Source organism: Mustela putorius, unplaced genomic scaffold, assembly GCF_011764305.1.
Source record: "Mustela putorius furo isolate JIRA1106 unplaced genomic scaffold, ASM1176430v1.1 tig00000129_pilon_pilon_pilon, whole genome shotgun sequence".
NCBI lineage: Eukaryota > Metazoa > Chordata > Mammalia > Carnivora > Mustelidae > Mustela > Mustela putorius.
The window spans coordinates 8423881-8712238 of record NW_025421290.1 but is presented as its reverse complement, the minus strand read 5'-3'; the positions used below and the strand labels follow the sequence as shown (position 1 = coordinate 8712238).

Below are 288358 nucleotides of genomic sequence, written 5' to 3'. Positions count from 1 at the left end.
AGTCCAGGTGGACGAAGAAAGCAGTGCGAACACTCCACGTCTGAGGAGCCACTCTCGGGGTCGCACGGCAATTCTGTGCGGGTGGCCCGCCCGGGTGGCCCGGGCGCTCGCTGTGGATTCACATGGGGGTCAGATTAGCCATCTGGGGCACAGATCTTGCAAAGCGAGTCTGAGAGCTCTCGCAGGTAGGCAGGTGCAGCCGCAGAGCGAGGAGGGCCAGAGCCAGAGGTTGGGGCGCGGCAGGAGACTGCAGTGCTGCGACCGCGGGACGTGCGCGGGGTGGCGTCCCCCCCGGCCTGCGCTGACACCCGAGGCCGCTCACGCGGGCGTCGCCGCCGGGACGCGAGGGAATGTGTCCGAGGAGCGGGCGCCGCAGCCTCCCGAGCCTCCGCCCGGGCTCTCGGACATCGGGGGACGCGAGCGGACGTTTCTCGGGGGGAACCTCGGAGAAGCCCACGGCCCCGTGTGACCCGATAGAACGCGGTGCGGTCGGCGAGGCCCGCGTCCCCGGCCTGCTGCGCACCTGCCAGAGAATTGCCAGGCGTCCGCACCTCCTCCTGCGTCCGCCGGCGGAGGGGAGAGCTAGGTGCGTCTCCGCTCTCCCCAAACGCAGGTCGGCCCCCTTCCCGCAGCCTCTCACCTCACTCTTTCTTTACCCGAGCTCGCGTGGTCTCACAGCTGGCCCTGGGCACCCAAGGTCACGTGCACCTAAGAGCCATTTCTGCGTCCCAACTGGGACTCGGGGAGGCATGTGAGAGAGGAGGCGTTCCTTCGGAGCCCCGTTTTCTCTCTTGCTGTCATGTCCCCAGCCCGTCCGCAGCCCAGTCGCCAAGCCCAAGGTTCCCAGAATCTGGAGATGGCGCGTATTTCTTTCTCTGAAGCTCTTAACCTTTTCTTTGGGCTTAGGGCATTTCTGTCCTCAGAAATACATATTCGGTGTCCTCGCCTTTCCCCCTAGAGATTGACACTTTGTAATGCCCTCTCCAAGCCTCCCAGCCAGAGAAGCAAAGGAGGGGAAGAGAGGAGTCCGAAATGCAGATGCCTCCGTGAACCTTTTTTCCGACCCAGAGGTTCTGGCACTCTTGGGCTAGAGAGGAGTGCAGGATGGTGCATCAGGCGTCTTGCCCTCCTACCTTGGGCTGCACTGCGCCCCAAATGCCCGGCCTTGGTTGCTGCAACTGCTCGTCTTCTGGAGACCCCAGAGCGGATTCCCTGAAGCCCCAGGTCGGTTTCCTTGGTGCTGTGCCCAGATTGCTTCCCTTAGCTTCACCCTGTGCAACCCCGTGCACATCCTTCTGGTCACTGAGGTGGCTAGAAACATCGTCTCTTTCTGGTGGGCTTCAGAAGCAAATAACCCTAAGGAATAATTTCAAAAGCATATTTTTACCAAACTTTTATTGAAATATAACACGCACAGAAAAGCACACAAATCTCATGTATACAACTTGATGAATTTTCACAAAGTGAACATCAACAAGCATTTTTGAATGTTGAATCCATCTATACATAAACCCTGAGGGGATTACAAATAATAGACATTTATTCTTGAGGAAGACATTGGGGAAAAGGATTTCCCCTCCCCCTTCCCCAGTACCATGAAATATTTAATTATTTGTAAACACATCCAAGTTTTATTTGTATAACAAAAATTTCTTGGATCACATATCCCTTTGGACAAAAACTCTCCTTGCAAAAGGCTAGAGAGCTGTTAACTTGAACTGAGCTGTTTAGGTGGTTAGATGGTATTGCCCAATTGACTTCCGGTTGGGAGACCATAACAACTCATTTGGTACAGCCTGATGTTCCTGCTTCCAAAACTCATCCCATAGTGACACTGCATTTTTATCCAGGTCACACTCTGAATGTGCCACAGGGAGAAATATATGCTGGGATTGAAGATATTCCAAAGTTTTGACTTCTCAACATAATTCAGGATAGTTTTTTTCCAAGCAGCATCCCTGCCATAGAAGCAAGGGGGTATAGTTGACTACTTTTTAGCAGAGGAAGCTTAAAACAGGGAGAAGCCAAGTATTCTTCATTATATGCCAATGCCATCCTCTTTGGAAAGGGAGGAATTTCAATATCCATGCTCTGTCTGCCATCCACATGTTAAACATGTTAAGACATAAAAGCAGTCTTTTCATCTGTCTGATCTCTCTGGGATCTTGATTAGAATTCTCTGTCCATTTTTGATGGTCTGTTTTGAGGATTTTTTTTTTTTAAAGAACTGTATTCCAGAAAGTAGAGAGTCAATGATTTATATTATAAAGAAAAATTATTAAAAGTCAGAGATGTTAGAGATGGGAAAAATCAGAGATGGAAAATGTTTCATCTAGTCTAGTATTTCTTTGTTCTCAGGAGTTAATGCCTATCCACTTTGACACTTATTAGTCATCTTGGCAGAGATTTGTTCATGGGTCAGATTTATATAGACAAATAATGAATGTTAACTTTGTGTGTGCTGATTCACATAAACAGCCTTTATCCAATCAATATGTAAGACACGTGCAGCCCCAATGATTATAAAATAAATGTGAACTATAACCCCTTCCTTTAAAAAGTTATCGTAAATAAATAAATAAATAAAATTCAGTGCCAGAGTGACTTTTTACCTACTTTGCTCATGTAATCATTACCTTTGCAAAGAAAAATAATAGCTAATATTGCTGAACACTTTATGTCTGCCATTTTATTATATTAACTCCCTAATGCTTATAAGAACATTATGAAATGGAAATTGTTATTCTCAGATTATAAACGAGAGCAAACCAGGACTCTGGAGGTTAAACCTTTTGACCATGATTTTAGCTAGTGGGTATTATTATTTCTTTCTCTTTACATTTACATCTTCATCTTCATCTATTAAGTCTTCATCTTCATCAAGACCTGTGAGGAACTTGGTCAGTCCTCACATTTTACACTGAGGAAATTAAGACCCAGCAGAGGTAAGCAGCTTCTTTCTCAAGATCACAACTTCTACCCCTGGGGAAGTTCACAGGAACTTCTTTAAGGTGGGCTATGTTATAAGAATCCCAATGAAGTAAGCTTCTGGGTCTTGATTTTGTTCTGTCTTCTGAGCACTGGGAACATATCCTAACATTCTCTGTCACCACGTGCTGTAAGGATAGAGCAGCAGCTATTGCCTTGATCTTGGGAAAGCCCCCAGAGCAAGCCTTGTCTACTCAGAAGCTATGGCCTCGGAGCAGGGGTGGGGGACGTTAGTGGTGGGGGGAGTTGGGGTGGCAGGGTCCCTCCATCCCTCTACAAGCCCAGCTAATGGCATTTGGAGGGGGAGGCAATTGACCTGGGCTGAATTTTGGGTCCCCGACCTACTAGCTCTGTGACCTTGAGAAACTTGTATGATTCCTCTAAATTTGATTCTCATCTACAGACCAAGGATTTTTATGACAGTTGTTATGAGGACCAGACAGCAAATATGTAACAAATGGTAAGTATAAATTAGAGCAAAACGAATGGTCCTGGCCAGTTTCAGAGATCCTTTGTAATTCCATTTCCAATTTATCTACCTTAATGTTTCTTAAAAGTCAGCAAGGATGCTGGGGATTCCTTCAAAATATATCTCCAGATCTTCAACAGACACTTAATTGACAAAGAACATTTGATAACTTGATGTGGTTCTTAATCAAGGACCTCGAAGTAAGAACTACTACACCTATAGGATTAGAAATCTTTTCATTTGCAAAGACCTATTTGGAGTGTTCTGGGCATAGTAATACTATAATTACCATATTTAACAGCTTATAAAGCACACGCCAAGCATATTCCTTGCCTGTTTACTAATGTCTAGGTATCAGCCTTTTAATGGTATCCATCAGCCTTGAAAATAAAAGTGAAAGAACTTTTGAAACTGTAGTTCTCAAGCTTTAGTGTGCTCAGAATCTTGAGGAAACCTTGTGAAATGCATAGATCTCAGGTAGGCAGAGCTGAGAAATCTGCATTTCTCAGTATCCAGCCTTGGTCTAAAGCTTATGCTCCTCAGAACATACCTTAAGAAAGGCTGTTCTAAGGGTTTTCTGTCCAGCTACTCTTTCTTGAAGCTTCCCAGGAAAAACCCAAACAAACCCTTTCATTTACCAGTAGCAGTAGAAGAGCAATAGTTAACTCTTGAATTACAATAGATGTTTCCTCCTAATCTAAATGATTTAAGGGCACAGCTTCATTTGGTCCAGCTATATTATATTCTATAAAAAACCAGGACTCACAAGAAGCTTGAGGTAGGGACTGATTTCTCTCAACAGCTCTGATCGCTGGGCTGTAATGGATTTAGTTCTCTAACGAGCAAGTAATTTCTTCTTTGGCATGAGAGACTGGAAGCAAAAAGGAAAAGAGGAGTGAGTAAAAGGAGGTGATAATAAATGGTTTGTACAATGTGGGCTAGAAATAAAGCTGTCCAAAGAGAACTGAAGCTGAGTTCTTTCACCACACATCTAAAGATTCATATCGGGGTCTAAACAAGGTATGTCAGGTAGCTTAATTAGAAACTCCTGGACTATGAGTTTCACACACTCATGGGTGGGCCAATGGCTACTTTATTATTTAGGCTTCAGCAAAATGAGATAATAGCAATTATCCAAAAGGATTTGGATTAAAAAAACCCCACCTATTATCTTGTGCCTTAAAATAAAGCCCTTTTTTTAAACACAGCATATCACTGTTGTTTTTGAGCTTAAATATTAAGAAGAACATTTCGTTAATGATTAAAACAATACTGATTGTTTTAGGGGGCTCAGTGAACACTTAATCTGTCCTTACTCTAGGCAGTGTGTGGAAGGAGCACACTGCCTAATGCTCCAGGATGGACATTAGATAACTACTTAATGGAATTTTAATTTGTTTCATTATTAGTAGTAATTGATGTAATTCTGGGGGTGCCTAGTTGGCACAGTTGGTTAAGCTTCTGACTCTTGGTTTTGGCTCAGGTCGTGATCTCAGGGTCTGGAGATAGAAGCCAGCATTGGGCTCTGTGAAGTGCAGATGAAGTCTGCTTGAGACTCTCTCTCCCTCTCACTCTACAGCCCCCACCCCTCGCCGTGTGTGCTCTCTCTCTCATATAAATAAAATGAAATCTTTTTAAAAAGTTGATGTGATTCTGTGTTGGAAGCTGGAGGTATCCTGTCAGTCATCCTTTCAGGGTAGTGGTATTGCCCTGCCCTGTTTAATCAGAGGTTTCTAGAAGAGGTGAGCTCAGGTGTGATTTAAAGTGAAAGAAGATAGGTGTTTAATGAATTTCAATTAAAAAATGAAATCATTTTCAAATTGAAAAGGGGTATGGAAACTGTCCAAGTACATTCCTTCTGCCGCTGAGAAAACCAAGGCCCACAGGAATTAAAGAACATGCTCAACTGTACAGTTTTTTTCTGTTGTTTGAGGCATTATTAAGCTAAAAGACCTCACAGGCCTAACCTGGAAAAGATGGCAGGATGCCTTGGCCCTGCTCTCATAGTTGTGTGCCCCCCCCCCCGCCCGCCCCATTTCATCTAATTCCAGCCTTTGGTGATCTGTGTTCCACATAGAAAGTAGTTCCTGTTTTCTAAATATTGAAGGTGTGCTAATGTAAAAGTCTTTGTAGGTGAGTTACCTAGGATAGATACCTGTTTAAGTAAAGACCTAAATGTTTTGCTGGGACAGTGAAGAGTAGTAGCTATCCCAGGGTACGAAATCCGGACAGAAAAGGCACAGTCCTCCAGCACTCCCTGGTCTACCCTGAGCTCAGGGCTGTGACCCTCAGCCCCGCCCTGCAGTATTAGCTCAGAAATCCAGAGCAGAGCCTGTGATTTACTTCAGGGCTCTGGGCAAGATCCTTTAACCTGGCTGTTCTTCCCCTTCTGTGTTTGTAAACCAGGGAGATGATGCTGATAGCTCCCGCACTGTGGCATCAGAGACACGGTGTGAAATTAACTCCTGTTTGGGAAGGTTTTAAGCACACATTCCACCTCCCTGCTAATATGATTACTAGCACCTTCCTGTAAGAAAGGGCCAACGCCTCATCCTTTTCTTCCTTTAAAAACAGAACAAAGGGTGTCTTTTCTTGTCTCCCTGTGGCCAAAATGGTTGCTGCTTTAGTGGTTGGTTACCTCCTGAGAAGGTCAGTTTGCTGAGTTTAAGTATTCCCAGGTGTGCCACAAATAAACAACAATAACAACAAAAATGACCTCTGTGGTGGTTCTTAAGAGGGTTTCTGAGTGATAATAAGCAGGCTTTTCTAACTGTAAAAACATGGCCCCAGTCTGTCTCCATGCCACCACTGTCCTCAAAAGTGTTAGGCCTGGACTGGGAGGGGAAAACTCACCTGTTTATTGGGGACATATTTCTGAGGGTCATCGCCAAGGCTTTCCACAAGAAGCATTGAAAACAATGTTTTGGAAGGAAAGTCACCTTTCGATAGCCAAAGAAGTGCCTCTTAGAGCACACAGTTCTGCGCACAGCCTGTTTCTCACTGTTTGGAAATCCTTTAACAGTTTATGGAAGGCCACTCTTTAAAGCAATCCAACAGCTCCTTTTTCCATAACCTGATTTTAGAGGTGTTTCATTATCTCTAATTACTTGGGGTAAATGGTGATTACTCAGTGTTTTAATCATCAGTTTGGGCAGCAGTTACTCTAAACTCGGGGAAGCCCAGACTCCCATGGGTATTTTTGGAAGGTACGGCGACTAGTCGGTGCATGCTTTCTAGTACCTCTGCACGTGGTCCCCAGGTGAGCCCCGGCCGCTTCCCCGAGCTGAAAGCAGCGTCGTCCCGGCCCGGGCAGCAGCTGCAGACTCAGGCGCAGCCAGGGCTTCCGGGACCCGGGCCTCCGAGGCGAGGCCCGGCGGCTGGATGGGAGGATGTGGGCGGGGCTCTCATCCCAGAATGGAGGCGAGCGAGGGCGGAGGGAAGAAAGGAGGGGCTGCCGGGGACGAGGAGGAGGAAGGAAAGAAAGAAAGAGCGAGGGAAAGAGGGGGGAAGGAGAAGATGCACGAGGGCAGAGGAGGAGGGAGGGAGGGAAGGAGAGCGGAGCCCTGCCCGGAAGCTAGGTGAGTGTGGCATCCGAGCGGAGGGACGGGAGCCTGAGACGCTGCTCGGGGCTGAGTATCTCGCCTCTCTCCCTGATGGGATTCCCATCCGCGCCGTCTCGAGCCTGCAGCACCCCAGTCCTCGGCCCTTGCCCAGGTTCACTGCAGCCGTTCAGAGGTCCCCAGGAGCTGCTGCTGGCGAGCCCGTTACTGCAGGGACCTATGGTGAGCAAGGCTACCTGGCGAGGGGTGCCGGGCAGAGGGGGCCGGGGAGCATCCGTGGGGGGAACAGCGGGGGTGCTCAGCCTCTGGCCCCACTTAAGTGGCCTATTTTCCCCCAACGGTGGTGCTAGAGGTAGGGATGCTGGCGCTGAAGGACACCTCCGCAGCTGCTACTGCCTCTACCGAGGCCACTTTCTCCGTCCGGCGGCCCCGGGCGATTTTCACCTTTGGTAGGTTCCGGGCAGAAGAGATGGGAAGAAGAGGAGCCTTTAGTTGGGGGTCGCTGGGAAAGACTGCGAGGTCTTGAGCGGAACGCGTTGCGGGGGCTCTGGTGTTCGCGACCCCCGGACGGGAAGGGCCGAGACAGAAAGGACTGTAGCTCCGAAGTCCCGACAGTATGAGGGGGCCGAGGGACCTCGAGGTGGAGGAAGAACACTTAACCAGGTTTGGTTCTGCTGCCCGGAGCGCGGTCCTGCTACCTCCGGAGCCTGCGCGCCGCCCTAGGGGCTGCGGGCTGCGTCGAGGGGAGTGTCACCCGACCGGGTCCCCAGCCAGCGGGAGCTCCTGAGAGCACGCGAACTGCGGCTGCACGACGGGCCTTATCCACAAGCTGTTTTCAGGAACTTGCAGCATCCAAGGGGCCTCTCTCCTATCATTTCCTGGTGTAGGGTCTGTAGGGTCAATGGTCGGGGTGCCTGGCGCTGCGGGCACGCGTCTTCCTGCGGTGTCGTGGCCCATAGGGAGTCGCTGGCGAGACGCCCTGCGGACCGAGGCTTATACTGGTCCTCTCAGCCCAGAGCCAACCGTCAAAGGTCCGGGAATTCCCGGGTCCCTGCGGACCCTTCCCGGCCAGAGCTGGGCGGGAGGCCTCAACCGCTTCCTGCGCACCGCTTAGGTGGATGGACTGTGAGGAGCGCAGTTTGTGGGCTGAAAGCTTTGTGAGACGTTAGCCCCCACCCCCCGCCCCCAAAACATAGACTTGGTAAACCGAGGCCACCTCTGGGCAAACTTCGGCGTCGGGAGAAGTCTCTGGCGGGGAAGTAAAGGACAACGCCACGAGTTCGTCCCTGGCACCCTCTCTCCCCCAGAAAAAATTCTGGAGACGGACGTCCTTTGGGGCTTTTGTCTTTTTTAATCGAAGAAAAAATGGGGAAGGAGGGTAATTGCGGGATTAGAGACGAATCCTACGAAATCCAAAACTGAAACACTACCCGGGGAGTCCGGCCCCCGGGTTATAGAGCCGCGCGCTCCCGCCGCCGCCCGGGGAGATTCCTAGGGGCAGAGGATAGTCCGGAGATCCCGAGCGCCCGCCCCTTCCACCGGCCCTTCGCCCCGCGGGGACTGGCTCTTCTCCGTCTTTTTCCCACTTCTACAGCGCTTCCCACCGGGTACATCTAAGGTTCCAGGCGTCTGAAAACCAACCAACCAACCAACCAACCAACCAACCAACCCAGCCCTCTTTGCTCTCCCAGCCCTTTCGCAGTCAGTCCCAGCGGTGGCGCGGGAGCGGGAAAACCGTAGAGCGGCTCACGCAGCGGCGCGGCTGTCGCGCGGCGCCGACGGTCGCGCAGGGGCGCCCGCGGCCTCCACTCCCCGGCCGGCGGTGTGGGGCGGCGCTGGGCAGCCGGGGAGCCCAGGGAGGGCTAAGCGCTTGATTCTTTACTCTTCCTCAAACGCTTTCCGCGCGTGCCCCCAAGAAGAAAACCAAATTTGTGAGGGAGAGAGGCGGGCAACCTGAGCCCTGGATCTCTGCAGAGACCCGAGGCTGGAACTTGAAAGTGCCTCGGAAGGGAGGGCGGGTGCGGTGGCCTTGGGAGCAGGAGTCTGGGGTTCGGGACCCCGCGGCGGGCTGGGGCCGAGGCAGAGTCGCGCGGGGCAGGTTTTTGTGAAGGCCCCCGTGCAGAACTACCCCCGCACGCACCATCTTCCCTTAAAGTCAGGACATCCCGGTAATTCCTTGAGCCGTGGGTTGGTTAAGATTCTTGAAGAAATATTTGCTGCGACTCTGCAGCTGGTGCAAAGGAGGAAGGGGGTGGGGGGAGGAAGTGGCGGGGTGGGGAGGAGTGGTGGTTTCAAAAATAAGACAATCTGGAGAAAGAGAGCGAGAGACGCAGACACAGAGGTCGAGCGCAGGCCGAAAGCTGTTCACGGTTTTCTCGACTCCTGGGAACGCGGTGGGATGGATTTCCTTTCTGCGCCGGGCCGGGAGTTGTAAAACCTCAGCGACATTAAGACCCGAAACTTGTGATGCGCCCTTTCCGCGGCGACGTCTCCTTTTGAGTCCGCCCCTCCGCCTAGAATGGCTCGAGGACCGCTTTCTTTGGGGATTTGCTTTGCTCGGAGTGGACCCCGAGGCTGACGCGGTGCGGAGATTCTCTCCGCAATGGAGCGGCCGCTCCCTCCCCACTTTCCCACACGGATCTCCGCCTAACACCTCCCCCTCCGGCTCGGTGCGTGACAGGGGCGGCCGCTTTCGGCTGGGAGCTCGAGCGCCAGCCCGGCTAGTCCGAGCCGTCGCAGGAGTTCGCCAGGGCGTGACTGGCTGTCGCTGGGAGCAATATTTGGCCTCGCCGAGACCCCGGGGAGGAAGTGGCGGGGAGCGCGCGCGCGCGTTTGTCTGTCCCTCAGCGCTTTCCTTTTAAAGTGCCCCTGGGTTGGCAAGGCTTTGAGCTGCTGAGTCGCCGCCGCCCCCGCTCCCGGCCCCATTTGAGCCGCGATCGCGCTGGAGGCGCAGCCCCCACGGTGCGCCCCAGATCCTCCGGCTTCAGGCCGCTGGCGCGAGGGCCCGCGCCGCTGCACCGAACGTCGCAAGTAGAAGCGAGGACCGCGTCCTTAGTGAACCGCGCCCGGGGACCGGCCGGGGGCTGCGCCGAGTGCGGCGCGGAGCTCCTCCCGGACGGCTGGCGGCTCCCGCGGCCCGCGCGGGGGTTGGCCTCTCCTGGAGGGGGCGGGGCCGCGGGAAGAGGACGCGCGCGCCCTTTCGCCGCCCGCCGCGGGAAGGGCGGGCTCCTCCGTGCGCGGGGCGGGGCCTCTGCGTTCACGTGACTCAGAGGGGCTGGAAGAAAAACAGAGCCAGTCTGCGCCAGAGTCTCATTATATTCAAATATTCATTTTAGGAGCCATTCCGTAGTGCCATCCAGAGCAACGCGCTGCCGCAGCTCCTCTGAGCCTTTCCAGCAAGTTTGTTCAAGATTGGCTGTCAAGAATCATGGACTGTTATTATATGCCTTGTTTTCTGTCAGTGAGTAAACACCTCTTCCTTCCCCCCTTCCTGGGATTTCACTCTGCCCTCCCCACCCCTGCTCGCCTCGGGTCCCTCCCGTCGGACCTTTTTTTTTTTTTTTTTTTTTTTTCCAGAGTTCACACTCCGCTTTCTGGCAGCGCTGTCGCTTTCTTCTTGGCCAGGCAGCCGCTGGGCTCTGAGCGTACCGGTTTTGTTTAAAGCTCTGCTTGTTCCCACTCGCACTCTCAGATGGTGTGCGTTGCAAGAAAGGGGAGCAGGAGGGGGCTAAAGAGATGAAAGGTCCGCAGCCCGGGGTTGTCCTTTCTGGGCGAACACACACACACACACACACACACACGCACACTTAACTGGGGAGCGCCCCCGTGCTTGTTCCCAGCTGCTTGTCAAAACTCCCTGCTTTTCTGGGAGTGAGTGAGCGGGCGCGATCAGATGCTTTTTGCTGGGCATTTCAAACTCATCAGCCACAGTAAAATAAACCGTCAAGCCACTTACTCGGTCAGCTCCCAGACCACGTTCTGGTCTCAGCCTCTGGACCCCGCCACCCTGAGTCTTCGCCCACCCTCTTGCTCCGAACCAACTGGAAGTTGTGGAAGTTGGGCTCCGAGGGCGGAGGAGGAAGGGGGGTGGAGGAAGAGGGAGAGAGGCTGAAGGTCTGAAGTGGAGAGCGATGGCATTTTAGTTCTCCCTCCCCCACCCTTTTTTTACCTCCTCAATGTTAACTGTTTATCCTTGAAGAAACCAAGCTGAGATCATGGCTCAGATAGCAGTTGGGACAAAAAAAGATTAACAGGATGGAGGCTATCTGATTTGGGGTTATTTGACTGTAAACAAGTTAGACCAAGTAATTACAGGGCAATTCCTACTTTCAGGCCGTGCATGGCTGCAGCTGGTGCTGGTGGGGGTGTGTGAGGGAGAAGACACAAACTTGATCTTTCTGACCTGTTTTACATCTTGACCCTCCATCACTAGCCTTATATGCATATGCAGAGACATCTCTGTTTCTCTCTCGTTATTGGTGTTTATTTATTCTTTAACCTTCCACCTCCTCCCCCTCCCCAGAGACACCATGATTCCTGGTAACCGAATGCTGATGGTCGTTTTATTATGCCAAGTCCTGCTAGGAGGCTCGAGCCATGCTAGTTTGATACCTGAGACGGGGAAGAAAAAAGTCGCCGAGATTCAGGGCCACGCGGGAGGACGCCGCTCAGGGCAGAGCCATGAGCTCCTGCGGGACTTCGAGGCTACACTTCTGCAGATGTTCGGGCTGCGCCGCCGCCCGCAGCCTAGCAAGAGCGCCGTCATCCCAGATTACATGCGGGATCTTTACCGGCTCCAGTCTGGGGAGGAGGAGGAGGAAGAGCAGATCCACAGCATCGGTCTGGAATACCCTGAGCGCCCCGCCAGTAGGGCCAACACCGTGAGGAGCTTCCACCACGAAGGTCAGTCCGTGAGGAGAGTCCCTGGCGGGGGAGGGCTAGTAGGGCTGGTTGGTAGGGCCATGGAAGCCCTGGGAGAGAAGAGTTCAGGTTACATCAAAGCCCCAAATCCTGGACGCTGGAGAACAGAGCTGCTTACCTCCAAGAGCTGTGGCTGAATTTATTTTTTGGAGACAGAGGGGAGGGGTTCGGGGAAAGGGGAATGACACCACTCAGACGTGGGCTAGCCCCTGTGGTGTGTTTTTGCTATATCAAAGCCTTTTTTGCCAGGTTTTCTGCCCGTTTTTTTCAAAGCACCTACTGAATTTAATATTACAGCTGTGTGTTTGTCAGGTTTATTCAATAGGGGCCTTGTAATCCGATCTGAATGTTTCCTAGCGGATGTTTCTTTTCCAAAGTAAATCTGAGTTATTAATCCACCAGCATCATTACTGTGTTGGAATTTATTTTCCCCTCTGTAACATGATCAACAAGGCATGCTCTGTGTTTCCAAGATCGCTGGGGAAATGTTTAGTAACATACTCGAAAGTGGAAGAAGAGGGAGAGGGTAGTTGTGAGCATGTTTCCTCCTGCCTCTGTTCTGTTGGCCCCCCCTTTTTCTTTATAACCACTTGTAAAGAAAACTGTGTACACAAAGCCAAGAGAGCTTTAAAAGGGGAGTCTGATGGTGGTGGAGTAAGGAGTTGACACATGGAAATTATTAGACATATAAAGGAGGTTGGGAGATACTTTCTGTCTTTGGTGCTTGCTGAATGCTAGCTAAGTTTTGCTGGTTTGCTAGCTGCCCATTTATCTGTTCCTTCAGATTAAAAGATATGCTTATTTCCCCAAATGGGCTTTCACTAGGTAAGCAGAATTCAGCACCCATCACCCAAAGCTTCTCGACTGAAGCTATTTCTTGACTTTTAGATTTCTCAAAAAAGTTAATGTGCTTTTATTTTTTTTTCTTTTCCCTTTTTCTTTTTCCTCCTTGACTGTGCCTAGAACATTTGGAGAACATCCCAGGGACCAGCGAAAACTCTGCTTTTCGTTTCCTCTTTAACCTCAGTAGCATCCCAGAGAATGAGGTGATCTCCTCTGCAGAGCTTCGACTCTTCCGGGAGCAGGTGAACCAGGGCCCTGATTGGGAGCAGGGCTTCCACCGAATAAACATTTATGAGGTTATGAAGCCCCCGGCAGAAGTGGCGCGTGGGCACCTCATCACACGACTACTGGACACGAGACTGGTCCACCACAATGTGACACGGTGGGAAACTTTTGATGTGAGCCCTGCGGTCCTTCGCTGGACCCGGGAGAAGCAGCCGAACTATGGGCTGGCCATTGAGGTGACTCACCTCCATCAGACACGGACCCACCAGGGCCAGCATGTCAGGATTAGCCGATCGTTACCTCAAGGGAGTGGGGATTGGGCTCAGCTCCGGCCCCTCCTGGTCACTTTTGGCCATGATGGCCGTGGACATGCCTTGACCCGACGCCAGAGGGCCAAGCGGAGCCCCAAGCATCATCCGCAGCGGGCCCGGAAGAAGAATAAGAACTGCCGGCGCCACTCGCTCTATGTGGACTTCAGCGATGTGGGCTGGAACGACTGGATTGTGGCCCCACCAGGCTACCAGGCCTTCTACTGCCACGGGGACTGCCCCTTTCCACTGGCCGACCACCTCAACTCAACCAACCATGCCATTGTGCAGACCCTGGTCAACTCTGTCAACTCCAGTATCCCCAAAGCCTGTTGTGTTCCCACTGAACTGAGCGCCATCTCCATGCTGTACCTGGATGAGTATGACAAGGTGGTACTGAAAAATTATCAGGAGATGGTAGTAGAGGGATGTGGGTGTCGCTGAGATCAGGCAGTCCTTGGGGACACACACGGTCCTGTCCACTCACCCACACACTACACAGACTGCTTCCTTATAGCTGGACTTCTATCTTTAAAAAAAAAAAAAAGAAAAAAAAAGAAAAGAAAAAAAAACCTAAACATTCACCTTGACCTTATTTATGACTTTACGTGCAAATGTTTTGACCATATTGATCATATATTTTGACAAAATATATTTATAACTACATATTAAAAGAAAAAATAAAATGAGTCATTATTTTAAAGGTACACTGTTCCTTTTCTCTTTAATCCTTTTTCCTTCTGCTCCATCTCTTTTGAATGAGATTTTTTTTTTTTCCTGTTGAGGAGGGGCTAGGCAGGTTGGAAGTTGGAGGGTGGTAACTGGAGGTGGTTAAGTTGGAGGAACAGGAAGTAAACTGATGGTAGAGAGATGGTAATTGCCAGGATGAATTGTTTTCCATTTCTATTTAATGTTAACAAGGACGCAGTATCCTCTCCCATCTGGATGACACATGCCTTGGAGAAACAGTGGGATGAAAGGAGCAGGCCAGATTAAAGACTCAGTTTTGGGCTCCTTGTACATCTCCTGTTTTTGCTCACCTGTTAGAGGTGCGTCCCAGCTGAGTGTAATGGATAGAGTCTCAACCCTAGGGAATAACTCCCACCGCAGCTTTTATGATACCCTAGGGTGTCTCCAGTCATGATAGGCACTGGTGTACTACCTTGCACGTGAGTGTGTGTGTGTGTGTGTGTGTACACAGGATTTCAGGGTGGTGGTGAAGTGGGTTTTATTCAATAGAACAAATAATGTGCCTTACCTTTGACCAGTTTGGTGACCACACTTTAATATTCCACATGGTGGAATTCTCCAGTACTTCTTGACTTTTTCCCCTTGTCTCCTAGTCCCCACCTGAAAGCCTTCATGGAGTTCAAAATTCTAACAGTTTGGGCTGGATGACAATGGGATCAGAAACTGAAGGGTCAAAATTTCTAAGTAGGCACTGTGAAAACATCGTCCTTTATGCAATCTCAGGTCAAATGCCTGCTCCCCTCCTCTAGAGCTGGGCAAAAAGGGAGTTACCTAGTGGATGTGCTCTTCTGAGCCAGGGTGTCTTCAAGGAGAAAAGTCCAATTTGGGACTGAAAAGGAAAATGCTAGTATGTTGAGTGTCCCTCATTTAGGTGCTTGCCAATAAGGCAGGGAATTGGCTCTCTAGAATGACCTGTATATAAAAGCTAAGAGGACCAGAGGAAGAGACCTTTGCTTTTCCTTACTTGCCACTAGCAACTAAATTCAGCCTTGGCATTTTGGCCTGCTTAGGTTCATTTCTTATGTGTGTACTTTTCCCCTGCAGAGTCTCGGGTAGGTTTGGGACCAAAGCTGTGTCTTCGTACTGTCTTTGTGAGGTGGACTGATAGGAGTCTTTTTCTCCCTCATGAAGGTGGAGGTACCAGTGGTAGTGGTGGGGTGTGTGTGTGTGTGTGTGTGTGCACCCACCCCCTGCATTCATTTACACAACTCTTCCATATGCTCTTGGCGGTGGGGTAGGTGAAGCAGGACTCATTTTTGTTTTTAATTACTGAAGTCCTACAATCCTCCAAAAGGAGCAGCTTAGTGGAAACCAATAAAAATAGAAGTGGAGCGGTTGCCAAAGCCCCAGCTCCCCGGAGAGCGCAGGTGGAGAGAGGAGATCAGAGCCCCAGGCAAAGGCAGCAAGACTCCACAGTTCCTCCAGAACTCCCTGCATAGAGGGATACTTCTCCCCCTCTTCAAGCCCCCCAGGTCGCTGCCCCTTTGATTAATGGTATGGAGGTCGAATAAATCATTTAAGGGAAGCCCATTATGGGTTCCCCTCAGGCGGGCTCGATTTGTTTTGCCCGATTTCCAGCAACTCTCTGAAATGTCCGTGTTATTGGAACGGAACCCGCAGATCTCTAGCGCTTGGACAGATTCTCAGAGGGCGAATCCCGAGCCTGGTGGCTGCCGGGCTCAGGTCACTTTCTAGCAACCACCCTGCCCCCCACAACGTTCCCCCTCCTTCTACTGGCTTATTTTCAGGAATGGATAATGTTGTTTATTTGTTCAGCCAAATATTTGGTCTGGGGAATTTACCGTGAAATTCTGTGAATTGCATATACCTAGTTAACAAAATAGTCCTAATGCCACAAATGCTAGCATGAAAAACAACGAGCTACGGCCAGCTTTAACTCTTTAAATTCTGTTTGAGGTCATAGTCCTGAGGTCCGGGAAGATAAGGGGTTGAACGTGTGTGGAGATGGTTTAATTTAGGTTTCAGCATTCTATTTTGGACTGACGCTCGACCGAGTACTTTATGGAGGCTGTAGACTGGTACTCGGCATCGTTTTTTGGATCCAGCCTGCCGCCGCCCGTCCCCCGACCCTCGACCCCATGTCTCTTCCCCAGAGAAATGTTCCCTTTACTTAAAGAAAGATGGGGAGGGAGAATCGCTCTTGAGGAGTTCAGGAAAGTCGTAAGCACATCAGAAGAGCTGCTCGGTCGATCCCAGCCCAACCTTTAAACTGGAACCGGCTTCCTAGGAGCTTAAGGAAAAAGAGGGGAAGAGGAGAAGGGAGTCGGGGCCCGGAACGCATCACACATTCCCCGGCTTTCGTTGCATAATGCGCTCAGAACCTGCCAGGTGACCTGCTGACTTTGTTTTCTGTCTTGACCGTGCTTCATTCCACCAGCCCCTTGCCGCCGGGCAGCACCACACTGAGAGGGCTCTGGGCAGCCGCCGCGCTGGCGGACCCCAAGAATCACCCGGCCTTGGACCGACGTCAAGATCCGGCCCCACAGGCTCCGCCCCGCGCCTGCTCCGGGAGCTCCCCCGGTCGGCGGCAGCTGCGGCGGCGGGGGCGCCAGGGGGCGTCCTACCCGCCGGGGACTAGACGGGGCACTGGGCGGCGGGGCGGCAGATGCACCGCGGGCTCCCTCCTCGCAGCCCTCTCCAAGCCAGACTGCAGATTTCAGCCCTCCCCCCGCCCCCCAGCCCCGGCCCCACTCCCTACCCCCGGAGCTGGCCGCCCGTCCAGCTCGTCCTCGGTCTGGGCCCCGGGGCTCAGGTGAAGTTCTGCAACGACAGATGGATCTGATTAGTGCTCGCGGGTCCTAAGGGCGGGTGCTCAGCACATTTAACGTGAAATGGGGTCAAGCGGCCATGCAGAGCGGTGGAGTCTGGGGAAAAATCTCACCCGGGTGGAGAGGCGTAAGGAGGGTCGAGATCTTCAGGCTTTTCCGCGGCGGCAGGCGGAAAGCAAAATGAGCGACCAAGGCTGAGCTTGCACAACGCTCCCAGTGGGTCCGCATAAAACTGGGAGCATGGGAGAACAGACCCCCTGACAGGGGGTCGGACATCAGACTGGTCGCACTGGCTGCCCTCTCAGCCTCCTCGGGATGCACAGCCCTGGGGTCCCGCTGAATTGCCTCCACGATTCCCCATTGCAGGGAAGGAGAACAGAAGAGGCTGAGGGCGTGCAAGAATGGGTTGACAGATTTCTTTCAGAAATGAGGTGCCGAGCCCATAATTCTTGACAGCACCAAGGCTGAACTCTGGGCCTCCCAGGGACGCCCAGTGTCCCTACTCTCATCCAAAGGCCAGAGCTCAAAATGGTGACCGCCCCCCACCCCGCGGCCGCCCAAAGATGAATCAAGGAAAATAAAGCTTGAGACCCAAGTCTCCAAACTCTTGCTCTGTGATACTTTTGCTTCAAGGCACAGCAAATCGTATAAAATGTACACACGTTCTCTTTTTTAGTTGAAAAGAATAATACAAAAGTAACATTGGTGACCCTACATTACATGAGAAATCAGAAAGTTATTAGTACACCCTGGAGGAATTTTGGGTAACTGGGGGACTGCGGAGGTAGAATTGATGCAGAATTATTCTGGCATATTATTTGAGATAAACTATCATCATTCTAAAAACTAGAAATACATTGAGTGGTTACAAATGTAGCCCCCGTGGCCCCATTTCCCCATGTTTTCAACACTTAGCAGCAGAATAAATACACGATTCAAAACTGCAGTGGTCGCCCATGAAGCAAAGTGGCTGGTTTTAGGGAAAAAAATTGTCAATTGCTCTAATATTCTTGAAAAACTGGAAAGTTTGAAAAAGCCTGGAAAAAAGAAATCAGAGTATTTGGTCACCGAGGAAGCCATTTGAAATTAGAATTCATGAATCACTTTACCTAAGGTATCAACTAAACCAAGTTCCAATTGTCTCTGCTTTCTCTCTCTCTTCAAAGTAGTCTCTAAGAGCCCTGAATGAAAATAAAAATGCTGTTCTGTGGTTCAGAACTATTCAGAAAATATAATACTATAGGATTCATTACTATAGAAATGTTTACTTCAAAAATGTGAAATTTGAAGAAAAGAAGAACCGACAGAACAACAATTTGCTGAGTTTTGTTACTGATGAGATTTCTTAAGCCTGGTTTCAGTGGGTTTCGCCAAAGTTTCTGAAGAAAAGATCTCATTGATCTCTCTTGACCTTTTATGACTTGGTTTCTAACAGAAATATTCTTAAAATGACTAGCTCCCCCCCCCCTCATCCCCAATCATAAGTTCTTGAATCCCCTTTGGTCAGGGTGCAATTAGATTCTGGTTTTGCATAGTTTCATTGTCAGTCCCTCAGCAATACGTTTTTTCAGTTTTATTAACTGAACCCAGAGATATGTACTTTATTGGGGGTAGGGGAGGAAGGAGAGGGAGAGAAAATTTCTAACTGAATTCAATTTGACTTAAACTTATGTTGATTATTTTGAAAAATAGTGTAGAGCTGTTTTTCAAGGATAACAACAGGTATGGTTAAGGATACACCCAATATCCCTTGAATTGGCCTAGGATTCCAAAGTAGAAAAGGTGTATATTTCAAGAACTGACGAGAGCTATATAACCCAAAGCATTAACTTCACCTCCAGAAATTTCAGACTCAGGATTCAATGTGCATTGTAAGATCTCATTCTAGTTGCTTAAATGCAATCATGTCTTTCTCCTTCTATTGTTTCTATTGTGTCTAGTCTGTTTTTAAATATTTTAAAGAAATTTATAAGAAAGCAAATTTGCTTGGAGCCTCATCATCCAAAAACAACTGTTTATATTTTTCTGTGTTGTTATTGTTCAGCTTCTGTTGGTGTATTTGCATATCTTCATACTGTTATTTTTCCTTCTGTTTTTCTTAATTTCAGAAAATGTAATAATCATAACATATTCAAGATCTCTAATGTACAGTTTATATGCATGGTAATGTGGATCGCCTTGCCTCCTTTGCGAAAGTAGGCTGAGTATAAAACTGACATAGTTATTCTCAGGCAATTGTAAGAAGCCTGGCTGTAACTTCCAAATTTCATGAAGATTCTTACTGATTTCATTAAGTCTCAAATGTTGTGGTCCCCTTACTAAAGAGAATGCTCCTTGGGTTACCTGACCATCTAGGACTCAAGACAATTTTATACTGGAGGACTTGTACCTGCCTGATTTGGTCATTTGTGGAGTATGTGCCTTTTCTGGAGAAAGTCAGCTGTGACCCAGAGAAGCAAAGACATGCTAAAGAGCTGTCTCATACACTCAGAAAGCACTGGTTGAGCAATTTGCTGCTGGACTCAGTGGATGCCCTTCATTTGCTTGCCCTGACTGACTGCAAGGGTTTTCTTGGGAACTGAGAACCATGGGACGGGGTGGCAGAATTATCTAAATACAGTAATTACCAAATTGAAACCTATTCAGTTAGGTTGCTAGAACCGACCTTGACACTTGCAACCTTCAGATTCCAGTTGGCTGGGGTCAAACACAAATGTCGAGTTGCTGAGTGATTTCCACATGCTTCTTTTGTGTACCTTAGCCAGGGCAGACAAAAGATGTTTTTCCAATGGGACTCATTCTTTAGGAGGCCTGACCCTTGAAGGAGCAAACTAATCTCAGGTGATTTTGAGGTTTTAGGGCACTAAGAGAACTTTTAGAGCATGGAGAAGTAATTTGTTCAATGGTACCTTAAAAGAGTTAATTTATCTCCAAAAGGTGAGTTCCTTTACTACCTTGAGTCCTTCACTTCCTCTGAGATCAGACTCATAATTTGCATAGCAAAGCATTCCATTTCGTTGGAAAGGAGGGGGTGGGGACCGTTAACAGGGAAAGTCGCTTTTCCCATAGTCTTTCACATCTCAGGAGTGTGCTAAGTGGGCTTGATCAACCTTTCCCCTCCCCTAAACTCCAAAAGCTCAGACTCTTTTGTTCATTATCTATCTTGAGATTGAGCAGTTTTTCCGGATGGAAGAGTTGTAGGATTTAACGTATAGTTGTTGAGAAGACCGGTCTGCTAAGCGTCGTTGTTTGGTGTGGCCACTCAGTGTAGACTTACAGGTGAAACTTCAGGAAGACAAACAGACCCTACTCATATCCCCTCTCCTCTTCTTTACAGATATAACATTTTATTTTTATTTTATTTTATTTTTTATTTTTTTTATTTTTTTATTTTTTTACAGATTTTATTATTTATTTGACAGAGAGATCACAAGTAGATGGAGAGGCAGGCAGAGAGAGAGAGAGGAGGAAGCAGGCTCCCTGCTGAGCAGAGAGCCCGATGCGGGGCTAGATCCAAGGACCCCGAGATCATGACCTGAGCCAAAGGCAGCGGCTTAACCCACTGAGCCACCCAGGCGCCCCGTATAACATTTTATTTTTAAAAAAACCCCGATAAATCAAGGAGGAGGTTTTTCATATATTGATGACACTCTGCTTGGGAATTAGACAAATTTATCTTGAGATTATGTTTGTCACTTGGTTATCCTGCTCATTCTACTCGAGTCATATAGGCAGTTAAATCACAGTCCCTGAGAGCCTACACTAGTATATGTGATTGTTTATTTGTTTGTACCTTAATGGTTCTCCAGAAGGAGCTCATGATTTGTTTTAACAAATACGCTCTACCTTAGAGACCTACCACTGAAACTACAGGGGACTTTTTTTTTTTTTTTTTTTTTTTTTTAGCATTTTAGAAGATTGAACTCTGTGAGGTTCGAATGCACATGAGATCCGTTGGGGCTACTTTTAATGTGTCTAGTATTTCCAAGTTGGGAGATCAGTCACAGGGATCTGAGGGAAGAAACTAAGCTTTTAATAGCTTCCGTCAATAAGGAGGGGCAGTTACAAAAATATGAAAAGATTTGCTGCTAGAAGCCAAACGGTGATTTTGAGTTGAAACTATTACATTTTGAGCATTTATGGGAGGATCCAAATCTTGCCGTATCTCCCTATGATCAATCATGTTGTATGACAAGTCACGGTGACCTTAAGGACAGTAAATTTAGAGAAATATTAGAGGAAGATAATGACAAACAGGACAAAATAATCTGTGGTCTTTTCTGCAGGGTTCTACCCATTGACAGAGTTTATAGGCTTCTCTAAGAGCAGCATGGCTATGGGGAGGGGAGTATAACCAGGTGAGGAGTCAGGAAGGAGCTTCTATTTTCCCTAGAATATGGAATGTGAAAATGTACTCAGGTTGTGCACACATAATTAAATACAAATACCCAGAATTTTAAACAGAAAGGTACTTGTCTCCTAAAATAAATATGAATTTAAATAGAATTGATTGCATCCCTGTGTTGTAATGTTCGACACTATTGTTTTTATTTATTTCTTAAAAGTCATAGATATGTGAATAGGCAGAAGTCTGGCATTGGTGGGAAAATTATGTCATGATGAACATGAAAATGCCCCCTAGGTTAACTTAATGTAATACTAAAATCGCCTTAAACATATTTTATAGCACTTGAAAGATATTCAGAAGGGTCAATGAATGGGGAAGAATATTCCCTCTAGTTTTAGGGTAATAATAGTAGACTGGCCTTAGCAGATATAAAAATGTTATAAAATGACCATTACAAGAAGCTCTAGTTATTAGGTCATCAACAGAAAAAGGGATCAGTTTCCATGATCTGTTACCTCGGAAATAGATTTAAGATAGTGTTAGAACTTGACACCTGACAAATTAGAAGCAACATAGTTGTAGGTACAGGAATTACTGAGAAGTACCACTTGGTTAAATGCATATCATGCAAAAATGATTTAATAGAGTTGTGTAAATCACACTAATTTTTCCAAACATATTAAACATATGTCTAAACATATTAAAGAGTTAATCATGTTTTTAAGTATAGGAAAATTGAATTGCCTATTATCCAACCTATTAAAGAAGCACACACTCACACTATTTAAGAAATTAAGGGTATCATTAAAGGTAAAGAAACTAGGTTTGATATGCAAAGGTTTTAAAAAAGTTTACAGCCAAATGTACATATAAAAGGCAAAACAATCCAGTATGACTAGGACAAGTACTTGATGAATATTTACTATAAAGTATAAAAATTGTGGCTATAATCCAAAGTTCATATGAAGATTTATAATAGAGTAATTGTAACTGCACAGACACTTTAGACCAGAGCTTAGTAAGCTTTCTCTGCAAGGGGCTGGATAGTAAGTGTTTCAGGCTTTGTGGACCATAGGTCTCTACTCTTGTACAAAAGCAGCCACAGAGAATAGTAAACAACTGCACAAGACCGTGTCCCAATAAAGCTTTATTTATGAACACAGAAATTTGAATTTCATATAATTTTCACATGTTATAAAATATTCTTCTTTTGATTTTTAAAGACTGAAAATAAATTCTGAACTCTATATAGAAAACTAATGATATACTATATGTTGGCCAATTGAATTTAAATTAAAAAAAAAAAAAAAACTAAAAATAGAAAAACTATTCTTAGTTCATGGGCTTATACAGCAATAGGCCCCAGGCTGGATTTGGCCTGAAAGCAGCAGACTGTCAACTCCTGCTTTTTGCCGGAGTTCCCTGAAAACTTTTCCTTGAAAAAATAGTCTCAAGAGCTTTTTTATGAAAAAAGAATGTCCTGACCAAATATACTTGGGAAACCCTGTGAACTATGTTACCCTTTTGGAAATTTACAATGAGTGTTCACATTGTAAAACCCTTGAAAATCTCACAGGGAGAAACCTGCTTCACTTAGGTCAAACATCAACTTATTTAACCATAGTAACCCCCTTTGTCCCACATATCTTCAGCCCTATATGGCTTTGCCCTGACTAGGCCTTTTCCTATCTCTCTGAGGGCACTTCTGGCCTCTTTTCTTCCTCTTAACCAGATGCCAGTCATCCAAGTCTTCCTTAGGTTGTTTAACGACCAAATATATTCGTTTCTGCCTTGAATGTTCTTCTGTCTGCTGTTCACTCTGCCTCACGATCTTCACAAGGCTGGCTTTCTTGTTCAATTCCTGACTCCAGTGTCTCCCTCTCAGTGGGGTGTCTCTGACGTGCTATTCTAGAACAGCTCGCTCCATCCAGCCTGCTCGGGCACAGGATTCAGACTGGGCTCCTCATTGAAAGTTTTAAGAAATTTTCTCTCCGTGTGTGTGTGTGTATGTATTATCTTCTCACTGCAAAGAAAGCTCCATGAGTGTGAGAACCTTGCCTCTCTTGTCTTCCTTCGATCATCCTGTCCCTAAATGAAGCATCTGCCACCTAAAATACTTGCTATATAGTTATCTGAAGACAGAGAGAGATAAAGTAATAGAAATAGAGACAGGGGAGGGGAAAGAGGGTGAGAGAAAGTATTTCACAGATCAGATTCCACATTTTGGAAATACTATTGTGTGCAAGAGAAAATACAAATGCTAAATTATCACCATGAAAAAATGGGCTGTATCACTAGTAGTTACAATGCAAATTAATACCACATAAAGTTTACATTCCAATTCCAATTACTCTAAACAGTTCATGTAATCATACTCATCAATTGCTGATGATTCTCTAAATGGATCCTTTTTTTTTTTTTCCTGCACATCCAAGGAAACAGAAATCAGAAGTATAAAATTGTTTATACTCTTTGACGCTTTGAGGGACACGCTTCATGTAAATAAAACTGTAGAGGAAAACGGTATTGTTTCCAGCAGGTTGATACCAACACTGCAAAGATTGGAAACAATCTTTCTATGATTGCTAAAAATGACAATAGTGTAAATGACATCAATACTTGGACTTGCTTATTAAGCAACGGTAAATGAGAGGAGCAGAACAGAACATGTATGCCCTCTGATTACACTGATGTAAAATGGGCACCTACCCACTAAACGTCGCCAGACAAGAAACTGCAATAAAGCATATTAAATTTCATGTTTGCTGCCGTCTGTTCTCTGTAAAGTTAAAAAGTTGACTGAGAGAGAGAAAGAGATTGGAGCTTGTCTGCACTGAGGAGAGAAAACCAGTTCTGCATGCACATGCTTCATTTGTCTGAGGTCAAAGAGAGAAGACTTAAATATCCTGAAGTAAGAGCGGCAAACTTATCCTTTTTGTCCTTGCAAGGTAGGCCTGAGCCTGTGTTCCCAAAGGCTTTTCTCAGTTATCTCACGTAGCAGTGCTCTGGGTCCTTTAAGAAGCAGAAGGTTACCATGCACTATGAGGTATTTGCATTAAATAGGGTACATTGGCATAAATTACATAGAAGACACTAGCTCCTACACCTTGAATTTATTAGTTGTGTCCTGTTGGTTTCAATAGTTAAGAAACATATGCCGTTTAAAACTTTCAAGAGCAAAACCTTTCCCATGCAAAGATTAGGCCTCATATTTACAGGGTGCTCTGGGAATCCCAGTCTAGTAAGGAGTGAAGGCCGAAGTGCCTGCCTGAGTGCTTTGCAACTCAGTTTGATCTGAGCTGCGAAGATCCCCTGGTATATACATGAGCTCAGGGGATGAGCACTGGGCCGAGAGAACTGTTACCTAATTATAGCATGCACAGTGTCCCCCGCGGCCAGCTGAGCCTCAGAGTGTGCTCTGGGAGTGGACATCTTAAGGATGGTGAGGATTAACTAATGCTTACGATGACTTGTCCAGATTCCTGGGAGAAAAAACCTATGTAAAAAGCAGAGTGTTAAGGAAAATGACGCTTTTTTTTTTTTTTTTTGAGTTGACTTGCTAGAAATATCATTCTAAGGATTTATTTTAATTCATTTGAAAGTTTTGGGCAAATTCTTTTCTCATCATACAGGTCAGGCTTAATTTGGAATATAGTGAATATCTTTTTTTTTTTTTAAGATTTTATTTATTTATTTGACAGACAGAGATCACAAGTAGGCAGAGAGGCAGGCAGAGAGAGAGGGAGGAAGCAGGCTCCCTGCTGAGCAGAGAGCCCAATGCAGGGTTCAATCCCAGAACCCTGGGATCATGAGCTGAGCCGAAGGCAGAGGCTTAACCCACTGAGCTACCCAGGCGCCCTATAGTGAATATCTTGACAGGATACGAACTTGAAGAATTGAGATAGGACCTGGCTTCATATACATCTCGTCAATGAATAAATAGAATCAATTGTTCTGTTCATATATGTCATTATGCTACTTCTTTATTGTGTGCAGAGTAAGCAAATATAACCTCTGCCAAATACCATACTTTATAATCCAGGAATAATTTTTACCGAAGTCTAAAGAAACAGAGTGGATAGCCATGTGTATTCATATATAATTTTCATCTTGGCTTTAAAAAAAATGAAAGCATGATATAAAAAAATATGTTTGAAGTGCTATCAATCGAAATTTATTATTTCAGGTGATAAATCTTAAAGCTGGTCAAATTATCATTTCAGCTGAGAAATCAGATCGTTGCCTAAATACTTGTTCATGTGCTTCCTTTTAAAAAGAATATTTAAACACTGGGGACAGAAAATAAGGAGGTTTAATGTAAAGTTGCAGAGTGGAGACAAATTGCACACAATATTTGATGTCATTAGCTCACCTACATGACACGAGATTTGGAAACAATTTTTACTAATATTTTCTATTTTTTTTTTAAATTTTCTTTGACTAACATATAATGCGTTATTTGCTTCAGGGGTTCAGGTCTGTGATTCATCAGTCTTACACAATTCACAGCACTCACCATAGCACATACCCTCCCCAGTGTCCATCACCCAGGCATCCTCATCCCTCTCACCCCCGTCCCTTCCTGCAAAAGAAACCATTTTTACTTAACAGATTACCTGTAATTTTATTTTATTTTATTATTTTATTATTATTTTTTAAAGATTTTATTTCTTTATTTGACAGACCGAGATCACAAGTAGGCAGAGAGGCAGGCAGAGAGAGAGAAAGGGAAGTGGGCTCCCTGCTCCCCAGCACCCTGAGATCATGAACTGGGCTGAAGGCAGTGGCTTAACCCACTGAGCCACCCAGGTGCCCTAGATGACCTGTAATTTTGAAGACAACATAGCATGAGAATATAGGGTGCCTGGTGGCTCAGTCAGTTAAGCATCTGCCTTTGGCTCAGGTCATGATCTCAGGGTCCTGGAATCCAGCCCCACATCAGGGCTCCCTACTCAGCGGGGAGCCTGCTTCTCCCTCTCCTTCTTTCTGCTGCTCCTCTTCCTTGTCTCCCTTGGTCTCTCTCTGTGTCAAATAAATAAATAAATAAAAATTTAAAAAACACAAAGTAACATGAGAATAAATTACTAATTGATGTACTTCTGTGGCTTATGAACCTGTGTATGGGTGTGTATGGGACCTAAGGTTAGCATAGTTCTCAGCTACAGAGCAGTATGACTGATGTTCTAGCAAAAACGATTCCACAAATAAGGTGCCATCATCCTATTTAATTTAGAATAATTGCTTTTTTAATACTTGAGAATGATCCTTTTTTATTATTATTAAAGGGGATGTCTGGAATATCCTTACTATTACACTGTAATTTTCCTGTAACAGATGCTGAACTCAGCAGCTCCAGTTCATTCATTCCTAAGTGTTTCATTAGGCTAAGGACACTTAGTAGCAGAGCTGCAAGCTACAAAATAAGGAAAGTTGCTCAGGTGCTGGGGACCATAGATATTAAAGATTTCGTGTTGTTTGGGTTTGCTTTGAATGATTTGATCGTTCTTTATCCTTGTCTCACGTGTGCAAATTATTCTTTTCTTTAAATTGCATTTTTCAATAGAAAACTATGCCTGGTCCGTTTGCCCAGGGAAATACAAGGATGTGACAGAGAATTTTTGGTCATCCATTTATAAAGTCATGAATCGAGAAACCCATTTTGTTGCACTTTAATCTATAATGTTTATGCTTTTCAAAATGAAAGGATAATTTTGAGTACAAAGACTGGAATGCCTCAAAATGAGAGGCCAGGTTATCAAGGGAGCCTATGAAGACAGGGTGGGATGTATTAGGGGTGAATTTGGAACAGCCCAAGGGAAAAAAAAAATCAAACCATGAAGAAAAACTGTAAGGAGGTTTGATTTGATGAAGAAAGCGAATTCATAGTAGAAAACAATTTGTGTTTAGCCTTAGAATTTACATCTGGTCAAGTGTGAGCCCCAAACTAGAACAGATAATATATATGAGGGCAGAAAATCCAGCTGGCACAAGGAACTTGTGAAAGTTTAAATAATTGATCTGGCAATATTCAGATCTTTAGGGTCTAAGGATTAACACCCTGGGGTCAAAGAAAATTTGGATGAAGTCACCACAAAATGTAAAAGAAACATTCGGTTCACTGACAAAGATGCCTAAATAAAATAATAAATGTATTTGTAAAAGAAAATTAATCAGCTCGCCAATCTAATATGTGACTCAAGTCTATCACAAACTGTCTCAAATATAAGGTCTCATAGAGCAAGTGAAATTTGAACTAGACCTAAAAGATTGAGAATTGGATCCCTTCAGAAGTTTCTGTATCCCATGTGGAGTTTGAGGCCGTTTTCCACCACTGTCCTTGACTTGCACTGCTTTTCCACATGGATTTGTGTCTCCAGGTTCCTCACGGGACAAAATCATACTGAATTATTATGGCAGTCTGCTGTGACTGTGCCACAGAGGGAAAGTAACCGATTTTGTAAACTGATACCTTGACCTTTCCCCTGAGCAGACAATGCTATAACCAACTTAGCTAACTAGTCACAGACCTAAGTAGATGAGCTTGGTTGACTGAGGGGAAGCAATAAATTATGTTTGTATTGACCTTAGTAAACCTTTTAATTCCTTCCCACATGATATAGTTCTCAACAAATTGGGAAAATATGGCCTAGAGTCTTGGTAATTGCACAAGCTCAGATCAATGGCCATGGCCTGTAGCATCAGTTTTATGCCTTGCTGTACTCAGTTTCATCATCTGCAGGGAACAGTGGGGTACTTAAACTCCAGGCCATTCCCTCTCATGGGCCCCAAGAGGATGCTGACCTTTTGTTGCCTACAATGGTGGGAGGGAAGGGACGTGGCCTGCTACCCCATTAGGGAGGAAGCACTGGTCCAGGTATGTCGGGGGTCAGGGCTGAATGTTTTTGTTGCATTTCCCCTAGCAGCAGGTCTCTCAGAATGGCCAGAGGGACCCAATATGCCCCTCACACCATTTGTTTGGCTGCTGGTTGTTATCAACTTGAGTGGAAATCTTCCTGAAGTGTCCTGGGCTTTTGGTTTCTGCCTGCTCACTGCTAAGTTGCTTCTCGATCCCTCTCTTAGTTGCAAAGGGGAACACACGGAACATTTCAATGACTTCCAAGTTGGAAAGTTTATACAATTTGTAGGAAATTCACTCTTCATTCACTTAGTACAGAACTGTTGAGTAACTACTATCATGTGTCACCACTGTGTTGGCAGAAGGCACACTGAATAAGATTCAGCTTTTGCTTTGGAGGAAGTTCCATCTATTTGATGACAATGACATGTATATACACAATGACTGTGTTAGTTTACTAGGGCAGCTGTAAGAAAATACCACATTCTGGGATTAAACAGGAGAAACATATTTTCTCACGGTTCTGGACTGTAAGTCCAAGACCAAGGTATCAACAGGTTCAGCTTCTCCTGGGACCTCTTTTCTTGTTTGTAGATAGCCACTTTTTCCCGCCTTCACACATGGTTTTCCTCTGCGAGAGACCTCACGAGAGGAGAGAGAGAGGTCTCTCCTCTCATCCTTGGTGTATTTTTGTGGGTTTGAATGTCCTCTTCTTACAAGGATACTAGTCAGATTGGGTTAGAGCTCACTCCAAATCACCTCTTCAAAGCCTTATTTCCAAATACAATTATATTCTTTTTTTTTTTTTTAAAGATTTTATTTATTTGACACAGAGAGAGAGAGACACAGTGAGAGAGGGATCGCAAGCAGTGAGAGTGGGAGAGGGAGAAGCAGGCTTCCCGGTGAGCCTGGAGCCCTATGCGGGGCTCGATCCCAGGACTTCAGGATCATGACCTGAGCTGAAGGTGGACACTTAACGAAGGTGTCCCAAATACAGTTATCTTCTGAGATACTGAGAGTTAGGGTTTTAAAAGTGAATTTTGGGTGAACACAATGGTGAGATGAGTGTTGACAGGTATGGGAAGTTTTATGTGAACTTAGGTGGTATCTTGGGACCAGGATGGACATCAATTCTCAATATTACTAGAGCCTGAAGTAGTTGTCTCTGTGGCAATTTGTAAATGGAGTTAGGTCTATGGTTATGATCACTGGGCTAGCATCATGTATAAAAAATTCTAAATGTGAGTGTCTTTAAGGTGGGACAAACACTTGCCTCTTCCCCACATTTAAAATGTTTACTTAGTCCTTAAAGTTATCCAAGTTCACAATCCTTGACTAAATTAATAAGAGAAACATTTTCCTAACCACACCATAGTTTGCCAAGCCCTCCAGCCCACATAAAGTCAGTGAACTACATTATTATACACCTGTTGTTAATTTATTTTATTCATTCCTCTCTTTACCCATTTCGTCTCCCAGCCAACGAAGAATCAAAAATGGACTCATCGAGTCACATACCTCTTCACAACTGCTCCTTTGTCTACTTGAAGATAATAGCCCACATTTTAAAACTACTACTTCATTTCTTATTAATTTCTTAAACAAGACCTCCCCCTGCTACTACAAAACTGAATCTTCTCCATTCTGTTCTAAATTAAAATTACACATGGTTGTGAGAGATGATAACCAAGATCTACCTCATGTTATCCTTCAACTTTCAGCTCTGTTGAGAACTGGCAATGTTTCTTGGGATATCTTGGTTAAAAGAGCAGGCAGACAGAATCCGATGGGTTGATTGATTTCCTAGCATCAGGTGGTAAGTTACCACCGTTTCTAATGTGGATGAAATAGATGAGTTTCACTGTAAAGGGAGGAAAGATAAGTGGGCAGGGTATAACCAGATACCCAAAATACTCTATGATCTTGCTATTGTTTATTTTTTCTGTGATGGTTTGGAAATAACTTAAAAAACAATAGGATAAAAATTAAAATATTTTATATAAAATGTAAAAAAGATGGAGAGATTCAGTAGTAATCAAAGACAAGCAAATGAAGCAAATATGAATTATAACGTTTGAACTCAGTTTGGCAAAGATTTAAAGACTGATGATCTCTTATATTTGCAAGAATGTGGGAAGATGGGCACTTATACATTATTCATGGGGAATAATTTGTACAATTTACGGAGAACAGCTTGATACTAAATCTCAAAACATAAAATTCCATTTCTAGGAATTTATCTTTTTTTTTTTAAATTTTATTTATTTATTTGACACAAAGAGAGAGAGAGATCACAAGCAGGCAGAGAGGCAGGCAGAGAGAGAGGAGGAAGCAGACTCCCCACCAAGCAGAGAGCCTGATGCGGGCCTCAATCCCAGGACTCTGGGATCATGACCTGAGCCGAAGGCAGAGGCTCAACCCACTGAGCCACCCACGTGCCCCTCTAGGAATTTATCTTAAGAACACCAAATATAAATACACACACACACACAAATCATCACAACGTTGGAAATAATGGGTGAGAAAGTTACTAGTGACTTGGGTCCATTAATAAAGGGTGGGCAAAAATCATAATTGTCCATTCATATAATGGAACTCTATGTTGCCATTAAAATGAATGAGTCATAACTATATTCACTGGCATGGAAAGATATTTCAAGAGCATATTGTTTAATTTAAAAAAGCAATCTGGAAAACCACTATGTAAGACAACTCCATCAATATTAACTTAAATATATGTATCTTTGTGTGTGTGTGTGTGTGTGTGTATTCATGGAGAGATGATATCACAATGTTCAGTAGTATGGTTACAAGGACAACCTCTGGGAAATGAGATATGAGTTGTTTTTACTAATTTAGGGGACTCATAAAGACTAAATATTTTCATTGTATGATCTTTATTTTTTTTTTTTAAGATTTTATTTATTTATTTGACAGAGAGAGATCACAAGTAGGTAGAAAGGCAGGCAGAGAGAGAGAGGAGGAGGAAACAGGCTCCCTGCCGAGCAGAGAGCCCGATGTGGGACTCGATCCCAGGACCCTGAGATCATGACCTGAGCCGAAGGCAGCGGCTTAACCCACTGAGCCACCCAGGCGCCCTGTATGATCTTTATAATTACAAAAAAGTAAATAAAATATTTGGACAAAAATATACTTCTTGGGATCAAGATATTTACAAAACAGTTCGATTTTAATGCCTGACTCTATAAATGGTTGGCCTGCTCGAACATTTTATTGAATTTTTTAAAAGATTTTTTTTTAAAAGAGTTTGTTTGTTTATTTGACAGAGAGGGAGATGACAAGTAGAAAGAGAAGAAGGCAGAGAGAGAGGGGGAAGCAGACTCCTCGCTGAGCAGAGAGCCGGATGCAGGGTTCCATCTCAGGACCCCGAGATTATGACCTGAGCTGATGACAGAGGCTTAATCCACTGAGCCACCCAGGCACCCCTAAAATATTTTTTTAAAATTTTATTTATTTGAGAGAAAGAGAGAGAAGAGTGAGCAAGAGAGAACATGCATGGAGGGGAAGGGGCAGAGGCAGAGGCAGAGGGAGAAGCAGTGTCTCCACTGAGCTGGGAGCCTGATGTGGGGCTTGATCCCAGGACTCTGAGATTATGACTTGAGACAAATGCAGACACTCAACCGCTTAACCAACTGAACGACCCAGGTGCCCTCAAATATTTTCTTTTTATTTATAGGTATAATTCTTGTATGCAGAATATTATTGTAGTATACCTTGAACTTCCCTTTTAATAAGCATGAGGTATTCCAACAGTGGCCAGTAAATTAAGAATATGTACATGTTCATTGAAGACAAGTGTTATGGGCTGAATTATGTCCTCCCAAATTTACATGTTGAAGTAGAATATGACTGTATTTGGAAATAAGATTTGTAAGGACATAATTACATTAAAATAAAGTCCTTAAGATGGGTCAACCTAATATGACAGAAGTCCTTATAAAAACAGGAAATTTGGACAAAGATATGTACAGAGGAAAGGCAGTGTGGAGACCCAGAGAGAAGGCAGCCATGTACAAGCCAAAGAAAGAGGTCTTGGAAGGAAACAACCCCACTGAAACCTTGATCTCCAACTTCTAGTCTCCGATTCCTGAGAAGATAAATTTCTGTGTTTAAGCTATGCAGTCGGTGGTGACCCTTTTTAAATGGCACACCTAGAAAACTCATACAATAAGTAAACCTATCTCATCTGTAATCCCTATTGAAAATCTTACTTTTGTTCTGTAATATTTCCAAGTCACTTACACATATTTGAAATGAATGGTGTTAAAGGGATTTTATTAAACTGCCCAAATGAGTTAAAAAAAAAAAGTATGCATCAACTTCAAACTTTTACATCTGAAAAAAAGTTAACTAAAGTAGAAATATAAATACAACACCAAAGAAATAAAATTATACCTCCCTTAGATAAGGCTGGATTTGGTAAAGAAATTTATATACATAGGTGTGGAGTTGTTCTGCAACTTCAATTAGATAAAAATATTTAGAGCAGATATACGATTTTAATCAAGGCTATATCTTGTAAAATTAAAGAACCTACTTTACCGTTTTATTCCACTTCTTGTTTTCATAGAAAATCATATGGGGGAGGAAAACGTCACAATCCAGAGAATTTAAAAAATGGGAGGGAGAATTTAAAGTGAATTTAAAATGGGAGGAAAGTAAATTATTTCATTTAAAATATTCTTGAATTGGAGGGGTTTTTAAAGCTTGTTAGTGACAAATGAAGTCCAAAATAGTAATTTTTATTTAGCAATAGTCTAAAGATGTTTGATAAATCTTTAAAGTTATTTTTTTTAACGTAAAGGCATATTTGTAAATGAAGGGTTTAATTTTACCAAAGGTATGGTAGCTACTTAATGGTTACAGAGTATGAAATCCTCTGGAAAAAAGCTACTTTTAGTTAACATATGTTGGATCTTGTGTATTTACAGGAAATGTTTCCATTTAAGACCATTGATACATTAATAGTTTCCAGGCACGGTTTATGACGGCCTAAGTTTGTATTCTTTTGAACAACTAGAAAAGGATGTTTTTAAAGTAAGCACTTAGATTTGCCTGGATCTCATTTATAAAGCAAGGGTCTTAACTCCGAATGTCTCTGAAATCAAACTGTGCCCTGAAGTAGTGAATTCCCCAGTGGGATGACCACAACGTCTCCCATTCAGTTTCTCTTTACCATCAAATCCTTGTGTTTTCTTTCTGGAAAGGGAGTGCAGCAGGGAATGGAAGTTGTCCCTCCAGATTCCAGCTTTATTTATGGATATTCTCTGATTTTACTGTTTCTACTTTCTTGGAGAAGTTGTTAATCATAAGTCATTTATAATAGTGCTGCTTGAAAACTCTGTGCTCACTTTGACACTGGGATTTGCCTGGTATCTTTTAGTGGCATTAGGAGGTCTCTAAGAATGGGGAACTGATTTGGTGGAAAATATGAATGTTTTTTCAGGAACAGGTAGAGTGTCAGTGACCTTAATCATTTTGTCTTCCTGTGCTTAATGAAACACCCTAGTGGTCACTTGAAACCCTTTGGATGCTGTGTGCCCCCTCTTTGGGGGAGAGGATCTAACTCTTCTCCTCTCCAGATCTCTCTCAACCACACAGGTCCGTTCTTAATAACACCTCTTGTAGAACCTCTTGAAGAAGAACCATGGCCCTATGTCCACCCCCACCCCCCTATCTCTGCATCTCTCTCTCTCTCTTTCTCTAGGTGAGCTCATCCTCTCCTGGCTTCCATATGCTGATGACTTCCAAAGTTAAATCTTCATCTCAGAGCTTGCCTTTGATTCCAGATCACTGCATACAAACACATTCTCCTCCTCCTCCCTCTCCTATTTCCCCCCCCCCTCTTCTTCTTCATCTTCTTCTTCTCCTCCTCCTCCTCTCTCTCCCTCTCCCTCTTCCCCTTCCCCTCCTCCTCCTCCTCCTTCTTCTCCTTAATATAAATGCATTCTTGGGTGGCTCAGGGGCATTTCATAAAATCATCCTAAATGGGAATCATGATTTATTTCTCCAAATCTGCTCTCCTCCTGTTTTTCCATTTCAGTAACTGGTATTGTCCTCTGTATCATCCAGAAAACCAGACGTTCTCCTTGACTCCTTCTCCTTCATCTCTTACACCCCATGAAGCACCAAGTCTTGCCAAACCTCCCTCCGAAACACACAATTGCTGATAAGCAACGTTTTTTTTTTTTTTTTTCCTTAACTGCAACAAAAAGGCAATTGTAAATGATTCAACCCAACACATGTTCGCTGGGTTCACTTTTCTCCATTTCAGTGACAACATCTTGGTCCAAGTGCTGGTTCTTCAGATGGCTGAAGTTCCTCTCTTACTGCCCTTCCTGCATCTGTCCTTGTCCCTTCTTCCATTATTTATACTGTCTCCAGACTTACCTTTTTTTTTTTTTTTCCTAATACAGATCTTATTACATCATACCTTCACTTAAAATCCTCAGTAAGTTTTCAGTGTGCTTTGAAGTAGGTTTAAAGTCTTAACTGGCTTGGAAAACCATATATCATCTGATCCCTTTCCCCTCTGCACCTTATTCCTTATTCTAAGCAATTCCTTACCCTTCCTTCTCTGATAGCATCTCACTGGACTTCCTCGGGTAACTTTTGATTTAGGGACTTTGGACGGATAATTTTCTTGGCCTGGTATGCTTTTCACTAATTATCTTGTTGGGGTAGCTCCTGTGAATTTGTCATATCTCACTCTAAACACCACTTGTCCTGGAAGCTTTGCCTGATGCTCCCCACAGGTTAAGGGTCCCTATTATATATCCCCAGACTCTCAATTATAGTGTAAACCATTGTTGTTATTCATTCTGTAAAATGTTGTACCATCATTTACCTGATAACTTTCTGTAAGACTAAGACTCCATGAAAACAGACACTATATTCATCTCATTTTCTGCATATCCTTGCCTTTCAACACGGTGTCTTAAATCTGATAAATCCCCAATGTTTGTGCATTGAATACAAGGATAAGATGGGAGTTGAGACCCAAATGTAAAAAGCAAATACCAGAAAGTATTTTACAGGTGTCAGAGTAGAGATGTAGACAAAGCATGGTGAAGACTGGGAGAGAAAGAGAGATTGTCCTGGGTTTTTCCATGGAGAATTTCACACAGAAGGTGATATTGGTCTTGGCCCTTTGCAGGTAGTGGGGATTTTTTCTGGGATAAAGAATGGCATCATCTGCAGAGGGAAAAACAGGAGCAAAGACATAAAGGTAGAAAAAGATAGAGTAAGCTTGAGGATTAGCAAGAGATCCAATGGACATTAGCATAGGGTAGATGCTGGGGAATTAGTAGGTAAGAAGGCTAGCACATAGATAGGAGAGGGAAGCTAAGGATGGAGAGCCTATGGTGTTTAAACTTGTCATTTTCAGCCACAATCCCAGCAATGGTCTGAGAGAATTGACCTGGCTTTTGTGTGCAGGGGGAGTTTAGAGCACCCAAAACCACTTGGAAAGATTACAGTAAATTTTGTGAGAGATAATGGGGAACCAGAACTCAGGTTGTCCCATTGGGCACGAAAGGAAAGCTGGATCTGAGGCTATGATACAGGAGGGGCACTGCTAGGTCTTTGATGCCTGGTTCCAGGCAATGGCAACAGAAAGAGACCAAGCCCAAGCACTAGAAGAAAGGCAGTGTCTTGGCCCACAGTCTCAGAGGAGCCACTAGTTAGAATTTAAGGGGGAACTGATGATTGCTTCAAGTGTCCTTTCTGCAGATGCTGCAAGAATTCATTCATTAGAGAAATTCATTCCCCAAGATTCCCTACTTTCTCTCCAGTATCCACCTGTTGGCACATTCCTACTCACCAGTAGTTGTTGAAGTGGTTTTAAGCTGATTTCTATACCGGCAATTTAAAAAAAAATTAAAAAAAATATATAGTTACATTTAAAAATTTCTTTTTTTTTTCCCAGATGGTAGTTATGGCTCAATCTACTTCACAGGTACGCGGGAGGCTTGCAAATGACTTTTTCACATTTACTGTGTAAACTAGTGACTCAGTATGTTTCTTTAGAACCAGATATGTGTGGTTTTGCTTCACTTGAGGAATTCAGTAAAGAACATACTTCATGTCAGCAGAAACTCTCATAAATCTCTATAGAGAAGGACGTGAGTAAAACCTTCTATAATCACAAGGCTGCGTGGAATCCATTTCCTTTCCTTTATGCAGCCGCTCTAGATTTTTCTCACATACCTCAGAAAAAGCTTATTCCTGCCTATGAGGTGCTTTTGATAAGGGGCATCATTGTCATCTTTGTCTTGAGTTTACTCTTCAAGATTAAATAAATGATTGAAGGAGAAAGTAAAATTTGAAAGGTGGTTATTTCGCTTTGTATGCATTTTCCCTCCAGACCTGTGCTCCAGGGGGAGCTTGCCAGAAAAAACAAATAGGGTAGTTTCTTCTGCACAATGGCAGAGCTTCTGTATTTGGGCCTTTGCATATAAACTGTGTGTCTTGGGATAGAAAGTCTTCCAGAAGCACAAAAACATGGAGCCAAGAGGTAGGGAAGAGAGATACTTACCTTGTAGGTGTAAAAGAACACATTTACACGATGACTATTCAGCCTGTATATTAAGCTTTCACATTTTCAGGGTTTAAAAAAAAATTCCATAAATTTCATCTTCTGACTATGCAGGTTTTGGCTCAGAGAAATCCAGATTATCGAGATTAACGCTGATAAATGGTAGGAGGAAGTCCCAGATAGAAGGGTTTCTGCAGAAGACACCTGCCCAGCTTGGCATAATGAATGAGCTCAGCGGCCTGGCAGGAGCTCTACGGGAATACTTGGGTTGAATTGATGACCTTTCGTGGCTTTTGTGGCATGGAAAAACATATATTTTTCTTCTGAAAGGAACACTGTATGTTCCTCTCAAGAGGCCTTGGCATTCTGTTGTCTCCGGCCTTTCTTTGGGAACGAGGGGGGAGAGTCTTGGACGTGTGTGATGTTAGAAACAAATCTAGAACTTTTAAAGCTCCCATTCTGTGCGCCATATTACAAAATCTCCCTAGGAAACTGATGGATTCTTTATCTAAATTTCTACTTGAAATGCAAAATATGTCGTTGTCACAGGGATATTTACTTAACATTAGTCTTTAAAAACATGTTTTTGTTTCATTTCCTAAAATAAAACCTAAATAAGTCCTATGAAACCTAAATAAGTCCTTCATACATGTGTGTGTGTGCGTGTGTGTACACATGCACGTGCTCTAACCTCTGAAATTTGTCTTATTTTGTTTGACTTTAGAAGACTTTTGAGGCCATTTGTCATGCCTGGTGATCAGTGGACGGGGACCACGTGCCCCTGAGCGCAGAGGTTTTGGAACTGAGATTGTCACCCTTGGTTTAATAGCAGCCTGAGCGCTCCCCCTGGCCAGGTATTTTAATATTTCCTTTGGTGAGTAGAACTAGAAAGCATTGTTCTTTTAATTTATAGATGACACTTTCTTGGAAGGAAAAACTAACAGTGTACGTCTGAGATCAGAATTAGACTTCGGGTCGACTTTCAAAGGACCTGAGGAACGAGTAGAGCAAAGCTCGATTCTGTGGCAAACACACTCCCTAGTTCTCAGAGCAGCCAGCCCCCGCCCTGCAGCCCCTCCCCGCTCCTGCTTCCACTCCAACCTGACTGCCTCCCAGGGCAGTGCAGCTGCTCCTGCGGCCCTGATTACTGCCCACTTTTCTTTGCACACTCATAGCAAGACAGGTTCCTCTGAGGTCATCAGGATCCACAGTCTTCCACTGACCTCCATCTTCTGACCACTTTTCTCGCACTTTCCACTGGCAGTCGATGATGTCTTTGGTGGGTTTCTTCTTCATTCTTTCACACTTATTTTTCTCCCTCTCCCTTGTCATGATGGAGATGTTCGTCCTCCTACCTAAATAAAGTTGATCCTAAGGGTGAGCTCTGGATCCCATTTTTTCTGGACTCCTTGTGGTCCTCTGATTTTATCTGCTTACCAGCTCTTGGCTTTTTTTCCCCCCTCTATCTCCAGCTTCCCTGCCTGTCTTAATTTATGTCACCCCAATCTCTCAGCACCCCTAATTTGTGTCTCTGCACATAGCATTGCCTTTTCCAGACCATCCTTCTTCATGAAGCCTGTGAGTTTTCCAAAACATCAACCTGTTTCACGTACCCCCTTTCTTTTCTTCCACCCTGGGCTCCCCTGGGTTATTAGAATAAGACCCAAACTTTCCTGCACACGTGCACGATATTCAGGGCTCTGGCCTTTGCTGAGCTCTAGGAGGAGATGACAGATCGCCTCTCCGCAAACTAAACAGTGATTTGGAATCCTGAAGTCTTTTATGTTAAACTCTATTTTTTAAAGAGACGATTTCTAGCACATACGTAGCCTCACGTTAAAGGGTCGAGAGAGAATTGTGGAGTTTAGAAAACTTAGGCTTTTCTTTACAGGCAAATACTGTTTCTGACATTAGCACAGGATCTAAAAACCACACACCTTTTTTTTTTTTTTTTAGATGTCCGTGATCCATGTTGGGGAAATTTCTTGCGTGCAGAAGATGTGTTTCATAGGAGAGATCGATTGGTAATTTAAAAGCCACCAGTTCTAGCGACAGGAAGTTGCCTGTATGAGGTATGCACATGGGTGATCTCTGCTTACTTCCTAAGCTGTGAGACGGCAACAAGACCATTACACCACCTCCACGAGTGTTTGTGAAGCAGAACTCATAAAAGTAACAGGCTACGTTATAGGATATTAAGATGCCTTACAAATAATCTTTTTCCTTAATAGTGCATGATGATTTATGGGTCCTTTGGAATTGCTTTTAATCCCTGAGGTTAGTCCTTATGTAATTGAAACAAGAATAATCAGATACAAGGTGGTGATATTTCCTGCTTCTCGGCGTATGTAATGTGATATACGATGCCAGGGAAAACCATGACATTGAAAAGAAAATCGGCTAATATTTAGCATTTATGACTGTCATTTTGCTTTCACAACTCTTTCCAAACCTCAACTAATTAATTTACACGCATCTCAAAGGAAGGTGATGATTATCTGTTTTACAGGTGGGAAGAAACTGATTTAGTTGTTAAAAGCCTTGCCAAAGGCCACAAAGGAGGGGGATGTTCTGGTCCTGGCCTAAAAGCCGGGCACTCCTGAAGTCCAATTCTGGGGCTTCACACACTCTTTCAAAGGTGCCTCTGCTCTCCTCTGCAGCAGCCTTGATTGTCGAGTCAATGAATCTTTGACATTGACCTTCGATAGCTAGAAAGTTGAAGCTGATATGTTTTGTGATTGTTGTGGACTTCATGGGTTCCCAGAAAAACCTGAGTTCATGGAACCTTAGTTTTTTGGGGTGTGTGTGTGTGTGTGTGTGTGTGCATTTTTAGAGAGAACAGAAGGGACCTGCCTGGGGAATAAGTTAAAACACGATACACCAGGAAATGCTTCTTCTCCTACATGTGAGTGAGCAGTAACTCATGGGTTGCGTAGCTTCCAGTAAGGACATTAAGCATTTAGTGTTAAATGTTCAATGCAAGGGCACTTGCCCTACCTAGTGCAAGGGGATGATGAATCATAAACTTCTAGAGGGCAGAGATGAGGGTGTAATTCCTTTGTACCTGCAAATTGAGGATGACAGGTTAGACAGGTTGTTCCAAATGCTCTTTGAAAAGGGACTGTCAGAGGTCTTAGATTGCTGGCATTCCTCAATTTACATAACACACATATCCCCTCCAGTTTCTCTAAATGGGTCATATTTTCAAAGCTCCAGGAAATTTTGCCTTTTAAAGGATCCTTGTTTTGAATCCATTTGCAAGTGAACTAAACCATTGTGATAGAGGCGATTGCTTCTGAATTAATCTCTCATGCCGATTTGGCTCTTCAAGTAAGTGAATTTTTAAAAGCGGAGCCTTTCTGTGACCTTGTCACAAAATGCAGCAAGGATACCTCTCTACTGTGGAAGGCAGCAGGGCCCCTGGAAGAACAGGACTTTACAGAGGTCTCCAGGTTGCACTAGAAATGTTGTCAGTTAAAACGGAGTGACCGAGGGCAAGTTTTCTTTGGTAAGTTTTCCAAAGAATTGAATGGTTTTATACAGAGAATTTTACCTTGGTCAAGGAACACTGACAGCTTCAAAGCAGTCGCAAGGTAGTTTGCACAGAGCTCTCGTATTTTCTTAATATTTGCACCGTGTTCCATGGCGTAGACTGACCACAGCTTGCCTGCTTGCTCACTCATTCATCCATCTATCCATTCATTCATTCGTTCATTCATCCATTCTTCTATGTATCAGAATGCATTACCCTTTCCCCATTTTTTAAAAAACAAATGATCTTGCAAAGAACATCTTTATAATAAGTGTTGATGTATTCCTGTTATTTATGTAGGTCTAAAAGTGTGGTGACTAGGTATGTGTGTTTTTAATTCCACAGACTCTGAAATTGTACTCCAAAAAGGCTGCAACACTTCATAGTCCCATGAACGCTTTGTCAGAGGACAGGTATCCTGACACTATACCTTATACTGGGTATTGCCGAATGCTATTGTTTACCTAATCTGTTACATGGGAAAAAAAAGTCTTCAGTGGTGTTTTTAATCATGGGTGAGCTTAATAAGCAGATGGTACATGTGTACTAGAGTAACAATTTTGTTTCTGGCTGATTGGGAAGGAATAAAAATCAGGCATGCAACTTAATCCCACCCTGAGGCTGGGAACTTCCTTGATACTCTCCTTTGTTATAATGGTTACAGTAACTGGCAAGACGCTGACCTGACTTACCTGCTCCCAGCGCATTGGAAAAAAAAATGAAAAAGCAGGTGCAAGCTGTTCCTGTATGGTCTCTAACTTTATTAAGACTTCTGATTATTAGACGAGCATTATTATTGGTTCTGGGAACTGTAATGGGTGAAAATGCTTTTAAGCGAAGCCCAAGAAAGAACTGAATTTGAAGGAATATGAGACTAGAATTTTAAGAAGAACAACTTTATGCCCCTGCAGGCTGACTTTCAGCTGGAGAATCATTCTCGTTGCCATGACATTTTGACTGTTAGAGTTGGTAGTAGTTATGGGCTTAATCACTTTAATTCATGGTTTGAACAACCCACAAAAATTTGGCCTATAGCCTTTTAAAGAAAATGACCCTTTAAATGTGTTATTGTTGAAAAAACAATCATCTCTGTAGAAAAATATTAAATCTGATAACAAGCCTTGAAGAAGGCTTTCCCTGTAAGTCTCTCTCTCCCCCGCACCCCTTCTTTTCTTCACTCCTTTTCTTCTCTCCTATCAGTCAATTCTACTTCTTCCTTATCATTATAAGAAGCATTTTTCAGGCCTAACCTTGTCTAATCAGGAGAAAGAGGGAAAAGACCAGAATGTAAGAGCAGCCTATATGTTTTTTTTTTTTTAAAGCCACTGTAGTTACATTTAAAAATTTTTTTTTTAAGTTTTTATTTATTTGAGTAATCTCTATACCCAACATGGGGCTCGAACTCACATTCCCGAGATCGAGTGCATTCTCCTCTGACTGAGCCAGCTAAGCACCCCAAAAGAGCAACTTTTTTTAACCTACAAAAAAATGATTGCAATTAAAAAAAAATTAAGGTTGTTTTTTTTTTTTTTTTTTTTTTTTTCCGGATATCTTCTTCTAAATGTAGCACAGTTTCTCAAACATGGAGCACTATTTGGCTAACCTTGTGAAAGTGGGATAAGCAGAAATACAAATAGGAGGAGAATTTGTGTCTCTTGAAAGAACCAGAACACTGTTGCCAAAGGTAGTGTCTGTCTTTTAAAATACTCCAATTAGTATTTCAAATCTTGTTTCGAAGAAGGGTCTAGTCAAAGCTTACCTTCATAATCAGAACAAGAATATGTAGTGCTTAAAGTTAAGACAATGAAGCTAGCCCTCTCCTATCACTTAGATCATTTTGATTAGGGTCATTTGGTGGGGGAGATGATGGTGGAGGACCTATGTGGGACGATGGAAAAGGACAAAGGGCCAGCCAAGGTGGGACGACTTGATGTGCTAGGTGAAGGTAGCCTAGCCATGAAAAATAGTGTGGCCAAGAAGATATTTAGGAGCAGAGGAGGGTTGTTATCATTTTTTATAATTTTTTATAGATAAAATTTAAAAAAATTATAAAAATTTTTTGGTAACTTTAATAATTTTAAATTATATATTATTCACAAATTTATGACTTAAATCTCTTTCATTTCATTAAAACTTCAGTAAAATCTGCCTACCCATGAAAACTTCATATAAGTGTGTTTATTTTAAAAGTTATTATTATAGGTGCCTGGGTGACTCAATGGGTTGTGTCCAACTCTTGATTTCGGCTCAGGTCATGATCTCAGGGTTGTGAGATCTAGCCCAACAAGGAGTACTCAGTGGGGAGTCTGCTTGGGATTCTCTCTCTCTCTCTCTCTCTGCTCCTCCCTTCCCTTGTGCATACTCTTCTGCTCTCTCTCTCTCTCTCAATATCGCTCTCTCTCAAACAAATACATAAATCTTCCAAAAATTTATTACTCTTCTATTGGAAATTCAGGGAAGAATCTGAGTTGGCTGAGTCAACGTTTTGTAGAGGAGAGACAATGTGCATATGTTATCTAAATGATTCATAGATTGAATTAATCATTGGAAGCAGGAGCTAGAAGTCAGAGATTACCCAAGAATGTAGCTCTTGAACCTCTCTAACCATCCCCCTCCCTCATCACTCCACTTCCTGAAATCATCTGGGAGTTGTAGAAATCACTGGGTGAGGGAAGAAGGAAAAGCAAGGGATTTTCTACAAAATGGGGAATGTTCTGTTCAAATCGATTCTAACTCAAAATTAAAAGGTATTATCTGTAAGGAGGCAGACAGCCAAATTCTACAATTCCACCTGGCAGTTAAGGAGAGGTGTTCGTCATAGAGAAAAGAGCTCTGTTCCCATGCTCTGGGTCCAAGACCAGATAGAACTTGGGAAGATACAAAGCAGTGGAGATATGTATCAGGACTTAAAACGTATGTATCTATTAAGGATGTAATCAGTTAAGTGAGCCCAAGAAGTATGTAAGGTGATGTTCATTGAAGGAATTTTTATACGATAAAATAGTAAAGAACTCCTTATTTGGCAGATGACAAGATTATCTACACAGATAATTAAAAGGACTCTAGAAAACCAGATACTACTGAAATTCATGTGAGTGTAGCAAGGTTGAACAGTATCAATCCACAAAAGTTAACTATATTTCTATACAGTAGCAATAAATAATTAGAAATCAGAATTTAAACATGAGTGTCATTTAAAATAGCACTAGAAACATGAAATATCATACTTTGGTAGAAATCTAACAAAATAGTGCAGGGTCTGTATGTTGAAAGGTACAAAACATGCTGAAAGAAAGATTACCTAAATAAATGGAGAGATATCATATTCATGAACTGAAAACTTCATACTGTGAAAATGAAAATTGTTCCCAAGCTGACCTATAGATTTAAAACAGTATCATTCAAAATCCCAGTGGGATTTTTTTTTTTTTTTGGAGAAATATACATGCTGAATTAAACTTTATATAGAAAGTCAAAAGAGATAGAATTTTGAAGGAAAAAACAAACAAACAGTGCAATTTGAAGAAAGAATAAAGCTAGAAGACTCCTACTATCTGAGTTCAAGGTTTATTATAAAGCTGCAGTAATCATACAGTGTGGTATTGGTGAAAGGACAAACATATAAATAAAGGGAGCAAAACAGAGATTTCAGAACATTGAAAAAATAAAATAAAGTTTAAATTTAAAAAAAAGCAACAACAAAAAAAAAACATAAAAAAAAAAACAGATTTCAGAAATAGGTCTTCCAGAATAGACTCCTATATGGTCAACTGATTTTTCAAAATTTTTTTTTGAGATAATTATAGATTCACATGCAGTCTTAAGAAATGACACAGAGAGGGCGCCTGGGTGGCTCAGTGGGTTAAGCCTCTGCCTTCAGCTCAGGTCATGATCTCAGGGTCCTGGGATTGAGACCTGCAGAGAGCCCGATGCAGGGAGCCTGCTTCCCTCTCTTTCTCTGCCTGCCTCACTGCCTACTTGAGACCTCTCTCCCTCTCTCTGTCAAATAAATAAATAAAATATTTAAAAAAGAAAAGAAAAGAAAAGAAATGACACAGAGAAGTCCCACTCTCTCATTATTCAGTTTCCCTCCGTAATAATATATTACAAAACTGTGGTGTAATGTCCCTGATTCCCTTACTCCGAGTCCATCCATCCATCTTGTTCAGATTTCCCTGGTTGCACTTACTCATGCGTGTGTTTAGGTCTGTGCAGTTATATCACATGTGTAGGTTCATGTATCTACCTCCACAGTCGAAGGACCTACAATATACAGATCTATCACTACAACGGGATCCCTTCTGTTTCCCTTTTGTAACCACACCGATTTCTCCCTCTAACTCTTTTTTTTTTTTTTTTTTTTTAGGATTTTATTTCTTTATTTGACAGACCGAGATCACAAGTAGGCAGAGAGGCAGGCAGAGAGAGAGGGGGAGGCAGGCTCCCTGCTGAGCAGAGAGCCCGATGCAGGGCTCGATCCCAGGACCCTGGGATCATGACCTGAGCCGAAGGCAGAGGCCTTAACCCACTGAGCCACCCAGGCGCCCCTCTCCCTCTCACTCCTATCCTTAACTCCTGGCAACCACTATCTGTTCACCCTCTTTATAATTTTGTCATTTTAAAAATGTCATGTAAACGCAATCACATAACATCTAACATCTTGGGGCTGTTTTTTTAATTCTCTGGAGAGTCACCCAAGTCGCTTTGTGCTTTGTGTATGAGTACTTTGTTCCTTTTTGTTGCTGAGTACTATTCCATGGTATGGATGTGCCACAAGTTGTCTAACCATCCACCTACGGAAGGACATCTGATTTGTTCCCAGGTTTGACTATTACAAATGAAGCTGAAATGAACATTCCAATATAGGATTTTATGTGAATATAAATTTCCATTTCTCTGGGATAAATGCCAAGAGTGCAGTTAGGGAGTCATAAGATAACTGCATATTTAGTTTTTTTTGTTTTTTGGTTTTTTTAAGATTATTTATTTATTTATTTGACAGAGAGAGAGAGAGAGAGAGAGAGAGAGAAAGAGAGATCACAAGTAGGCAGAGAGGCAGGCAGAGAGAAATGGGGAAGCAGGCTCCCTGCTGAGCAAAGTGCCCAATGTAGGGTTCCATTCCAGGACCCTGAGATCATGACCTGAGCTGAAAGCAGAGGCTTAACCCACTGAGCCACCCAGGTGCCCCGCGTATTTAGTTTTTAAAAGAAACTTCTGAACTGGTTTCAAGTCCTACTTACATTCTCAACAGTAATCTTTGAATAATTTGGTTCCTCTACACCCTCACCAGCATTTGTAATGCCATTTTTTTTTTTTATTTTAGCCATTTTGATGGGTGTGTAGTGAAATCTCATTGTGGTTTTTATGTGCATTTCATGAAGGATAATGATTTTGAACATGTTCTCATGTACTTATTTACCATCTATATATCCTCTTTTGTTAAATATCTCTTAATGTTTGTTGTCCATTTTTTTAAAGATTTTATTTATGTATTTGACAGAGATTACAAGTAGGCAGAGAGGCAGGCAGAGAGAGAGGGGGAAAGCAGGCTCCCTGCTGAGCAGAGAGCCCGATGTGGGGCTAGATCCCAGGACCCTGGGATCATGACCTGAGCCGAAGCCAGAGGCTTTAACCCACTGAGCCACCCAGGCGCCCATGTTGTCCATTTTTTAATAGTTTTTTTTCCTTACCCTTGAGTTTTGAGTGTTCTTTGTATGCTCTAAATACTAGTCCTTTGTCAGATACATGATTTGCAAATATGTACTCCCAATCTGTAGGACTTTCATCCTCTTAACAGAGTTTTTTGCATAACAAAAGTATGTTTTGATGAAGTCCAGTTTTTTCATTTTTAAAATTAAGCTTTGGCAGTCCAATATAAGAACTTTCTGCCTATCCCTAACTCACAAAGGTTTTCTTCTAGGTTTTTTCACAAAATTCTATAGTTTTAAATTCTGTTTGAATTTGTGATTCATTTTGAGTTAATATTTTGTAATGTATGAGGTTCATATTCAATTATAATTATTATTTGTCTAGGTATGTTTAATTGTTCCAGCATTGTTTGTTGAAAAGGTGTCGAATGATTTTTGATAAAGATGCATATTCCATTCAATGGAGAAAGGATTATATTTTGAATAAATGATGCAGAGATGATTAGACACCCATGGCAAAAATATGAATCTCAGCCCATACCTCACAGATCATATAAAAATTTAGCTCAAATTTTAGATTTAAATGTGAATTCTATCGCTATATAACTTCTGGAATAAAATGAGAAAATTTTTGTGACCTGTGTTAGGCACAGATTTTTTTAGATGCAATTGAAAAAGCCCTCTCATAAACCAAAAATGTTGATGAAGTAGACTTCATTTTAATCTTCTGATCTTTGAAGCTGTTAATAAAGTAAAAAGACAAGCCACACACTGCAGAAGGTATTTATAAAACCCATATGTGACCAAAACACTTGTGTCCAGCTTACATAAATAACTTCCACGACTCAGTTATAAGTACACAAAAATCTAATAAGAAAATGGGCAAAGGATTTGAGCAGACACTTCGCCAAAGAAAAGTCAGATGGCAAATAAGCACAGGAAAATGTAGCCAACATCTTTTGTCATGAGAGAAATGCAAATTAAAACCACAAGGAGATACCATTTCACATGTACTTGAATTGACTAAAAGAAAATAGAACAACAACAACCAAAGATACCAAATACTCACAACATTGTGCAGTCACTGAAACTCGTACGCTGTTGGTAGAAATGCAAATTGGCACAGCACCTCTGGAAAATGTTTAGTGGTCTCTCACAAAGTTAAACATATATTTACTACATGAGCCAACAATCCCTCTCCTGCATATTGACCCAGGAAAAATGAAAACTGCATGCAAATATTCACTGCTTTTTTCTCCATACTCACCTGAACCTGAGAATAACTCAAATGTCTTTATGGACATTTTAACCTAAAGGTTAAAACTGGTAGATAGATAAACTGTGGTATATCCATACAATAGCTATTGCTCAGCAATAAAAAAGAAAAAAATCAATGGTATATGCAAAGCCATGGATAAATCTCAAATGCATTATGCTGAGTGAAAGATGGCTGACTCAGGAGCCTACATAGCATGTACTTCCATTTATATGATATTCTGGAAAAGGCATAATTATAGGAACAGAAGAGACCAGTGATTGACAGAGGCTCGAGATGGAGGGAAAGTTGAGCAAAGAAGCAGCAAGGGAGAATTCTGGGAGGTAATGAGTCTTTCCTGTATCCTCATTGTGGTGATGGTGTTTATCAAAACCCAGAGAAAAGACATCAACAGAGAGTGAACTTTATCATGTATGAATAAAGAGTGTGGGATGCCTGGGTGGCTCAGCTGGTTAAGTGTCGGACTTGATTTTGGATCAGGTCATGATCTCAGGGTGGTAAGATCGAGCCCCACATCAGGCTCCAGACCTTGGTCTGGTCTTGGGGACCAGAGCCAGCAAAGCAGTCTTCTCCAATCTGAGAAGCATTGAAGGTCGATGCCTTCAATACAGAGCAGGCTAATCCCTGGGTAGACACCTGTCAGGGCATCCGTGGGAACGGACACATATAGGCATATACTGTCTCTCCAGGAGCCTGATTTCCAACACGGGAGCTACCTTTCTTAGCCAGCCCTCTAATAACCAGTGTGTTGATATTTGTCCTCCAATCTCGCTTCCTTCCTGGCTTCCTCTGGTACTTAGAGTTCCCTCATGGTTCCACCTTTTACCTTGAGCCCAAATAGCACATTCTTTTGGCTCTCCCTGCTTCACTGCACCTTTGTGTATGCAAGACTTTCCTCCAAGTTCATCAAGTTTCCTTCTGGGCATCTCTTTGACTGTTCTAGCTGCTGTTCTCTCCGGCCTCTGGCTGATCCATTTCTCACAAGCCTCTCTGTTTCTGGGTCAGTACTCTCCATCCTTGTCTCTCTCTGTTGTCTCTTCCTTTCTCTCTTTCCCTTTTCTTCTGTTTCCTCTCTACCATCTGTATTCTACAGAGAGGTCTAGGGGTTGGTTCTTACTCACACCCTGCATAGCTAAAAATATTTGTGATGACTCTACTGCTGGCACCAAATGTCTATGCAAATATTGCTCATGAATATCAATGGTCATGTGTGAAGATTAGAAAAGAATGTTCTTGGATTAACTTTGTAGTGTCTCTTTTATACACAGAAAGGGACAGCATATGTAGTGGTCAGGAGTGAAGAGTCTGGGGCTCAAGTAATCCAGATTACTTGGATTTGAATCTTTGTGGTACCACTTTCCAGCTGTGGGACCTCAGCTGAATTACTTGACTTTCTTGTGCCTTGATTTTTCATATCTATCCAGTAGGGACTGTAATGGTATCTATTTCATAGTGTTGCTGTGAGGATTGGATTGGTGTTATTAAAATCACTTGAAGAGCACCAGGCACATTGTTAAGAGCCACATGAATGCTACCTCTTCTCATGGTGGGATAATGTCACTTCTCTAGGCCACGAAGTTGATGGCAGAAAGCAGCATTGACTACAGAAGTCAAATGTAAGCTGGGGAATGAAGCTGTTCGCAGACGAGGATTCTCTGTGACATGAGTGAGAACTAGTGGGAAAGGTGGGGGGGCTGAGGACTGAGAAGACAGTGGGGTGTTCTCCAAGGATTAAAAAGTTTAAGCAACTGCCCCAGAAAGAGGTTTCTTTGACAGCTTTTACCTATATGAGGACTGGAAAGATCTGGATCCCAGAAAGCGGCTTGACCTGTTCAGTGTTGCGCCCATGGCTTGCGTGCGCGTGCACTTGTGTGTGTGTGTGTGTGTGTGTGTGTGTGTGTGTCTCCTTCAGGATGGGGAATAGGAAGGAGGGTCTTTGCTGCACCAATGCTCAGTGAGCTAAGCAGAGGTTATATTTAAAAATGTCATTTAAAATACACTACCACGATTAACGAAGGGACACTGCCTTAGTTCTTGGTGGATTCAGACATAGATTCAGGAGAAATTTCCTTAGCTGCTAGGAAAAGGTTAACAAACCTTATTTTGGTTTTTGAAATGTTAACTCAAGACCCTGAGGAAATTATTTACCTCTTGTGTTTTGCTCTGTTCTACCTGGCTAGTGATTCATACATAAATGCATTATCACACCATCATTTCACCAGAAAACTGAGGCCCCAGAAGGCTCATTAAGGGTGGGCAGGCCACAGGGAATGGGCTCTTTCCGCAGCATGCACACGGCAAAGAAAGGACATTTTCGGATTTGATTATCCGTTCCCAGCATGCATCCGTTGAAGGCACTGGGCTGTGTTTACATGAGCACTCTGTCTGTTTTCTTACAGCAGTGCTTTCTGAATCTTTTCCCTCTGACCCGAGGATTCCTGTGTATGCCCTCCCACCAAACAAAAATAAAACAAGACAAAAACTCAAGCAGCTGGCAGCAAACTGGAGGAAGGAGATTGGATCAGCAAAATGTGCCCGGGAGAGATTTAGCTGCAGATGGAGAGAGAAACAAGGTGTGAGGGTCTAGACGGAGATTGGTCCTAGAAGGGCAAGAAGGTCATTGTGGAAAATGTGCCTGGTTCCCTGATTGCAAGAGGGTTCAGGGCATTGATTTATTTTTCTCAGGCAAATATTTGAGAAATGAAAAAAAAAAATTCCATTTACTCTAACTTTCAAGAGCATAAAATATTTGGGGATAAATTTCACAAAAGGAACGAAGACATCTACTCCACAAACTACAGCCACTGCCGAACTAAAATTAACAAAGCCTCAGATACATAGAGACTTAGATACACGCCCAGGGGTTGAAAAACAATATTGTTTAGCTGTCAGTCCTCTGCAGATTCTAGAGTCCGGGTAAGCCAGATCACTATTTGGATTTGGGGGTGGGTGGGTAAAAATTGACCTATAAATTATAAAATTTAGGGCGCCTGGGTGGCTCAGTCGGTTAAGCATCTGCCTTTGGTTCAGGTCATGATCCAGGAGTCCTGGGATGGAGCCCCACATCCTGCTCCCTACTCAGCGCGAAGTCTGCTTCCTCCCTCTACTCCTGTTCTCTCTCGCTCTCTCTCTCAGATAAATAAATTAAATCTTTTTAAAAAAAGTTTTAAATTATAAAATTTAGATGGAAAAACAAAGGTCCGGGAATCACCAAACAACCTCGAAAAGGCAGTACTTCGTACACCTTAAATATTGATGACTGAAGTAAAGTTATTTAGTTGAGTGATTTAAGCTCATTTGGGGAGAAAGCTAAAATACTAACTGATATGCCCAGGGGTTTTATTATTTTTTTCCCCTCTGTGTGTGTGTGTGTTTTACTGGTGGTTAATACTGACAAGTAATGCAGTTAGAACTGCATTTGGTTCTTGGTTGGCCGCCTTCCTTTCTTAATTCGAAAGTTGGAAAGTGTGGGTGTGGAGGTAGAAGCCAACAAAACAGATGATTTCCCCGCATGCTTCTGTTAGTTTCTAAGCGTATAGGCAAAAATTGAGCTCTAGCATACACAACTCTCTAAATTTACTAACAAAAGCCCTGTGTAAATCTTCAAAGGTGGTTTATATTTATAACTGCTTCCTAAAGTCTCCCGCTTTGGTCCTCTCTTTAGACATGCTAACCATAGGGTTTAGTAAACTGGGGCTGTTTAGAGAATATTGGATTAAGGCCAAGATGTGTTAAACTTCTAAATGTAAATATCTACTAACATCCCATGGTGAGCGGGAATGCAGCTTGCAAATTTATATCTACCATTGGCTTCCATAAATTCACATTAGCTGGGCTGCAAAGTAGATTGGATACAAAACTTGAATGGAGCTCCTTTACTATGTACAGTCTGTGAGTGGATGTGAATGGTGATGACAGCTGCTAGAATAACAAAATTGAGGAGAGGAAAAAGGATAGCACAGCTCTCATCCTGAGCTCAATTGTTGCTAATTGGAGGACCAGTCTCAATATCCAGGCAGCTTGTTCTGGGCTCAAATGGCAGACAGATGCTCTAAAGCCCTTGGGCTCAGGTATCTTATAATTGTGGATCCAGCCAAAGACAAATTTGATTTGTAGCCCACATTCTGACCTCTCTATAGTGCAAAGTGCTGGGAGTTGTTCCCACTTTGCCCCTCTCTTTCAGATTGTTTCCATCAGAGTCCCACACTCCCAACTGCTTGTCGATTTCCAGAACTACGTCCATATTTTACTAACAGCCCTCAGGAGGTTGGATTCCAGAAAGAATGATGGGAGAGAAATGAGACAGGGGAGAGGAGGAGAGACTCACTGTAAAAGCCACGATGAAGCTGACCCACAGGCTATTTGAGGGCAGAAAATGAAGTCCATGAGCTCCGGAAGTCCTGAGTTCTGGGAAGGCCCCAGCTGCCTCTCCACTGCGGACTGTTACGTGGGTAGAGTCAGGCTGACGACACTGAAGGCATGTTTGAAGGGAGAGAGGGTCATGAGAACAGCACACAATGTATACTCTGTGTATGAAGCAGGTTGTTTTTGGTGACAATGGAGAAATTTCTTCTTATTTTTTTTTTTTAAGATTTTATTTATTTATTTGTCAGAGAGAGAGAGCACAAGCAGGGGGAGGGGCAGGCAGAGGGAAAAGCAGGCTCCCCGCTGAGCAGGGATTCTGATGTGGGACTCAATCCCAGGATTCTGGGATCATGACCTGAGCCAAAGCCAGCTGCTTAACTGACTGAGCCATCCAGGCACCCCAACAATGGAGAAGATTTAGACTGATTTTGGATTATGAGCCTCGAAACTTTTCAGTTGTCAGATCCTCTCAGCAAAGTAACCAGTCTCTATAAATGCCACCACCAATATCTTAGTCCATGGGTATTTAGCCTAAAAATAATGGCTCCTATGGATGGTTAGGCTTTTGGGATGGCTCCGGAGAAGCTGTCTATCCCAATCAGGACACAACCTTGGCATTACACACACCACACACACGCATATGCACTTGGCACACAAACGATAGACAGCATCAAGGAACTGGTTACAACTACTAAAGGTTAGAGCTACATGGCCCCAGGCATTTCACCTTTCTCTTTAAGCACAAAACTTGACTTTTAAATTGAGGTTTGTTTTTTTTTTTTAGAAGAGAATATTTGTGGGGTGCCTGGGTGGTTCAGTTGTTAAATGTCTGCCTTTGGCGTGGGTAATCATCCCAGGGTCCTGGGATCGAGCCCTGCACCAGGGTCCCTGCTTGGCGGGAAGCCTGCTTCTCCCTTTCTAGCTCCCCCCAGTTGTATTCCCGCTCTCGTTGTGTCTCTCTCTGCCAAATAAATTAATAAAATCTTTAAAAAAAAAAAAGAATACTTGGGAAATCGTAAGCGATAGCATGCATCTTTTATTATACATCTTACTGATCTTATACCCTCTACATCAATGGTAGTCACTAACTATTTGTGGCTACTGATCACTCAAAATATGGCTAGTGCATACTGAAATGTGCTATAAGTATAAAATATACACTTGATTTTAAAGATTTAGTGTAAAAAATGTAATCTATTTTATGAACAATGGATTATAAGTTGAAATAATATTTTAGATACACTGGATTAAATAAAATAAATTAAAATTAATTCAACTGTACCCTTTTGCTTTTATTAACGTGGCCACTAGGGTTTTAAGATTATATAACTTGGCTCCCATTATATTGCTACGCTAGAATTTTAATATAAGAGGCGTGTAAAAAGAAATCTGAACAACAGGCAAGATACTGAATCAAGATATAAATTAAACATTTATTCGAAACCAGCTATGTGACTGACACTCTGCTAAATGTAAAGGAGCTTACATTATCAAAGGGGAGAGAGACATGCTAATGAGATGCATTAGCATCTAGTCATTTCTTAATCTGAGACGAAAATGAAGGGTCAGTATTAAGCCTACAGTATTTGCACATGAACCATCACCCAGGGTGGATCAGATGAGTAAGGGAAGATGACACAGAGAGAACATCATTGGGTCATAGAATTTGGGGGCAGAATGAATCTTGGTGATCACGGGTTCCAAAGATTTCATTTTACAAAGGGGGTAAGGCGGCAAGTCCAGGGCGGTTGTGGGGAGGGGGAGATGGAAGTGGAGGTGGAGGTGGAGACAGAGGGGTTCATCTCTAGGAAGAGTAAATTACTTGTCCCAGGTTATATGGAATCACGCGTCTGTGCAGGATGATCAAAAAAAGGTGCTGCCTCTGGGCGGACCAGTCAAGAGAAGGACCCTTCTCTACTAGTGAGGCTGAGTCCCGGTAAGAGCAGCAGGTCCCTCCTCCCACCTTGCTTGGTGATAAACTGTGGGCAGGGGCTGTTAGAAAAGTCACTTTTCTCTGATCCTATCACCGTAGTTGGGATAATCCTAACTTCTAAAATTGTACTTTTTCCCTTGTTTGAGGTTCCCTGTGCGAAAGCAATATGCCTATTGCAAACTTTGCTGATTTCAACTTACAACAAAATCCCCTTCATTATATTATGTTGTTTCAAGAGTTGCAAAAGTATGCTTCACTCTAAGTGTTAATGCGTGCTTCTTATTAAAAATGTAAGATTAGGGCGCCTAGGTGGCTCAGTGGTTTAAGCCTCTGCCTTCAGCTCAGGTCATGATCCCAAGGTCCTGGGATCGAGGCTGGCAGCTGGCTCTCTGCTCATCAGGGAGCCTGTCCACACACCCCCCACATCCCCCCTCCTCTGGCTACTTGTGATCTCTCTCCTTCAGTCAAGTAAATAAATAAAATCTTTAAAAATATATATATAAGATTATTATTATATTTTAAAAAGTTAAATGAAGAGAGAAACTTTAAAATCATATAAAACAGTATTTTTGCTCCTTTTGTGTTAGCCAGAGAGCCATTGCATTTTATACTTATAAATCAGATATTTGATTGCAGGCAGTTGCCTTAGGAAGTTGATCTAACTCATGGCAGTGTGTGTGTGTGTGTGTGTGTGTGTGTGTAATCAAAATGAATGTTTATAAGGTGATAAACTCATTTATTGAAGAAATATAAAACATACAGTTTTTTTGAAGGCAGGCCTTTTGGAAGACTGCTATTTCTTTCCCCAAATTTAAAAAAATATATATTTTATTTATTTGACAAGAGAGAGAGAGAGAGTACAAGCAAGGGGAGCAGCAGGGCCCACGTAGAGCTTGATCCCAGGACCCTGGGATCATGACCTGAGCTGAAGGCAGAGGCTTAACCCACTGAGCCTCTCAGGTACCCCTTTCCCCCAACTTTTTGAGATATAATTGATACATAGCATTGTGCAAATTTAAGGGGTACTACCTGATGATTTGATATGTTTATCAATTGCAAATTGATTATAACCATAATAACTTCCATTCACTCACATAGTTGCCATGTCCTTTCTGTGGTGAGAGCATTTAAAATCTACTCTCTACTTTCTTAGCAACTTTCAAGTCCACATCTTTATTTAATTTTAAATGTCCTCATTCTGATCTTAAGGGTTTCCTTCTCCCAAGTTTAACATTATTTTTTTTTCAAACTTTAAGGAAATAGGAAATACATGGCATATAGAACTTTTAAAATTTCTATGGAGTCTTCTTTGAGATCAGTCCCCCTTAATAGTTAATAACAAATTCTCCTATCCTTCTCTTTGAAGATATAAATTACTGTCACTGATGACTTGCATCCAGTAATCTCTAGATAATTACTGTTGTTTCTTTGGAATTTTTGTTAATAATTTAGGATTGAAGATTTTCCTCAGCATATAGTCTTTTAATTCTGGATCATAGTGCCTGTTTCTATAATTACAGTCTTGAAAGTATTTCTCCCATTTTCTCGATGCAATTTAACTGCAAAAGTTAATCACTGCTTTTGTTCTTGTTTGTTTTTGGAAAGTGTATTTCTTTGTGAATTAAAGATGATGAATACTTTTTCATTTGGAATATAGTTTGTTTTCTGGCATTTGTATAGTTATTGGTCACCAAAATGTTAGTTTCTTATTGGTAAGTTGCAGTTAAATACAATAAGCTCTCAGTTTCTAGACTCAAAATAACTGAAAGATAAATCATTAAAAAATAAGATTATTTTAGTTATATTTAATGTTTTTTAAAAGATCCCAAAATATTATAATTTTCAAAATGCTTTAAGAAATGTATTAAAAAGTTTAATAGTCAAGATAGGTTTAGGATTATGGATTTTTGCTCTTCAATATGATGATATATCAACTATGAATAAAATATTCTGAACCTGGAGACGCCTGGGTGGCTCAGTCAGTTGAGCATCTGAGTCTTGATCTCAACTCAGGTGTTGACCTCAAGGTCATGAGTTCAAGCCCTGTATTGGGCAGTATGCCAGGTGTGGAGCACACATTAAAAAAAAAACAAACAAAAAAACCCCCCAAAAACCTGAACCTGGATTTCCCATGTTTTTGTGGACTCAATCTCATTGGCTTTGTTTTCACACTTCCTATATAATAACTCTTGGTTTATCAGGATATTAGATTAGCCAGAATATATCCCATTTCCAACCCCAAGAACAACATAAACAAGCACAGGACCACTGGATTTAGTAATAAGTAGTCTTTCTTCCACTGAGAATGCATCAGCTTAGTGAAATATTCTTAACAAATATTTTGATCATGGTGAATAATTTTCTTTTCTGAAAGTTATACTCCAGGTTGGTTTAACCTCAAAACTGATTCTTAATATTTGTACTGACAGTCCAATGTGACTGATTGATTGACCTAATGGTACCTCTAGGGATAAATACTGTACATGTTTACTCCATAGTAAAATAAATAAAACTCAACGTAATCTCCATTAAAGCCACTCCAAATTATACATTAATAGTATCTGTTTCCCCATCCCAGATTGCAAGCTTAGGGTATGTCCTGAGGTTGATATAGTCCACGTTGTGTTCCCGGATTCATCCAACCTAGGACTTTGCATGTGGTGAGCACTCAAAATGTTTATGGATTAGAAATAAATAAACACATTTAAAATAGGCTTTGGAAAGCACTTCCTTACAGATGCTACATTGGGCCTCATTTGGTGCCAAAAAAGCCTTCCAGAGTTTTCTGTTCTGCACAGTCTTATGTCTAATAGAACTGGAGAGGTATGCAGAAAGAATGGGGGTTTGGGACCTGAGTTTGCTTAAGATCCGACAATGAACTGTGTAGATCCTCCAGAGAGTAATACCTCAAAGCAAGATGGGGCAGGGAAAGCTGTGGTGGTGGGGAAGCCTTGGTGTCTTCTCCGAACCTGGTGCTTCCAGGAGGAGTTCTTACCTACTTGGGGGTTTCTTTTTCACACCTGTCATATATAGGTATATACATATATAGTGAACAGGGCAAGAGGCCAGTGCCCCTCCAATGTCCATATGCACGCAAATCTGCTAGGCATCTTGGTAAAACTGGGGGTGAGACCCGAGATGCTCTGTCTTGGCTATTTTCCAGAGCATGCCTGTGCTGCTGCTGATCCCTGGGCCATACATTGAGCAAGTGGCAGGGATCCATTTGAGTTATTTGAGTAGAACAGAGCAAGCCCTCAATAACCATCTACTGAAAATAGAAACAAAACCAAAAACAAACCAAGAGTTCTATATTTCAGACCCAAGCTGTCTCAATTTTCAATTCACAATGGGCCCTTACGGGAGAAAATAAGGATTTTGAATTGCTTTTAATATCAAATGCCTAGTGGACTGAGAGCACAGAGCCTTTACTACGAGCCACAGAACTGGGAACGATGGCTGGTTTCCAGCTCTAAAGGAAATATGACTTCATCTACCAGTGAGGAAGGAAGGATTGGAGACACAATAGGGGGTGAGGTCCTAGTGGGTGCCTAAGAAGGGGTCCTTGCAAGCAGCATACTCCGGGGCTCAGGCCCCTGAGGGAGTCCCAGAGCAGAAAGGACAATTACCCATCTCCCAGGAGTTAGTACAAGGAGACTTGAAGAGTCACACCAGAGCAACACCTGAGGAGTGGATCAGTAAAGGAGAGCACAGCCTCACCTGAGTCCCGAGCTTACCTACAGAACTTAAATTGGCAAGTTCAAGAGGTCCAGAAGTTGGACCTGTGAGTCTCCTGCTATCTACATTAGCAAGAAATAAAGTCTAGTTTTTTTGTATCTCTGAGGAGGTCCTCTCTAAATTTTAAACTTGCTCCAGATGTCTGACATGAGGCTCCACCTGAAGTGGAAAAAAACAGAGGCAAATAGAGGGCTGAAGTAAAGAGACGAGTCCCAGAAGATGGCAGACAATTGTCCCCTGTACATAGTAGCAATTTCCCTGGGGTGTCTCGTGTCTGAATGGTCTAATGAACTAGATTTACTTGCTTATGAACCTAAGCTGTTGGGAGGACGATGAAACATTCCCAAGAACTCCAGCACGTCTCTGGTGAGCCAGGCCAGGAGAAACATCCAAATGCTGAATTCACACGCCACACACAGACCGTGGTGTTTTGGAGCAAATCTGGTCAGTGAGGACCAGAATGATGCGAGTTTACTCTCAAGGACAGAGCTCAGATAGTTCCTGTTTAAGATGAAGAACTGCAGAAGGCACAAGCAGAAAAGCTGCCTTAAAGAAAGCAGGCTGAAGGAAGAGGACAGAGTACTTTGGCTTGCGTGCTTGCCTTGGACTCTGAGCCACTTGAAACTCACCTACAGAGGCTTGCATCCGTCTGCTTCGCAACCCCTCCCACCCACTGCTACCAGGATCCCAAATATCCCATCGTCCACTGCTCCATGAGATGAATGGGGAGTCTGAGAACCTGGTTCCAGCCATGCTGGACTCTGGCAGGCACAGATCCAGTTGCAACATCTGGTGGCTTGGGAGGGGCGTTGGCCTGGAGCTTGGAAAACTGTTGTGACATCCTTGTCCTCACGAGAGGCAGCCTTCTACCACAGCCTCCACTTGGAGCTTCTGCACTACCCAAACAGACAGCCGTCGAAGTGGGTGGGATCAGGAGTCAAGCAATGGCAAGACCCCGGGGGCCCTGGGCCTTTAGAAGGAGTGGACTATGTGTCCTGGAAGATCCCAGGCCTGTTATGGCTCTAATTCTTTGTCTCCTTGGTAATCTCCTCAAGCTTTGATCTCTGATTTGTCTAAGGACTTTGGAACTCCATGCATTGGGTCCACTTGTGTTGGGTCTCAGACTTGGATGGCAGCAATTCAGATCCCAGGCCTTACCTCAAACCTGGTGACCGATGTCCAGCGGTGGGACCTGGAAAACCTTTTCCCCCCTCCTTCCTTCTCTTGTTTTCCCTCCTTCTCCCTCGTCCTTCCTTTAAAAAATAAGCTGCTCAGCTGTTTTCTGCAGACCACTTAGGCAGAGTGGGGCAACAGTGGTGTCTGTGAACTCTCTCTAAGGTTTTCTGGGCTCCTCCGGCCATGCCCCTGACTTCTCTTTGGCCTCATGGACGATGCTTTGATGTCTTGCCCAAGCATTCCTAGCAACTACCCCTTCCCCTGATCTTGGCCTTTGTTCTGTGTGTCTCAGCCAAGGCTTTGCAACAGTACCAAAATGGAGAGAGAGAGAGGAGGACTGAAGATACCCATCCCCTGGGAGAAAACCTAGCCTGGGGTCGTGGTGCCTGGCACAGCAGAGAGCAGGGGCCCGAGGGGTCGTGAAGGAGAGAATCATATGACTGGCATTTCAAGAGAGGAGAGCCGCTGAGGGAGGGAGGCAGGCATGGGCACGGCTCTCTGCAGGCATGTCAGAGAGCTGGTGTACCCTCTGGAGGAAGGGCAGTTTGTGGCAGTACCTGTGGGTGGTAGAAGGAGGAGCCAGATAATGGGGGTCAGGGGAAGTGCGGGAGCCCCACTTAAAGGGAGAGGAAGTGGTTTTTTCCTAGTGTGGCCACTACAGGCAAGTTAGCCCCATTTTCCAATCTCTGCGTCCTCATCCATAAAAGAAGATAAGAATAGTTATAAAATTCAACGATTTGCCTTCAGAGGAGCCAAATGTATAAACAGGGTTTGGCACAAAGTCAAACTCAAAAACCATTTTCTCCCTCCTCCTCCTCCTCTTTTTGTTTCCTCTCTTTCTCCTCGAAATCTTGTTACAGACTCTGAGCTTTGCAATAAAGTTGAGCAATTGTTGTTATGATTTTAAAGACTTTGACCTTGAGTTAAAAATTATAACCTTCTCTGGGCTCACAGGTCACCCCCCCTTAAATTTTGCAGGTATGAATGCTTTCCTTAACTGGGCAGCTTCATTCTTTGCAATTGCCACATCTAGGCAGGTGACAAGGATCTGAAATCGTACTGTGTCTGGCCAAGCGAAGTTGCTGTACTGGGCTGAGTGTTCTGCAGCAAGATGGCTGCAAGTTTCTCATAAGGAAGAGTTTCCTTCGCTGCCTTGCGTATTCATGGCTTCCTGGCTCAATCAGGATTCGTTTGTTTTATTTGATTCCTCAGGCCTTTTGCTTATCTGTGTTGTGACTTGTTTCAACATACATGGGCTCTCCTCCATTTATCCGGATCTCTGCTAGAAGTGAAAAGAATGGGGAAGAAAGTGTGCCGCCTCACCCAGCTGAAGTTATTACTGTTATTGACAATTACGGAGAGGAAGGCGGAAATAACACCGATTTGCCTTGGGGGGTCTTCACACGCAGGTCAGGCACCGAGAACTGGGGACTTGAGGGTGGAGAGGTGCCTCCCCAAAGGCAGCATGGGTTTGCTTTTGTGGAAGCCCCTTCTGGATGGAGCTGATGGCTTCTACTTCTTTTTCATCCACAGCGCCAGACCTATAGATCCGTTAACTTTACTGGCTTCGTTTTATGCATCATAATGGATATCGAGCCTTTAAAACATGGTGTTACCAGGCCTTTCATGTAAGGGTGGAAATTGCCACCACTGAAAAATCTTGACATCACTCAAATTTCTGGGACCCTGTTTTGGTTCCCAGGGCATGTGAGTTCTTAACGTACCTTTAAACCTTAACACATTGCTTATTGCTTCCAGATACGGAGGCCATCCTGTATTGGAAAGGCTGGGTTCCCCTACACAATTGCAAACAGTGGTACAGGAATGCTGTATTGGTGGCCTATTGTTCTAGCCTGGCAGACCCTGGAAGACATTTGTAACATGTTTTTTAAGTTTTAGATTTTAAAGCGAATATTTACAGGGTCAGCTGTTTAATGTTTTTTTCACTAATTAGACTAAGCCCTTGCAGTTCCCCCCTCCTTTGTGGTGTATGTTTATTGTAATCTATATAACGCACGAAGATACATAAAGTCTTTACTATAGTAAAACATGTAATAAGTAATTAAATAACTTCATTATTGAGTTCTTGGCTAAAGTCTTTTTAGCCACATCTTCCTCCCTTCCCTTCTTCCCTTTGTTCTGAAGGCTCTCCAGGCCTGTGCCTTCAGGGACCCATAATTACTGGGCCTTTGTTCCCGGTGGGCCCTCTGTTCTCTGGGTCCATCATTGGAACAAGCAAAGGGTCCAGGGGTTTTATCCTCCCATCCCTTGAGGAGGCCTTGTGGCTCTGTTGAATTTCAGGCCTGGGATTTCCAGAGGTCTTCGCTGGGCAACACTGGGTGGCCTGGGCTGCCTTCTTTGCTCTCTGAGCTATAGAGCTGTGAGCAAAGAGCATTAGTGGAGGAGGGGGAAAAACAAAACAAAGCAAAAAAAAAAAAAAAAAAAAAAAAACTGCCCACCAGCTGGGCTCCAGAGCAAAGTTCCACCCTGGGTTGTAGGATTCCTGGAAAGATGATGTCCAGAACCAGGGCCATGCTCTTTGTAGAACTAACTAGGTACTGGTGTGTCACCAACATCTGGTTTTCCCTGGGGATGTTTACATGCAACTGTTCTATGGAATCAGTCCACCACGCAAACTCATCCTTCTGAGAAAATGTGTGCAGATGATTTAACTTAATGACTTAGTTGAATTGAATGGCTTCCAGTTGCATAGTAATGTGTTTTGAGAAGTTTTGAAAGAGAGAGAGCGAGGAAAAGCTGGTTTCCCATCTCGTTCAAATAATTTTCCATTCCTCAGGGGGAGAAAGGAAAGTCTGAGAATCCAGCAGAATTAATGCAGGTTACCCATTACTTCATTTTATAATGTTTGGCAAGGAAAACATGTAAGTCAGTTAAATCTGTTTATTTAGTTCTTCCAGGCATTCCGTGTGGATGGGGCCTGGGGTGGAGGGGACAGGGAAATGCATTTCTGCTGAGATGCCTCAGTCCTGCTCTCGAGAGAAATAGGTCTGTTTTATAAGCAGGGCCCGCCACACCTGGTTTGTAACGGGTTCATTAGGGACCCAGGGGTTTCCTTGAGCATTTGCATGCGGGTCCTCCTGCAGATGAAGAACTTGAGAAGGCCATCTCTGACCTCTCAGGCTGTTAGGGAAAAGCTCTGTTCGGGGTCACCTGGGTTCAATTCCTGTTCTGCAACTTGCCAGCACTGTGACTTTGGGCAAGTCATGAAATCTCTCTGCACATCCTAAGAAGAATTCCCTACTTAGAGGATTGTTGCAAGAATCGCATGAAACAGCAAATGTGGAAGTAGCTTTTAATCTATAATCCAATATAATCGTGCATTTTTTTTTAAATTTTACTTATTTATTTGACAGATCACAAGTAGGCAGAGAGGCAGGCAGAGATAGAGGGGAAAGCAGGCTCCCTGTTGAGCAGAGAGCCGTATGCGCGGCTCTATCCCAGGACCGTGAGGTCATGACCTGAACCGAAGGCAAAGGTTTAACCCACTGAGCCACTGAGCCACCCAGGCGCATGTAGGAAAGCATGTTTCCAGCTAGAACCTGGTAGCAGACAGGGGAGAGAAACACGTAGATTCTGACGATTCTTGGAGGGCAAATGCTGACTTCCCAGACCGTTTCCAAAAGTGCATGAGCGGTGCTTGAGAAAAGGTGACCTTATAGGAAGGAGTTGACACAGTAGTCGGGAGGGGGATGGGCGATGCTTGTGTCTTAGCCGCTTCAGGCGAGCGAGTGGAGATTGCAGGAGACAGATGAGGATGACAATGTTGATGATGTCAACCGATCACGCGCTCTGGTCAGACGCTGCTGGGCTCTCCCCGGGATCATCTCATTTCTTCTCTACAACCATCGACTCTACTTTGAGTCCTATTCCGTGTTACAGAGAATTCCTGAGAGCTTAAGAAACTTGTCCACATTTATACAGCTAGAGAGCAGCAGAACGGGGATTCATACCGAAGGAGACACCCTTAACCACTGTTGAAGAAATAGAACAAGGCTTTTTCTTAACCCCCTTCCCTGAAAGGTCCCATGTAGAACCTTTTTTCCTCTATAAATCCTATCGGTAGCAATCCCCTAGGATCACCTAGGAAAAGAAAAGTAGAAAAGTAGAAAGGGAGGAGGAGATTATGCCACATGGCTGTAATTACTGTTGCTTATGATGAGCTAGAAACCGGGTCACCTCTGAGAATGGCAGCTTCTCAAGAGGACCCCTAGACTCTCCCTTTGGAGATTTTAGGTCAGATGCTAAGGGGCAAGACTCTGCCCTCTATGAGGACAGACACTGTTTTGCATTTCTTTAAAAACTTTCAATTTATTTTTAAAGGTTTTTTTAAAATTTTATTTTTTTAGAGAGAGGAAGAGAGTGTCTGAGGGCACAAGCCACAGGAAGGGGTGGGGCAGAGAGAGAACCCCAAGCAGGATCCACACCCAGTGCAGAGCCCAACTTGGGACTCAATTTCTCCAACCTGAGATTACAACCTGAGCTGAAATCAAGAATCAGTGGTTAACCCACTGAGCCACCCACACGCCTCACTGGTTTTGGTTTCATTCTTTCTTTCTTTTTTTTTTTTTTTTAGATTTTTATTTATTTATTTGACAGACAGAGATCACACATAGGCAGAGAGGTGGGGGCGGGGAGAGGAGGGAAGCAGGCTCCCTGCTGAGCAGAGAGCCTGATATGGAGCTTGATCCCAGGACCTTGGGATCATGACCTGAGCCAAAGGCAGAGGCTTTAACTCACTGAGCCACCCAGGCGCCCCCTGGTTTTGGTTCCTAAGGATTTCCTTCAGCATCCAGCTCAGTGCCTTCTACAGTATTAACAAAGAACAAACAAACAAACAAAAATCTTTGTTGACAAGTAGGATCCATAGAGATGAAAACAAACCCCCATATCTTCCCTTGGGACCTGGTCCTTTTGTCACTTCTACAAAAACCAGCCCTGAAGTTGGTGGCTTAGAGCATCTTTGTAACTAAAGTCTAAATGCAATTTACATTGATTCTGCAGGGCACATGAGGCCCTAACCTGGTCACCCACTCTGTCAGTGTGGAAGCTCTCCTTCCCTCTACCTGCCGGTTTGAAATACCCGCTGAAAGAAGGGACAAGTGCAACCATAAAGGACTGGAATTCTTTGGCTGTTCAGTTGGTTCTTCTTTTGTTCTTCTCTAGTTGTGCTTACAAACAAAATAGGCAAATATGAAAACCCCAACAAAACGACTAGAGGCTGCTTACCTAACAGAGAGACTGATATATACATGCCTTCTCATTTCACTGTGCTGTGCCTCTCTCTTTATTTTCTTTTTCCAGCCTCTGCCCAACCCCGTGTACATTTGGATCATGGTGAAGACATCCCCAAGGAGTTTTAGAGGAAAGGGAAAGATATAACGATGCAAGGAGGGGCTGTTCTAGCTGGCGTGGAGATAAAAATCCCTCATTAACCCCGAGAAGATGAACCCGGGATGGTGTGACAGGTGCTGACTTTCTCACTGCATGGGACAAAGACCTGGGTGAGACTTTGGTGAAGTCCTGAGGCCAAGGAGATGATGCATGGAGCACTTCAGAACACACGGCCACCAAACAAAATCCTTAAGCTTGCTGTTCTGTGAAAGGGCTCTAATCCACATGCTTTCCGCTGGACGTCTGTGAAATCTGTACTTAGGGGAGGCTGTCCCAGCTTCCGGCCTTTACTCCTGCTGTTGGAGCAAATGTATATGTCTGGTGGATAGTATCCTTTCTAGGTAGTTTAGTAGGTGCTTTGCAGAGTGGTACAGGGGAAGGTTTCTTCTCCTAAAGCTCAGGTGGCCCCTCCTTCTTGGCTTTGCTACTTACCAGCTCTTTGACCTTGACACTTAACCTTTCTGAGCCTCACTTTTCTGCTTTGTCTACTTCACAGAATGGCATAAATTCAGTGGTATCTGTGAAAAGATGCCAAAACCTGTTAAAGCACTATGCAAATTTTAGGCACTTTAGCTCTGTAACTTTAGAAAAGACGGGTCATTGTTAGTAAGTGGAAGATGGAATAGAGAAAAAAATATTTTTAATTTTGTTCAAATAATATTTTTGGTAAAGCCATATAAATTGGAGCGCTTTACTGTTGTATGAATCATTTTTGAATATATAGGATTTATTAGTATGACAAAATAGAAATAGATTATATTGATGTATCAGTTTATAACTTAAAAATTAGAAGCTGATTTGTATTATAACCACTGTAGCAAGCATTATTGGCATACTTCTAAATCCACGGTCAAGGTGATTAAAAAGCTGAATTACGGTTGCTTTGCACTGCTTAGATATCATTTATACAATTATTTTACTTATGTAGAATCACCAGATTACAATGGCTAAATTACCAAACTAATTGTAATTAATCAGAAATACATAATATTCTACTTATTCAGGTACTCCTCATGAGCTATAAAGAACAATTTTTTTTTACCTAATTCAAATACCTTGTATTTAAAGGGAAGTGGGAGGTACGGGCTTCCGGTTACGGATGATAACTCATGGGAACAGGAGGTGAAGCATAGGGAATATGATCACTGGTATTGTAAGAGTGCTGTATGATGACAGCTGGTAGCTACACTTAATGTTTAGCATAGCATAATGTATGGACCTAGAAGTCATTATGTTGTACATCTGAAACTAATGTAACATCGTATGTCAACTATACTCGAATAAAAAAACACACACACAAAAGCCACTTGAAATTTTTGCTTATATTGTTATATACATTCTATTCCAGTAAAATATTTTAAAAATTAGAAAAAGAACCCCAAATACCTTATATTTACATAGTGCTTTGTAATTTTCAAAGCCGTTCGCCAACACTACTTAATTTGAGCCTTGCATAATCCAAACTTTTATGTGTTTTTCTCCCCAAATAATATGGGAGGTGAGACAGTGGTGACTCCAACAGGCCCGCGAAACCCAATGCTGGGTTTCCCCAAAGAGCACTGTGAGGTCAGCGTCTCTTCATTAGATGCTTTTCCAGTTTGCCACCCCTTCCTTGTGGCCCTTTCCACGGCTTTATATGTATATGAATTTCCGTGATGACTTGGTAAATGTCTTTCTCTTCCAGGAGACTTGCACTGCCGAGAGGGCAGGACCATTCTGTTGGCTCCATTCTGTGGCTCCAGTTCCCTACCCATGGCCTGGCCCCTAGTAGGGGCTCAGCAGAGATTCGATGAATGAACCAATGAATGAGCTCAGGACGGTGCTTGTTACCAGATACAAGGACTTCTTCTTTGAGGCTTCCTGGGAGGAGTGTTCCAGGGTCTTTCTCTTGCAAACCACATTGCTTCTCTGAAACAGTCGGTTTGTTCTTAGTGCCTGGACACTCTCAGCTGAGCCCCCATTCATATTCTCCTGCTCTTGCTGGCAGCTGGAAAGCATTGAAATAAATCGTGGCTGACCCTTAGCAGATGTGTAGGACTTCACGGTATATACTTTGTGCATTGGCCACCTTCCTGCTTACAATTTATGCCCTGTTCCTTATTTCCCCTTTTCTTTATTTTTCTTTACCATCCTTTTGTTTATTATAATGCATATTTTATGTGACCTTTACTCTTATCTTAAGTATATTTGGCAGCAAGTCAGCTTATAAAAAATAGTGCTCAGACGAATGGCTCTTAATGTACTGGAGTCAATAGATAAAAGGTTAGAATTTCAAGAAAGAGATTTTCATATGACAGTAATTTATTTCAATTTTTAAAAAAATGTCATGGTAAAGCAATGATAAAAATTGATGTTTACACTGAGATTCTTGGACTCTAGCAATATAAGATCCCTATAATTGCAGAGAAATGTGGGCTTGTGCCATCACCATAATGGGTAGAGGATGTGCGAGAAAGAAAAAAGTCATCTGAATCAGTGCCTAGCCCGAGAGACGGTGTGGTGTCTCTGTTGGTCTGCTTTTATATTCCTTCAGTTCTTGGAGACATGAATGAAGTAGGTTCTTATCTGGCCTAGCACTCAGTTTTGCTGTCTTTCCTCTAGGCTTCAGGGATGTCAATGAATGGAGAACTTCTTTCCATGTGGAAAGCTCAGTCTAGCCTAGATCTTCTCCGGCATTCTTGGGACTTCAGTCCTTCTGACCCATAGCATCCCTGAATTACACCTCAAAAATAGTTCCAGCCACAACTTCCACAGCATTCAAGCAGCCAGATTTGTAGCAACAGCCTTCTCTCTGTGCTTCTGAGACTTTTGTGACCCTTCCCAACCGCTCCCCGCCCCCCGCCCTTGGTGGGGCAGGGAGCTTCTGTTTACCCATGAAGCACCACTTTCAGTTATACTCCTGATTATGTGACTTTCGGTATTTGCTCTGTCCTCACTCTTGGCCAACACAAATATGTTATCACATTCGACCTTCCTTAGCATAAGAATGACTTTGGAAGGCCACAAGAGTTTCTAATAAACAAATAATGAAGGAAATGAGAGCACCTGCAGAAGGAAGGAAAAGCTCCAACTGCAGATGAGGAGATAAGACATAACAAAGCCATCCACGTTCCTGTTAAGTGATGGTCCCTTCCAAGAATGCAGAATGCTGTGACCGCTTGTGTGGAATGCCTGTCCTGGCACGCTCGCTCCGACACAAGCAATTCATGCTAGCCAGACCGGGGGTGTTGTCTGATCCGCTATCAACTGCAGGAAGCCCCGTGCTTTCGCCCAGGGCCTTCCCTGACCCCCACCCAGGAGACTGAAGAGAAAGCTCCCAGTACCATGACCCTTGAAATTAACTCTTTGAGGTCAAAAACGACAAGAGCTAGTCCCAGCCCTCTTCCTGTTCCCCTGATGCCCACTCCCCCTCCTCTTCCCGCCACCCATCCCAACTATGCAGTGGTCCGTTTATGAAGACAGTACTCAGGGTGGGACGATGAGGGGCTCCCCTCTTCTTCTTACTGAAGAGGAGTATTTTAGCCTCTATGAGCCTTGGTTCCATCTTCTGAAAATAATCCAGTTAAAGGATCTCCAAAGTCCTTGTATCTTTGACTTTTTTAAAAATAGCTTCTAACTCTGTTTCTCTGCTTCCAAAGATACTCACACTTCACTAGATGCTCATTTTATTATCTCTAGATTGTCTTTTCTTCCTTTGTTTCTTGTGGGAATGGCAGGCTCTGGACTCAGACTACCTGGGTTGAAATCCTTGCTTCCTTCCTTGCTTGCTATGAGAGAGCTTAAGCAAGTTCCTTAAACGTTGTCAGCCTCTGTTCCAACAGGGGGAAGGACGGTACAACAGTAACACTTATGATGTGTGCTTCCCAGGTTGTGAGAATTAGGTGAGGAAAGTCTTTGGACAACACCTCTTGTTCTTTCTATGTCTCCCTGACCCGTGTTCTCCCCTTCCCTTCCTTCTCCACCTTCCTGGCCTTTCCTCCTCCACCTTCCTTTTCTCCTTTCGGTCGTCTTTCTTTCCTCTTCTTTGCAGCCTCCGTTGTCCCACATGGGTAGGGGATGGGCAGACAGATACTGGGTGGGAATCTTTGAGTTCCGACTCCCACTTCCACTTCTGGGACCTCCTGCCTTGGCCCAGGATTCAAACCTGGAGGCCCTGAGTCCTAGCACCAGCAGGTAGCACAAGAGGACCCCAAGGGCACAGAGGAGCTGTAAGAACTGGTAAGAAGAGCTTTGTTTGCATTTCTTTGAAATGGATACAAACACACATACTTAAAAGTCATAGGGAGCTAGGCACTGACCTTACCTTAGCCCAGGAAGTTTCCTTAAATGGCCACTGCCTCATAAATGCATTAGGTTCTTTGAGAAATCTCTTTTTTGGACCTTTGACCACCACCACCATTACTGAGGGAAAAATGGGGAGGTAGTGGGGGAGATGGAAGAGTCAAAGGGGAGAGGAAGGAACAAACCAAAGTTTGTAAAGGTAGAAGCCTGGTGCATTTGGGAGTTAGTTTGGTAAGGAGTTGCTACTTGAGTTTTAGGAAAGTTCTTTAAAACCTGCCTAATAGATCCTGAATCCCTCCTGCTTAAGAAATCGTGAAGGTAGAACAGTACCTACAGACAAGAGGGGGAGCACATGACCAGGATCCCTTATACAGTGATGATCACCAGGTTTCACCTTGAGGGCCTACCCCTACCGATCTGTAGGGTTTGCCCACAGTGCTGTGTTGAGAAGGGCTGGGAGGTACGTCTAGGCTATCTTGCAAGCATCTGCAGGGCAAGACAAGACTGATGGGTACAGATGGACTCTGTGTCTGCCCGTTCTAGATTAAGATATACAATAGTGACATCACCGTCTCAAGCAGGGTGCAAAATAACCCCACACTGTTCCAGAGTATAGTGAGGTGTGCTGACCAAGGGAGAGCTGAGTATTCCTTTCTTGGAGTGAGGGTGGGGGATGGATGGGGAAGGGAGTGGAGAAGACGCAGATGCTGAAATGAATAGTGGAGGGAAAAGGCATTGGTGCACGGTAGGGAGATATAGAATATACATGAACCTTCACTCTTTGTGAGATGAAGTCATAGGAAGCAGTGTTTTAACAAAGTCTCTCCTTGCACCTGTTAATGTTTAACCTCTGCTGAGGTGGGCGCCAGTAATTCAGCAGGACATATCTGCTGAGTGTAAATGGTTTTCTGGGTTTCCCATATGCTGTTTCTGTCTTAAGCTATTGATACTTGCAAAGAAAAGGGGAAAATAAGTCTAATTCAAGTGTATGAAAGAAGCCTTCCTTGTCTTCAATTCCCTCAATGAAAAGTTATGCATTTTAGATAAATTTGACCATAACCAAGGCTTTAAAAGGTCTCTCTCTCTCTCACTCTCTTTCTCTTTTTGCCAATTGTTGCTCTTAGTGATGAGATGAAGCAAAATCCAACCTTGGCTACTCATCACAAACCCTAACTGGAATTGCCCCGATGTCTTCTAGGTGCTTAGGTTCCTTAGTATAAATCAGGATGGGTCCTCAAAGGTTTTCATCCTCCCAACCACAACCAAAAGAAGTTGGATAATGACAGTCACTATTTTGAACTGCTATGTTTATAATGGATTATTATCAATAATTAATTAACTGATAATTACAGTTGTTGTAATATGATGATTTTATTTTCTAGGTGTCACAATTTGTCACTTACCAATTCATAGCCTTCTGAAGCAGCACCGTGAGGACATGTGTAAGGAATTCTGTATTACCGACGTTTGTTTTCTTTCTGTAATGACTCCTGCTTCCTACACCAAACCCAACACTTGTTCCCGTTGATTTCAACCTTCTAATATCTTTTTTTTGTGCTTCCTTTAAAGAGCTTCATATTGATCTTCCCTCTCTCTGCTCTTATCCAAACCATCTTTAGATCTTTATTCTACTTGCCGAACTCAGGCTGTAACAATCTTATTAGTCCCTTACCTGAAAGTGTTCAGCAGTCTCCCAGCGCCTGCAGGACAAAGCCTGTGGGAGGCGTTCTAGCTTTGCCCGCCTCTCTAGCCTCATCCCTGCTGCCTCCATTCCCCACAGTGTACGCCCCCAGGCCCACCAAGTCAGATCTCAGAGTTCTCTGTGCTTCCCATGGTGATTCTTACTCTGCGAAGCCCAAGCCCGCTCTCTGGTCACCAAGCCCTGCTTTCTGCTTTCACCTTGTTTTTTGCTCTGTCCTTGCCCAGTAGGACCTCCAGGCTGTGTGTTCCAGTACATCCAGACAGCTTGCTAAGTAATTAAACATTTCCACAGGACCTGGGGAACCCCCAGCACCACCTGGTGATCTAGCAATTAAAGGGTTACTGCCTGTGATAGCAGAGGGCCTCCTGGACCCTGTCCAACCCTTTGGTACTCACTATCCATTTGGGTTCAGTACTTAATTTATTCAACCCCCCCATTATGTTATTTCTGCCCATTTTGGCACTGACTGTCGCGTTTACTCATTCTTCTGTTTCCTTCTCAATTGGAGCTTCTCGGAAGCTCAGGATATAGTCTTTCCCAACTCAGTATCCACAGCATCCAGAGTGGAAACTGAAACAAAGTAGGTGCTTCAGAAATGCCGAATGAGAAGGAGGCTGTGTCCTGGGGCAGGGTGGGGAGGCTGCAGCAGTGACCGGAACTGACTGGCTCTGGACCACCTCCTCTCATGGTGGTGGTTCTTATCTGAGCTGATTTGGTGCCCAGATGTGACGTTTGACGCTGTTGGGAGATATCTGCTGGAGTTTTAGTTGTCCCGATTGTGGGAGCAGGGGTTGGGGTTGGGGGTTCTAATGATATCTAGTTGGTGGAGGTCGGGGTTCTGCTGACCATCTCTCATGCACCTGGCAGCCTCCACCCCAAACCTTGTCTGGTCCAAAATGTCAATTCTCAGTGCAGAGATTGACCTCTTGCCTTGTAGCATTGGCCAAAAGTTCCTTTCCTCCTTATTGTGGTCTCATCCTCCCCTTGGTTAAGGACTTTTTTTCTCCCTATGTTCCCCCATCTCATGGTTCTAGCAAGTCTGTACCTAGGAATAGAAGTAAATTGTAATTTCTTTCTGTTTTTTTTTTTTTTTTCCCCCTTTCGACCTCTGCTGCCTGAGGAGGTCCCTCTAGACCTTCTTCCTGCCCTTGTCCGTCCAAGGTTGAGGCCCCTCCCTCAGTTATATGCCTCAAGGTGAAGGTTTTTGAGTGATGCTTAAGATATGAAGTTTATTTGCACAATCTGACAGACTCGAGACCATGTTTGGGGTCTAAAAGAGAACCATCGAAAGAAGACACGGGAGTCTCAATATTTGACTGTGTCTAAAGGATATCAAAACAACCGGTGGAACACGGAAAGAAAGGGGCTGCCAGTTGGTTTTGTTTATGTGGAACAAGCCAATTGTTTCCTCCCATGTGAGTGGCTGGTTTTGTTTTATCTTTCTGTAGCCACTATCCCCTTTTCCCCCCACAGAACAACTAGAACTCATTCTTTTTTGTGATCTTTGTTTTGGCTTCTCCCCCCCCCCCCCCCCCCGTTTTGATTTCTTCCAATGAACTCTTATTTTGCTGCATAATATCAAAATATTTTCTTCAAAGACAATTTCCTTTAAAAATAAACTGTTATCAGGAGAGAAGCTATGTTCACAGCTGGTAAAGGCATGATTAAATAATCACCGTATGGGGAATTGAAAAGCAATTTCATAATATAGTTTCAGAATCCAAAGAGAAAATCGAAGGAAACATTCCAGTTAGTTAAGAAAACTTTTAATCAAATGAAGTGTTTGAACTCTGTTTGGGTTTTGGGTTTTTTTTTTTTTTTTGGCAACTTTCTGTATGTGCGTGTTTTACTTGGTGAGACTCTGTAAGAGGTTATCTTAATACAGTTATGGGCTTCCTGAGAGTTTAGTTAACCTTCTAATTACATATAAAATAGCCTTGCAAATACTTATACTAAATGTTTTGGACATAAATTTGAACATGGGCCCTTATCTTTACTGCCAGTCTCCACCATAGCTGGTTTTTTTTTTTTTTTTAATTTTTAATTTTTAAAAAATATTGTGAGTCTAAGGAAATAAGAGTATTTTAAGAGAACTGCTGGTGTTTTTCATGCTCACAGAGTGACATAAACTCTTTCACCCATGAGTAGTGAAGATACGGAGAAAGAGAACAACTTTTTTTTTTAAAAAAAGATTTATTTATTTATTTATTTAACAGAGAGTGAAATCACAAGTAGGCAGAGCAGGCAGAGAGAGAGAGAGAGAGAGAGGGAGAAGCAGGCTCCCTGCTGAGCAAGAAACCTGATGTGGGGCTCAATCCAAGGACCCCAAAATCATGACCTGAGCCGAAGGCAGGGGCTTAAACCCACTGAGCCACCCAGGCACCCCGAGAATGACCTTTTTTTTTTTTCCATAAGATTTCATTTATTTATTTGACAGAGATCACAAGTAGGCAGAGAGGCAGGCAGAGAGAGAGGGGGAAGCAGGCTCCCTGCCTAGTAGAGAGCCTGACGCAGGGCTCGTCCCAGGAGCCTGAGACCACGACCTGAGCCGAAGGCAGAGGTTTAACCCACAAAGCCACCCAGGCACCCCCTGAGAATGACTTTTGAATCAGAGAGGGTGGGGCTCTGCCAAGGACAAGTGTCTAACTCTCAGAAATCCCCTAACTTCTCTGGGGCTTACTTAACCTCATCTGTAGCCTGGGTACAATGCTACCACCCTTCAAGTTTGTGCTGTGGACTTGAATTTACCGGAGCGAAGGCTTCATGCTCAGGAAACAATAGCTGCCATTATTACCCAAGTTGGTGACTCAGAGGCAAACTTTTTACAGAAAAGTTTTCACTTTGAAACTGGTAAAATGTTGGAGCTACCGAAGAAGAGGAATTTGTAAAATGCATATCAGAATTTCTAAGGTCACAACTCTATGGATTCTAAGCTGAAATACAATTTAATGCCTATGGTTTTGGGACCAGTATATATTGATTAAGTGACAACTCCTTGATTTTTTTTTTTTTTTAACATCAGTGGAAATCCTGTACTAATACCAGATATCAAAACACTTTACATACCTGTAATTGTGAAACATTGTACATTTTACTAGAAAATTGCATTTGAATGTTTACAAATGTTACTGTAGTATTGGCCCAAGATTTTTAAACAAGTAATTTAATTATGAAATTTAACATCATTTGAATATATTCAAAATAATCTAAATGCCTTTTTTTGAACATTTTGGACTTTGCAAATTGATTTAATCGTATATGATGATAACTGAGGTAGTCTATTTCATAAAGCTCCATTAAATCTTGAGAAAAGATGAAATAATTTAGAAAAATATTCCCAAATTTTGTGAAACGACTTTATTTCTACTGTTTACGCAGCTTAGAATATTTTGATATTTGTGCATACACTAAAATAATCAAAATTCTATGTTCTAAAAACATTGAGTTTCTATAAAAGAATTGACATATGCTTTGCAATTGAATTTGAGTAGCACATTCAGTAAGTCATTTAATCAGTTTATATAATTCAGTGTTTGTAATGCCTCTCCAAAGCATATTTATCTGCATTTTATTTCCCATGGAAATTTAAATTTTATTTCAATACTTATATGTCATTTTTCATATTTATCTTGAAAAATACCATTTAACATTTTGCAAAGTCTCCCATTGGTATTAATCCAATAGGTTAATTCCAGCAAATGGTATTTTAATTAAATTCTTGCTTTTTACCTTTCATAGGAATGCTGTATCATACCTGTATATAAAGATCAGGTTGGAGGGACTTCAGTGAAAAGATAACCTTGCCTATCCACACACAACCTTCAATGCCTGTAGAATTTTTAAAGAGTAGATGAGTTCAATTATCCAGCAAAGGACATTCTCTGATTCTAAAGAATAGTAAGAAAACTAGTGGCACGCAGATAAAGAGAATCAACCTAGTCTTAAAGCTTATTGCTTTGTATTTTGTCTTATGAACTTTGAATTGAACTTCTGCACAGGATCTGATCTGGATGAAATGTCATATCTGAGACTGATCCTTATCTCCTAAACGTTTCCTTTGTTTCTTTGATTCTTTGGGCTTTACCCTCTTATTTTATTGTGAGTGGCCCAGAGCTTTGATCTTGCAGTAAGCTCTGGCTTGCAACACAAACCTTTGCTTTGGTATGACACACAGAAGGACATGGGTATACTCAGAAAATCTAAATAGACAAGAGGTTACTTCTTCTGAAGGCAAATGGGGTAACCTCAGAATTTATTGTCTCCCATTACATTATGGGAAACTAAAAATTCACACGGGTATTTTAACGTTAAGAAAGCACACCTGTGAGAACAAGTTTGATGTACAGTATGTATCTGTTTCTCATTTCATTTACAATAGTTTCTTGAGTTCGAAGAATTAAAATTTTCCCCTTTGTATTGCTGCAGACATAAACATTTAGAACCAACTACCCTTCAGATTCCAAATTCCTTTCTGGTTCAAAAATTAAATTAAAATAGTTTTGAAGCTCTACAGTGAGTACAAACATGATTAATGTACCCAACACAAAATATGGCATATACAGGTGTTTTCTAGCCTACATAATAATTAGAGATGCCAAATGTATAATAAAAATAGAAGTTGTAAGTATTTTGTTTGCAAATAACAATTCTTATTTCCTATATTAGGTTGTTTTTACTTTAAGGGAAAAAAAGGGAGCATATAATTTTCTGAACCATATACTTCATTGTATTCACAGTTTTAGGAAATGTACTCAATAATCATGTATCAGAGTAATATATTTAGACTAACAAACACCCTACCCTATACATTGTAGATATGAATGCACAGTGTACCTCAAAAATTAAAGTTGTCATACACAGACTGCTTGGACCTCAGATACCTCTAAAGATGCTTGAGGAGAACGTCCAAGGCTTTCTTCCTCCAAGAAGATCTACTAATACATTAACGATAAACACAGTAAGTGTGGTTTTAAAGGAAATTCTCTCAGCTATTGTATCTTCATTTAAGCAGAAAAAGTTAGGAAGCAACCCAGATTCAGCCATACGACCATATTAATGGCAAATCTATCATTCTGAGATGGAGGCTGACATGTTACGTCCCTCAAAATAAAAGCAGCCAAAAAATTGATTTCATGTGCTTAGTAAATGAATGATTAGGGTGGGAAAATTTTATTTGCTGTCATCAGACATTTTTCCTAACACTTCTTTTTAAACTCAAGAATTTTAGGTGAAGGAGCTAGTTCAGTCACGTCTTGGTCGGCAACACCCAACTACGGGTTGTGGTAAGGAACAGCCTTCTTATTATGACTGTTCTGTCAGTCTTCCGTTTCAAGGGTCAGAGCCTTTTGTTATGCAGCTCTTTATTGATATAGTTACACACATACTTATATTTTTTAAAATTGGGATTCACCCACTTAGCTACTAAGCAAGCACTGAACTTTGTCCAGCGGGTTCATAACTTGAAGTCAAGCTGTAGGTGATGTTTGTAATTCTAAAAATGCCGACATTTGTCATTGTGAATTATGTTTCCTTTAGGAAATTCCTTCACTAAAGAGAGGCAGTCATTTTTGACACTAATCAGATGCCTCTGTGTTGACCCTCCAGCTGAATGAGACCAGGCTCTCTAGGTTATTAGTATTTAAAAAGAAATAACCATTCAGTGTAGCGTTTCAGTAAATAATGACCCACAAGACTTATTAGGTATATTCCGCCAATTTTCCCACCCGCAGCAATGATTAACTCTGAAAAACGTTAAGGCGTTTTTCTGTGTCAGCTGAGCAGGGCCCCTAGTTCTTCATTCGCATTTTTCACTTAATCCGATGTCTTTGAATTCCTTGCCTTGTAAGTTCCTATATATAAAGATTAGAAACTGCTTTTGGCTATGCAGAATTACATGCTTTTAGATGAAATCCAATCCTTTGTAAAAGGTTTTGTTCAGAGCAACACTATTTATTCCTTGTTGAATTTGGATGACACAGAGAAGAACATTAGTTAACTGGGAACAGAAATTGTGTTACCCAATTTAAAAGAGCTGTAGCAATAATTTTGGGAAGGACTAGAAATATTAAACATCGGTGAGTTTATTTAAGCCTTTTAAGGAAAAAAGGAAATACCGGAAGATAATTAAAAGTGCAGGGTTAACGTTCCTTCTGGAATGTCTTTGACTTGCCTGCCTTTTTTATAGGTTATATCATAATGAAGGTTGGGGATTGAAAAAAGAATTTTTGGTATTTAAGGAAGTGATGGGATTTAGTGACTCTTAGTACTCATCTTTGAGTAAAATAGGTTAAAAAGAAATCTTTAGGAGTGAAGAAGAAAAAGAAATATTTGGATATCTTGAACTATTGGAAATGGTTTTCTTTTGACTATTTTCCAAATATAATAGGTTAAAAACTTGGAAAAACACTGAAAAGTGATTATAGACTCCCAAATGATTACTCTCTCTGACCACTTATAGACCAGAGGGGAGGCTCCTATCTGAACTTAAGATAATACCCTTAATATTTGAGTGTAGAATTCCAAAGAAACAGAAACATGGAGGTGAGGGGTGGGGTCTAGGATTGGGAGTAGGAGAGGTGTCTGCACCTCATCCGTGGGGGAAAATACTAAACAAATATATAATTTATTCAGATGGCAGGATTAAAATTTTTGTTCCCTGTGAAGTACAGGTAAAAATTCTTAGACAATCTCTTCAAAATTGGTTGAATGATCGCTTGAACTTAAAGGTAACAAATTCTTGGGATCTCTGAGTTATACATTTTTACATCTTTATACCTTCTCAGCAAACAGAAAAGGCAAAAACCCTCCTCCCCAAGGGCTCTGTTTGTTGTTCTGTGTCCTTCTCTGCCTTTTGCATCTTCTTTTCTTCCCAGATGCATTTAGCAGATTTCTGTTTTGGTTTGTGTAAATGAGCTTCATCTCAAATAGCCGTGTCCCTCCCATTTCTGAATCCACTCTTAATGGATAACCCTTACTTCCTTGTATCCCAATCTGCCCTCTTGAAACATTTGCTGCTCCACTGTGTTTAACATTAGCATTGGATGGTTCTCAGGATTCATTCAAAGATGGGAAATGAGGTTTGGTGATTGTTGTTGTTGTTGTTGTTGTTTTAATTGACTTGGCTGGAAGGCACTCATATACAAAGGATGCCGGGAAAAGAAAATGAGCAGACATTCTAAGGAAGTGAGGTAATTGCACTGGACACAGGGCAGTTCCAGAAGGTCCCACTCAGAGCAGGCTTCAGTGTTACCACTCTTCCAGTTCCTGGCTGGGTGCCGTGTGATGGAAAGGGCCCTGTAAATATTTAACATCCCTCTCAACGAACAGCTCTCACCCCCCAGTAAGCATTATTGACTGATCAACTATCTGCTCCTAGAAGACTCCTTCATTTATTTTTTTTTGTTTTGGAAACTAACTAGGGAAAAAAAAAAAAAAGGCTAGAACACCGTGACTTCATTGGATTGAGACCCAGACTTTTCTGAAAAACCTCGTTTAAGAGGAAACCGGAAATGCTTGACTGAAGAATGTCGATGGCTGTTTCGTGTGTACCCAACTCATAATATTTGTCTGGGGAAAAGCCTCAAAGTCAGGAAAGTTGATATCACTAGAAAGAACACAGAACAGTAAGGTCTGAGAAGGCCGGGTCTGGCACTGTCCTGACCACCACCACATCCCCTAGGTGGTGGGTGCCTGGTGCATGCTGGCAGAATTGGATGGGTTACCCTGCAGGCTGCAGTTGCCAAAACTTTGGCCTGTTCTTTTTTGATGTCATGTGTATTAGGCCTAAAATTTGCTTTGAAATCACAGGAAGAAAGACTCTATATAAACCAAATGGCCATTGTTTTTGTTAATATGATGTCACACCCAGTCCCCAACTCCTCGCAGACAACAATTGAACCAAAGCAATATCTGTCACATGACGCCTGAGGTCAAGTGAGTTCATCTCTCTGCATCTAGCCTGGCATTATGTAAAACACTGAGATAAAGGCAATGAAGTCTAATATTTCTCCAGAGGTACAAACCTAGTAGAAACACGATTTGAGGTGAGAGAGCAGAGAGGTGACTTTGTTTGACGTCCTCCAAAGGAGTAAGTTATGCTCAGACACAAAGCCAGTCTCCTGCAAATTTTTTTTTTCTTGGATGAAGTTAACGGGAGAAGGATTTTTGGCCTTCTAGGTTGTTGTGGGCAGGGAAGGCTTGTCCTCACTGGCACAGGATGATTTCTGTCTCATGGTAAGAGCTGAAGCTCAGACACAGCAACAGAGTTTACATGAATGTATGTTGACATTTTGGTAATGTAGGGCCAAACAGAGAGACCATACATTTTGAGCTTCATGAACGTATCCTAGGATAGGTGACATCTCCAAGTTCATATATTTTAGAATTTACAGTGAGAAAGGAAGTTCACTTGCACATCCCCAGCATGGATGAAAAGTGTACTCGGTGGTATGTCCCTCGGTCTTCATGTTGTTCAGTTATCTCTGTAGCAGATATTTATTTAGCATCTGTTATGGGTCAGGCTGTGGCCAGACAGGCACGATCCCTGCCTTCCTGGAGTGTCTATGTTTAGCACTGAAACAGTTATCAATGGAAGAGTATTTTACTCACACTCTGAATGAAATACTATATTCAGAAGCTGAAGTTCACTTAACAATAATAATGAGGAGGAGGAGAAAAGAAAGAGAAGGAGGAAGAGAAGAAAAACCAAGAAAATAAAGCACAGGCAAAACCCAACAACAAACCAAAAAGAAATCCTTTGTTCATCAGTAGCAGAAAAGTCAACCCAGATCCACAAGTCTACCTTGCCACCTTTAGAAATCTTATGAAACACTATTTGTTCAATGGACACTACAGAATGGGGGCCAGCAAGAGAGCCAAGCCTTGGGTCAATCTGCAGATGTTTGCCATTCTTCTGGGAGTTTCTCCCTGACGCAAACACTTGCTGAGATAACTGGGACTTGTGGCTGCCCCAGAGAAAGCAGAGAAGAGGACTCCCATTCATCTTGCAAGGCCAAGTTCAGGCCACACACTTGCCTTGGTAAGCTGCCTCCACTGTTGAGGATAAGCCTCTTTATCTTAGTTACCTAATGCCCGTGGTGAGGGTCCTCCTGCTTTCCTCCCTTTCTTGGGTTTTTGCCCAGCAGTTACCAGGTGGTAGAGGCCACATATAATGATGGCAGAATGTCCTTTTCTGCCCATGTCCTGCTTCTTCCAGATGCATCTACAAGCAATGCTAGGGACATGGCAGGCCACGAAAAAAATGTGTTGCATAAATTAATGAAAATATTGTTCAAGGAGTAGGCCGAGTGCCTTACCAAGCAGGTGGAAAACACAAAGAACAGAATGGTCAGTGTGGTGAGTGGTACTCAAGCTATGGACCAAGCAGGCAACAGGGCCCCATTCCATGAGTAGCAGCAGCTTAGTTCCAATGGAATATTGCCATGATGGAAACATGGGTCCAGTGTTGTTCAAGCTTCTGATTTTTCAAGAGGAGCCAGAAATCTAGACTTCTGTGTGAAATCTCATTAAAAAAACAAGAAACAACCCCCCCCAAACAAAACAAAAACAAATAAAACATAAGAACCAAAACCCCTTATTTTTAAAATGTGCTATCACTATTTTTAAAACATGGTGAGGACCAAACAAACATCTCTCTGGTCCAGGTGCAACTCAGGTCTGCTAGCTTATGGCTCTAGCAGAGATGAAAACAAAGAGGATTCTGTTGGGTCAAACAACCCTGTGAAGGTAGTAACTTTGAAAAAAGTTGTTTTGAGTCTGTATTCATGAACTCTTTTGGTTTATATTACTCAGAGAATGTGTTAAAGACTGTGAGGTTCTAGGCAAACTCATTAGGGACTCTCTTTGGCCTCTGCTGCTTTCTCAGAGCAGGTATCTGGAATCCTTTCGTTAGCTCCAGGATGCCAAAACTTTCCTCAGGGCTACTGTTTGTGGTTAACCTATCGGAATTAATACAATGAATTTAAAATACTTTTGTGTTGGCCTTTCTACCTGGTGATCGATGGAGGTACCAACTTGGTCCATGCTCTGAGAATGATCACAACAAACACCAGTACTTGAGCCAAATATATTTAATGATATGTTTTTGGGGAGGGAGAGAGAACTAAGGCCTGATATCACTCAGGGAATAAGATAAAATTAACTTTTTTACCCTCAACGCAAAGCAAATTTCCAGGGTGTGACCTGCAAAGAACATCTGTGACCTTCTTTATTTCAGAAATTCTAGGAAGAAGTTAGAGTTCTGGCTGCCACCACTGGTTGAGCTGGTCAGCAGGAAGCTTGGCCTGCCAGAGGAAAGGGGAGGGACAAGAAAACCCTTTCCCCTCACCCACCAATTTTTCCACATGCCTCAGAGCCTAGGACTGATTGGCCAAAGAGAACTGATTTTAATGAATTTATTTTTACTAGTCTGTATTAGATAGGGTAGTCTACCTGATGCTGTAACAAATAAAGGCCCCAAACCTCAATGATTTACCACAATGAAAATGTTTTTTTTTTTTGCATTGGCAAAGTCTACTGGTTTCTCAAAGAGTGGTTTTTGTGGGACTGTCTTCCAAGCATAGATTCTGGAATCCAGCTCCTTCCCTTCAGTGCCTCTGTAGTTCCCTGGGTTGCCTTGAGCCCTTCTCCTGGAATAAGCAAAGAGAGAATAGATTGGCCTGTTTTATAGCCAGGCCTAGGAGTAGCCATCTTTACTTCTGTCATATTTCATTGCCCAGTCACATGGGAAGCTGACACATTGCTTGTTGGCCATCTGAGCTGAGGATTGAGGAACATGCCAACATGTTCTTTGCTCCTTCCCTTCATTTCTCCCTCTCTTTCCTTTCATCTCTTCCCCGTTATCTTTTTTCTCTCTCTCTTGCTGATAATGACTGGCCAAATGCAAGAGCAGTGAAGCCCAAATGATAACAGCCTGGTAGCCTGGCTTTCTATGAGTTTAGACTTTAAAAATCAGGGAAGCACGATGGTCTCCTTCAGATAGCACAACAACTAATTTGTCTCTAATTAGCTTGTTACTGATTTCTTACTCAGTAGAGCTATTTTCATAGAACTCATCTCCTTTTCCTCCTTGGTAAACCTATAAACTTATAAGAGCACATAGACTAAGGCGTATACAGACCCTTCCATTTAATATACACAAAGGATCCCTTCCTTGATTTCTTCTATTTCCACGATGGAGAAATATCATCTTATTTATTGATTCTCTGCACTTTCAAAGTGACTTCCATCAGGGGACATAAGGGCACCTCACAAATATTTAAGCCGTTAACATTCAGCTGAACTGAGCTTCAGACTTCTTTAGTTTATAGGAGAGAAGCTGAGTCACAGAAGAGTTAGGGATTTGTCCATGATCATTCTTAAATGTAATCATTGTTGCTAGAAATTCCCAAGACTTTTAATCATCTAGTTTCCCAAATAAGATCAGAATTTACATTTAAATCTCTTACATTACTCTTGAATAAATTAAAGGATATTTTTGTTTTATGGATTTTAAATATGCATTTTTGAATCATTGCCACTAAAATTACAGGTCCTTTGTTCTGATTCAGAAATGGTTGGGTCATATATTTTAAAAGTTCACTCAATCAAAAATAAAATTTTGAAAGCCACAAGGTCATGTTAAATGTCCAAGCACCGGGGTCCCTGTGGTTTGTGAATCTGGCTTCCTGGTGAACCTGTGTTCCTGTGAAAAAGCCTAAAAACATGTCTGATCTTTGAGTGCAATTTACAGAGTGTTGGTAAGAGGTGGTGTTCACAGTACAAACGGCTTACGTAGGGAGGCAATGATATTCTAATCAAGTTAAGTGAGAAATGACTATTTAGTGCACTGAATATAGAATTGTTAAATAAAAAAGATAGACTTTTGAGTAGGCTTAAAGTGACAGTTTTGGGGAGGGTTTATTGGCCAGATGCAGCGAATCTGAGATCAATTAATTTTGCTTTGAAGTTTGTTCTTGATCCAGATCTTCAATAAGAAGGTAGTTTCCAAATCACTGGTCTGTGAACACTGCTTGTGATTAATTACCCTTTTATAATCTTAGGAATTCTGTTCTTTGCTATATTTTGAATAACTCTGACTCCATGGGGAGTTGTATTTTGGCTGGTATATTTGGAACTGCTAATAAACACCTACTTCCTGTTTTTCTTACTACTGTGTATAGCAAATTGTAAAATTACTTCTATTGCTTTTTCTGTTTCTTGTGTGCTTAATCAGCCCTGATTTATGTTGTGGAATAATCTGCATCAAAGAGTCTTTGCCAACACATTTCTCATAGCTTCAAAATGTAAGATACTGTATCTTCCTATTGCAGTACAGACTGGAAGGATGATAGGAGAAAGTATTCCATTTCATCAACACAGAAAAATTGGATTGTAGTATCATGAGTGCCAAATAACTCTTGGAAAGAAGTTAGTGCATTCTTCACTTTATTTTCTTACATATATTTTTGAGGTTAGCAGTTTATGCTTTTAGGAAGACATGTGATGGGAGAGAAGGTGCTTTTCTGTTTTCCATTGAGGTGTAATATTTCTTGGTAAGGTCTGAACAGCGCATTCAGCTAAAAATAAGAACTATTATTATTATTACTCATCTCAGGCTTTTAATTTGCAGAATGCTCTGTTGGTTCATGCTAGCCTGGCCAGCACTGTGACCTCTGGCTTGCGTTGGGTGGGCTGCAGATTCATGTTGAGGTTCAGGAAGTTACTGATCTAGGATTGGTTGGGGCTTCCCATAAGAACATGAGGCACCTGGAAGGCATCGGCTCCAGGTCTAGCACTGGCCCCAGGAAGAGGTAAGCCTCTTTGCCTTGCATTTCTAGACTGTTACTGAGTGAATGATCAACTATTCATTCTCTTTTGCTGATAGAAAAGCATAGAGTTAATGAGTCATTGGTGCCCTGGAATCTCTACCCTTCTTCTGCTCTTTCACCTGGGCTCTACCCCATGTTCCTGGTGACCCAAGTGACAAAAAGCTTGAAAATGGTAGATATTACTTAGGGATTGTCTACAAATCTGGCACTGCATGGGCCATGGAGCAGTACTACCCTTAGAGGTGGACAACTGGGTCCCTGTTCTAGACCCCCTGTTTTAGAGGAAGCTGTTAGGACCCTTCTCTGCTTTGCATCTAACCAACGGAGCAAGAGATTTTGGGGGGTTAAGGAGCATACACCCAGAGCTCACAACCAACTCCTTCATAATCTGGGTATGAGGAACTAGAGAATTCTTGCCCAATGATTTGATACATCTTCCAGGGCCCATGAATGCCTTGGTCCTCATTCATTCTCCTAAGAGGTGGCTGGTATATATGTGTGTTGGGAGGATGAAGTTTGGACATGAAGAGTGGGGCATCTAGACGTATGCACCCCAGACCCTTATAATGTAGGATGGAGCTGGTGATAGGATGAGAGAGGGCAGGCCAATATCAAAGGCCTCCATTTATTTTCTTGTCCTGGCCAGGAGATGTTAAGCGCAGGTCTGCTGTGCAGGATTAAAGGGAAGTAGGAGATTGAAAGACTGCCTAGTGCTCCCCATGTTTCTTTCTTCTCCTTTTACCTTATTTTAAGTTCTTAATGGAATTCTCACATCATCACTTCTCCCCTCTCTGCATCTGGCTTCCCAAACCATCCTTCTACCCTCTCTTCACCAAACTCCAGACTCCCACCTTCAAGTGCCTCCTTGTCTTCTCTCCCTGGAGGGCCCATCAGCACCTTGACTGCAGCATGTTTAAAACCAGAAGGAAAATCAGAATTTCCCATGACCAGCTTCTGTTTTTGAGATCTCTGCTCTGGCTAATCAAACAGGTTCCATAATTAGTCAGGCAGCTATATTCAGAACCAATTTTGACTTCTTGCTCTCCTCTACTGCCCTCATGCAATAGATTAAAAACTAATTAGTTAACTGTGGATGTGAAGTGGAGTACCAACGCACTGAATCTCTAGCTTGCCTCCCTCCTCACTGCTGCTGCCTGCTGGGTCAGGGGGTAAGGGTGGGTTCATGGCTGCTCACCTGCTCACCCAAAGGACTTCTTAGACTCTGCCTTCTCTGGCTCTGCTTTAACTCCCTCCACCACCTGGCCAGGCTCATGTTCCCAGAGGAAAGCAGAAACACTCATATCATTCCCCTGCTCAAAGGAGTCTCATTTCCTGATCAAATTTAGCAAAAACTCCTTAGCTAGTTATTTAATATATTTGTTCCCACAAATATATATTTTATATTTCATATCAAACCATTATGGTCATTAAGATCTAAAATAATACCCAGAAACTGATCTTGTATTCTCAACTGTAGTGAATATGTTTTTCTTTTTTTTTTTTTTAAATGTATTTTTTATTGTATAATACTTCAGGGCAGACAAGAATTACGAATAATATGATTTGGCTTTACCAAATCCCAAGATCATGCTGTATTTGTTTCAGACTTTTTTTTTTTTTAAATTTAAGAAGTATAACTTCACCAATATTGTAAAGGCTTCAGGGTACCCTAGTTCCATCCTCCTTTTGCCCCCAGAGACCACCATTACTTTGAAGTTAGTGTTTATTATTACCGTATATATGTTTCTGTGACATACTTATGTATCCCCAAATATATGTTATTACTTTTCAGGTTTATAAACTTAAAAGTTATAATTTGAAGCTATAAAAATTGAGCAATGACTTTGTTCTACATATTGGTTGGCAGCCTTATCAATGTTTATTGCATTTAATGACTGTAGGTTATGACACTGTATGTATATTTCAAATTTATTTAGCTATTTCCCTTTGATGGGCATTTATGTTCTTCCCAATCCTTTGCTCTATACAAACAGTAAGTACATGCTTTGTTGCACCTGCCTCCTTATATCTAAGTGCAGGAGTTTCCAAGAGTTTAAAAGTGGAATTTCAGGGTTACTGGTGTGACCATCTTCAGCTTACTAAAGAGCTCTGCACATTGTACCCATTTATGTTCCTATTGGCAAGATAGGAGGGTTTCTGTTTCTCTACCTGCACTTGTGATCATCAGATTTATACAGTTTTGTGAATAGGGTTGGTATGAAATTGGATCTCATTGTTGTCTTAATTTGCATTTCTCTGATTTTTCCATAGAAGAGGTTTTCTAGATAAGACACATGAAGTACAAGCATAAAAGACCTGTGAAAGAACCATCCATTTCACAGTCCAAGAAGAAAGATACTGTAGAATTAAGAGAAAAGACACAGACAGGAAGAATAGATATGCGACACATATCACTAGTACACAAAATTAGCACCCAGAACATGTAAAAGAACTCTTGTGAATTTTTAAAGAAGACGACTCTATAGAAAATGCACAAATGTTATGAACAGGCAATACTCAAAAGAAGAAATCTCACATTGTCCTGGAATTCAGTACATATTCACTGGTTATAACATGGTGGTCTCGGGAAGAAATGAGGAATGCAGGATTGGGCAGAGTGAGAAGCTGATTTGGGAACTCTGGAGCAGGGGTCCTGAACTGAGGCAAGAGGCTGGGCCTCTGTGTCCTTGCAACCACCAGTTACTGGTTACAGGCCTCCCCAGGGAGGGAGAGTAACCTTTGGTGAGGCAGATCCCGTTGGCAGAGAGATTGTCCAAGGAGACTTTGTCCAAGGAGAAACTCAGCTGTGAGCCATCTGTAGCCTACGTTCGTGGCAGCTGTGGGAATGAGGCAGGATCTGGGTGAGACACAACCACAACATCCACTTCATCCACTGTTAAGATCCAGTGAATTAATCAAAGTATCATGATGAAGAATATTGGCCGTGGAGTCAGAGAGCCCAGAATTGAGACCCAGATCCACTACCTATCCAGCTGGGTAACCGTGGGCGAGTTAATTCTTGTTGCTCTCAGTCATGAGATTCTTGCAACAAATACTGAGTATCTGACAGCACCTTCCTTGTGTTGTGGGGTGGTGGGGTAAGTGAATGAAGACTCATTAGGAGTTTAACACAGCTCCTGGCACATATTTAGTGCTTGATGAACAGTAACTATAATTTATTGTCATTAATAATACTTGCGAGTAGAAGCCTGTGTTTCTTTTGCCCTGTCAGTGTAGTACAGCAAGAAACTTTCTTGGAATGTGCTTCTGTGGCTTTCTGAGATAAATGGAATCCTCATGAGGTTAGTGGGATTTAGAACAGGCTTATTCTCTGGTCTAAGCCGGTAAGTGCCTTAGCCATTTAATAAAACATTTCCTGGATTCATATTTAAAACTCAACTGACTTCCCATTCCTTAAGGCCAATTGTTATGTTTCTCTTCCTATTTTCATATGACTCAATTCCTATAACAACTGGGCAATCTCAGGCAAGAGAAATGATTCAAATGCCCCATCTTCACATTGACCTTATTAGGTCATTATGGTAAATAGATTTAGAGATTAGAAAATTATTTCCTTGTTAGAGTGAGGTAGAATTAAATAAATAAATTTCAGAGCCAGAAAGGACCATAAGCCTTAAAGATCATTCAGGGTAATGGTTTCCTTTTCTTCTCCTTCCTTCATTCTTTCCTTTCTTCCTCCCTCCCCCCTCTCTCCCTTCCTTTTCTCTTTCTCTTCCTCCATCTTTTTTTCTTCCTTCCTTTCTTCCTTCCTTCCTTCCCTCCATCTTTCTCAGTAGTGGGAGTCTACCTTCTCTTGCCCTTTGCCACCTTTTTAATAAATGAAATCTTAGGCAGCAGCCAATTATTTGGAGTAAGAAAACAGAGCAGCTCTGGTTGGAGTGGGGTTAAGGAGACAAGAATTTGCCCCCTCTTCTGCTCCTTGCAGTTCACCTTTTACTATAGCTGTCCCCGGTGTATCTCTTGGTCATGGCTAAAAAAATCAAAAAATAAATAAATAAATAAATAATAATAATAAATGAAAAATCACTGTGTAGCCTAACAAATTCATTGTAAAGTTGAAGAAATGCCTATTTTCCTCCTCCCTCACTGGCTACTTCTTAATCTCCTTTGCTGAATCCTCCTCTTTTTCTGCCTTTGGGGCTTCTCAGGATTCCATTCTTGGACCTCTCCTATTTCTGAAGTCACATTTTGATGATTCTTTCCAATCTTATGGCTTTCAATTCTGTCTGTATGCTATTGGTTCCCACATTTGTATCTGCCCCCTAGACCTCTCTCCTGAACTCCAGACATAGTCCCAACTGTCTAATAGATACCTTTCCTGGATATCGCATAGCCCCAAATTAACATGTCCCAAATGGGACTCCTGGTCTTCTCATGGAAAGCCTGCTCCTTTTTATTTAATACAACTCGGTCCTTCCAGTTGCTTCATCCTCAGTATCTTAAAGAGTGGTCCTTAGCTCCTCTCTTTCTATCATGGTCCACAGTGAAAACTTCAGGAAATCCTGTGGTCTCCATGTTCAAAATATATTTTGAATCAGATCACTTCATTGCTAGGAACCTGTCTTATACCATCCTCACATCTCATCTGGATTTTGCAATACTATGGCCTCTTAATGAGAATGATAATATAATTTATCATCTGAATTGGGACACTTTGAAGACTCAGAGGGGAGAGACATTAAAAGTTGTACTGAGAAACATTGCCTAGGATTGTTTTGGGCAAACAGAAGGTATGGTCACCCTACTCTTTAGATCACACTGTTCTAATCCCTTCAATGGACTTCATTTAATTTAAAGTAAAAGCTGAAGCCCTTCCAAGTTTCTGCACCATCTGCTGCCCTCTGACCTCATTTCCTAATCTTCTCCCCCTCTGTCTTTCTCTCCAGCAGCTTCTTTGCTGTTTTCCTATCATACCAGTCATGCTCCCATCTCAGGATCTTTGTCTTGGCTCTTTCTCTGCCTGGAATGCCCTTCTCCTAGACATTTGAATGACTGTATCCCTTAGCTCTTTCACAGGTCTCTTGTCATTGAGGCCTAAACTTATCATGTTCTTTTAAATTATAACCACCCTCTTTTACTCCCCATTCCTCTTTCTTTGCTTTAGTTTTTTTCATAGTACTCCTCTAACACTGTATATAATTTACTTATATTTATTTTCTCTTTTCAGCCAATAGACTGTTAGGGGATTCTTTCCCCCCTTGATTTCTGCTATACCTCCTGAGCCTAGAACAGGGCCTGGAGTGTAACTGGAAATTGAAAAATTTATTTGTTGATAACTGAGTGAAGAATGCAAAAACCTCAGAAAGTTAAAGAGCCTCCTTCAACCACTAGACGAGCTTGTGGGAAGTCCAAATCTGGAGCTAGAGTCCTCACCTGCCCATCTCAAGGGGTTTGGTTGGGGCTATAGGACCATGACATGCAGTAAGGGAACAAGACCCAACTGCTGATTGCTCAGCGGGGCTCTGTTATAACAGAGCACTTAATCTTGTTCAGCTGTGGATGTGATTTCTGAAATCTAGGTACTAAAAATGACATTAGAAACAGATCAGAAAAATTCATGAAGAACCGATCCTTAACAGAAATAATTCTTAGTTTGAAGAGCAGTGAGGTGAAAATAAATGAAATCCTATTTAGAGGTTATTCTGAGAAGGATTTCTGCTTCAATCCTATTGAACTGGAGATTTAAAATAGCACTTTTCATGACTGTCTCAGGAGATAGAATAGTCCTGGGACGCTGACTATGTTTATAGAGGAAAATGGCAGGCTGGAGGCTGAGCTCAACAAATGCTTGGAAATCTAGAAATCTCGGTGGTTGTACTTCCATCCTCTATTTCTTTGAAAATATAAATCTTGCCTTACTGCAAATAGTAGGGTGATGAGTGAGCTGACTTTTCAGTATTAATATGTGAAATGCTGCTGGTAATGCGTGACTTCTTCCATTTCTTATGTCTAAAATGCCCTCCCCATACTCTTTCCTAATTCCTTCCAAATAAGAATACAAAGGTTAGCTATTTTAAATAGTTTGCAATATTTACATGTTGTGTTGTATGTTGTATATGCTTTTAAAATGTTAAACTATTTTCATGAGAATCTGTCTTATGTGTCTAGTTAAATTTAAAATCTTCTGAAGGAGAGGAGGGGTCATTATGTACTTTTTTTTTTTTTAAGTTTCTCTTAAATAAGGCTATGTATCATATAAGAGCCAGGAAGAGAAGGAGAAAAAACTTGATCCTACTCTCAGTTTTCCTTTTATTACCTATTTAATCTTTCTGTAGTATAGTTTCCTCCTTTGTAAAATGAGTAATTTTACTCATTTCACAAATTTTATTCTAATAAGAGTAATAAATAAGTATAAATATAAGTATAAATAATAAATAAGTAATTTTACTCTAATAAGAGTAATAAAACTTCAGTGGGTAGGACAAAATATGGAGTCAACAATGGATGTATTGGTATCCATTGTGTTGCCTGTCCTGGATTCTCACTTTTGGGGTAATTGCCCCCTCTGCTGCCTGGCGCCCTCCCATCTGTACCGTTGCAATGGCTGGAACAGTGTGACAGCGGCCTCCCTACCTCGTGGGGCTGATAAAGGATGCATAGGGACCTAACCAAGGAGACTTTTTTTTTTAAAGATTTTATTTACTTATTTGACAGAAAGACACAGTGAAAGAGGGAACACAAGCAGGGGCAGTGGGAGAGGGAGAAGCATGCTTCCAGCTGAATGGGGATCCTGATTTGGGGCTCGATCCCAGGACCTGAGCCGAAGGCAGATGCTTAACCAACTGAGCCACCCAGGTGCCCCAAGGAGGCTCTTTAAATACTGGGAATTAAGACCAAGAAATTACAGTCTCCTATGATCATCCTTTTAATCAGAGAAGAGGCAAACTCAGACATTTTGGTGGGTGACATTTTTTTCCCCACCATTCAGTGGAATCAGAGAGAAAGCAGCTCTACAGCTAAAGAGAGTAAAAATAAAACAAATGAAAGAGAGGCTCCTGGGTGGCTCAGTGGGTTGGGCCTCTGCCTTCGGCCCAGGTCATGAGCTCAGGGTCCTGGGATCGAGCCCTGCATCGAGCCCTGCATCGAGCCCTGCATCGAGCCCTGCATCGAGCCCTGCATCGAGCCCTGCATCGAGCCCTGCATCGGGCTCTCTGCTCAGTGGGGAGCCTGCTTCCCCTTCTCTCTCTACCTGCCTCTCTGCCTACTTATGATCTCTCTTTCTCTGTCAAATAAATAAATAAAATCTTTAAAACAAACAAATGAAAGAGAGAATGTGGGGGGTTACCTGGACTGGAGCATTCTGCTTCCTCAGTCTTCAGGCCCAGCTGCTTTCCTGCCCTAAGGTCGGTGAGAAGCCCTGCTATCTACATAATCAATTATTATTTATTATTATTTGCTTTATTTAGCTGGTGTTGGTTTCTGTGACAACCAAAAGTATGCTGGAGAGTATATTATATGTGAAAATGATCTGGAATCGGATGTAATAGATTATTACCGAGAACCTCTTTTTTATCATGTTCTACATGCTCTTTTGATGCTTGAGTCGTGAGTAAATGCCAGTAGAAATGTACTAAGGTTTTGAAGCAAATTGATGCCTTCACCTCCACTTTCATCCCCAGCAGGCTGTAGCAGCCATCTTGGGTTACCAGCCGGCACCAAAAAGCATTTCCTTTGAATTAAATCAAGCTGATACAGCTGTCCTGTGGGCTAAGAAAGGAACTGGCATTTCTGAGAAGCTGCAGTCAGGGAAGGAAGAATGTGCAGACCCTGGGAATGACCATTGCAACAGAAAGACTCCCTAGAGCACAATTTTTGTGGGAGATGGGGGCAGGGGTAGGGGTAGGAGGGTGCAGGCTCTGGCGGGCTGGAGATCTATCCACCACTTCACAGCTTGCTTTCGGAATCACTCCAGGCTAGAACTTTCAGGAAAGCCAGGCTGTGCGTCCTATTGAACACTTATACATGGCCTGTTTTGGTTTTGCTCCTGCCACTTCATAACATGACCTCGAAGAGCTACGATGAAATGAGACCGATGTGCTGCAGGGTCAGATGAAAAGATTTGTCCATTGAACTCTTTTTTTTTTTTTTTTAAAGATTTTTATTTATTTATTTGACAGGGAGAGAGATCACAAGTAGGCAGAGAGGCAGGCAGAGAGAGGGGGGAAACAGGATCCCCACTGAGCAGAGAGCCCAATGTGGGGTTCAATCCCAGGACCCTGAGACCATGACATGAGCCGAAGGCAGAGTCTTAACCCACTGAGCCATCCAGGTGCCCCCCATTGAACTCTTTTCCTTTTCATTTCATACTGAACTTCTATAGATTTTCAAAGAGGTTATAACACAAAAGACCCAACTTGGTAGGGAAGTTGGAAACATGCATTTGCAAGCATCTTGGCTGTTTGCTACAGAGCCCTGCTGAGCCTTTCTCCACACCTCCCACCTGCAAAGTTTTGAAACACAGGTGAGGTTTGCTGGGGTGAGATCCGGAGGCGGCAGCCAAGAAAGAATTCTTGAGACGTCTTCAGTGCAAAATGGTGGTTTTATTAAACTACAGGGACAGGACCCCACCTGCTGCCTGATGTTCCCTGCTGTCCCAGGATTATGAGTGGCAACTGATTATAATCTTTGGTGTGGGGGGGAAAGTAAAGATAAGGGAAGTTCCAAAAGGATTTTCATATGCTAAAGAAGAATTGCTGGATACAGGAGGACTTTCTATTGTCAAACTAAGATTGCTTTTCCCTCCAGCAAGGCGTTGACATTAAGACAGTTGGGAGTTTTCTAGAGGAACATTATGCTCTGCCTGCCTCAAGGATTTGTCAAAAGGCTGCAGGTTGTAAGGACATTTAATTTGATCTGCATTTCCTTCTGCCTTTGTTTCCTACACCAAATGAATGAGGTTAATTACAGGCACTGGCATTGGGAATAATTTGGGAGTCAAGGCCATGGTGAGCAACCTTGCTCTCTCTGAGGAATGTGCCGCTGCTGCATGGCCAGTGTCACAGATGGTGCAGGACGCTGAGCAAAACCACATTTCTCCATCATCTATTCTTTTGCCAAGACTCAAGTGCCTTGTTTACAAGTTGAGCTGGATCTGTTCCCCATCATTGGAAAATGCATAGAGGGTCTTGAAAATCGGTACTGTGATTCTTCCTCGAACGTGGAGAAATGGATATGATGGAAAAATGGGTGGTAGAGTATGGGTACTCTGACAGGATGGCTTGAGCCATCTCCTGCTGAGGGGTGGCCCATTAGCAAAAAAAAGGAAGGCAAAGCAGAATCCTGGTCAGAGTTAATGAATGACCCAGATGAGAGCCACAGGGATGTCCTTAGTTGCAATTTCACTGTGAGAGAGTCCTATCATCTCCTTTGGGGTGTGCAGAGGAAATTTGCTCTTCTCCAAACTTAGTTTCACTCCTATCCACACTCAATGATTTTTATAGCTTTAAAATATCCTGAAAAACAGATGATCAAGTGCTTTTCTCTCTCCAAACTTCTCTATGGCATGTTCTCTTTTAAATTTTTTATTACTAATTGTCATTCTATAAGAGTTTCCTACCTGCCAATTTGGAGACACCAAATAGATAAAAATTATACACAATTACATTAAAATCCAGTGACTTATGAGTATTCAGAAAATTAAAAACAATTTTTGGTTGGTCTATATATAAAACTAACAACAGAAAAGTGTATGTTCTATTAGCCATTCTCATACAGTATCAAATCCCAAGATAAGTGGTAAAGCTCCTGTATTGATTTCTTTGCAAGTAATGAGTTAGTACACAGTTAAAGGAGTAGAACTTTGGGATTAGATTTGGATGTGGATCCTGGCTCCTCCACAGTACTGTATCATTTTGGGCAATTTAAATAAACTCTTAAAACCTCAGTTTCCTTTTTGGTAAATTGCAAGTAAAACTCACCTTCCAGAGTTGTGATAAAAATGAATGAAATAATAAATATTAAGTACCTGGAGTTCCTATAAGCCAATGACTATTACTACTTCTTACCTTATATTTACTCCCTCTTTTCCTCCAGGTTATGTTTGCAGCTAGCACACACTACATCATTTTGATTCCTTCTGCCCCTGCCCTCCTATTTATTATTTAACTGATTTTCTCTTCAAAGGAGACATTACAAAACAACAACAGAACTAGTGGAAACGAATCCCTTAGGAATAAGTTGATTATTTACTGCCAATCATTCTCAGTGTTGAGGGCAGTACCTCACTTTGGTAGGTGCTCAAGATTTTGATTAGTTGATTGATTGTACACCAAAAGCACTAATTTAAAATTTCAAGCTTTATTTTTGAAGGAGCAGCCACAGTTGCCAAGCAAGGAATTAAACCTTTCTTTAAAAAAATTTCCATGTCTGAAAGGGTACTATGATTGATTCCAGAGAACGGAATTAGGGACAGAGTTGGTCCTAAGGAAGCGAAATTCAACTCAATTTTAAGAACCGTTTAACCACTAAAATTGAGGGGTGCTTGGGTGGCTCAGTGGGTTAAACCTCTGCCTTTGGCTCAGGTCATGATCTCAAGGTCCTGGGACCGAGCCCTGCATGGTGCCCTCTGCTCAGTGGGGAGTCTGCTTCCCCCCCTCTCTCTGTCTGCCTCTCTGCCTACTTGTGATCTCTCTCTCTCTGTCAAATAAATAAATAAACAAATAAATCTTAAAAAAAAAAAAAGAAAACTCACTTAAAAAATAACAATTAAAATTGACCTACATTGGGTATATTAGATAATGAAATGATCTTAAAACACTCTCTTTCCCTGAGTGCCTCACTTCTCATATGTTATAGCCTATATCGATGATATTTTTTATTCACTGAAATCATAAGAAGTTATATTTATGAACCAGGTAATGTGAGTGAGCTTTAACCCATCACTATATACTAAGTCTTAGAATGTTAGGGGGACATGCCATTCTGGACAACACTGTGAAGATCTGGTCTTGTCCTGGGAGAAGATAAGGTATTGGGAATGTGGATATAAAATAAGTGAATAAGAATTATGTTCTACCTCTGCTTGTGACTCAGTTTTGAAAGGGTCAAGAAGCAAGCATTCAAAATTTAGCTGTATGTTGAATCAGGTAGCTGGGATCCACTAAAAGTTGTTTTTTGTTTTGTTTTGTTTTGTTTTTAACTCATCCTGGGCATTCTTACTGAGTGTTCTCCTTATTCAGGTCTCTCCTGGGTGACCAATGGGGCCTCTAAAATTGGTAGCAAGCAATGGCCAGTTTTATGACATTGTCTGTCCATCAGATGGACTTAATGAATCCAGGGGAGTCCCATCCTAGGGATGTCCCTGTCTCCTAGATTGAGAGGTAGAATCCATAGAGGGGAAAGAAAAGGCTAAATTGAATTAGCTTTTCTATTTAACTTTAATCTTCCATCTGTTTTAAAACAGAAGCTGAATTAATCAGTCTAATTCAGGTTGGGAAGGAAATTTGAAATCCTAGTGAATTCTGAGAGCTGTGTATCTATTTACTTGGCCCAGCCTAGAACCATCCGGGGATATAGTAGAAAGTCTCACCCCTGCAGAGCTCTTTATAGAGGATCAGTGTAGTAGGTGTGAGGGTGGGCAGGTCAACTCTAAGTTCTTTTGTGATTTGGAAAATCTATGAGAATTTTTAAAACAAGGTGGAATGATTTCTGCTTTTAGAGGTGAGAAAGTTCTGGACTAGAAGATCTTGCGACATGATTCTGCCTGTAGACCTTCTGTTTGGTGGGACTATTAGAAAGTCAGTGAAGCTGTCTGATGAAATCTGTGCATTTTCTCCAGCACTGCTTTCACAAAGAGGTTGACCAGAACTCATACCTCTTGGCCTAATTTTTAGCTGCTCAGAAGGAAGCTGCAGAAACACCTTGGATTTAATCATGGCAAATGATGTGTTTACCTCAGAACATTTTAAGTTAATGAAAAACCTGGAAAATATCAATTTGGTCATAATGCAAAGTCCAGAAAGCAGTAAATAATTCTGGCACCTTTCTGTGTCTGTGAAACACAAAACTAGCTTTGTTTAATTTTTTTCTATTTTAAATCTATTTTCTGTTTTAAGTCTCAGTGGGATATATTTTCAGCTTTGAAAGGCTCATTAAATCACAGATCCTTAAATTAGGTGCTTTTCAATGGGTTTGAAAAACACAAGCACCCATAAGTTTAGATTCATATTGTCCTGAATTGTCTGGGTGGACACATTCATATTCAGGGAAAACTGGTCGACCTATGGATCACTACATGGTAAAACCATTTTAGTTTATCAATGTATACTTGAAGAAATTTACCCATATCACCACTGGTTTCTTAATCCTTATTTAGTTTATTGTCTTCACTGTCCGATTGGCAGATTAAATACTCCATTTACATACTTTGAAAGTACATGAAGTACATTCTTCATGCTAAAAATACTTCTTCTCAGGGCACATGACTTGGGTAAAAGGAAGAAGAGTTTAGGGGTTGGCATGGTGCAAGGGTTGTTTGTTGAGGCTAGGCATTTTAGTATAGGCAGTACAATGTGTTCATTCAGCCAAAATTTACTGAATACCTGCTATGTGTCAATTCCTGTGTTGGACACTCTGGATAGCACCATCTAGCAACTTCAACATCAGCTTTGTGAACTGCACACTGGTATTATCTCACCTCTACCATTAGGGAATTGAAGCTCAGAGAAGCTAACTAACCTGTTTGATGTCATGTGGCTATTGAACAGGAGGGACGCTACTGAATCCTAATCTCCGACTTCAAAGCTGATGCTCTTGACTGGTCATTATTGAAGTAACTCCTGGTGTTACAGGTGGCATGCAGAGAATCCCAAACCCACTGTTCCTCCTGTCTTCCCTAACCTAGTAATGACTCTGTTATCATCCTATGCCTGAAACCCGGGAGCCACCTTGAACTCTTTTCTTTCTCTTTTGCCCTTTCCCCTCACCCAACATTATTTAAGTCCTGGTCATTTTAATTCTGAGTATTTCTTGAATATGCCTATATTCATCATTTTTTTTTCTTTTAACCAGGACAACTAGAGTGATTTCCCAGCCAGCACCTCTCTCTTGCTCTTCCAACCCAGTCCCTACAGGACTGCCAACACCAGACAGCAAAGAGGTATACGCCACATCTCTGCTTAAAAACCCTCCGTGGCTTTCCGACCCCTCGTGATCTAGACCCTCTACCCACTTTTTTCTCTCACTGTGTGCTCCAGGGACCTTGAATTTGTTGCTGTTAACTGACCGTGCTGTTGCTTCCATGCCTCTGCCTATCCTTTTCTCTAGGACTAGAAGGAACTCCTCACGGTTTTCTGCCCAATAACCTGGCTCTATTGTCTCTTCTGAGAAACCTGCCCTGTCCCTCCCAGACCGAGGAGGTTATCTGCTTCCAGTTGTACCTCCCAGTGTCTGTGTGATACAGGCACCACTTTGAGCAGCAATTTAATGCTGCATATTTTCCCCCCTCTACACAGTAAATGTTTCAAGGCAGAGAAATGTAACCCATTAGATAGACATAGTGTATGAGGAGGAGCTGTCCACACCACAAAGAACACCAATAACAAGCATCTTAGAGTATTCTAAGTCTCAATGGGAGTCTTGCTCAAGGTCATCAGAAGAGAAGCTTTCCATATAGGAATCCCTCACATGTGGACACCTATTTTGCTAGTGCAATCAGCTCAAATGTCAACACCACCAGCACGGTCCCTCTGTATTTCTCTGCTGGAATGTACTAACTTAGGCTTCCTACTCCCGTCCTCAGCTAAGCTGTCCTCTAAGTTTGCAGGAGGGAAAGTTCACAGTTCGCAGTTAGTAAGGTATACCTCCTTACTAACTGGGCATAGTTCCCTTGTCCCTGTATGCACAGAGACATTGCAGGAGCACAGTCTCTTTGTGTCCTTCCTAAATAATAGCCTCTCCTCTACCCTTCTCTGTATTTCTTTGCACATCAGTTTTTGTTTTTGTTTTGTTTTAAATAAATGGAAGCCTGTCATCCATAAGTTTTCTTTGACGTAACATGTGAAATGGGGCTCTTGCTATTGTAAAGTGATGTATACCTCATTTGCAGCTGGGTTTTTATTTGAGTTATTACTAAGGCCACTGTCCTCTTCCATGACTCCAAATCCTGGCAGGTGCACAGCCTTGCCACAACTCCCCACGGCCCATGGATGACATCACAAACAGATCATAGCATTCTTTCCACTAGACAGAATGCAGCCTCAGGATCTTTTGTAAACCAGTAGTTCAGATAGCTACTAACAATCATTTGGAGTTGAAACCTGAGAGGAAAACACTTTAATACCTTCAATTCGCAGGGTCAATTTGACCCCTGCTCTTATGTTGGCTGTACAGCCTACCTAGTACTTCTTGGAGAATATGGAACTGGAGAAAATGAACCACAACATGATTTTTATTAATTTTTATCTGGTTCCCATGAAGCTATTAGGTCCTTTTGTATGAAAATCGAAGAATCTGTTAAAATCTTCCTTGGTATATAGTATTAAAAGCACATGAAACCCAGACTCATCTGAAGTTACCAGGCAAGGGGCAGCTGGCATCTGCTCACCAGGAAAGTACCTCCTTAAACAGTCAATGCATTGCATATTCACATTCAGCTCCGAGGGTAGAACTACTGATAAATCTAATGAGATTTAATGTGCCTATGGTATGGGAAACACAAGAACTTGAAAAGCTGTCGAAGACAGTTTGACTTTTTAAAAGTAAATGAACAAAAGTAAGTGAACAACAATGATCACAGGTTTGAATGTTACTTCTGGACCGAAACAAACACAATAATACAAATTACTGAACAAAAATGAAAATTTAAGTCTCAGTTAAAATCTATCAAGATCATTCAGCAAGCAGACAACTAAATATTATACTTGCTTTCGTTTCACTTTTTTGGCCTCAAAATAATCTTAAATGACAATAAAACCCACAGGCATGTCTTTCAAGGTGGGACTGTAAATATTCAGCTGAATGAGGATGAAATTTAGCTTTAACATGATAGCATATGAAAGGCCTACAGAGAGAAGATGAATGTCTAGTAGGAAGGAGGCTGAGCTGGGAGTCTGGGAGATTAGTTTCTTCTGGTCTCTGTCTGTTGCCAGCTGCTGCATGGTGCTGGGCAGATTTTTTAATGTTTCTGACCGCACTCTCTGCATGTATAAAATGGAAATGGTATAATAACCATGTGAACATATAATGCTGAAAAGTACTTCGGAAAGACTGAGTTATAATCAGTGCTCAATCAGTGGGGAACTATGTATCAAATGGACCTATAATAAATAAAAATGCATTGTATTATTTATTTACTTATATTTATTATTTATTTGAGAGAGAGAAAGTGAGCATGAGAGGGAGAAGTTCAGAGGAAGAAGCAGATCCCCTGCTGCGTAGGGAGCCTGATGCAGGGCTCAATCCCAGAATCCAGGATCATGACCAGAACTTAATTAAGGCAGTTGCTCAATCAACTGAGCAACTCAGGCGCCCCTGCCTTATATTATTTAAATTGTAGAGAGATTGCTCTTCGTTAAGGAAATCTCTTACTGCTCTGATAAATTGTCACCAAGAGACCCTTAGATCAACTGTACAGCAGACTTGAGTTAGAGGGGAGACTGGCTCTGAATAAACGGATCCAAATCTGGCATGACCTTAAAGGCAGTTTTGACCTCATTTGCTGTAGCTAGCCTGGCTCTGCCCGAAGGGCACCGAAACTTCATTTACTCTATGTCCAGGCAGAAAGGGGCTGGATCCCTCCAGAAAAATCACCCCTGTGTCAAAGAATGACATGATGAACCCAGCTCTAGCATGGGAAATCCTTCACCGGTCACACAATTCAGCCTTCAGCAACTGTACCAAAAGCAGCTGTAAATAGATCCAGAGAACTTACCTGTTACCCCTTGCATCTGAACTGACATATACTCAGAGCAAAACCAGAAATGATTATCAACCGGTCCTCAGACCCAAGTAGTACCTCTTATGGGCCAAACAGAGTTCTAACTTTGACAATCCACACTGCAACTCCAAGGGAAATCAACATCACCCCTCTTATTTTATAGGCAGAAAACCCAAGGCACCAAGGGATTAAGTAATTTGTATTGGAACGAGATTTTACTAACTCCATAGAAAATTGACCTAAAACTTAAACATGGATAAACCACATCCTTTATTTAAACAATATTTTACAGTCTATGATGAAAGAATACTTAGAGATGGAATTTCCAGATTGGCTGTCCATGAACTCACAGAAATATTGTGCAACTTTCCATTCATTCAGCAAACATTTATTCAGTACATACCAAGTGGTAGGCATTGTGATAGGTGCTGGGGATATAAGCTCATAGAAGATCATTACCGGCCCCCAGGGAACTCGGGAGGAGACACACATGTAAAGAAATAAAATAAAATGGTTTGGACCTCATGATAGTGACAAAAATCTGTACGTGGTCCGGTAGAGACCTAAAGAGGGAGCAAGTCCTGAAAGATCACTCTTGTTTGTTTTGCCCCGGGGTAGGCTTGGCAACAGAAAGAATGCTATTGAACCCTAAAAGAGTGTAGGTCTTGCCAAATTTAAACCCACAAATAGGCGAATATTATATACATCCAAGTGCTAGAAGTCACGAGTGTACCCAAAGAATGTTATCTTTTATGTTTAGTATCTGAACTGAAATTGTATTTATTTTCCAAATCCTGAAAAACTAGGCTTTCAAGTCTCCTACAATTTGACCTTTAAATAATAATTTCTTGCAAACAGCTATCTTGCCAAAGTAGAGACTTACCACGGGGAGGGCTCGAAATCAACCCAGAGGTTTGACGGTTGGAGTTCCAGGCCCTGCCAAAATTAAACACAGCTTTCGAGCCACTTACACACTCTCTTCTGGAAATATTTCCTTGCATTGACTTTGGCAACACCCCATTTTCCTGGTTTCCTTCTAACTTACCAGCACTCCTTCTTTTTCTTCTTTGCTGACTCACCATCTTCTATCTTGAATGAAGGGGTTTTCAGCGCCCTCTTTTTTTTCTCACTATACTCCCTCCCTCGGTGATTGCATATTCTGCCTTGACTTCCATCTCGGTGTAAATGTCAGTCACTTTCACCCATCTCCAATTTAGATCTTTTCTGTATCTTCAGACATGAATGTCCAACTCCAAACTTGACGTATAACTTGGGCTCCTCAGCCCAGACCCACATAGGACGGAAATTCATGGAATTTCCCTTCAGAGTCCCTCCCTTTCATGTGTTTTCTACCTTGGGAAGTCTTGTCCACCTAGTTCAGGGGTTCTCTACCCTGACTTCATATTGGAAACTTCTGAGCAGCATAGAAAACATACCATACCTGTGTCTGGGCCCCTTGCTTAACCAATGAAATCAGAATCTTGGGGATGAGGGTCTTCAGGCGAGTTTAATGAGCAGCCACGTTCAGAATCACTGGGATTATCTTGACCTCTCTCTTTTCCTTACCCTTTCCTCACCTGCTATTTTATCTCCTAAATAGCTCTGACTTTATCTACCATTTTCCATCATCAGAGCTACCACCCTAAACAAAGATATCATCATCTCTTGCCTGATAAAACATTCTATTTGTTCTCCTTGCCTTTATTCTTGTTCCCATTCATACCATTATTCACAGCATAGCCAGGGTAGCTTAAAAAAAAAAATCTGATCACATAATTTTCCCACTTAAAATGTTGAACTGGTTTTCTGCTTGCTCTTAGAATAAGCCCCAGGTCCTTATGGCCTTTAGAGATATGGGTATAGGGGCTATTGCCTTTTTGTTTTGGTTTGATCGGCAAACTTACCCATCTCCACTCTTCTTCTTCTTTTATAGGATTTTATTTATTTATCTGACACAGTGAGAGAGGGAACACAAGCAGGGGGATTGGGAAAGGGAGAAGCAGGCTTCCTGCCAAGTAGGGAGCCCGACATGGAGCTGGGTTCCACGACCCTGGGACCAGGACTCAAGCCAAAGGCAGACACTTAACTACTGAACCACCCAGGTGCCCCTCATCTTCACTCTTTTAATGACATGTCTTTTTGACCAGCAGCACACAGGGTGGCTTATGATCAAAAGTTTCAGAGGTGGGCTCAGTGGTTGAAGCTTGCCAGGTTAATAAGGATCCACCTTCCTTAGAATTTTGGGGGCTAGAGTAGAACCCCTTACCTTGGCTTTGTAGTAAAGAGGTACGGATTTGGGGGGTCTTAGCCTATGTCTTTCCTCCCCAACCTTGAGTGGCAACCTAGTACTCCTGGCAGCAGGGGGAAATCCTCTCTATGATTAATCCACCATTTGAGTAATGTTTTATTTACTGTCAATCTTTCTTGCTCAACTGTTAGCTCCATGAAGGCAATAGACACGCCATTTCTACTTGCTGCGATATCTTCATTCCCTAGCACATACGAAGTTATCATTCCTTAATGGATGAATGGATGGATGGGTGGCTGAATGAGTGAATGCCTAGTCTTGAAGACATGCACTGAAATAAAGGTCGGCTTAAGGAAAAAGATGTCAAATATAAAGTTTATAGATCCGTTTTACTAAATTTCATGGTATTGACTCAAGAAAGGGGTCCTACAGTGGAGGGATGTATGATATGTGAATGCCACTCACCTTGGAACAATCTGAGATTTCTTTAGCATTCTTCCACCAGAAGATGATTCCCTGTCATTTCTAGGCTTCTCTTCCCTAGTGAAGTGAAATTTCTGCCCCAAAGCACCCTGGAATGAGAGAGTTACTGTGGGCTGCGCTATTTTATAATGATATCAGAATGATAGGGGAGTGTATGCTTTTTAAGCTCCTTAAAATTCAGTTCTATTGAAAACACCTGTTGAGACACTTCCCTAAAATAAGAGAATGATAAGAGAGGTGGTAGAGTTTAGAAATGTGTTGTGATGTTCTACCCAGAAATATTGTGCAATATGGGGATAAGTTTATTCTTTCTTTCTTTCTTTCTTTCCTTCCTTCTTTCTTTCTTTCTTTCTTTCTTTTTCTTTCTTTCTTTTTTCCTTTCTTTCTTTTTTAGAAAAAGAGATTGTGTGTGTGGGTTGGAACAGAGGGAGACAGAAAGAGAAAATCTCAAGCAGGCTCCATGCCCACTGCAGAGCCCAGTGTGGGGTTCTATCCCATGACCCTCAGATCATGACCTGAGCCAAAAATCAAGAGTTTCACACTCAACCGACTGAACCACCCAGGTGTTCCTTAGACAAATTTATTCTTTAAGAATTTAGCCAAAATGTATATCATCCTCTATGATTTTTGCTTCATAACTTAATTCACTAAGGTTCCTGATGCTTGGATGTAGCCATTTGATTCAGTGATATTGAGGGGGAAATAGTTTAACATAATCTAAAAGTAAACCCTAAAGTGTATCTATTTTAATTATGGATAATTAAATTTGTCTTATCTTTTAACTTCACTCCATCTCCAACCTGTATTTCCTGGGGTAGAGATTAGGAATGAGATGAAATCAAGGGAAGGTTAATGTCAGGGTTGAAGGTTGAGGGAAGGATACTAGAGAAATATGGTCTCAAATGGGTGTCAAACAACACAGAAAGAACAATCAGAGTCTTACTACATTTGCCAGTCTCAGAAAGGGTCACCCATCATCCCAGCTTAGGAGGCTTCTTATTTTCTGAGAATTCATAGGCATCATCTGTATCTCAATATCTTGGTGTATCTCTGAAATGACAGTTGCCATTATCGTTTGCTTTTAATTAATAAATAGATGGGCTCCCTTAACTGAAGTACTCATTCCATCTTTTCTTTTGAAAATCTCTAGGATGAATGCCATTAATTTGACTTCTTAATTCTATAAGTTTATTTGAGTGGGTGTATTTATCTACTGAGCATGGTGAAGGTGGGAATCAGAAGAGGATATTTGTAGGACAATAAGATCCCATATTCTTCAGACTTCCCAGAAAACACTTAGTTAAATTTCTTATGGTTTTTCAGTGGTCCATTCTGTGTAGGAACTTCTAATTAAGCTCCTTCAAATGGAGGTTGGGGAACAGATGATTAGCCTTGATCAACCCCAACAGACTTTGACCTGTGCTGTTTTCTGATTTTAAAATCAAAGCTCATCCATACAGAATAACATATTCTGTATACAAATAAAAGAGAAATACAAGATTAATGGGGGCCTGGTTGGCTCAGTCAGTTGTGTGTTCAGCTCTTGGTTTCACTCAGGTCATGATCTCATGGGTCATGGGGTGGAGCCCCACATAGGGCTCTGTGCTCAGTGAGGAGTCTGCTAGAGGATTCTCTCCTTCTGCCCCTCCCCTCTGTCTCTCAAATTAATAAATCTTAAAAAAAAAAAAAAAAGAAAGAAAGAAACCCTCAAGCTTGAGGTTCAGGATGGAATAAAAGTCAGGGTTCAAAGCAGATCTATTACAAAATGTTGAAGCATAATGTCAAGCCCCTCATTTGCTTGGACCCCTTGAAAAGCCCTGCCAGGGTCCTAGTAATATGCAGATAGAGCCATTTGCTTTGCTTTTCCAAAATGTGTAAAAGTAAAATAACTTAACTTCCATTAATGAAGGCTGCTTTCTCTTTCCACTGAGAACCTCTTCTGGTCACATTGCCCTTCCTGTCCAGTGGCACTGGGGTTGCCGCAGGCCTTTTAGAGAACAGACTGCAGAAAAGTTGAGTTGGGGATTTGTTTATGTTTAGACCTGAGGGTTGTACTCACATTGTTTATGGTCATATCCACATAGAACTATTTAGCTCCCTGTTTTGGTATAGAGATTACTACCAGGCTCACCCCTGCCATCCGTCGCTTCCACTCACCAACCTGACCCAGAAGTGTAAAGCCAGAGCTCACGTGGTAACGTGGAGTGGGTTAAAACATATGTGGATGCTGGAGAAGAAACATGGTTTGAATTCTATGGATCCAGAAGCCCATCTGTGAAAAATTTTTCTAGTCAGGCAGGCAAAATTGTGACAGAATCATTCCATTCCCATCAAGGTCCCATCAAAACTAAAGATCTTTGCTGCCAGGAATATACTCGATACATTTAGAATTATTTTAGAAGTCTTTAGACAGGGAATTTATCAGAAATGCTGTTTATAGGACACATATATATAACACTGTGACGGACTTCGTAGTACTTTATATCTTGATGACATCGTATGTTTTATGCATTCCAACGTATCGTTGAATTACATGGATATAATGGAAAAATATTTACAGTTCTAACTGACTTAAAATGAAATAGTGACACTGACAGTGATAACATAAAACTTGCAATGTATAATTATTACAAGTTCATTGACTGGTTATTAAATTCTGTTCATTCAAAGAGTATTTAAGATTGGTCACTGCACAAGAAAACTCAAGGCCCTGAAATCTTACAGGTCATCTCTGAAAGAAATGGAAGTTTTCCAGAATTTGATAAAAAAAAAAATCCTAAGAATGTAGTATATTTGCCAATAACAATTTGTGGTGCTTAACTATCAGTACCTATCAACAGCTTTTCTAAATTGTTAATAATTAAATGTAAATTTTGATCCATGATGCTAAGACAAATAGAATTATCTTCCTCTTCTCTCTAAGGACAGTTATTACAAAATCATTGGCATCTGAAGGGATGACCAAGAAGCGTATAGTTAAAAAATATGGGAAAACTTCTTTAAAGGTGTATCAGGGAGTTAATAAAAAATTGTTATTTTTCTGTTTTTTTTTTTTTAATGCTTGCTCTTTTGCAGGTTATTAAAATATGTAACATGTTGTGTTTTTTTTCTTCATTTGAGATAAATACTGATTTTCACCAAATTTATTCTTTATCCTTCAGAAATGACCTGGGCTTCACAAGGCCTGAATCCTATTCTGGTAAGGAACATCTCTTTTCTGTTTTTGAAAAGACAGTGATTTCACATGTTGAAAAGGTGGTTTGACATGAAATGGCTACATCAAAGGGTTAGGTCAAAACACCCCGCTTTGAACAGGGCCCATCTGCTGGTGGAGGATGGAGTACTGCTGGCTCAAGCCTCACACTCACAAATCAGGTCTTGACTGTTATCTGCAAGCGAGGTTATACTTACAGTTACCGGGACATGAGGAATTGAAAATAGAAGTTATTCATTACACACCTTTCTATGTATGACCTGTTATCAGGCTCTGGAGCATACTTTGAACTGATGTTTTAAAATATAATTATCTATGGCTAGTACAATGATGGTGCATTGGAATTTTTTCTTTCTTGTTCAAGGTATTGATTTTTTAAGTTTAAAACATTTAAAATAGGCCACAGTTTCTGTAACGATGCCTTGACCCTGGGAGGGTTCTGCCACACTGCTGGCCTTGGTCCTTGGGCCATGAAAACTGTGCTGAACCTGATATTTTCCTTTCATGTCTAGCATATAGTAGGCCCTCAGATATTAGTTTTTTGCATCCTTCCTTCTTTTATTTTTTTCCATGAGATACTGTTTTTTCTTTTCTTTTTGTTTTGTTTTTGGTCTGTCAGGTGTGGAGAAGCTTTTATAAAAAGAAAACATACCTAATACATTCCAATTGTATTACCAAATGATTACCTCGACTAAGCTGTCTAGTGTGACAGAGTCCAGTCTATGACAACATAGTACGTAGGAATTGTCTTTATACCTGGCATAATTTTTCACTGTGTCACACAGGACTGCAACTAACTAATCAACCACAGTGAACTAGAACTAAATATATTTATCAAGATGAAGACTTATGCTTAGCTATGAGATGATACCCTTGAAGTCTACTCCTTATTCTTTGGACAGAATAATAGCAACTAACAATAAAAACAAAAATAATACTATGCTTTAAACCCTTTCAGGAGGATAGGGCCCTTCCAAATTCATCACTACATGAAATCCTTTTAACAGCTTTGGAAGGTAGGTACAAATTTTATCCTAATTTTGGAGGGAACAATGCTGTGTGGGGAATTAAGTGATTGACTCAGGGTTATCTTGAGTGGAGAAGTCAGAACTTCGGTCTAAGACAATGTGAACTCTATGACTCCTGAATTTGTATGACATTATACTAATGATATTCAAGGACAGTACCTGCCTTGTTGACAGCTCCCTGTTGTCCTCTTAAACTCCATCAAGGTGGAAGACATTGCAGAAAAAAACTTGGATGTTTTTCAAAATAGTATCACTTCAGGAAGTTTCCTGCCGCCTCTGGGGCTAAAACCAGAAAGAAATGGCAGAAACACCAAAAAGGGGATAAAAACTCTGAAACAAGAAGGAGCTTGGCATTTGGAAGAAAAGGAAAGAAAGACAGTGGGTAGGAATTACCCTTATGGAAGGCTTCACACAGGATTTTATCTTTTACTCAACACTTAGACAGCATTTCATATGTGCCAGACCCCTTTACACTCCCATCAGTTCTGTGAGGTAGAGCTCTTTATTAATCACATTATTCAGATGATAAAGCTGAGGTTAAGCAGCTTGCTAACTTGAACTCAGGCAATCTGGGTCCTTAGGCACTCCTAAGTTTATAAAGCAAACATACCTGAAGTTTAAAGATTTGAATGAGGTATAATGAACTCTCACCACTGTGCTAATGTGTTTTTCCATTTTTTCATTCCAGTTATCTGACTTCTTTAGTTATATTGTCTCTTTAATGTCAACTGTTTTGAAACATATGTTCTGTTGTAATTAAGTTCTTGTCCTTTAGATCTAAATAAGACATTTCTTATCTTTTAGCTACAGTTGAGCCTTGAATTAGACTCTTGTTTGGAAAGGATTAACCAAATAGGAGGCTTTCTTCTCTTCCTATACTTAATCTATTTTTATTTGATTGTGTGACACCTGAAGGGATGCATAGAATTATATAATCTATTAATTATTACTCATGAGGAAAACTAAAAGCAGATACTATTGAATCAGATGGAATTTTAAAATTCACCTATGAGGGCATAGACTTTCTTTGCCTGAGATTACTTAAGGGGTTGATTTAAAAAAAAATATATTTTATTTATTTACTTGACACAGAGAGAGATCACAAGTAGGCAGAGAGGCAGGCAGAGAGAGAGGGGGAAGCAGGCTCCCAGCTGAGCAGAGAGTCCGATGCGGGGCTTGATCCCAGGACCCTGAGATCATGCCCTGAGCCAAAGGCAGAGGCTTTAACCCACTGAGCCACCCAGGCACCCCAGGATTGATTTTTTGTATTAAAATAGAATTACATGCTTAAATTGTTTTCCCTTTTGTCTGTCAGCTGACAGACCTGATTATGAATGAATTCAAGCATTATGAACTATGTACTGGCTATTTTTCCAACTCTCATATGATGTATGTGAAAATAAGATGTTCGCTAGTAATGATAATTCAGATAGACTTTCTAAGTTTGCCCGCTAAACAACAGGCTAAATCAATTGCCTAATTTAAATTTTGAGTCAAAATTCTAGACATTAATGTCTCTTCCTGCAGAAAATTGTCCCAAATACGGTCTGTATTGAAATGGTTTGTCATTTTCTGTTTCCATTCTAGTCTCCTTACCTCTTTTAAAAATGGAGCCCTTCCTACCTCTCTCTTCCCATGCCTTAGTAGACTAGGGACGTGTTTGCTAAGTCTCTGTTCTCATATTTAAATTTTTCCTTCTTTCAGAAAGGAGGGGTGCATATTCCAGTTTAATTTTCTTTTGATGAATCTCATCTTTATTGTTTTTAGCTTCACTTTTTAAAAAATTTATTTTTGAAGGTCTTGTCCTAATATCAATCCTACCCATGGATTAAGGACCAATCTTCCCTTCCCCATCCTAATTCTCTTACTATCCATGTCCTGCACCCACAGAATCAGTTCATATTAAGTGTAAGTTTGTGACAAGAGCAATGGCCTTTGAGTTACATGTGGTTCTCAAATAGTTAGGATTTTTTCCGTAAGTGAGGAAAATCCTAATTTAAATAGATTTGGGTTAAAAAAAAAAATCATTGGCTCACATACCTGAAAAGACTAAGAGTGAAAATTTTGACATGGCAACATCCAGAAGAGCACAGAATGAATGTAGCCAATATATTCCCTAAAGTGTGTCCTAGAAAATTTAGCTAATCCCTGGCAAATTTAAATTAAAAAATTTTAAAAAGAATTAAAATTCATTTAATACTAATAACAAACCTTGACTGCAGAGTAATTGAACAATGGTTTAGATTTCCACATTTTTAGATATGTGGCAGGAAATCAATATCTGCTATTTGTCTATCTTTACGGTTACTAATAACAGCTTGAGGCAATAAGGAAGGTTCTTGGCAGAATAGGTGATAGGACTTTCTTGCTGACCCCACATTTCTGAGCCTGATCCTGGGTGTACCCTTTGGTCTCAGAATTTGGCTCCACGCCAGGGCACACGTGATACTGACCTGGCTCATCTCTGTCCCATGTAGGGCAGGCTGTGTGGCTTGAAGTTTGGATTCTAACTATTTGAGTAGGATACAATTTGTTGCCTAATGTGTGTCATGGGACTTACTAGCTGTGTGACTTCACTCTGGGCACTTAACCTCACTGACCTTTAGCTTTCCTACTAAATTTCTACTTCATAGGGTGATCCTAGGCTCTTTCAAGTCAATGTGAAAGTAGCCTGGCATATAGGCGGTGGTTAGTAAGTGGTTGTCATTGGAAACATGTCCTTAACGGACCAGCTTCCTGCTTGGACCTCTGGCTTTGCCCTTTTAAAAAATTTTCCTGTCTCATTTCCTTGTTGCATCTGCTTCATCTGTTCACACTTGGTGATTTTTTTTTTCTTCTCTTTAGAATTTCTTTTCTTGTGGAAAAAATATTTATCATGAGATTTACCCTTTCGACACATTTAAAAAAAGAGACTTACTTATTTTAGAGAGAGACAGAGAGAGGGAGAGAACACATGAGTGAGGGGAGGAGCAGACGGACAGAGAATCCCAAGCGGACTCCTCGATGAGCTCTGAGGCTGACCGGTGGCTCAGACTCACGGCTGTGATATCATGACCTGAACCGAAACCAAGAGTTGGAAGCTCAACCAACGGAGCCACCCAGATGCCACTACCCTCTTAACCATTTTTTAAGTGTGTAATACATTTTCACTGGTTCCAGTTGGTGCATTTTTCATTTACTTATTATAACTTGTATTGCATTTATTGAGTGCTCACTGTATGCCTAAGCATCTTAGCTTGTGAATCATGTGGTCCTTACAACAAGACTATAGGCAGATAGTATTTATGGTTTTCCTCTGACAAATGGGGAAACTGCCGTTTAGAGAGGCTGGGCAGCAGAAGGGGGAAATTTACCATAAAGCTGTGGAGACAGGCCAATCTGACACTCTTGTTCTCATCCAGTGAGTGATTCAGAGATTTCAGTGTGCAGAAGAGTGACCTGCAGTGTATTCAAAGTGCAGCTTTCTGAAGCTCATCCTCAAAGGCCCTGATGAGTTGGCTCTGGAGCAGCTCAGAGAAATGCGCATTTATGATAAAGCCGCCAGGTGATTCTCCCACAGGTGGTCTGCAAACCACATGTCTACAGGTGAACTTCAGATGACTCAACTCCCTTCCTGTGGTTTTTCACTTCACCCACCTTCTCTGGTGGAAGAGGGAAATGCCACCTGAGGGTTCTGGCATCTGTCCTGCTGCCAGGAGCGTGGTTGCCCTCTCCTGGCTTCCTGCTTTCAAAAACAATTCCTTAACTCTTTGAGCACCCATGTTAATCTGAGGGCCCTCTTTGAGCCATTAGCGCTCGAGTGTACGTTGAGGGTTCAGATAAGTATCTGTTGTACACTATGCATGTAACAGAAGCTCAAAAATTGTTTCTTGATTGATTACTTAGTATTATGTAACTTTCCATTTGGTCCTTTTCACTTTGTATGTTCCCCTTTCCTCAATTAGGTTGTTATATGCTTAGGAGAAGGTGCTAACTAGTCTTCCATTGTCTCTGTATTACCAGAGACCTCTCCACATTTTGTAGATGCTCAGCAAATACTGCTGACTCATTCAGTTATAGTAAAAGATGGGTAATACATGTTTGTTGAGGGGCACCTGGGTGGCCAGTCGGATAATCGTCTGCCTTTTGCTCAGGTCATGATCCCAGGGTCAAGGGACTGTGTTGTGCTCCCTGCTCAGTGGGGAGTCTGCTTCTCCCTCTCCCCACTCCCCCACTCATGGTTATGCGCATGCATGCTCTCTCTCTCTCTCAAATAAACAAATAAAATCTTTAAAAATAAATACACATTTGTTGAGTTAATTAACCATTCAAAGGTGTTGGTTACCACTATTCTTTCATAGATGATGAGATATTCATGACTGGAAATCTTTTGAACATTTACACTTGGTTTTCCCCCTTAAACATTCAGAAGGGAGGAAAAAAATAACTCAATTTTAGCCTCAGAGGTAAAATATTTAACTACTCAACATTCCTTGTTTTGCATAAAGAAATGTTTAACCAAAATTCCTCAGGTTACAGTCAGATGCCAAAGTTTTAAAAACAAATGTGCACACGCAAATATGCAGGCAGGACCTACCTCAAAATTCAATGGCTTGCGGACTATGTTTCTACTTCGATTTCTTTGTAGAAGAAATCTCAATTTTTTTCTAAAAAAAAAAAAACTCCACTTTTTTCTAAAGATTGGATCTGTTCAAATAAATGGTTTTTCCTTGGGCATCAGATTCCTCATCAAAGATAACTGTTGAGATACCCAAAGTTTAATGATAGCACCAGGAGTTCGAGACAGAACTATAAAATAAAATGCCTGGTATATGACATGGTGACTATAGTAGATAACACTGTATTGTCTAATTGAAATTTGCTAAGAGAGTAGAACTTACAATGCTTTTACGGAAAAAAAGGGTAAATATGTGAGGTGATGGATGTTACTTCATTTGAAGGCAGGGTTGGGGGGCAGATCTTTTCACAGTGCATGCTTATATTAGGTCATCATGTTGTACACTTTAAATATCTTATAATTTTGTCAGTTATACCTGAGTAAGACTGAAAAAAAAAAGATGAAATGTCTGCTTTCAAAGATTCTATAGTCTAATTAGAGTGATAGTAAATGTGCATAAAAAATAACTGAGAGTAAAAGATTATTGTCTATGTTAAGGACTTCCAGGATCTTAAAGATAATCTGGTTTTAAATCTCTCACGTTTTAGATAAAGGGATTGGAAGAAGAGATACGGAGATGTGGCAAAGTCATAGAGATTGTTAAAGGCATAGCCTGAACCAGAGCCCTGGTCCCTTTTCTCCAATCTAATCCAAACCACTGTCAAACTTAAACTTTTCAGAAAAAGTTTACATTTTGCCAGAGTATTAGCAACCTGATGAAGGTGGTCAGGACCAAACAGTTTGTCAAACTAGAGGATTATTAGTTATATCAAAGAATGAATATCACAGGATTACAACCAGAAAGCTAATTAGCATGGGGGCAGCTGTGTGGGTCATACAATTTCAAATGGGTGGGCAGACAAGGTCTAGAGCAGTGTTGGGTGGGAAAAATATAATGTGAGCCAAGAAGGCAAACCATATGTATAATTTCAAAATTTCTGATAGCCACAATAAAAAAGTAAGAAGAAATTGGTGATATTATTTTAGTATACTTTGCTTCACCTTGTATATTAAAATATTATCATCTCAATGTGTAATTAATAGAAAAATAAGGTATTTTACATTTACTTCTATGTATTAAGTCTTTGAAATCCATCGTGAGCCTTATACTGATAGCAGATCTCAAATATTTATTAGCCACAAGTGGCTAGTTGTTTCTGTACTGGACAGTGCATGTCTAGAGGATACTCATTGTTGGGAAGGATTGGCAGAATAGAATAATGCTGGGTACACTGATCTGGTCTGAACCCTCCTAGAGAAGTCTTCTCAAACTTTACTATGCATAGAAGTCCCCTGGGGATCTAATTAAAATATAGATTCTGATTCACCTTGTCTAGAATTCTGGGGTAGGTCTCAGATTCTGTATTTCTAACAAGCCTTCAGGTGATGCTCATGTGGCTGGTTTGTGATCCAACACTAAAAGTAGCCAGATAGATTTAGGTGATCAACCCCGGTAGGAAGGAAAAAAAACCAATGAAGTTCTAAGTGGGCCAATCAGAGTTTTCTCGGGAGGAGAAATTCCTCACTGAGTTCCTGGCCCATGAAATAGGAACTTGTAGAATACTGCTTTCCCAAAAAAGTAGAGGATGATTTTCCCACCCTGTCTATGGCTTCCTCTCTCATGTGGTTATGACTGAAATGTGTTGAGGTGCGCTCCCATGAGAGAAGAAAAGAGAGTGAAGTGTTAGAAGTTCCTATTTCATAACTGTAATATCTCTTTTAATTCATATAGGTCTCAATTAATGGATTTTAAAATATTTTGTGATTTGTTCTATAAAGACCCTGGAATATATTTTGATAGATTTATTACTAAGCATTTTTCCCTAGGCAAAATTTATCATTTTTATTGCTGTAGCAAACATTTCAGAATATTACATATATTTTTTCAGTTTGTGGTTGGTGTCTACAGATGCAGTTAATTTTCATTTTATATCCAGAAATCCCACTGAATTTTCATATTAATCTCATAATTTATATGGAAAATATTTTGGATTTTCCAAACAGTCATGTCATCTATTAAAAACTTTTTTTCTTTCTAAATACTATTCCTTTATTTCTTTTTTCTTGTCCATATTGTACTGCCTAAGTTTTTTCAGTGCATTGCTGAATTGATGAGGTGAGAGTAGGTGTTTTGTATCTGTTTTGAAGCTTTAATATTCACCATTAAGTATGTAGTTTATATTTATTTTTGTAGTTGTCCTTTATCAGTTTAAGAGCATTTTATTCTATTGTTTTTCTTATTTTGAATCATGAAAAATCTATGCTAAATTTTATCAGATAATTTTTTTGCATCTATTGAATTTGTATGTTTCTTCTCTTCTAAGCTATTAATGTGGTAAATTATATCAATAGATTTCCTAATATTAAACCAACATTTCATGTCTGGAATAAATCCTACTTGGTTATGAAGTATCATGTTTTGAATACAGTCTAATATTTGTATACTAGAATTTTGCTTAGAAGTTTTGAATTTGGGAGTTTTACTAAGATTAGCCTGTGATATTCCTTTTTATACACTTTTCTATTCTGATGTCACAGGTATATAAACCTCATATAATGAGTCGGGGAGTATTGAATCCAATAGTTACTAACTTTCAATGGTTTTGGAAATTCTCAGCTATTGTTTCTTTGAAAGTTGTTTCATCCACATTCTCTCTGTTATCTTTCTGGAGATGAGACACCTATTACATTTTCTCATTTTATTTTCCATTTTCCCTTCATTTTTCTTTTATGTTTTCCTTCTTTTGGCCTCTCATTTTGTATTTCTTTATATTATCTCTCAGGTTAGTAGTTATCCCCAGTGTTGTCTCATACGCTGTTTCAATTTTGAATAGAGTTTTTACTTCTGTTTTTATAATTTCTATTTGTTCCATTTGTTTCCTTTTCAAATTCTTTTAAAACTTTAAACATTATTTCTTCATTCTATTTGCATCTTAATGCCTCTCTTTTATTTCTTTAAACATATTAAACACACTTATTTGCTATTTTGTGAGAGTTACTGTATATTTCTGGGTCTGATTTTGGTCTCTGTTGTATCTATTTATTCTTTCCAATGTTACTTTTTTTCCTTCTATGTTTTGTATTTTTGAAACGTTGGGATTTTGTAAGGCCTGGATTGATATTGATTTTCAATACTGTTTGTTAATTATATAGGTGTTTCTGCTGATATGTGACCTTCAAATTAAATTTTCCACTTAAGGTTTTTTGAACTACATAAGTGGATAAAATTGGTCTGGGAACCCATGTGAGAGAGAGCTTATAGTTATGAATTATTCTGGGTGATTTGTGCCCTTCAGCCAGTGCCCAATTCCCTTGCTATCTATTTCCTTGTTACCTTCTACACAAGACAAAGTGTAGATAGTTAGGTCGTGTGTAATACAATGGGCTTATTTCTATTTTGTTTTTGTTTTTGTTTTTACACAATAGGCCTATATCTAGAAGTCCTTTGGAGTCCTTTGGAGGCTTAGTCTCTCCATTTTCAACACTCCCTAGGCTTCTCCATGTTCCGTTCCCATGTAGCCATTGTCAAGAACTGTGAAGGGCCTGAGAATTTTTTATCCTGCTTTTACTCTAACTTCAAGAAATCAAGTTTCATGGACTCTGGTTCAAGACTTGAGACTCCAGAGTCATGGTGAAAGGAAGTTTATTTTCCTTGCAGTAGGGGTAGCTCAAGTATCAACATTTTGCACTGATTCCCAAAGATTCAGTTCCTACAAGGTGACATGAAGAGGTGTCAGATGAGATCTATACATGCAAGGGGTTGTATTATTAAGTAGCAACCTTGAGCTTAAGGAAACTAAATTTTTATAACAGGTGCTTAAGCATACCTGGTTTTTGAGCAAAAACTTTTTCTCAGATTTCTAATCTGGGATATTGTTGGAAATTGACGTTGAAAAGTTAATTTATAGGACTTAAAAATAAGCCAACTGCTTATCCTAAGCTTATTTCTTCCTACGATTTTTTAATTGTCTCCAATATCTGAACTAGAAGCAGTTCCTTTATAGTTCCTTTTTTACTTTTGTATTATGAAATAGAGCTTTCCACTTAAAAAAAGAAAAATTTAACATGCAAAGGAAGATCCTGCTCTTGTATTGTATACAAAAATAGTTTTCCATACTATGCAGCCATCAAAAGAAATGAAATCTTGTCATTTACGACGACGTGGATGGAACTAGAGGGTATTTTGCTTAGCAAAATAAGTCAATCAGAGATAGACAATTATCATAAGATCTCCCTGATATGAGGAAGTGGAGAGGAAATGTGGGGGGTTTGGGAGGTAGGAAAAGAATAAATGAAACAAGATGGGATCAGGAGGGAGATAAACCATAAGAGACTCTTAATCTCACAAAACAAACTGAGGGTTGCTGGGGATAGAGGGGTAGGGAGAGGGTGATGGGGTTGTGGACACTAGGGAAGGTATGTGCTATGGTGAGTGCTGTGAAGTGTGTAAACCTGGCGATTCACAGACCTGTACCCCTGGGGCTAATAATACATTATATGTTTATAAAAAATTAAAAAAAATGGTTTTCCACATAAGCATTCATAATCTCTTTTTTGCTGTCAGAACAGAAGAGAAACCTTGTAAGTCCCAGTGAAGAATAACATCTCCATGGATGATGGAGTTAATCTTCAAAAATAAAACTGTATTAGATCAGTTTCTCATTTGAAATGGTTTTCCTCAGTTGATTGGGAATACTTTGGAGTTGCAGATATTGGCAAAAATTTATTTTTACTTCTTTTATGTATGCTTCAAATTCTGATGCAGATTATTTCTCTTGAGCTTTTTGTTATGGCCATTGGTATGTGGCCTACATGTAGATGCCAAGAAATAAGGGTAGTTTGTCCTCTGTACTTTGCTATCCATGATGTTAGTTATTGGGAGTGAGAGAGAGAATGTGCACCATGAGAAAACATTTATATCAGAATAGAAAAATCTTTCAGGCAGAATTTGTCAGAATTGATATTTTTCTACCCAACCTCTGAGGATATCTCTTGTCACTGTTGGTGAGGTAAAAGGATATCTAAGAGGTCACTGCCAGGTGCTTATGGGTCACTCAGACTATAAAGGTTAGTCCAGTTTCTGGATTTCCATACTACTTAGCTTTGTGTGCTAAGAATAGGGTCAATTTCCACATTATTGGTTAAACATCAAAGCCCAGAGCAATAAATTATTTTAATGTCACATTGCTAAGAATAAAGAGTTGGATAGAAACCTAAGCCAAAGGTTTTTCAGAATTTGATGTTTTTGACATGATACAAATTTTTTCCAAATTGTGCCATGTAATCTTTTTTTTTTTAATGAGATGTCAGTAAGTGTTTTTCTAAATCAAAGTTAAATCATTTAGAAAGTGCTGGATTAAATAAAATTTGGAGTATTTTTTCATCTACTTTGGATTCTAGTCCTTTATTAGTTATGTTTCTTGCAAATATCTTTGTTATTTTAGGCTTGGTCCTTCTGCTTTTAAAAATAGTATTTCTTGATGAATAAAAGTTTTAAATTAAGCTATAGACTAATTTATTAATATTTTTTCATTGTTCAAGCTTTGGAGGTTTCATTTTTGGAATGATTCTCTACTCTAATAGATTTTCATATATTTTGACTAGAAATTCAATGTTTTGTTTTCTACCTTTGAGTATATAATACACCTATAACGGATCATATAATATATCTGGAAACATATGTTGTGAGGTAAAGGTGTAATCTATTTTTCTCACATTGATAAATAGCTGTTTCCGCACATTTGGTAACCAATTTTCAAGAGTCACCATCAGGGGTGAAGTTTCCACACACGTGTGAATCTGTTTCTGGCCTCTCTTCTGTTCTACCTCATTATTCTGTCTATTTATACACGAATACCAATGCTATTTATAACTGTAAAAAAAATCAAAAAGTTCAACAGGTAAATAAACTGGGATATATTCACACAATTGAAAAGTATTCAGCAGTGAAATAAATAAACTAAAGCTAAATATGTTAAAATGTCATAAATATAATGTTGAGTCCTCCCCAAAAGAATTATCAAGATAATGTCTAGAGTGTTATACCATTTTTAGAAAAGCTAAAAACATACAAACAGAACTACTCATTATTTAAGAAATATGTAAATGTAATAAAAATTAATAAATACATGGATACATTTTAGTATTTGATTCCTTCTAAGAGATGGAAAGGGTATGGTGGGGGACAAGTACAGAGGGGATTCAGTTGTATTTGTAACATTTCTTTCTTAAGCTCCTATGTGGGTACTTGGATTTTGTTATTATTCTTTGTACTTTTTATCTCTCTATTTTTTTCTAATAAAAAACAATAGAAGATGCCTTTACTGCAGTAGTTCTCAGAGCCTTTAGTTTGCTAATAGGCCTTGTCATTGTTCCCAAAAGGGGGGGGTCTTCTGAGTATTTCCCGAATTTAATTGACCATGGAATCTTCTTTCCCAGGAACACCTATTGGTACCTTGGGAATTGGTCTGTTTTATGGATCCCAGATTCAGAATATGTACATTAGCCCATACTGCTTATAAAGATGAGGCAAATCCAAGGTCTAGGCTTTCTTTAGCGTGTCATCAAGTTACAAGAAGTTCTTTGAACCCAGCAGGATATAAAGGGAGGTGTTGTGCATGTGGTTTTTACCTTAGCGTCTTTCTTCAGGTTGCTGGATATTCCTATGGTTTTAATTTGTTGGGCACATCCTTCTCCCATCCCACTCTGTGGGGGCAGTTGGAATGTTTAAAATAGAGAAATCAGCCAAGTATAATTTCCACATGGTCAGAATACAGCTAGAACACGGCCTCCTCTTTGTTTGCAGAGAGCAATGCAAATAGCACACAGGGTAGGGAATGTCTGCTACATGAATAAGGGCCACCAAAGGCTTTCACTGATCAAGAATCAATTGTTACAGAGAACTTATTCTCACAGTAACTAATAGAGCGTTTTTATGATGGGCCATCCTCATAAGGAACATTGCTAAACAGAGCGTATCTTCTTTGTAATGGGAGTCATGGTAATGACACTTTGTTTTAATGAGTATTTTTTTAATATTATAAAAATGAGGCTGATTCTTACTTCTTTTCTTCTTCTTCTACTTCTTTTTTTTTTTTTTCAATAGGAATGCTTTATTTGGCAGACTTTGTATATAAAAAAAGAATGTAAAAATAAAGCAGCTGATTTGACCTGGCAAGCTTCAATTCCAATTCAGCGTACTTTCCCTATTTATAAAGTGCAGTAAAAATGTTAGCCTTTAGAAACTGATATTCCCTGGGTGTGCAAGTGTGGTAAGGCTTTTGTTGTTGTTGTTATTACTGCTCTTTAAAAACAAAACAAAACAACAAAACAAAAAAACCTCTAGCAAAAGCTCTAATAGGGAGACTCCAAATAAGAGCAAAGGCAATATCTGTACACAGAGTTTAAAAAGGAACAAATTATCTTACGATGACTTTTTAAAGACTGTGGCCCCAAATGGTGACGGCAGGCCTTGGGCAGGCTAGTATATGTGGTGCTATAATCTTGCTTGAGGCTCATAAATCTTGCATTATTTGGATTAAGTGTAGACACTCCAAAATGAATTTAGAGGCAAATGTGAATGTGTTTCTGGGCACAGGCTGGGTGGAGAGAACGCTGTGATCATGTCTCAAAAAATCCTAATCATCTGGTCTTCTAATGAATGGATTACTTCCTCCCTTCTGCCAATAGAGCTTGAGCATCTGAAAACTTTGAAGTGCGGAGGCAACAGCAAAGAAAACAAGAAAGTGTGCATGTGAGGCTGGCTTGATGCTTGGTGATTAAGAGATGAGGACCCCGCGGGTCAGCTCCCCATAGGTACAAACAGATGTTTGCACTGTTTCACAGCTGCTAAATATGATATAAATCCAAAGAATTTTTCTTGTTTTTATAAAGGAAAAAAATACCCAGACAGCAAATTTTTGGTCATTCAGATACTCTTACCAAATGACATCTGGTTTCTGTACTGCTTATTTAAGCAATCCTTAAAAAAAATGTTTGCCAAGGGGAGTAACTCTAAACTTTCAGTCCTTCACCGTACATAACAGTACAGTTTAAATTACAGTGTAGCATGCAGAGTTTATTATAAGCAATGCCGTTTTTTATTTCTTAACCAGCAACTTTTGCTTTTAAGAAAATGGGTTAGATATTATGTAATTAGTTAAGGGAAATCTATGATGAAGTTACATTTAGAATATCTGGGATTCCGATCCTAATGATGGCAAAGAAAATGAATTAATTGCTTCCATATGTTAAGAATGGTGGCGAGCAACGTTAAACGATACAGTTAACCTAAAATAGAATGTCAGCAATACAGCAAGACAGGATTTTGACTTGCATCAAGGTGAGAGAACATGAAAGGCAGAAAGGAAGCAGCGACAGGTTGAAGGTCAAGATGGAAATGAATCTTAATAAAAGACTTGCAAATCTTTAGAGAGGAACCAGATTTTTACCATCTCTACATCCAGCATGCCTCTGAGTCTATATGCAGAAATTATTTTGTTAAATTACACTCAGTGGCAAGTATGTTGATGTTGATCATTCCCTTCGAAGATGTCTATTTTCAAGGGCCTACTGCCCAAGTTGACAGGCTTGTTTTCTGAATTTTATTTACCTCAGTCTTTGTGATCTATGGTTTTGGTGGGGCTTTTATTCAGTGGATCTCCCAGAACTTAGCCCTGAAACAGAAAATGTGATAATTCCATAACAAATTTGGCAATTAGCAGCATTCTTCTTTCTGGGTTTTACATCATTATTTGGCTGATACCTTACCTCCGGTCTGATATTAATAAAGGGTAAGTAAGTTGACAAGCCTGGCTTTGTTGGAGACTCGGCACCCGAAAATTTGCTAGGTTATATAGTATTCAAAAACTAGTCCAAGGGGACTTGCTCAGAGGAAAGATAATATACTACACAGAATTTTCTTTGTCTCCTGTTAAAATGGATTTGTGTTTTGGGTACTAGGTTCTTGCCATGATGGGATAGTGGGTCTACCAGAAATTTGCAGGAGGATAATAATTTCCCCTATTATGTTTTGCATTCTAAACTTTAGATACGAGTTTAGACTCGGCGTATGTAATCATCTTCAGTTTCAGCATCGGGTCTAATTCCCCGGTTCATTTACTCCTTCCTTTTCAGTCTCTAGGAGGAATTCGCCTTCCTCCAGATTCCATGATGAGGTTTACCCTACCCTAGCATCCATCACTTCTGTGTTTACTAACCTCGAGGGCCTCTCCTGTCATACTTTCTCCTACGTACCATCTGTGTATGAACGTCCCAGGTGGGAGCTCAAAGTGAGTTTTCATGAAATTATGGCTGAAGGGTCCCTGACTCAGACTGACATCCCACTGTGCATAATGGCTAACTTCCCCACCCCTGTGCCCCCAGTGACAAGTTCTCCTTATCACCCACAGTTTCCTATTGATGCCAGTGAGATGAAATTTGCCAAGGAAATATGAAGCTCTTCATTCCCTGAGAACGAGGATATTTAGGTTGTGCAAATCCCTGAACCCTAAAATGGATTTAATCAGCCCAATTCACATCATAAATATCATGTTGCAAGGACACACATGTGCTGGAACAGATAGGGAGATTTCATTTTAACTTTCAAATTTGCAAAATTATGCCCTGTGGGCCATCAGTTTTTCTTGGACACTCCAGGGACTTCATGCCAAGAGGAATTCTTGAGGGACTCCGTGCCAAGATGAATTCTTACTCACGCTCAGTGAGTTCATGCTCTTTATTGAGAAGGAAGCAGTTTTCTCTGTTATCAGAGATACCATCTTGGATCTTCTACTGGAACCTCTGAGCCGGTCTTCCCACCCCCGTTTTCCCCAGACGATTCCAAAGAAGGGCCAGGTGATCTTTTGCAAGGTCTACTTCTGTCTCTTCTCTTTTCTCCATCCCATCCCTCCTGTCCCAACCTTCCTCACTTCCCTCCCTCTGTTGCTTCCCACCCCCCTCCCTCCTCCTTCCCCCTCTTCATTGCTCCCACTCCCTCTCTCCTTCCAAATAGCCTGTTAATCTTTAGTCATTGCCTGCGGAATCTCATCTGAATATGGGAGAATAACTGATGTTAGAAATTGTTTTTCAATTAACATTTTTATTTTGAAATAATTATAGATTCATATGCAGTTGTAAGAAATAATATCCAGAGATCCCCTGTACACTTTACCCCGTTTTTCCAGTAGAAACATCTTGCAGAGCTCTCATATAATATCAAAACCACCGTTTTGACATTAATACATTCAAGATACAAAATATTTCCATCTCCACATGAGTCCTGCATTTTGCTCTTTTATAGCTTATAAGCTACTATCCTCCCACTTCAACTCTATCCTTAACCAATGGCAACATTAACTGAGTTTTATAATTCTATCCTTTTGGGAATGTTTCATAAATAGAACCATATACTATTTAACTCTCGGGATTAACATTTTTTGTCCCCACTCAGCACAATTCTCTGGACATTGATCCAAGTCCTTTCAGGTCCTAGGAGTCTGTTCCTTTATATGGCTGCCTGATATTCCATGGCATGGATATACCATAGCTGATCTAGACATTCACCCAGTGAAGGCTATCTGGGCTGTTTCTGGTTTTTGGCAATTGTGACTAAAGCTGTTATAAACATGCATGCATAGGTTTTTGTATGAACATAAGTTTTTATTTCTTTGGGATAAATGCCTAGGAATACAATCTCCAATTCATATGGTAATTGTATGTTTAGTTTTTAGGAAACTGTCAACCTTCTTTCTAGGCTGGTTGTACCCTCATCCATTCCTATCAGCAAAGACAGGTAGGTATGCAGTGTGTCTGCATTTTGTGTTGTCACTGTCCCTTATTTGGCCATTCCAATAAATGTGTAGTGATAACCTCTTTGTGGTTTGAACCTGCATTCCCCTAATGGCTAATGAAGTTGAACATCTTTCTTGTGCTTATTTGCCATCTGCAGCTTCTCTTCAATGAAATGACTGTTGATGTTTTTTGCCTGTTTTGTCATTGGATTTATTTTAGCTGTTGAGTTTTTGGCGTTCTTTACATTTTCTAGACACTAATCCTTTGTTGGATATATGGTTTGCAAATATTTTTTTTCCCCAGTTTATAGCTTGTCTTTTCATTCTCTTAACAGGGTGTCAAGCAGAGCAAGTTATCCTTTTTGATGAGTTCAACTGATCCACTTTTCCTTTCATAACTTAAGCTTTTAGCGTAAAGCGTGAGAACCTCACGTTCTGAAGATGTTTTCTTTACAATTTTTCCTAAAAGTTTCAAAGTTTATAAAGTCATAATTTATATAGTTTAAGTTATATACATAACTTGATATGTGTATCTTGTCACCCTACGTATCGCTTATACAACCTAACACCACTGTCTATGGCCGTTGACATTTTACAACTTTAATGAATTATAGAAACATCACTTCCCTTTACATTGCTTCCCCTACCCCATTTACAGTGCAACTGCCTTCCAGAGTTCCTCTTTCTTAATTTAAAGCCACATCCACCAATGTTATAATTTTTGCTTTCATCATCAAACATTATTTAGAAAACTCAAGAGGAAAGATGTCTAGTGTCTTTATCAATGTTCTTGCTTACTGTGTTCCAAGCTTCCTATTTTTACCATTTTCTTCCTGCTTAGAGAACTTTCTTCAGTCATTGGCTTAGGTTAGGTATGCTCACAACAGATTCTCTTCGTTTTCTTTCATCTGAGAATGTCTCCATATCTGACACAATAATGATTCCTTATACAAACCACTGGGGCCTATCAATGAGACAAAATTAATGGGGCATTTTCAGTCTCAGTGACTGAAGAAGCTACTTGCCTACTTACGTAGGACCAGGAAAATGTGTGGTGGGTAAGCAATACAATCTGTGTTGCTCAGGTTATGTAACTGGGGAAAACAGAAGACTGATACAACTTTGCAGCTTCATGTGGATTCATGATTTTTGTGTGACTGCTCAAGAATGCGTTTTAATTACTAAACATAGTTGACGATGACAGAGGGTGGTCTACTGGGAATGGAACCCTGAGCCCCACCATTCCTTATGAGCTATTTGAGGCTATGCCTCTTCAGATGATTAGAGTGGATTGCAAATTAGAGGCCTTTCTGAACCGTCACGGATTTTTATCCTTTTCTTTCAAAACCAGATATTTCTTTCCTATAGATATTAAAGAATATTAACATATCATTCTGGAAACAACTTCTGGAAATACAAACTTTCATATACAATGGAAAGATAATCAAAAGGAATGGGCAGTGGTACCAGGAATGCTTTGAAGAATTAACTCACATTTAGAAAGCTTACTTTGTGTCAGGCATGGGGCTGGGAGTTTTAGGTACACACATCATTTGATTCTCAAAAAAAAAAAAAAAAAAAAAAGGCTCCTGAAGTTCACACAGTTATGAAGAGATGGACTTTGGGTTTGAATCCGAGTCTGTACGGCTCTGAAGCACACATACGGTTTTCTTCCACACTCTCTTACCATCCTCCAGCATTTTGCCCACTTAACTATCAAAGATTCTCTTCTCCCTGTCCTGTTTCTTGATGACTGGCCAGCTTCAGTGGCTTTTGTTGTTACTACTGGAGTGGGGGATCCCCACTTTACCACCACAGGGCCAAGTTCTAGACCTATTTAAGATGTCTGTGCATGTACCAATGGCCACTGGACTCGCTTTGTCCCAAATCAAACTCGGTGATTTCTACCAATGAAAAAGCAATCTCTCCTCCTGACTTTCTTGCTTGCAATGGCACCACCCTCTCTCTGTTATCAACAATATTCTTCCTCCCTTTCTATCTCTCTGTTCCCTCCTGCCAGGTCTCATTTTCCCAGATGCTGGGTATATATGATCTAGTGCTCTAGAGCTCCCTAACAGTCCATCCCCTCTGCTTTCTTCTCTGCATGTCTCTCAGACACTGGGCCAGAGGCATCCTCAAGTTTGGGACGGATCTCACTGTACTTCCAATCTACTGACTTCAGTAGCTCCCCTCTGCCTTTTTTTTAATTTTTTTTTAAGATTTTATTTATTTATCAGAGAGAGAGGGAGAGTGAGCGAGCAGAGGCAGAGGGAGAAGCAGGCTCCCTGCCGAGCAAGGAGCCCTATGTGGGACTTGATCCCAGGACGCTGGGATCATGACCTGAGCCGAAGGCAGCTGCTTAACCAACTGAGCCACCCAGGCGTCCCTCCCCTCTGCTTTTTGATTTATGCACAAAACTCTCCATTGGCCTTCAAGGCCCACCATAAAATAGTATGTATTTTTTTGGCCTAATCTTTGGCCTCGTACTTACTAAACTGTTTGCATTTCCCTCTATAATCTGTGGTTTCTACTTGACGCCTCCTCCATGCTATTCCCCTTTCATTTACTTTTCAACGAGGGATTCCATGTCTCCATGAGGGCTCATCTCAAATGCAGTCTCTTTAAAAAGACAGAAGGCTTCCCAGTGCAGCCACCCGGCCAGGTACCCCAAAGCCAGGCCCTTGTGGGTCCATTCCCACCCTCAGAGCAAAGCATCCACCCATTAGGGTCCCGTTTGAAATACAAGCCGAGAACCCAGGCTGCAGGGCAAGCTTACAAGGGAAGAACTAGAGGCACAGAGCCACTTGGAGGAAACAGGTGGGGCGTAAGGAGAACACTTCAGATCAAGTTATTGGCATTCACAGAGGCCAGAGAAGAAGGTACATCTATGAAACAAGAACAGGAGGCAAAAAACAAAGAATAAAAAGAATATTCAGGAAACAAAGCAAAAAGCTCTTGGGAATTAACTGAAAAGTCCAGAGCCCAGACTGAGGCCCTCACTAGGTACTGGCCCATACCTGCCCCTTCCCCACTCTGCACACGCAGGCCCCCAGAGTCCGTGATGGGAGTGGTCTGTAGACCAGATGAAGTGGAGACCCAGACCCGGGGAGGAACCCAAGAGGCCAGGAAAAGACAAAGGTCTCTAAGGGCTGGAGAGGGCCAGAGGTCACCCACTTGGAGGGCATGGATTGTATAGAGCACTATACAATGTATGTGTGTGGTGCAAAAACAATGAATACTGTTACACTGAAAATAAATTTTTTTAAAAAGTGAGAAAAAAAGTTAGAAAATTAAAAAAAAAAAAAGCTTTTCCTAATTCTCCTAATGGGGTCATCTTTTATTCCTTTAAAGACAAATCTCTCATGACACCCATCCTACCTTATCATTGTGTGACACTCATGAAGGTAAGAACAGTATTGTTCATGTGCCCCTACTTTGCAAGACAGTGTTCTATTTATCATAGGTCTTTAATGTTTGCAGATTTGGGTTTTATAAATGAAACTTTTAAAATTAGGGTCCTAACAAAGCTGGTTCTAAATTGTTGTATTATATTACTGTATTATATTATTGTTGTATTATAGATTATTATTGTTATATATTATATTATTATTGTTGTATTGTATTATACTGACAAGGTAGACTCTTACTGAACCCTCCCCTATATTTTGATTCATCTGGATAAAACACATTACTTATCTTGACAAAAAGGATGATAAACACCCACTAAATGCTCTTCTCTCACTTGCCATCAGATGACTGAAATCTGGGGAGGATTAGCGTCTAGAGCTAGTATTCTGAGCATAAATCTGTTACGAATAAGATGCCACAGGAATGTTCCACAATTGGGGATGAAAGATAAACAATATCCTTTGAAATGTGTTGGAGTATGTGTGTCTATTGTGGATGTGTTATGCCTTGGTAGAGGATGAAATATAGTTGAAAAAAAAAACCCATAAAAAAACCCCTAAGTATTTCAAAAGTTTATAAATAATAAAATCTGTTAAAATGTGTAAGTAACACTTCTCCAGTTTTTTAAGCTGAATATGTGTTCCGTTAGATTTGAAAACTTTCAGTCTGAAATCAGAGTATAAGACTGGCTTTTTGCATTCTTATCAAGGAGGTTTCTGCGTGTTCTCTGTGGAGGCACCATGCATGAGGCATGTTCTGGGTCAGCAGGTTCGGAGTTCGCTTGTGTACATTTCATTTCACAGAACTATGTCTTTGTGTGTGTGTGTTTTTGTTTTGTTTTTTGTTTGTTTGTTTTTTTAGAATACAAGAATGTAGGTATGGGGCCTGTATAATTTAGTAATTATACCCAATAAATGAAAATGACATCATGTAACTTGGACTTGGGAGTCTGAAATTGCAGAAAGATGCTGGGGAAGAATGTTCATGGGGAAAATTAGATCCACTAGTCTTCTATTGTTGAGCTTGGAGACTAGATGGCAGTGCTGTGAATATAAAAACCCCCAGCCGTGAAAATAAGCAATGCACCCCCCACCCTTTTTTTAAGTCCAGCATCTATTAAATACCAGTAACCCAGTTATAAATACCACAGTGTAGATTCAAACTTCACTCATTCTCTTTTATTCATTTTATGTTCTCCTGCCCCAGATAATGTCCTCCTTTCGTTTTGTTAAGATTTACTAATCACAGTTCCATGTTAGAAGAGAGGGCTGCAAGGTACCTGGTTAAGACAATAGTTTAGAGTCAGACCACCTGTGTTAACCTGGCTCTAAAACTTTCTGTGTTCCCTTGAGCAAATAATTTAATGGGGTTAGGTCCCAGTTTTTTCATATGTAAATCGGGATAGTAATCACATTTATCTCATAGGGTTCTGGTGGGATTATATGAAATAATGTATAGCACTTCCTTTGGCACAGAATAAGTACTCAGTAAGTGGCAGCTGCTATTATTATCTTTTCCCCTCAAGATTCATTCATTTATTTGAGAAAGAGAGAGAGGAAGAGAGTGAACATGCATGTGACTGGGGGTGGAGGGAGGGGCAGAGAGAAAGAATCTCAAGCAGACTCCCACAGAGCCAGTAGATACTGATGTAGGGCTTGATCCCATGACCTTGAGATCCTGACCTGAGCTGGTGACTCAGATTAACGTCCCATTTGAACCCATAACTGAGCAATACAGGTGCCCCACCATCATCATTATTATTATTAGCTATCAGCTTTACATTTGTAATTGTAAGAAATTTGGAATTGGAGGTACTTGGGTGGCTCAGTCAGTTAAGCATCCGACTACTGGTTTTGGCTCAGGTCATGATCTCCCAGTCATGAGATCAAGTTCTGGGTCTGGCTCTGTGCTCTGCACAGTGCTCCCACTTTCTCTCCCTCTCAATAAAAAAATGTAAAATAAAATAAAATAAAATAAATAATATTTTTTAAAATTTTGGAGTTGAAAACCATTTGTTTGGTCTTCAAACCTAAGGATCTTCTTACATGATATAGTTGGAATGTTCCTAAAATCTGAAAGAATGAAAGTACCACTAAAAGGCATAAAAATTTAGCTTACATAGCAGATGGTAGAGACCGTATATATGATCTTAACAAAACAGGTTACCGATATTCTGAGCACACAGATACCGCATTCATTTAGCCAATATTGCCTGAGTACCTACCATGTGCTAGACATGGAGCGGACACTGAGAAGCCCTGGTTTTGTTCACAGTGCATTTTACAAATCAAATCCAACCATTTGAATTGTTCCCTTGTTCTCAGATAATAGATTAATCTATATGAGGTATCAGCTAGCTGGGAATATCAGTAAAGTGTTCTACATATGTATGACGTTGTTTGGACTGGGGAGGTCAAATTTAGAGCCCCCCCGGGCCTATGTCTACTGATGGGAGTCTCAGTCGCCAAAAAGTGAAGACTGTGCATATGGTGGCTAATAAGAATAAGTCTGGCCCCTTTCCAGAAAGAGACCTGGGAATTCCCCTGCGGACCTCCTCAGAAATGCATGGTCTCACACCAGAGTTCCCATGTGTGCATCCTCCAGGGACACATAGGCATGGCTGGAGTGGGATGCATTGTATGTGCTGATTGTCTCACATTGCACAGAGAAAGAGGATGGTGAAGTGTTCATTAGCCTGTGCACAGATGAACAGCCAGCTGTAGTGTCATTGCAATCAAGTGTTAGAGTTAATCTCCTTTATCTGTTTTTATTTTGTTTTCACTACATCAGGCACCACAAAGTAAGTTTATTAATTGACTGTCCCACTCTCCAACTCTAAAGGAAGGCACTTGGAAAATGGAAAAATGGTCATTTGCAGGGGGTGGGAGTGTGGAGCCAGAGAATAATTCGAATCTTGAAACTTCTGCAGTTGGAATAACAATAAAAAGAGCAGAAACGGCTATAAAATAGTCTGTTCTTGGCATTGCTTAATTGGCCTATTTATTTTTCTGTCTCTGAAGCTGTCTTTAGTGACACCTACTGATAAGAGCCAATCGGAACCATGGCCGAATTCCTTCGGGCTGGACCTGCCAACAAACTGCTCAGCCCTCCAGATGTTGCTGCTTTGTGAGAAATGAGAACTCAATAAACCAGGCTCACCCTTTCTCCTGGGGTGAATGCAAAGACAGGCAGATATGGAAAATCACTGCTCAGCACCATGAACAATGCACTCAGATGAGGGGTTGGGCCAGTTCTTATTTGTCTTGGTGGAACAGACAGCCATGGAGCCTAATGCAAGAATTTTAGCTGGCAACAGTTCAAAATGTGACTATACGTTGAAATTGCTCAACAAAAGGAGGCCTTTTAGCTAGGGAAAAGCCCAAGAGTGGGTTTAAACAAATAGCTAGAGGAACTTGTAGGTAGGGTTAAATATGTATCACACATGACTTTATTATGCTGAACATTTCTCCACCTTCTGTGTTTTCAGATTCCATTCTTTTGTGTTATGTAACAAATTAGAGGGATGCTCGAATAAACAACCTCACAGCACATCCTAACCATCAGTGAATAATAGTCAGGGAGCACTTGTAGTTCTGGGAATAGAACAACATGAGCTAAAGTAAATTCATTCTTGTCCTCCTGACCAGAATGTCCCAATCTCTCTTAGCACAGGACAGACTCGTTACCCTGCAAAGAAACAGTGAGAAAATATATCACTGTTCTTTTTTCCTGAATCAGTTCTTCCACCGGCTATTGGTCCATCCAAACCTTCTAGCTCCACCCATAATCTATGTGCTCCTGCACGCTATGAATGTCCCCAATGTAAGGCTGTCCTCAATATATGGGGAGACACCATTTCTCTCATTATGTAATTTCCCAGAAAGCCGTTGGCTAGCTTACATATGGCAAGTGTAATGGATATTGATGCATCAAATGTTTACTTGTGATATTTGATTTATTAATTTAATCTCACACATATACTTATAACCATGTTTTATGTATACTGATATATTATTTTAGAACCCATGTTTTGAGCTCATATCTGACATAATAATTTTTATTTGGACTTTTTACAGGGATTTTGGAGACAGCTGAGATGCAGCTGAGCTTTCATCATCGCTAGAGCTGTTTCTTGAATCGTCCAATAGAGTTTTCTAGACTGTTGCCATCACATCTATTTCATTTTTTCCAATCTGAGTGTGTAATACTGTACTGCAAATTTTATCCCAGACATTTGCCTAGGGTTAGGATTAAAAAAAAAAATCACCCCGTGGTTCGAACAACAGGACCACCTAAGCAAACCTAGAGAGTTTCATCAACATGGTAGCCAACATGTGAAATTGTCAACTATCCAGGAATAATGACTAAATTTGTGGAAGTTTTCTTTTTAAAAAGCTGCTCAAATCAGATAACTTCTCCAAGCTTCCAAAACTTGTGTCGATTCAAGCTATTTCAGTCTAATAAACCTCCATCCGGTGTTATTTGTTGCTCAGAATAAAGTCATTGAGAAAACATTTCCGTGATATAAGATACTTGGCAAGTACTCCATATGAGGTGACTCTCTTTTTAAGAGACAATGTCTTGGGAGAAACTGCCTAATAATGAGATATATTCAGTTATGTTCAGATATTGCCTTACCTTGTGCCGTCTCTTCTTCCTGCCCTGTCTACTGCCTTGTCCACAACCCAAATCCCTACTCAGAAGTTGACAGAAGGAAATGTTACTCAGGATGACTTCATGCTTCACAGAGTTAGGAGATGCCACTGAAGAAACAATACTGTAGATGCTCACTGCCTCATATAGATGGTGGTCTTCATCACAGGACAGATATAGAGTGCAAAAAAGAAGCATGGTGTGGCGATAAAGTGGTAAGCCTCCTAATCTCAAAATTCAATATTTATTTTTTATTTTTATTTTTTTAAGATTTTATTTATTAATTTGACAGAGAGAAATCACAAGTAGATGGAGAGGCAGCCAGAGAGAGAGAGAGAGGGAAGCAGGCTCCCCGCCGAGCAGAGAGCCCGATGCGGGACCCGATCCCAGGACCCTGAGATCATGACCTGAGCTGAAGGCAGCGGCTTAACCCACTGAGCCACCCAGGCGCCCCAAAATTCAATATTTAGATGAATTGCTGAGTGAAGTGTTCCTGGTTTCAGGTGGATAAATGTCTGAGTAGGCTATTGGATCGAGGGAAAAGTACTATCTTTTTAGTTTAGCACTGGAGGACTTTGTGGAGGAAAAGGAATTTGGGGTCTTTGAATTGAGAAGTCTGATTGGGTACCTTATTTTAGAGTAGGTCATGTAAGAGGTGGTATTTGTGAATGGATAGGGAAAAGTTCACATGAACTAAGAAGGAGGTTGGTTAAACAAAGCAGAGGCTATGGAGAGAAGAAAGAAAGCTGATACATTGGAACTGGTCATTGGTAAGCAAGTCAAACTAACGGAGAGGGAAATGGGAAAATTTATTAGCTTAGAAAAGAAGAGGAAGTGAATTTATAGTGATGCTCAAGAAGAAGGATGGTTACTGTGAAATAATGTGATGTTGACTGAGGCGAGTGTTTACAGAGACCTGAAGGCCTTTGGACAGTACAGAACAACCATCCAACTTGGAAAGAGATGATGAGTTATGACGTCAAGGATTCAGACTAAGGCTCCCCGCCCCCAGGATTTTGACCTGAGGAAAAGCATACAAGGCAACGCTATGAGTGATATTTATGTCATGAAATTAGATTGTGCTTTTCATATACTTGTAAGACTAAGTTAATTTGAATTTGATCTATTTATTTGTAACTACTTTGGAGATTAGATGTTCAAGCATAGAATGTTGTCAGACATCGGCTATTAATCATTTTCTTAGTCATAAGGCACTTGGGAGACACTCAATAAATATTGGCTAAATTTAACTGTATGCCTGGTTCTGTACAGCCCCAAATATCATATATAGGAGTCAATATTGGTATTGCTGATTAATGTGTTGAAGTAACTTCTTGTTCCCTGCATGTGGATTTTCCACATCTGTAACCACTACTATTACAGACAGATAAGGAAAGCAAGGCACAGAGAAGTTGGGCAACTTGCCAAAGTTTACGCCACTGATGTGTGGAATTAGAAAGTGGAACCCAAGCCATTCTAAAGTTGATGTTCTCCAACCTCACCCTGAGTTGCTTCTATAATTCATATTATAGAGATATGTATTATATTGTAACTTATATGGAGAGGAAGACCTTTTTGAAATAAGAACTCAATTAAAATGAGTTTTTACAGAAAGAAGTATGCAATGTACAAATATTTATTTCTAATTTGCAAATTATATATTATTCTTATTTTATGTAACAATGTCATCTATTTTTAGGCAAGCAGTTTCATGAAAGGAAGAAGCTGAGGTTTGAAGATTAGGACATAATCCTGGTGTCCTACAAGATAGGAACACATTCCTGTTCCTCTATCACTTACCAGATTAGTAACCCTGGGAAAATACTTAGCCTCCAAACTTGTACTTGTAAAATGAACATGATGATATTCACTTACATCAATAATGATAGTCACCTTACAATAAAAGAAAAAAGGTTAGGTTCAAGATAAAATAAGAAAACAATTTACAGGAATTGATAGATTTGGCCAGGGAGGGAAAAGGAGCATACAGTAATGATTTTCGGGGTTTGAATGCATATCACTGAGCAAATGTCTGTCCCACTAATGGAAATATTGAGAAGCCAGGAGGTGAAGGAGGAATTGGCATACTGAGATTCCAAAAATACATATAGATGGGACTGCACACCAAGCAGATGAAAATAACTAACAAGCTTTATAGACGTGTCAGAATTACAGATTTATATCAGCGTAGAGTTAAGGGTTATACTTACTGGCATAGATGACATCTCCACAGCATGAAGATTTAAAAAAAGAAAACAAGAACAAAACCTTGGAGAACACATTCATTTAGAGAATGGAGAAGAAAGAGAAAGGCAAAGAAGCAGTGGTCAGAGTGAAAAAGAAAGAATCAGAAGTATGAGCACCATGAAAGCAAAGGAGGATTTAGATTTAAAGAGGCTTGAGCAGCTATGTCATGTAGCAGAAGGGTTAAGAAGAATGAGAAAAGTCCAGGGTGCTGGATATTCAAGTCACTGAGGGCAGTGGCCTGGAATAAGATGAAGAGGAAAACCCATTCAGATGCAAGCAGCACTTTGGAGGATGAGATCTTATTGGGAGATTAGTAGAAATCTGAAATTCATGGAGAAGATGGTATAAGTGGCTATATTTCACTAGTGTTTTCTGAGTGATAGTGAAACCGGATCTGAGGCTCTATGGAGGGAGTGAGGAGAGTTGGAACAGACTGCAGATAGAAGTGGCTCTATCTAAGAATTCTGGGAGAGATGATGTTTGCTAAACCAATCAGCCTGAGATAGTGGAACCCACTTTAGGAGAGTGGACAGCTGCCGGCTACGCAGTAGGAGCTCCACAGGATGCAACGACCAAGTGTGGTAGAGGGCTGGGTACTGAGGAACAGGCCAGGGGAAGTATCAGGCTAAGCTTCATAGAACTGATGGTGCAGGAGGAGGTAGTAGTGAAAGGTCACCCAGGACACAGGTATGGATCACAGTTGTGATGGAGGCAGATGCTGGCAAATTAGCCCAGGGCTTGCATTTAGGAAAACGTGCAATGTGACTTGTTCTAATGTTAGTCAAAAGTTTGAGACAGCCTTATTCTGCAAACTCACCTTTCTAGCTATGAAGTCTTCCTATAAATGGCTTTCTCCCAATTTCCATGGCACAAGAAATGGGGGAGGGAACAGTAGTTGTCTGTGCTGCTACAAAATTTTGCTTTTTCTGGGCACAGGATTTAAAATGGCTCTTGACGAATTTTGGTAGATGACAGGTTAGGGGGTTGTTTGAATAACTTATATTTTGGTGTTATTGCAGAAGGTCTAGCAAAACTTGGAGACAGACTGGATAGAAAGAATGAAGAAAATAGGGCGGGGTGTGGATATTTCAGGGACTGAGAAGTTAGAGGATGTCATTGGATCTAATAGGTAAGGTAAGAGAATGTAAAGACAGAACAAGAGTGGAAGACAATTAGGAGTTTGTGGGGCCATTTCCTTTTTGACAACAGAATAAGATGTTCTATGACAGTTTTCATAATTTGAATATTTCTTTTGCAATTTTTGTCCCATATGTCTACTTTCATTTGCTTAATATTTATTTGATGGATCATTTTTCTAATCCTAACTAGTTCCTAAACCACAATATCCATGGAATCTTGAGTTTGATGTACGACTTATATGTTTTCCTAAAATTCATCGATATCAACCTAGGAATTTTAAAGATATTTGTGTACAACCTTTGGCAAATTGTGTCTTATCAGGTTGATGAGAAGTTTGAGATGGTACTTTGGGTCTGAGTGACAGTTCAAACATCTTTGGTAAGAATTAAACTATTGGAGCACATTAACATCCCAACAGAGTCAGTATAGAACAAAGGAGTCTATAAATAAACCTCACATGGATTCCTAAGTCAGTGATCAGAAAAAAAGTGGGTTGTTAGAATAAGAAATGGTCCAAGGATTTGCAGGGATAAAAGGGTGTGTTGGGCTGGGGGGGGGTCAATTTTATCTGGAGACATTTATGGGAATGGTTTTAGAAGGGTGATGTGAAACCAGAAACCAGATCATGGTGACCAGAGAGTAAGGCACAAAGTAACCAAACAGTAGAATTAGACTCCCCCATCCGGGGAGTTGAGTTTTGAAGGTTAGTTTCCAGGGACAGAAATACTGAACTGGAAGTACTCTTGTGAGGATTAAATAAATAATACATAAATTTCTTAGCATAGTGCCTGGTACGTCATCATCCATAAATGATAGGTGATGAAAATGAGGATGATGATAAAGTTACAGTACTTTTTAAGACATTGAAGGACATGAGTACATGTTCTAGAGCCAAGAAAAAAAGGAGCTGGAAAAATTGCTGCCAGGGAAAAGGTAGAGGGTAAAAAGGCCAGCCTCCCCTTGGGAGAAGGGAAGAGATTCACAACTAGAGTAGTAATGGAGGTCAGTATTTCTGGAGATATAAACATCATCCTTTCTAGAACTGCAAGGAAGACAAGGTAAGAGGTAAGGTAAGGACTCTGTTGAAACAGTGGTAGGAGCAGCTTGGGGAGATGGAGCCCGAGAGAAATATCTCGATTGAGCTTGGAGTGAGATAGAATGAGAGTTCAGTGAAGAAGGAATGGTGCTCGTGTATACTGAGCACCCTAGATATGTTCTTTGGGGAGTGGTACTAGGCTAGAGTCTTAAAATTCTGCCCCTAATTCAGATTTGGTCATTTGAAAACAGTCTACTGTGTTAAGACCTTGAAAAGCAAGGATCATAATTTCAAATGTAGGACTGTTTGAAAAGCCACACACCCCAAAATGAACTTATGAGAATAGGTATGTATTTTGGGTCAAATCTCATGGAATTTATGTTTTTAACTTTTATTTTTTAAAGATTTTTATTTGTTTATTTGAGAGAGAGAGAGAGTGAGAGAGAGCATGAGAGGGGAGAAAGGCAGGGGGAGAAGCAGACTCCGCATGGAGCTGGGAGCCCAACATGGGACTTGATCCGGGGACTGCTGGGATCATGACCCAAGCTGAAGGCAGTTGTTTAACCAACTGAGCCACTCAGGTACCCTGGTTTTAACTTCTAGAAAATACTAAATAACCTTGATGCCTTTAGGAGTACATATATTTGGTGAGGTTGGAGATCTGCATTACATATGCCAGAATCACCCAAACTCACAAAACGTGACTTAACCTCCCTAGAACCTGAGAAGTCTTTATATCACTGGACAAATGTAAACTGGTTCTGGAGTTGTCTAGGTGAAAGTTCCCAGGGGCTTGGTTGGATTTCCCAAGTGTCTAAAACTCCCTGAGAGTCAAACCCTGGGGATAGGTTCCTTCAAGGTCATTTGCTACATTTTCATTCCAAAGATTTTCTTCTTCTTGAAAAGAACCAGCCCAAAGGAGGAGCCTCTGATCTGGAGCATCTTTCCCTTTGGCCCAGGCATCCATCACCCCATCATTTTGATTCCCGCTCTGTGACCACAAAGGCAAGTATGATGGATCGATCTCCTTTTGGAACACAATGCAGTTTGCTTGGGAAAACATCCATTTTAGACAAACAGTAAAAGCATCCCGAGTGGGGCCTTGGCTGCTCTCCTGGTGTTACGCTCATGCATATGCCTCTGGTGCTTGGCAGCAAAATTTTCTGGTTGCACAGAACAGCAGACGACCTTTTGGGAATACCCATCCCCTGTCCTTGTTCAAAAACACAACTCAGAATTTTAGTTATCAGCCCAAAACAAGACGCAAATTTGACTTTCTAAGTCTCAATTTCTATGTATTGTAAAGAGGGTTTTGTTTTTTTTTTTTAAATCTGCTAATCTCTGGGGGAAAAAAAGCTGGGGGAGATGATGCAACAGATGTTGTGTAAACACAGTTCTCTTCTGTTGAAAGATCTACCAACCCACGCAGCAGTTACTGATCCCCTCTGTTGGAAACCATCTCTCTTCTCCTCTGAACTCCTGCTACACTTTGCTTCTTGTAATAATAGAGTATTTATCAGATTCTATCTAGTACTGTAATGACTCAAGTGCATGTCTTCATTTTCCTTCCAGTCTGTAATTTTCACACTGCCATGGACTATATCTTCTTCGACTTTGTTTTCCTAACAAATACTATATGCATATTTTTGTAAACAATCTATGCCCATGTAACCTCTTGTGTTGGTAGATTCATTCTTTCATTCAAACACTGATTTTTGGTTCCTGAAAATCGGCTAATATTTTTAATCATTGTTCTAAATACTTTATGCTTGTTTAATCCCAAAGTAATAGCCATTATTTTTATCCTCTTTTTAATAAATGAAGAAACAGAAACATAGAAAGCATAAGCAATTTTCCAAAGGTCGTACAACTTGTAAGGTGGCTGAGCTGAATTCCAACCCACTTGGGGCCAGTGTCTTAACCACTAGACAGTACTACCTCTGGGTGTTGTCTCCTGAAATAGGATTGGGTAAGCAAAGATGAAAAACATCTGGCCCCTAAGTCAAACATTTCACATTCTGGTAGAATAGACAGACCTGTGAAAAATGTCATAATTATATGGAGTGGTTGGGTATGCTGATGGTGCCATGTAGAAAGGGTGTATGAACAGAGGAAGGGCTGCCTTTAGGTACCTTGGGATAGGGCTTAGGTTGAATATGGATTTCCTTCACCTAACAGGACCTGTCTTATCATCAAAAATAGCTCTCTTAGAAGGAAGGATACTTAGTTTTTTAAAGATTGTCTTCCAGTTTATTCCCTTTATTGGAAAAGAGCAAACTGAAATAAGGAACATAGGCAATTCATTCAGCACACCCAACTAATCAACTGCCCTTTCAAGACAGGACAGAAGAGGCAAACTGTCAAAATCCTGTCGTAAGCAAATTTTCCTGAAGGTTCATTTGGACGTAAGAGCAGCCAGAAAAAAAACAAAAAATGGAAGTCAAAGAGATGTAAGAAAGCATGGTGCTCTTAAAGACTCTTTTGAGATGTAGAAAAATCAGTGAAAAAACAAAAGCATCTAGAATCTCAAATGCTGTACTGGTATGTCTTACTTTGAAAAAGAGGGATAAAAACAAGACTTTCCCTTATCTTTGCTCCCTATTTCTTTACCGTATTACTTTAAGCTTCTAATAAGAGAACTGTGAAACCATTAGACTTGGTGGTCTATGCTCTGGACTTCAGATATGGTTGAACTGATTGCTAGTTTTCCCAAAGAATATAAATCCAAGTGCTTATTGTACTGTCCCAAGTTCACCTCTGGCTTTCCCTGTCTAATTTGGTTACCGCAGAATATTACAAAACCAGGCAGAATATTACAAAAACCAGGTAATTCTAGTGATTTAAGTTATAACCATTTAGGTAAATTTCCTTGATTTCCCATGTCCTAGGTTAATTTTGACCCCTGCCTTATGCTTCTGTTATTTTCTCTATCTAGATTTCCCCCTCATTTCCATCCACTTAATTCTTTGTTCCTTATAACACCTGGTAAGAATTCCACCTTTCCCACTGAAGTGTGTCCAAGCTAGAGTTCCCAAAGTGGGTTCTGTGGAACATGATTCCCTGAGGAGATTCTTAAAAGCTGAGTTGCATCACCAGAGGAGGTTGAGAAATGCCACATACTATCTCTTATTAGATCTATGGAATTTTAAATCTGTGCCTCAACATTTAATGTTCATTTATTGCATATGTAAGAAATGATTCAATATCTATCATGGACCAATCACACACAGTGCTGGACATTGGAGTTACAATTGTTCCTCATCCTAACTAAGTCTTGACCGTTTACCCAGATTTCATACTTTTAGAAAGTAAGGACAGGTGTTATTATGGGTGTTACACTCTTATTAATCTAGAGTACAATGGTATGGAACTAATAGAGTCTTGATAAATGATTGCTAGTTGGTTCACTAGCCAAATGGGAGTTAACTCTTACCAATGAAAATGTTCTTGAAAAATACTCTTCGAGAGAGCCTATCCTTGACCCCACTTTGTGGTATTTCCAAAACCCTTCACAGAAAGTGTGAAATACATATTTGCACAGCAGAACAGGCCCAGATTAATGCCTAACATAAGAAGAATTCTAGTTTTCTGATAATTGAGTACCTACCAGAAAAAACAACAACAATAGACAATAGGTGAGAACACCATCATCATCCTCATTTCTGTCCCCACCATGGATGTTTGTCCTCTGTCACTTGTCTAGCTAGTCCTAATCACATGTGCCATGGGTGAGCTCATGACCTGAGTTGATCTCATTAAATTCCTAAATAGGGGAGAATATGTTTTCTCATCTGACCAGCCTTGACTGAGAGGCATCTTAGAGTGAAGACAGTGCAAAAGACAAAGAAAAATGAACCCTACCCTGTACCATCTCCCTTCACTGAGATACCTGCCTTGGAATCAGATCAAAGCTAGATGATTCCCACTGCCCAACACAGTCCTTGTTGGGGGCTGGTTGTCAGGAAAAAAGGAATTATTATAACTTCAGAAGCTCTTGTACCAACTCCAGGCACAGTTGGGGTCAAGACACAACTGAAAATACTTGGTGAGAATATCCTGGTTGTCCTTAAGGGAACTTGTCAATTATTAAATTAAGTGAAACAGGAGGTTTTTATGGTTTTTCTCCCCTTCTTTAAGTGGGATGTCAGTTATGTTACTGGAGTTATGCTATCAAATTTGAATGTTTGAGTGCAGCTCTGTCTTTAATTATTTTTCTAGGATAAAAAAGAGAGAGAGAAAGGCCATTTGAGGCTTGGCAGAAACTTCACATACAAAGTACGAGGGAATAAACTATTTCCGAGTTGGACCATGGAGAAGCTGAAAGGATCTACGGAAGACCTTTCAAACTGTTATCATAAATCAGAATTCAGACCACTGAAGAATTACTATAAAAGCTTGATTCAGAGCACACTTGAATTTAGTATTTTCCTTCCTATGGCTTTTCTTCGTGTGTCACTTAACACCATATAAATGGTTCTCTCCTCTCCAAGGGAGGTGCCTGATATTTCCTATTGCTGTTGAGTGGAGAACTAAAAGCAAAAATGGCTCCACATCTCAAGCATGCAGTGACTGGGGAGGAAGAACTTCCTGCTGGTGGTGGGCATTAAGCAGTGGAATGTGCCACTAAGGATGGAGTCAGGGAAGCTGGCAGCGTGGGGAGATATGGGATGGGATATATGGAGTTATTGGTTTCCCCTCACCTGAGCTGCTCTGTCTTCTCCTCAGCTGTATCCGGTCCTCAGTGAAAACCTTCTAGATGACCAACCCTAAAGGCCGAGGACAGGAAGCAAGGATGGTTGTGGATGTTTCCCCTCTGTTGGTTTTTCCCCCTTCAACTTGAATAAGCCACTGAGAACAGGAGTCGGGTCCACACTGCAGCACGGAGCCTTGGACCACCTGCAATAGCATCTCCTGACAAACCTTTAAAATGCATATTCCTAGGCCGTATGTCAAACCTTCAGAATAGGAATGTTTGAGGTTGGGCCTGGGAATATGCATTTTAACAGATTTCCCAAGAGATTTGTATACACTGAACTTCTGACTTAGGATTCGACTTATTTGTTCCCTTTGTAGTGGCAACTGTCTAGTGCTTTCTAGAAGATGGGGTGGTGAGGGAGGGAGGAGGTGTTGGAGGAAGGGACATAGCAACCATCTGTCATCAGTTGGAGGACCTGGAGAGTAGCTGTAGAGCAGAGACACTGGTGCCCAGCATGTATATGGTGTTTGGACTACATGGCATTGAGGGTTAAAAAAATCAGAATGCCTTGGGTGCCTGGGTGGCTCATTTGGTTAAGCGTCTGCCTTCGCTCAGGTCATGATCTCAGGGTCCTGGGATCAAGCCCCGCCTTAGCCTCCTTGCTCAGCGGGGAGTCTGCCTTTTCCCTCTCTCTCTTTTCCTCCCCCCCACTCATGTTCTCTTTCTCTCAAATAAGCAAATAAAATCTTAAACAACAACAACAAAACGTCTTAAACAAGTTAAAAAAAAAAAAATCAGAATGCCCTTACAGGGGGCCTGTCCTCCTCAGGATCTCCTTGCCTCTGAAGGCACTTGGGCACCCACTCCCAGGGAGGGTAGAAGATTTAATATGAAATGGCTTATTGCTGCCTTGTTTTTAAATCACGAAATACGAACTTATTCATAAAAGTTGGTCCTTAAGAGAATAAGCAGCCTTGTTTCTTTGATTTGTCTCTAGGCCAACGTTACCAGTATTTATTTTCCGGACTTGCTGGAAGGCACCAGTGAAAAAGTACCTAGCAAAGTGTTTGAACGTAGTGCATGCCTCGATAAATAATTTTTGCATGAACAGAAGAGTAATGTGATACAGCTGATGATTTATTTTTGGGCTCTTTTCTCTTATTCCTCCCATCCCCTGTGCCCTTCTGAATGGCAGTTTCCCCCTCCGCAAGATAGTGGAGGTGGATTTCTACGATCTGGATCTTTCATTCACCTGTTTTGGGTGGGACAGGTGCGGCCCAGATTTTTCTCCACCTTTGTTTCAAATTCCCCGTAGAATAAAAGCACAGACTTCAGATCTGTCCCAGGGGCCTTTATATACTGTTCATTCCTGAATGTTTTCACGTAAACAGTTTAATTTGCGGGAAATCTGTTTGTTTGTTGTGTTTGTCAAGTTAATGTAAACTGTAGTCCATGAGGCCTTGAGATGAGTCTACTACATATTTTCAGATGTTTTTTATTTCCTCAGCTAAGAGCTGGATTTGAACCAGAGCTCAGAGGTGAAAGGGCAGTGCGTAATATACTGAGACATGAAGTTCGACATATGAAATAAAATAATGTAATGTTTTTAATATTTAAGATGAAAAAAGCAGCAATAAAACATTGTGGAAGGAGGAAAACATGAATACCTGTATATTTTAATTTTAAATGCCTGCAGATGTTGAATTTTAATCAGAGCATGTCAGATTCTGACTCTGACAAAGGCAAAAATGTGAGATCTGTTTTCTTGAATTGCTTCCACATTTCATGCTTCAGATTTTTATTACATATAGCACTGCATCATCATATATTTATGTAAGATGCCAGCATCCATTGACTTAGCATGTGCATGATGGCTAACATATAAAACAGTACGCGGCGAAGGAAAGACCCCTCTCTCTCTCTCCCAGCATAGATTCTCCCTGTGACCTTGTGGTAAAGAAAGCATTTAACCCTTCTGGGGTTCAGTTTCCCTAATCTCAAAATAGGAACCACCACTCTTGTTTCTTTTTAAGCTCCATGGATGTAGTGAGGCTTCTTTGAAATAGTAATTGGTCTATACAGTTGTTATAGAACATAACATCATATGTGTATGTAGTGTGTGTATATATATTTACTTAGAGAGATTGCAAAAGAAAAAGAAAACGAGTGGACCAACATGTATTCAAATCTCAAGTTAAAGTACTGTCACACTTGGGGCGCCTGGGTGGCTCAGTGGGTTAAAGCCTCTGCCTTTGGCTCAGGTCATGATCCCAGGGTCCTGGGATCGAGCCCTGCATCCAGCCCCGCATCGGGTTCTCTGCTCAGCAGTGAGCCTGCTTCCTCCCCCCACCCCCCCCCCCCCCCTCCCCGCCCCCTGCCTGCCTGCCTCTCTGCCTACTTGTGATCTCTGTCTGTCAAATAAAAAAATAAACTCTTAAAAAAAAATAGTTTAAAATAAAAAGTACTTTCAGACTTTATGAACATTTGTGAGAGAAATCGTTTATTTCTCTGCATTTTTGCATCCTATTTGCTAAAGCAGTGTGAGAGCCAAGCACCTTGAGTTTCACACTATAATCCTATATTGAAAACAATAGATATACATATACATAGTAAAGTCCAGAGAAATTTCTGTAAGTCCCCGTTACATTTTTATCTGAACAGTTTGATGTTCTAGGATAAGAAGAGGACAAGTAGTCGATATGGTTAAAGATCTTCAGTATAAGATCTGTCCTAATTATGCTTTTTGCTATTAGGGTCTTTCAGGCTAACTTGAATCTACATTCTTGGTCCTTTAAATCTTTCCTCTTCTGGTCTTTTTATCACTTCAGGTGTCCTGCTGCCTTCCCAGGGGATTTGTGTTGAGTGGTAGGAAATAGCCGGGGGACTTTTGAGAACAATGAAGAGGAGTAGTAAGTGTTGAATTTTCCGTGATGTAGCCCTTTCTTGTCATTCTTCAATGTTCAGAGAAGTCTGTCGGACACACAAATGTTTGGGGAGAAGGAGAAGGGTGGTATTTTCATGTCCAGAGCGGTGTGGTATCAGACATATAAAACATATTCAGAACAAGACAGTACATCAGCCGAACTAAGTCAGTGGAAATAGGGCTCACAGCCAGGAGAGAAGGGGAAAATTACAGGTTCTCTATCGATCCCCTCTGCTAAATAATCAATAGATTATGTACATTTTTATATACAGCATATATTTCATTTTAGTTTTAAGCAGCTACATTTATTTGACCCTTCAAAGGGCTTGTATTATATTGCATTAGAAAAGGTTTCTGCCCCCACCTATGGGTTGAATGGTACTTGAGAGGTAATGGGTCCAAACTGTCAACCCCCATCTAATGATCTCTTCTTCATTCATTTACCTAATACCAGCTCTCTGGTCCCTAAACCATAGTAGACATGACATAAAAGAAAAATATATGCTGAGAGCTATTGCAGAAAAGCCACATCTTCCTACAAATAGGGACCAGAGAATCCTGCTCTCAGCCAGCTCCTAAGCAACCCAGGTGGATCCTTTCCCACATCCTTGATTAGTGCACCATCCCTTTCTCCACAGGGGCTAAATCTCCCCTCACTGTCTTTAAAATTTCTATAACCATCCCTGCTGCCATATTGCTCTTTTAGGAGTTTGAAAAAATAAACTTTGGTGATTTTATGAGGGTCGTGAATGTTACACAGTCACGTCATTTGCAGGTGAAAAAAACTCTGAGGTTTAAAGGAGTTACATGGCTGGTTCCGGGGTTAGATCCCATAGCAGGCTCTGCAGGCTCTGAGAGTACAATCTCCTCCCCATCTCCTCTCCGTGAAGTCATTCTGACTGAATACATGTGCCCCGCTTTAAAACACTGACCTAGAGAACATCAATTTTATGTCACAGATTAAAGCCTGTTACTGATTTAGAGTTCACACACTCACAAAGGACTGCTTCTGTTTACGTTGCCCTGCCTTTCCCAATGGAATTCATTATAAAGGAAAACTTTAGAATGTTTGGGATGGTCTTAGGCTTAAAAGTGGAAAACAAAGACACAGAAGTTAACCATAAAGAATCTTAACACAGACAGAAAATACCTTCTACCTGAAGGACCAATTTTCATATCGTATTTCTGAATTTCATATCACAATTCCTGAAATTCTACTTAAGTTTCTATTATAAGAATTAATATGTTCATAAAGCACGTGTCTGGGGGCCTCCTCTTCCAGCCAAGATGGAGTATCAGGGACTAGATTTACTGTCCTTCCTCAAGCAACCAAAAAAAAAAGGACCACAAGTAAAGGGCAAGAACACAGCATCATATGCCTGGGGTTCCTTCCTAAATCACTCAGAGCTTTCACCATGTTTGTTCCATTGTCAGTGACAATTACATGCTCTTCTTCTCAACTGATTGTTTCAGTCTCTAAATATTTCTTCAATCAAATTCACTAAATTTGCTGTGTGACACCCAGGAATCTCTTGGCAGTCAAGCAAAGCAGAAGCAGAGTTGAATTCATCATTAATCTCTGGGTTTGTCAAATTTTAAAAAGACTTCTGGTACTGTCTGCCCATCCTAAAGCTGATGAACAAAAATACACAGAAGCGTCACATTGAATAATATTACTAACCTTTTTGTGAACAGCGTAAGTGTAGTACAGAAACCCCTTTATCCCCAACACCTTTCTTTTTAGAAATAACTTTATTTCCTAGGATACATAACTTGGGCAAATCTCCATACTCTGTTACTTTCAACTATTAAGAAATATTAGTAGAGCACAGAGCGGCTAGGTCATTCCTTCGAGGAGCTTCATTCATGCTTTTGCTCGGGGGCTACGGCTCTGCATGGGGCAGCAGAAATGGTCCAAGACTTTGGCACCAGGCGAAAGAAACGGTCCAAGGTAAGCCCATTGCGCAAGAAAGGGCCACCTGAAGAGCTGCCCACGGAGGCTGCGGGGGAACGCGCTCCCTCTACCGGTTGGGAGGAAAAACCTCATCATTGCAGGCCAGGAATCGGTGCTTCCAAAGACTCGTGGTTACTGGAAAAGCACCCACCTTCTGATCCAGAAGCTGCCTTTCCAGAGGATGGGGAGGGAGATCGCCCAGGCTTTCAAAGCTCCAGGATTCAGAGTGCGCCACTGGAGCGCCTCAGGAGGCTAGTGAAGGGGACCTGGCAGGTGTATATGAAGAGCCAAAGTTTTGTGCGTCATGCTGAGTCACCATGATGATGCATACCCAGTTGGCTAACCTGATGGGAGAAGAGAGCTTAAGTGAAGGCAGTTTTATGGTGTTTTGTAGTAAATTCTGTAAAATACTTTGTGACCTTCTTTTGGTAAGAAATGGTTTACAGGTACATTGCATTTGCACTTGTCATTCCACCTTCCATTGCAAAGAAGGGCAAAGAAGTGACCATTCACAAACCTCAGGGATGTGAACACTGGTGCTCAAGGGGGGACAAGTCACTAATATGCAGAAGCAGTGGGTGGTATTTCTTGCTTTTCACATGCATGTTTCTGTGTGTTAATGACCTGTTGGGTAATTCTCACAGTACGTGAATTGGTAAATGTGCACATGGCCCTTTTCAATAACACTGGTTATGACATGAAAAAACATCGGGAAAAAATGGTAGTCGAAGAGTAATACAACTTGGGTAACTCGTTTTTCACTAACATTTTCTTCGTTGTTCCTTATTTTCTAGACTCTTTTTAGATCTGATCAAAGTTGAGTTGAATTTATAGGGTTGTTATTGTAGAACTTATCCTCCTCATGAAAATTTGCATTATTTCTTACTTTGAAATAATCATAGAGTTAAGAAATTGCAAAGAGAGCACAGAGAGGTCTTGTACCCTTTGCCCAGTTTCCCTCAATGTCCACATATAATAAGGAGAGTCCAGTATAAAACCCAGGAATTTAGTATTGAGTGTGAATATAGATCTGGGTATTTTATCACATGTGTAGATTTGTATAATGACCACTACAATCAAGATACAGAACTATTGCACCATGATAAAGATTTCCTTATGACATCCACTGTCCTCCTCTCCTTCCTCCATCCCTAACCTTGGGCACCACTAATTTTTTTACATCTCTGTAATTTTATCACTTTAAATGTTACATAAATAAAATCATATAGTACATAACCTTTTGAAATTGTCTTTTTTTTCCACTCAACATGCTGACCTTGAGCTCCATCGGAGTTGTTGCATGTATCAAGAGTTTGCTCCATTTTATTGCTGAGTAGTATTCCATACTATGGATGTACCACAGTTTAACTAACCATCTACTGAGGATATTTTGACCATTACAAATAAATATGCTATGAGCAGTCATATATAGATTTTATGCAGACATCTTTTTATTTCTCTGGGATAAATGCTCAGGAACACAATATCAGACTCATATGGTACATGCATGCCTAGTTTTTAAAGAAACTTCCCAACTCTTTCTCAAAAGAAATGTATGAGAGATCCACTTTCTCTACATCCTTGTCAGTGTTTGGCATTGCCAATATTTTTAATTTTAGCTGTTCTAATAGATATGTGGTGATACTTCATCATGGTCTTAATTTATATTTCCCTAATGACTGGTAATAAACATCTTTTCATGTGTGTATTCATCATTCATATATCCTCTTCAGTGAAATATCTCTTTATGTCTTTGCCCATTTTCTAACTGGATTGTTTGCTTTTATATTGTTGAGTTTGAGAGTTCTTTATATAGTCTAGTCCTTTGTCAGATTTTATTTCCAAATATTTTTTCCTGATCCACAACTTGTCTCTTTATCCCCTTAACGAGGTTTTTTGCAAAAAAAAAAAAAAAAAACAAAACTTTAATTTTGATATAGTTTAATTTACTGATTTATTTTCCTTTAATGGATCATGCTTTTGGTATTTTGTCTAAGAATTCTTTATCAAGTCCTCAATCTGAAGTTCTATGTTATCTTTGAAAAGTTTTATGGTTTTACGATTTTATTTAAATCTATGGTCCATTTGAGTTAATTTTCATGTGACATGTGAGGTTTAAGTTGGTAATATATGTGGAACTCTACCTCAGCAAACAGAGAATACTACTTGTCTTCAAATGCGTACAGCTTTTATAGAAGTCTGAAACCACTGAAAAGCTTCAATAAATCAATATCATGTGGAAATATTTGTTAAATAAACTGCAGTATAATTAGAAATTAGCAGCAAAAGACTAGCTTTAAACCCCTTTAAGCTTCAAAACTAAATAACAGACAACTGAATAACTCTTTGAAATGGGGGAATGTATGTAGTCTTTTTCTCTCTTCTTTTTCCAGAGTTTATCCTTTTCTCACACGATTTCCCATCCCTTCATGGTCTAGCCAATGGGGAGCAGGCATGATCTTAAATAGTGAAAGTTATTGGTAGGAGGCCGTCTGAGTGACAGAGAGCAAAAATTAGGATATCCATTCTTTACAGTTTGCTTAGAACAGTGCTGGCTTATGTTTATTGTCTCAGAATAATTATTAGTAGCTTCCATTTTCACTTTAAAAAAATGCCCTAGTTAAAGCTAACTACCTCTTTTGGACCCTTTTCGTAGTTCTTCAGAGATTCCTGTCTCTGAAGACTATATTCAGTTCTATTTGGGTTGGTTATATTCAACTACTTCCACAGCTTCTAGGAATCCAATTGTCTGTCTTCAGCTTCCTGACACTCAAACCCTCTGTCCCTCTGGATACTTTTATTTTAAAGGACTCAAGACCAGCTTTTGTTAGCCTGCTTTCATGTGTGTTTCACCTGTGGTCCATGAAAAATACTCATACCTCTTTTTTTTTCCCCAACGAACTCGAGGACAATTAGACAAATTCCAAGGCAGCTATCTCTACCTCACTGTGATACGGTTTTTGACACTCAGTGTGTATTAGTTACTAGTCCTCTGTGTTCCCCAAAGACAAAGAATGTACTCAAAGCTCTCTGAGTAATCCCATGGGAGTCCATCTTCATGAGACTGGAGGTGAAGAAGGTGGCCTTTCCTAGCTCCTGCTTTGAGGGAGGAGAACTTCGAACACTGAGACAGCTCTCTGCTCAGCTCACAGAAAACCCCCTTCACTGTTCTGACCCCTTCATATTTTTTATGTGAGCCAGAGGTCCTTTGGCAAGTGACCTAGAATTGTAACACTGGTATTTAATGATTTCATTTCTAAAATCAGAAATTATGGAGGCCTGTCTCCTACTCCTCTTGAATCTATCCTATTGTTGCCTAAATCAAAACCAACACATTGAGACTATCTACCATTTTAGCAACCTGTTACCTACAATACCTTTTTCGTGGAAAAAAAGATTACTTATTTTAAGAAAGTGGGATTATCCTATGCATATTTCTTTATTATCTGCTTTTTTTCAGTTAATATTTCTCCCCCAATATTATCTAAATCTACGCCTACTTCTTTCATCCACAAATCAACAGATATTTTCACTCTCCTAAACCATCAATTTGAGTCACCCAATCAATTCAAAGGTAATAGCCCCCACTCCATTTTTTTTCTCTTTAGCCTCAATGAAGCCCCACAGGGGAACTACAAGGAACACTGTGTCTGTGGCCCATTTCACACAGAGGGTGCTTTGAAAAACCTCATCTCATTTCCGTTACTGAAATGGTGGTGGTAGTGATTATTTTTTCCTTGGCACCCAGAGGAACCAGTTGCTATGCTCTGATTCTCCCAGCTGCTGGCTTGGTACTATCTGAAATATTCAGAGGTGGGACTGGGAAGAGGATTTGGGAAAGAAAGAGAACAATGGGAATCAACCAACAACAGTATATAGCTTTGTCACTGTTATTTTTACTTTTTTACTTTGAATAAAACCACACCTGTTTCTATTAAGAAGAAAACTGAGACTTAATTAACAAAATCTTGATCTGATAAGCAATGTCATGGAATTTTTTATTATTTTCTTGCTGAATTGTTCTCTTTCACCACCATCGTCCTTTGTGTGGACACTGGGTTTTACAAGAATGCATATCAGGTTTCATATTCTAAAGCCAACCTAGAAAGGTGTGCTTTGGAAATTTAAAAATAAAGACTTAAAATTGATGCCAAATCAACCACTGGCAGGAAATGTATTCAGTTACATTTAGTTATGTTAGATCATCTTGCCCACCCCGCCCTATCTTGCACACACCCTGAATATCACTTACAGTCCGTGTCCTCATTCTGTCATATTTCCTAGCAACCATTTCGTCCAAAACCATGGGTAAAAAGCACCTCTATGTTAAAAAACGCAACTTTTAAGTAATTACTCTATTTGCTCATTTTATCGTACCAACTCAGGTAGGTCCATACCAGTCAGGAATGACTAATGACATTTTCTTTCTTTTGGTTCATTAAGTCTAGAAACAAAAGTTTGTGAATTCTTGTTAGCTTTCTATCTTCCCAATTCCCCTCGTGAGAGGTTTGTCTCTCATCCTGCTTTCCTTCTTAAATATTTATTTATTCATTTGGGAGAGAGAGTAAGCGTGTACAAAAGTGGGGAGAGGGGCAGAGGGAGAGTCTTCAAGCTAACTCTGCTGAGCATGGAGCCTGGTTTGGGGCTTGATCTCAAGGTCCATGATGAGATCATGACCTGAACTGAAACCAAGAGCCAGATGCTTAACCAAATGAGCCACCCAGGCGCTCCCTGTATTCCTTTCTAAAACCAGATTTGCCCCACCTTCAGGGGCTCTCTGAAGACATTTCTATCAAGCTAGCTTTGCTTATGTAACCTATGTGTGTGAGCTGGTGATTTATGAAATTATGAGTCAACCCAATGTTTTCACCAACAGCTGATTTGATCTACTTCCAATCATCCTTCTTGTGTGCCTGTTCCACTAAGGGATGGAGACAAACTGTGAAGTGAAGGGACAGGGAGCTTACAGGATCTGATCCCACCCTCTACTGCAACCTAAAGGGCAGCAGAGTATTCTGATCACGAGAAGAGGCTCCTCCACATTAATCTTGTAGCAGTGACTTTCTTTTCAGGGTGTCTTTAGCATTAAATTTGCTTCTATAGATTACCTGGAAGTAGTACTTCCTTGTCTGATAGGCCCATGAGCTGTGTTTAGTTCAAATTCCTCAGAAAGCATTTTCTTTTCAATGAATCAAAAATAATTTAGTTTGATCATCCTCTAAAGTAGTTTAGGAACATAGAGTATGGAAAATACTGAATGCCAGTATATGTGGTTTTAACATAGGCTTGAGTTGTTGCTGTTTTTTTGTAATTATAATTTTGCAAATCACTGCTTTCCTCCTTTAAAAAAATGATTGGTGACCAGTCATGTTTCTTTTTTTTTATTTTTATTTTTTTAAGATTTTATTTATTTATTTGAGAGAGAGACAGTGAGAGAGAGCATGAGTGAGGAGAAGGTCAGAGAGAGAAGCAGACTCCCCATGGAACTGGGAGCCCAAGGCGGGATTCGATTCTGGGACTCCAGGATCATGACCTGAGCTGAAGGCAGTCGTCCAACCAACTGAGCCACCCAGGTGTCCCCAGTCATGTTTCTTTATACAAAGTTTCAATGCTTTTTAAAAGTGAGTTTCTTGTACTACTAGTTGCTTGTGACACTCATAGACATTACATTGAAAATTGGCTCTGTGGTCATGTCTTTTTGGAAAATAATTGAAAAAATAGATTAAGTAGGTTTAAAAAAGCATCTTAAATACTAATACTCATTGGATTGTGGTGGTTGGTGTATGTGTGGGGATGCTGGCGAGAATGTGTAACAGTTCTCAATCTCTTCTAACCTTTTTCTCCAAAAAGCCCTCTGGGGGTTTAGCATGCCATGGAGCATACTTTGGGAAACACTATCTTGCATGTGCTCATGTACCAAAAACATGAGAATAAACATGTTTAGGTAAGCGAGAATTACCCTACCTTAATGATGTTAGATTAGAGCATTTGTGAAAGTGCTTGGTGTAAACTTATTGATATTGTCTATTGTTCTTCTAAGAATTCAAATTTCAAGATGTTTATCACTATTTCCCTCTGTATGTTTGGGTATGCACTAGACATGTTCCCTTTAAAACAGAGCAGGTGAATGGATTCCTTCCCCAAAGACAGGCTCTATGTTCCTCTAAAGGGAATGCAAGGTCCTCCCCATGTCTCAGGAGCCCTCCTTCAGTGGGCGTGGGTATTAGTACCTACCAGTGATTTAGCCCTCATGCCTAGAAATCTGGTTCAGTAGGTCTGGGATGGAGCCTGGGCATACGCTTTTTGCAAAATGTCTCTGGGTTTTTTTTTTTTTTTTTAACGTGCACTCCTATCTGTCTAGATATTTGACAAATTATTAAGTGACATTAACTGGATACTCTCATTCCAGTGAAAGGTAAGGTTTATACTTTCTTGATGCAGCTAATAAATTTCTATGAAAATGCAATGCAAAGGCATTTACTTAGAAATAGTCATTTTCACCTGTACCCCTGAAACAAATAATCCATTATATGTTAATAATTAAAAAAAAAGAAATGGTCAATTTCCTTTAGATAATTTGTGTGTGTGTGTGTGTGTGTGTGTGTGTGTGTGTGTGTGGCAGCGGGTGGGGGGGAATTTTGCTTGTCTTAATATTTCTTATTTTCTCAGAATGTTCTCCTCTCCTCCCTGGATCAGTCTGCAGTCTGCCTCTATTCATTTCCCTGTGCTTGTGTGTGTGTGTGTGTGTGTGCATGCACACACGCATGTGCGTGCTGCCTTTGTCTCTGTGTGGCTCTGCCTCCTCCAGCCGTGTGCATGTGGTGTCTCCATCAGCTCAGCTGGGCTCCTCTCAGCTTCCTGCAGTTTACACAGGTGTCTGGCTCTTGGGGCCAGCGTGGTCTGTTTCCTCCAATCCTCACGGGCTTCCCTGGCATGCATCGCCTCCTCCAGCCCATGCATTCTGTCTGTCTTTCCTCTGTCCCAGGAGGACAGGAATGCCAAAGCCTGGGCCAGACAGATGGTCTGAAGCCCTGATAATGGGTGTGTCCATGGGGAGCAATCTCCCTAGGAGAGTCCATGGCACTTTCCATAATAAGGACAGGCAAAATGATTTGCATTGCTTTAAAAAGTCTTCTTGTCACCCAACCCTATCTCCCCTTCCAACCCTCCCCTTGCCTCCTTTCATGCTTTCCTCATATCCAAACAACTTTCTCCTTCATTCTGTTGCCTTGGGCTTTTTTTCTCTATTTCCTCCTCTTCCTCCTCCTCCTTATCTGTCCCCCTCTTCTTTTTAACCCAAGAGTTTTTCCTCTGTGATGAGGCCATTCAACTGGAAACGTGTTGCTGGGACAGACCTGAGGATGTGAATTTTACACTGGGGTGATTTCTCTGTTATTCTCCCCAAAGAGTCTAGAGGCAGCCAGGTTTGTAGAGGTCTTTTCCCATGTCAAATGCATCATTTGTATACAAATAACATCAATCTCAGCACGGCTGTTTTAAAAAATTTACTCCTGACAAAGCACGGACATGGATTTGTGCTGTGGGGCACTGGATATCACACTAGGAAATGGAGTACCTAGGGAAGAGAAAAATAAAGTCTCTAAAAATATTTCTAGACCAGGATGCTGCTGAACTTCAGAAGACTTATTTGGGGGGACACACTATGTGAATGAGTTGACGTACCTTTGGGAGGGATTGATTCTGGGGTATTGAGCTCAGCTGGGTTTGCTTTGCCCATACAAACAGTCACCCAGACAAATTTAATACACTGCCCTCTCTTATCTCTACATGTTCAAATTCTGCCTATTCCTCAAAGATCAATTTAAATAGCCCCTCTTCCTCAAAACCTTTCCTGACCCCCCACGCCCTTCACTTAGCTCTCGAATGTTATATTTGTCTTTCTTGCTACAATCATCCCTGTCACCTCTGTCTCATCAGAGTAAATATAGGCAACTTATTTGTTCAACCAGACCATATATGAGACACTTTGGGGCAAAATCTATATCAAACACGTCTTTCTCTTCGCCCAAAGCATCGAATAAGATATGTTACACCAAACAAGCACCTTTCAATCTCCCATTGAATCAACTTGGACAAATTGAATGGGTATGGCACGAGGATCTTTGGAATCCTTGCGAAGTTTTTGGTTTCGAAACAATTGAGAATTCTAGACCTGAGCAAAGAGAACTATAAAGAGAGCAGGTGAAACGTCAGCACATAAAGGCTGACAGCTTCACAGAAGCCTGACGTTTAGGGAAGGCAAATCTCTTGGTGGAAATGTTAAATACCTAAGAGAGACACAAAAAAATTGGCTCTGGAATCACAGCCCATCTAAAGGAGTGTTTCAGGTCCCCCCACCCCCACCAAGGTCAATTCTCTCCTTTCCCTCTTTTCTGCAGATTATTCCCTTGGCCCCCAGGATTTTGGCATACATGACTTTTGTGCCTATTACCCTGAGTTAAAGAACTGCACTTTAGATCTTTTTCCAGGTAAAGTCTTCACCTATGGGGGGCATTTAGTTGTCAAAATTGCAGTTTTGTGGAATTCCAACTCTTAGTTAAATAATATCTTCAAGGTTGCAGAACATTGCTACTTGCCAATTCTAAAATTTAATGTTCCACTTTCCTCACTTGACTTTTATTTGCTTAGGATTTCAGATGAAGCCTTCCTTTGTGTGTGCTCATGTCTGGAGGGCAGCTCAAGGAGGACTTCCTAATTCCGTCAGGATACTGGCAAGTGCTCTGTTAGGACAACAGGCCCTCAAAGACTTCTCTGCCTCATGGAATTCTGTTGGGTGCAGTGCACGCCATATTCTTAGCAATTACAGATAATATTTTTATTTAAACCCTTACCTCTTCTACTGACTGAAACAGTATTGAGAGTGGCTCCCAGATATTTGCTTACGCTCCAAGGGTTTTCACCTCCATAATCTGCAATTCCAATGAATCATTCCAGAACTAAAACTTCCAACTTCAGCTAACATTACCGATGCGTGAACATCTAGAAAGAACCTTTAATATTAGATGTTTTGAAAGCTTTTCCACGAATACTTATCTGAGAACAGTGGACCCAAGTAGTGAGTTTTCGAAGAGCAATGTCTGAGGACAAACCACAGGAAGTTGAAAAGTTTAGAGTAGGTCACACACTTGGTTTTACCATCTGAAACCTAGCCAGTTGGACAGAGGTCAGACTTTGGCTGGTCGACAGCTGAGAACAGTGATTCAGAATGTAGCACACTGAATCAGGCTATCTGGAGGTGGGACCGAGCCATCTGTGTTTTAACAAGCCTTCCAGGTAGTTCTGATGCAGACTCAAATTGGACAGCCACTGGCGTAGAAGACAAGAGCGCTTACTAACACGCATTTTGAAGGTTCTTTGAAGAGCACTGGGCAGGGACCATTTTAATGAACTTTGAAAGCCTGTCCTGGAGTTCCAGGCCACCTCATTGTGGTCTTTCCCTCAGATGTCCCACTTTGCTGGAGTTGCAAAATTTAGAAGTTTACATTCCAAGCACATGATACTGGAGAATACCTGTGTCCGCTCATGACGGAATGAGAGTAATGCCCCATGAGGAAGATGGTTTTGCTTTTGAGTACCTCCTGAAGTGTGGAGTCCCCGGTTTTCTTGGAGCACACATGGAGAATTGTTTGTACAAAGGGAAATTCATATGTAGCTCCGTTCACTGCTCGTTCAGGCAAAACTTAGACAATTATTCTCAGTGTAATATTTAATCATTTCATATATATTAGTTTTCCTTGTTAGATTATAAACTACTGTTAGGTGTATATATGTTGTCCATAGTGTTTGATTTTAGGGATAAAGTCCATGTACTTACACAGAAGTGCAGAAATAGTAACTTAATGATTATGGTTGGACTGACATTTCTGAAGTCTATAATTTTGTAAGAATGAGGGGAAGCAACATTGGGTCATTTTCTGGTCGTGCTATGGGCAGAATTAATCCAGAAGATCAATTAATAGAAAATCTTGAAACAAAAATTTATTTTTTGTTTAAGCAACAGAATTTTAAACATAAAAATTTCCATACTATATTTATTCAGATTTTAAAAATATTCAATCATTGAATAGTCTGGATTTCACCCGGTGACATTTCTTTAGCTTAGCAGTCAACCCTTCTACTCTTAGTGCCGAGATACATGGGTTTGAATTCCAATTCCACTACTAATTGACTGGGTTGACTTGGACAGGTTTTTATAGTCCACATTTAGTGTCTTTACACATAACTCAGGGAAAATAACAACACCCCTTTCATAGGTGGATGATTGGGATAGTTGGGATGTTGGAACAGAATACTGCTTTAAAGAAACTCAGTATAGCTTCTGCTCAATCAATACTTGCTGGACAGTTGTTGAAGGAACTCCCATTAAAACCATATTCTTTTGTTGATTACTCTAAGTGTAATTAACATTGACTATATTACAAAATCATGTTTGGAAGACTGGTTCTGTGTCTTTTTTCCATTTAACCATCTACTATTACATTTGCTTTAGTTACTTTTTATATACTTCCCTAAGTGTTTCACATCTGGGCCTTGGAATGTGTATATGATGTGTTTTTCAGGTAAAAACATCAATTATCTGAGCAATGTGTGCAGTGCCCTATGCTCCCCGCACTTACGTTCTATTCTGAGTTCCCAAATTAAGTAAACATATTGTGATATTATTACAGCTTCCTCTGAGTTATTGCTTTCTTATATTAATAATAATCTTTTGGGGATTGTGACCCAGGTTTTTCACAAAGCACCCATTTTGGAGATGTTTTAGGTACTAAGTTTGCCTTAAAATTTTTCCAGTCTGTGTCTTCACTTTAAAAATGAAAATTAGCTAACAGACTGTCATGAGACCTTTCCCTCTTCTATAACTGTTCTCACTCTCTCCACACCTGACGTTAGGCACATGTGCCTGAGAATGACCCTTGGTTTCTTCTATGACTCATTGTTAATCATTATAAGGAATAGCTCCATCAGTTCATAAATTTGAAGTAAACTCAATTTCCCACACAGTCTGTCAAATGATCATCAGCAAGCTGTTCAGGATGATTCATAAGCTCTCAAACTCCTATTATTTGGAAGAGATTGGGGGTATATTGACAAACAAATTTGCACGTCTAGGTTTACCCAAACAACCTCTAGCCTCCAAAATATATAAGTCACATTCTGAGGGCTTCTAGTTCACAAACTAAATATTTAAAATCCAAGTCCATCAAGTAAATGCACTTTATCTACATCTCATATTGCAATGAGAGTGTGAAATAGGAAGACTCTTCCTCAGTTTAAGGTCAGTAGATCCTCCTAGGAATCTATTGAAACCAAGATCACTTTGTTAGGGATCGCTATAAAATATACACAAATCCACCAAACAAAGGCATATTAAATCACAGGGAGTTGAATAATTTTAAAAATTCATAGCCTCCTTTCCCTGTGAGGCAGAAACCATTTACCCAGGCAATTCTTGACTATCCTTATATATTTATTTTGTCCGGAAGATCTTTAAGATTATATTATAATTTTTTTTAATGTGATTTTATTGTAACTGTACATCTCAACATTTGTCCTGTCTTGCCTCAGGTGGGTTCAGAAAGTCTTTAGCATGTAGGTTGTTTTTGCCCTCATGAATGGGACCTTTACATTATGCTTTTGTGGAGTTTTTGGGTAACATCTTAAGTTTATTTATTTTCTTCCTGAAATAAAACACAATCATGCTGACCATATTAAGATGTGGTTCAAGCTAATCTGGTAAAAATTCAGTCTTCCCTCCCTTTACATTTTTTTTTTTTTAGATTTATTTATTTATTTGAGAGAGAGAGAGAGAGAGAGCATGAGGTGAGGGGCAGAGGGAGAGGCAAAGGGAAAGAAGCAGATGTGGGGCTCAACCTCAGGGCCCTGGGATCATGACCTGAGCCAAAATCGAGAGTTGGATGCTTAACCGACCAAGCTAACCAGGTGTCCCTCTGCTTAAAATTTTTTTAAACCAATGTCATACTTGCCTACAGAAATAAGAGTATAGAAGAATATAGAAACAATGTTCTATGACTCTCAGGTTTGCTTCTAGAGACATTCACTTTAATTCTTTAGAGTCTGTTTTAAGGCATAATTTACATATAGTAAAATGCACCCGGTTTAAGTATAGTTTGATCAGTTTCAACAAATACCCACAGTCATACAACTGTCATTGCAGTTAGGATACAGAATATTTCCATCACCCCAAAAAGTTCCCTTGTGCCCTTTTGCAATCATTTCCCTCCTCTGCTCCCATCCCAGGCAACCAATCACCCATTTCCTATCATTCTTTGTTCTGTTCCAAAATTTCATATATTAGGACCTATATAGTATGTAGTCTTTTGTGTCTGGATTCTTTTGCTCTGCATAAGGATTTCAAGAATCATCCATGCTTCTGGGTCTATCAGAAGTTATGGATTTTTATTGTCGAGTAAGTATCCCAGCATATAGATACGCCATGATTTGTATATCCATTCAGTGGTTGATGGACATTTGCATTATTTCTAGTGTTTGATATTATGAACAAACCTCCTACGAATGTTCTTGTACAAATGGTTTTGTGGGTATGTTCTAATATCTTTTGGATAGACAACTACACATTGGATTTCCAGCTCATACAGTAAATGAATGCCAAACTTTTAAAAGAAACTGCCAAAACTTTTCCAAAGCAGTTATACATTTGACACTGCCAACAGAAATACATGAGAACATCAGTGGTTTTCATATCTTTGCTAACACTTGGCCTGGTAGACATTGATTTTATACCTCCTAGGGTGTGTAGTAGTTTTTAATTTGCATTTTTAGAAGATTTTACTTATTTATTTGACAGACAGAGATCACAAGTAGGCAGAAAGGCAGGCAGAGAGAGAGATTGAGAGAGGAGGAAGCAGGCTCCCTGCCGAGCAGAGAGCCCGATGCTGGGCTCGATCCCAGGACCCTGGGATCATGACCTGAGGCTTTAACCCACTGAGCCACACAAGTGCCCCTACATTTTGACATATTTTTGTCAATATTTTTTTCTTAGTCCATGGTTTGTCTTTTCATTCCCTTTGCCATCATCTTTCGAAAAAGAGAAATCTTTCATGTTATCTTTGTTTGTTTTTGTTTTTGTTTTTTTTCTCTGATGGATTGAGCTTCTCTGTGTTGTATCAGTAAAAATCTTAGTTGTAAGATCACAAAGATTTTCTCCTTTTTTTCCCCTGGGAGTCGTTAATTTTAGCTCTTAACTTTAATTGATGATTCATTTAAGCTACTTTTTGTGTATGCTGGTGGTAAGCATCAAAGTTATTTTTCTATATAAGTGTTTCAGTACTGTTGATGAAACAATTCTCTTTTGCCCATGGAGTAATCTAAAATCTTTGTTGAAAATCAGTTGACTTGATACATGAGAATCTATGTTTCTGGGCTCTCCTCTGCTTCATTAATCTCTATGCCTCCCTTTATGCCAATACCACAATGTCTTCATTACTATAGTTTTTCTTTCCAGAAGTTCCATTTTTCCTTTTTCTGTATTTCCTGTTGTTCTTCACACCATATCAAGCTCTCCTCTACCTTCTTGAAAAAATGGGACATATTTATAACAGCTCTTCAATTCCCATAACTCAGTTACAAAATTTCTGTCCTTTCTGGGTCTTTTTTGATCGATTGCCTTTTCTCCTGGTTATGAGCCATATTTTACTCATTTTTTACATGCATGGTAATTTTTGGATTAGATGCCAAACATAATGAACTTTTCATTCTTGGTTGCTGCATTTTGTGATATTTCTTTAAATAGTTCATTTTATTTATGCACATAGATAATTATTAATTATTTGGAATTCATTGGGTTATTATGAGCCTTTTGAGGATTTGTTGAGTCCAGAGAAAATTTTAGTGTAGGGCTCATCGAGCCCCATTATGCCTTCTGAGGGTTCCACCTGTTGCTCATGTATTACAAGATCTATGCTTTCCAGCAGGTAGAGTTGGAATTACTTTCATTTCTGTCTGAACCCCAGGAATTGTGCTGCTTATTCCTTTTAGTAGTTCTTTCCTCTGTCCTAACACCTGGAGAATAAGCACTTAGCCTGTTCTTTTAAGTATTTTCCTAAACCTAAATAATTATTATAAAACTTTCCCGTAATATATCAAGATAGAATATTATCTGTTGGTTAAAAAAAAAATGTCCAGATAAGCCACAGTTCCCTGCTCTTTGTCCTACTAGAGAAGTAACTATTTTATTTTAATTTCTTTAGTGGTTACTTCCATTCCTTTAAACAATATATCTCTGTTTCTTGACTTAACAAAATTAGCCATGTGCTGTTGACTCCTTGCTATAATAGGTATGGATTTGGTTCTTTTATACTAACTCTATCTTCCCCTTCTCTCTCTTGATAATAGACATACCACAATTTTTAATTCCTTCATTTTACTTCAGTCTGTGTTTCTATTTATTTATTTGAGAGAGAGAGAGAGAGCATGTGGGCTGGAGGCAGAGGGAGAGGGAGAGAGAATCTGAAGCAGACTCCCCACTGAGCACGGAGCCCGACTTGGGGATTGGGGGTTGATATAGAGAGACTGGATCCCACCACCATGAGATTATGACCTGAGCTGAAGCCAAGAGTCAGTTAACCAACTGAACCATGCAGATGCCACTTGTTCTATCACTGACATTAATGCTCGACTACCCCATTTTTAGGAATGGAATGTTGTCACCCTTACCCTTCCTACAAACCCTTCCACATTTCACCTCTACCTTCTCTCCAGTATATTTTGGAATTGTCGAGACTGATAATTACACTCTGCTTTGTAAGCATAATTCTTTTCTGTGCCTCACTGAAAACCCACAACTTCAGATAAGTTGTTTTTATATAAGTTTTTTTCACCACAGACCCACTATTATAGGATGGTTTTCCTTTTTTCTTGGATGTTTTTCAGTGTCATGGTTCCTGCTTCTCAAAGGAGACTATTCTTAGCATCAGATTCTCTCTGAAAGTTCCCTGGATATTGTCTTTAATGTTGGCATTTTGACAATTTTCCTCTAAGAATGTTAATTAAAGTTAGATTTCTCTAACTTATCTGCATTTCCCCACTTCTCCAGAGTTCACATCTATTTTTAACTCTTGGTCTTTCTCTTTGATGTTACAGATTCTCCTCAAATTTCTGGTGATACTCGGTTATCCATGCTGGAAGCTCTGTGGCTATGCACGGTTATCAAACAGCAGGCTTTGCCTTAGTGTCAGTGAAGGTCACTGGTCATTGCCCTAGAGAACTTATATGTGGGACTGATGACTTTATGCTAATTTTTGGTAGTTCTTTTTATCAGTTTGCATTATACCTTTATTTTTTTTAAAGATTTTATTTATTTGACAGACAGAGATCACAAGTAGGCAGAGAGGCAGGCAGAGAGAGAGAGGAGGAAGCAGGCTCCCCGCTGAGCAGAGAGCCTGATGTGGGGCTCCATCCCAGAACCCTGGGATCACGACCTGAATTGAAGGCAGAGGCTTAACCCATTGAGCCACTCAGGTGTCCCTGCATTATACCTTTAAACATTATACTTATAAGTATGCTTCTTGGCTCCTATTTTGGAACAGTAATAACCCTCCCCCTTCTTTTCATTACCCATACTTATCAATGAGTTTTTAAATTTTACATTGTAAAATTAGATCTGTAACTCCATTTAAGGAATGATTCCTTATCAGCTTTTTCTAAAATTTGAACCAAAGATTTATGTTGTTCATATATAATAGTATACAACCACATAAATTTATTTATTTACGTTACTTACCACATAGGCAGGGAGCATGCTAGTATTTTATTTCTCTCTCTGTGGGTCCAAAGTTATGTCCATTTAACCAAATATTAAATATCCAAGTCCAAAGTTTGTTTGTTTTTCTTTTTGGCATTCCACTGAATGTTCACAATTAGTTCAAAAAATTTAATTTGTTTCATAATTGTACCAGGACTTTCTTTTATAGTTGTAATTTTTCCCCTTGGATTTGTACTTGCAATTCTTTTTTTTCTTTTGGGAGAAGAACCATATGCTTTGTTCACCATGCACTAATATTAACCAAGTCTTCAATTTTTCTATCTTTTTCTTGGAATCAATTTTTCCTTTCTTCTTGACAATAAATTATTTGGAATTGTGAAAGATTTTGTTTCTCATTTTAATGAATTCGCTACAAACTCTGATTTATTGGCAAAATGTCTTCCAAGAAAATCTTAAACCATATTTCCTAATTTGCAAGAAAATCAGCAGTTTATATACTAGTTAGGTGAATTATAACAAGATCCATGAGGACCCAGTGGGTGGATTAATTATTGTATATATAAATATACAGGATTGGTAAGCAAATTCAATTTTTAAGGACAAAATAGTCTAACAAGTGTTGTTTTTAATAACAAATATACACAGTTCTGAGGTCATAGGTTAGTCCATGGGAGAGGATTATTTGAAAATCATTGGAAATTCTTTTTCCCTCCTGGTAAACAGACTAGATAAAAACTAAATTCCTTGATGACAAGATACAAATAAGCATAAATTAAATTATACAGAAACTTCACCCATTTGGTTATGGCTCTTTGTTCCTCTGTCAGCTTTTCAACTTTCTCCTTCATCTTTAAAACAGGATTGTGTCAATAATCTTTTTTGCATTCATGGTTCTAGTTTAAATACCATTTTGCCTCATGACATATGATTTTACCAGTAATTTTAAACAAGGCTGAATCAAAATATTTGGAGTTTATAATTTCCTATTTATTTGGAGCCAACCGTTCTAATTTAGAATAATTGCTTTCAAGGTCCATGGTCCAACAGTCATTCTGGATTTCAAGTTATTGGTCTTCTTGGATATTAAGCTATCTTTTTTCTTATTATTAACTCTCAGTTTACGGCACAGTGTTCTTAGGTAACCCCTTTGATCTTCTTGTATTCTCATATATCTGAAAACATCTTTATTTTGCCCTCATTTGCAATTTATAGTCAGACCTGGTGTAGAATATTAGGTTAAAAATAAGAGTTTAGTCATTTTTATTTTTTATGCATTGTTAATAATTTTGGTTCCATTTCACTGTTGTCAGAGAATATAATACATAATTTCTCCTTTTAGGAATTAAGGTTTTCTTTTCCATATGCTGTAGTGTTGATTTTTTTGCACATGTTAACTGAACACATGAAAAGGAAGTGTATTTTCTGTTAATTGGGTATTGAGCTTAATAAACGTTTATTATCGAACCCTTTAAAATTATGTAATTCAATTTTTTACACTCTTATTCATTTTTGCCTATTTGGTTCATCACAAAGTATGTTAATTAGACAAACATGTATTATTATTTTTATGTATTACTTAGCATATTAATATATATATATAATAACATATTCTTATTGAGAAATGTACTCTTTGTAATACAAAATGACCTAATTTGCCTCTTAAAAGTGTTTTGACTTGAATTGTACTTCATCTGATGTAAATATTGAGATCTGTTATATTTCAGTTTGCAGTAGTTGTGTATGTCTTTATTCATCAAGTTGATTTACAGATTTCTGGAACTGCTCTGTATATTTCTCTCTAGACTTTATAAACTCTAAGTTGGCATTTTGTCCCATTCTGGGTGTTACTTTTTTAAAAGACAGTTGAACCATATTGTCATAATGGTATTTGTTCTTACTTCTGTTGCCTTATTTCATACTTCTGTTTGCTGTCCCTTGATTTTCTCTTGTCATCAGTATTTTCCATGTCAATTTTATTTAGTTTTAATGATTTAAGGTTTTATGTCTTATTTTGATTCATCTAGAATTGAACTTTAACAACCAAGAATCAAATGGCACACATGACTCTAATATATACCCTGTGGGGAAAATATCTTCTTTTATTTGTTTGAAACCTCCTCTATCCCATCTCTTAGTTTGATTAAATTTATGATTGAAATCATTTGGTCATGTTAATTATGGTTAAAATATTGGTTTTAGTATGACAGATATCACCTCAATTAGTTTTATACATAAATACTTTTTATGTCACCAGAAGTCATTTAATATCTATTTTTATATTTTCTGATTCTTTACTCATTTCTTGGTATAAACTTAAAAGAAAAATAAACTATATGAATGGCATAAAATACATCATGTGAATGGAAAATCTCTTTATATTGCAAAATGATCTTGGGTCAGAACCCTTCTTTTCAAATGTTGCTACTTCATGGTCTTCTAGCATTTAATGTCAAGAAAAAGGTCTAATTTTTTAATAGATAAGTTTTTTTCTATCTTAATGATGTTAAGATTATTTATTTTTCTTTAAAATATAAAATTTTTACCAACATCTAGGTTTGTTTTCTTTTCATTAATTTTGTCTGGCTCATGGTGAGATATTTTAATTTGGATAATTAGATCTTTCTCATTTCAGTAAAATTTTCCTCTTTTATATTTTTGATTATTAAATCTGTTCCATTTGTCTAATGCACTGGTTAGATCTCCTTTGTCAGTTTTCTGTCCATAATCTTCATTCTTGTTGATTTAACTCCTTGTCCTTTTCTTTCCATTCAGAGGGGGTTTCTTAGTCCTCCCTTCTATATCACAGATTTTACATTTGTAGGCTTAATTCTGATTTTGATGCTTCTCTATTCATTTTAATGCTAATACTAAATTCATTTCTATTTATTTAAAGTTTTGTATTTGTCATGCGGCTTTAAAAATATTTTTCCATGCTTCCTAATCACCTTCTTTTTCATTTCAGTCAGTTGTCTTCCCATCGTATCTCTCATTTTACAAATTTCACATGTTCCTGGATTTCCTTGAGAATATAAAGCAGATTCTATTCAAACCTGACTTGAGTTATTGGTCATTATTTTCAAATCTTACTTCTTCAAAACATCTTATATTTATATTATTGTTTTGAGGTTAATATTTCTAGGACTAGATGCTATCCAAAGTTGGAATTTGCCCCCAAAAGAGAACTGGTGAGGTCTTCTTGATTCCCTCACTAATGTTAGTATGCTTCTTGGATTTTTCTCTTCTATCTTAAACTGAGGTTCTGGTAAATGTGAGCTTGTATCTCCAGTTCAGTGATTCAATAGACTTAAGGGAATGAGAAGAAAGTCAAAAGCATAGATTGACCCAGAATGTGTGGTTTCTTCTCTGTAGTTGGTGAAATCTGCTTTGTCAACTCTTGATACCTAAATTTCCCTGTCTTCCATTTCAACCATGGGTGGAATTGTGTTTGTCTTCTTCTGGATACTCATTCCTCTTCTACTGGGGAGAAGTTGAGCCTAGGAGAAGAGACTCTCTTTTGTTTTCTAGAAAATCTGTTTTTGCCCTTGGACCATCTCCCAGGGCTACTTTGAGAACACTATTGATTGGTAGTGATAAAGGTGGTTCTGACTGGTTATTTCTTCATCTGTCTTATAACTATGTTACCATGGTATTTGTCATCCAAAACAGGATACTTATGAGAATGAAAGAGGCTCAGTTATAATTAAGGTGGGAGAATGTGGTGAACCCAGGCTGTCTTAATCAACCTGGGCATGCAGTCATCCTACCTATAACCTATCACTGTCTTTAGTAAGTACCCATTCAAATTATGATTAGCGAAGGCTCTGTGAAGTTACTCTCTGTAACTTATATATATCAACTTAAAAACAATAACCTATATATATCAACTTAAAAACAATAACAATGGTAGTAATAAACATCTATTTATTGAGTACTTGCTATTATGATAATTATTTTAGGGGTCTAAGGAAAATTCATATCTACATATAAATTTTGAACACTTCTTTTCAAACTCCTAGGAATCTTCCACCATCGTTTCCCAGCTTCCAAGATTTATTGACGTTCTTGGAGGAGAGAAGAGAGAAGCCCCTGATGGTCTCTTCATGGACTCTGTTTCCCTCTTCACCCCACTATCATTCTGCACAGATGTCCTTCGGTTATCTCAACTGTGTATCTTTCATTCTCAAAGAGTCGGTTAAACTTTTTGAGAGGAAGAATCTTTCTAAGTCTTTGGCATTCCTCACAGCTTTCAATTTGGTGCTCTCCAGCACACCTCCTCATGCTAATTTTTTCCTGAATGGTGTCTATAAGTCTGTAGGTAGGTAGGTTTTCTCAGAACATTTTTAACCTTCCTCATCTTAGTTGTCATTAGAACTTACCTTTTCATCCAAGATTGTTGTTATATTTGGATTTTATTCAAATTTTAATTCCATATTTCATCTCAAGAAGTAGATGAAACAATTGGCTTTGGTTATATAGTTTTCACTTCTTTCACCAAAGTCAAATTCAAAGTATCTTAAGAAAAACTGTAAATCTGAACAGAGTATTTGTGATGACATAATTTTATATAATAGGAGTTATTCTTGAATAGCTGAATTATAAGCTGAGAAGAGCTATTCAGTTATTATTAGGCCATATAGACACATTTAGCAGTCCATTAATTTGGTGAATGCCTAGATCTGTCTTCTTTGCTTTCTTTTTGGCATTTGTGCAACTAAAATTTGAATGATGATTAAATTAGATGGATTAGAGTTTCTACTGGAAAAGACGTTTACTGTTTTTAGCTATTTCTTTATGTGAGGAAGGATGTGCATATGTTATTTGTATCACCTTAAAGATGGAAATTGGGAAGCAGAATTTTAAAACACTTAACAAGTCTTGGCCTTTGTAATTGATTTTGATCTGGGAACTAGAGAAAAATCCAGTACTCCCAGCTCAGCACACCATTTATTCAGACTTTACCCAATAATACATCATTTGTGAACTGATCAGAATTGGTCTGGTTATATGTTGCTACAATTCTTCAGTAAAAGAGAGGAGAGAAGCAAAGAGAAGGTGGTCACTGTCTTACGGATTATAAGTTCCTCAAAGACAATAAATGAATCTTAAACTCCTTTGCATTCTTTCTTCCACTTACTTAGCACCTAGCACAATTCCCTGGGCATGGCCCATTCTTACTATGAGTTTAAGTTGAACTGAATTTTCATAATTTATTTTGGCAGATTTGTAAGAATGCTGAAAAAGTTTCTCATCCCAAGTGCTTTCTTACTTCAGGTTCAGTTCATGCTTAGTTTTTCCTTTTTTCACAAAATCATCACATTTAATTTTAAAATTTCCTCTGATGGAAGCAGAAAAAACCGGCTACTTGTTTACTTTAAAGTGCATATCTTTTTTCCTTTTAAGTTATGTAACTTTCTGAATCCAGTTTTCTGAAAAGATATGTTGACAATGGAATATTTTCTATAGGGTTTTTTTCAGTTAACAGTTCTGTTGGATTTCTTACCTATAACCATTATCCTGCTTAGGCCATCCTTTTCTCCTTGTGCAAAATGGGCTCAGTTGCCAATGAAGGAAATGGAAAGATCTCATCTGCAAAGCCTGCACATCTATTGTTTGATAGGCTTCATGTTGTGAACGTCTTAGAATTGCATTTCCATGCTAAAACAGCAACGTCAATTTTGTTCTTTCTAACATCTGGGACATTGTAGTTACCGCCTAAAAAAGAAAGGGTATGGAATTCCTAGGGTAATATTTAACATTTCCAGAGGGAGAGAAAATATAGAGATAAGAAGTTTGGGCAGATCATCTATAGTCTAAGTCTTTCATTGGATTAGGTTTTGAGATGGTTGGGGCGTTAAGTATTTTTGTCTGAACCTAGTGCAGTTTACATAGTTACTCAGACATACTCATGGTGAAATACTCGTTTGCAGATGTTGTACTGCTGTCCTTAGGCAATTTTCACCGTGTGTTTTAATATCCCTATACAAATCCCCAAATCAGGATTAGGGATGATGATGGTGGAGGTAAGGATGATGGTATTGTTATGGCTATGCAAATACGATGTAAAAATACTGTTTCTGGGTTGCATATAGTATTACTCTGAATTGACATATATATTTTACTTTAAAAGTCTCCAAAAACATCTTCAACAATGTGTTATAAGGTAAGCACCACAGGTCTTAGAATCAGAAGCTTGACTTTAAGTATGGGAACTGTAGAATTTTAGGCAAGTTTTGAATGCTGTCAGTTTCTTCTCCTACTTACCGGAAAGAATTAATAATGTCTCGCTCACAAGATTATTGTAAGAAAAAAAAATGAAATAATGTATGGTTAAAAAATATAAACCACAATGCCACATACAGTAGGATGTTTGGCAGAAATGGGCATTTATTGTCATGTCTTACTATTATACTCTTCTTTAGGTTCAAAGCCTCTACATTTTCCCTTCTCTATTGTTTTGGACCATAACTATTCTTATTGCTATTAGACTCAGAAGCAAATTCAGGAAAAGGTGATTTATTAGACTGATTATAAGATCTTTGAGATTTGAGATGTTCTCATCCCATAGGTACAAACACAGTGACAATTGTATGAAAAAAATGTGCCCATGATGGTACATTTGTCCTAGATCAGATCCATGCTTCTTTGTTTTTCTCAAGATAATATAAATGATCCAACGGCAAAATTCTCCTTGAAGTCCATCAGATATAGGACATAAGGAACATAACTTAGGACCATAGCCCTATGCCCACTTTTCTAGGTTCCCTCTCAACTGCACTAGACAGGGCTGTTTGTTTGTTTATTATAAGATTCTATCCATCTACGAGAGAGAGAGAGCAAGAAGAGAGAACACGACCCAGGGAGTAGTGGTAGAAGGAAAGGAAAAAGCAGGCTTCCTCTGAGCAGGGAGCCTGACCCAGGGCCCAATCCCAGGATCCCGGGATCATGACCTGAGCCAAAGGCTGACACTTAGCTGACTGAGTCACCCAAGAGCCCTTGCACTAGATGGGTGGGTGGGTGGGGCGGTGTTTAATAAAAGATACAGGGATCTTCACACATTTTTTTTTTGCAGAATTGACTTCTTAAGGGAAAGCCATTCATGTGTACTGACAATTGAAGTTGGGAATAGTTAATTCTAGACAGCATTTCTACAAGATTCTCACTAGGTGAAATCATCAGGATCCAAAATTTTCCACTTTGTTTATATAATCAGAACAGGCCCCTCCCATTTCCAGCTTTTACCTATTTGAAAGTGGTAATTATATTTTATTTTATTTTTTATTTTCTTAAGGAGTTTATTTATTTGACAGACACAGATCGCAAGTAGGCAGAGAGGCAGGCAAAGAGAGAGAGAGAGAGAGAGAGAGGAGGAAGCAGGCCCCCCACTGAGCAGAGAGCCCAATGCAGGGCTTGATCCCAGGACCCTGGGATCATGACCTGAGCCAAAGACAGAGGCCTTAACCCACTGAGCAACCCAGGTGCCCCGGTAACTATATTTTAAATAAATATTTCTGTCCCACCATGAAGGTTCTATTTCTATACTCTGTTAGATGAGACTGACTTTGTTTGGCATGGCCATTAAAAATGTGATATTACTTATGGTTTGTCTATATCACATTTTTAATGGCCATGCCAAACAAAGTCAGTCTCATCTAACAGAGTATAGAAATAGAACCTTCATGGTGACTCTTAATCTCACAAAACAAACTGAGGGTTGCTGGGGCGAGGGGGTTTGGGAGAAGGGGGTGGGATTATGGACATTGGGGAGGGTATGTGCTTTGGTGAGTGCTGTGAAGTGTGTAAACCTGGTGATTCACAGACCTGTACCCCTGGGGATAAAAATATATGTTTATAAAAAATAAAAAATTAATTTAAAAAATGTGATATTATTAATAGATTTCAACTCATACTCTCTTGGTTGGAAATGGTCCTTTCCCAAATGGTGTATTTATGGCACAAAGTAGGCACTCAATAAATGTCCACTAAATGAATACATGGGCAAGTTAGTTATGACTGACATTGATCTTCATGTTTTGTGGAGAATGGTTGCTATTTCATATTTTCCTTCTGCAGAGACATCTTCCAGCTAATCATTTTCTGGGTTTTCTTTGCTTGTTTCTACTACTGCAGGAAATATTGGCTCCTGCTCACATACTCATTGCCCCAGTGCCCTATCATATGCAGTTCCCTCAGCAGAAGGGATTGCAGTCTAGCCTCCAGAAGCAATGTCCAAGGAGCACTGTTTGCGTGTGTTCTGAAGATGGAAATGATTATCATAAAAGACGTAAGAAGGATTATGTCAGGAATACTCTCCAGATATGCACATTTAGCAAGCCATCCTGTTTTGCATTACAGAATCACATTGTGTTCTGCAGCTCTTCTGTGGCTGTTTGGTGTTGGTCATGGATTTGTGAGAGATTGGGGTCAAAGTCAGCAATGTTTACAAACACAGGAGGAATGTCAGCAAGAGATGGCCAAATCCAAATATGATCTTTATGATTCTCTAAGTGGCTAGTTATTTGACCTATAAACAGAAAGCATGGTTTCTGGCTATGCAAGGTGTTCCCTACACTCAGAGCTTTAACTAGTGTAATCAAATCAAATCATTCATCTGCACTTCAAGTGCTGGCAGACTGTCCCCTTCCCAATGCCAGGGTTTCTGCCTAATACATGGTATACTTTTCTATGGACTAAATCTTAAAAGGAGCCACAGGAGTCTGAAAAAAGCTATGAGCTCATGATGAATTACGAGCCTGGTAATAACTGCAAGCCATTTGAACTGGGCTAGAGGGGTTTTCACACAGGTTCAGATTTGAGATCCAGTGATCAGTTAAAAAAAAAAAAAAAAAGCAATGTTATTCAGAAGCAGATAGCAGATCTTGATAACTCATTTCCTTTCTGAGGGAGCCATACTCAGGTAGCTTTCACTGTTGAGTTTCTCTTCCTGTCTTCTCATGTGGAAGTTTTGTAGCAATTACCACTTGCCAAGTGGTGCAACTTCAGAAGGAATGAGACAGAGTGGTTGTGGTCTTGTTGGGAATGGAGGATGGAACTGAGTGCCTTCCATCTTATAATTGGCCAAAGGGTAGTTTGAGGATGAGTCTGTAGCTCTGTGGGGGATTTATGGGCATGCTCTCAAGCCTGTCCTCAAAGAAGCAAGATGCCCTTTTTATTGAGATCACTTCTGCTCTTTCTAATCTGAGTTTTATTTTAGAATCTGGAAGGGGAGCCCGAGGAGGGATCTCAATTACATTGCATGCTTCCTGTCTCTCTTCCAGAAAGGAATAACGTGCAATAGTTTTGGCATTAAAGAACTGAATTTTGAGTAACAGGACTGTAATTCAACCTCTGTAGCACCACTAAAAAGTTAAACTAAGATTCCCTTTGGGAACAAGACTGACATAGATGTGACCCTGGACAAAAAGCTTCTGGAAGAATTCACATCTATAACAGGATCCTAAGACCTGTGTCCAAAGTGGGCTCTAAGTTTTATGACTTAGAACTTGGGAGTGAATGTCCTATAGTTGGAGGTGGGTTGTTGAATCAACTGGTGCCACCTCAAGAGGCTTCCTTAAATGTTCTGTTAGTGTTCTGTATTAGCCCTTAAGCCATTTCTGACTGCTTCCCGCAACTGCCACTTACGGGGGAAGGGGTTGGGAGAGAAGCAATGTTCCTGAGAAGAATGAAGGACATAGCAGCTGTATCCTGGATAGGGGTGGGTTCAGTCTGAAGACTGTAGCAATTATGTTCCACTCTTTTCCATGTGGATTTCTGTATCACTTTGACTTAAGCCAAAAGAAAAAAAAAATAGGGAATGGAATAAAATTACCACATGCAAAAGTTTCCAACTTGTGGAAGGAAGAGTCCAGATCAATGTGTACTTCAGAAAGTCATTCCTGGACAGGCAGAGATGTGATAAGATCCAAGTCAAAGAGATCATCTAGAGTGCACCAGTGACTTAGGAAACACAGTTTTATTTTATGGGGTCTTTGGGAAAGAACCCATAGAGAAATGACTAGTGGAAACCTTTGGAGTGGGGAGAAGAGTAAGCACAGTGTGATTTAACTCCTAGAGTTCACATTTCTCTGCCTCTTCTCTCTTGAAAGGTTGTACAACTCTCAGTGGTTTCTCTGTTATAGTAGTTTCTCAGCCACTCTGGGTACAGACTATTGGGGGGCAGGAGGCCCTAGGGCCCCCACCTTTAGTAGCAGGTGAGGCTACTTGTCCTGGAGAAAGAAGTGTCTTTAATGTTCAAGAGGCAATATTAAAATATAAAAATTAATGGAAATCCCAACAATGTTTTATCTGAAGACTTTTTTGTGTTGGCAACAGAATTTGGAAACTCCACCGAAAGGGGACTGTGGTGATGGGTCTTGCCTGAGAGTAATACATATGTAGTCAGATTCTTGGAGAGGCACAAATAAGAAATTGGAGATGCACAAAGTGGTGTTAAAACCTCTGCTGAGTCATACATTTTGGTTGACATTTTAGCTATTTTTAGTGGTTTGGGGGGTTGGAAAAATGTTTGGTATTTGTAAATAATGTTTTTGATTTCTAACAGTTTTCAAGTCATTTTTACTATACTATATACTAGGGCCTGAAAATACCTATATTATGTTTCACTAACTCAAGTACCTGGAATAACTGTGGTGGGTGAAGCGTGTGCTCTGAAATCCCCAAAAAGCTATATTTGAGAAATTATCTCTTTCTAGTTATTACAACTAATTTTCTCATCAAATCCTAGAGGACTGCTTTGAACCACTCCAATACTGAAGGCAGAAATGTATTTTAACTCATTCCTACTGGTGCTAATCTCAGCGATTTATGAGGTCTTTAAAGCTTTAATTCTCTGTCTGTTAGGAGTCTTCCTTGGTAGTAAGTTGACAGTTTAAATTAGTGTGTAGACATGGCTTTCATAATGTCAGTTTTGTTTTGTCTCAGCAGCGTCTTGGAATTCCTTCCATTGTACCTCAAGTGACTCATGGCAATAAATGACTCCCTTCTCTTTTGTTCTTAATCAAGAAAGAATGGAATGAACCACATAATGTTTGTAAAAGAGCAACTTTAATTAGTTCTCAGCTGTAGCCAGAGATGCTTGTCTTGTCTTTTTAGCATATAAGTGTAAGACTACATGATGTGTTCAGGTGGAAAAGTACTGTTTTCCTAAAAAAACCTCCTGTAGTTCCCTTCCAAAAAATGAAGGAAAATTATAGTAGCAACATTTTTAAGCTCCCTCTTACTGGCAAGGGAGAGACCCCAAGTAGTTTCCAAGTGTTTGGGATAACTTTCTGGAGTTGAATGAACAAACCACCAAATGAAAGAAGGTCTCCTGAAAGGGGTTTCCCGGCTTACCCTAAGGCCTTTCTATCCTTTGGGGAATAGTGCCAAGATATACCCAAGACTAGGGATGTCTTTCCTGCCAAGCTGTCAAACTATCCTCCTGAGTTTTGAATATAAGGGAAAACCCCAGATCCTTGGGGGTCCGAGTTTGTTTACTCTCAAGAGTGTTTGCCTTCCTAAGAAAAATGGAGGAAGAAAGTATAAAATTCCATTAAAAAAAAAAACCCTCAAGTATTCTTGGACATCAAACAACTCTTACAACACAGTCCTTTGATGAGTTCAGTGTAAATGAATCAGGAACATATGGATAGTGTTTATGCTCAAATGCACATGCAGTTAAAAATTCTGAGGGAAATTAGTTTAGTGAGCTATGTTTGGGTCATTTCCAGCATCCAAGAATTTAGAAAGTCACTTCTCATGAGTAAAGATGTGGAAGAAATGGTTGAGCACCCCTTGAACTGAAAAATGGGCACGTTCCGCAGCCCATGCTGTGCTCTGTATCATAAACACGGTAGCAGAGGGCACAAGTCTTGGGAAAGCTCCAGGCCAGGAAGGATTGGGGCTACTGATGTGGTAACAGTTTCTGTATCTTATTACCAGCTGTCAGTACCTGTGCAAGAAAGTTCCACACTTAACAAACATAGCCTACCAAATTTTTTGAATTAGTACAGTCATTGGATACTTTTTTTAAACCATACTTTGTGCTTAGACCATTGGAACCCATTGGCTCTGTACCCCATCCTCCCACCCCTTTGGTACAATCAATGCTTTCCTTTCCCTTTGATGAGAGTGGAAACCACCAATCATGTTATAGATGTGGGATATTGTCACATACATGGTTTCTGGTTATACCAAAAGAACATATACGAACTGTAAAAATATCCCCATTTGGATATAATATGGTCCTAAAGCCTTCAACATTTCTCATTCCTAGCAGGACCAGAAGTGTATTGAATTTTTGAATTCTGTCCCTTTATCCCAAATGAATGCCATTGTTTATTGAGGAAGAAGGAGCAAAGTATAGAGACTACTGTAGCCTGATACATCAGATTTCTTTATTTTAGGGGCTTGTCTCATGGGCCAGGTCTGATTATTGCCTCAGTGGTCCTAATAGTGATAAGATGCTGGCTGTGAGAATTCTAGAAACCTCCTTGGTGTCTCTTAATGTCCAGTCACAGAGTAGCACTAATGATGTCATTTCATTTTAATCCACTTGCTAAAAATCCTAAATATCTATTTTTATGTGAATAACACAGCACAAGATGCTGACGGTAATGCAAAAAGTTAAGTAACACAAGCCTTGTGCCTTCAAAGAACCTAAAATTGAAGTTACAAGATACAGTCAATAAAATAATAACACTAGAGGTATCACAGTGAAATAATATTTCATTGCTAAACTAGTGATCAATGATAACCATTTTGAAGGATTTAAGGTGGACCTAAACAGTGCGGCATAGGGAAAGGTCATGAGATACTTGAACCCTGCTGGAAATGTAACCAAATGGAGAACCTTGTATTTACTGGACCTCTTCTAAGAAGGTTATGGTATGTGGTTGAAATTACTCTGATAGGCCCTTTAGTTTGAGGACATGGAAGGAGAGTTAAAAATCCCAGCTCTAGCAGTAATCCATCAAAATCCTAGAAGAGAACATAGGTAACACCTCTTTGACCTCGGCTGCAGCAACTTCTTGTCAGATATGTACCCAAAGGCATGGGAAACAAAAGCAAAAATGAACTACTGGGACTTCATAGAGCTAAAAAGCTTTCACACAGCAAAAGAAAGAATCAACAAGTAAACTACAGAATGGGGGAAGGTATTTGCAAGTGACATATTAGATAAGGCTAGTATCCAAAATCTATAAAGAACTTATCAAATACAACACTCAACAAATGAATAATCCATCAAGAAATGGGCAGAAGACATGAACAGACATTTCTCCAAAGAAGACGTACAAATGGCCAACAGACACATGAAAAAATGCTCCACATACCTGGTATCAGAGAAATACAAATCAAAACCACAATGAGATCTCAACTCACACCAGTCAGAAAGGTTAAAATTAGCAAATCAGGAAACAATAAATGTTGGCAAGGTTGCAGAGAAAGGGGAACCCTCTTACATGGTTGGTGGGAATGCAAGCTGGTACAGCCATTCTGGAAAACAGTACATAGATTCCCCCAAGAAGTTAAAAATAGAGCTACCCTATGACCCAGCAATTGCACTACTTGGTATTGACCCCAAAGATACAGATGTAGTGATCTGAAGGAGCAATTGCACCCCAGTGTTTTTAGCAGCCATGTGCATAATAGCCGAACTGTGGAAAGACCTGAGATGTTCATTGACAGGTGAATGATAAAGAAGATGTGGTGTATATATACAAAATGGAATATTACTCAGCCAGCAGAAAGGATGAAGACTTACCATTTACATCGACATGGATGGAACTGGAGGGTATGATGCTAAGCAAAATAAGTCAATCAGAGAAAGACAATCATTATATGGTTTCACTCATAGGTGGAATATAAGAAACTGCAGAGGATCATAGGGGAAGGGAGGAAAAACTGAATGGTAAGTCATCAGAGAGGGAGAAAAGCCATGAGAAACTCTTTAAATATAGGAAACAAACTGAGGGTTGTTGGAGGGGAGGTGGGTGGGGTAATTGGATGGTGTAATTGGGTGATGGGTGCTAAAGAAGGCACATGATGTGATAAGCGCTGAGTATTATGTGCAACTTATGAATTATTGAACTCTACATCTGAAACTAATGATGTATTATACGTTGGCTAATCGCATTTAAACTTAAAAATTTTTTTTAAAAGGTAAAAAAAAAAAATCCCAGCTCTACCATGAACTACTTGTGTGACTCTGTCCAAATTACTTGTCCTTTGCTGACATTCTCATCACTGAAATGGTAATTAATACTAAGATAGGTATTAATATCCTTCTGTCTATTTCCCTACTTAGCATTTATTCATTCAGTAGCTCTTGGAGAGCTTATAATGTGCCAAGCACTATGAAGAGAAGTGAACTATGGTGCCATACCTGGCACATGATAGGTCTGGTGGGTTTTGAATATGGGGAAAAAAAGGTAAGTTGATGTTAAGTGACATAATTTTTTACTTTGGTTCGTGTAATTATTTGCATAGCTATGGCCTAAAATGTTTTAAAACCAAATGCCAGACAAATATCTTTCTCTCCTATCATGTGTGATAAATTCAAACACTGCTTTCTTTTTCTCCCTCTCCTCTCTCAGACCTTAGTCTGGAATAAGAGAAATAGGTGGTGTTACTAGCTGTAATAGCTTTGTTTTCACTCACAGACTTTGTTCTTCTCTTCTTGAAACAACCTTGGTATAAATATAGGTTTATAGGATGTCTGCTCACTCTTTTTCTTGCTGTTCTGCACTGGACTCAGCATATGAACTTGGGAATATGACATCTCTCTATGTGTCAATGTCTTCATCTGTAAAGTAGACTAATAATACTGACTACTACATAAAGCACTCAGAGAACCTCATGAAAGATACAAAGTCATATTATTACATGCTCATGAAGCTGATTGCTCATGGTCACAATGACCTATGGATATTTATGGAATTTTCTTCTCTTAATAACCTTTTATATTTCATTAGTTTGATTGCTGTGAGACATCTGCCTTGCATTACTGAAGGCATTGGGCACAGCCCAAAGAACAATTACACCTCTGGGAAGCAAGAGGGAAGTGTGGGAAGCATGGGGAGGGATAAAGAAATCATGAATCTTCTGAAGATAACCTATTTCTAATACTGTAGAAAGAAAATGTCTTTCATTGCATGGGGCCAAAAATGATCTAAGCAGACCAGTTAAACCAAGCATCTGAATGTCTAGAAAGGGCCTATAGATCAATCATGTTTATTTTGACCTGTTTGAGCCAATCAAATAGCTTGTCATAAACGTATGCCAGATTTCTATGAGAATCAAAGACCTAGGCCATTTTCTGGTGACTTCATGCCAGAGAAGCCAAAATCTCAAGGTATTTAACTTCTAGAGACATAGAATTCTGTGTAACAGGGAAAGAACTGAAGTGAGAGAAAGGGGGAGGCTAAAAAAAGGGAACCCTGTTACAACAGCACCCATCACAGAATTAGACATATCACACAGGCATGACATACCCTCAGAGAGAAAGACGGTTAAAGCAAAGGCTAGATAAAACACAGATACATGGGATGGCTACACCTGCACTCTTCTTCCAGCCTTCTCCATGTAGAAAGCTTGCCCAATGCTTTTAGCACCACAGAAGCAACACTAAACAGGGGAATAGTCTCATTTTTCTTCCTTTCTCTTGCCCTTAGCTGCTCCTCTAGGTAATGTCTAGGAACTATGTAAAGAAGATCACTTGGAGGCATGCCAAATTATTAACCCCACCTGAACACTCACATGTCACAGGTGCAATCCCATTGCTCTGTGGTTTGAGACCCTCAGCACAGTGGGAATAAAGTGTGAGGGGAGGAGGTGAACACTTGCCTCCCTGGCCACCTGACAGAGATCCTTCACGGTGGAGATGGGGTCCATTTCTCCTGTAAATCCTTAGCATCTGGCACCATTTAGGTGCTTAATAAATGGGAATCAAGTGAGTGGAGCCTTGACTCAGAGGGAAGGTATAAACCAGGGCAAATAGAGGAGCAGGTGTGGCCAATGAGCATGTACCTGAAGTGAGAACTCCAAGCTTCAAGCAGTCAAGATGTCAATCCTCGGGGCGCCTGGGTGGCTCAGTGGGTTAGAAACCTCTGCCTTCAGCTTGGGTCATGATCCCAGGGTCCTGGGATCAAGCCCCGCATCGGGCTCTCTGATCAGTGTAGAGCCTGCTACTTTGCCTACTTGTGATCTCTATCTGTCAAATAAATAAATAAAATCTTAAAAAAAAAAAAAAAGATGTCAATTCTCATGAACTCTCAGAGTCTCCCACCAGGAAGAAGTACCGTCTGGATTTATTGTCCCCAGAGGTCAATGTCCCTTATTAAGAGGAGATACAAAGAGAGGAGGGTAATGCAAAATTAATATTTGAGGGGCACCTGGGTGGCTCAGTGGGTTAAGCCTCTGCCTTCAGCTCAGGCCATGATCTCAGGGTCCTGGGATCAAGTCCCGCATCTGGCTCTCTGCTGGGCGGGGAGCCTGCTTCCTCTCTCTCTCTCTCTCTGCCTACTTGTGATCTCTGTCAAATAAATAAAATTTTTAAAAATTACTATTTGATTTAATTTTATTTTTAGTGCCATTAAAAAATATTGATGAATATGTATAGATATCGATACCTGGGTAGAGACAGATTTAGATATAGATGTGGATGTATCTCCTGATGTGGTGGGAAGTCTACTGCGTTGGAGTCTGCATGGAAACCACACAGCCTTTGGGGGCATTTAGTTTCTCTGGGACTCTGCTCCCTCTTCTATAAAATGAGAGGCAAGATACATTCGATTTCTCAAATTCTATGTTCCTACCTGGGTTTAGTTAACATTTAATAATTTTTTCCCCATCTTAATTTCTATAACTTATTTTCATTAGTATGTAGGGGGTTGATTCACACTTGATGTATTTCTCTCCTCTTAAAATCCCATATACATTTTTCACATGCACGGGGCTATAATACAAGTAGAAGGACCAAGTTTTAAGGATTCTTATTAATATCTGCACTTCTAATTTATGGTCTTCTGGGATATGCATTTCTACATATTTAATAAACATTAAATTAGGTCTCCACATGTAAGCCAGAAAAATGTCAATTTCTCAACATCACATCATGAACGTTTTCAAGCATATAGAAGAGTGAAAAGAATTCAGATTTTAAAAAGACATTTTATTTCCTTTTTTAAAAAGGATTTTATTTATTTATTTGTGTGTGTGTGTGTGAGAGAGAGAGAGAGTGAACACAAGCAGGAGGGGTTCCTGGCAGAGGGAGAAGCTGGGTCCCCTCTGAGCATGGAAACCAATGCAGGACTCAATCCCAAGGTCCTGGGATCATGACCTGAGCTGAATTCAGATGTGTAACTGATTGAGACATCCAGGCATCCCCCAAAACATTTTGTTTCCAAATGACTTATGTCAGCCTCTTAAAGGATGAGACGTAAATATTAAAAGAATGATCGAGCTTTATCTTGGCTTTAAAAGTATGTCTGGCTGAGGGCTGATTTAGCTAGTTAGGTTAAAAATGGTTCAGTAAAATATATGTTATATCTTAGTACTTGTGATTATATTATTATCAGAACTAATGGCCACATGTGGACAATAAACTTCCTATGGAAGAACTGGTGGATTTCCTGGCAATTATATTGACTTAAGTTCTAACAACAGGGTTTTTATGTTTCCAGTGAATAAAAAATCATTAGGAGCATATTTCTAAAATGGGCAGATTTTTTTTCTACCTATTATAGATTAAGGTATAATACAGCCTAGCACAGTGGTTGCAAAATTTTATTTTTAGTTCCAGAAGCCCTTCTTTAGTTAAATACGTGAGGCCAAATTTTAGAGAAAGATTTAATCATGGTTGTGGTGTGGTGCATAAACAATGAATCTTGGAACATTAAAAAAATAAAATAAAGTTAAAAAAAATAAAAAAGCATCACCAAACAACGTAAAAAAAAAAAAGACAGTAGAACACTCTGTGAAATATGTTTGTGTACATTCCTGATTTGCAGTTACATTGCTGGTCTCTGAACCTTATTGATCCAGCCATATTAGAACTTTTTCTTATGTTTTTGTAGGTACAATGTAAAAGAGACACAAAAGAGGAATTTAACAAGATAAAGGTGAAATAAACAACTTTATTTCTAAAATTAATAACACAAAAATATGTTTCCTCACCAAAGCTTATATTAATATGTTCTAGTTTCTTCATTTATAAATGACTAGCTGATGGTGATGCTTCTAACCATTATTAGCTAATATCCTAAGTGATTTTATATTATTAGTGCAAGGTTCAACTTCAACAAAAGTAACTGAATTTATAGTTTCAAATCCTGTCCTTCATAATTCTAAACAACTTCTGGAAAGATTTTTTTTTTAAATTTTGTTGTCAATTCATAACTGAAGGAAAATAGCCCATCTCTAATCGTACATATTTGCATTACTGGGGATATTTCAACATTTTAAGAATAAGTTTAATCCTCTTGCCCATTTTGTGAGTTAGACAATATAATCTATACATTCACTTAACTGGGCATAGTGGTGAGTCTTAACATACTGGAAGCAAACCCATAACTAAGAGCTGGCAGCCTCTCTGTGTTTTGGGATTGCTAAGTCATCTTCTGTTTATGGCGCATGGCCTCCTGATGCATGGAATACGGTCACCACTGTCAACCCATCTATTTGAAATGATTGCAGATTATATAAAGGAGATACAAATACAAACAGAAGTTCTAACAGGTTCTATGCCATGGATCCCTCACAACTCTTCTAGACTTGGCTTTCAAAACTGTTCACCAAACTTTGTTGTGGTAATTGTGATTTGTAGAAAATATTACACGGACTCTCCCTCCCCCCCCCAGCCCCACCCCAGATGCCCACATCCTTGAGGATGGGCATTCCTAGATGAGCTGACATCGGTAAATATCCAGCTTCCACGTTCACTCTCTTCATGTCGGACCACAGTGGTGGTGATTGTAAGGCAGTCGTGGGCAGCCCTTCTTCATGGTGCCTGATGCCCTTTAACCCACATGGGATCTCATAGATCAGACACAACAGGCATGAAGGAGGGAGGGCAGGTTGTCAGCGTGAGTAAAACAAAGATGTTTACCTGCTTCCTGGAAGAGGTGAAACTAATGTCTGTGATTACTGCTTAATCAACAGTTTACCAGATAAATAAGAGATTTTTATTTAGAAATTGGTGCTTGTGACTGGGCCAGAGTCATGCCATATGTGTTTCTTTTTCCTTGCAAGACACATTTCTTTTCTTTTCTACCACTTAACTCTGCGCACGTTGTTGGCGTTTGGCTTCCGCTGGAGACAGTTACCTCAGCAACTTCTTAGCATTTGGTTTCATAAACCTTTTGTGCTAGCCTGGGAACAAAAATGGAGTCATTAGCAGTTATAGAATTTCTTTGTTCCACACCGCCCAATGTAGTTGGCATGGGTGTGATTCCACCACTCTAACATGAGAAATTGCATACTCCGACCAAATTTTTCCAAATCAAATGAATTATGTTTATAGCTCCCATTCTACCAGACTAGAAAACATAAATCTATCACTGCTGGGAACCCTATGTGTCCTGGGGAAATCTTAGGAATTGTACGTGGTTCCAAATATTTGGGAAGGGCCTGTAGATAGACTCATTACCCAAGCCTGTGCAGTTCCATAAAACCGGATGGCTCTGCTGGGGCAAGAGACAAGTGTTAGAGCCCCCAACCTTCTTATGAAGCCTGAGTGGGGCTCAAGCTCTTGATATTCTCACAGCCACAACCACCGCATCATCCCTTTCCAACGCAAAATAGAAATAAATTTCACAAAATTAGTACACCACAACTAGTGCATTGGGGCCATATTGAGATCCTGCACAGGGCCTGCCATGCTTCTTTTCCTGCCAAACAGGTTCTTGGGGATTTCCAGTGCAGGTGCTGCCACTGTCACAAGTTCCCTGCTGTGTCACCAAAGCTTTAGAGTCACTCTATGCCAGGCAAGAGTCTCCCACTTCCCAAAACATCATAGAGGCTTGCCCTCACCTTTTCTGGAAGCTTCCTCACTGTCAGTTCTTGAAGAAGACATTGAAGGACAAATCTGAGTGATAAATGCTTGCTTGGTTTTATCCTCCCAATCTCCTCTGACAGCCAAAACAGTTATTAGAACAAACCTTGCCTCTCCTCAGAGAGAGTCCTTTCCCAGGAACCTCCAAGCTTCCTCACACCACTCAGGTCCTACCAGGCCCACCCCTCAGTGGGCCAGGCCTACACGGACTTGTTTGCATTCCTGTGGCAAACACAGCTGGTGAGGTGTAGGGAGGGACACCTGATCCATACACCTTTAATAGCTAGAATTAATTACTCGTGCGTTCTTATGTTTGCTAGTATATCTTTACCGTTTTCAGATGTTGTTCTTGTCTCGGGTTGGTATTGTTAGAGTCTGACAAAGAATGGTAAAATGACCCAAAAAAAAAATTATAACTCTTATTTTAATTACTCCCAGACCCTTTTTTTTGCACAACTGCCTGGCTGGTTGACCGATTCAATGTAAATGTCCGGAAGGGTGGGACTGTTTATAACCATAGAAACAAATACAGGACTTTCAACCTAAGCTATGCTGGTTGGATAAACAAACATCGGGACTAGACAGCTGATACCTATGGTCTTTTATCACTGTTTTTCTATAGGATCCCCTAGACAGAGCTCCAAAGTCCTCATCCAGCTAGCAGATTGCCTCCTTTGTCAGACCATCATATTATTTAGAATTTTTTGAGCACTTTATAGCCCATTTTAAATAGATGGGCTAATGTCAAAATCAATTATTTTTATAACTCAAGCCTTGAGAAGTGAAACATTATTTATTATAGTAACTATGAAACAGATGTTGTAATATATGTCCTAACTCAATAAAATATCAGCTCAAGCAGTCATTTTATGATTTTCCCAAGAACACTGGGTTCCATTTGATGGGTCTGGTTCAAAACAAAATTTCACATAAGGCATGTCAGTAAGTTTGGGTTAGCACACAGGAGAGATTGAGATCCAAAAGAGAAATGGGAAAAGAAAACATCAATCTGGGGGAAAACTCCCTTCTTCTTTGTGAGCAGATGTTCCAGAAAGACAAAAGGGGCCTGGGCTGCGTGTTCTGGGGCAGCCCAGGAACAGGCGATGGGTCAGGGGGAGGTACGTGGGAGGTGGCAGAGGGTCGGGCACAGCTCTGCGTGGCTGGAACAGAGATGCTAGATCTAGCACGAACAGGGGGTTGGGGAAAAACAAGGCTTGCTAGGGGAGACTGTCAGCATGGCTTTCGACATAAGGAGTGAAGTAATGTATGGTGTATGAAGGCTACTCATTTCTTCTCAACATATGTCACTCTGCTGTTTTCTCTTAAATTATCTTCAAGTTAGCTTCAGCAAGGTTGATCGTGGGGGGTTGTGTCCTGTAGATCCGCCCCTTTTGCATTGCAAAAGTCATCATCATCTCACTGAGATTTAAGAGACCTCACTTTGTCTCCAGCTGAGTGGAAGAAAAAGAGTATGGATATGCTACAAACCAAATATACCAGAATTTTAAGGCCGGCCTGTGTTTAAAAAAAAAAAAAAAAAAAAAAAGGGTTTACAGAAAAAGGGACAAAACCAAAAGCTTCTAAAGTTGTCTTTTTTCTGTTATACCTGCAGTTTCCCTGATGAATTACAGGTGATTCCATCCTGTTTTACAAAATATGTTTCTGAAGAGTTGCATATGTATACGTACTTATACATAATATGAAAGAATCTATAAAATATCACAAATTCACAATTAAACCTGAGCATTTCTTTAAAATCAGTGCTAATCTTTGATGATGTACTTGATGTACTTGCAACATTTCATACCTCTGATCTTTGAACGTCTTACGTTAAATAAACTTCTAATTGGAGGTTAATGTGTTCTGGTTTGGATTACCCAATAATTACACCTAGTAATTATTTTCTTTGTTTCAGTGTTATGAAGTTTATCAGAACTATGCTTCTTATTTCTAATAGCAACATCTTTATAAAACTATAATGGAAACATTATAAAATATATATTTTTGAATCATTCAAACTGCTTTGGAGACAAATGAAGTAATGAAGCCAACATTAAATTGTTCTCTGGCAGGAAGCTATACAGCTGATGGCTTGAGATATATTAGATCATTAGCTGCTACTCTAAAGTCTAAATCTGGTGTGTAAAAATCAATTGTAGAGTCAGCACATAATTCCTTAAACTGCTGATTTTGTGAAAGTAACATTGCCAAATTTGGGGAATGCCTGTGTGTTTAGGAGACCTATCTTTTGCACTTTTATCTATCTTTAGAAATCACTGTTCACACAAATGAGAAAATAATAAGATGACCGACCCCCTCCCGGCCACATAGCTAGAGAAATTCCATTTCATAAAGAAATTCTTTTATTTAAATACTAATATTAAGGCACCTAACCTTTAATGATGCCTCTGTTTTCTATTGTGGTTTAGCAATATGTTGTTGTTACTAATTAAATCCCTAGTTAGAAGATTGAATTGCCATATAAGCCTCATACCTTACAAACTCCCACCCCACACCCTATTTTTAAGTTCAACAAATATTTATTGAACGCCTACTTCTCCAGGCATTGTGTACATAGATAATTAGACAATAGTCCAGAACACTCTGGCCTTCCCTCAAGGAGCTTTCTTAGGCCTCCAATTTCAAAGGTTTTGAATACCACAATATGCTTAATGGAAAAATCACATTGAATCAATTTAATCTTTGATGATTCAGAAGATACTTTCAGATCTTTTAGTAACCAAGGTCATATTACGAACACAATTCATAATGGAATAATCAAAACCTTGACATTCTAGTTACTAGCTTTTGATCTAGTAATGTGCACCTAAGAGTATATTATTGTTAGACACTACATTTTAGTAACTGAGAGTATTAGAGCACAATGAACACTTGAAGACAATGATGTTCATGAACTCTTTAAGGGAAAAGAAAGGCAGCCTTCTTCTGGTATAAACAGGAAACAGTCTGTTACCACTAGCTCACTAGAATTTATTGAATGCTTACGGTACAAAGCTAGATGACCCATTTGGTTAAGTGACCCCCTTGCTTCCACAGAAGCAAATATAATGTTTGTTTTACACGAGGGTGTCCTCTTCCTCATAGTAGAGAAACTACTCTAAGAATAGCAAATTACCATTAACTGAGCACCTATTTTGCCTACGCAGCATTCCGGCATCTAACATAAATTATCCCTGATCTTTACAACAGTATTACAAAGTAGGTTTTATTATTCCACTTTTTAGAAATCAATTGAGAGAGGGCATGTCAAGCTTCCTTCAAGTCTCTCCAATATTAAGTGATAGAGTCAGAATTTGAACCCAGGCCAATATGATCCTAAAATAGTTATTTGCAATTTAAAAGACAAACAGCATATTGTCTCATGTAGATTCCATTCTACCTTCAAGAGTGCCTCTTTTTCTAGCAAGGTTGTAATGCAGAGAGATAACGTAGGCCCAAGAGGTCTGAGGGCTTCCCTCAAAAGACCCTGTGACTATGGAAAGTGACTCTGTCTAAGAAAGAAAATGTGACAGTGGATTCCTTTCCCCTTGGCAACATGAGTGTGTTGGAGGAGACTATGCCAGAAGGGTAACTGCTTCTTGATCTTGTAGTTTCCCCAAAGTCAGAGCTTGAAAAGATGGCAGCCCAAGGCATCAAAGGTGAGACTATGACTGGTGTAGAGACTGTAGCTAAAGGGAAGAGGAACAGAAAGAGTAACTGAGGCTGCAACCATATGCATAACATAGGTAGATGTTTCTGCTGGTTCATATCAAGTTATTTCTCTTCAAGAGCATGGAATTTTCTTTTTTAACTACCATGTTTAAATGCTAGAGGATACAGGAAAGTTACCTCTTTTAATGTAACATGGGATTAATTGTGTTAGTTTACTATGACTTTATGGATAAGATGCTTGTCCCATTTCCTGATATTCCCAGGAGTCCTGGGAAAGAAGCAGGACAAGCCACCTAGCAGCATTCCATGATCCAGGCTCATTACACATCACTAGTAAGTCTTTACTACAAATTATTACTTTACTACACATCACTAATTGTTTACCAAATACCATCTGACTACAAATTATTAATGCATATTTGCTGGTTACTAATAGATGTCACACTGCTAATTAGATTTGTGTCTGTTACTAAGATGTCATCTGAAGCCTAATGTTCCTTGGAGATTTTGGTACACTTGTATTAAGACCCTAATTTCAAGGCCTATGAAAATCAAGAGCACCATGGCCTTGAGCTGCAGGTGGTATCTGTAAATTCCCAGAGAATTTATTTTTTCATAATCCTCTGTCTTTTCACACTTGGATCTATGAAATCTGTAATCTTGCTCAGAAGATTAAAAGTGAAATTTTTGTAGACTTGACAAAAACTAAGAAAGACTTTATTTGGGATTATCTTTGTGATAACTAAATACTTAACAAGTGAGTCCATAACAATATATATCTAAAGTTACAAAAATGAACTGGGGCTAAGAAAGATTTAGTGCATGAGGCATTTTTGTTAAGTAATGATAAATGGGAAAAGAACTGTAACACAGCCATGAGATAGAAGGTGGAGAAGTTATAAATCTTCATTTAAGATCTTAGTTGGATAGATTGTGTGCCAATATGTAGAACTGGGCAAGGCAGAACCATTTATAGAAATTTAAAGAAATCCAGGAAAAAACTTGGGCGGGGGACAGTATATCTCAGGATAAATATATACTTAGAAGGCAGAAAAAGATTTCAGATAGAAAATGTCTTTATTAAACTGCTACCAAAAGAAACTTGAGAAAGCAAGACAGTAAAAATGTAGGAAACAACCAAGATAGATTATAATTTATAACTATATTACATGGGATCACATATTATCCAAAACATGTTTTAGAATCCATTGCAGATTATTTTACAGTAGATGATAAAGATCCAAAAGGCAGATAATTTTCCAGATTGTAAAAGCGGAAAGGACAGCAAGTAACTTTTTGGAAATTAATCAGAAGTGTATGAAGTTCAGGACTCTGAGCAAAGGGAGATTAAAAGTCAGCAAATCACTGAGGCCAGAGTTCATTATATATATTTGTCATCATATTCCATGTTCATTCTTTTGTTGATTTAATTGGTGTTCAGAGTTCTTGTTAGAGGTATTTGTTAAAGACACTTGCTTTACCATTTATAAGCAAGAGTGGATGGTTTGAAGTCCTGAAATGGGAAGAGTCTAAGAATTTTCTATATTTGAGGGTCAATTTTATTATATATTTAAAAAATTTTAAATACAATAAGGTTAATAAATCCCAAGTGACAGCTTGATAAAATTGTATATAAAGCTTAACAACTTTATTTGTTGTAGTGCAGATATATTGAAAATGAAGTCCAGTTTTTGCTTTTAATTTGCCTTCATTTTTGAAAAATAATTTCTCTGGGTGCTCAATTGCAGGTTGGCAGCTTTCTTTCCTTCAGCTCTTCAAACATGTGTCTCGCCTCCAGGGTTTTTGCTGAGAAGTGATCTTCAATTTTTGTTTTTGTACCTCTGAAGGTAAGGTGTCTCTTTCCTCCAACTACTTTTAAGACTTTTCTCTTTATTTATTACTCTCAGAGCTTTGCCTATAATATGCCTAATTGTGATTTTCTTTGTATTTACCTGTTTGGGGTTCTCTGAGTTCTTGAATTTCTACAGGTAGATTATTGGCCATTATCTCTTCAAATAATGCTACTGCTTTGTTCTCTTCCTCCTCACTTAAAAAGTACAAATTACATGTACACTAGATTGTTTTATTGTATTTCACATGTCTTTTTCACTCTGTTCCATAGTTTTCTATCCTTTTTCTAACCTTGAGTTTGAATGTATAGCTATTGACCTTTTTCTGCTGTGTCTTGACTGCTCTAAACTTCATCCACTAAGTTTTTAATCTCAGATATTGTATTTTCAGTTATAGAAGGTCTATCTGGTTTTACAGATTCTAATTCTCTGCTAAAATTAGTCATTCTTTTCAACCTTTCTGTCCATATTTCTCTATTATTTTATTTAACATAATTCTTATAATTCTTTCAGGTCTTATCTCTTAACTCCAACATTTGAATCATCTGTAAGTCTGTTCCTATTGATTATTTTTGTTCTTGAGTACCATTCTTGTGCTTCTTCACATGTTCTGTTTTTTGTTTTTTTAAATTTTATGTCAGCTTTGTATAGAAATGAGTTGTAGAGATTGAAGTTTATATTCTTTTCTTCTCAGAAAGAGGCTTTCCTTTCTAGATCTAATCAAGGGCTAGAGCTGGACTGCAGCTTCAATTAAACTCAATCTACCTTTGGTCTCAAATGTTTCAAGGAAGAAACCTTGTTGTGACTGAGAACCTGGCAGGTTTCCATACCATCTCCCTACCCCAAAAAGCTGTGTGAGTCGATGTCTCTGTGGTAGCTTTGAGCTGCTTTCTTTAGCCTTCTGGTCCATGATCTGGCAAATATTTCAAATGTCTCAAGGAGAAGATCAGCCCCGTTTTTAATGAAGTCCCTCTTCTTCATGTAGTACTTTACCAAATATTGGTAGATGAAGAAGGATTATAATCTGCCTTTTTGGTTCTCTCCAGCATCCCACACAGATGTGGATTCAGCAAATGAACGCTGGAGGAAAATGGCCACCAGGTTTTTGAGCTCCTGAAGTTTCCAATTGGATACAATTATCTTACACAACCATCAAAAGCCTTGTTGGTTTCTCTTTTACTCTCAAATTTAATCTTCAGTTTTCAGTAACGATTTGCAAACACCCCAGGTAGTTAAGTAGCTGCAATAACGTGCTTCCTTGGAAGGGCTGGCTACTCTGATTGAGCTCATGCAGTTCTTCCTGTATCACATCACTCCAATGTCTTAAAATATATATATACATATATGTACGAGTTATATAAATATACATACAAATAAAAATATATGTGTAAAAATTATATACACACAGTTGGTTCTCATTATTTGAGGTAGTTATGTTCTATAAGCTCACCACAATCTCTGAATTAGCAAAGATTGAATCATTGTCCCTAGGAGAAAGGCAGGATTAGATTATTTAATATATACTGTTACTTCAGTAACTGAATTCACAGCCAACAGTGCAATAACTCATACCTGAACAAAGGCGAGATGTGTTATCTAACACATCTATTTTCTTTATTGGGTGCATCACAGCATTTGTGAACTTAGCACTGAAGTCCACAATTGGAGGCCATTTTAATAAAGCAAAGTCACTAACAAAAGCCCCAAAATACAAAAAACATGGCACTAAATAGACCATGGAAAGGACACTTATGTACAGGATGAGAGCTGAAACCAGAAGCAGAACTTTGTTGCCTTCTTTGATCTCAGCTGGGAATATGCGTGGGGGGGCCACTCAAATTTTTTGCCATTCTGTACATATGCATGTCACAAATGACCACAAAAGCATTGTGAACTTTGATTTAGCATTACAAATAAATTTTTGTGGATAAGTGAATTCTCAAATAAAGAATCTGTGAATAATGAGGGTTGACTTACATAAATATAATATAGAATATACTTTAAATTCTATGTATATATAAATACATGCTATATATATTCTAAAACATATTAAGTTCTCAGTATGTAAATATTTATATTATATATATCTATATACATGTATACTTTTAAAAAAAAATTATCTGCTCTTTTAGTTGTTACAGAGAGAATGGGGTTCTATTGCTTCTTAGTACATCTTACTTAGAAACAGAAGCCCTCAACTCCCATTTTAAAATATTTTTTAAAATAATGATAGCATTATTTTCTGCTAAAAACATTTGTTGCTAAAGCCCTTAGGAACTAGCTGCAAGATTTAGGTTTGGTGACAAGCAAAGAACAATTTTTGATACTCTGAATGATTTCTTCTGATTAAGAACATCACCCCACCTGTCCAGTTCCATTTTGACTCAGTTAAATTTTGTCTTCACTGGTCCACTTTTACAAGGCTGGTGAACTCTCCATATCTGTTGGTAGACAGTTATTAAAATGGATAATGTCAGTATGGATCTTCCTGTAATTTGTAAGAACATTCCATGGTGCCTGTTGGGGGGTTTCTTATAAAATACAGATCTCTAAACTAGATTATAAATCACTCTGTGGTGAGAGAGCTCATCCCCCGATGTGAGCAGGGTGAATGTCCTAACATCTGGTTCACTGAAGAGAATAGAGAGCAAGCTCCTGGCCAAATCGGAAACATATGGAAGAAAGAACAATCTGGGAGTATGGAAGGACTTGGGGCAAAAAGGCAGGGAGCCAGAGAAGAAATCGTTCAGTGCTTTCTGAATTGGTCTTCATCTCGGCTTTTCCTCCTTCTTATATGCTTGGATCTGTGTTGGTTTTCAGAGAGTATGGAAATGGGGGTGAAGCTAGGGAAACAGAGATCATACAGCGATTCATATAGGTAAAGTGAATAAGAAAAATCCTCTCTGAGAGAAGCCACAGAAGCAACTCTTGAGAACAGTGCTATAAGGGGTCCCCAGGCAGGGATCTCAGGGAAAATTTCATTACAAGGCCAATGCCAGAGATCTTGCAGGCCTAAGGACAGAGAGAGGGGCTTTTTTCCCTTCCCTAGTGACATTTTGAGTAGCCTTAGAGAAAGATTCTCCCAGACACAGAAGCCTACAGAAATCAGTCACCACATGTAAGATCTAATAGTAATGCTTTTTGAGCTAGTTTCCTATTAATTAAATCCTCCTTATTCAGCCCTATGGTAAACTATGAAGACTTGGACCATGCAATAGGGCCTGTTTTTCCTTTTTGCTTTTCAGGATTGCTGAGTAGGGACTCATGCAAGTGAAGAGTGAACCATATTCCCTCCCCCTACATAAGGTTACTTAGAAGTGTTTTGACCAGGTATCTCTTCTAGCATGAAAAAGGCATCTGGTGCAGCACTGTAACTGTGCCTAAATTGTTCCCTTTCAAGTGTCTTTATAAGGCAGAGCAGACAAGAGAGGAGAATCATTTCAAGATGATGAAATGGCTATGAGCCCACAACTAGGGGGCAAATGATTTTCCATTAATTAGATGAAGAAGTAATAACATTCTATAATAATATATGAAATCTGTTTACAAACACTATAAAATTTCACACACACATATGCGCATGTGTGTGTGTGTGTGTGTGTGTGTAAGGACAACAACTTCTTTAGATATGCCTCATGGCTTGGAAACTACAGGAAGGCCTTCCTCAGGAAGAAAATAAAGGTCTACAGGTAGATCCCAAAAGGTGCTGCTATTTTGTGATTTTGGGGAATCGGTGAGATGAAGATTCCACAACATTACTTAGAAATGTTACGGTAGCCTGGAAACACAGTGAACTCATAGAATAGCCCAGGCAGTGGGTGTCCAAAATTATTCAGAATGTCAAAAGAAATGAAAACAGGCATCTTCACAAAAGCTTGTGTAGGAATGTTCATAGCAGCTTTACTTGAAATAGCCTAAAACAACCTAATGTCCACAAACTAACGATCGGATAAACAAACATGGTATGTCCTTATAATGACATATTATTCAGCTCAAAATAGGAATGAACCACTGATTCATGCTATAACATGGATGAATCTTGAAAATGTTATGCTAAGTGAAAGAAGCCAGTCACAAAAGGCCCCATATAATTCCATTTATATAAAATATCTAGAATAGAAACAACTATAGAAACATAAAATAGATTAGTTATTGCCAGAAGCTAGAGTAAGGTAAGGAAGGGAAAGGGGAGTGACTGTTAATGAGTACATGAGTACAGGTTTCTTTTTTGGGTAATGAAAGTGTTCCCAAATTTCCCATAGTAATAGTTACACAACCCTGTGAATATACTAAAAACTGTTGAATTATATAACTACACTTGGTAAATTGTATGATATATACAAAAAAGTTATTTAAATTCAATTAATTATTTTTTAAAGTTTTTTTTTTTTTAAGGAAATATCCCATATGCCCAAGAAGGATTAATGACTGTGCATGGAATCGGAGAATCTTAAATTCAGAAAAGAATTTAGAGGCCATCTATTCTGATCTCCAATACCACTGAGTGCTCTGAAGAATATCACAGGCCCATGTGGACAGATGCTATAGGTTTCATTCTCATTTGGGGTCCTCAGTGCTGTCTATCAATTATTTGGCCTTTCTTTGGCATTGCCTAAAGCTATGCTAACCCTTTATGACAGTCTCCGCAAGACCCCCACACACAGACTTCATTCCTCTTACTCTGAGCCATTCATCTCTTCACTGGAAATATGTTGTCACCAACCATATTTATCTCACTGACCAGTCCTTACCCTCTCCATATCCATATACATTTCCTCTCATCTCTGTGAGAGAAGCCCTTCTGTTCAAGATCAAAGGCCATTCTCTTTCTTGACCTTGCATCTCCTCTGGTCTCCAGACACTCCCCATCTCCTCACTTCTCCCACCCCCTCAGCTCTAGACACTTCAAACCATTTGCTTCCCTGATAAGCCATGCTCTTCCTAACCCCATGCCTTTTGCATATCCAATCCCCCATGCGTCCATGACTTACTGAACAACAGGATTCACACAATACTCCTACTTACCCTTCAAATAGGCTCAAACATCATCTTCTCCTTAAAATATTCTTTAGTTCCATTCTGTCTTCTCCTATTCCCAGCACAGCATCAGTTTTTCTCTCTACTAGTTAAACTTGGTGGATGTTCTTTTAATTGCACAGATTATACTAAATTGTCATTATTGGTTTGTTTACATGTTGGTCTCCTTAAAAGTGAGCTCAGTGAGGGAGGAAACACTCCTTCCTCTCTCTGTCTTCCAGCATCTACATGACTGGTACACGACGGATGCTTGTTGAAACAGTTGCAGGAATCTTCATGACATCATCCTAATTGATGGTTATTTAGTTCTGACCTGAATGTTTTTGGTTACAGGGCACTCACTCCTTTTTAAGCAGCCCATTCCGTGTGTGGGACACTGTAATAATTAGTAAAGTCTTCCTTATATTGAGTGCAAATATTCTTCACTTTGAAGTCCACTCATTGATCCTAGCTCTGTCTTGTAGAACATAGATCAAACAGTTCCCTCTTTAACACAATCGTTCTATCAAACTGTTGCCTATCACTTTCATATGCCTTTCTCCTCCCTCCCAATCCTCTGCACACACAGAGTAAAGGAACTCTGTCTTCTTCAGGCTAAATGTCTCTACTTCCTTGAGGCATTCCTTGTGTAAGTGGCCTCTGGATCTCCCATAGTCCTACTCAACCTCTAGTTGGTCAATGTCCTTATTGAAATGGCTCCCAGAACTGTTCCCTGGAAATGGTCTAAACAGAGGCAAGAGAGCAGGACTAGAAATTCACTCCATCAAAAACCTTATCTCTGTTCATGCAGCCCACATTTTTTTGTGAACATGTCACACCCCTGTAGTGGACTCAAACTCTCAGGCTTCTCCAGATGACCTGTGCCATGACCCAACTCACCCTCCAACGCCAACTCAATTGTTCAAGAATTCACCTGGAGTGGTGATAGGTGAGGCAAAGGAAGACACTGCAGAGCTTTGGATTACTGAGTTAGAGGTTGGAGAGGTATGACTTACAGGAGAAGAAAAAGGGAACAGGAATGGAAAGCTGATGTTTTTGCAGCCATCTTATCCTTTCATTAAAGCCTCATACGTGGTAGGTACATTTCTCTTCGGGCAGGGACTCGTGTGGTTCATCCCTGTATCCCTGCTACCAGGACAGTGTCTGGCACACCATGGACTCTTAGTAAACACTGATGAACCAGTGGATACAATCCATGGACTGCTGCATGTACAGGCCACAGGAACACTGAAGCCTGGTCATATATTATTCATAGTGGGAAAAAAGAGAATCCATTTGTAAGTACATGTTGTGCTAGGTGTGCATGGATGCAGAGGCACAGGTGTTTGGTTATAGCAATGATTTTTATATGGTGGTCTGAGGATAGGTTCTCACAGATTGGGGTTAAGTTGAGTGAGCTGGGTCCCAAACTCCCATCCCATCCTGGACAAGAACAACTCTACTTTTAACTGTTTTGTACACCTGGTTTTCACACAAATTGTCTTTTGAAACCATGGCTCTTTGGCTAAAAAAGTCATGTTATATTTCTAGGTTTTGACATTGATGCAAGAAAAGATTAAGATTTAGGTTAAAATTACAGTAAAAATCACAATGTCCATCTCTGTCATTCTGAGCATATAAGTATCTGGCTGTTGCTTGTATACTTCTAGGGACAGAGAGCTCAGTGCTTTACTAGCTAGTCTGCTGATTAGGTCCCCCTACCAAGGGAACCACAATGGGAACAAAGAATAAAGTAAGTTTTTGTTTTGTTTTGTTTCTGTTTTTTCTGACCTCTACTATGAGACTTCTGGGCAGACCCGGGTAGATGAGACCCTCTTCTGAAAAGGCAAAATCTCATCTCCATTGAAAGTTGTCACTCCTCAGCCTCAAGAACTATCTGCTCCCACATAAATATTCCTAGACTACTCCCCAACCTTGTTTGGCTTTGCCTACATTATCTGGATTCCTTGCCTAAATCCTTTTCTCTCTCGAAACCACTTCTTCACTAACTGCATCAAGAGTAGGAAATTATTTTAGGATGCCGAAGTGCTTGTGAACCTGTAACCCTCACCAGGTGAAGAAACATGGGGTGAAGTAGGAGAACACTGACACAAGAAGCTTCTGGAAGACTTGCTGATCTAGTCAATGAAAAAGGCATTCGCCCACTCCAATAAAGAGAAGGCACAGGTGTAGCTCTTGAGAAAGGAACTGAGAGAGAGTGTGTTACATAAAAGTTGTCTTATTCCATATATCATCAGGCACTGTTTCTCTTCTAATATGAATTTGGGTTAGAGAAGACAGAGATTGAGAACCGGAGGGCTCTCCTGCTATCTCCATGGTAAGTCAGCTTGAACCCCGGTGCCTATGTAAGGAAAAGAAAAAAAAAATGCATCTTCCAGATGTACCAGAACCCCTTTCTTGGGGAAAGCCTTAAATTCCTGGACTTTCAGACCTCCCTAAAGGATCGCAAGCTTGAAAGAAGACATTTTTAAAGATACTAATTCATGGTTTGAGTTTTTCTGCACAGCGGCAAGTCTGTGACAGATAGTGTTTTGTTCCATGTCCAAGCTACATCTACTCAAATAAAAATTTGCTTGCGCACATCTCAGGCCCAAACGACCCAAACGTACAAAACATGAGCTTCAAATGGCACCAGGGTAAATACTGAATGTTTTCATAGTCTTTGTCCAAAATAAACATTTGAAAAATCCCAGAGGTTTTAGTTTCCTGAAGTAAAGAAAAATCATATTTCCAGCTGTCATTGGAAAATATCACACAAAATCCCACGTTTTTATCTTCCCAAATATTTTTACAATTACTAAATACTTAAAGGACTATTTTCATTTGTTTTTATGTTGGTGAGCTGTTCACACAGAAAGCAATTACGTCAGGAGTCCTAAGGTATTAACACAGATCACATAAAGCTGAAAAAGAGGCTTCCTTACTTGACTCTCCTGGTTGGGGGGTGAAGTAAGAGTCTGATATAATTGCCCATGTGGTTAGTAAACGTGCCAAAGCACAGTCTTTTGTCCTCACTATTGAGACTATTTTATAAACACATGGTGATCAGCATATGCTGACTTCCAGAAATATTAACTGTAAAATTGGCAGCAAGCTGAAGCATTTGCAAAAATCCATATGTTCATTAAATTATTTTATTTGTGTGTGTGTGGTGGGGGGAGTGTTTATCTGTATTTGAAAGCAGTTTCTGTACCTTCTCTTTTCCAGACCTCTGGGCTCCGTTAGAATTTTAATTGAAAAGAGATAATCAAATGTCTTTACTAAAATTCATGTGTATAAGTCATGATCTTATTTTTAAAAAAACTTTTAAAAAGATTTTATTTTTATTTATTTATTTGACAGACAGAGATCACAAGTAGGCAGAGAGGTAGGCAGAGAGAGAGGAGGAAGCAGGTTCCCTGCTGAGCAGAGAGCCTGATGCAAGGCTTGATCCCAGGACGCTGAGACCCATGACCTGAGCCGAAGGCAGAGTCTTTAACCCACTGAGCCACCCTGGTGCCCCATAAGTCATGATTTTAGAACATCTCCCGAAGTGTGTAAGAAATACACTAGTTGAGCTTCAAAACTATTTTTCCTGGTTCAGCAGTGTTGCCCAACTTGTAAAACACCCAAGAACTATGGTATATTATTGTCTTTTAATGACTAGAACAATATGTCCATTTTTGTAGTTATAACCCAGACCATCTTTCAGGATTTGGCACTATGAAGTCATAGAAGGGGAAAAGACCCAAAGGGGTTATCTAGTACCAATATTTGCCTTCAGATCCTCTAGGACCACCCCCAGTGAAATGAAAACTTACATTATTTTTAAAGCTTTCGTCCTTGACAACAATTTATCATTTAGCAACCCTAATTGCCAGGAGGGAGATAGATAGATTTTTTTTTTCACAGATTTCTTCACACTGATTAGCTAATTTCAAAAACCCTTTGCACAGTGTGTGGTGCTGCCGTTTCCATTTTATGGATGGAGACACTGAGACATAGGAGTTAAGTGGCCTGCCACAAGCCTCATTAGAGATATGAGTCACAGTTGGGAGTGAGAACACAGAGCCACAGCCTCATTCCTGAGCTGTTTCCTCAACTCTACATTTTGCTTTAACACATCAAACAGCAAAAGCAAAAACAGCTCCATTTAAGTGACCGAACAATGGAGATCGGATGTGCATGAGCCAATGGCCACTGTGGAGACTTCGACCGCCCGCAGAGCAGTGTCCTTCTGTGCTCAGACAAACGTCATGCTTCCACTTGCCTCATTTCTTAATTTTACCAAAGAAAAACGAAGGGCAATTATCGAGAAAAAGGATACACTTTGCCTCACTTTCATTCCAGATATGAAGAAGTGAGATTCAGGTACCACCGAAAAGCAAATTCCTCCGTTGATCTGCAGTAAGCAGTGCACATGAAACTGGCTGGCTCTGTCACTATTGTTCTCATATCGGTACCACTGGACGGCTCTAATTAATACCAGAAACAGCACAGGAAACATCCTTTAATTATTCCTCGTGGGTTTAGACAAAACGTAGCTTACTGAAAACAAAGTAAACTGCAAGTCTTTGAACTTGAACGTTATCTTTGTCCTTTGGCTTGCTAAGGTTTTATGTTATCAAACATGATAATTTGTTTTCAGTGATACCCTTGATGAAATTAATTGAGTTTTAGACTAGCATACATTTCCTTTTGCTGATACTTTCACTCTTGGCAAGGTCTTATCTGGGCAGTTAGTGCTGTTCTCGTCTGGTTCTGTCTGCTGAGATTCAATTGCTGCGGGATTGTTGTTGTTTTAAACAAAGATGTTTACTTTTGTTATTAGTATAATATTCAGTTCACTTCCCCTTTTTATCTTCCCATAACGCACAGACCAACTCCCTTTTTTTGATGGAGATGACGGTTTGGACTTCGCTGCTAAGTTTCCTTAGAAACACCCTAGCAGACCTTTCCAAATATATCATCATCAGAAAGGGGAAAGCCATTTCAGACACTCCTATCTGTACACTTGGCTTGAATTCAGTTGATATCTAACTTCTAGCTTCTAAATGTTTTCTTTTATTTTTTCAACTGTATTAATTTCTATTTTTTTTCAAACATCAAACTTACATATGTTCATTAGAAAAGAACTTGGGAATAAAAGTAAGATCTTCCCAACTACACCCTAATGTCACCCAGTTTTGAATCATGCTGTACATTGAAGACCCTTTCTGAAAATGTTTTGCACATATGAGCATATGATCATATACAGAGTAGCTGGATAGATTAGGTAAATGATAGATTTTATACTAATGGAATCATTTACTCTTCATATTTACTCTTCATGTGGTACTGTCATTAGCTTTTTTCACATATCAATTTGTCTTGGACATCTTCCCAAATATGTCTTCTTTTAATTAGTGCCTTATCGATAGAGATTAAGCTCTTCCCAGTATTTCTGCTATTACAAAACAATACAAGCCTCTTTGGGAGTGAGGAGTAAAGTGGTAGTCCACACTTAATATTTCAAAATGGTATGTTTATTAAATAATCCATTTTCCATGATAATATGAAAGAGTATTTTCACCATTCAATACGTGATATATATTTCTCTAAAGGCACTACTGTTGGAATCACCTGTCATTGTTTACTGTTAAGCTGAGGTGGTCCCACAGCCTATGCATGAACTACTGTAATTACTGTGATAACTGTAGTGGGAGTCTGTTATTTTTAGTGCCTGGTACGTTTCGAACAACATTTTGACAGTTTTCTGTTTTCCACAATGTGAGTCCTACATGCCCAATACAGAGCTCTTGTATTTCCCAGACTCCCTTTCAGATGGGAAGCGGACATCGAATCTAGATTTCCTCAATCCAAAGCAACACAAGTGTTGGAGGCAAAAGTGAGTCACATGAGGCAGAAGCCCCATGACCAAGAGTTTGAAGGCCAGGCAAGTTTGTTGACAGAAGCACCTGGAATTTTTGCTGGAGACTGTGGTGAGCTGTAGGTAGCAGCAGAGGTTCTGACCGGAGTGCCCTGGCTACACTTTTCCTATCTGTGTAACAATCCACCTGGTTCTCTGGCCCTCCTGGAGTTTCTGTGAGTTGCCTGATGGTTTCTACAAATCTTTCTTTACTTAAATTATTCAGAGTGGACTCCATTCTGAATGAATCAATGAGTGTTAGGGGAAATGATTGTGTAAAATACCCTCAAGGAAATGAGGATCTGAGATTGGTTAACTAAACTAAATAAGTATGATATTTATGTAACACACACACACACACACATACGGAAGTGCCCAAATTCCCATGTAACCATCACCCAGGCCAAGGAACAGAATTTTGCCAGTACCTAGAGAGACACCTGTCTCTCTCCTCTTATCTCTTTTCCAAAGAATCCCTCTTCTGACCTCTAATAACAAAGGTAAGTTTGCCTTTTTCAACTTTAAATAAATGAACTCACACAGTGTGCATTCCAGTTTTACTAGCTTCTTTTCCTCAACATTATGTTAGTGAAATTCATCCATGTTGTATATGGGCCACAGTCATTGTCAACACTGCCTGGCATCCTTTTGTATCTATATATCACAATATTTTTCTGTCCATTATACTGTTGATGGACATTTGGGTGGGTTTCAGTCTTTGGCTGTTATGAAAAGTGCCACTATGAGCATTTTTATGTCTTTGGTGCACATTTACACTCCTTTCTTTTGGATATGTGTATGTATGGAAGCAGTTGCTAATGCATAGAGTATGCTTATTTTCAGCATTAGGAAATAATACCAAAGAGTTTTCCAAAGTGTACAATTTAGACTTTTACCAGAAATGTATTAAAGTTCTTATTATTCTACATTTTTTCTGACAGTTACCAAGCATAAGACTTTTAAACTTGACAGTCTTTAAAATTTTAGTCATTCTAGTTGTCTTTTCTTACTAATGAGTAAGATACAATGTGGTGCCAATTTCTTCTCCCATTCTTGCCTTTTCACTCCGAAGTGGTGTTTTTTGATGAGCAGAGTTTCTTAATTATAATGTAATCTGATTTGCAGTTGGGTTTGAAGAAAGTAAGGATCAGGTTGCTAGGACAAGGTGGGGCACTGGCAGTCCATGACAAGCAGAGGTGGAATGGCTCTTTATGTGTTAGCAGTGACCACACAGAAAGAAGTTCAAAGCCTGGACAAACTGGGTAGCTGCTGACATTGAAAATTCTGAAGGTCACGAAGAATGCAAGGGCTGTAAGGGTGAAATGGCCATTTGCAACCATGTCAGAGGGCTTTCAAAAAGAAATAAACTCAAGATTTTAAAACTTTGGCTAAGATCCTATCCAAAAGTCAGAAGCATTCTATACTGCTCTCTTTTACCTTGTGTTCACAGGACTGTCCTAGCCAAAAGATCTAAGCATCTGATTCTATAGACCAATGAATTATACTGCAGATTGAATTCAAAGAACGCACATGAATTTGTGAATTCATAACTGGAAAAAGCTATGAATGTCTGGGAAAGATGTGGGCCCTGAGAGTTGGAATTGGGATGTTTGAGAGGATTTAAATGATTTAATGAAGTAGCCAACCCCTAAACACCTAAATCACGCAGAGCCTGTCTTGCCAGCAGAGGCACTCCAAACATTGTGTCTAATGAGACTGATTTGCTTGAAAACCATTACAAGCTCATCTAGGGTAGTGACTTTGCAAGCGGTGGTAGGCCAGTGTTTCTCATGGTCACTTCTTTCTTTCACTGATATTAAACCTACATCTAGAGTCAGATGACAGATGAACCCAGGAGAAGAAAGCTTATGCACCAAAATAATTGCAAGTGTTCTTTTAAAACAAGTAATACATTACATGTTAATAAACAATAAAATAAAATAAAATAATATAAAATAAAATAAAAATGACCATGTTAATCCACTGGGCATGGCTCACCTCAGGCAGGACCTCTGACCTGAAATGCCAGCATAGATAGTCTTCCATTAGAATAGCCCTATGAAGCCTTGCATGGCCTAGCCTCTGCCTGTATTTGCCTCCTTAATTCGTGCCACTTCCCTCTTTAGTCTTTTGGCGCTAGTCAATTGTCCTTTACAAATGCCACTCCCTCCAACTGCCCCGGATCCTCACCTATAACCTGGTAAATTTCACTCTTCTTTCAAATATTGGCATGCTCAGCAAAGTCTTTCTTCATTCCCTGCTCTCCTCCCCATGCCTAAGTCAGTTTCCTTGGTGGTATATTCTCATTGAACCAAGTGCCTTGCTTTCACAGCATTTATTTCTGGATGCAGTTAAACCCTAAGTGGGTTTGTGTGTGTGTGTGTGATTATTTTCTATAAGAGATTTTAAATTTATTAGAGAGCACAGACCCTGTTTGTTGTTACTCATCATCATATCTTCAGCAGTTAGCATACTGTCTGGGTACATAGTAGACACTCAGTAAATATTTACTGATTGAATGAACAAAGGAACAAGAACAAAGGAAAAATCTCTGTTTATTCTCACAAATAGAGGTAATGACTACATCATCACAGATACTTTGCAAGGTCTGAGAGTATTAACGACATATTGAAAAGCAAACAGAGAAGCACATGAGCCTTGAAGAACAAAGGATCAACAAAGGAGTGATAAGACAAAGAAGAAAAATGTATGATGGGAGCCTTGGAAGAGAATGCATTAAGAAGCATGGTGTAGGTAATAGTGCAAAAAAAAAAAAAAAAGAGTAACCAAGGGGTAACTTGTAAAAGGGTCAGTGAATTTGTAGGAGTGGTACATGGAGATAAAGTGCAGGCCTGCACAGAATTCACAGTCTTGGTGATAGAATCTCTGTGATGAGTATTTATTTGGATTTAAATAAAAAGAAAAAAATGACACAAGTGATATTATTGTGAAAGTACTCCAAAACTACCTAGGCAGATAGATAGTATTGATTGTGTTTTTACTAATCTCAAAGCTATCAATGAGTTCGAATAAAATGGGATGAAGATTTCAGCAGGCCATACACCTGTTCTCCCTGTTTAGAGACAGGTATAACAAATACATTCTTGGTCCATTTTGCAAATGATTTCATGTTTAGAAGATAGAGCATAGAATAAGTGGAATTATTATCCAATTTCTGACTGCAGTCAGAATTTTTGAGTAAAGCACTATAAGTGAATCCAGTTGAAAGGAAAGAGTACTTAAATGGTCTGATTTGACCGCTTGATGGGATCTTATGAATAGTGCATTTTATTTTATTTTATATTGATTGATTGATTTTTTTGTTTGTCTAGTTACTAGGTTTTTTGTTTTTTTTGTTTTTTATTATGTTCAGTTAGCCAACATAGAGTACATCGTTAGTTTTTGATGTAGAGTTCAATAATTCATTAGTTGCGTGTAACACTCAGTTCTCACTACATCATGCTCCCTCCTTAATACCCGTCACCTGGTTGATTAGTTCATTTTAAAAGAACAAGTTTAATAATATAAGGTTTAGGCCTCATAAAAAAATTTTTATAATACATAACATGTATACATATAATATATAATTCTTCTATTTTAACCCCACTATAATTCTGTGAGATAGGAATCAGCTTTCCCATTTTAAAAGAAAGGAAATTTCAAATCAGGGAGATGAAGTAAGTAACCATGGACAACAGAGCTTGTCAGGGGTAGAGTTTCTGAGAAGCAGATGGAAGGACAGCACGAAAGATGATCTTAGAACAACAAGAATATGTGCATTTGGGGCGCCTGGGTGGCTCAGTGGTTTGAGCCGCTGCCTTCGGCTCAGGTCATGATCTCAGGGTCCTGGGATCAGGTCCCGCATCGGGCTCTCTGCTCGGCAGGGAGCCTGCTTCCCTCTCTCTCTCTCTGCCTGCCTCTCCATCTACTTGTGATTTCTCTCTGTCAAATAAATAAATAAAATCTTTAAAAAAAAAAAGAATATGTGCATTCAAGGTCAAGATGAATACAATGAATAGCTCTATTATTAATAATCAAATGATAATTAATGCTAATTTTACAGCTTCATCAAGGACACTCTTATGTTGTTTCAGGATAAATCCTGAGAGTCAAAACACTAATTCGACACTGACCATTTCACCACCATTTGTGTTTGTTACCAATGATTCCCGTAAAAGAGCTCAACAATGAGCTGACGCTGACATCAGCTGAATATAAGCAAAACCACAGGTTGAATCCCATCAATACGTTCACCCAATGGTAAGGCAAGGTATAATTGTGCCGGTGACATATTAACCTAGTCTTCATGTTTGCAACTAATTCTTCCATTTCCTATGTTTCTGTATTGTTGGAAAATTGGCCGTGCAGTGCTTCTTTTCACTGACTCTTCATGTAGCAGCCACTCATCAAGATCAACTCTTCAGAGTTTCACTAGTGCCTCAGCTATCGTGTGCCTTTCCTTTTGCAGCCAATGCCACGTGGTAATGTAGCTTTTGAAATGCCGCAGTGGCTTTTTCATTTTTGGTTAGAAAAGTTGCAAATGAAGTAAATGATTAATGTATATAAAAACAGGAAGGACAGCTTTTATTATATTTTTATTTATTGTATCCTCTTGTACTTAGAGTAGATGTGTCCCTTACATGAGTCAAGGGGAACTTTGCAATATATCATCTTTTTTCATCTTTTCAACATCTTTGAGACATAGATGAAACAAGCATGGGTTGAGAAGGCAAGTCTTCTAGTTTTCCTTACTTAATTCAACAGTCTATCACTAAATATAAATTTATTTGCAATATAATGTATTCCATTTAAAAATAAAATACAATTGTAAAATAAGTTTTATAGAAGATTTCTAAATTGAGAAAAATTTCACAGACAATTCCAAAGTATTACTAACCAAAACAACAAAGTTTATTTATTTTTCATGTGTTTTCACATGAAACAATGAAAAACTTGAGTGATTTATTGGATGATAATGAGGTTACAGAGATTATAGCAGGCAAAATCAAAGAAGCATCATAAAAACGTGGTAGAAACACTGAGGAAAAAAACTGAGCTAATCTCTGAAAATGCACATATTATACATGAAACTACTACTTTAGAAAATTCTAGAAAACAAAAGAATATAAAAGCATATATTCCATTGCTGTTAGAGTGATGCCATCATTGTGCCATGTAGCCTCTGAAAAACTGCTGTGCACTCATGAGAGAATGAAAACCAAAAAAAAAATAAAAAATAAAAAGCAAATAACATCTTAATGATTTTAGGAAAATAGATGACCTTGTGTAATCCTGAAAGGGTACTGGGGACCCAGACCATACCTTGAGAACCAGTGCTTAAACTCTAGATCACTGAGTTTCCCATTGACTTGGGACAAAATTTTAGAATACCTTAGAGTCCCTAGTATTGTTCCTTCTGGCGATTCTTGACAAAGGCATGCACTCTCTGGAGATGGCTTTGTGAAGTAAGGAAATAATCTGCCTCATGTGTCTTAGAAGATTTAGGACAGTCAGAATAGTGTTTCAAAAATAGAGCTACTAAATTATCCTCCAAAAATACCACTATTCTCCTTCAGGCTTTGGATAAGAGCCGATCATCAGTGGTTTCTGGGGAGCGTATGGCATTCCAGGTATCACATGCTATAAGTTAAGGGCAGACACTGAAATTTTGTAATTTGGGTAATGGGCATTATCGTGTTATGACATTTGTGAGACCAGGCTTTGCTTAGTGTCTGTCAGCTGAGGGCATCACTAAGTACTTTATCTGCGCTGCAGATAAAGCAAACTAAGAAAAATGAAGATACAGTAAATCACTTAAAACAAATATACTGAAAGATTACAAAGAATAATAAGCAAGCCTAAAGCATCAAAACATATAAAAACAGGAGCTAACTAGAGTAGAAGACCATAGGACAAAAATTAAGCAGATTAAAAGAAAAACTAAATGGCTAATCAAGTCCCAAGTTCAACACCCCTCATGGAGGAACTCAAGATTCTTTTAAGGTATAGTTGTGGGCACTGAAGTTTTTGTAGCAGTTTCTGTTTACTAACAGGGTTTTAACTTATATATGAATGTATTTAAAGGGGAACTGCCTCTCTAATTCATATGGAGTCCCACCATTCCCTTCCCTTCTACTGCCCAGGTTCCATATTTGCTTACCTGCCTTCTCCTGTCATCCCAGAGCCACAACAATCAGGAGAGCTCAGCAAGACCTTCTCCAAATGTTCACCTAACCTAGCATCTGTTTGGTATTCACTTGGGGAGATTATTTAAAATGTAAATTCCTAGGATAGAATTTGGGTGGATTTTTCCCCCCCTTTTAGCTAGCACCTTTGCCTGCTATTCTTCTGCTGGTGGCCAATGAACCACGCTTTTAAGAAACACTGGCATCCTTTGTGTACATCTTTGCCTTGAGCTCTGTAGTCCCAAACTCTTGTCTATGGAGAATCAATGGCCATCAAAATCATATGCCTGTTTTTCAATGATAAATACAGCAAGATTTCATGCCTACCTTCATACTGTCTCTTCTGAATGCTCCTTCTGAATGATGCTGCCATTTTGTCTGGTTTCAAAATCAACCTCAATTCTTTGTGGTAGCTTTATTTCTATTTCAACATTTTTAGACTGTGATTTTCTTTGACTTAGGTCAATAAAAATTAATTCTAAAACAAATCTCTTACATTTTCAACTTTCCTGAAATCCCATGTAAACCACATTGCTTTCAAAAACTTCAAAAAACAGTGATGAAAAATTTAACTCTACACAGCAAATATTGATGTTGGATAATCATGCTGGATTTTTCTCATTGAATGTAGTGGGCACAATTCAAGGTACACATCTGTTCCAGAGTGTACTGGATAAAAATAAGAAACCCCTATCTCTAAGATGGACACAGACACATTTTCTATCCTCGGTTGCTGGATAGTTATTTTCAAAGGTAAGATATTTATAGTTTGTTTGCAGTTCTTGCTTATATAAGCTAATTTGCAAATCTTCAAGGTTGCCTTTAGCTGAAACTCCTGGACGTGTCAGTAACTCATTCTTGATATAAGTAGTTTTCACAGCTCTAATTTTATGCAAAATTTTAAATGGTGTAGAGCATTAATCCCTTTCATTAGCATTATGTCTTCATTTAAATTTAATTTTCAAGAGAGCTAATGAGCTGATATGAAACATCCAACTGAAAAAAACAACAACAACAACACCCGTTTCTTGAATAGAATTTGTTTTAAGACTGTTTTTTTTTCATTTATTTATTTTCAGCATAACAATATCATTATTTTTTCACCACACCCAATGCTCCATGCAATCCATGCCCTCTATAATACCCACCACCTGGTACCCCAACCTCCCACCCCCCCGCCACTTCAAACCCCTCAGATTGTCTCTCATGATTCACCTCCCCTTCCAATTTACCCCAAACTCCTTCTCTCTAAGACTGTTTTAAAATACTTTTCCAATTATGGTTACATAAGCCATATACTTTGTATTTCTACTTATTCAAAAACACATGGTTTTAAAAGTATTCTACATTTCATTTCATCTGAATATATTGATTATCTAATTTTAAAATATCTAATAACAATTTCTCATTGAGTATTTGGGCTGGAACCTTATGAACACTGGCAATGACAATGGCATTCTCCTTCTGAAAAAGGACCGCTTGTTACAAAGTCTGAGGCTGTTCTGGAGCCAAACTAGAGAACATAGGATAGAGTGGGATTTTTTTGCTGATACCATAATGAATTCAGTCTTATAAATTGAATTCTACTGAAATAGTTCTGTAACACAAAGAGAAAATGTCTAATAAGCCATTGAGAATAAGATCTGGAGCTCAGAAACAAGTCTGGACTGGATATCTTTATTTAAGGATTGGGCTGGAGATGATTATTATGTACAGCCTGTTCACACCTACACCAATACCTCCCACTGCTCTGTCATGCCCCAAGGCGACAAATCTATAAACACACCTCTTACCTAATTTTCACAGCCTCATTTAAAAATAACTATTTTTATCAAATTCCAAAATGCATTTGCCCACTGGAAGTGAAAGTTTAAGAGAAGAGGTCATGACGGACTGGCAAGGCTCACATGTGTGGTAAGCCAAAGCAATATGTGAGCTGAAGTCATAGGGGAAGAAACTGATTGAGTAGAGAAAGCCAGTGGATGCAGGACAGAAACAAGGGACTTCATCAAGTGTGGCTGACCTGTGTCAACAGAGGCATGACAGCGTGAAAATGATGAACCCAACAACACAGTTTCCATGAGTCACTTTGGCTCCAGAACACTAGTCCAGTTTCAGTGACAATGCCCAGCTCTGACACACCTCACGTTTTAGACTTCTGTAGAGGTTATCCTTCTAACCATTTCCAATTCATCTTTATAATAAACTTTTCTTACTTCTGTAAATAAGAGTGTTCTCTGTTAACAGTAATCAAATGTACTTGACTGAAAATGGCTATCAGCATTTGGAATTCAAGAAAACAGAATTTAGTATTTATTTCCTACTTATTTGCTTGTGAGTCTGGGCAAATAAAGTCATCTCTTTGAGCCTTGATTTTATCTCCTGTAAAGGATTGTTATTTTTGAGAATTATTGATGTAATATATGTAAAGCCCTTATCACAGCCAGATCCTCAGTGGATATTAGCTTTTGCTAATATAAGCCAGATCCTCAATGGATATTAGCTTCTTCCTCTATCTCTTTTCTAAGTGAGAAGAGAAAAAGGTAAGGACAAGGTCCACATCAGATGTCAACTAGGAAATGCAAATTAAAACAGCAATGAGATAGCACTACAGAACTTTTAAAACGACCAAAATCTAGAGGCCTGACAATACCCCATGCTGACCAAGATGAGAAGCAAGAGTAACTCTCATTCACTGCCGGGGGGGAATGCAAAATGGTACAGTCAGTTTGGAAGACAGTTTGGCAGCTTCTTACAAAATAGATATACTCTTACCATATCACCCAGCACTCATACTTCTTGGTGTTTGCCAGAAGGAAGCAAAAACTTGTATTTACTCAGAAACCTGCTCACAGATGTTTATAGGAGCTTTATTCATAACTGCCAAAACTTCTAAGCAACCAAGATGTCCTTCAGCAAATGAATGGACAAATAAATTGTGGTACATTCAAGTAGTGGAATATTAGCTGCTGTTAAAGAGAACTGAGCTATCCAATGTCCACAATAGCCAAACTATGGAAAGAACCTAGATATGTCCATCAACAGATGAATGGATAAAGAAGAAATACACACACACACACACACACACACACACACAATGGAATACTATGCAGCCATCAAAAGAAATGAAATCTTGCCATTTGTGACAACGTGGATAGAACTAGAGGGTATTATGCTGAGTGAAATAAGTCAATCAGAGAAAGACAATTATCATATGATCTCTCTGATGTAAGGATTTTGAGGCAGGGCGGGGCATCGTGAAGGAGTAGGGAAGGAAAAAATGGAACAAGACGGGATTGGGAGGGAGACAAACCATAATAGACTCTTAATCTCACAAATCAGACTGAGGGTTGCTGGGGGGAGGGGGATAGAGAGAGGGTGGCTGGGTGATGGACACTGGGGAGGGTATGTGAAAGGGTGAGTGCTGTGGAGTGTGTAAGCCTGATGATTCACAGACCTGTACCCCTGGGGCTAATAATATATTATATGTTAATTTTTAAAAAAGAACTGAGTTATCAAGCTAGGAAAAGGTGAAGAGAAACCTTAAATGTATTACTAAATGAAAGAAGCCCATCTGAAAAGCTACATACTGTATGGTTCCAGTTATATCACATTCTGAAAAAGGCAAAACTATGGAGACAGAAAAAGATCAGTGGCTGCTGGGAGTTGGGAGTAGGGAAGGGATGAATAACTGAAGCAAGCAGAATTTTTAGGGCAATGAAAGGACTCTGTATGATTCCAAAGTGGACAAATATATCACTATATATTTGTCCAAACCCACTGAATATACAACACCAAGAGTAAATCAACATACAAACTATGCACTTTGGGCAATAATGATGTGTCTATGTAGGTTCATCAATTGTAACAAAGGAGCCTAGGTGAGGGATGTGGTAATAGGGGAGGCTGTGGGAGCTGGGGAATCTCTGTACCTTCCTCTCCATTTTGCTATGAACCTGAAACTGCCTACAAAAATCATCTTTTTTAAAAAGGTAAAGATAGAACTCTAAGGGTTATATTTCTGATATACTAGATTTTCTTTTCAAGCATTTCTATTGTAAGACATAAAATTTCCACTAGCTGTGGTTTAGTCATTCACTCAACAAATGCTGTTTAGCATTTACTGTGTATGATGTACTTGGAGGATCAGACTGAAAAAGACCTAGTCATTGCCTTTCAGGGACTTTCCCATCTAGTAAGACAGATGTAAGAGAAAGGGATGGGTGTTATAGGAGAGTTAGACCAAATGTATGGAAATGAGGAAGAGGACAGTTATTTCCAACTGATAGGACAAGAGGAAGTCTTTGTGGATTAAAGACGTTTGACTTGAGCATTGAAAGATTAGTGGGATTTGGAACCATCAGGAAAGAGTGAGAAACTGGGAGAAAAAGCAAGAAGAAATCCTCAGGCAAGTGCCAGGATGACAGGTAGACTACTGACCAGTGTTTCAAATGTGTGAGAAATTTTGGGCCAGTATGTCAAGGGAACAAAAAGAGCAAGAATTTGTTTCCAAAATTCAGAGCCTCCCATGAGTTTTACATAATTCCCAAAGGGAGGAAATAAGAGACAGTTCCCTGAATTGTTCAACAGTGGTGGGTATGAATGTGTGTGTGCTCTTCTTATAAATAACTATAAAATTAAACATCCAATTATTCGTTAGTGAATGGCCACTTGCAACTGCACAAATGTAAACAGATTCCATTGTTTGGCGCTGGCCATTCTTGACTACTTGATGTCAGCAAATGGCTTATTTATTTATTTTTAAAGATTTTATTTATTTATTTGGGAACAAGAGAGTGTACATAACTAAGGGGAAGGGCAGAGGTAGAGGGAGAAGCAGACTATTGAGCAAAGAGCCCAATGCCATACTCAATCCCAGGACCCTAGGATCATGACCTGAGCTGAAGGCAGATGCTTAACTAACTGAGCCACCCAGTGCCCCAGCACATGGTTGATAGACTGAAGATATTAGGGCCTTCCTTCTGCAAACCCACACACCAAGCAGTCAAGTCAGCTATTGCTAATGAGCACTAGATATCCCCTACTGTAAATTTTATTGTTTGACCTCTTTGCAAATACATTATCTGGGAGTATAAATTAATTTAGACTCGGGGATTTTTTTTTTTAATATACCCAGCTATACTCTGCTAAGTAGTGCAGAAAGAAACTGACCAAATTTTCCCCACTCTTAGGAGTTTAGAAATACAAAGTATGTAATATTAATATTCATGCACTTATCAACCTACTCAAAAGGTGCAAGTGATGACCTAAGATTGAGAATGAACATGTGGATAAATTTTTACTAATGAAGTTTCCCTACAAAGTCTCTGTAGTTTTTTGCCACAGGGAAGGGTTAGCCCAGAGGTGTATTGTGACAGTCAGGTTTACCCCTAATCTGTAATTACTGCTATCCGCCAGAGACTCTTTCCTGATGAGAGATGGTGATGATGATGGTGATGATGATGACGATGATAAACAAACTAGAAAACAGGGATTTGACTGTTACTCCCAAAACTGAGTAGAGCTTAGGTTAATATGTTTTGAGTCACAAGGAAGTCCTTTTCAATCAAGGTGCCTCTGGGGGCTCATTAGCTGAAGTTTATTAGTTAAAACAGTCAAATTTAGCACTCTGCACTGAAATGTATTATGCTTCAGTATGTTCTCCACCTCCTCCCACCTCACTGTGCTTATACCAGCACAGTCTTGCATATATATTTCTTTTTAACTTTCTAAGTGTAAACTGTACCATACACCAGGAAGAATGTAGACTATACAAGCTCTTCTTATGCTTCTTCCTCCTCACGAAGCTGTCCTTCACACTTCAGCTAGCCATTTATCTTCTGTGAGGGTATTTCCTCCCTTTTCTTTATAGTTTGACCATTTACATATGCATCTCTAAACAAGATTGCTAGAATGATTTGAACATTATGGAAATGGTATCCCACTTCAAGTCTTCCCATGTTTCTGGATGCTTGTATTTTGTTATAAGCAGATGTGATTCATTCAATTTCCACTGTGTTCACATATCAAAATAAATGATCTATCCTATTAGAATTGGACATGAGATTGTTTCCAGTTTGGGGCTATTACCAGCAAATGCTGTTGTGAAGATTCTTGTCTGGAGATTCTGGCCTGTGCTTACATTTCTCTGGAGGATATACCTATGTATGGCATTGCTGAGGCACAGAGTACATACAATATATTCAACTCTATTAGATAATGCCAAGTTATATTTCAAATTGATTGTACCAACAGGCTCTCCTATGGGCAGTGAATAAGAATTTTATTTGTTCCAGGGACACCTGGGTAGCTGTCTGTTAAGCGTCTACCTTCAGCTCAGGTCATGATCTCCAGGTCTTGGGAGAGCCTCCTGTTGGGCTCCCTGCTCAACGGGGAGTCTGCTTCTCTTTCTGCCCCACTCCCCTTGCACTTTCTCTCTCTCAAATAAATACAATATTAAAAAAAAAAAGAAAAGAATTTTATTTCCTCCATATCCTCACTTGGTATTCTCAGACTTTTACATTGCTGCAAATCTGATGGCTGTGTGGTGATATTCCATTAGGGTGTTAACATGCCTTTTCCTGATAAGCAATGAAGTTGAGCACCTTTTCACATGTTTATCTGCCATTTGAACTTTTTTTTCCTTTGTAATGTGCCTATTCAACTCTTTTCTACATTTTATTAGCTCATTTCTCTTTCTTGAATCAGTCTGTAGCAGTTCTTTACATATTCTGGACACTAATCCTTTGGCAGGCATATGTGATGCATGTAGCTTCGTGCACTGATCACTCATTTTTTACTCGTTTAATGACACCTTTTGGTGGACAGAAACTTCTTGATTTAATGTAATCAAATTTACTAATATTTCCTTTGTTATCAATATTCTTAATATACTATTTAAGAAATCCTTCCTCAACACTTCAAAAGAAAAGATATTCTCCTATACTATACTATAGTATACTATAATAGCTTAATGGTTTGACTTTTTAATTGGTCTTATCCTATTTCAGCTCATTTTTATGTTTTGTAAGTCTCATTTCAATCTTTTATTATTGATATCCAATGATCTTGGCATGGATTATTGAAGTCTCTCTGCATTAAACAATGATACTACTCCATCCATATCACCTTACATAATCTTTAAAATTTTGGAACAGGTAGGCTTTTGTTTCCAACTGGTAATACCTGTAGCTCTTCCATAGAATACTGTCCTTGGACTACTGGAGAGTATTCTGCCTATACTTTGAGAGCCTTGGAAGTGCCTAGGAATCCACATGTCCCCAGGGTAGCCCCTAACTAGTGACCGGGGATGCCAGAGTATGAAAGCCCAGATCTTTTGTCTTTTGGGACACAATCCTAAGGCATCACTGATACTGCTGTGTTCCCTTTGGAGCCATGCACATTCTTTTGGACACAAAACTTCATCTCAGTGTGTGCTCCTGGGAAAATAGACCCAAGATAACGTCCTTTTCTCAGCGATCTTCTGAATGACTCATGTCTAATATCAAGAGCAGATCAGGGAGTCTGGTCTGGAGATACAGTGAAGATTGAGCCAACAGGACTTGCTGATGGTTGGTGTAGAAACTATGTGATAGAATGAGAGAAGTCAAGGAGGATGGCAAGGTTTGTGACTTGAGCAAGTAGAAACAGAAATGCTGATAACAGAGATGAGGAAACACTGAGGAAGGAGCAGATTTTAGAGGGGAAACCAAGAATGTGATTTTGGATATGATAAATTTGGAATGTCTGTTAGACACGCAAGTAGAGCTGTTGAGTGGACAGTTGGTTCTATGAGTCTGGAGCACAGGGGAGAGGGCAAGACTAGAAGTATAAATTTGGGAGTTGTCAGTCTATAGAGGATATTTAAATCCACTAGACTGGGTGAGATTACTTAGACAGAAAGGATTCTTAGAGGACTCCAATAGTTATACTTTAGGGGAGGAGGAGGAAGATCTCTCAAATGAACCACATCACCCTCCAGCACCGAAACAAAACCTAGATTTGGGGAGAAGAATGATCTATGAAACTTTCTAACTCATTAATATGAAACAAGATCTATGGGGGTACTGTGGTCTGAAGTTACATTTTATGATGTATTTTATGTATTATGTATTTTATCAGTGTATTTATAGTTAAGTTAGATAATCACAAAAGCATTAAATTCTAGTTGGTGCATTCTTTGATTCTTTTCTTTACTCTTATTTACTATAAAAATTTAGTCTTTATAGGGGAAGATAGAGCTAGATTAGGATAAGCTTCTAATAGTTGTTGAGGTCATGGTATTTAAAACATCATGCTAGGTCTAGAGTGCAGATGGGCCAGATGGACCATTGTGTTTCCTCTCCCCAAGTGATTTAATAGCATCAGAATTGCTAAAAATATCTCCCAGAGGGCCATCAGTTGCAGATTTTTTCAACTGCTTTCGGAAGACTTGCAGAGCACAAATAAAGGATTTATTGATTTTTTTGGTCACCTTCTGAAGTACAATAATTTGGTACTTTTCCCACCTCCCTTCTCAATATTGCCTTTTAACCAAGAAAAAAAAAGGACTTTTGATGAGCTTGGGTGGTGTACTATAAATGTGAAATAAGGGTGAGATAATTGAGGTGGGAAGTGGGAAAAATTTTATGCTTCCAGGCAACACTGAAACAATACCGGTATTTGTGTTCTTGTAACAGATTCCTATAGTTACATACTGCAGTGATTTAAGCTGGGGTGGGCCCAGAGGGATTCCGCAGTAATCAACTTTCATCTTGTTGAGGGTTTACTTGTTCCCTGCTTGCTTACCCTCAGCTGCAACCCATGAAGCTGTGTGGTACAGTAGAGGGAAAAGCACCTGGGGCAGCATGTTCCAACAAACACAGGGGCCAAGAGAAATTGCCACTTCACTTTCACTCAGTGGTGGAATTTGTTGGGAAATTTTAGAAGTTGGATGAATAATAAAAAGAAGGGATGCTGGTGAAATCAGGGGCAGGGGTGGTGGTGAGAGGCATGGGTGGGTGCAATAGTATGTGAGGTATGAGTGAAGGCTACAAGACGGGAGGGGATAATAGGTCAAAGGAACCATGAGAAAAGATTGCTCTGCAAGTTGAAGGTGGCTCGGAGGACCAAAAGCACTTTTAAAAAATATGCAGGCTGATGATTAACGCTCACCGCATTTCACTAAAATTTTTACAGAGCTGTCCAAATGTTTCAACACCTGTTTCACATGAGGCAAAATCCTCTTGTAAACAACAGTGAGTCATTACCCAAGGCCTGTGAGAAAGGTGCTCTTGGGTATATGCACATTTTCTCCGGGTTCCCTTTGATGGACGGTGACTGAAAATATAGCATAACCTTCTTTGCCCCAGAAATGTCTGCAGAAAAAGGGGAAATTCTAGGGGAAAAAGAAAAGGACATGTATTATACACCTAAGCATATAAATAAATTCATCCCTTATGTATTTATGTAGGTGGAAAACATGATAATTACATTTCCAAATGGTTTTGGAAACCCCCGCAAATGTATACTTAAAAAGTCATAGCAGTGAACGGAGACTGGATGGCTCATTAGTTGTGAGATAAAGAGTTATCCCCTTTGGATCTCCTTTTCCAAGAAGGATGAGGCCAGAAGCAATTTGATTGAATAGCGAGCAGACATGCTTTGCGAATAGGTGAGATCACAAAACCCATATTGCAAGCTTTAGGATCATTATTCATTTATTCACTCATTCAGTCTATTTTATGACAGGTATGTTTATGCAATAAAAACTGGAAATACTAAAAGAAACAAAACATCGCTTGTACTCAAATAGCCCATCATGTAGGGAAAGAAAGATAAGTGACCCTAAATTATAGCACAATGTCATAAAAGCCATGATGGAAAATTTGTAGATGACTATGGAGAGAGAATATAAACTGGGATAATAATAATGCCTAACATTCTAATAGCTCTTAATGATTTGGACAGAAAGCAGCTTCATTGAGATCACGTTATTTGGTCCATCCATTTAATCAAAATGACAACTTAGGGGCACTTGGGTGGCTCAGTCAGTCAAGTCACTCTTGTTTTAGACTCTTAGTAGGTTGTCTCCTCAAGATTCTCTTTCCCTCTCCCTAGCCCTCCCCCTCTGTGTAGGAGGGTGTGTGTGCTTGTTCTCTCTTTTAAATCAATAAAATCTTTAAAAAAGTGACAACTTAGTAAAAATATTTATTAGTTAAAAAATAGTGACAGTGTTGTTCTATTGATTAATTTTGCAATCCTTTATGAATTTTTAGGATTTTTGTCCATTTTCAGGGATTTTTAGTATACCTTCTGAATTTCATAATCTTAGTTGATTCCCCTAAGAAGTTAGCTTCATGGGGTGCCTGGGTGGCTCAGTGGGTTAAAGCCTCTGCCTTTGGCTCAGGTCATGATCCCAGGGTCCTGGGATTGAGCTCCACATCGGGCTCTCTGCTCAGCAGGGAGCCTGCTTCCTCCCCCTTCTCTCTCTGCCTGCCTCTCTGCCTACTTGTGATCTCTGTCTGCCAAATAAATTAAAAAAAAAAAAAAAAAAGGTAGGTTTTACAATATTAAAAAAAAAAAGAAGAAGAAGTTAGCTTCACGAGGGCAGGCATTCTTTTTGTTCAAACTTTCATCTCCCATGCATATTGCTGTACCTGACACAGAGGGAGGTTTTCAGTGCATATTAATAAAGAAATGAATGAATGACTTCAGTGTGCACAATTTATAGCTTTTAAAAGATGGGGCTCCCTTACTGTGCAGCATTAGTGGAAGGTCACGTCCTCCTGTACAGCTGTCCCTCGCACACATTCCTCCCTTCCATCTGAGATATTTGTGATGCAGCACTTTTGGAGTCTTGGTAGGATACCCCAGAAATTCAGTTCTAAGCCCCAAACAACCCATTTTCAGGACCTTAAAACATCTGATGTTTCCATTAGTGCTGTGATTATGACATGCCCTGCACAATACTGTTTTTTAAAGAGATCTCTTGAAATGGTATGATTATGGTGATATTAACTGTCTCCAGGGAAGGGAACTGGGTGTTTGGAGGACAGCTTGAAGAAAAAGTTGAAGGTGGCTCAGAGGACCAAAAGCACTTTTAAAAAATATATTTTTTATTTTTTTTCAATTTTATACTCTTTTGAGTAGTTTGAATATTGTACCATGTGATTCTTTCCTGTTAAAAAATAATTTTTTTTTATACATATATGTAAGCACTGTGAACTTATGCCAAATTTGTCTTGTCTTTTAGGGAATTTCATCAGATGATCCATATATGCATTGAATGCTAGATTTGACTGAGATCATTTTAAGCTAATGTATCTTTCTTAAACAGTACTCTTTTATTTAAAATAAAATAATATAATCGTCATACAAAGAGGTTTTTAAGAGATTTGAACATAATACAATTTCCTCCTTTTGGAGTGATAATTTGGGGGAGAAACTCACCTTGTATTTGACCACATGGTATATAAAATATGTGACAATTACAGATTAATCTGTGGCAATTGTAGATCAATCATTAATCATAACATATGCAAATACCCTGATTGGGCCCTAGGAAGAGTTAAACCAGACCATAAAATGCCCTTACCATCATAATAATAAAAACAGTTAGATGGGGTGCCCAGGTGGCTCTGTTGGTTAAGAGCCTCTGTCCCTGTTGAGCTCCCTGCTCGGTGCGGAGTCTGCTTTTCCCTCCCTCCCTACCGCTACTCCCCACTTAAGAGTACACTCTCTTGCTCACACTCTCTCAAATAAATAAATAAAATCTTTTTAAAAAAAACCAGTCAGATAATATGGCCACATGATTTTCCGTCAATTCTCTGAATCGGCATGATGAACAAGACAAAGAACAGTGTTTCAAATGTCACTTTTTATTGCCTTGATTATATACCATAGCTCAGATATTCAAAATCAGTATGGAACACAGCCATTTAAACAGCTATGAAAGGCTTATTAAGACATATTTTATCTTTTAATAGTGGTTTCTCCTTCCTAAAATTATTTTAGGATCTAGCTAATGGATTAGATGGCTTATAGCAATTTTAAAATTTTAATGCCCAGTTCATCAAGAAATAACAAAATATACAATGACAACTGTAATCCCAGCTCAACAAGATATTCTCTTCATGACTATATGCACTCTGCTATTTCCTTGGCTTTCCTCCCCTATGGTTCATATAGGGAGTGTGTTTGATAGTAGTGACGTACCAGCTTCTTAACGAGCTTTGTTCTCAGAACTGGTCAAAGTGTGTGATGCACTGTTTTGGTTTGAAAGTGAATGACATTCAAATACAGTTGCCTATTGATAGAGAAAGCCTTAGCTACAGAAGAATTACTGTGTCCAATTACTGACTCAAATAAAGAAAAATAGAGAGCAAATGAAAAGTCACCTTAAAATGTGATTCAGACAAAGAATAATAAACAGTGTCATTATCCTCCTTTTAAAGAAATACACAAATGTGTTCAATATGTCTCTATTAGCACAATATAGTTTCAGATTTCAGATATACTTTCTAGTGTTATGGGGCAGATGCCAAACTCTCAATGAATTTATCCCCAAGAATCATATTTTTGTGTGTTTTTACTCCACTGTGTCCTCAGAAAACATCAACAGATTTCAAACCCTGCTAATCCATTGGAAAATTGCTTAGGGCAAAGCCATTACTGAAGCTCTCAAGGAGGCAAAGCTCACTAGCTCATTGCCAAAGCCCCCTCTTCTATGTTTATCTTAGAGTAGCAGCTGTCCCAACAGGCACGCCATTCTACACATGGGAAGGAAGTGGCAGCTGTGGTTCCAATATTTCCAAACTGCCGCTGAGGGATTTGTAAACACCAGCATGCATATGGTACTATATACTGATTCTTAAAAATGAGACTTAAATCTGATGCAGTAGAGTATTTGAGATTTTATTTATTGGCGATGCTAATTTACAAGGATGGTTTACTATCTACGTGTGCAGGTTTGGCTCTGGGGGTGTTGAACTTGGAAAACTGGAAAAAAATAATAACCCTAGAGTGACTAGAGTAAGAGAGGGACAGTAATGTTAGAAGAGCCTTGGGCATCATGTTAAAGACTTTGAACTTTGTCTAAGGGCAATGGAGAGCCCAAGTGACAGATCTGGGTTTTAGGATTTCCCAGAATTCCATGAGGAGAGTTGATTAGAGTCCCTCAACAATACTCCCAGGCATTGAATTGACTGGGTTAGTGTGGGCAAGTCCTCAGCCCTCACTACTCATCAAATTTGCATCTCACCTAAGCCCATCACAGATGAGCTGAGTGAAGAGTAAAAAGAGATATCCCAAAAGACATACCCTTAACATCGTTCCCACATTACAAATGCCCTATAGATGCCAACATTGGACAAGTCTGTTATTACTTTTGTTTTGTTTTGTTTGTTTGTTTGTTTTTAAATTTTAGCCAGCTAATATACAGTGCAATATTGGTTTCAGGAGCAGAATTCAGTGATTCATCACTTACATACAACACCCAGTGCTTATCATAATTAGCACTCCTCATATCCATCACTCATCTAGCCCATCCCCCACCCACATCCCTTCATCACCCCTCAGTTTGTTCCCTATTATTAAGTGTCTCTTATGGTATCATTTTGATTTATTATTTTTGTAGTTAATAAAATTCATGATAAATTATGCTGCAAACTGACTACAGAAATCTCAGTTGAAAAGGGTTCCCTGATTCAAAGAAAACAATTCTATTTGGGCTGGATTTACGTCTCAGGAGCCTAATGTTCTATGAAATGCAATTTGTGCAGTATATCTCATAGTGTTTAATATGATTCGTTGACTTTATACCTTCTATTTATAATTTTATGTATGGTGTAGGAATTCTCTAGTACAAATTTTCCTTGATGAGAAGTTTAAAGTAGTTCGAGATAACTCATTCTGAGGAAGGAGGATAGTTGGGATTTCTTACTGAACAGCCAATGCCCAACTATGAGGAAAATGAAATAAAGTCAAAATACTAGCTACATAGCACGTGAGATTTAAAATACACCATAAAATTTTATTTATTTTTACAACTTCAGTTTTAATTTTTTTAGCTTTATTGAGGTATAATTGACATATAAAATTCTAATATAAAGTATACAACACAATGATATACACATACATTGGAAAAGATTACCAACACTAAGTTAATTAATACATGTACCACCTCAGATACTTACCTTTTCTTTTTTCCTTTTGGTGAGAATACTTAAAGTTCTTCTCTCTTAGCAAATTTCAATTGTACGATATAGTATAATGGACTAGAACTACACTGGTATACACTGGATCCTCTAATATTATTTATCTTATAACTGAAAGATTGTAGCCTTTAACTGCCCTCTCTCTATGTCTCTCACTTCCTAGCCCCCAGCAACCACCATTCTGCTCTGTTTCTATGAAATCAACTTCTTTTTTTTAAGGTTCTGTATATAAGTGATACCATGCTGTATTTGTCTTTCTCTGGCTTACTTCACTTAGCACAATGTTACCTCCAAGTTCATCCATGCTGTTGTAATGGCAGGATTTTCTGCTTTTTTATGTATATACCACATCTTCTTTTTCCATTCATCTGTCATGGACACTTAGGCTATTTTCATACCTTGGATATTGTGAAATATGCTGTAATGAACATGGGAGTGCAGATACCTCTTTGACATATGATTTCATTTCCTTAGAATATATACCCAGATGCAGGATTGCTGGACCATATGGCTAGTTCTATTTTTAATTTCTTGAAGAATCTCCATACCACTCTCCGTGGCGAGAGATGTGCTAGTTTACATTCCACCAACGGTGTATGGCTGTTTCCTTTCTCTGCATCCTCACCAATATTTGTTAATCTCTTGTCTTCTTGATAATAGGTATCCTAGCTGGTGAAAAGCAATACCTTATTGGAGTTTTGATTTGCATTTCCTTGGTCATTAGTGATGCTGACCACCTTTCCATGTGCTTGGCCATCAGTATATCATCTTTGGAAAAATAGCTATTCAGGTCCTTTGTCCATTTTTTAATTGGACTATTTGTTTTTATTTTTATATCTTTGCCATTGAGTTATAAAAATATAATTTTGGATTTTGACTTCTTATCAAATATGTGCTTTGCAAATATTTTCTATAAGTCCATTGGTTGTCTTTTCATCTTGATGATTTCCTCTGCTGTGTGGAAGCTTTTTAGTTTGATGTAGTCCTTGTTTATTTTCGCTCGTGCTGCCTCTTTCCTTACCTTATAAAATGCTATATAAGTGGAATTACAGAATGTATAGCCTCTGCGTCTGACCCCATTCATTGAGCATAATGCATTTAAGATTCACCAATGTGGTCACATGGGTCAGTAGTTTGTCTACTTTTGTTACAAAGTAATGATCCGTTGTATAGAGGTACCACAGGATGTTTATCTATTACTTGTGTGAAAGATGTTTGGTTGTTTACAGTTTGGGGCACACAAATAAAGATTCTATAGATTGTGTACAAGTCAAGATGTATAAGTGTCACAGAGAGTCCATACAATCCCTAGTCATCTGTCCATGCAGATGGTTACCAAGGTATCCTTTATCCCATCTGGCCTTTTGCCCTTTGTCCACCCAGCTTATGCCCCTCTGGGTCCAGCAGTTCTCTCTGAATATTTAGTGCTGCTCTTAGGCAAATGGTCAACATTCTGATGCTTCTGGGTCACACTGAAAACTCTACCTATGCATTGGGGACTGACCACTTCTTCTCTGCATTCTAAATGTCCATCTCTGGCTTCCTCCAGGAAATGAGATTCAAGCTCTTCTCCTTTTGGATTTCATGAAAAGCGGTTCATGAAATCCAAAAGGAGAAGAGCTTTATAGCCTATAGCCTCTGCGTCTGACCCCATTCATTGAGCATAATGCATTTAAAAGTCCGCTTTGTGGACTTTTACTGCTTCCTCGGGGCTTGATAACAAGATACATGCTCTACACTACAGTATCAACACTTTCATAGCTTTCTTTCTATTGTTCTTCTCCTTAGCAAGCACATTCCCCTGTGTAGGTGTGCAGGTGTGTCTGTATGTGTGTGTATGTTTGCGTAAACCTCACTCTTTATCTTTTCTCCCAAATCATCTATGTCATGACTCATTTCAGTTTTTTCTAAAAGCCTAAGCAATTGAAAGATAAAAGCCAGAAAAAGACTACTTTGTCTTTTATATCCAGTCTCTGAGGCAATAATCACAGAAGAGTCTAAATGCTTTATATGGGAGGAAGGCAAAGTTTAATATTTAAAATACATCGTCACCATAATATTTTGTCCCCCCTCCCCCCTCCCACCTTATCTGATTTCTTGCCAGTTCTACAACTCACTAGTCATACGATCTTAGGAAAGTTACTAATTTCTCCTTACCTGAGTTTCCACATCTAAAAATGGATATAGTAATCATGAGTTATTATAGGAAATAAATGCAAAAAATTATATAAAACGCTTAGGATATTATTTGGCACCTTGTATTTTTAACTATTGGTATAATTATTATCATTCACAAAACAATTGTGTGGCTAAAATGGAAGAAGGAAGCTGTATATTTCTACCTATGGGACAAATCATAATTTGAGGTCTGGGAGAAATGGTAGGTATCTCCTAGTCCAGCTCTATCATTAATAACACATCAAGTAAAAGTCAAAGGAGTGACTTGCTGAAGAGACTCTTATTGCAAAGAGAGGACTAGAATCCAGCTCTCTTGATTCCTGGAGAATGTCATACATATATATATATATATTCCTGTGAGAGAAAGCACACTTAAAAGCTACCCACACATTGTTTTCCCATATAACTAGGGGTAGAGGCTAATTCACATTGCTCCTAACTAAACCATTAACCATCTTGGTAACAAGCAGGCTATTCAGTCAGGGGCAGTGGTGAAGGGCTGGTTTCCTCCCATCTGCATCTGTCCCAGATGAGAAGAGTGTGTCTGATAATATTTTAATATTTTTCTCTGTGTCTTGATCATGGTGCTTATTCTCTTTGGTTCTTAGCTTCTTTGACGGTATGCCACAGAAGCTGAACTAAGTAGCATCTCCCCAGTTATACTGTACCTAACACCCACTTCAGAAACAAAGCAGATTCCCAAAGTTCGCATCTCTGGGATGGGGCCTGGGAGTCTGCATTGTCATCAAATTTCCTGAATAATTCTTAAGCACTTGGCCACTTTTGACTCACTTTTGACTTGGAATGAATAGCCCAGAGGGTTTCTAAATCTCTAACATGCTTCAATTCTAAATTAAATTCCCAGACTTCACACCCTACTTTGAGTTTAACCCAAATGGTGTCATGTCCAAAAAAGATCATTGATACAGCATAGAATACACACTTATTTCTCTAATTTTGTATTCAAAATATCTTTTTACACTGAATATTTCTAACTTCCACAATGGTCATTTAATCCAATTTTTCCTGTGTGAATGTGGAAATATCTCCAGTTAGAATAAGTCACTGCACTGTTTTCTCTAACTTTTGAGATTCACCAGAATGTTTCTATAACATAATCTTCAGGGGGCCACAAATATATAGATTGTGTTTCAGGTGACTCGTGTTTGAACGAGGTCTTTCTGGTACTTCTAGTAATGGATCCCTATGGACAGGCCTCTTAGACATGCTTGGCTTCCCATATCCCCCGTGAAGCTCCATCGGTGGTGAGACCCCTAAGTCACAGGCATTCCAGAATATAAAAAGCCACCTTTAGGTTTAGTCAGTGTTAGCTTGGAAGTGTGATTGAAATTTTCTGACACACACTTTCCTCTCAGGAGGGCAAAGGGCCAGCTAATTTTTCTCTTAGTTTAAATGTTGAGCTGGAATCCGAAGACAGGGCACTGTGAGCTGCAGCACACCTGCATATCAGAAAAATGGCCGAAACTGTTCATTTCAATGCCAGGTGGCAGGGACCTTGGTTGTAGAAAAAAAACAAGGCATAACTGATTATGTAATGATCTTGGAAAGCAGATATTTGACTTGAGATCATTGATTTTGAGCATAATGTCATTCCTCTGAAAAAATAAAAAGAAAACATTTGCTTCAGATGAAGACGTGCTGTTTGTAGCATAAGAAATAGCTAGTGCTCTGCAGTGCAGAGCCATGTTTTTGAGACGCTTTCTCAGAATAGGCATGAATTGGTTTGTTTTTAGAGTCTATACAAAGATATTTTTTAGGATTTGTCTTTAATCATATTCCCTTTAAAAATAGTGCATGGCAACCTGCTAACCTGCTATTATATCACTTCTGTCTTGATGTTTGTATTTTTCCTGTGATCTGAAACTAAAAATAATTTCTAATTTGTGGACAATTATTCAGGACTGCAATCTTTTAACTTTAGAGTTATTGCTGTGGAGATCATTTGACTTACTACAGTTTGTTATCCAGGTGCTGACTTTACAGAACATTGCTTTACAGAACATTGTCCTTGAGCTTTGATATCAATTACTATCTACAAACTGTCTAAAGGAATAAACATCACACTTACCTACATTCAATTAAGTGTATAGATATCTCCAGAGCTATGACATCTTGGGCTATTATAAAATTATTCATGATCTTTAAACTTAAAGAATCATTCTCTACAATCAGAAAAGAATTTTCCCTTTGGCTTTTTCCTTCTCTGTGTGTACTATCGTAAAATAGCATTATCTCTCAGAATGAGGGGACATAATGAGTAGAGAGTAGAAAGATATCTCAAAGCAAATCTTGGTAAGCTTAGAGTAGTTCTTGGCAAATATCAGGTGTTTTCCTCATATGTGTTGATATAAGTTTAGAATTGTAATTATTCCTTTTTTGTTTTTAATAAGACTTAAAAAAAAAAAGTCCTAGCCAAAAATAAGGATGAAGAATGGCAAACATAAGTACCATCACTGGCTCTATGATTTTTGATTTTTGATTTGATTTGATTTTTTTTTGCCAAGGATTCTAGGTGAGCTTTTCTTTACATTTAGTTAATCACTTTAAGTTGGCTGCTCATCCCCAAAGCTATTAATTACTTCAAGATACCTAATTTGCCTTTTTTTCTTTCTAAAATTTATGATCATAAAATTAATGAACCTCTTAATTTTATGTTATGCATTGACTTATTCAGCAATGAAACATGACACTGTGTTGGGATTAAATTTTTGGGTTCTATCCAATAACTGAAACACTAGATTTCTAGAAAATTTGTTGTAGCATGTCTGAGCCAATTCAAGATTCAATGGCTCAACATGCAAATTACCCATCTGTGTAATGTGCAACTACAGTTAAATCTTCTTATCTTTTTCAACATCAGTAACTCCTCATTCATTTCTGTTCATCAACCAGTTCTAGGGAAGGTATCATGCAACAGGGTTCTTAAAAAAATTCTGGAACAAATTTACCATGGAAACTGAGTTTCAGCATCTTGCTGTTCAATTAACTCAGAAATGTCCATCTTGCCTTATGTGCATATGTGTAGATTGAGCTGATCATCATTTTGAGCTCTAGACTTCTAAATGATTAACCATGCATGCTTCATCACAGGAATAACCTAAAACTACCACTTGATGAGGACTATAGTAAACTATCATGGTGCTTATCAATTGCTTTGAAATACTTGGAAGAAGGGGTTAGAGATAGATAAGCAAGTCATATCTTCTAAATCCTTTTCATTAATTAATTGCTTAGCATAGAATTCTGCAACTCATGTCTATAATGTCTTTGTAATTGCCAATGCTCTTTCAAAGAGTTTAGGAATGTTTATGTAGAGATTCTCTTACTAGTCAACCTATGTTGCACCAGGAAAAAAAAAAACTATATATAAAAGTTTGTAAGAATGTATAAAAGGAAAATTGAACTTTGTATGTACATCTGATATACTTATATGTATATTGATTTTTAAGATACATTTCTGAAGCATTCATGGATATGTTGAAGCTCTTCAAAAGAATTCAGAATAAGAATGTAGCCAAAAATGAAAAGATTTATATACTTGTCTGATAGAAATGAAAACTGTTATATGTCAAACAATATGTGAGCCAAATTAAACAGCAAATAAGAAACTATATTTGGATGTTTGGAAAAAATTATTTGAATGTTATGTGTCAAACTCAAGTATAATACTCTACAGCTTTAAAGGGCTCTTAGAAATCAGTTGGAGAAAGAGAATACTTCCAAAGAAAAACTGAGGAAATGAAGAGAATTTTCAGATTCCAGTAGACACAAAAAGTATGTTATGTGAATGTAGACAAAACTCTGAACGCCTGAACTCTCGTAGGAAAATGGCCTATTTTGTGTTTGAGTCATATTGAAGGTTAAGGAAAAGTGACTTGGAGAATCAGAGAAATGGAGTAGGTCCTTTTCTTTTGGGCTCCTCTAAGTCTTCTTCTTCTTCTTCTTCTTTTTCTAAACATATAATGTATTATTTGCCCCAGGGGTACAGGTCTGTGAATTATCAGATCTACACATTTTACAGCACTCATCACATAACACATACCTTCCCCAATGTCCATAATTGGGTTTTTATAAGTCTTTAATCCATCTTGGCACCATATTTTATTTTGTTTTATAGAATATTGACTTCAGCACCATTAGTGGAAAATTTCATCACATTTTCACTGACTTTTCTTGGCATCTTCATCAAAACCCAAATGACTAGATGGCTAACTGCATGGACAGATGACTGAGGATTGAGTGGACCCTCTCTAACACTTAAACATCTTCAACTGGCTGTACCTTGGAGATAATCAGGTAAAACCCTGTACTAGTTGAAACTGGATCTCTGTCACCCTGACAGAATTTAGATTCAATATAAAAAACAATATAAAAAATTTTAATTGACTCAGTAGGTTAAGCATCCGCCTTTGGCTCAGGTCATGATCCTGGACCCCTGGGATCAAGTCCTGCATCAGGCTCCCTGCTCATTGGGAAGTATGCTTCTGTCCCTCCTTTTGCTCATTTCTCTCTCTGACAAAAAAATAAAATCTTTAAAAAGAATAAAAAAATAAAAAAATTTTATTTTCTGCATACTTGAAATGTGAAATGATATTTGTACCCAATAATGTAGCAATAATTCCAATTTCTAAGAGATGGCAACTAGCTTTGGGATATAGTATGGTTTTATTCTTCCATTTGTATGCTTCTATCATTTTGATGAAAGGAAAATATACCTATAAGTCTCTGTCATATATACATAGAATAATCAGAGATCTATTATATACTAATAGTGACATTGACCATTAAATAATAACACTTACATCTGTAGGAGCTAAAAATAGTTGGGAAACCTCCATATGAGCTCAAACAAGATGCTGTTTCTGTTTTTAGTCCTGGATACTCTGACTACAGCACTAAATAACTTCCTCAGAACTGAGCAATTTGTGAATGACAAGGGGGTATTATATAAGATGAGAGGTATACTCTGCCCTCACTTGATTTTAGGCTTTTAGCCTCCAGAATTCTAAGACAATACATTTCTGATGTTTAAGCTGGCCAATTTGTGGCACATTGTTACAACAACCTCAGAAAAAGAATACAGAAATATACTTAAGGAGAAAACTTAACAAAACATTTGACTCAATCGTCAGGAAGCCAGGAATATAAGCATATAAACTCCTCAGTGCAACAGTATATACTTTCTTAACACTTTGTGCAAGTAAAAAGATATTACTGGTCCAGCCATATCCAAAGTTACTAGAACCTCTGGCCTCTTAGGAATTAAGAACACCTTCAATACTCAAGGTGGAGGGAAAGAGTTCAATTTGGAAAGACGTTGCTCTTTTATTTAATCCTTAAGGGAAAATGGTTTGATTCTCTATTCCTGTTGATCTCTAAAGAACCCATAAAACTGCTGCTAAAATAATATACTCACAGTATCAGTACAGACATTTACATATAAGAAAAGTTCAAAGTTCTATAGAAGTCTTTTATACCCTTTAAAATTCCCCTTTTGAGTTTAGAGTAATGAAGTGGATCTTTTTTAAAGACAAGGCAAAAGTATGTGCACATTACACTTTATATTAAAGCACATAAACTTAACAAGTTGTGAACTTACCATCTAGTGATTTGAAGACTATCAAGTAAACGAAATTACCTAAGATTTAATAGAGGGTTACATTTAAAAAATAACTTAATATTTTCAAAATTATACTAATTAAAAATTTTAAAATTGCACTAATATCACCCCAGTAAGACTCAGATATTTATTTTCTAGAAACTGACTGGGGAGTTGGATGCCATATATATATGCCCCATCTATATCTATATCTATATCTATATCTATATCTATATCTTTATCTATATCTACTGGTTGTCTAAGAAAATTTCTGCTTCTCACTAATAAAGTAAACATTCAAAGGCCCTCAAACATTGCAACTATTAAGAGAGAGAATGAATATAAAGAAGTTTTTGGGAAAAGTCCAGATTATACTAAAAAAAAAAAAAAAGGAAAGAGAAGCCAGTTTAAATTTTTACAATAGCATAGTACTGCATCGTAGGCACTAATTTTTTTAATCTTTCATTATAAACTTTATTTGAAGGGATTTTTTTTTTTCAAACCCAATAAGTGGAATGAGAACAAAGGGCTTTCTTCTTTAAGAGTACTTCACATTTATTATTGACACAAGCCTTCCAGCTGCATTATATCATTCGGTTTTGCAACAAACCTTATGAGATTAAGTATGGGGTCCGCCAGATCTATAGAAAAAGAAACAGACTCAGAGATTGTGCCATTGGTAAAATCACCTAGCTAGGAAGTAGGAAAGTTAGACTTCCACTCAGGTTTCTAATCCCACATCCTGTGCTTTCACTTTCCTTCCAGGACATACGGAAGCCTGTCTTTCACACCACATCTTTCAGGGTAGTTTGTCAACTGGGTTTATGTTACAATAAAATATAACTTTCCTGCATGATTCCTTGATCTTGAACTGTTGTAACTGATCAAGGCCTATTTGTTGCCAGAGTATAAATGGTGGCAAATAATACACTTTGATCTCATTACACATGATCTATTTCCAAGCTTCAGTTCCTGTGCTGTGTACTTGTAATATTAAAGTGGTAGGAAAACAGTTTGCTCTACTTGTTTTCTTGCTCAGCTAAGAGCATCCATGAAGAAGCAACTGAATTACAGTTGAATTTATAGTTATAAATGTTATCACCAGGAAATTGTTGGAGTTGATGTTATCTTTTCTTTAATTACAAAAGAAACATCCATTCCACTGGAAGTTACCACAGTATGGAAGTAATTGCTATGCTATTACAGAATAGTTGCATGATATGATTCGTCTTTTCATCCAAACTATAAATTATGTACTAAACATAATGTAATTTATAATGAAAAACTTAACATAGTTTAAAGTAGCTACCAAATTCAAGTGGAGTTCTGTGGTCGTTGCAAAGTAATTACATAATTATTTAAGCCTCACAAACTTAGAAATTACAAAGTACTTATGAAAAGCATTACCACGAGAAGTTAAATGGAACTTAAAATAGTTACTAACCCAATTTGGGTAATGTTTTTTATTGTGCTAAATGGGCAATCCCATCATTATCTTTTTCTGAGATACCATCTAATGTATTTTAACAAATGCTTCTCATTTGTCTTTATTCTTACAATCCTAGACTCTCAATGTTGGAAGAAAACATTTAGACCAGTTCTCTACACAAACCACGAGGCTCGTTAACAGCATTCTGAACAAGAAGTTATCAGGTTGCTTCTTGAAGCAAGGCAACCCAGGACTCTGTAAATTAATAAATAAAGTCAATGAATCAGTTAGGATTTTTTTTGTTCCATGTGACGGGAGACTCAACTTACATTCAGTTAAGGAAAAGGGGAAACTTACAAGTTCAGGTAACTGAAAAGCCCAAGGTTACTGGTTCTAAGTTTGGGTCAATCTAGGTATTAAAATAATGCTCTAAGTATTCAGTCTTCTTTTAAATATCTGCTTGACGGTCTGTGTTCTTAGAGAGGCTCTCTCCCTGCTGTGGCAAGATGTCTGTCAGAAGGTTCATATGCAACCTACCAGCTCCAGAATTCCAGTAGAGAGAATTTCATTCCCAGTAATTCCACCAAAGACCTGGAATGTTCTGACTGGGATGTTCTGTATCACATACGCTCCCCTAAATCAATCACTATATACAGGTGTTCATGGGTCACATGAACACCCCTAGAACCAGAGGGTAGGGTCACTCTCAAAGGAATACTGTAATGCTGGTAAGGAAAGAAGAAAGAATGAATGTGAGGCAGAGAAACACAACAGATGTCCATGACAGGCGAGATTTATTATTCTTCCCTTAATAGAGATATTTCTCTTCCTTCCTTTTTGGAGTGGAGGACCTCTGGGAAATGTTTTCTGGTGAAAATAAAATGGATCCGGTCAACAAATTGGCCCAAGCTGGAAGCTGACATCCGTACTGTTGGCATTTACCATGAGCACACCAGAAGGGTAATTACAAGTTTACAGAAGCTCTTCTTTTATTTTTCATCCAAAATGCAGCTTCTCTGCACACAATGTTCTTTAGCCTCAATCCACAGGGCATTGATTCACTAGCACCAATCTTTCAAAAGTACTTAAAATTTTCTTCTGTCTTCTTTTTAAATAGTAGCCATGCATGATTCAAGATCTCTGCTGACACCATTCATTGTCCACAGAAGGCTCTGGTGAACCACAAAGCCCTGCTATACATATGGATGACCTTAGAATCACAGGGTGGGAGAGAAGGAGCATTTTACACTCACGTGGAGGAAGGAGTGACTGTGATGCTGGAGAAGCGTGCTACTCTATTCAGTAGAGTACTCAGTGGACATCTTTTATCCCTTCCAGCTGCCAAGATCTACACCTCATCCCAATGGGCAATTTTCTACCTTATGGGTTTGGTGGGAGGGACACACTTCTGTCCTCATGGAAGCTAAAAATGCCCCAAACTCACTTTCCCACCCAGTCCCCCTTGCAGCTCACATGTGGGCATGTCACGTAAGCTCCACCAGTCAAATGCACTGACTCCAGAGGGGGAAAGATTCAAGGAAGCAAGGTTAATTGAAAGATGGATCTTTTTTGGCAGTGGAAGCCATTGCTATGAGATCAAGTTCTCAGAGCAAGGAAACAGCAGCGTCCGCAGCTGTGCTCAGTGCCTGGGGTCATTTATCTGCATTCATAGCTCAAGTGTGTATCTAGGGCTCAGCGGCAGGGGCTCCAGGACTATCCTCCCTGGACCTACTCTGTGGTGGGACTTCGGTATTACTCCCAAGGGCAGCACCTCTGAACTTGGATTTTCAGCACTCCCACAGTTTCTATGGATCCCCAATGTTGTGTGTGTGTGTGTGTGTGTGTGTGTGTGTTTACATAAGGCAGAATCAGTATCTGTTGCTTGCCTCCAAAAGCTCATGCTGATATAAAAGTGTTCATCTCATGCAGTCTAGATTTTCTAATATAGTGGTTGTTGCATGTGTATAGCATAGGGGAATCTTGTAACTCCAAGACTGTGTGTGAGATACATAACTAATTTCATTTGTAGTCTTCTTCACTGTACTCGCTTTGGCAGCATATATACTAAAATTGTAGACTTCCTAACTGTGAAACGAAGGGAATGATAGCTGCTTTCTAAGACGGCTGCAAAGTAACTCTTAGAGACATAAAATGAGGGATTTATATTTAACAACTGAAATTCTGTCATAAAGAACATTTAAGGATTTTTAAATTTTATAATTTTCTAACCTCTTTAAATAAGTTTATCAGCAATAGTGGCATCGATAAAGGGTGGAGGAAAGCTCTGCTTGGTGGGGAAGTGACTTACAGGTGTTTCTGAGATATTGCTCTTGGAGGAGGGGGTAGGGAGTGCCCTCCACTGGGTTAACTTACAGTTTCAATCTCTATAAAAATATAAAACCTAAGTTGTGATTCCCATCACTTACACTTTACTGGACCTATTAGGTCTGATCAGAGGTTGGTGTAAAGGTAGGGAATAGAAGAGCATAGCATTTTAATACTGAGAGAGAGGGCTCTTCACAGTTGAATTTGGTGGGGAGGGGAATAACACCAGAGAGGTACCTGGGCTACCCAGAGATGGGAAGAGTGAATTTTCCATCATACCTTTAGCCTCCTGAAAATTAGTGATTGACTCCCGGTTTGCTATGGAATTTTACTGCAAAACCAAAAACGTATGTGCTTATTTTCCTTTTGGACTATAATTATGACAGAAAATGCTCCCCCAGCTTTTGCAGGCATACACCCTCCCCAATACACATACGATTGTACCAGAAATTGAAGATGACAGCCATGTAGAAGGATTGAGAAAGAAAAGAGAGGAAAAAAGCCCATGGTACTAAGTTAATAACCAGAAGAACATCTAAATAGGGGCAGTTCCCTTGCAATACCACATACTATTTCTTAAACAGAGTCAGTCTGTGGTTTGTAATCAAGTGTCTGAATTCTGAATTTATAGGCCCCAGGATGGTAAGTGTGGTTATATGGTATTTAGCAATTTTGTGTGGTGTTGTGCTAAATATGGAAAAGTCAGAAAAGTATTTCGGTGCTTTTCCTTTGAGTCTACTCTGAAAGTTGGGTTGGGTGATGCTAAAAAAATAAAAACACCAGCCTGGCAAGGGGCGATCAGGTTTATCTGCTTTGGAACTTTAATTTTGTTTGAGACACATCTTTTTAGAATATATCTAAATTAACTTCTTCCTTCTGGCTCATGAAATTGTAGCCATTTCTGAAAATCCTGAAATACCCACAACGTGGAGATGAATTTCTGCTCAGTATAACAGAGAGGATGTCGTGATGTTTACGATCTGCTCAAAGGTCAGAGATGAGGTCTCTGGCCATCACTCTTGGAGGTCTTAAGCCCAGGATGAAGGCTCACTAGCCAGAGACTTGGGCTCTAAATGCACATCCCAATGTGTTCAAGGGCCAGAAGATACAGTGGATAGAAGCTGGAGCCTGGCAGTCTAGGGTTCAAAGATTGGCTCTCTCACTTGCTGATACAGAATTTGAGGGGGGAAAAAAAAGGGCAGTGCCCTAGAACAGCCTTCCTAAACCCAAGATTTATCAATGGTGAGGTTATAGATTTGAAATAAAATCAAAATGTTCACACTCTCTATACCAAATCCCAGTCTTTCAGGGTCTGGGGTGGTTTAGAAACTCCACAGCTACTGATATTTTACATTTAAATCTTTTACTTCATTTAGGAAAATTATACCAAGTGTTCAACGTATGTTCTCCAGAGTCACACCTCCTTTTTGGTTCCAGATTATATTAATGGACATCCAATATCCCACCATTTTCACTACAGCTGATTCCAAAAGTCTTTTGACGGTCTTTAAAACATATTTAAACATATTTAAAACATCTTAGAAGTAAAAAGATTTGTTGGTATTTAGTATATTAGATTATTGCACCTTAAGTTCTAAAAGCATTTCCTTCCAAAATGTCTTAAGTCTATATGTCTATGTATATGTGTTTATATAGAATATGTCTATATGTCCTAAGTCTATGTAATAAGAACAATATCAACTTGGGTCTCAGACTGGAGTTTGAGTAACCACTGGCTCTGCCACCAGCTCACCTATCTGTTGCCCTTGCTGCACAAGTTATTTAGTTTTCTAATCTTTAAAATGAAGATAACAATGCTTACCTCCAACAAAAGCTGTTAGATTAGAGGTTATAAAGCCTGATAGAAGAGTCTAGCACATGGTAGACATTCAAAAAATTATAACAAAACAGAAATGGCAACATTATTATTGTAGGAGTGCAGTCACTTAAAGTAACCACTTTGAAGAAAAAAAAAATTGTTTAGATGTGTATGTTACAGTATGTGCTTTAGGACAGCTATTTTATTTCCGTACAGAAAAATCAACTACAAACTGTTGAGACTTTCTTAGATGGTTATTTCCTAAGAGAGCCTTCCATTTCTGGTTCATGCATTCATTCAATGATCCAACAGCACTATTAAATATACTCATCACTGCAATTTATTTGGATTGTCCTCAGGTAATGAGCCTCACTCAGTGTTGTCAAGTTGGCATACTCCCTCTTCACCCAGCCAGAACTCCTGAGAACAACTGAAATGCTGGTCAGGTGCTCTGACCATAGTAAGATACAAATCACTGTAGCATAAAACAACATTAGATCTGCCCTTGTGATGTGATGTTGACCATGGCCCTTTCCCTTCCTCCGAAGTTCCTGGCCTTGGCACACTCATCTCTAATCCTGAGGATGGTAGCAAAGTTGGAAGTTCTTCTCCCAGAGGTTTCTTGTTTCTGTGGCTGTTGGCTGCCCAGTGTCCTGCCTCCTTGGTTCCAGGCGAAGCTGGGCAGCTGCTGCCCATCCTCAACCCTGTGCCTGCCTCTCTTTCCTGGGTGACACACAGCCCTCCCATTCCCCAGGGCAGGGTCTTTATGTGGTTTTCTCCCTTGTGTTTACCATTATAGTCACAATCACCATTTTCCTTTCCTGGTCAGACAGTCAGACCTGGTTTCCTTTGTGCTCACTCCTTTAGAAGTCGCCCATGGCCCCTCTCTCTAGCACACATCGTCTTGTTACCCATTGGTTGATGAGCTGCCACATTTTATGACAGTTTTCTAAAGGATGTGAGTGGGATACGTGCAAAAGTTTTAAAAAGCAAGCGTGAGAAAATAATTAATTTGGCCTAGAGAGAATGAAGCAGCTTTCAAAAAGGAGCTAAGATTTGATAGGTGAATAAGAACGCCACAAAGAGGAGAAGGAATATAATTTCAGGCAGAAGGAATGAAAAAATCAAAGGCACAAAATCATGAAAATCCATAAGGTCAGGAAAGCATGTTCACTGTGAGCAATGTGTAGAACTGTGGTAAAGTATAACCAGAGATGAGACGGGAAAGGGAAGTTGGGGCCAAACCACATAGGCCAGCCTATGCAGCTCATACTCGCGCTGTTGACATAGGAAGTCACCAGAAATGTTAGACATGGCAGTGACATGAGAGAGCTTCACTCTAAAGATGAATGTTTTAGCACTGTGGGGGCCAGTGAGAAAGAAGGGAGTCTAGAGATGGAGAAATTATTTGAAAATTGCAGGTTAGTAAGAAAGAGCTTGAACTTTGGGTGCAAGGGGAAAAGAGGAGGCAGTTGACTCAAGAGATACTTCAAAGGAGAAAGAGGATGAGAAGACTAATTGAGATTGAAAATATATAGAAGCCAAAGATAATTCTGAGATGACATTTTTAATTCCTATGCTCTCTTCTGATAAATGATAGATAGATGATAGATAAAAGTAGATAGGTAGAAGTAGACTGGTAGAGGAATATATCTATGTATATCTTCTATATTTATATGTCTATATCTATATAGATACAGAGATCTTCAGCTTACTTTCACCAGCACCCTTTCTAAAAATCTGAACACCTGCATATAATACGCTATCATGATGACAAAGCACACAGTACTCACACAATACACTAGATGAGCTTCACGGAGCTCATCGTTTTCTCAGAAGAGCTTGGGCATCTGGAATAAGTTACAGGGAGGTTATGGAATTTTCTTCCCTGGAGGTCTTTTACAACAAACTAGATACCCATCTGTCTATGATGGCTTAGGTGTGGTCCTCTCTGAAGCCTGGGAGGTGACCTATTGAGTTCTTGTGATCTCTTCCAGGCCTACAATTCTATGCTTCTACATCATTTTATGGCTTAACCCCAAAGTATATTATTCATTTGATAAAATAAATAGTAAGATAAAACTTGGAATTTTTTTTGTGGACACTGCCATAGAATATATTCTGGAAATTCTTAAAATTAACTAGTGAGTTCACTAAATAAATTATGAATAATGTCATTGGTTGGGATTTCCCAATGTGTGTTTGATGGAACTAGTGTTGCAATACTTCTGCTTCAAAAATGGGAAACGATGGAAATTCACAGTATATATTAGCTTATCAAAGCACTGAGATGTTCTATATAGGAAAGAAGCTTTTCTGATTTTCACCTAGAGTGACTCCAAACTTTTAGAAGAAGAAAAAAGAGAGAGGTATATATCTATATCTCTATATGGCTATCAATATCTATCTGTCATTTATCTAGTTTTTAATTTCATTTGAAACATGGATGGAACTAGAGCGTATCATGCTTAGCGAAATAAGTCAGGCAGAGAAAGACAACTATCATATGATCTCCCTGATATGAGGAAGTGGTGATGCAACATGGGGGCTTCAGTGGGTAGGAGAAGAATCAATGAAACAAGATGGGATTGGGAGGGAGACAAACCATAAGTGACTCTTAATCTCACAAAACAAACTGAGGGTTGCTGGGGGGAGGGGGTCTGGGAGAAGAGGGTGGGGTTATGGACATTGGGGAGGGTATGTGCTTTGGTGAGTGCTGTGAAGTGTGTAAACCTGGTGATTCACAGACCTGTACCCCTGGGGATTAAAATATGTTTATAAAAAATAAAACAATTTAAAAAAAAAGAAATTGGGGTTTAATAAAACCCATTTTGCTAAATATTATTCTGACCTATTCTTCCTATCATAAGAATATCTGGGTTGGGTATATAACATTTAAACTTATCCAAGGATGATCTTTGGTTAATCTGGCAATTGAGTTACCTTAAAATTATAGTTGGCTTCCCTATAAAGTGGGGATAATAACAGTTATCTCATAAGGTTGTTAAGAGGATTAAATAAAATGAAATGTGTAAAGCACCTGGCACAAGGCCTGGTACCAGTAAATACTCCATAAATGTTAGCTTCCTACCTTCTGCTTATCCACTAAGTTCTGGTATCTAGTATATCTTGCAAGTGAATTAAATATTTCAGGTACAGAAGTTCAAGTGATTGTTCCTCAATACTCACAACTATATGGATTATGTGCACAAGGATCACTCTGCAAAAGTAAGAATATTTCTTTTTCTTTTTTTTAAAGATTTTATTTATTTACTTGACAGACAGAGATCACAAGTAGGCAGAGAGGCCAGCAGAGAGAGAGGGGTAAGCAGGAAGCAGGCTCCCTGCTGAGCAGAGGGCCCGATGTGGGGCTTGATCTCAGGACCCTGGGATCATGACCTGAACTGAAGGCAGAGGCTTTAACCCACTGAGCAAGTGGGTGCCCCCAAAGTAAGAATATTTCTAAAAGTGGTGGCATCATGGGTGGTTTGGTTCATTTTTTTTAAAATTTCACGGGCTTTATTTTTCAGAGCAGTTTTAGGTTCACAGAAAAACTAAGCAAAAGGTATAGAGTTCCCACTCACCCCATTTCCCCACACACACACAGCCTCTCTTGCCATTAACATTCTACACCAGGATGGTACATTTGTTACAATCAATGAACCAACAATGACAGATCATTATCAATCAAAGTCGCTAGTTTACATTAGGGTTCACCAGTGGTGTCGTACATTCTGTAGGTTTTGACAAATGTATAATGACATATATTCACCCTTGCAGTATCCTACAAAGTAGTTTCACTGCCTTAAAAATTCCCTGTGCTCTACCTATTCATTTTTCCTTTCTCCCAGGCCCCTGGTAACCACTGGTCTCTCTACATAAGGTAGTAGGTAACTTTTTCAAATTGGCTTCCTTCATTTAGTGATATCTTGAACCCTCTTTTAAGGGCCTTCCAACTGATACGTCAAACCCACCCAAGATGATCTCCCTTTTGATTAACATAAAGTCAACCAATTAGGTTGGTTAGACACATCTGCCTTTAAGGTTCTCCTGTACCTTTTTTTAAATAGTCTTACTAGAATATATCTTTTACTAGAATAATATATTTTAAATGTAAGAAAATAAGTTGAAAATGGACAAGCAAATAGAAGAAATGAGCCAAAGAAAAACTTAAAAATGGCTATTGGGAGTTAGGGACACTACTAGAGTAGCCCAGCCATACCTATTTCGCATTTTCCCATACTGCTGAGTCCCATCTCCTGGAAGACAATTTCAAGTCATCCTACTCCATAGTTTCCTACCTGGCTTCTCTCCCTGGGCTTCTGCCTTATTCTTCTGAGAGCTCAAACACCTTTTTTTTTTTTTTTTCAGGGTTCCCTGTGGTCCTAGGACAGAGCAATCCTAGTGAGAAAAGCCAAGAAATAGCTCCTATTTATTTAATACTTACTATGTGTCCAGCACCAGACTAAGCATTCTACATATATTATTTCATTTAATCTTCCTATCAATGCCAAAGATAGGTATATATCTCTGCATTTTGGAGATGTGCACATTGAACCTAACAGTGCACAGGTAAGAACTGTCAAAATCAAGAATCAAGTCCATGATGGCCTCTTTCAAACTCTATTACAAATCACTGCTTTATGCTATGAATGGTAACCTAAATGCCACGCATCAGTGATTCCCCAGTGTTAATCCTGCCTTTAATGATGGAGTTTTCAAAATGAAACAAGATGGGATCGGGAGGGAGACAAACCATAAGAGACTCTTAATCTCAGGAAACAAACTGAGGGTTGCTGGGGGTAGGTGGGGGAGGGATAGGGTGGCTGGATTATGGACATTGGGGAGAGTATGTGTTATGGTGAGTGCTGTGAAATGTGTAAACCTGATGATTTCACAGACCTGTACCCCTAAAACAAATAATACATTATATGTTAATTAAAACAAATGATTGAGTTTTCACTAGTATGCACCGTCCTGACTATTTCTTGTTGGGCAATCACACTCCAGTATCCCAGGTGTGGGAGTCAACCAAGCGAGGGGCCAGCTTCTGCTCTCTCCCTGAAGTGATCACTGCTACATTCCTGACCTATCCTCTAGCACAGGGTTTTCGAACCCTCAAGGGAAAAAGTGGGGGAAGTTTGTGGGCTTCACAATTCTATTTCTTAGAGCAAAACTGGTTATTCTAAATTGAGCAAAATAGCAGTAAGCTGGCTTCCAATTTTTATGGAAATCTGACTTTTGGTAAAGATTTTTAATTGAAAAAAAAAAAAAAAGCTAAGACAAGATTGCGATAAAAAACAAAGTACTGCATTAAGATGGACATCAAGTTCTACCACAAGGTATACTGACCAACAGAGCTGACAAAACAATGTCACACATATTTAACGTAAAACACAATTTTAGGGGTGCCTGGATGGCTCAGTTAATTAAACATCTGACTCTTGATTTTGGTTCAGGTTATGGTCTCAGAGTTGTGAGATCAAACCCCACATCAGGCTCTGTGCTTGGCTGGGAGACTACTTGAGATTCTCTCTTCCTCTATTCCACCGCCCGCTTCTCCCCAACTCCAATGCAATCAATCAATAAATCAATCGGTAAAATCTTAAAAAAATTTTACATTGCAATTTTCAGAATTTGAATTTTTAAATAATGGCTCTTTGAAAAATCAGCTTTTCGAGGTTTAATTTCAATAAAATTCACTGATTTTAACTTAACAGTTCAGAATTTTGCTGAATGTAATCAGTCATGTACTCACTATTGCACTCAAGATAAAGAATATTTCCATCAGGCCAAAAGTCCCCCCTATTTCTGCAGCTGTGCATTAGGCCTCTCTCTTTACCTTTGGCCCCAGGCAACCACTGAGCTTTTAATGCCTATAGTTTTTCCTTCTGTATCATTTCATATGAGTGAATTCATATAGTATATGCTATTTTGTGTAAGGCCTCTTTCATACAGCGTAACACTTTTGAAATTCATACATGCTGTTGGATATATCAGTAGTTCATTCCTTTTTGCTGTGAAATGGTTTTGTATTGCGTGGGCATACCACAGTGTATTTATTCACCTATTAGTAGATATTGAGTAGTGTTCTGTTTGGGGCATTAATGAAAAAAGTTGCTACAAACATTTACATAAAAGCCTATGTAGGGAACCTATATTTTCATTTTTCTTGGGTAAATGCTTATAATTCCTGAGCCATATGGTTAGTCTATATTTAGCTTTAACTTTATAAAGTTAACTGTTTTGCATAGTGGTTGCAACATTTTGCATTCTCACTACAACGTATGAAAATTCCAGTTGCTCAGCATACTTGTCAGCCCTTGGTATTATCAGTCTTTTAATTCTAGCCATTCAGTTAGGTATGTAGTAGAATCTCTTGATTACTACTCATTTTGAATATGTACTTATTTACATTCATATGTTATCATTGTGAAGTGTCTTAAAATCTTTTGCTCAGTTTTTCATTGGGTTGTTTATGCTTTTGCCTATTGAGCTGTAAGTGTTCCTTATTTATTTTGAGTACAAATCCTTTATCAGGTATATATTCTGCAAATATTGTTTTCCACTGTGTGGCTCCTCTTTTTATTTCCTTAACAGTGTCCTTTGAAGAGCAAAATGATTCATTCTAGTGTCCAGCTTATGAAGTTTTTTTTCATAGTTCATGCTTTTTTTGTCCTATATATAGTCTTTGACGAACTCGATGTTACAAAGATTTCCTCCTATGTCATCTCCTGGAAGATTTATGGTTTCAGCACTTAGGTTTAGGTCTGTGATATACATATAGTGTGAGGTAAAGTTTCTAAGTTGATATTTTCCACATAGATATCTGGTTGTTTCAGCACCATTTGTTGAAAAGACTATCTCCATTGAATTATCTTAGCACTTTTATTGAACGTCAATTGACCATACATGTGTCAGTCTACTTCTGAGCTCCCTATTCTATTACATTGATTTACATGTCTATATCACACTGTCTTAATCTCTGTAGCATCACATTAAGACTTGAAATCAGACAGTATAAATACTTCAACTTTTTTCCTACCCTTTCAAGAGTGTATAGATTGCTTTATGTCCTTTGAATTTTCATACAAATTTTAGAATCAGCTTCTCCTGTCAAGAACAAGACAAGGCTGTCCAGTCTCACCACTGTTATTTAACATAATACTGGAAGCCCTAGCCACAGCAATCAGACAACAAAAAGAAATAAAAGCCATCCAAATCATCAAGGAAGAAGTAAAACTTCCAATTTCTGAAGATGACATTGTACTCTATATAGAAAAAGCAAAAGACTCCACCATAAAAACTGCTAGAACTGATAAATGAATTCAGTAAAGTTTCAGTATACAAAATCAACATACAGAAATCTCTTGCATTTCTATACACCAATAATGAAGTAGCAGAAAGAGAAATTAAAGTCAATCCCATATACAATAGCACCAGAATAAGATACCTATGAATAAACCTAACCAAAGAGATGAGAGACCCACCTTCTGAAAACTATAAAACACTAATGAAAGAAATTGAAGATGACACAAAGAAATGGAAAAGTATTCCATGCTCATAGACTGGAAGAATGAATATTGTTAAAATGTCTGTACTACTCAAAGCAGTCTACACATTTAATTCAATCCCCACCAAGTACCAACAGCATTTTTCAGAGAGCTAGAACAATCATAAAATTTGTATGGAAGCACAGAAGACCCCAAATAGCCAAAGTAAATTTGAAAAAGAAAAACAAAGCGGGAGGCATCAGAGTTCCAGACTTGAAGATATATTATAAAGTGGGGCGCCTGGCTCAGTGGGTTAAGCCTCTGCCTTTGGCTCAGGTCATGATCTCAGGGTCCTGGGATCGAGCCCCACATGGGGCTCTCTGCTTAGCGGGGAGCCTGCTTCTCCCTCTCTCTCTGCCTGCCTCTCTGCCTACTTGTGATCTCTCTCTCTGTGTCAAATAAATAAATAAAATCTTTTTAAAAAAAGTTATATTACAAAGTTATAATGATCAAAACATTATGGTACTGGTGCAAAAATAGCCATTTAGATCAATGCAACAGAACAGAAAACCCAGTAATGAACCCACAATAATATGGTCAATTAATCTTCAACAAAGCAGAAAACAATATCTAATGAGAAAAAGACATTCTGTTCAACAAATCGTGTTGGAAAATCTGGACAGTAACATGCAAAAGAATGAAACTGGACCACTCTCCTATACCACACACAAAAATAAATCTAAAATGGGTTAAGACCTAAATATGTGACCTGAAATAATTTCTTTTACATCAGCCATCACAACATTTTTCTAAATACATCTGCAGAGGCAATGGAAACAAAGGCAAAAATGAACTATGGGGACTTCATCAAAATAAAAACCTTCTGCACAGTGAAGAAAACAATTAACAAAACTAAAAGGCAACCTATGGAATGGAGAAGATATATGCAAATTACACATCTCATAAAAGGTTAGTATCTAAAATCTATAAGTAACTTAAAAAACTCAACACCCAAAAAATGAATAATCCAATTAAAAAATGGTCAGAAGGCATGAATAGACATTTTTCCAAAGAAGCCGTACAGGTAGGGAACAGACGCATGAAAAGATGCTCGACATCACTGATCATTAGGGAAATACAAATCAAAACTACAGCAAGATATCACCTCACAACTGTCAGAATAGCAAAAATCATCAACACAAGAAACAATAGGTGTTGGCAAGGATGTGGAGAAAGGGAAACCCTCTTGGACTGTTGGTGGGAACACAAACTGTTGTAGCCATTCTGGAAAACAGTATGAAGTTTCCTCAAAAAGTTGAAAGTAGAGCCCGATGATCCAGCAACTGTACAACTAGGTATTTATCTAAGGAATAAAAAAATACTCAAAGGGATTCATGTTCCCCAATGTTTGTAGCAGCATTATCTACAAAAGCCAAATTATGGAAAGAGTCCAAGTGTCCATTGAATAATGAATAGATAGGTCTGGCATATATACACAATGGAATATTACTCAGCCATCAACAAGAATTGCCTTTTGCAACAACATGGATAGAGGTAGAATATATTATGTTTAGTGAAGTAAGTCAGTCAAAGATAGTGATAATTTGTGTTTCTTTTTCCCCACAATAAATCTTTCTGGTTTTTAACCAATATATGGATCTTCTCAAATAAGCTCTTAGATATATTGGTTTTCTCTATTGCTTGGGTAGTTTCATTTTTCTTAAACGTTATTAGTTTCTGTACTTAATTTCTACTTCTTTCCACTTAATTACTGATGTTCTCCTGTTTCTAGTTTCCCCAGATGGAAGATTTGATCATTGAATTTACAACTTTTCTCTGTAATAATATAGTTTTTAAATGCTATACATTTATCTTTTAAGTGTACTATTTTAAATCAATCTCATAATTTAATACACAATGCATAAGTTGTTGTGTTTTCTTTTTCACTTATATAAAACTCTTCTACAGTTTTTAAAATTTCTCTTATGATGTATTCCTTGAGCCATGAATTTTCAGTTTAGATAAGTGCTATTTAATTTCTATTTATTGACTTTCCAGAAATATTTTCCATAATTGATTTCTAGTTTAATGTCACTGTTATCAGGAAAAAGTACTCTGAAATACTTAAGATACTTAAAACCTCTTAAAATTTTTGAAATTTATTTTATGACACAGAATACTGTCTGTTTTTGTTACTGTCCCACATATACTTGATAAAATTATATATGATGTTGTTGGGAGGAGTGTTGTATAAATCATCATAGAAATGCATCTGTCTTAGTCTGTTTGGGCTGCTATAACAAAATATCACAGACTGGGTGGTTTATAAATAGCAGGAACTTATTGTTTATAGTTCTAGAAGCTGGAAAGATCAGGGTGCCAGCATGGTTGAACGAAGACCCTCTTTTCGACTGCAGACTTCTTATGGTATTTCTACTTTCAAAAAGGGACTTGGGGGTTCTGTGGAATTTCTCTCCTAAGAGCACTAATCCTGTTCATAAGAGCTCTACTTCATGTCCTTATGACCTCCCAAACTCCCCATCTCCTAATACCACCACATTTGGGGTAGATTTCACATATGAATTTTAGAAGGGACACAAACATTCAGACCATAGCAACTTCCTAATGATGTCATCTTCCCATTTCTTAAAAATATCCTTGTTTTCTAAAGTGAGCACAGGTCTGGTATTGGAACAATTGCAACTTCTGGTTTCTCAGCTGATGTTCTGAATTTGAATTCTTCTTGTAGCACTATGTCCCAATTTCCTTATTCATAAAATGGAAATTAAAATAATATGGCCTCCTAGGCCAACTATAAATTGAAATAACATACTGAGGGCAGGGAATGCGTATGTGGAGGGAAAAGAAAGATATAATCTTTATCTTTTTTTTTTTAAGTCGAGATATTTTATAGGAAATCTGTATGTGCTCGTCAGTTAGTGTGGCCTCCCCTTCCCCACCACATTCCAATTTTTAAACAGATATTGAGATCTCAATTTTTTCCAAAATTAAAAAAGTCTATTATTAGAAACATCCATGAGGAGTCTTTTCCTTTTCTCCCCACCCTCCAAGTAATTTGTTAGTATCATTAAGTTAACTGTTACATTACATTGTAATAGAATGACTTGGGTTGCTTGTGGCCATGCTCTTGCCACATCCCTGAATGCCCTATTTATTATTGGTTCTCAATTTAAAAATTGTATCATAGATCACCAGCTTCTTAAGCATTGATAGCTTGCTTTCCTCCAAGTAAAAAATAATTTCACCATCTTTTCTGAAAAGTCATGGTTCATTGTTCAAACCCAATATTCTAAATTTAAAAACCATAGCATACAGTTCTGTAGGAGGGAGACAGGGTACACTAAAGTGCTGACTCATCATAGAGCACCACTCTGATTAAGTCCTAAAACTGGTCCAAATTATGACCTTATTCAAAGTGAACCTCTACCACAGAGAATGAAGTCACTGAGCAGGCAGAAATACAGGCTGCATGCCACGGCCATCTGCAATGCTTTGAACTGGTAGCAGGGTGATTTGGACTAAAATTCAGCTCCAACCAATCTAAAACCCAATCAAAACCACTATAGATTCCTCTACAGTGGGTGGAGGAAGGAATCCTCCATTCCCTGACTTAAAAATCATACAGTCTTGCTAGGATCTGGACTTAAGAGAATGGTAAACATGTCACACTATGTCAGGAGCAAGGACTCCAACAAAGGAAGCACATCTTGGAAAGGAGTGGATCCAAAGATGTGAACATATGGACAGACATTTCTGGGGGATATACAATAATACCTTTCACAGATCCAGAAGAGTGGAACCACTGGGAAGGCAGGTGGGTGCCTAGACTTCACCCACTTTCACTACATTGCTGCCTTGCTCTCATCCAAGGGCTTCTATTGCTCTAGGAAATAAATGGAGAATATAGCTGGGAATGTGTCTACACCCTGGACCTCCTTCTATCAGTAATGTTCCTGGGAATACAGGTAAAGCACTTCATTTTGTGGAAGTCAGAAGCAATATAAGTTGGCAAAGTGTTCGTTGAGCTCTGTTTAAGAACTGGGACAATTCAAAGAAGGCTTAGCTTCTGTGCTCAAATACCTTATCTTCCGACAAGAAGATAAGGAAAACCCATTTGAAACAAGAGTGAAAAAAATAAAGTTATACATAATATATTGCTAAATCATCACTCCATTAATCACATTCCATTTCATTTAATTTTCACACCTTGCCTCACATAAATGCATAAAGAGACAGAAATTCTCTTCATTCCTCTTACTGCTTATGTGAAGGCTACTTGAGGACCGGGGTCCATGTCTCTCACTTGCCTTTACCATTATGCCCTGAGCCTGATATATATAATATTCTACTTATTATTATATATTTTAAGTGGTTAAGAGTAATAAGAAAAAGAGATTAATAGAGATGAAGTAGTCACAAAATTCAATTTAAAAATCTTAATCTTGAAACTAGGATTTGGCACACAGGAGGCTTGCAATACGTATGCTGTGGTTGAATGAAAGGATTGAAGAGATAAATAAAATATTCCCAGGGAGAAAATAACATCAGCAGAGAGACATGAGAATGGCATTGATGAATCTGAGAGAGATTAGCCAAACTAGAGCTAAAGTTGGATCACATGAAACAACAGGAAGTAAGGTTCACTAGGATGGACAAATTATGGGTCTGGGAAACTCAGGAGAGAAGCTTGGGTTTGATGTCCTAGAAAACAGGGAGTCTTTGAAGGTTTGGGGACCACTGAACTGTGGAACAAGAGTGTCTGAGGAAGATGAACAGCCGTGGCCAGAAGACAAGTTAGTGAAGAAGAGGGGGCCTCTCTGAGTCTAGCTGTGAACCCGTGAGGGCCATCCAGGTGTGAAGTGATGGCTGGGACTGGCAGGGGTTGGGGGGAGGTGTTGGAAAGGAAGGGGTGTGGATAAGAGGCATTTCAGAGCAAGACTCAGAAGGATTTAATAAACACTTTTCAGTAGATCAGAATCTCTGGGCTTACCACGTCTGCAACAGAAGAGATAAGAAAATGACTAACACTTGTAGAAGAAGCAAAAGATAGAAGGCTTAGGGAATGGAAGCCAGGCCTGGGGGTCAGCAACCCATGACCTTGCCCAGTGCACTTGTTAATTCATTCCTTAAAATCAGAAGGTAGCCTAACCATTCCAACTTGCTATCCTCTTGCCTTCTTGCCTTCTGCTGTTGTATAAGGTCTAAGATGCAAAGAGAAAAGAAAACCTTGTCAGTAGCAGCTTTTCAGGAACTTTCTGGAAGCTGCCAATCTCTCAAGGCAGAATTCTCCTGAACTTGCCAAACTCTCCTCACCTTGTCATCTTTCCTCTGAGGCCAAGAAAACCCTGAGACAAGCACCCAAGAATGCCTTTACCTGCTGGAATATTTGGGTCCCTGAACAATAGGAGCAGGTGACAACAGCTCTCAGTTCTTATTTCAGCACACACTAAGTGTGAAGTGTAGAAAGCATGAACTCACTGAGTTGTAGAAATCCATTTCAGCATACCTACAAACGAAAGCACAGTAGAATTAAATTAAAGCAGAAAGTGAACCCAAAAACCTCATCCATTATGCATTTTCTTTGACATTTTCTGTTTGTGAGAATCTCTGTTAGGTGGAGATACTGCATTTGCTGTAGATTCTGCCATCGGAGGGTCTCATTAATGCTCCCAGCATGCCTTTATCTTTTCAAGAGGAAAGAATGACTTCCGTGAAAAGATAGTGGTATAGCCATGCAGCATTCAGCGGAAATGATACCATGGAATGATGTGCATGATAAAACTCATGATAAAATGTCATCTGCTTCAAAAAAGAAATGTTAATTGTATAATATGACAAAGCTGTTAACTTATGTTATGGTGACAATTATATATTGCAGTATATAAATATATCAAAACAACCAACACATTAAACACCTTAAACTTAAATAATGTTATATGCAAATTATATCTAAGTAAAAATAAGTTTAAAAAAACCCCTTGATCCACATGGACAAAGCTCAAAAACAAAACAGACAGGTTACAAAAGGATATATATGTCAAAATTCTATTACATAGTCAAAAAAATCTTGGAACACTTCTCTCTCTCTCTCTCTCTTTTTTTTTTTTTTTTTTTTTGGTTAGGGACCCATTAATGCATAAGAAAATTGAAAAGCTTGTATCAGGAAGCGGGGGAGAAAGATGGGGTATGGGAAAACAGAATGGGGTGTACACAGGGGCTTCAGCTATACTAGAATGATTCATTTCTTGAGCTGGGTTGGTACATGGGTATTCATTACATCATTCCTTTTGCCTTTCTGTACTTTGAAATATTTAACAATGTATTTTCTTTAAGCCTTCAGTTCTTTCCTGGGAAGAAGGGTAGAAGCCCAGGGTAAAGCTGCAACAGGTTTCCAAGCTGGAGCTTTCCACCACCTAGAAGCCTCCCTCATTGTTTTCCCTCCTTAGTGCAGGAGAGACCCACTTCCACAGCAAGGAGACAAAAACAGAGAGAGGAGACGTTGGCATGAAGCCTTGAGTTATTAAAAGGACAAATACCTTTCATTCAACCCTTACTAGTAAACTTTTAAAAGTCCATACATTTTTATTTTTACTGGACCGGAGTTCCATTCCAGGAGGAGGGGCATCATTTCTTTGCATTCCTGAGCAGGGGAAGGGGTTTCCTCCCATTACAATGCTTAAGAGGGCAAACATGTGAGAGTCACCCAAAATGCTCAAATGCCTGTGCCTTGCTGGCCCACAGAAAGGGGATTAGTAAAGCACCATTAACCCCACAGTGAAAACACATCAGTTTAGGGTTTTCTTTCATCCTAAACCCAGTTTATAAACACAGCCTTATCACAAGGGAATGTTTATCTGCATGTGTTATGAGTAGGTTCCCAAAAAGCAACAGTAGCTAATGAAATTGAGTATGATGGAAAATCTATCTGCTTCTTCCAGCAAAAACGACCCAGTAGACAGGCCAGAATGTGGTTTAGTTTAAGCGTCTTCATTGTAGTTTATTTAGAAGCTTTATTAAGAAGTTAAAGAGAGCCAGAGGTTTGAACCTAAGAATCTCCTACTTTTGCAATTACTTACACCAAATTTCTAAAGCAATTCAGAAGATTGAACTTTTTAATGGCTTTCCAGAGCCAAGAGTTAAGACACATTCCAGTAATTTACGATCATTTATCTGAGAAGTGGTTGATGACAAAGGAAACTTAATTACAACTTTCTTCTCCTCCTACTTCCAACCACCCAAGAGGTCCTTGAGCTTCTGATTGTTTTTATTTCCACTAAGCTTCCTGAGGCTAATTTGACTAAAGACCTTAACTAATCTTGACTTTCCTAAAAGCTTTCCTTCAAGGGTTAATAATGTTTGTCTATCACTATCATTATTTCTAACTGGAGGGTCACATTTGTTATGCATAATTACTAATGAAATGATGAAACAAATGGAGAAACAGTGCAGACTGTCACTCCCAAAGGGCCAATGTGTAAATTTAACTGTGTCTCAGTTCTCCAACATTGTGCGTGTAAATCTGTTCAGTATGTGCCATACAACATTCCTGACAATGCCAGGATCACAACTAAAGAGACTGGAAAGCAACTTGTAACTTAGCATCTATTCTTTTTCCTTGTGTGTGGGTCGGGGAAGGGGCAGGTCAATAATGTAACTGTACAGTATTTTCTAAACCAGAGCCTGGAGCCTGTGGGCTTTGAACAGTTGATAAAATCAGAAAGACAAGAATATTTGGTTAGAACTCTCCTGGAGTTTTTGGGATATGTGGTTTCCATGGATAACTGAGGGTCGAAGCAGGGAGACCCAAATATACACACTAGGACTCCCATGTGGAGAAAGAGAACTTTTTAAATTTTCTCTAACTGACAACTCTTCTCTTGATCTCCTCTGTCTTCCTAGGACAGACGACTTACCCTATTCCTTTCAAGTTTATACAGTCTGATCTAATGCTCTGCAGCCAGACCTGAGCATTACTATCTCAGCTACTATTGACTTGTCCCATCTGGTTTATATATCAGCCATCCAGGGCTTCTATACCCCCTTCCCTTTCTCCTGTCTTTCTCCTTGGAGTTAATCTAATATTCCGGCTGAGTTTTACATTGTCCTGGCATTGAGAGGGCCCATCTAGTCCTGAGGGGTCCCTGGTTTGGGTTTCTCATCTCACTTGGTCTTTGAGTATCAACTCTCTCCTTGCCATGCCTGCTGTGGTGTGACTTTTACCTGAGAGTGTCAGCTGGAATCCACAGACTTCTCCATTCCTTCTGCGTTGTTGTAGAGCTCTTGCCTCCTATCCTGAAGCAAGCCCTCTCTGATTCAGTATTTGTTTGTCCTTCTGGATCCTGCCTTTCTCCTGAGAATTCTCAGTTACTTTCTGGGTACTGCTATATAGTGTATGGATGGGGTTCTGGAGACTACCCAGACCTACCTCCAGAGCACCTCCCTGAGAACTTTCCATTTTATTGTTTTAGTCCGATGGGCTGGATTTCTCTGAATGACTTGTAGGCTTACAAAGAAAATCAAGCATATTTCCTAATACTTACTTTCAGATTTCTTTCAAACCTATCTGGGAATTATCTTCCTGCTACTATCCCAGGTTGTTGATTTATAAAAGGAAGGAGAGAATTAGCCATACTTTAAATAAAGGATAATAGTTTGGAGGAGGATTATCCAGAACAAAGGATAATGAAGGTTTTATTCATTCACTTACTTTTTTGTCTGTTCATTTATAAATTTTGACTGCGCTAAACACTGCACGGATTATGTAAGTGTAACCAAGACATGGTCCATGCTTTTAAGGAATTCCTAGTCTAGCTGGGAGCAGGCATGTTAGCAGGTATTTTCAGGGCATACTGGAGACATACAAATGTAAACATCTATCTGTACAGAATGGCAGGGCTGTATATGACTTCAAAAAAGTTTTCTTAGAAAAACTAATGCTTCCCTTAAGTCTTGAAGGATGATTGAGCTATAATCAATAGGGGAATGGAGATTTTTGGCAGTGGAAACAATAGGAATAAAAATATGGGGCATGAAACAGCATTAGAGATTATAATTATATTATTATAATATTATATATTATAATATATAATATAATATATAATTTATTTATAATTAAATTATAATATGGTATAATTTGTTATAGCTGGAGCAAAGATGGTAAAGGGGGGGAAAAGTCAGAAAAGAAATCAGGAAATTAAGGAGTTTTGGGGTTTTATCGCCAGAACTGGAAAAACCATTGAATCTTTGAATAAAAGGAGAGATATGAATTCTTACCTTGTAAATATTATTCTTGCCATAGTGTAGAAGGTGGACTTGAGTATGTCAAGATAGAAGTTAGGGAGGCCAGAGAGGAAAAGATGAGAATATGAATTAAGGGAGCAATAGTGAGGAAAAAAGTAGAGAATGGTAATGAGAAATATTAGTAGTTAGAACTGAAAAGACTTGATTACTTACTGATAGGAGAGAAAGAATTTGGCAATGATTGGAAGTTTGCTGGGGGGATAATGGTAGAATTTGAAAAGATAAAAAATATAAGAGAGGGAATAGACTTTATCAAGTAAGTTGTTTAATTCAGTTTTTTAGCATACTACATTTAGGGAGCTTTGTCTTTTTTAAAGAATTTTTTATCTACTTATTTGACTGAGAGAGAGAGAGAGAGAGAGCACAAGCAGAGGGAACAGCAGAAGGAGAGGGAAAACAGGTGCCCTTCAGAGCTGGGAGCCTGATATGGGTCTTGATCCCAGGACCCTGGGATCATGAACTGAGCCAAATGCAGCCACCCAGGTGGCCCCAGTTTAGGGAGCTTTTGAGATATCTAGATGGAGATATTTAATTGGTAATTAAAAAAAAAGTCAGGAACTAAGTGTCAAAGTCTGTGCTAACTGTATAGATTTAGAAGTTATCAACATACAGATTACATAATAACAGTGTTAAACTTTGCATACTTGAAAGTATGCATTTATTTTACACTAATAATTTTATTGGACATAGAATTCTAAATGGAAATTATTTTCTTTTATGGGTTTGAAGTATTGATTGATGTTCTAGTATATAGGCTTTTTGATGAAGTGTCTGATTTCTATTTTAATCTTATTTCCTTTTATTTCTCTCTCATCTCTGGGAGAGTACTAGCAGTGGAAAAGAAAGAACAAGGATTAAAACTTAGTAATATCAGCATTTTAGGAGTTAAGAAGAAGTTACATAATCTGATAAAACAATCTAGGAAAAGAACTTGAAGAACCAGGAAAGTGTCAAGTATTCAAAGAAAAAGGTTGAGAACTTTTAAAGAAGGAACTAATCAACAGTGTCAAATTCCAGAAAGATCAAGTAAAATAATCCAAGAATGGGTCCGTTAGATTTGGCAATCTGTGGGTCATAGGTGACATTCACTAGAATTGTTTTAGTGGAGTATTGGGTTGGAAACTGAATCAGGGACTTCCAGCTCAAAATGGCAGACTGAGCACACACATCTATCTCCCTTGCCACTCAACTGAGAGGACTAGAAGAATTACAAAGAAGTCTAACCCCAATAACAGTACAGAGTAAAAAAAGGGGTCATCAGTGTACCAAAAATTTTGACAAATCTCTGGAAAGCCAAAAGTGAACAGGATTTTTACTTTGTGACAAAGCAGAACCTAGTAAGCTAAAAACCAGAACATGCACAGAAAACCCAAAGAAGCTGCTGTTCCTATGGGACCTGGAAAGTTCTGAGTCTGGAGTCAGAAGGTCAATTACAACTCAAATCCACAGAGACTTGAAAGATGCTATTAATTGACATGAGAAAAAATGTAGAAATGTGTGAGGGAATGGCTTTTGAGGTGTTGGAACAAGTTGGATAGAACACGGTTTTCAAATAGGCCAAATTTATAGATGTGAAAATTCTGGCCAGAGAAGCAATATGCTAGTTAGAGCAACTTGGTTGGTGCTAATTGTTTGCATGGTTACAGGACTGAAACCCAGATGCTGCTATGGCCCTTAACTTAAGAGGCTAGAATACCATAGGTTCCTCAGAATAATGCAGAAAATGGAAACCAAAGATGCAGGGAGGGTACTGGCTGTGGACTACTTACTTACCTTCCCTTTAATACATCCTCCCAGAAGGCATAGGAGATTATTCTTTCACCTAGACATCGAGAAATACATAGGTGACAGAAGTGCCAGCCTCTTTGGAAAGTGTTAGTGTAGCTATTCTCTATAGGCTGAAAGGCTGGTGGGAGATACTGCAGTAAAAATGGGTTCTTGACTTCATAGGTGGCCTGGAATTTTACCCTGCTCACCAATTAGCTTTCTAGTTTCATAGATGATGGTAGAAGACATGAGACTCCTGAATTAAAGACAAGACTTTTTAATCAATGGTATAGCAGGCAGCAGGAGCATATGTTTAGCAGTTCTCCCTGCCCCCAAGTTCCTCAGGGGTGTTTCAGATGGGTCCTAATGGATATGTGAACATGAAATGGCTTGTATTACAAGAGAGGAATGCTGGGATGAAGGAACCTGAATTTAAATAATGAGCAGTAAACCTGCCTGCCCTTTGATGGAATGGAGATGCTACTTCTATCTTCCAAAGATGTAAACAAATATGTCCTTTGCTCCAACAGAGACACTATTTCCATCTTCTAAGGCCATGCAGAAATGCAAGAGAGGCATGGAGAATTATCACTTAATATCTATCTGTATTTTCCTCCATGTCTTAACTTCTGGTAAAATTTCCCATTAATATGTCACTCTTTTGGCCCCTCTGATTAATCTGAATGACAGATGCTCAGATCAAATCTGTTCAGTTTCTCCCATACAGCATTTCATTGATAGTAGGACTCCAAAGCAGTAGGAAAGGGCCATTGTACAATATTGACATCAAGAATTCTGGATCTACTAGCTGAATGAATCCCATCAACCATCAGAGTCTGCCTTAGAGATCCAGGCAGTTTTCTTCACAAGTTTCTGTATTTATCTTCCCATTAGGCTTGAAGAATTGATCCAGGTACAGCAGGATCTTCAGCAATCACACACTTTGCCTTGGCCCATATATAGGAATCAGGACAATTCTATCATCTACAATAGCCTAGGCCATTATGTTGAAACTTCCCAGAATATTTTCTACAGTCAAAGTGGTGTCATTAATCACTTCAGCTAAAGTCAAGGACAAATTTTTATCACCTTTTCTAATTGGGTAACTCCTGTTATATAGATACCTGCCCCCACAACATGTACATAAATAATGGGTTGGTGATCCTCTGGGAAGCTCCCCTTGATTAACCAAGGGTAGCCTCATTGGGGGGAGATATTTATGGCTACCTAAGGACTATATGATCCACCAATGGTGTTTCCTTAAATGCTTGAAGATCTTTTAAGATCTTCTTTCCTAAGAAAGTTACCAGTCATTTTGTTTTGGAGCAAGAAGCAAAGCAATGCCTAACTTCATGAGAAGTTATTCCCAAAGACATATAATCTGCTCTCAGAAAGTATTGTGAATGATGTGGGGGCCCTCGCAAATGGGACCTACATCAAATTTAGATATAAGCTGACTTCTTTATGATGAAGGCTCTTGGGGTGATTCTGAAAGACAGACTTCATTAATGTCCAGACCTCTCCTATAAATAACTAGGTTGAAAGTGTGTCTTTTCCAAGTGCCAGGATCATTGCTCTCCCTCTACTGCCACAAAGTTATTCTCTTTTCAAAAGTAGCCACAATTGCAGTGTTTTTCCAGTCATCACCTCCTTGTACCCAGGCTTTCTAACTAGAAAGCTCAGATTCAAAATGGATAAGAACATTTTTATAGAACTTACAGAGACGAACCTAGGGGCATTCAGCAAGCAGAATACTCAACCAAGTGTTATGCAATAGGATCGAGTTAGTCCAATAAGGAAACCCAGGTGGTTGACTCAGAAACAAGCTTAAATCTGGGGCATCTGGGTGGCTCAGTTAAGTGTCCAACTCTTGATTTCAGCTCAGATCATGATGTCAGGGTCCTGCGATCAAGCCCCACATCACACTCCGCTTTCAACAGGGAGTCTGCTTGAAAGTCTCTCTCTCCTTCTCCCTCTGCCCCTGCCCCCAATCAATAGATAAATCTTTATTTAAAAAAGAAAAATTGAAACTTAAACCCACCAGGCCATCTTTTAACTGGGCTGCCACCTACAGGGTATACCAGCTAGCTTGGTTTGGAGTCATCACTGAGTCATCATGACCCAGCAAAGGTTAGTGCAAAATACCCAATTTTCCTAAGAGGTTGATATAGCCTACCACTCCCTTTGTTCCAGTCATTACCTAGAAAGAGGCTGAGAGAAGATGATCCCTTTCTGGGGAAGGTGGCATTCAGTGCTGAAATTGTCTTACTAAGGTATGTATCCAGGGAAAAAGTGAGGAAGACAGAAAAAGAAATGTTTTTTAAATAGAGTTTTTATAGGTGCATGTAGATAGTAGAAAGCATGGGAAGACTCATCATATACCTTGACCACAAGCGCATTGATAAGTGATTTCTTTTATAAAAAGTATACTGCTGTTGTCAGGATGCAGTCTAGAAATCTGAAAATGTGACACTCATTAGTTTTGAGTCACAATGGTGTGCTGGAAATTGGCTAATCAGCTGGACAGCAATACTATACCCTGGAAACTTTTCAATAGGGATAAGGCACCACCAGTAGTTCCAAGAGTAGGTCAAAAGTCCAGTGTGGTCAGTCTCCCAGGAATAGGCAGAGGACAACTGCATAAACCTGTGGCAAGGGACATAATTCCAGCAATCTAGAGTCCCTTAGTTTTTCCCTTTCTAGAATGATAGATGAGTTGTTATATCAGTATAATGATGGATTGCCAAGGCCGCACTTGGACAGTACCGTTTCCATCAGCAATCTCTTCAGAGAACAGGCCCCAATAATGGGCATCTATATAAGTGATACAGATGGTTTGATGAGCAGTTGTGATTTTTTTCCCCCCACCATCTGTAATCCCAAAGAAAGGAGTCTCTGATACGCCAGTATGTTGTTTTCCAAACAACAGACCAAATAGCTAGGTCACTGGCAGCAATTCAAGAGTCAATAAAAATATAACAAGCTTCATCAAAGAGAATATTGGGCATAGTTATGAAAATGGCCTTTGAGATTTCCCCATTGAGCAAAGTGACCACATCTATTTTTAGTTCTATAAAGTTGGAACAGAGTTGGAATAGCTACTGCAATCCAGTGAACGCAATCAAGTTTCAATTTAACCAAATCATCAGTGAATCAGGCCAAGGTATTTAGGGATAACTTGCTAGATCTAGGACCCAATCGATGTAGCATTAGGTTTGGTTGCTTCACTGGGGCAAGTTAATTACATCTGACTTTTCCTTTTGGGATAGATAACAATTTGCCCTCACTTGAATACACTGAGTTTTTATTTGCTTTCTCTGGTCACTGTCTTAAAGGACCACCATTCCAGGATTCACTGAATGCTCTATCCTCAGTGACTTTAACCTACATAACACTACTTCTGACCAAGGAACTCATTTTACAGTGAAAATTTTAAGGCAGAATATCTTAATAGCAGCATTATTGACATTTTAGACAAGATAATTCTTTGTTTCAGAAGGTTGTCCTTGGCACTGTAAGATGTTTAGCATCATCCTTGCTCCTCACCCACTAGATACCACTAGTACTGCCCCCACATAAGTCATGACCATCTAAAATGTCTCCAGACATTGCTAAACCACCCCCGCTTGAGAACCAATGATTTATGGCAGTGTATTGTAAACCTCAGACAAAGAAGAGCTGGCTTTATAGAACAGTTCGGTGGCCTATTTTAGAGTCAGTTACAGCATCATCTTGGAGACAATAATACAACCTTGGTAGGCTGGAATGGTATTTTTTAAGATGTGGTTTATACTCTGAATCAGTACCCTATAAAAATGGTGATTCTCCCACAGCCAGAATACATTGGTCTGGGAACCAAAGTACGAAAGATGGCTCTCATCTCTCATTATTATATTGGATGATTCACTTAAAAATTTTTGCTCTACCATCCCCACAACAGTGACTCTTTTATGTTAGAGACCTTGGTACCAAAGGAATTATTCCACAAGGATACACAATAATCACCTCAAAGGATTGAAAACTGAGATCATCATACCGTGCTCTTTTGCTAAGGGGGAAAACATTCTGAAAAGGTGGAGTTCTGAATCTTATCTGATTCAAACTGAACCTGCTCATGGAGGATTCTTGCCATAAAACAGTGGCAAGGGGGTGTAGAACAAAATCATCTGGGTTATCTTTTAACATTGCCATGCCCAGGAAAGTTAATGGGAGAATTCCATATCTGGTTATGAAGTCTATCTTGTACAAAATTAATCATCCCTCCCCCACTGTTGGGCAATTAAAAAATCTCGAATACTTTAAAAGTGGTTTTAAGGTATCAGAGAGCTACTAAGTCATCCAGGACTTGAGAAGAAGAAAACCCATTGAAGTGAGCCAAGAAATTTTGTGCCATTTTTTCCAATGCATTTGCTAAAGTCTAAGCAATGAACTGGAAAGGTTGAGAAACTGAATAAAAAGTAGCTATCAAGAGTCATGGAAATGGAGTATATCTTTAGCTGTCTCATAGAGATGGAGAGTCAAATACTGGAGATCAAGGTTACTATGGCAACCAGATTGTGAGGCTGGAAATCCTAGAGGGAAGGAAAACACATTAAAATGAGTCAGGCCTTCTACTGCGTTATAAGTTGCACACGCCTAGAGCTGGAGATTATGAGCAGGAAGTGGAAGCTAAGAGTCCCAGACATTAAGCAGAACTCTCAGTAGTTTCACAATTCTGAGGAGTTTGAAATTGGAGGTCAGGGCCCACTGAGGTAGAGCTCTCTGATAAACATCAAAAGCTTTGGGCTGTCCCCCAAAAACTGCACCCTAGTGATAAAGCTATACTAGAATACATCAAACCTTATAATAACTGAAATTTAGCCTTAAATCAGATCAGTTCTTGATTGGATTAAGTGATTTACTTCTATTGTAGCTACTTGCAGAAAGCTCAAGAAAACCTTTGGAGAAAAATAAAATCACATAGATCTTATGAAAAATAAAATCACATAGATCTTATGTAGCATATTCTATACAATATCCGACATTCAATAAAAAATTATCAAAAAGCAGAATCAAGAAGGAAAAAATGAGAAATCAATCCACAGGGGATCTAGATAGTAAAGTGATGATATATAGATGTTAAAGGAACTGCAATTAATATATATAGAAGATAAAAGGCAAAATACAAACTCTGGCCAGCGAATTATATCTAAAGAAAAATCAAATAAAATACAAGTGAAATTAAAAATATAATAGAAGGGTACAAAAGCATGTTAAATACAGAAAAAAAAGAGAAGTACTGATCTTTGACTAGATTATTAAAAATTATTCAGTTAGGGTAGAAAAAAGAATGGAAAATATGGGACATGGCAAAAAGACCTAACTTTGTGAAACTGGAGTCATGGAAAAAGAAAGAGAAAGTATGGCAGAAGAAATATTGAATTAAACAAGGGTTTAAACAAGAATTTTCCAAAATGGACATTAGCCAGAGATTCAAGAATGCTTAAGGACACAAGTATGACAAACACAAAGGAAATCACACCTAGGTAAATTATAGTAAAACTGCTAAAAACATAACAAAGAATGTCTTATTTGAAGACTAGAAAATCTTCAAAGCAGCCAAAGGGGGAGGGGGTACTGTAGACCAAAAATAATAAAAAGGTTAGAGACCAGAAGACAAAGAGATGACATCTTTTAAAAAGTTGAAGTAATAGCCACCATCCTAGAACTCTAAATATAATGAAAATGTCCTTCAGAATTGAAGGTGAATGGGCAAAGTCTAACAGACACTTCACTAACGCAGATGTATGTATGGCAAATAAGCATATGAAAATGTGCTCTGCATCATATGTTATCATATGTTATCAAGGCAAATTAAAACGAGATACTACCACACACCAATTAGACTGACAAATTCAGAACATTGACAACACCAAATGCTGGTGAAGATGTGGAACAACAGAGACTCTCATTCATGGCTGGTAGGACTGTAAAATGGTACAGACACTTAAGGAGAATTTGGCTGCTTCTTACAGTATCAAACATACCCTTACCATACAATTCAGCAATCACACTCCTTATATTTACCCAAAGAAGCAGAAAACATATGTTCACACAAAACCTGCACACTGATGTTTATAGAAACTTCATTCGTAATTGCCAAAAAAAGAAAGCAACCAAGATGTCCTTCAGTAGGTGAATGGACAGATTATTTGTGGTACATCCAGATAATGGATAATACAACACCAAAAAGAAATGAGCTACAAGCCATGAAGCTGTAAGGAAGAACCTTAAATTCATATTACTAATGGAAAGAAGCCAATCTGAAAAGTCTATATTAACATTATAATTCCAACTATAGAACATTCTGGGAAAAGCAAAACTATGAAGACACTAAAAAGACTTAGTGGTTGCTAGGGGATTAGGGGGTGGGGAAGGAATGAATAAATGGAGAATGTAATATTTTTAGGGTAGTAAATAGTCTGTAAGAGAGCATAATGATGGATACATGTCATTATACATTTGTTCAAATCCATAGAATGTATACCAAGGGGGAACCACATTGTAAACTATGGATTTGGGATGATTATAATGTACCAGTGTAGGTTCATCAATTATAACAAATGTACTGCTCTGGTTCATTGATAATGAGGGAAACTATCTATGTGTAAGGGCAGGGGGTATATGGGAAATCTCTGAACCTTTCCTTCTAAAGCTACTTTAAAATTATAATGTCTAAAAAAATAAAATTATTTAAGTGAAATTTAAATTTAAAAAATTAAAGGTGAAATAAAGGTAGTTTCAGAAACAAAACCTATGAGAATTCATCACCAGCCAACTTGAACTCTAAGAAATAATTAAATGATTTTTTTGAGCAAAAAAATTTAATATCAGGAAAAAAGCATGGAAATGGAGGAAAAAATAAAGATCAAGGAACAGAGTAATTATGTTGGTAGATCTAATTGAATATTTACTCTTGCAAATCATGACCAGCTATCAGAGAGAAAATAATAATTTAAAACTGCTTCTTTAACCCTAAACTGCAAGGAAAAAAGATTATAAACTAAATAAGACAAATAGAAAATAAATAGTAATATGGTAGCTCTAAAGTCAAATATATGAGTAATTAAATGTAAATAACTCAATAATCCAAGTAAAACATAAAGATTTTAAGACTGAAAGAAAACAATAGAACCCAAGAACAGACTACTTAAAGACATTAAGTATAAGGAGAGACAAAAATTGGAAGGAAAGGAATGAAGAAAATACAGATACATTATGAATATTAACCAAAAGAAAGCTGCTATAGCAATACAAAGTCGACTTGGCCAAGAAGCATGACTCATTTATAGAAAAGGGTCAGTCTACAAGGAAGATATAACAATTCTAAATTTTTACCTAAAATCATAGCTTCAAAATACATAAAGCCAAACTTCCTAAGATTAAATGGAGAAGTAGACACATCCACAATCAGATTGGGCTACTTCAGTTATCTCTCCTAATAACCGAGAGAATTGAGAATCAAATTAGTGAAGATATGAAAATCTGAACAAGTTTGACCTGACACGTAGAGGACACTAAACAGATGCAGGATACACATTCTTTTCAAGCACATATGGGCTATTTACCTATGGTGGCCATTCTGGACCATAAAACAAATCTCCACCTATTTTGAAAATTGAAATCAATGGAACATATTCTCTATCCTAGAATTAAGTTAGAAATCAGTAATAACAGGAGAATTAGAAATACCCAAACGTTTGGAAATTAAACAATACACTTACAAATAATCTGTGAATGAAAGACTTCTTCATAGAAATTAGAAAATAATTGTGAGATAAATGGTTACGGAAGTACTGCACACCAAAACTTGTGGTATCAGAACCACAAATTGTGTTCCTTGTGATCTTTGCATGGGCTCATCTCATAGATCCTATAAACATTAAAAAGATAAAGCAATGCTATTATAAACAACTGCATGGTAGACAATTAGAAAATTCTGAATAAACGCACAATTTGCTAGGGAGAAAAAGTTACTAAAATAAACTCAAGAAGAGTTAAAAAAAAAAAAAATCCGAATAGTTCTACATGTATCCAAGAAATTGAATCTGTAATTTAAAACTTTTCAGAAGGAAAACTCCAGATCCAGATGTCATCCCTAGTGAATTCTTCTAACATTTAGGGAAGAAATAGCATCAGTCCCCAAAGATTAGAAAACTTAATGGAGAATTGCAATTCACGATAAGCAAGACCATCCCAGCCTCTGAACTTTCAGGTATGAAGGTATGATTTAACCTAAAAGAGTGCCTGAAAGCACAGACACGGAATGAGTAGTAGAATAAGGAAATTATAAACACGGTCTATAGCTCTTTAACCAGCTGCAGACATGTGGATTTTAACACCTACTCATACTTTTCCTTGTTCTATTTATATTCATATTCATATTTTTAAAAATAATTTTCTCTTCTCTTACCCCAGTTAGTTTATACAGAGTATATTGATGGTAGTTTACCTGGTCATTTATAGGTTATGGGATATATATGCAGGATCATAATAAAACAGGAGCAAAGGACATGGTCCAGAAATGTTAGACTGGTTGCTGAACACAGTAGCTAAGGAACCATGGTGAAGGATAGGTGGATAGAAAGCAGACAGTGGTCCAAACACTGGCTTTCTTACTGTTAGATTTAGATTTTCCCAATCCTGTGAAATACCCATCATGCTTATGAATTGCCCTCTCCCAAAGGTCATGAAGCCCTGGGAGGTGGAAGAAGTCCAGTGTGATGACTTGTGCTAACATGATCATCATCAGTATAATGAAGGACGTTTGAAAAAAAAGTTGCAGGTGGTATATGCAGTAACAAAAGAATGAAGCACAGAGTGAGCTCTCTTGGGTCACTGAGGATCACACCCAGAGGCAATGCGTCTGAGTAATTCCTTCTGAACAAAGCATAGCTCAGTGCTATTCCTGGATCTAGGCCTACTAAATATGTTGAGGTCTGATAGTGATCAACATTACACATCAACAGATAGTTGAATGAACAAATGGATTAACATCATACGTTAAGTATGAGCCCAAGAATGTGTTTGAAAACAGCTGCTATGAGAAGTATTGGAACAGAGTCATGATAACAGACCAGCACATTCTGGCCCCCAGGACAGAGAGTCAGCCATTCGATGAACTTAATAAAAGGTTGTGTTTTCTGATACTGCTGCTCCAACAAGCTCAAATCCCCCAAGAGCAAACAGAGGAGCTAAAGAATGAGGTTCTAATCGAGCCCTCACTAAATCAAGAAGGAAGTCCAAGCCCAAGAACGATGGGCCAATTATCGACTCAAGAGATGTGGGCGGTTCTCCTCATGCTGCTGAGAGTTCCATTATTTTTTTGGCTCAGTACAAAAAAACAAAAAACAAAAAACAAAAAAACCACAACACTTCTGGTCACCTGTCATAAGCACATAAGCAGGAGATTCTTATCTTAACACGAGATGATTTTCATGTACTTGGAAGATCCCCACCTTGTTACAAAACATTATGAAATAACAATAGGTAACACATTTTTTTCTTCCTAAGAAGCTAAAGGACTTTGACATATATCTTATTTAATCTTAAACAGCTCCTTGGATTTATGGGAAGGAGGTGCTTAAATATATTTTGCCTACGGAATACCCAAAACTTGCACAAAAATTGAATGTCAAAAATGGTCAAAAATAGGATGCAGTGCTTCTAGCTTTCAACCCAATGGCTTGTCTTAGACTTAGCCTGTCTTTTGTGACTTTCTGTACCCAGTTCTACCTATAAGAAGTTCCCCTTAGAACCTATACTTCCCTTCAGTCAACAAAAATTGTTGACATTTGCTATGCATCTAAGTGTCAGGAGGGTATGGTAGATGTTGTCTTGATAGGCAACGTCCATTCCATCCTTCCCTGATGAATGGTATCAAAGCAGTTTGTGGAATTGTTGGTAGTTTAGCTTGAAGGGTAGATCAGATAGGTCTGAGGGATATCCTATCCCTCATGACAGTGACTGGTTTAGAAGTAAGCATGTGACCAGAGAGATTTTCTGGAGGCTTCTGAGTGAGTAAGTGCTTTCTCACTCTTAAGAAAGAGCAACAGGAAAGCAGACACTCCCCTGCTGATTGCTACTGGCAGCCATCCCACAGCCCCAAGAGAAACTGCTTTAGGATTAAACTGACACTGTAGACAGCAATATGGAAGATGAAAAGACGCTAAGTCCTTGATGATATCATTGAACTTCTGGATCTACTAAAGCTGAAGCCCACCCCTACTTCTGATTTTCCTCACATATGTAAGCTGAAGAATAACCTTATTGTATAAGCTAGTTTGAGTTGGCTTTCCTATTGCCTATAGCCTTCTAATTGCCTATAGACTTTGCACTGCCTATTGTCTATTGCCTTTGCATTCAAATACAAAAGGACTCAGAAAGACCTATGCTCACATGCAAAAAGAACCTTCTCCAGTTCCAGAGCCTCCTTTCCAGTGTTCATTCTACCCATCCAGAACCTGGTATTCACAGGCCCAACAACCCAGGACACAACTTCATTTCTAAGCCCACCTTCTCCTCAGCCAACTTCTCCTCGCAAATTTCAATAGTTGTGCAAGCCACTAAATATTCAGGTTTATGAAGGGATCCATCTCTATTTATAAACTCCTCTATTAGGTTGACCTGGGCATGTCCAGGGTCAGGGTCATGGGTTGGGATGGTTTAGCCCCAGCTATATATCTCTTATTGCATTTCCAGACGTCTTCCTGGTATTTTTTCCTTAAGGGAAAAGAGGAAGAAGGCATTGTGTTCTCTGTCATCACTTTCCTGCCCCACATAGTGATTCTCACTCCCCTTGATCTTCCCAGTCTTCAGTGTGCACAGAACTACTCCCTAAGCTCCCCTGTGTACGGGTTTCTCTCACTTGATGGTCTTCAGGGCCAAGTTAAAAAAGCTGAGCTCCTAAAAGAAGACTTCTGACCCTACAAAAAAGGATCCAGTGTAACTAAAACTGCTTGCTGAGCAGGGGTTGTTTGTGCTATACTGAGCCCCACAGGTCAGGGTCTGAAAACTGGGAAGGTGGGTGTCAGAGCAGAAGGCCAGGGAAGAGCAGACTCTTGATAATTTCAAGAAACCCATTCAGGGACTAGCTACGGGGTAGAATCCCCGATAGCTTCACCATGGGGGTGGAGGAGCACTGATATGGAGTCATAATGACTGAATTCACTTGTCTCCTAACTTTACTAGCTTTGTGGCCTTTGACAAGATCCTTAACTTCTCTGAGCTTCCTGTAGGATGGGGCCAATGATTGCTGCCACTTGGGGTTGTTTTGAAGATAACAGAGACAAAGTACCTAGTGCATACCTTCTTTCAGGATTCTTAACACTCTTTTTCCCTTTGTGTGAAATCTGAAAGCAGGAGAGTGCTCTGCACAGGGGAGGAAGTTGGGGCTTGGCGCCAGGATGTTATCTGATTTAGAAGCACTTGCCCCAAGGCAAAAAGCGTAGGTGAGGAATCTAACAATTCAGTTCAAGACCCAACTATCACTGCGTGAGTGAGCACCCCATTCATCATTTCTATGATTACTCTCCTTCTTGCTACACAACAGTGTTGGACTAAGTAAGCTCTGAGGTCCCTTCTGGGTCTTAGGGTTTGGGGAGGAGGAATTGGCCACTATGGGCATGGCAGGCAAGGCCCTTAAGAGGATATGCAGCTATCCTCCCACAGTTCTTCTGCTGGTCCCTGTGCATACTCCTTGCAGGTTCTCAGTCCTCTGCCTCCAGCCACAGAGTACTGTGCACCATCTCCTACCCTTCTATCCCACACTCCTTCCAGGAGACAAATGGTAGTGCCTTGACTACCCCTTTTAAATTAACCAAGCATCATGTTTGATCACATGTTTTACAATTCTTTCAGGGGTGTTTCTTAATGATACCTTCTCTTTCAGTCTATCGGTTTCAAGTTAGGAATCACATATTGCTTTAGGATTTTTTGCTGCAGGATTCTCTTCCAGAATTCAATCTAGTGACAGCCCTTTCAACTCACTCCTGGTGACATTCTCCCAAAGTCTGATCTTCCCTGTCTTCATGGAAACTGCTTTTCTGTTTGGGCTCACCAAAATGCAGATGTCTTTCTCAGCTTCACTTTAAGCAGTTCAAATTGTTTCTTGATAACCTTGTCATGGTCTCCATAATCTCTCTTTTCAAGAGGGTATCTTTCTCACTGGTTGTCTGAGTCCTATGTTTTGCTTTTGTAACAGACTCCAAAACCGGGCTCTCTCTTTCCAAGAGAACTGCATGCTTGGAAGTTGAGTGAGAATGTGGAACTCAGGCCATGCGTGCTGAGAAATCCCAGGTGATGTGTGCTGAAAATGCAGATTTCTGACCTCAGGCATGGTGCCTGAAAGAAGTTTTAATGTCCAAGTGTTTTATGCTTCAAAGATAGGCCTTTGTGGTTGTTGGTTTAAACCTGCATACTACACAGGAAGCAATCTGATATCCCACTGACTGGAACCCATAAGGTAATCCAAAATTGCTTAGATGGAGGCCAACAATTTGCTGAAGATTTGATACTCTCTAGGGATTATTGCCCAAAATAGGTGAGTAGACTAACAAGTTGCTCCACCAGTTCCACACATTATAGGCCAAATTTAAGAATTTAAGTATTAAGATAACTAAGGAATTTAAGTATTAGGATAACCAAGAATAAAGTATTTGGATTAGTTTTATACTCAGTATTTTCTGGTATTCCACAGCTTTTCAAAAATTTCTGAATCATCATTTTTAAAAGTTGGTTGTAGTCTTTTTTATCATTTTGTTAACTGCAAAGCAAAGAGATTTCTCCACTAGGAGGGGTGTTCTCCTGTCCTAGTCAAATAAAGGTGTAATGTTGCCTTTATGGTCCCCTTTCTAGGAGATACTTCAAATTCACATGGTTGTGATACTTTTTAAAATATCATTTAGTTCAATAAATACTTCTTCAAAATCTGTATGTGTAAGGCACTAAAGATGACACTAAGATGAATAGACATTATGTATCTTCTCTGGGGCTTACAGCTCAAAGACATATGTATAGGCAAAAAGATATAGATAAAGATAAAGATATATAGATAGATAGGTAATGTGCACAGAAAAGTGGTCAAGGAGGAAATTAGAGACCCCAGGAGAATCTTACCAAATCTTATGGAGGGAGTAGTGTTGGAGCTGAACCCTGACAGATGGGAAGCATTGCCACAATTAGAGGTGATGGGAGAGTGTTTCGCCTGAAGAGAACACCTGAGCCCTCATTCAGGAAGAAGAGGAACATAGTAGACACAGGTGAGAGACAGAACATGGTCTGCACAGGGTCCATGGGACACAGCTTCAGTGGAAACAGAGAGGCCCGCTGAATGTGAATGCCTATCTGAGAGGCTGGCAGTGGTTTCCATTTTAGCTGGGTGCTCTGGGATTGCTCAAAGGAATCACTCACCAACATTGTGTAAATAACCTCAGAAGGTTATTTATCAAATTTCCCATGAGAGAAGCAACTCCCTGGAAAATCTACTGCATACCAGCATCTGCAATTCAGAGAACCTGCTCTTAAGACATTCCATTTAGGCTCAGATTGGGAGCCATTTTGTTTGTTTTCTTTGTCCCTGACTGATTATGTTAGCCTTGTCTCTTCCAAGCAGGAGTCGCTTGGGCTGGTTCCAGCAGCAGATTCCAGTTGCTCTGAAGGTTAATGACCTGTATCATTGAGATGCCCTCCTGAGTACCTCCAGGGGGGGTTCTGTGCTGGCCACATACCTCTACATCTTAAATCATGCCATCCCCAATGTGTCCTCCATACCTGATGAAAACCTTCCCATCTGTTTTTACATGATGCAATAAGACCCAGACAAGAGAAAGTTAATTTTACCTATCTAGGGGAATCAGAAGCACCAGTGAGATTGGTGGCATGCTCTAAAAGGCACACTCCAGTGGCAGTGAGGTTTATGGATGATAGAATGGGTCAGGCTGTTAGGAGGATTTTACAATGCTCCAGGCAAGAGGTAACAAGACCTGAATTAAAGCACTGAGACTTAAAAGGAGGAGCAGATACTGGCGGTGTTTTGGAGATAGGATCAAAAGGGTTTGGCAACTGATTGAAGGTGCAGGGAGAGGGAGGCAGAAATGCTGAAGCGGCTTCCAAAGGTGTGAGGCTAAGTTAATAGGAGGATGATAATACCATTACACCAGGAAGGGAAACCCAGGACGGGTGGTAATTCAGGCGCTAAGGGGGGTAACTTATTTTGAAAATAACAAGAATATGCTTGGCTTCTATTCACTGAATAGTTATAATTAAGGCGACTATATAATTTTACCATCTAAACTGGGACACTGTTGAGAGAGAAAGGGGATTCTTTCATAATTGTACCAGGACAACAGGTCTAAACCAAGATTGTTCCAAGTACATCCAGATGTTTGGATTCCCAATTTATAATACCTTTCAATGCTCGCCCAGTTGGGGACAAGTGTTAATGAAGCTGGCTCACAGTTCATTGAACTTAGGACCTAGGAATTAGGGGATAACCTAGAAATCCATATAATGTGGCCTGCCAGCACTCCCAGCAAGTCCTCTACACTTCATTCCTCAAGTCCAGCCTCTGTGGAAACAGTTCCCAGACACCGAGGATACACTATGACATTCAGAAGCCCACTCTGGTTTTGGACAGTGCTAAGTGTTCTTCTTTATTATCTTAGCTGAAAGGTACTTGCCTATAAATTCTGTATGTTGGTTCTAATACAGTTCTAATAATGGCATCACCAGTATTACAATAGTTAGCATTTACTGAGCACCTACAAGGGCCAGCCTCACATGTATCACTTTCCAAGCTCTCCAGAACTTCTAGGTGCAAGGAAGCATCCTCATTTCACTGATGAGACAAGAGACACTGAGAATGTTATCTGTCAAAGACCCACAGCTAGTAAGTGGTAGAGTTCCATCTCCCTGACCCCAAAGCCCATATTCTTTCCACAATTACACATATCTGCACACTGTAGACTAAGTACAATCTCTCTTCCATACACCATCTCTTGTGATATTTGAAAATAATGTTTTCTTCTCCTGGTGACCTTGATTCATATTCCATCCTCCCCCCATCTGCTATGCCAAGAGAGTCCAGTTTTTTCATTTAAAAATTTCTGGATCCCTCACTCCCAGCAAATTTCAATTTAGTAATGTGCCTCTAAAAATGTGATAGCCAGGATCAAACCCAACATTTTAGGTGTGTCCCAACTAGCACAGACAACACCAAGCCTCCTGCTTGTTTTGTTCTGGGAACAAGGCTTGAGTACAAGGTGCAGTTTCTGAAGGTCATTCTTTCTGTCCATCACCATCTGCCCTTCAGTGACCAGTAGAGCATCATATGCTTGTTAAGATGTCAGGTGCTTATTTTTTTTAAAGATTTTATTTTTTTTTATTTAAGAGAGAGAGAGCATGAGGGGGTTGGTAAGAGGGAAAATTAGGCTCCCCACTGAGCAGGGAGCACAATGTGGAGCTTGATCCCACAGTCCTGGGATCATGACTTGAGCTGAAGTCAGCCACCCAACCAACTGAGCCCCCCAGGCGCCCCAGGTTGTCAGGTATTTACAATGGTTGTCAGGTATTTACAATGGCTCTGCATGCAGAGTGTGGCAGCTTGATATAACCCATTGCTAAATCTAAATGCCAGTTTTGCTGATGATGGGGGCAGTAGTCTTGTTCTTGCTACTAACAATGTCCAGATTTCTTTGCCCATTCAGCCTTTATGCTAAAGGTGAGTAAGACTCTATCACTGGGGTTTTAGCAGCGAACTTACAGTCTAGACTTTTCTAATTACTTTTCAACCCCCTGCCTTAGTGAATGGCATAGTGATGGATATAGTAAGCTTTATCAGTTAGCTACTGCTCTGGTAATGTCATGTAACAAATTATGCCAAGACTTGATAGCTTATAAACACAGGCAATTGTGTTTCTTGCTCATATTTCTGCAGGTGGCTGAGATTTGGCTAATGAAGACTAGACTTGGATGGTCAACACCATCCTCCAAAGGTTTAGAACCAACCTCCAAATGGGTGGTCCTATGATACAAAAGGAAGCTTGGGCATACTTACACAGTTGGCCTTGCTCCCTTGCTGCTCATCTCCCTTCTGCCATGCCTTGAATGTAAGGTTTGTTTGTACCAAGAAGGCAGAAGTCATATGGAAAAACCCTGGACAGAATCACTCACTTGGAGACAACATCATCCAAGCCTAGTCTTTATCAGCCAAATCTCAGCCACCTGCAGAAATATGTAAACAAGAAACAAATGTATAAACTGCTGAGTTTCTGAATAATTTGTTACATGGTTTTATTAGAGCAATAGCAAACAGGTATAGTCCTCTAGTCCAGGTTTCTTCATCTATTTTTCATCTTCCTTGCAACAAATTTTACATAAAAGGCATGTTCTTCTCATGGCAAAAGACAGAACTGCAAGAGCCCAGCTGTGTAAGGACACCCAAGCCTCTTCTGCCTATTTGTTAGTGTCAGATTCACCGAACAAATGCCAAGGCCATGGCCAAGGGAAAAATGGAGGAGTATACTTTGCCTGTTTTGAAGTCTTGGCAAAAAGGTGCAGGTATAATATAGAAATGAGACAGTGAAGATTTGTGACCAAGAAATAGCTCAATGGACTGCAACAATACAGTCAAGCCCTGTGAACCTCAATTCCTAGACTTCCATTTGAGTGCTTCCAGAGGCAAACCATATTTCCAGTGAATTGGTTGCTATGGTGAAATGAGCCTTAAGTCTGGGACCACAGCTCAGAGCCAGAATTGAGTCACCTAGAGAAAGGAGAACCCATAGGTGGAGCCTCTTGACAGGAGTTGAGCCCTCGATCACGCTGCAACCGAAGTCAGAGCCACCTGTTGAACATTCTTTAGTTACGTGAGCCAATATATTACTTGTTTTGTTTCAACCAGTTGAGTTGGGCTTTCTGTCACTCACAAATAAAAGAGACCTAACAACTATAGTGAATGAGTAAAATTGTCCTCACAAGTGCGCTCTAGCACCTGATTATTAAGCCTGTAACTACTAAGCTAGCCCGGATTGTTATGACTCAGCCTTCCAGTATATTCATCACTGCTGCCACATTGCCTAGGTGAAGTGATGGTATGCGATGCATGAAACTGGAGGCCATTTCTTCTTGCTCCCTTCAAAGTCTTTTGAAACCTTTCTGGTCCTTAGTACATTAAACTGATTTTTAATGATATTTTACCCTATTAGAAATCCCTTCTTACCTCACTTCACTTAAAATATTTCATCATCTGGGAGCACCTGTGTGGCTCAGACATTTTGAGCACTCAACTCTTGATTTTGGCTCAGGTCATGATCTCGGGGTTGTGGGATCAAGCCCTGTGTTGGGCTCTGTGCTGAGCTGGGAGTCTGCTTAGGAGTGTCTCTCTTTCCCTCTGTTCCTACACACACACACACACACACATATACACTCTCTCTAAAATACTAAATAAGTCTAAAAAAATCCCCAACAATAAAAAAACAAATATTTCTTCATGTAGGTCACCTTGGTGGCTCAGTTAAGTAACTGACTCTTGATTTCAGCTCAGGTCATGAACTCAGGGTGGTGGGATCAAGCCCCACTTGGGCTCCTTGTGGGGTGTGGAGCCTGCTAAAGATCCTCTCTGCCCCTCCCCCCACCTCTCTCTCTTTCTCTCTCTCTCAAAAACAAAAAAACCTCTTCATGTAAAAATATGGATTTAAACTGAATTTTAAATGCTAGGATAAAAACTCAAAAGAAGACAGAGTTAGTATTTTTCAGACAAAAAAATAAAAAGAGAGAGAAATGTTTTATAATTATATCGTATCCCTGGCCAGTGAAACAGAGTATTTTACTCTATTTAAGGTAGAAACAACATAGTGTGGTAAGAAGGATCCTCAGTTTTCGAAGCCAACAGCTTTGTCCAGGCTCATCACAACAGTCTCTCTGAGATTCAGTTTCTCCATCTGTTATAAAAGGAGCAGTTTCTGTCTCATGTGATTTACAAGATTGTTATAATAATCATTTGAAATAATGAGTAAGAATGGTGTATTTTTATTATACTCCTCATAATAAAATCAGTTCCTAAATGTAACTAGTTTAGAGAGGAACCTCTTAGTTTGAGCTACTGGAAGGTAGTTCATAATGCCTTATGCCTTGTAGCTAGACGATTCCTATGACAATATCAACAATGGAAGTGAAGGGGGCCAGATTTTCTCGTGCATTCTTAGAAGCAAGAAAGCCTTTCCCAGAAGCTCCCAATCAAGCCTCCCTTTGTGATGCATTGACCAGAGGTGGCTCATATGTCTACAGATTTATAAACCAAACACTGGCAAGGGGAATAGAACAACTAAGATTGGTTTAGAGCAGACCAACTTTGCATTCAGTACCTTGGGCAAGAGAGGGCATACATAAACAAGATCAAGATGTTTATTTTACAAGAGGGGACTGTGGCACTGAGGTTGGAATCCAACAGCATTTGCTATAGTCCTTACCAAACTCCATTATAAATCTCTGGTTTACAGGTCCGAACCCATGACTCTCTAGCATTCTGGGTCAAGAGGGACAAAGTCTCGCTGTCCATCCCCACCATCCCTTACAATTTCTGAGACCCAATAAGAACTAAATACGCACTTATTGAATCTTCCTATCAGATTTCAAATCCATTTCAGCTCTAAGGCTCTGTGAACATGTTTCAGAGGTAGGCTGAAACAGTTTCTGTGCTTTTTCTGGTGCTGGGCAGAGACCTGGAGTGGAGGAAGAAACAGCCCATGGTATGTCTAAAACTCTCATTGGCCATCTGTGATTCTTTGATTTTTAGAATGATTTCATTTCCCTGCCCCCTTTACATTATTATCTAAAACCTTTAGAACTAATTAGAAGTGGGAGGATCAAAGATGATATATTTTAAATTTGCTTCCCGCCTCACCCACTTAAAGTAAAGAATCCTGCATAGCCCATTAAGTTGGAGGTACTTGCTGACAGGAAGGAAACCATCTGGTGAACAACTTCTGTTAATTATGTTGGAACATACTAACGAGAATAAAGAACAGCCTTTAATGACCTTCCCCTTGGTGGCAGAATCCACTGCCGAGTAGACAGTCATGGCTTGGAGCCAGAAGTTAATGGTTAGTATTGGCACCAAACACTCAGGCTCACTAGTACTTAATAATCTCCCCTCCGTGGAGAAAGTATTTCAGGCATTCACAGCATAAATCCTTCTAGCACCTGCATGTAACTGAGCTCCAAAACAGTCATTTAGGGCATTATTTGGAATCCCTTAGTAAATGGGAATCTGGGTGTTACCTTCTCTGTATCTTTCTTTGCATTTGGACACACATTGGATGAGGCCCACAAGATTTGCATTTTGTTTCAACCAATAACAATATTTAAATGTACTTGGCAGAGCACTGAAACAATTATTTCATATCCCAGAGGGATAAAGATACACAAAAATAATTATCCTCATTATGACCTAGATGAGTTAATCATTAATAGTAATATTATTTCTCATTCTACTTTACTCTTGGAAATCTAGGCAGCCCTGTGTTATCCATGCAAAAAGGCAGAGTTGAAGTTTCCTCAGCATTTTATCATGAGTGAGCTACGGGTGTTGAAACATCAGTATCTTCGTTTCATCTGTTGTTACAGTTTGAGAATTGTCCTTACATATTGTGATAAGATTATGTAAGATTTAAAATAATATGATTAAAATTTTAATATTAATGATTTTTTTAAAAACACTTAAAAAGAAAACAAGAGTAGGAAAATAAATTCAAACCAGCCAGAGACTAGTATACAAACTTATACGTTCTGAAATTGTATCCATTACTAGAACTGGACAAACATGGCTATGGTCTTCCTAGTATCCAACCAGAAGAGGAAAACAAATACTTCAATAGGGCACTTGTTGAGCTCAGGAAAATGTTTTAAAAACATCCCAAGTGTAAGAGTTTTCTAGTATCAAAAAAACTTTTAGCTGACTATATCCTCTAGTGAATTTACCATACATATACATTAAAAAAAAAGAAACAATCCTAGAAATTGCTGCTTCAAATCAGGTGGGAAATGTTATTCTAATTGAAATCTTAAATAAAAGTTCTGTAACTAGGAACTGTCAACATTTAACTCCTAAATTATAACAAATCTATAAAGAATATGGATCTGTAATGTATTAAAGTTTAATAACCCCAGTTATTAGCCAAGAAACTGCTTGTTATATAATTTCTTGATATACACTTAAGGTTTTTCATATGTACACCAAGAATATAATTTTTATAAAGGCAGGTATGTTCAAAAGTTTGCACAGAAGTAACAAAATAAAAGTTGTTTGTGCCTAAATCATCCCATCTGTGCCTCTTGGACAATACTCAATCCTCTTTGTAACCACATGCATCAAGCAATTGGCTAAATATCCTTGTAGACAGGATGTCTCCTATTTGCATTTGAAGTACTCTTCTGTTTAAAATATAAATGCAATTAATTTGCATTATTTATTTAATCTGTCTTTGTATACTAATGTCCTGAACTGAAAATAAATGTTAGCTCATTATCAACATACCTCAGAATATTTTTGTAGTCAATGAATTTAAATGATTTAAAAAAACATAAAACACCCTCAACTTTCTTTGAAGCTTTGGCACTTCCCCACCTCCTACTATCCTCTGCACAGCCCACCACTATCTTTGAAGTTGGCTCATCTGGTAACAGACTTACTGCAAGTTGTAGAGCACACCTACCACTCAGAGTTAGATGTTGTCCATGTGACGGATTTAATCAGTCCCTTGGTCTCTCAGACACGCAGCTGTTGGCGAATTCTTCTTTGCTAGTGTAATATTCTAAGTGTCTTAAGTTAAAATTAAAGCTGTCATTAAATTTTCATCTTGTTCTTCAAGAAGACTATTTTCTGGAATTAACATGTGTATACATTTTTAAGAGGCAGTGCCAAAGAGATATTTTATACTATGTCAAATCTTTAGTGTTTAGAAAAAAAAGCTCGATTTAATAGAAGAGTGAGTAAATAATTCAAGTTGTTGGATCTGGGTAAAAGGAGGTCACCTAGAATTATTGGTAAAAAACAAAAATATGACCCCCCTCTTTGGCAGTTTTATGCTACAGATGCTGCATTTAAGAAGACAGCATTGAAATACAGAAAAACATGTGGGATTTATAGAAAGTCTGTCCATGTTCAGATTGTCTGGCCCCTGCAAATCAAAATGTCACTTCTGAAATACATCATTTACCAGTCCCTCAGCAAAACAAACAACCTTTAGAAAAGTCCCCCACAGAACCAAAGAGGTATAGAGTAATAGATTTGGATGTCATTACAGTCAGGAGAGAACAGAGCTTCAGATATCACCAACTTTTTTTTTTTTTTTAAAGATTTTATTTATTTATCAGAGAGAGAGAGGGAGAGAGAGCGAGCACAGGCAGACAGAATGGCAGGCAGAGGCAGAGGGAGAAGCAGACTCTCCGCTGAGCAAGGAGCCCAATATGGGACTCGATCCCAGGACGCTGGGATCATGACCTGAGCTGAAGGCAGCTGCTTAACCAACTGAGCCACCCAGGATATCACCAACTTTTTGTAGAGAAGACAAAAGAGGAAAGGGAACTAAAATTGACTATCAGATGGAAAAAGGCTTTGAAACAACAAAATGAATTTTGACAACCACCCCCAAATATACATCGTGGAGGAGATGCAGGGTATGGTTGAGAAGACAGAAGGTACCCATAAACAGTAGAATACTTAACCCGTTCTGTGAAAAAAAAAAAAAATGAGAACTCTGGGGACCAGGGAAACAATATAAAGATTAATGTTTTGCTGTAGTCATTTTTGGCTCTCCTACAAATTCTGTATCTGGGCTTATAGCAAGAACCATTTAAAAAATTTCTACTGTGGGTAAACAAAGTATGTCAAATGTTTAAACTCATTTTATTGGAAGCTAAAACATAAAAAAAGACATACCTTAAACTTCTATTTTTCCTTACAAAAGAATTCTAGTGAGCTGGTGGTATTGCTTATGATCCAATATTCAGAAGAGTTGGGACCAAGGTCAATCTTGGGAGACTCCACACTTTACCACTTCCTGGCTGTGTTATCCTGACCGAGCAAGTTTCCCTGACGCTTGAGATTTCTCACATGTCAAATAAGATGGTACCTCCTTCACATTGTTTAAGGAGTAAATGTGAAGTATGTTGAGCTTTAGCAAAGAGTATATCACATAATAAGTGCTCAATAAAGTGCATCCGGTATCAGTAGAGAAAATACATTAGAACTCTACATCCTAATTAAGGGCATGAAATTATCTCATGTAAGGCAGCAAAGTACTAATTAGGAACATCCTACCAGAAGACATAGACCTAAATGCAGGATAGATTTGGAAGACAAAGATTATTCTACATAATAACAAACTCCATACCTTCTTTGAAAAGACTGGGATTTAGTTACAATTGTTTAAGGAACAGAACACTATAGTCATCATGAGGTTCTGTAAGCCAATGAAGAAATGAATTTGTACATGTAAATATGAGCCTCTTTTTGAAAAATGTATTATGATATTTTTTTTATTTTGAATAACCTCTAGTAACTTGGGAATGAAAAAGTCATGATTCCATTTTGTTCAATCATTTAAAAAGGATGAGTAAAGGCTTTTATCTTGGTTTAGCGATTATTGTGTTCCTCTCAGAGGGTGGAAATGTGACTCCCATATCTACAAACTTACTTTGTTACAGGCAAATTGCTTAATCTCCTTATCAATCATCTTCCACACTCATAAAAATAGCACACTAACATTTACCTACCTCACAGGGTGTTGTGGGTCTTTATTAAAGAATGTTCAGGAGATTAAGATCCTGAGATGAAAGGATCTGTCCAATAGAATTATCATTTGTTTTCACATGATGTGTTATGGGACAAGACTTTGAGATGCTATTCCTGTGGCAAAGGCCAATAAAGATATGCAGATCTATGCATTTGATTGCCAACAAATAGTCTAGAAAGTGATTCTCTTTGGGAATGATATGAAAGGTTGCATCAGATTCTAATTTTAGCATGTTTCCTTTCTAAGGAAGCGTTTCCTTTCCTTCTCCAACCACATACGTTAGCTAGTAATGAAGAGAACTAAAATATCCCTCCCCCGTCACGGCATTCTACACTTTGACTTTACTGGGCACTCAATCACAAGGGCTCCTATGACATTCAGAGTTCATTCTTTTTAAGGTCAAGTTAAGGAGATGTATCTCTGAGAATAAGAAATTAGAAGTTAACAATAGGAACAGTAGTTAAGTATTGGTTTGTAGTCACCTCTTCTTTTTTTTTCCCCCCCATCTAATTTCCTTCCCTTTAGTAAAATCTTTTGCATCAGTACTTCTTTCCCTTCAGAAAAAAAAAAAAATGCCTCAAATCTAACCATTCAATGTGAAATTTTAGTACCCACAGGCACAGGGATGAGGAAACACCCTGTTCCACAGTGACTGCTTCCCCCTTACCTTTACAATGGCTAGGACAATTTCGAAAGACTATTGCACTATTTGATGACACTTGGGAAGCAGTCTAGACTCCTGAAGAAAGCAGAGAGCAGGCCAAAGGATTTCTAACCAAGTTGTCTACCCCACAGACTTAAAGACATGTCTAATCACATGCCTGGCCTGCTCAAAACCACCTTCCCATGGCCCCCCACAGTCCGCAGATAAAGGCTGTGATTTAGGGGCTCTTTACAAACTATCACCAATCTTTATTACAGCCTTATTGCCTACTGCCCTCTTTACTCCAAACCCTCAGCCCAATGTGCTTTTTCCCAACCTCAAACTATTTCTTTTGAATTGAACTCAGAAGTTATCTCTCCCATCATCACAGAAAGCTAGTGACCATCTTCTGTGTTCTCATAGTATTCATGTGCATTTGTGCAACCGTTGCATTCATATATATCTGAATATATATGGAATATATTAAATAATATATGATATACTTAAACTATTTTACTCTATTACTTAAATTTAAATTATTTAAATTACAGTTTTATTATATCTTCATTTTGTTTAAACTTTTTATAATTATATATTATTTCTGTACTTTATAGCTTGTCCACATATTTATATTATTTTGTGTAAATAATTAAAAACATTAGATGTTATTTAACTATATCTGTATATTTGCATAAGTATTTATTCATGCTTTACTTCTATTTTTCACTATTTACTTAGCATTTGATTCATATATTATATTATTTATATTCAGAGTATACTTAATTAAAATATTAAATTTTAAATAAATATAATTCTTAGATATCCTGTCTGCCTCAAGCACTAGGTTTGCATAAGCTCTTCTAGAAGAATTCAGAATGAGATTCAGACTCAGCTAGCCATAATAACAGCTACTTTTATAGAGCACTTATTCCATGCCAGACACTGAGGTCAGTGATTTGTGTACATTATCACATTTAATCTATGTAAGCATCTAATGAGATTGGTGCTATTATTATCTATATTTATACACAAAGAAATATAAACACCAATACAAGATAACTGGATCTTAGGACTAAGTGCTTACTTAGGCTTTAGACCCAGGTTTGGTCTTGACTCTGGAGACCTGGGCCATGACCACTTGGTGAGGGGGACACAGTGTAGTGGCTACACATTATTGCAGTTAAGAGAAAGAGCTTGGGAGTCAAATGACCCAGGTACAAATTTCTATTCCATTATCTCATAGTGGTATGGTTCTAGAATATTCTTCCTACCTTTCACAGACATATTGTATGAAAGAGATTGAGATGTAGAGCAAGTGCTGAGAGGGAAAGGGAAACCTTGTCAGCAGTTAGTGGCAACAAACTTAGGCGGCAAAAAGTTGGCATCTATACTTCCCTGGTGATGAAACTATAAAGAACACTGGCAGTGGATTAAACCTGAATTTCTCCCATACTTCCCTCAGGTTCTTGCTACTCAAGAACAGGCACTATTACCATCACCAGGAAGCTTATGATAAATGCAGAATCTCAAGTCCCACCCCAGACTACAGAACCAAAATATGCATTTGGACAAGACTCTCAGGTAATTCTTTTATACAAGGAAGCTTGAGAAACACAGATCTTGACCATTCTCACTTTCTGCCCAATATCATTAATCATGGTTCTAAAGACATGCTGATTTCCTGCTGTTGTTCCAACAACTCATTTTTAAGAGGGATGTGAGAATTATAAGAGAAATGTGGGGGTGTGGTGGCAGGTAAACCAAGAATCAGATTCTAGTATCACGTTTGTAACAAATAAGCTGTGAGACCTCAGGCAAATGACTGTCTCTGAAACTTAAATTTTCCCTCTGCAACAAGTGTTTTTGGAGAAAGAAGATGGGAAAGATGGATATTAGCATATATTATTCTAAGATAAATTTTGGATCCAAATATTCATTAAACATATATTAAAGTAAAACACAGACCTGATTAACAATTGTGAGGATTATGTCTCTTTCTTAACCACTGCTGTATTTTTAGCATATATTAGTTGCTCAATAAATAAATGAACCAAGAATGAATAAATGTTCACTCTTACACTCTCGGAAATTTTCTCCAAAGCTAGCAGTACCCTATGTACTCCTATGATAAATTTTACATATATTAATTAACATAAGACAATGTAACAAGTTTTTCTCCAATGTAACAAATTTTCTTTCTATAAAAGCTCTTATAAAGTATCTATTACCTTGCCAACTAATAACCTTTCTGCAAATTTTCTTCTGTAGCTATGGTAGGTATGTGTCCTTCAAGTAGCTAAGGTCATAGGGAACATATATTGGAAATCTGCTTATCTCCTTATTATATCAGAGCACTGGTACATGGTAGGCTTTCGATAGAAATATTTGAATGTATGCAGCTTTCATAATTATTTTAGGACTGCATTAATATTACTTCAAGTTAATGTATCCCAACTTTCAAAACAAGATCCATAATGTTGAGTATCTTTGTGGTATCTCATTTTTTTCTTACTTAAAAAAAAATTAGAATGTACATATTTGAGACTGTATATTGGTGGTCTGGTCAGTGACATTTCCTTGAAATTCATTAGAGTGGATTGCCTAGAAGAAAGGGTAGGAGAATCCTTATGGTTCTTGTTACATATTGCTAAATTTTCTTCCTAGTTTCAAAATTCTAGGATTCATAGGATTCATCCTCAAATGGCTGCAGCAGAGACCAGAAGTCAGGAGCCAGCTACTGGTGCCACCACAGTCCTTGAAAATGGCAAAACAGACAGTCCCACATTCTTTTCTTTCATGGATGATTAAAACAAAATGGAAACCTTGTGCTAGAAATTGGCTTATAGCATCCAATGGAAGAAATATCGTGTTACACAAATGACCAGAGACTAGTTGAATAAACAAGATAAACTCAGAGTTGCATTCTTTCCCAGAATCTGAGAGTAGCACTTTGGAGTATGGATTCACAATTCTGGTTCCAGCCTATTTTTAAAATATCAAAGGGAAGGACCAGATGTCACAATGAATTAATATCCTAGACTTTTAAATCTGGAGACATAGGTTCAAATTCTCCCTGGTCAAAAGAAAATATGAGTTTTCTGGCTTCTCGGAGATCCCTTGTGGATATTTCATTCACCCCCAAATTTGACAGTTTGACAGGATGATCCCTGCGTCTTCTTTTTCATTATGACCCGAGGGCTGGACGTGCAGATGAAGCGAGGCAGGTGCCATAACGAAGCTGAGGGAAGAGTCCACTCTGCCTCCCATCACTTCACCACACATCCCTCCTGGAATTCCTATCTACTCTTCAGCATTTCCCCCTTTAAGAAGCACTGAATTACACAGCTGTTGTTTAAGAAAGGCAGGAAATAAAGCAGGAGGAGCTCTGGCTCCTCGACTGACTTAGTGATGGAAAGTCGAAGGCCATCAAAGTGCAGCTGCAGAATCCATCGGCATGGCCACAGTCCTGCTGCAGCCCTTCCAAGTGGATCCACTGGAAGTACTACCCCAACATATTTCCCCTCAGTGACATACACCTCCATTCTCTGTTCAGGTCAGTTGCTGAGATTTCATCACAGAGACTGTGGCAATGTCATTAACAGTCTTATACACCATTGCCATTCCTTCTGGAAGATCTTCCTGCCAGGTCCAGGTTACATACCCCTTCTTTGTGTCCTTGTGACCTCCTTCTCACCATCACAGCACTTCTCTCACTTCTAATCATGCTGTACTTGCTGGTTCCACCCACCGGTCTCTGGATGCCATGGGAACAGAGCATGTACCTACCCAAGTCTCCAGTGTATGCCCCCCTGCCCGGCAGAGTACATGTCCATGTCTTAATAGCATCTTCTGACTCGGGTCTCTAAACGCCTCAGTAGGATGTTCTGAAGTAGGATTTCACCTTGGAAATCCTCTGAGACATCTTTCTGAAAAGAAGAGTGGTGGCTGAAGAGGCTTTCTGATGGTATCTGCTTCCCTACCAGCTGAGAGGGTCAGAGCAAGTGAACTCGGTTTCCCCCAGAAACTCCACACAGATCCTCATAGGAGAAGTGTCCCTGGTGTGCTGATAGGAAATGACAGGTGATCTTTCTCAAAAAGACAAGGGAGCAGAAAGAAGGACCATCCTTTATTTGACTGATGTCAATATGCAGCCTGGGACAATTTTGCACTTCAGGAAAACCTGGACTGAGGAATTTGGGTTCAAAAAACAAAACAAAACAAAACCCAATGCCATTTACAAACTCACTTTATATCTGTCTTTCTTTCTAGTTAAGTTGGGTTTTCAGTATAAAGTGTGCTTAAACAGACCTTTAAAAAGACAGAAGGAGAACATTCTTTCACATGTCTCCCTCCTGACAGTGTTCCCATGGGAACCTTGAGTAAAAAAAGCCTGGCTTTCTAAATAGGTGGGCTGTCCACTTCTCTTTGACACAGATGCCCTGCTTTTATTTGCATTCAGCTGTATCAAAGTATGAACATGTTTAAAAAAAAAAAATCATGTCTTTTAAGGTATAGTAAAGACAATTGAAACATTCATTCCCTCCCTCCAGAAACCTAGGAATGAATTCCTCACTGTTGAGGAAAAGTCCAGAAAAGAGAGCCACCCAGGGAAGAGAAGGGAACCAGAGATTGGGTCAAGTCAGACCTAGAAAAGACCAGCCTCCCAGCCCCCAACCTGCAGTCACTGGGAAATCCCAGAAAACCTTACATTTTCTTACATTTTTTTCCCCGAAAAATAGAATTCAGAGTTCCTTCTCGGAGCCTCATTACACCCTGATATCTGGGATCATTACATACTACCTCTCTCGAGCTTGGGTGCTAAATTCTTCCCAGAGTTGAGTTTTTAAAGAAAACAGGTTTAAAACTGTCAGTAAGAGAGGAGAGAAGGCCAAATCGCTCTCATGCTTGAACCCCTGGGCCAATTTGTTTGTAATTGGATTGGTATGTAGCAAAGATAGAGCTGTCTGGGGGAAATGCTCCACACCACCTCCTCCCCTTCGGAGGGGATATTTCTCCTGATGCTGCTCTTCAGACCGGTGCCAGCCCCCAGTGGGGGAGAGGCAGAGAGATCCTGCCCACAGAAGAGAAGGGCCGATTGTGTACACCCACAGAAAGGAGACTGCCTCATGGAAGGAAGCTGGACCCTTCACCAAAATAAACCCAGAAAGTAGAGCACACATTGCAGGGTCTGTGTCCAAAGTCAGGGACTGTGGGCCAAGGAGGAAGCTTGGATGAGACAAGGGGAGGAGGAGACAGACCTAGAGAGGGCTCCAACCAGAGACTAACAGCAGCCCTTGCCAGAAACCTAAGGAAAAAAAAAATTTTTTTTCCCCAAATAAAATGAAGTTGCTACCACTTCCATTGCTTCCTTAGCTGAGCCTCCACAGTCCAACCGTCAGCCAGTCCTAGGAGTTCTACCTCACGCCCCACATGAATGACAGAGACAGAAAAAGGTGGACTTGGGGAGAAATAGATCTGGGTTCCAAACTTGATTTTGCTACTTCCTATTTATCGGATTTTTGGCAAAATATTTAACACAACGGAACCTCAGTTTTCTGACCTGTAAAATGAAAATAACTCCTACCAGAAGGCTGACTTAAAGGGAGCTTGAAGAGGGGCGCCTGGGTGGCTCAGTCTATTAAGCATCTGCCTTCCGCTCAGGTCATTGATCCCAGGGTCCTGGAACTGAGTCCAGGATAGGGCTTCCTGCTCAGTGCGGAGTCTACTTCTCCCTCTACACTTAGGCCCTGCTCATGATCTCTATAAATAAATAAATAAATAAATAAATAAATAAATAAAATCTTTTTTAAAAAAGGGATCTTGAACATTTGAAGAGCCATACTGGATACTATTCATTGTTGATCGACATTCTCCTCACCGCTTATATAGGTTCACCTTTCTCTCAGGTGCTAGATGCTGGGATCCACATGTCCCAGAACTTCTTCTCTACCAGTATTCTGGATATGACATGTTTAATACTAAAATTCATTCTTGCGGTACCTGTAAGGCAGAAGAGAGGAAGAGGCCCCCTCCTTGCCTCAACTCTGGTGGGGTAAGAGTGAGCTTCAGCAGATGTGACCAGTGCAGCAGCTGGCTGGTCTTTCTCACTGCTAGGCCCCAGTTTCAGGGTTATGGGCCAGTTGTAATTTCCCACAGCTCCCTGGTAGCCTATGGTAGCACAACCTGAAATTTAGGAGTAGATCACCTTACTTTCTTGACTCCAGGCTTTTCCACAGTCTAATAAGAACTTATATTGGTTTTCTACTGCCATGTGACAAATTACTACAAACTTAGCAGCTTGAAATAACACCTATTTATTACTTCACAACTCTATACGTCAGAGGTCAGGTGGGCTAAATGGGGTTCTAGGTCGGAGTCTCACCATGTTGTGGACAAAGAATTTCATCCCACCTCTCTCAAACTTGGATGCTGAAATTTCTTCCCAGAGTTGGGTTTTTAAAGAAAACAGGTTTAAAAATGTTAGCAAGAGAGGAGAGAAGTCCACATTGCTTTTGTGCTTGAATCCTTGGGCCTAAAAATAAGGTGTCAGCTGCTGACAGGGATCTTATCTGGAAGCTCTGGGAAGAATCTACTTGTAGGTTCATTCAAGATGTTGGCAGAATTCATCTCCTTGTAGTTTTAGGACTTAGGTTCCCAATTCCTTTTTGGCTGTCAGAAGCGTCTCTCAGCTGCTTAAAGCCACCTGCCTCTCTCGCCATGTAGCCTCCTCCATCTTCAAACCAGCAATGGTGACTTGAGTCCTTCTCTCATCATGGCAACCAGAGCAGGACCCATCACACCCAATCCCCTCACACTTGGACTCTGACTCTCTTTTCTCTTCCCGGCCAGAGAAAGCTCCCTGGTTTTGAGGGCTTGAGTGATTCAATCAGGTGCGCCCCCTAATTCCTCTTTGTGGGCCAGAAGAAGCACCCAAAGAGTGCTAAGGAAGGATGGAACACGGTCAGATTTATATTTTACACAACCAATATTTATTAACAACTTACAACTTTTCTACAAGGTAGAAAAATCTACCTTGGTACTGGGAATATTGCCATATAACATAACAAAATCACAGGAGGGATCATCAGCATATTCATAGCTCCCAGGATTAGGGTGGAACATCATTGGGGAGAGCATTTTAGAAATTCTGCCTACTCTAGCACCAATTCCCTCTATTAAATCACATTCTTCCTGAAAAACCTAGAGGGGTTTTTGTTTTACTGTGCTGAACCGTGAGGGATCTGAGATCACAGTTTGTAAATGAACTCAGAAATGAAGAAAACAACACTTCAGATTATAATACTCTGACCCGTGGAACCTTCAGGACTCTTGCCCAACAAATATCAGTTCAACAAACAAGTATCTAACATCTTCCATTTTCTGGGGCATGCTACATTTGAGGGAATAAAAATAGAGTAAGAAACCCTACCCTTATGGTCTATTAGACAAAATAGACACATGAATAGAGACTTCCAATGTAACATGTCATCAGAGATGATAAGAGAGATTAGGTTCAAAGTTGAGTATCACTCATTTACTCAAGAAATATTGATCTGACATCTACTCGGGATCAGGCATTGGCCTAAGTGCCAGTGACTTAAAGGCCAATGAGGCATATTAATGCCCTAGAGAATCTCAAAGCCAGTGGAAGAGTCGGGTATGCAGTATTATTGCCAGACAGCACATTTATTGTCAGAGATCACAATAAACTGCTGTATTTTAATAATACCTGCAATTTGTGAATTCTTAGTAGTCCCTAACCCCGACTGAAAGGAAGCAAGGTATGGGTTGGGGTTCAGAGGGTAGGGAGGGGAGGAAGCACGGGAAATGCACCTGAATTTTACAGAGGAGACTAAAAACAACTTATTTTTCTAGAATAAGATGGATCTGGGTTTGCAACCCACATGGACACTTTTCTAATACCTCTCTGAGAGGATAATGTTGAAGGTCTAATGTTTGTGTTCTGCCCAGATCCCTCAGGATCCCTTTCCATCACTTTTGTGCTGTTTGCCCCAATCGCCCGTCACTCTCATGGGCTTTGCTTCCCACAGTCAGAACCTGCCTTCTTTCTTGGGGAACTATCCTTGGAGTCTCCTGTGCCCACCTCAAATGGGGAGAGCATCTGGGATCACATGTTCACGTTCCTTGGGTGGTCCTTGACCAGTAAAGGATGGAAGTGAGAACATGAAAACACTAGTTCCTTAGCCTTGGTCAGGAAAACTCTGAGGCTTGCTTTATAGAGTTCCTGAGCAAATTCGACCCTTGGTGGGACTCCATGATGTCACACTTCCTGGCTCCCTGCCTCTTCTCCCCACCCATGCCTTGCCTGGTTTCCCTTGGGAATTTCCTTACAAACATTGACACACAGATCTGAGAGTCTGCCCTGAGACATCCATGCTCTGACATTTCCCCCATGCCACCATGAGAACCAAGGGAAGGGGGCGATGAACTCGGTTTGGGCCAGTGGGTAAGACTTTCCGGTTATGACAGATAAGCAGAGGCCTGCCAAGGTGGCCAGTGGGAAGAAGAGAATTCCAGGCAGTGAAAACTAGCACAGACAAAACCACAGAGACAGGAAGATGAGGGCAAGTCAGAGGAGAGATTTCAAACTTGGACATGCTGGAGCAGAGGGTGGGCCTGCCAGGCGTTGGAGCTCTTGGACCAGGAGAAGCACTTAAGACTGCTAAGAAAGGATGGACCCTGATCAGATTTATATTTTCACACAACGAATACTTACTGAGGACTCAGAATGAACGTAGAAAACCCACCTTGGTACTGGGAATAGCACAATGAAGACCAACTTCATCCGTGTCCCTCATGGAGTTATAGAATAATCCTTTTCTGTCCAACACAGCAACCGCTAAATACATGTGCCTATTTAAATTTCAATGAATTGAAATTTAGCTTCCCAGTCACATTAGCCACATTTCAAGAGCTCAGTAGCCGCATGTGGCTAGCCTATTAGATGGCTCAGGTGCAGAACATTGCAGAAGGTTCTACTGGACCACTGCAGAAAGTTCTGTTGGACGGTGCTAGTCTAACCACATGAGAGAATAGCTATGAGTCTTCTGCCTAATTTTTGATTCGTATGTGGCTATCTCCTATTAAGTCTTTTTTTTTTTTTTTTTTTTTTAAAGCCTCTCCTTGTGCTTTTGCATTTTATACAGAAGACTGAGGATTCTTTTGATTGCACAACCGGGCCTCTGCAGAACCACCTGCATTTGGCAATCAAATCATAGTCGTGGTTGTCAAAAGACTAGGATTGCAGAAATCCCTTTGAAAATGCACGTGGTCCTTTTATGTGCTGGATGAGGGAGATATGCTCACACCTGCCTGAAGAACCCAAGCCGTGGAGTCTGCCGGCCTCCAGCTGTTCCCCGTGTTCATTCTGAATGCCCATAGCTCAAAGCCCATGGTCTAAAAGACAAAAAAACAATATTCGGGAAAGAAGTTTAACCTGAATTCCTCACCTGGCATTCTACCATTTCCAGGGCCACAGAAATGAAAGTAAGACAGCCACTAGCCCCAGTAATCTCTGAAATCTGTCATGGGATTTTAAATAGATTAATTTTTTTTTAATTTTACCTGATAAACTAATAGGAACTGGAATTTTCGCTGAAGAGTTGTTTCCCTCTACTTCATCTGTGTTCTTACGAGAACCAACGAACAATAAAGTGTTTCATGATAGTCTAGAATACATTCATCAAAAACATAAAAACTAGACGATGTAATCAAAGATTTTAATCAAAATGTCACTAAAAAGAAATTTAAACCTAACCATTCGGAAGCATGAAGTACAAATCCTAATGAGTGTGGCCCTCAAAAGTGAAATTCTCCCTAAAGAAGCAATTTCATATCCAACTGAAAAATTTCATATTCAGTTCCCCCCAAGAGGCAATTCATTCTTGAGATGATACAGTTTTCAGGCTCTAAACCAACATTGCTGACCTTGTGAAAGCTCTTCTCTTTATTACAACGATTAGAGGGGTTAAACATAAGAGAGAGTACTACTTTTTTAAATAACAAAATATCAACTTTGCGGACTGTGATACCTGCATCAAAAGCTTCACACAGTCAGCTTTATAGGACTTTTGGTAGTCTTGATTTATAATAAGTGGATGAACACTAGCAGACCAGTATCTAAAAGCCTAGAGGAGCTCTGGGGACTAGGAGCTAAGTAGCAAAGAGACCATATTATTTCCAGGGGAGAGAAGGGATCATCGCGATAAATAAGATGTCTTTTACATGGCGTTTGCTTTTTTTTTTTTTTTTCATTTTCTTCTTTGTTTTTATTTAGCACTCTGCTAATTCTTTTGCCATGGCACCTGCAGGCGAAAGGGTACAGGATATTCCCATTCTCCCCTTTGTCTAATTCCACCAGCCTAAGGAAGCAATAATGACCAAGCTCTTGGAGTTTTCCAGTTGATTATAGAGAAGGGCATTGTATTCCCCGGTATATTCTTGCAGCCCTGCCACCAGATGAAAGGAAAAGCATAAAAGCACCAGCAAGGCTGGAACTCTGCTTTTCCTGCTGTAACATGCCATCAAATGCAGATGGGGCCCTCCACTGATGCAGGCATTCTGTTGTTCACGTTCGCAGAGTTCAGCTGAGGATGTCTGAGATCAACAGGTGGCCTTGCTAATGGAACAGATTCACTCATTGTTTGTGTGTTTAATGAATCATTGAGTTACTGATCAGCAGTGAGCAATAGAAGCTGTTCAAACAGAAAAGAAGCCCAGCCGCGAGCTGGTGTCGCCACCATGCTCCTTTGAAGCACGGCTGGCCCCACGGGCTGTGAGGGAGGCTTGGGGTTTACTCCCTATGGTTCCCAGAAAAGCTGGTAGCGAGGAGAGGGTGTTATTTCTAATTGGATGATGAAAGTCAGCTCAGGGGACAGAGACCAAAGGGCCAAGTGTAAAAAGGGGAGGAAGTGAAAACATCTGAATCAAAGGTTGAGGTAAAAACCAAGAGACAGGTGTTTGCAGTGAACCGCGCAATAACCCTCATCTTGCCTCCCTCCCCAGGTCCTCAGGAAGCAACCAAGTGGGGAAGGACCGAAAGAAGTAAAAAAAAGCAAGGCTTAGGATTTGAAGGCTGGTTTCCTTACAAAGAGTTCATGGTAGCGGTGGGAATTCTCTCTCTTCTAAGGAGGCAAGTGTGACCCTTCTTTGTGAGATTCCCACAGGTTTCACCAGGGCCTTTCCTGTGAGTAGATTTTGACTTAAAGTATGCCAGAATTGCATTTACCAGGCTGTATGTGTCTTTTTTTTTTTTCTCCACAAATAAGACTTTATATTTGTCACCATTAAAAGTCTAAATTTTAAGCGGATTCTTGGACTAGTTGTCTCATATCCACCAGCTCTTTTAACTGTACCCCTGTCTCATCCCAGAAGTTTTTCCAGACCTATTGCCTTCACCATGAAGCAACATGAGTTTTCCCATTTCAAACTTGGGCTTCTTCAGCATTTTTTACTTTTCTAATGAACCCATCATGAACTCAATCTTTTTTCTGTCTTTCCCAGTGCTGACTCGAATCAGTTTATGGAAAACATCTTTAAAGTCATTTGTCTGTATGTGTTGGGTAATGATTTCCATCATCTTCTGGATTTGGTGGACCTGTAGATGCCGGGTGTGAGAGGCCTTCCAAATCTTAACAGTTTTTTTTTTGTTTTTGTTTTTTGTTTTTTTCCAGTAAAACCAACACAGAATGAAGCATATAACTCCCAGTAGTCTTGATATCAACATGAGCTTCAGTCATGATCTGCCTTTTTTTTTCTTTTTCCTTCCTTTCTTTCTTTCTTTCTTTTTTTTTTTTTTAACCACGGAGCACATTTTTCATGGGTAAGATCCATGTCATAAAAGTTGGGCAGGCAGTTTTCACTTGAATGCCCTCTGTGGTTAGTTTCATCATTCTGCAGAGCAACAGACCTCACTTTTTGATCCTTGAGGCAGTCAGATGAAATTTGGTTTCTTGAGGCCTTGAGACTAGCATTTTTCCGTGTCTGCTATATCAAACACAACTGGTGCTTTTCCATCCTACCGATCTTCCTCAGGAGAGGGACCAACCACTTTCTTCTTGGTTTGCTTTTGCTATCTTTTATGGGAAGCTTTTTTTTCTTTTTCTTTTTTTAAGATAGGAGACATATGAAAGATATGTCACTGTGTGGTTTGATGAGGAGAGACCTATGCTATGGTCTCTGTGCTATTGTTAAGTTAATGTGTGTCTTCGTTTCAACTCTGCCACTGTCTCTGGAATACCACTGGTCATATCCTTCCTATGGCAGAGACTCACTACCTAGTCACCAAACCTGTTTTTTTTTCCTCTTGGACACACAGCTAAACCCAGGTTCTAGCCTTCCTCATCACCAGATGTGCCCCCCATGACAGGCTCCGGCCAATGGTATGTCCACCACGGTTTGCAATTAGACCTGGATCATAATCCTTGTAGATGATCCTCCATGCTTTCTTTTCCCTTGTGTTCAGCTGGATACTGATACCTAGGGTTGATCTGGAAGTTTACAGAGCCTCTGTCAAGTTTGGACTCCCTTCCACCCTCAGGGTAGCTGGAGAGTCTAGAGTATCTGGAGTGTCCAGACTGGACACCTCAGCTCTTAAGTAAGCTCCTCCATTTACCTTAGTGCCCAGTACAAACATTACCTGCTTCTACATGTGCCATAAAACTGAACAGTAAAGAGATTCCCATGGACTCTGAAGTTTCTTCCTGCCCTACCATCTTTGATTCAAAGCCATCACCTCATGTATACTTTCATCTGCCGTAGACAAAGTCAGGGAGAACACTCTTTCTGTCTCTTCAAGATCTGGAGGAAAGAGTGAGACTTCTCTCTGTTATATTCTCCATCAAGTATAGAGATAAAGGAGGAATAAAGAGAGAGAAAATAGAAATTCTGTCAGAGTCCACCAGTTAGTTAGAGGGAGAGATTCAGGAGGAAGTCTAGAAGGCAGTAGGATGATGGAGACTAAAGCCAGAGAATGAGAGTGTACTTTGCCATTACAGCTAGCTGGTTGCAGATATTTGGGCTATAAATCCTGAATGAGGGCCAGAGTAGTGACAACAAGCTTCTATTCTACCACCACATCTCTCACTGTGGGTTTATGCTTAATCAAGCCAGCCTCAAATCCTTTTAGAATTGAAGATCTTGACTATTCCAAAATGAATTTTCATCCATATGTCCTCTTCAGTAAAGCCTTCTTTTCAACACAGAGGAGGATGTGAAAGCTATTGCTCCCTTAGGCAATGTCATTGCTATTTGAAAAACCAAGATGTATATACACACATGTGTCCTGTGTGCACATAACTTATAATTTTCTGATTCTGAATGTTTGTGTGTACAGTGGAATGCTAACTCTCCTTGGATATAGACACTGTGCCATATGTCCCTATAGTGGGAATGTGTCCCAATCTTAGAATAAATGGGTTGCATTTGGTTTATGGCATTAAATAGTCAAACTAAGTACTTGCTATTGAGAAAATGCATAACTAGGCTACACAGATGTTTATAAGCCCCATTTTTTACAAGGTGAATGAGGAATAATTCCACATTTTTATGACTTTTTTAATCTTTGAAACATTTATATAGTGTTTATTATGTAACAAGCAAAAAGTAATGAATATTACTCTAAATGTTTTTAGAGCTCCTAGTTTAGTTAATTCCCTATTAGAATGGGACATTCAGAGGGCACCTGGGTGACTCAAGCATCTGCCTTTGGCTCAGGTCATGATCCTGGGGTCCTGGGACAGAGCCCAGTGTTGGTCTGCCTGCTTGGCAAGGAGTCTGTTTTTTTCTCTCCCTATACCTTTCCCTCTGTTCAGGCTCTTTCTCTCTCCTCCTCCTCCTCTTTCTCTCTCTCAAATGAATAAATAAATAAATAAATAAATAAAAACTTTTTTGAAAAATAAAAATTAAAAAAAAAAAAAAAAAGGGAGACATTCAGGAATCCCACTTGAGAATTCAGGAAGAAATTGGTGTAAGGTGGCAAGGATCATGGAACAGAAGATCTTGCTTCCACATCATAGCATGACCAAGTTTGGCTGGAAGAGATGCAGTGATAAAATCACACCTCCCTAGGCTCTGCTTCCTCATTTTGAAGGAAGAAGCACAAGCTAGCTGACCTCCAGTGTCTAACCATTTTTAATACACTCTCCTCCTGGCCCCCTCCTGACTTCCATGGCTCCTCATGATCTGATGTCTGACAAACTTTCCAAACTTTCCCATCTCGTATCCTAGCCTCACTCAGCTCCAGGTCCATGGGCCTCCCTTTTTTGTTTCCAAAACACTGAGCTCCTTCCCAGCTTAGAGCCTTGCCATGAGTAGTTCTATCCCTGGAAGCTCTTTCCCTGCATTGTCGGTTGACTCTTTTTTGTCATGCAAGTTACTGATTAAACTCTTCAGCGAACCTGTCCCCAGCATTTCAGCCTAAACTGTTCCCAAAACCAACACTAACTTCCCATCAATCACTCTGTTTTATTATCACCTGTCACCATCTGATATTTTGTTTATTTATTTGCTTCTTTGTTTATAGTCTTTCTCCTCTCACTAGGAATAAAACCTTGTGTGAAATATTATCTGTCTTACTTGTCATTGTATCTCCATTGCCTGCATGAAAGCACAGTAGCCACATACTCAGCAAGTCTAAGGTTTGCAATAGAGGCAAAAATGGAGCCTAAGACCTAGAGCCATATGATTCCTGAGAGTTCACATCTAGGAGCAGATGGATCCTTTAGTGCTACACTTACTTCCCCTTTTTTACCCAGTTCAGTGATTTCAGAGCAAAGGTCTGGGTGACCATGCACAGACCCCACATCCTTTTTCTCCTACCAGCCTTCTACCTCTCAGAGACAAGCATGAGTCTTCAAGGACATCCTGTGCAGTTATATTATCCGCCTCACAAGCAGTAAATAGCATATCCACCTGAGGACATCTGAGCCTCTCTGGTTCTGCAGATGGGGGGCTTTGGGATCTGAGGGAGAGAGGCCAAGACTAGTGGCCAGTGAGACTCAGACAACCTGGATGCTGAGCCCTAAGTGCCACTCTGCAGTGGCAAGAAAGTTCTCAACTGAAGCCAATTCGATGCTAGCTGCTGCCCTATGCAAGGGTATGTTTTCTCTCCTAATAGAAGAACCAGGTACCAAGCCAGACATAGTGAGTAATCTATCTTGGATCTCTGACCAGACAGAGAAAATCCTCTGAGGTTTAAGGAAGCCATGGAGTTTCTGGGAGGGACAGCTGGAGAAGCTGCTCCTTCCCACTCAAAAGGGAGAAGTGATGCTCCACTCACAGCTGGAGGCAGGGTCCCCACCCAGGTGAATCACCTGTGCTAAAGTAGAATGAAGAGGACTAACACCAGTGAAGTCACAGGGCAATGGCAGTGTTGCTACCTGGATTTCAGAAGTAGGGGCTGGGCCCTGTGTGTGAAGAATCATCTCAACACACCCATGACCCAGGGGTAGAGTCCACATGATCGTTTTTATGGTTGATTGCCTTTGACATCTCCTTCTTCTCACCGACAAGTTTCTGAACTTCCAGGTCTGTCAGGAGACAGCCTTGCACTTGGCTTCCTCCACTCACACCTTGGGACCTCCTACCTCAAATACCATGTGTAATGACAACTCAGGACTAGTGATTTTCTATCCTATCATAAAAAGATTACAGGGTCAGACATCTCAGCTCTTCCTTGCCCCAGCATTTCGTCAAGAAGTTCTTCCTTAGAAATTACTAACATATCTCTTGCTGCAGTGTCAGCTCATTTCTTTGTTTCAAACCTACTGTGGAGAAGCAAAATAATGAGTATCCATATTCTTCATGATTTTTGAAAACAGTGAAATCAACCCTTAGCTTTCTCTCTTTCTACTAAATTTCATGAAAGGCCATGTTCCTACCACAATAATATGCCTGGTAATTCTTTTCTAGACTTAATTCTTTGCATCATTTTTAAAAATGCAGAAGTCAGAATTGCACATACTGATCTCATGAGGTCCTTGGCAAATTTTGGAGCAAGGAAAGATTTCTTTCCAACTTGTGATGTCGAATTTCTGTCATTTTTGATCTGGAAAGGTACTACTGAATCATATTCAGCTTGCATCTGGAGCTCAGGTTTCTTTTTGTCACCTATATTCACCCAGTCCTTTCCTTAACAGCATTGCCCGTGTCTTTTTGTTGTTGTTCCTAGGTGCACATTGAGGTCCCAAACTTATCATCTTTCTGTTGGCCTCCCAAATTTCCTAAGTTTATTTACTTTTATAATTCTGTCACTGGAATTCTCAGAAAAATCAGCCAGCTGAGAAGAGAGGGCTATACAACACCTGACAAAAATATCCTGGTTCCAAGAAGATACTGATGTGACAAGCCTGGACTCCCTCTTTAGTTCACAGTGAGCCTTTGATGACCAGGATTTATTTCACTGTCCCTGCCATGATGTACTCACCCCATATTAGTATCAGTCTGGTCTTCAACTCCCAATAAGTTGTTGGAATCCATTCTCAGCTTCTCTTATTCCTCTGACTTATTTTCACACATACACAAACCACTATATTGTTCTGCATGTCTAGATATATTTTTTCCTTCTTTTTGTTATAAATATGTGCCCTATTTTTTTTTTATTTTTAAGATTTATTCAATTATTTGAGTGAGTGAGAGAGAAAGCACAAGTGAGGACAGGATCAGAGGGAGAAGCAGACTCGCCACGGAGCAGGGAGCCCAACACGGAGCTCAATCCCAGGACCCTGGGATCATGACCTGAGCTGAAGGCAGACACTTAAACAATTGAGCCACCCAGGGACCCCACCCAATTCTTTTTTAAACATCCTTAACTGCACCTGACTTCTGCCCCTAGGTTTAGGGCCCTCATCCCAACTTTATCCTCTTTCAGATAATTGGCTTCCCACATTTACCAAGTTTACTTACATTTTTCTCTCCCTTTCCTGGGAAGTTTTGACAGACTCAGCCAGGGAAGATGGCCTGACATAGTCAGTTTACATTTGTAGTTTCCACATAATTATTACAGTGTTTCCTTTTGCTCTCAAAAGTATTTTGGTTTGGATAGTAAATTATATGATCGCCCTACTAATAGGGCAGGCTGACTTCCTACTATCCTTTCAGACTGACTCTGAACCCCTGAGGGCACCTTAACTTGCTACACATTGTCCTCCCTCTGGGACTAGTTTTTGTGGTCTAGAAAATGAGCATCTGGCTCCTCGCAGGGGGGTTGTAGCACTACCTGGGACCTTCGGCTGATCTTTTACCATGAGGGTCCATGAGGGTTAGATGTTCATCGCTCTGATTCTATGTAGCGTTGTGTCATGAAGCTGCAGTGTAGTGGAGCAATTAAAAACTGAACTTTGGAGCTGAACTGCTTAAATTCAAGTCCTGGCTACGTCACTTTTCTTTATTCCACTTAATTGAGG

General features: G+C 39.8%; 1 protein-coding gene across 3 annotated transcripts; it reads left to right on the top strand.

Annotated features, from left to right (window-relative positions):
* Positions 1–6939: 6939 nt before the first annotated feature.
* On the top strand, positions 6940–14016 carry BMP4 (bone morphogenetic protein 4). Of its 3 annotated transcripts, none has more exons than XM_045069587.1 (4): positions 6940–7035; positions 10353–10477; positions 11593–11919; positions 12901–14016. In XM_045069587.1, exons 1-4 carry the CDS (start codon positions 6974–6976, stop codon positions 13755–13757), a joined length of 1371 nt encoding a protein of 456 aa, XP_044925522.1. In that variant the 5' UTR covers positions 6940–6973; the 3' UTR covers positions 13758–14016. The 3 variants fall into 3 exon arrangements, with proteins under 3 accessions (XP_044925522.1, XP_004738867.1, XP_044925532.1); XM_004738810.3 differs by having other exon boundaries at positions 6981–7239; positions 11540–11919; XM_045069597.1 differs by lacking the exon at positions 6940–7035 and adding an exon at positions 9566–9686.
* The last annotated feature ends 274342 nt before the right edge of the window (positions 14017–288358 follow it).

Coding starts and splice junctions, on each gene's coding strand:
- BMP4 (XM_045069587.1), top strand. CDS start 6,974: ATGCACGAGGGCAGAGGAGGAGGGAGGGAGGGAAGGAGAGCGGAGCCC. Junction 7,036..10,352: donor GAGCCCTGCCCGGAAGCTAG/GTGAGTGTGGCA, acceptor TATTCATTTTAG/GAGCCATTCCGTAGTGCCAT. Junction 11,920..12,900: donor GAGGAGCTTCCACCACGAAG/GTCAGTCCGTGA, acceptor GACTGTGCCTAG/AACATTTGGAGAACATCCCA.